General features: G+C 44.0%; 6 protein-coding genes and 1 long non-coding RNA gene across 7 annotated transcripts; 2 read left to right on the forward strand and 5 right to left on the reverse strand.

Annotated features, from left to right (window-relative positions):
* Window positions 1-19214: 19214 nt before the first annotated feature.
* On the forward strand, window positions 19215-57035 carry Gnb4 (G protein subunit beta 4). Its single transcript, XM_032898541.1, has 10 exons — window positions 19215-19340; window positions 32695-32790; window positions 37158-37196; window positions 38827-38933; window positions 42575-42638; window positions 44515-44677; window positions 45607-45673; window positions 45760-45961; window positions 51615-51831; window positions 55302-57035. Exons 2-10 carry the CDS (start codon window positions 32734-32736, stop codon window positions 55406-55408), a joined length of 1023 nt encoding a protein of 340 aa, XP_032754432.1. The 5' UTR covers window positions 19215-19340; window positions 32695-32733; the 3' UTR covers window positions 55409-57035.
* A 4157-nt stretch (window positions 57036-61192) lies between these two features.
* Window positions 61193-106241, reverse strand: Mfn1 (mitofusin 1). The gene is made up of 18 exons (XM_032898540.1): window positions 106220-106241; window positions 104534-104652; window positions 101841-101976; window positions 97150-97312; window positions 93039-93163; window positions 91760-91868; window positions 89552-89659; window positions 86105-86258; window positions 84858-84925; window positions 75941-76062; window positions 74439-74565; window positions 74100-74204; window positions 73666-73768; window positions 73032-73261; window positions 70264-70416; window positions 69046-69242; window positions 65334-65468; window positions 61193-63270 (listed from the first exon to the last, which is right to left on the reverse strand). Exons 2-18 carry the CDS (start codon window positions 104643-104645, stop codon window positions 63192-63194), a joined length of 2226 nt encoding a protein of 741 aa, XP_032754431.1. The 5' UTR covers window positions 104646-104652; window positions 106220-106241; the 3' UTR covers window positions 61193-63191.
* Window positions 106242-106979: 738 nt separating this feature from the next.
* On the reverse strand, window positions 106980-115582 carry LOC116896964. Its single transcript, XR_004387388.1, has 3 exons — window positions 115356-115582; window positions 113787-113788; window positions 106980-106989 (listed from the first exon to the last, which is right to left on the reverse strand). It is a non-coding gene; the product is annotated as an uncharacterized LOC116896964 (long non-coding RNA).
* A 1515-nt stretch (window positions 115583-117097) lies between these two features.
* Window positions 117098-125246, reverse strand: Znf639 (zinc finger protein 639). Its single transcript, XM_032898543.1, has 5 exons — window positions 125156-125246; window positions 124604-124672; window positions 122608-122718; window positions 119622-119756; window positions 117098-119166 (listed from the first exon to the last, which is right to left on the reverse strand). The coding sequence occupies exons 2-5, from the start codon at window positions 124659-124661 to the stop codon at window positions 118013-118015; spliced, it is 1458 nt and encodes a 485-aa protein (XP_032754434.1). The 5' UTR covers window positions 124662-124672; window positions 125156-125246; the 3' UTR covers window positions 117098-118012.
* On the reverse strand, window positions 120188-120675 carry LOC116896965 (U6 snRNA-associated Sm-like protein LSm5). Its single transcript, XM_032898542.1, has one exon. The coding sequence runs from the start codon at window positions 120665-120667 to the stop codon at window positions 120392-120394; it is 276 nt and encodes a 91-aa protein (XP_032754433.1). The 5' UTR covers window positions 120668-120675; the 3' UTR covers window positions 120188-120391.
* Window positions 125247-153435: 28189 nt separating the features above from the next.
* Window positions 153436-168238, forward strand: Kcnmb3 (potassium calcium-activated channel subfamily M regulatory beta subunit 3). Its single transcript, XM_032896791.1, has 4 exons — window positions 153436-153747; window positions 161514-161687; window positions 166062-166260; window positions 167300-168238. Exons 1-4 carry the CDS (start codon window positions 153686-153688, stop codon window positions 167582-167584), a joined length of 720 nt encoding a protein of 239 aa, XP_032752682.1. The 5' UTR covers window positions 153436-153685; the 3' UTR covers window positions 167585-168238.
* A 6523-nt stretch (window positions 168239-174761) lies between these two features.
* Window positions 174762-253206, reverse strand: Pik3ca (phosphatidylinositol-4,5-bisphosphate 3-kinase catalytic subunit alpha). Its single transcript, XM_032898544.1, has 21 exons — window positions 253119-253206; window positions 204534-204961; window positions 203789-203998; window positions 203043-203293; window positions 201006-201251; window positions 200267-200352; window positions 198139-198244; window positions 197357-197509; window positions 197144-197278; window positions 192785-192909; window positions 191301-191382; window positions 190880-191044; window positions 190592-190695; window positions 188819-188990; window positions 186553-186659; window positions 186032-186153; window positions 184547-184625; window positions 180715-180885; window positions 179152-179269; window positions 178900-179051; window positions 174762-178219 (listed from the first exon to the last, which is right to left on the reverse strand). The coding sequence occupies exons 2-21, from the start codon at window positions 204883-204885 to the stop codon at window positions 177949-177951; spliced, it is 3207 nt and encodes a 1068-aa protein (XP_032754435.1). The 5' UTR covers window positions 204886-204961; window positions 253119-253206; the 3' UTR covers window positions 174762-177948.
* Between the last annotated feature and the right edge of the window lie 31635 nt (window positions 253207-284841).

Consider the following 284841-nt stretch of genomic DNA (forward strand, 5'->3'; position numbering starts at 1 on the left):
TGTATAAAATACGTTTGGATCTATCCACTTCTACATCCCTGCTGCTGTTGCCACAAGACACTCAGCTTCCAGATGCATTTAACACCTTAACCCAAGCCTTTCCACTAGGGGTGTGCTTCTTCACAAAATGAAGGATTGACCCACGTAATTCATAGATAACCTCGTGATTTGCAAATTCTGTGAGTCTGTAATTTGAAGGCTGCAGAGCACTTAGGAGTGTTTGAAAACTCTAACAGCCCTGATGTGTGCTCGTTTGTTTCTTGGTTATCAGGGCAGTCTTCCTGCAGACTCCTGTCTTCTGCACACATTATGTCTTTAAGATTCCTTGAACTGGTCAGTTTCAGTTGCCTGAGAGAACACCGTTATACAAATTAGGAAAATGCTATTCCCTTAGCTTGGAAAACTGATGTGTGTTTTTGTTTTTAGTTGTTTGTTTCTTTCCAGTCAAGCCTCTTCCACCAGAGAGACAGAGCTGAGTGTCTGCCTGTGATTCTTGGTAAATGAGGTCTTCCAGTTCAAAGGTTGCATTTGGTCTTCTCCCAAACAGTAGAAGTACAGTGCAGAAGAAGATTGGACTTCTTTTCAAACATCTGTGACTTAGGGTGAACCTCAGGAAGTTAGAAAAAAAGGGGATTTCCGTGTTTTCAAGGTAGAGAAACAGAAGGGGCTATGGACTCGTGTTCAGAACTGTCTGCCTCTCGCTACTATGGAACAGAGGAGTAAAACCAGCAATAGATTCACATTTAAAAGCCTGTTCCAAGGGAAATGGGTACCAGGTATGAAGGCCATTTCTATATTGTCATAGGAACTTCTTGTGTCTCTACAATTATTCCAGGATAAAAAGTGGGTTTGTTTTGTTTTGGTTTCATTTGATTTTAGTTCCTTCAGTAGGGGAAGTGGATTTCTGACTTTGGAAAGAGTTAATGCTGTAGTCTAGAATCTACAGAGCATTAGGCAAGCAAGACCTGTAATCAGACTGTTGTTTTCAGAATAGATTGTGTGTGCAGAGGTTTCCTTCTTCCAAATCAACAGCAGTGGGCATAAAAAGTGACAGAATGTTCCATTAAAAGTATGTTCCCTGTTGGAATCACCTTTATTAATTAATTAGTTAATTTACTTATTTATTTATTTTAAATTTTATTTTATGAATATGAATACACTGCCGCTGTCTTCAGACACACCAGAAGAGGACATCAGATCTCATTACAGATGGTTGTGGTTGCTGGGAATTGAACTCAGGACCTCTGGAAGAGCAGTCAGTGCTCTTAACCACTGAGCCATCTTTCCAGCCCAGTAGCTCACCTTTAATTCTAGCACTCAGGAGATAGAGAGAGATGAACTTCTGAGAGGTCCAGGCTAGCCTGATCTACATAGTGAGTTCCAGGGCAGCCAGGGCTACATAGTGAGACCCTGTCTCAAAAAGCTAAAAAGGAGGAGGAGAAGGAAGCAAAGGAGGAGAGAAAGGGGAGGGAGATGGAAAAAGAGGAAGAGGAGGGGAAGAAGAGGAGGGGAAGAAGAGAAGGAGGAGGAGGAGGAAGAGGAGGAAGAGGAGGAGGAGGACCTGGATTTGGTTCCGTACCCATGTGGTATCTCACACTTTAAACAAATGTTTAAAATAATTTTAAGTATGTTCCTAGTGATGGGATGTGGTTTAAAGCTATTAGTGATTGATCTCCAGCACTATGAAAATAGAGACAGGGCTTGGGGGGCAAGGAGAAGAAGGAAGAAGGGAGGGGAAGGGGAGGGAGGGAGGGAAGGAGGGAAGGAAGAAGGAAAGAAGGAGGGGAGAGAGGGACAAAGGGAGGAAGTTTGTTCTAGCAAGTGCAGAGCACAGTAGTAATGCCTGTCATTCTGCTACGTGGAAGGCTGAGTTGGAAACACCTTGATTTTAAGGCTAGCCTGTGCTACAGGGTGAGTTCAGGCACGCCTGCCTCACTTAAGGGGACTCTTTGTTGGTCATTGGTTTTTATAAAGTGTGTGTTCCTTTCCAAGTGCGATACTTGATCAATCAGACACAGCGGTCAGGAGTAACCATATACTTGATTTTAAAATATTTTCTCAGTAATAGAATTAACAAATATCCGTTATAAAATCTTGGGGAGTCTTGAAAGTCATGAATTAACTTCCCCACCACTTACAACTGAGCAATAGCTACTTCTGACATTTTATGAAATCTGTTCAATTGCTTCCCATGAATAAACGGCTCTGTGTATAACTGGGATCATACTCCGATTTTATTTGGTGACTTAGCCTTTATATTTAGCATATTATGTGCTCTCCCAAAATCAAAAGCCAGGTTTACGTGGCTCCATGCAGGTCAGTGACGTGGCCACATCACAGTCTAGTTAGCCATTCCATTACTGTGCTTATAATTTTTCACTGATGTAAATGAATACTGGTCACAACTGCCTGTAACTCCAGGAGCTTCCAAGGGTACCCCTACACAGGAGGAATGTATTTTTATAGACATATAGACATATACATAAATAGATTTTTTTTTATTATTATTAACTTGAGTATTTCTTATATACATTTCGAGTGTTATTCCCTTTCCCGGTTTCCGGGCAAACATCCCCCTCCCCCCTCCCCTTCCTTATGGGTGTTCCCCTCCCAACCCTCCCCCCATTGCTGCCCTCCCCCCAACAGTCTAGTTCACTGGGGGTTCAGTCTTAGCAGGACCAAGGGCTTCCCCTTCCACTGGTGCTCTTACTAGGATATTCATTGCTACCTATGAGGTCAGAGTCCAGGGTCAGTCCATGTATAGTCTTTTGGTAGTGGCTTAGTCCCCCTGGAAGCTCTGGTTGGTTGGCATTGCTGTATAAATAGATATTTTTAAAGTTCTTAGAACAGTGTTAATAAGTCATGTGTGGTGGAGTGGGTGATGCATATGAAACCACGTTTGCATATATATAAGTGTGGGTGTGCGTGCATGTGTGGGCCTGTGGGTGCAGGTGTGAATATTTACATGTGGGCATGTGTGAGTGTGCATGCCTGTGTATGTGTGTGCCTACAGTGGCCTGAATCTGACGCTGAGTATCTTATTGGTTGTCCCATTTTTATTTATTGAGACAGGGTCCTTTGCTGAAACCCAGATTTGCCAATTCCTGCTAGTCCCCTGCTGCTCGAGCGCTGGGATTACAGGGGACTGTCACACCTGCCTGGATCTTACATGCTTCTGGTCTTCATGCCCACCGAGCAAGCACTTCATCACTTTGCTATCTCTCCATTTCCAAGTTGTTCTGCCGAAAGGCTACACCCCATAAACTTGAGAGCTCGGCTATCAATGGTCTCTGTGTTTTGTCTCCTCAAAGTCTGTTTCCACTTGTCCAGCCCAGCTGCCATTTATATACCGAGCATCTCCCAAACATCCACGTTTGAAGCTTAGTCTTGGCTCAGAGCTCTTGGAACACTAACTAGTGGATGTTGGTGTTAAGTCTTTAGGTCCTTGGAAGTGTGGTCTTGTAAAGAATTGTGGGGTCGCAATCTCATCCACTTTCTGTCTGTTTGCTTCCTATACATGAAATTTTAATCCAACACGTGCTTCTGCTGCCTCACTCCTGGTCAGATAGCCACTAGGGCAGCTGCTCGTAACCCAGAACCTCAGAAACGGTGAGGGAAGACCAACCTTTCCTCTTCAGAAGTTGACAGTTTCAAGTCTTTGTAATGGAAAGCCAGCTAACACAATGCCACAGTAGCTTCTTTTAGAGACTAAGACTTAGAGCAAATGTTGGCTTGAGGGGGCTTGGCAGGAACTGCTTACTGTATGCTCCTTGCTTACAATTGTCAGGCTCAGAAGACACCATCCCTTCAGAACTGCCTTACATTTGTATTCTTTTACACTCTCTAAAGCCTTGCTAGACCATGCTATTACTAGACACTTAACAAATGAAATATCTAAGGTTAGGTGAAAAAGCAGGGGACAGGAGGTGGCAGGGGTTTCAAGATCTTGGTATCTTTGTGTAAAGAACCCTACTGTGTCTTCTCACTCAACACTATGCCTTGCGTATTTCAACATATTTCTTTCTGTGTCAGTATGAAGTAATCTTAGACATTGCTTCCATAACTGGTAGTTCAGGCCTTTCTTATTTTTGTTCAATGAAATGTTTCCTTTGAGCCTGCAGGATGGCTCGATGGGCGAGGACACTGGCTGCCAAGTCTGATGGCCTAAGTTTGATCTCCGGAGTTCACGTGGTAGAAAGGGAGAACAGACTCCCAGACGTTGTCCTCTGACCTCCATACGTGCAGTGTGGCCCATGCATAGACACACACACACACACACACACACACACACACACACACACACACACACACAAGACAGGGTCTCTTCTGAACTCAGAGCTCTTGGATTCAGCTGGTCTAAATAGACAACTTGCTCTGTGGATCTCTATCTCCATTGAGTGCTGGGGTTACAAATGGGCTGCCAGTCCCATGGGTTGGCATTTACATGGGTGTGAACTCTGGTCCACAAGCTTGCACAGCAAACACTTTACCCACTGAGCCATGTTCCCAGCCCCAGGAATCCATAAATTCCAACAGAAGAAATAAAGGAAGTCCAGAATAGCAGGTTTCTGCTGTAAATCTACATGGTCCCTAAAGATCCAGAGGTTGGGGGTTGAATTTCTGCTTTTCTAACCCTGTTGTCCACACTTTTTTTTTCAAACATATTCTTATTATTCTTATCCTCAGATCCAGGGCATAGAACAAGCACACAGATTATCATAATTCCAGCTGTAGCAGACACTAGTGGTGTCTCCAAAGTCTGGAGAAGATATATTCTAAAAAGACACTTGGGTTCCCTATTTCAGCTCCAGAATTTTGAAACTATGAACTCCAAAGAGACTTTACACGGTAGTGGAACCCTTCGCAGGAACTGAGAGGATGAGGGGTCCCCAAGGGGTAAGACCACGTCTTGACTGGTACTGCTTGGAATCTGTAGGTACCTCTTTACCTCATTTCAAATTTAAACCTCATGTCAGTGCCCCAAACATGGCGGCGGTGCGGCGGCAGCGGCGGCGGCAATGGTGGCAGCCGCAGCAGCAGCAGTGATGGCAGTGGTGTGTCACTGGGCCTCTGCATTTGCTCCCTTCCCATGTGTGGCCACACTGAGTACATTCCCTTTCCTTGGTTTTCACTACTTCTTGTGTCTTTAATCAGCGTGCTGAGAATGGGTGAGCAAGCTTTGCTTGTGAGAACTACTAGGGCCCTTCCTTTGGCCTCATGCAATAGTTATTATCAGTACTGACAAGACATGGATGAATATGCTACCATAGTCAGAAACAAGACGTGCTCAGCATGACTTTGTAGACCATGTGTGAGGCACTATGGGTTGTGAGAACAAAACGATTGGGAACCCTAGGGCAGCTTCCCAGAGAGAGCAGGCACGACTTTCAGTGGACTATACCATTGTGCTAAAGCCAGAGAGGGCAGACTGACACCAGATGGCAGAGGCTCTGTGGGCCAGGTGGTGCAGGAGAGCAGGAGGCAGGAAACAACTTCACAAAAGTGTAGGTTCTCAGCCCAGGTGTGACTTCATCAGGAGTGAACTGTAGAGGACCAGTGTTCACAGTAGTGTGTCGTGTGGACCAGAGCAGGGAAAGTCTGAGGGTTATCCAGATGTCCACGAGATAAAAAGACGAGCCAGGGAAGCCTATAGCTTTCTCTTATCACACAGTGTTTTCTTTTCATTTAATAAACACTCTTGCAAACAACTTCAATAGGAGGAATAATTGGATGCCATCAAAATGTACAAAATGGCAAAGTAATTGAATATTTGGATTTAAAGCATCTATATTTTAATCGGCATAGAATAGATTTATTAGGTGATCATCGATGTGAAAAAAAATTGAAGCTAAGTCTGATTTCATGGAAAATAAATTTTCCTTGAAATTTGTATTTCAACACATGTGTGAGCCCAAAGAATGAGTTCCCTATTCTTTACCAAAGCCATCCCTAAAGCCATTTACAAAATAAGACGTCATGTAACTGGGTGTAGTGGTACATGCCATTGATCCCAGCAGTGGGCAGGCAGAGGCAGACAGCTCTCTGTGAGCTCCAGCCTAGGGCTGTACACTTCGAACCTGTCTTAAATTATAATGGTAATAATAATGCAGAAATGCAATAAGGCAAGTTAAGGGTTGGTTTTTTAAAATGAAAGAAGAACAATCTACAGTAGGTTTTATTTTTAGAGTTACTGTCTTTTTATCCAAACAGAGACGAGGCAGTTACTCATTAAATGACAAGGGCTCTTTGTTTCCTCCTCCAATTCTCCTCTGAGTTAATACATCTCTGACTCACTGTCACTTAAACAGGAACCTGCCTGCAGGGGCTTGTGCAGCTACCCCAGGCTCAGTCTCTGTGGAAAAGATACGTATTCCTGCATGCCACAAGAGTGAAAATGTAAATACCAGTTCATTGAATTCTGGGTTTAATTACAAATAAGTCAGATTTTATTAAGATTGTTAAGAGGACGAGGATTGTCTTGGGGGAAGGGGGAATGCAATTTAAAGCAGTGTGGTGATCCGTTCATTAGTTGAAAAATTACAAATTTCAGAAACATTTTTTGATTTGAGATTAATTAATTGAAGTGTGTGTGGTTCTCAGAGAAGATGGGGCCGGGCAGGACCCTGATGAGCACCACTGTGGGGAATTCAGGATGAACCATTCATGATGCAAAGCTAGGAAATCCATCTACAGAAGGGGCAAGGGCTCAAGACTTTGTCAGGGAAAGCTAAACAAGAGAATTGAATACGAGCTCGAGAGAGCTGGAGTGAGAGGAAAGAGCGAGAGAATGAGATAGAGAGACTGAGAGACATAGTGAGAACAGTCGTGTTGCTATTGGAGCATATGAAATATAGGCTCCTAAAAGCCAAGACACATAGTCTAGAAAGTTCTGGGTCCACATATCAGCCCCACCGTCCGTAGGTTGGATGGCTAATGTGTGTAGAATAGTCTGCTGTGCTGCTCAGGTGCTTAAAAGCTTTAGTGTATCAAGTACACTCCTCTTAGATTGTGTAGTTAATTGGGAGGGTTAGGAAGGGATGAGGGGATGAGGGCGCCCACCCCAGGGGCCTGTTTCAGAGCCTCAAGCAGGATGACTTTCTTTCTCTGTATACTAGGGAAAATTAAATCCCTGATGAATCTCTTGGAGACTATTAATTGAGCAGGTCCTTGCTTCTATATGCTCTACAAACATATTTTATGTCTGAACAGATTGTAGGAAGGATTCAGAAACAAGAGCTCTGTTGAATCTTAGACCTCATCAGATTCTCTTTGTGAGTAGACAGTGGTTGACACTTCAAGTGGAGAGAAGTGACTATAGAGTGCTGTTGTGTGACCAAAAGTTTCCTGGGAAATGCTACACACAGGTATACTCACCCCAGACAGGGAGCCCAATATGGATACACACTAAATATGGATACCACCAAAATCCAACTTGGTGAACCAATGAGGTTTATTGGGGTTACTTACAGAAATATGGGTGAGAGGTTGCATGTAGAAACAAAAATGACTCAAATCTGCATCACCAACATTCACCCTAGAATGGGTGACAACTCACAAAAGCCTGGAACCTGAAGCACAGTGCACAGCCTGAAGGCAGTTCAACATGTTGGAGAATGCCCTTTCCAGGTACTTCAGTTAGTTTAACCCTCTTTTGGGCTGGCCTGTTCTTCTCCCGGCAGCTGGTCTAATCCTAGACTTTCCCCTTTGTATCTTGGCAAGTCTGAGAGTGACAACAGCTTTTATTGCTTTTTCTGAGAGGGAAAGGGCAAGTGAATCTGGTCAGTTTCGGGGACTTCCTGAAGCTATTTTGGGTTCTTTACCTTCTGTCTTAAGTTGCTTCCCTGGGAGATGGAATGTTCCCGTCTATGAGGAAACCACTACCCAAATGCTCAGCCTCAAATTGGAAGCCTATATCATATCCTCTCCCCCAAGTCTCAAGGATTATCATGAAAGAGGGGCCAGAATAAGAGCCAGAGGCTGGGGAGCACTGGATTGAAAGTGTCTTCTGGACATGACAGGTCTGCTGCCCCAAGAACTCTCAGAAGCTATATGTCTGCCTGCAGAAGATCCATAGAAGATCAAGCCACTCAAAGTCCTAGCTAGTAGGGGAACAGGCTCAATGACCTATCCCCCTCCAACTAAGGAGCTACTAACAGTTGATTATTCCTGGTGGGAGGGAGTCCATTTTCTTTAAGGTCCATCATGCTCCAGGAGATGACCCCATACCCATGTGTATAAAAGGACATGAAGTTGTGGCAGATGGAAAGATAGATCTGGGTAGAGGTAAAGGGAGGAGTAGAAGTGTAAGCATTACTAAGTTCTCAAAGAATTAATAAAATAGTATATTTAAAAATAATTTTTAAAAGAATTCTGTTTTAAAGAAGGTCGTTTATTTTTTTTTTTTCTTTTTTTTCGGAGCTGGGGACCGAACCCAGGGCCTTGCGCTTCCTAGGCAAGCGCTCTAGCCACTGAGCTAAATCCCCAACCCCAAGAAGGTCGTTTATTAATTCTTTCCTGTTCTAGGGTATTTTAGATATTTGTTTTCTGATATTTGGCTTTAATAATTGATTCCTCCCCTTTAAAGAAAAGAGAAAGCAGTTCCTATTTAATCCATTATTATCTTGCTAATACTGTGGATCAGAGTCATGGTTGGGCTTCCGGATGAGCACTTAGAAACAGGAGATACAACCACCCATTAAAGCACTCTGGATGCATGAAAACAGGGACCACTGGTCCCCGGGGAAGTGAATTCTCCAAGGCTTCTTTAGCTACTGTTATTTGGATGGACTGCCTGCTACTCCTCACATCATGGAATGGACTGAAATCTTTGAAGGTAGACTAGTTCTCTGTGTTAGCTCAGAATGATGTAATGCATAAAAACCATGCAAAGTCTTCAAACTTGTGCCCTACTTTTACCCTGCTTTGTTACCTCACAAACTGGGATAAGATCCTGTTCTTAGAGCCGTCAAACAAACCCAAATATGTTTGTTTTCATCTGAGTTTCACTGCACCTACACAGCAGTAAGGTTAGGTTACTGTCTGAGAACATATTAAATACTTATACATGCATGGATGGATGGATGGATTCTTGGAGACCCTTCACTCATTCTTCGCTCATTCACTGACTCACTTATCAAGAAACCTTGATGGCTTCAGGTGCTGAAGTAAGATTGATAAATGTCCCTTCTCCTCAGACATAATGGGGGAGGAATGTGTGAGAAGTGGGTAACGGAGGATGGGATTTGGAGGAGGAGGTAATGGGGGAGAGATACGGGGGAAGGGATAATGGGGAAGGGATTTGTAAGGGTAGGACTGGGAGGAGAAAAGGGACAGGACCGTGAAGGGTGCATGGAGAACAGAGAGAAGTGGAGCCGGGCTATAAAACCTGGTGGACTTCCTCTGCCAAGGCTCCATCTCCTAAAGGTTCCACAACAGCATCACCAGCTGGGGCCAAGCATCCAAACAATGAACTTCTAGGCACATTTTATATACAAAGCCCAATAGGTCTCCCAGTCCATCTAGAGAAGACAGATAAGGAAGCCTGAACGCAATGCCTTTTTCTTTTTAAATACATTTGGGGGCAAAATGGAACATTCAAAATCATCTTATTTTTAAAGTCTGGTGGTTTTATTCTTTGTTTTCATGTGCATGTGTGTGTGTGCCTGTGTGGTTTTATGTATACGACATGTATGCAACAGTCCTTGGAGGCCAGAAGAGAGCCTCCTTGGAACTAGAATTGCAGATGCTTGTGAAGCTTCATGTCAGTGCTGGGAATCAAACCCAGGTCCCCTCAAGCGCAGCCAGTGCTGTTAACTGCTCAAGCATCTTTCCAGTCCCCAGATCTGTTTTTAATTTTAGACTTGTTCTAAAGGGCTTGTTTGGTGACTGTTGTTGTCTGATATAGAGAATGGTGTTTCTACCAACAAACGAAACCAGCTGTTCTACCAGTCTCTTTCCACCCTCTCATGTCTCTCTCTCTTGAAGTCCAGAGCAAAGTCTCTATTAGAAAACTATTCCTGATTTTTCAATCATTGTTCCTTTCATTGCTTTCGTTGCTGGAGGGAAGTGACACGTTGATGACAGCTATCAGAGCTCTCTCTGCTTTATTGGAAAATTACCTGAAAAATTACCATATCATTAAGTTCTTTAAAAGTTTCAAAACCCTCTCCCGGAACTACTCAGACAGACATAAAAGAACTTCTCCTGCAACTTCACTTTCTGTTCACTGTGTAAAGCACTCTGTACACTGAGTAAAGCAGAGGGGCTTGGGGAAGTTGCTCCAGCAGAATGCAGTGCTGAAGAAGGGAGAGTGGAAACCCTCCCTTGGATCACCCCCATCCCAAGGAAGAGGCCCAACAGAATCACTTGGAAACATGTTGGTGTCTGCTAGCAAAGTAGACTTGTGTCCCAGCCAGCTACTACCTGGTGCAGGAGTTGCTGCCTGTCTATAAGGGAGTGTTCACAGCCTGGGGACAAACATCTAAGATGAACTGGTGATGTTTCTCAGCGGCCTACTCCGTACATGCATACTGGGGCAGGGGTAGTGTTGTGTTTGGGGGAGGGTTATCATTAGGGATAGGATGGCGATGATCTGAAGAGCAGAAGGACCAGGTTGGGCAGGAGACAGACTCAGGAAGTGCAGCAAGCCTCTGGAAACAGGGCTGGAGGGTGATTCTACAAGGCCTTGCAGAGCACATGCTGGGTTTAGAAGATGCTTGGGAAACATTTATTGTGGGTTGAGCATGAAATTAGTCCCTAAAGGTTCATGTATCTGAACACTTGGTCCCTAGCTAGTTGTGCTGTTTAGAAAGTTGTGGGACACTTAAGAGGGTCTCACTGAAGCCCAGCCTTGAGGTGTGATAGCTGCTCCCTGCCTGTAGACTGATTGTGGCCGATTGCCCCATCCTCCTTCCAACATGTCTTCTCTAGCAGTACGGCCTCTCCACCTGTGAACATAACAAACTCCCTCCTTACTTGGTTAGTGCTTTGTCACAACAACGAAAAAAGTAAGTGGTACAACATTGCAGGTTCTTTGAGACAAAGAGGGATACAATCAGTGTTGTGATTTAGGAAATTAATTAGAAATAAATCTAGGGATGGGGGTGAAAGCAGGAAAGGCAGAAGGTATAAAATGTGCCCAAAATGCTGAAGAAAGTCCAAAGACAAATCATCCACTTGCCAAATCAATACATATATGTACTGGCTAGTTATATCAACTTGACACAAGCTAGACTCAGAGAGGAGGGAGCTTCAGTTGAGAAGATGCCTCTATAAAATCTGACTGTAGGCAAGCCTGAAGGGCATTTGATTAATTAATGATTGTTGGGGGAGGGCCCAGCTCATGGTGGGTGGGGCCATCCCTGAGCTGGTGGTCCTGGGTTCTATAAGAAAGCAGCTGAACAAACCATGATGAACAAGCCAGTAAGCAGCACCCCTCCATGGCCTCTGCATCAGCTCCTGCCTCCAGGTTCCTGCTTTGTGTGAGTTCCTGCCCTCGCTGCTTTTGATGATGAACTGTTATATGCAACTGTGTATGAAGTAAACTCCATTTGTCCCCAAGGTGCTTTTGGTTATGGTGTTCTGTCATAGCAATAGTAACTCTAAGACAATATGGAACACCGTACACGATTGCTCAGCAGGGAAAATGAACCAGTAGATAAAGCCCTAAAGACACCACTCACTTTGAACACTGGACATAGAATAATCAGCCTCAGGCTGACCGGGAACTTCTTTCCCTGCCGTCTAGGTCACGTGACGGAAGGTGCCATGGAGGCTGTTGGGAGAGAAAACCACCAATGGACTTAGCACTTAGACGTGTTCTCTAGCACAGTAGTAGCGTGATAGTTTCTGACTGGATGAGGTTTGTTCTACAGGAAGGATTTCATACCTGACACTGTAAATGTGGTTAAAAGCTCATGACTAGGGAGCTCCTGTGTTATAAGTGGGTAACCTTCTGTTGCTGTTTGGATAAATGGCTACCCTATAAAAATGCATCCTAAACATACCTACAGATTTGTGTTGCTCTCAGCTTCGGTTAGAGATTGGTCTTTTTGCAGTGGGTGGTGATTAAACACAGAGACTCCTAACTGCTCAAAGTCGTATCAGCGTTCAGCTGTGGATGGGTCATCATTACCAAGCTCCCACTGGAGGCCGGTGAAAGAATTGAAGGACTGATGGATGATGGGAAGGAGAGCCTTGGGGACTTCTGGACACAACATGACTATTGTGCATATCTGCTCACACCAGCCATAGTTACCTGTGTCAGACTTGCAGATCAGTCTGGTCAGTATTTCAGCATATATGGGAAGGAGGGAGACCAGACTTTACCCCTATAGGCGGGGCTGTAGGCAATTGATGGCTGCTGAGGGAGGCTAAGTCACTCACCCCTTGGGACATGGTAGGTTGCTCCTGGCTACTGATGGCCACATCCCCATGTGTGTATGGGCAGCACTAACTGCACTCGGGGAGTTACTAGTAACAATAGAAAAAGAGGATGGGGAGTGGGGGTGGGGGAGGCTCCATGATGGAGACAGCTCAGTGGCTCAGTGATGAACAACAAGTTCAGTTCTCTGAATCACATCTTCCTGCAACTCCAGCTCCAGGGCATCTAATGACTCTGACCTCCAGGGATACTCACACTTGTGTACTTTGTGTGTGTGTGTGTGTGTGTAGGGGCACTAAGGGAAATTGGAAGGAGGTAGTGATGGAGGGAAATGATCAAAACACATTATATAGATATATGGAACTTTCAAGGAATAAAAACATATTTCAAATGAATGATCCAACATGCTGTGTTTAACGAATGGAGCTAGTCACAAAGTTTACATTCCACAGGAGTCTACTTATATGACCTCATCAGGTATATCGGTAATAAATGCCTATAATCCCAGTACTCAATAGGCTGGGATATGAGAGCCAGAACAGTTTTGGTTACATAGAGAGATGCTTATGTTTTGGGGGGGAAATAAAACAAGACAGAACTGTAAGGACGGAGGACAATCAATGCTTACTAGGGATGAGTGGGGAAGGAAAGGAATATAGGAGAATTTACTCGGGCTCCTGGACTGTACTCACCATGTTTATAATGCCAGTCCTTTGAATCTATGCTTGAACTGAAAATCAGAGTACTGTACACCAGAAGGTCACTTTTACAATATTATTTTTAAAATAAAAATTAAGAAAGCAGTTAGCCAGGTGTGATTGCACAGTGACGCTAAACCCAAAGGAAGAGACAAACAAAAAACTGTGAGTTCAAGGGCAGCGGCTCTAAGAGGTAAAACCCTAACTTAAAAAAAAAAAAAAAAAAAAAAAAACGGGCTAGAGAGATGGCTCAGCAGTTAAGAGCACTGACTGCTCTTCTGAGTTCAATTCCCAGCAACAACCAGATGGTGGCTCATAATCATCTGTAATGGAATCCAATGTTCTCTTCTGGCCTCCCCAAACATCACCACAAACTGGGGACCAAGTAGCATTCAAACGAATATGACAGACATCTCATTCAAACCACCACAATGACCAAAAACAACTTGGGGGATCAAAGGGTTTATTTTAGCTTGTAGTTGTAGTTACTTCATCGTCAAGGAAAATCAGGGCAGGAACTGAAGCAGAGGCCATGGAGGAATGCTGCTTACTGGCTTGCTCCCAGTGGTTTGCTTGACCTGCTTTCTTTGTATAACCCAGTACCAAAGTGGGACTTCCCAATCATTAATCAAGAGAATGTCCTTAAACTCGTCTATGGGCAATCTGGTGGAAGTACTATATCAATTGAGGTTCCTCTTTCCTGGTAACTCTAGCTTGTGTCAAGTTGACAATGTGTGCGCACATGGGCGCAGACACACACACATACACACACACACACACACACACACACACACACACACACACACGACAGGACCCTGACCCCAAACCAACTTAGAAAGGAAAGAATTTATTTCATCTTAAAATTCTAGGTGGTAATTGAGGAAAATCAGGACAGGAATTAGAGGCAGGAACCAAAGTAGAGGCCATGTGGAAAGCTACTTACTGCCTTTCCACCCATGGCTTGCTCTGTCTGTTTTCTTATATTGCCCCAGGACCACCTTGCTTAGGCATGGCACTGCCCACCATGGCCCTCCCACATCAATCATTCATCAAGAAAATACCTCTCAAACGTCGTCTCCATGGTCAAGCTGATGGATTCCTTAACTGAGGTTCCCTCTTGTTAGGTGTCTCCAGTCTGTGTCATGTTAGCAAAATTGAACCATCGAAGTCTCTAAAACAAACAAACAAACAAACAAAGTGCCACATAAGTAAGAAAAGTGAGACATTTTCTACTGTTTGAAATATTTGGCAGAACATATTATCATAAATAAAATGTATCCTATAAGGAAGAGAGGAAAAGAGAGATAAACTCTTAGTGTGAAATTGAGAGCTGGTTGATGGTAGTGTTTTTTATGGGCTTTTGTTGTTGCCAACGTTGTTGCGTTTTAAAGAGAGTTTTCACTGTGCAGCCTACACTGACCTCCAGCTACAGTCATTCTGCCTCAGGGTCTAGTGTGCTGGGATGTTAGGAGTGTGTGTGCATGCCCAGGCCAGAAGGATACATTTCTGAAGATGTCTGTAAGGGTAGACGTTAGCCCCCCTGTTCTCTTAGAATGGATCACTATTTCATGAAGAGATCTGCGTGTCTACCAGTCTTGCCTGTGAGACCAAGAGCACTTGGGAATCACAGCTGTGCTGTGTGGCTGTCATTGCGACTTCCTCCTTGTTCTCCAGAACACCTGCTCTTAGAATTCTGGCCTGTGCAGAACTCTCAGTTCATGGGAAGGCCTGTGAGAAAGAGAAACTGAACTATAGCCCACAAACTTGGCTTGTCTTCCAGCTAAAAGGTAGCCCTGCTCCCTGAGAGAGCCGTGGCTAACAGTGTAGCTGACAGGGCAAAAAGTGAAGGATGCTTCTACTTAACCACCAAGCCCTGTACGAAGACATTGAGGAGCAAAACAGATGACTACCGCTGTGCCTAGCCTGCTGTGTGACACCCTACCACAGGCACGAACACACACACACACACACACACACACACACACACACACACACACACACACACACACTGGAACACATTGCTTGTACAACTCCATTGTTTCAGGGTTGCTTATATGTAGCAAGAAAGAACTAATCAGATGTTTTTAATCACCAATACAAACAGGTCAGAGTGGTTCACTGAAATATGCTATTCAAAAGTTTTCTTAGGATAGGGTGAGCTAATTAGTGAATATTTAGCTGACCAACAGTGCCAGAAGTACTTGTCAACTGTGGTAGAATTCAGTATTTGATAATGTTGACCCAATGCAAACTATAGGATCCTAGGGAAATTGTGTGTGTGAGTGTGTGTGTGTGTTTGTGTATGTGTGTGTGCATGTATATATATATATATACATACATATATACATACATATACATATATACATCAAAAACGTGAGCCCTACACTGAGTCTTTGACATAAAATGAAGTTTGTGTTCTTTCCACTGTGCCAAGTCCCTTTCAACAGGATTCCCAGAACAGGAAGTACAAGGTGACGAACAGGTAACATGTGCCTGCACACTTCCATTGTCTCTCCCATGCCTGTGGTGGACATCAGTAGCCCAGCATAGCACTCTCCTAAATTCTCCGAGATGTCCGAGGAAGATGGGTTTGAGGCTGTCCTTGCCGAGCACCTGAGGGAAGGGACCCAGGAGCTCTCAGCATATACAGCAGGAGTGTGTGTGTGAGGGACAGGGTACTGAAAGGGTAAGCTCAAAGCGTACGCTGTGAAAGGGTTGGGACCAAATGAGATCTGCATGAGCCACAGAGACAACTCCAGTAAGACTGCACTGTGTTCAGAAAACCTGGCAGAAAAACCCCAGACCTCACTTCTGGCGGACACTAAGGAGTCACGCTTCTCCCTTGTATGAGGAACTCTTAAGGTCTTATATGAAAATTTCTTTCAGAGCCTATTCATTTTAGTTGTGTGTATGTGTGTGTTTATACGCATGTGTGGAGGCAGTGCCCTCAGAGGGTGGGAGAGGGCATTGGATAACCTGGACCTGGAGTTACAGGTGCTTGTGAGCCACCTGATGTCTGGACTGGAACCTGATGCCCGTACATAATTTGGCCTCATAACTGGAAACCCTTCATCTCTGAGGGGCCATGTTGAAAACTGCCCACTTTGCTGGCGCTATCATCTGTGGCGCACTTGGCAAGGTCACAAAGAAGAAAAAACATTGAGTGTCTCTAGAGTGTGATTTGAAAGCAGAGGTTACAAGCCTGCAGCGCTGTAGATGTGAGGAACGTCCACTGGGAAGGGGATTCAAATGGGCACAATCAGGATCAAGGGCAGAAAGTCTCTGAACAGGACCAAAGGGGACACAGACCTCTCTGTAAGTAACTGACGCCGAACCCCTAGGAAACCAATTCCTCTCTTCTGAGCGTGAATCTGAAAGCCTCTGAGAAGGTCAGGAGTGAAAAACAAAACAACTGTCTTTGTCCTTGAGTACCTAGTAGATGCAAGTCCTCCTGGTGAACACCATCCTGGCCATGAGGGTAAAAGATCCTGGGATTCTGTTTCTGAGGCTCCCCTTATGTTCTGTTAATAAAGTAGAATGTGACACTATGAACCCAGTGAGTTCGTGATCTAAATGCTACTGTGGATCATCAGGCTCAATCCTGAGGGCAAGCTTCCACACAGCCAGCAGCACCTGCAGCGAGTTGTCTGTGTGTATGAGTGTGTATGCATATGTGTGAGTATATATATATATATATATACATGTATATATATATACATGTATATATATATATAAAATGTGTGTGTATGCACATGTATATGTGTGTACTTGTGTGTCTGTGTGTCTGTGTGTGATCCTGTGTATCTCTTCGGATGTTTCTATTTCTTTCTTGCTTTCAGTATCTGACTCTGTCTCTGTGCCTTTGAGTTTCTCTCCACCAGATCTCCCCCGCTCCCCTCTCTCTCTTTTCTTTACCCCCCACCCTCTACAGGTCTCCTTATTCTTGGAAAAACCAGGAGCTGTGAGAATCCATCCACACTCTTGGGAAGTTGCTCTGGGAAATGAAAATCTCACTGACTCTCCTTTCCAACACACAACCCTTTCTTTTTTTTTTTTTAAAGATTTATTTATTATATATGAGCACACTGTAACTGTATTCAGACACACCAGAAGGGGGAATCAGGTCTTATTACAGATGGTTGTGAGCCACCATGTGGTTGCTGGGAATTGAACTCAGGACCTCTGGAAGAGCAGTCAGTGCTCTTCACCGCTGAGCCATCTCTCCAGCCCCCAACACACAACCCTTAAAAGTAAGGGTTCCTTTCAGAAAATAAGGGACAGGTGACAAAACGAATATAAGACGTAGTAGGCTTGTTTAGGTGACGAATACATCTTTATTTCTTTTTAGTATTCCGACTATTTGGCTGGCATTTCTGCCCACATCACATTTCACATCATCAATCTTTTCGGGCTCTGCAGTTCCTACTTTGGAGCTACTGATGTCTGTTCCCCTGATTGTCTCCAGAATAGATTCAGTACCCCAGGGCTTTCCACTGTTTCCTCAGGTGCTTGCCTTTCAATATACAGTTGAAGGTAGAGCCATATGTACACAGGATTAAGAGGGAGGCAATCACAACAAAGGAAAACAAGTATTGGAGTTGGCCTAGTTATGTGACTCCATGAAACAAACTGAATCCTAGTGGTTTGCTAATCTGTGAAATGGGGATGAAAGACTGAGGCAGGGAGCCTTAGAAATACAAGTGTTCCCTAAGTACCAGCTTCCCTTTGTTTCCAGCCTTCAAGTTTAGGACTTATTACTGAAACACGCCACCAAAAATTAGACTACTCAGGCTGTAGCCAACCACCCTGGCTCTTTGACGTGTACGTCTGGCACTTCTTCATTTTCTTCTTAACGGAGAAAGAGCAACCAGCATTCATTAGGGAAAGCAAAACTTTGGGGAGAAACCACTTCATCATCCTGGTATCTTGCTGTTTTCACATCTGTGGTGGTGTGGCTTTTAACAAACACGGAGCAGCTGCATTTTCTTCCCAGTCACATTCAGAGTGCCGTGTCTGGCCTCCTTGTCTGTAGGTATGAGTGGATTTTACTCCCGGTGATGTTGGGGAGCAGCTGATAAGGAAGCATTGGAAGGCCGCGGGGGTGTCGAGCTCTCCTGATAATCTTTAAACCCTTCTATGGCTCTGCAATCCTGTTACCCAGCTCTGTTTCTTTAAATTGTTTGACGTCAGAAAGAGAATGCTATAGCAACCGTCTGTCAAAGTGGAATTAACTCCAAAGAAAGATGGGGGTGGGGAAAGGAGAAATGCCCCTTCAGAAGAAGCAAATTGGAGGGAGACATTTATTTTATGACATGTTCAGTATAAAACGCCAGAGAAATGTGAACAAAGTCGCTTGAGGTGCATTGGCGTTTAAAGAGCAGAGACCTGGCAGGGTGCTGGGGAAGGCTTTCCAGTTGTCAGTGACAACAGAGTGTAACTTCCAAGAGCTGACAGTCAAGAGGCAGGCTCTGTGCGAGCATGGGGATGTTCAGGAATGTTTTCAGCAGCTTCGAATGTGTGTTTGTGTGTGTGTTGCGGGGTGGGGGTGGGTGTATCACTAGCTTTATGTTTCCAGTCGGGCATCCACCGACGGCTGCTTGGCTGGATTGACTTCAGATTTCAGAGCTCAATAATTGCAGACCGCACCTGTGGCTCTCCTGGCTCAACCCTAAACCCTGCTTCCCGCCAGAGCAGAGCGCCCAGGCCAGACACGGGCCAGGCCCAGCCTCAAGAAGTCAGGCACACAGCTTAGACGGCGCGTCCAGGGGCACACGGGTAAATCGAAACTGCCAAGGATGCTCTTTCCGCTTCCCAAAACCGCAGAAGCTGCACGCCTTGCCGGCGCCTACCCCTTGCACCCCGGCCCAGGCCACGCGCAACCCCGCCAGTCCCCCCTCCCCAAGCCACACGCGCCCCTGGCCCTGAGTGCGGCAATCAACCTCCACCCAGGCCAAGCGCGCTCTGGGTTCTCCGAGACCCTGGAGCGCCCCCCGCTCCGGATCGCGCTCGCTCCCGCCAGCCCCGACCCGAGCCGAGCCACGCGCGCTGCTGTCTCGGCGCGTTCCCAGACCCTCTCCCCGGCCTCGCGCGCCCCCGCCCCCGCCCCCGCCCCCGCCCCGCGCGCCGCTCCCGGGTCCCCGCCCCGTCCGGCGTGCAGGGCTCTGGGTGTGGTCGCCGTCTTGTGTTAGCGGAGCCTACTGCGGTTCGCGACCCGCAGCCGGGCGCACAGCAGCAGCGCGGTGGTGGCGGCCAGGCTCCAGGTAGGTGGCAAGAGCGGGCGGCGGGCGGCGGGCGGCGGGCGGCGGGCGGCGGGCGGCGGGCGGCGGGCGGCGGGCGGCGGGCGGCGGGCGGCGGCGCGGCGGCGGCGGCAGGCGGCGGGCGGCGGGCGGCGGGCGGCGGGTCTCCGTGTGGATGCGGATAGCTGGGCGCTGGGCTCCGTGTGCACTCGGGCTCCGTGAGGACGCGGGCTCTCCAGTGCTCGGCGAGGCCCAGGACGGCCTGAGGGGTGCGGCTGCCTGGGAGCCCAGAGGACCTTAGCTGCAGAGCACGGAGCCCCCACCCCTCCAAGTTCTCCACGGGCTGCTGGAGCCCCGGGTTGTTGTTTTTGGACGGATACTGTGTCCCCAAGGCTTGGTTATTTTTAAGGGGGGATTGATAACGGATTTTGGATATTTGCAAGTTTAGAACAGGAGAAAGCGGTTTCCACCCCCTCATCGTCCCTCATTTCTTTCTGCTTTTTCAAAGTTGAGAGATGGCTTCCAGTTGTGGGTGATTTTGTTTTCTCTACTCCTCACTCAACACCCCCCCCCCCGTTTCTTGTAAAAAGGTGAGAATATAGCCTGCTATGGATCCGTGCCCTACCGTGCCTTAAGACAGAAATGTAATTAATTATTAGTTCCTTTCAATATCGCGGACTGAGATGGTGGTGACCCTTTATATTTTTCAGTTCATCAGGATGTGATGGCTGACACATCCTCAAATGAGAGGGAGGGAGGGTGTTTTTTGTTTTTTGTTTTACAGAGGTCGGACTAAACTGTATATATATTTAGTCTCTGCCAGTGTTCATTGCCAGTTTACTGAAAGTTTACTGTATATTTTAATATTTTGATTAAGAGCATTTAAAGAGTCTTCGTTTTTGCATTTGGGGTTTGCCGCTGAATTTAAAACCGAAATAGAAACTTTAAAAATATCATTTAATAAATATTGCCAGACCTCTTATGTCTACACGGTATTAGTCCATGACGCTGATTCTGCGTGCTGTGGGTTCGCTTAACTGCGTGCCTTAAGCTCATGATCAGTAGACAGGAAGCAGTTTTGGTCTTTTGTGAATAAACATATCAGCATGTGTTTTTACTCTTTAAAAATAGATCTGGGACACTTTCAAAGCTAAGAGGGGGAGCTAAGTATTGGGCATTTGTCTGCCAATACCAACTAATGTTGGAGATTGAGTGAATTCTCTGACTTCTATCAAGTGTGTTTTTAAGTTCGGTGGCTTGGTTATTCCTTCCTTTGCCTTGCTGACTAGTTTAATCTGATTTATTAAAGGGACTGTTTACGGAAGCTCTGTCCTGCATCAGGGGCAGTGAGCTGTACTGTTGTGTCATCTCTTGGTCACTTCTTAAAGGACACATTATACCTTCCACAGGCAAGGCAATGTTAAATGGCTCCTAGTGGTCTTGTTAACTCAAGTTGGATTCAGGACAAGGTCCCTCTGTCCATAGAGTACATATTTTTTCCTCTAGAACACATTCAGTTAGTCTTAGGCTCCGGGAGTCCTAGGCTCAGCCATCACTGATGTACCCATAAAATTTCCTAGGTATGTCAGAAACCCGTGCTGGTTTCTCTGGTGTGATTGGTACCGTTTACTGGTGTTACTTTGTACAGTCACCTGTCAGAATTCTGTCCCTGGCATCCCTGGGTCAGTGCCCCTTTTTCTGGGGCACAGTTTTTCTATTGGCATCAAATAAGTAATGATGGCTTAACTGTTCCTCCAAACTCAAACCTCTGTTTGAACACGGGCTCCAGAGAAACAACTGTCACCACTCTGGAACGGTGGACGCTAGATAGTAAACAACTCCAGGGGTTGGGGGGCTCCCCTGGCATCCCAGCTCCAGCAGATGAGGCAGGAGGGTGTTGTTGAGAGAGGCTCTAACCTGGGCTACAAGGAAGGCCCTGTCTTCCAACAACAACCTGCTTTATAATGAGGGGATCCATTATGTGTTAAGCCAAATGCTCTCATAGCTCCTTCCTGTACCACCATTCCCTCTCCCTGAAGCTTCTGTGCGTCTGTTTTTGCAGACAAAACCAGTCTGTTTTTATGTTGTTGTGTAAATATGGTGTCGTATCTACCAGAAAACACATTTTTCTCAGCGTAGCATTCTACCTCAGCTACTGCCCTATGTCTTTCTGTCTGTCTTTCTTTTTTCTTTTCTCTCCCTTTCTCTTTTTGTTTTGTTTTGAGACAGGTTTCTCTGTGTAGCTTTGGCTGTCCTGGAACTCCCTCTGGTCTGGAAATCACAGAGATCTGTCTGCCATTGCCTGCTTCCAGAGTGCTGGGATTAAAGGCTTGTAACACCACTGCCTGGCTTTTATTAAAGTCACTTTAAATTACTTGTGTTCCCGGGCACCTTAATGCCAGTGCCTAAATAGGCAGCCATTTCAGCTCCCCAGAAGATAGAGTTATTAGGGGTCCTTAGGAGGCACTTGGGTGTTGGGCACTGCCTTTCTTCTTCTGCGGTCTGCTCTCGTAACAGCTGAGCATCCCTCCACGTTTAATCACCTTATTCTGATCTCCATCGAGAAAGGCTAATCCTGCTTGTCAACTGGACACACCTTGGTGGAGGAACCCAAAGAACTGTCTTCATCCGATTGGCCTTCGGGCGTGTCTCCGGGACATTTTCTCCATTGGCAATTGATATCGGAGGCCCAGCTCTCTGTGGGTGCCATCCAGAGGCCAATGGACCTGGGCTATCTATGTAAGACAGGTAGCCAAAAGTGAGCCCGGGAACCAGCCAGTGTCCCTCGGAGGGTTCCCCTGTAGCTCCAGCTTGAGCTCCTGCCCTGACCTCCCTCACTGAGGACTGTGACCTGGAAGTGTAAGCCAAATCAACCCCCCCCCCCAGATTGCACAGACAAACAAGCTGGGATAGCACCTTAAAAAAACAACCAAAAAGTCAAAGCCCTTTTATTTCATTTTTAGTGTGTGTGTGTGTGTGTGTGTGTGTGTGTGTGTGTGTGTATATGCACAGGTGGGCATTCATGGGTGAGCAGTAGCAAGCCTGTGGCTGTCACAGGACAGCTTGCAGGCGGCATTTCTCTCCTTGGTCCTGGGGGGTTGAACTTGGATCTTCCCGGCTTGTTGACAAGCGCCTTTCTCTGCTGAGTCATCCTGCTGGCCCTGGGAAAGCCTATAAATACAAGCAAGACAGGTAGTCCGTCTGTAACTCTAGCACCAGGGGCCCAACACCTGCTGACCTCGTTGGGCACTGGGCATGAGTGTTCACACACACACACACACACACACACACCAACACACGTACATAAACAAGCTGGGGTGGGAGGCTTTAGGATATGTTTCCTTTTTTCTTTTCTGAAACCCCACAATCGAGTGCAAACATCGGATAAGCCAACACCAGAAGGAAAAGAACCAGGTAGGGTTTGAACACAGGACCGACCATTTTTGACCTCATTGTAAAATGAACTGGGGAAGAAAGGTTCGATCATGGCAGGTAGCTCTTACTTGCACGGAAGTAGTACAGCAGTTGTGAAGCCATCTTGTGGTTATCGTCACCTTGTCACCTTGAGATGAGTGTGGGGGGGAGGGGTGAATAAGAATGGCTCCCATAGGCTCGGGGTTGAATGTGTTTTTACCAGCTGGTATACTGTTTAGGATGGATTAGGAGGTGTGACCTGCTTGGAGGAGGATGTGTCACTGAGGGTGGGCTTTGAGGTTACCAAAGCCCGTTTGAGCCTCTTTCTGCCTCCTGCCTGTTGATCAGGATGTAAAGTTCCCAGTCACTGTTGCAGCCCTGGGCCTGTCTGCTTCCCAGCGTGATCATGGACTAGCCCTCTGAAGCCGTAAGCAAGCTCCCAGTTGAATGCTTTCTTTTGTAAGAGTTGCTTTGGTCATGGTGTCTCTTCACAGCAGTAGAACAGTGACTGAGACAATGAGCCAATGTATTGGTATTGTAGAAGCTGGAAATTTTACTCTAAGAAATGAGAAGTAAGGGTTGGGTGTGGAGTTCATTGGTAGGGTGCTTGCCTAGCGTGCTAATGCCCTGGCTTGTACCCTCTTCACCTTATAACCGAGTGTGGTGGCGCATGCCCCTAAGTCCAGTACTTGATTGGTGGAGCAGAGGGTCAGAGGTTCAGTGTCATCCGTGGCTGCACGAGTTGACACTGGGCTAGGCTGGGCTGCGCGAGTCCCTGTCAGAAAGGAAGAGAGGAAGTAAGGGAGGGGCAGTGAAAAGTCTCTAGCATTAGATTGGGACAAATGGTGTCAATATGATTAAAAGCTGTGAGCACACTGGCACACATAAACATGTATGTGCTTGCACATGTACATAGCATATATGCATACATCTCCCAGCTCTGGCTGCTGAGGATGACGCTGAACTGGCATGAGCGTGGCCAGTGGCTTATCTACACGGCTGAGTCTAGAGCTGGCACAAAAGCTCTAGGTGAGCCTTGAACTTTGTGCGGCAAAGCAAGGTGATGCTGAAAACAGTGCTGGGGAATTTCAGAAGGACATAGCCTGAAAGTCTGGGAATGGCCTGGTCTGAAGAACCGAGGCACCAAAATAAGTAACGAAGGCCCAAAGGAAAAGAAGGGGAGGGGGAGAGGGGAATCCCCATGTGCCCGAGAGGCCTCCATGACCTGGAGCAGGCCTACTACTACCTACCTCTTGCTGTCTGCCCCTCCTCCCCCCCCCCCACGCACTCCTCTTCCTGTTGATCCAGCAAACAAGGTTGGCCACTTTAGAGCTTCCGTTCTTCCTGTTTCTTCTGCCTGAATCCAACTCAGAGCCTGATGCACGTGACCAGCATCCTAACACCCCCAGCTCCATCCCCAGTCCTGTCATTGTTTCTTTTGAGACAGAGTCTCACTGTGAGATTCCACTGTGAAGTGAGGTGCTCACCATGAGGCGCTCGCTCACGGTGAGGTGCGGGCTGGCTTCCCCCTGGTGGCAGTCATTCTGACTCAGTGCCAGAATCACACGGCATGCGCCACGCCTGGCTCCTTTCCCTTTTGAAGGCACGCCTCATTTCCTGATTCCATTCAACTCTACTTAAATTAATTTATTTTACAATAGCCTCCCTAATCACCTGGGATCTAAGTCTGGCTGCTCTCCCGCATAGTTCTTGTCTGTAGTTAAAGTTAGGTGGAGAGCTGCGCTCTTGCTTTGGGTTCATTTCCTAAGCAGATAAGAACCGAGACCCTGGCTTAGTTGCTTCTCCTTTGTTGCTGGGATAAGCTATTCTAACAGAAGCAGCTTAAGAGGTAAAGGTCTTATTTCAGCTCACCGTTCAAGGTACAGTCCGCTGTTGTTGGAGAAGCCCCAGCAGAAGGCGCCTGAGGCAGTTGCTCACCCTGTGCAGGCAGCAAAGAAGCAGAGAGGAAATGGTGATGCCACAGTGAGCAGATCTTCCCACCTCAGTGATGAAATCAGCACAGTCCGCAGAGGCGTGCTCATCCTCAGGTGGTTCTGGAGTGTCAGGCTAAGACACTAAGACACTAACCGTCACAGCTCCGGGACAGTGAGAATCTTGGCTTTTGATTATTGCACCTCCAGAACCTGGGGGATCCTGGTGCGTGGTTGGCACAGATATGGATGGCTGGATATGGTTGGCGGAATGAGTGTAAGCAGTCGTATTTTCCAGCGCTCGCACTTGAGGACTGTCTCTGAGAGGGACCGCATGCTGCACAGAGACTCCTCCAGCACGGTTGAGTGAAGCGGCACAGCTCCTGTGGGAGCCAGTGAGTTTCCAGTGTCGCTGTCACAGCCACCTTTCTCTTGGCTGCCCTCTGGTGGAATAAAACTGACAAGACGTGAGTGAGTGGATAGGTCACTAGAGATACTAAAATAGAAAACTCATCACCAACTGGGTGATTCCCTTTAAAAAAGAAAAATCACTAAACCAGAAACTCATCTGGTAGAGCCCTAGTCTAGTACGTGCAGAGTCCTGGGTTTGATCCTCTTTAAAGAAAAGGTGTGGTTGCCTATGCCGGTGATCCTAGCAGAAAGTTATTAGAGAGGCCGCTTAGTGTGCACCATTGCCCAGTGCACACCATATCCCAGTGTGCACCATTGCCCAGTGCACACCATTGCCCAGTGCACACCATATCCCAGTGTGCACTATTGCCCAGTGCACACCATTGCCCAGTACGCACCATTACCCAGTGTGCACCATTGCCCAGTGTGCACCATTACCCAGTGTGCACCATTGCCCAGTGTGCACCATTGCCCAGTGCGTACCATTGCCCAGTGTGCGTCCTGGAGAGCTTTCCTGACAGATACTCACAGAGCATTCCCTTTGTTCTGCTTTGAAGTAGTCCTCACATAAAATGAAAATTTCCCTCATCACTGGGGATTGAACCCAGATCACCCTTTCAGCTATAGAGAAATCAACACAGTTCTATTCTGTATCCATTTGGTATACAAGGAGATTGGTCCCTGTGATCAGAGAGCAAGTCGTGACTGAGTCTTAGGATGTATGTATGTATGTATGTGTATGTATGTGTGTGTATGTTTTATTACACTTATTTTTATGTGTATGTATGTTTACATGAAGGTGTGCACACACCATAGTGCAGAGATCAGGAGACAATTTTTAGGCTCCCCTGCTGTGTGGGTCCCAGAGATTAAACTCAGACTTGGCAGCAAGTGCCTGTACTCTTTAAGCCATCTTTCCAGGCCCTGAATTACATGTGTGCGCACGCACACACACACACACACACACACACACACACACACACACACACACACACACACACCAAGCCAAGCTGGCCTTGAACTCAGAGATCTGCCCGTCTCTGTCTCTTGAGTGCTGGAATTAAAAGGCCTATACCACCATGCCCTGTAATATTTTATTTTTCAAAAGATTTATTTTATGTATGTGGGTACAGTCGCTGTCTTCAGACACACCAGAAGAGGGTGTCAGATCTCATAACAAGTGGTTGTGAGCCACTGTGTGGTTGCTGGGATTTGAACTCAGGACCTCTGGAAGAGCAGTCAGTGCTCTTAACCTCTGAGCCATCTCTCCAGCCTGTGCATGTACTCTTAATTCCTGAGCCACCTCTCCAGGCCCTCCCCCTAATTTTTATGAGTTTCTCACAAAAGCACTTTGTCTAGGACGTGGTGGGAATATGGGGCTTCCACTGTTTGCTAATGTGAATTTAGGACGCAGGCCTGCATCTGAAGCTGGACGAGGCTTTGTTCTCTAAACCGGCATGTGCAGCAGAATTAATCAGAGTAGTTAAAGGTTTAGAGGAGCCCTTTTTTTTTTTTTTAATTCTTTTTTTTTTTCTTTTTTTCGGAGCTGGGGACCGAACCCAGGGCCTTGCGCTTGCTAGGCAAGTGCTCTACCACTGAGCTAAATCCCCAACCCCTGAGGAGCCCGTTTTTATTCTAGAATCCTGTAAGGTAAGTCGGGCATAGTAAAGCTAGGCATGGTAGTACTTTTGGGAACTCAGCACTCAAGAGGCTTAAGACTCTGGGCTACATAGCAAGTCCTAAGTAGTTATTTCAGGAAGCTGAGATTTGTCAGCAGAGATCGCTAGTGTGCACTGCCCAGCCTGGTGCTGCTCTGAGGGCTGCTGCCCACCATGTATTGGCTTACACTCTCCTGCAGGAATTTTCATTCCTACCTGTGTGGGTCGCTGTCCCAGGTCCACCTGGGTATTTTGAGGCCGTGTAGGCACCTGTGATCCCAGTGCTGGGGAGGAGACAGGAGGATCCCTGGGACGCAGCAGCTAGGTAGCCTATGAATAGGCAAGCCCAGATTCAGGGAGAGACCCTGGCTCAAAAGCCACGGTGGAGAGTGATTGAGGCAGACATGGATGTCAGGCTCCAGCCCACAGCACACACAGATGCACACGAAACTACTGCACACGTGCACACATGAGGTCACAGACACATCCATGCCACACACAGCTACTAACAAGCATCTTTCATGCTTCGTTTGAGCTTTGCGTCTGTGTGGATTCTCAGTAGCTAAGGACTTACAGATGGACTGACGGATCCTTCACCCACAGAACAGCATCATACAGACTACAGCATGCCCCCCTTTGGTGAAAGCTCTGTGGATGTCTTAAGACGTGTCGTGAGAAGGACATTTGAGTCGCACCCCTGCGTTGCTTTTATTTGATCAGTGAATCTGTGTGGATCCAGCGCTCACTGGCACCCTCTGATATCTGTTACGGGCACAGCCCAACTCTTAAGGTACCTGATAGGAGGCTCCGAGGCGCTCTCTGTGAGAGTTGTGTAAAGTGCGTTGTCTGAATCAGATGCTCAGCGCCGAGGCACTCAGCTTGTAGCAATCGAAAGGGCACCATGCTTATCAAATGCTTTTCTAAAAAATATTAATTTCAGTTGCGTTCTTGACTTCAGTGCCATGTCTGTACTTAACTGTGATACACAGCAATATTACCATTTGGGAAAGTCTTTGGAGACTACACTCTGCGTTTCTGATGATTTTTAAAAAGGGATGTGTGAGAGCTGGGGAGAGAGAGAGAGAGAGAGAGGGAGAGAGAGAGAGAGAGAGAGAGAGAGAGAGAGAGAGAGAGACCGACCAGAGTTTAAAATGCTCGCTGCCTAAGCATGGAGTCAAATCTCCAGAACCCACATAAATTGGATGGGCGAGGCAGCTGCAGGAGGCATAGTCAGTGGATCCTCAGAATAGCCTGGCTGCCACAACCAGCAATAGCAATAAACTCTGGGTTTGATTGAGAGACCCTGCCTCAATGAATCAGATTGAGCAACAGAGAATTATTTTTCTCACACACTTGAAAACATGCACACATATGTGCTTGCCTTAGTCAGGGTTTCTATTCCTGCACAAACATCATGACCAAGAAGCAAGTTGGGGAGGAAAGGGTTTATTCAGCTTACACTTCCACATTGCTGTTCATCACTAAAGGAAGTCAGGTCTGGAATTCACACAGGGCAGGAAGCAGGAGCTGATGCAGAGGCCGTGGAGGGATGTTACTTACTGGCTTGCTTCCCCTGGCTTGCTCAGCTTGCTTTCTTACAGAACCCAGGACCACCAGCCCAGGGACGGCACCACCCACAGTGGGCTGGGCCCGCCCCTCTTGATCATTAGTTGAGAAAATGCCTTACAGCCAGGTCTCATGGAGGCATTTCCTCAACTGAGGCTCCTTTCTCTGTGATAACTTCAGCTTGTGTCAAGTTGACACACAAAACCAGCCGGTACAATGCTCCACATGAAAAGAAGAAAAATGAAGAAAGTATGAGTATCTTTAATACATTGTGAATGTGTAGGTTTGTTTTCACATACGTGTAGCTACAAGGGGTGTGTGTGTGTGTGTGTGTGTGTGTGTGTGTGTGTGTGTGTGTGTGTGTGTGTGTGTGTTTAGAGGTCAGCTGCAGAGGGCTTTGTGCAGCCTTGCTGGTGGCCACCCACGTTGAGTATGGTTCGCCGCTGACGGTAAGGATCCATTTAGTAAATTCAGAAGATTAGTTATTGGTTGACCCTGGAGACCTATTGGATAGGCTAACATCCGGCTCTCCTCCATGAACTGTCGGAAATCATTCTGATTTAGCATCACCAGTAAGTCTTCTTGCCACATAAGGATATCGAGGCTGATGGCACGATAGCCTGCAGATGGTATTTCTAATACATAGGAAGTGCAGAGAATAAAAGAAAACAAGTTAAACGCCATAAGAATGTAGCTAGAGCGTGGTACAGTAAGGGTGCAGCTCCCCTTCCCCGACACAGTAACATGCTTGTCTCCTGCCACCGTGACTTCTTTTGCTCTGTAGAGTAAAATTTCTTCATTTCCTAAGGTAGTTCAAGTTCGCTTATTCGAGAGGGACCAAAGTGTCTTAGGCACTGATGCTGTAGTGAAGAACAAAGCAACAGCCTGCCTCAGGTCAGTACATTACGGGGTGAAACAGAGCACAAGTGCGCAAATACATACAAGTAGTGTTGGAAGTAAGGCAAGGCAAACGGCCCCAGTAGTGAGGGCGGTGGGTGCAGGTGGGGACCGGGTCTCTGACACTGAACAGGCAAGGGTGGGGGGTTGAGGGCGGAGGGGGACGGGGACCCCCTTGAGTGAAAACAGAGGCAGGAGCATTCCAGAGACAGAGAAAAGCAATGGGAAGACACCAAGACTGGAGCTCCCTGGGTGTCTTCAAGGAGCAGCAAGAGCTCTTCAAGAGCAGGGGGAAGGAGGGGTGTCGGGGTAGGCGTGACTATGAGAGAGCAAGATGGAGACAGTGCTGTTTGACCTCTGTCAGTCAAGATCAAAATCAGCTTTAGGGTCCGGGGACGTAGCTCCATTGGTAAAGTGCTTGCCTTGCAAGCAAGATGAGCTGAGTTCCCTCCAGAACCCGCACAAAGGAAGAAGCCTGACCTGAGGACTGCTCTGGGAGCAGTCAGTTCCCAGCAACCACATGGTAGCTTACAACCCTCTGTAATGGGATCCAACGCCTTTTTCTATATACATAAAATAAATGAATCTCAAAGGAAAAAAGAGAATATGCCTCCGTAAGATCTGGAAAATCTAATCAAGATTTTCTTGATTAGTGATTGATGGGGGTGGGGGCAGCCCATTGTGGGTGGTGCCAACCCTGGGCTGGTGGCTCTGTAAGAAGGCTAAGCAGGCCATGAGAAGTTACCCAGTGAGCAGCACTCCTCCCTGGTGTCTGCATCAGTTCCTGACTTCATGATCCTACCTGATGGAGTTCCTGTCCTGATGTCTTCCGACCTTCAGTGATGAACAGTGATGTGGAGTATAAGCCAAATTAACCCACCCCAGCAGCAATAGTAACCCTAATTAAGAATCCAGATTGTCCTCTGGCTTTCACACATGCACACACGCACACACCCCACACACAACACACACATACAACATACACAACACACATACAACATACACAACACACACACAACACACACACAACACACACATACAACATACACAGCACACACAACACACACTTTCACACACACACATACACATACAGCACACACATACAACATACACAACACACACACATACAACACACACAACACACAACACACACACATTCGCACACACACACAACACACACACAACACACATACAACATACACAACACACATACAACATACACACACAACACACACACACACAAGATGGGGGGAGGGGGAAAGGAGGGAGGGAGGTAACTCAACTTCATTTTGAGAGTGGAAAACATGGCAGGCCTTAATACAGAAGCGGGACTTGTATTCTGGAAGTGTGCTGTAGACATGACTGGGGAAGAGTCAACAGCAGAAGAAAAGAGGTCAGGTGAGAGAGGATGGAGACGACCAAATTTAATAACAGTATAGGCAGACAGACTCCATCAGCTCCTAGGACAGCCGATAGGATCAATAATGGAATAGATGGGAAGGTCTGAGAGAAATGGAAATGAATGATTGATTCTCAGGGTGTGTTGTTCTGCTCTGTTCTGTTCTGTTTTCTGAACTCAGTTACAGCAATAGAGTGACCATTTGCAGAAATGCAGGAGAGTCAGGGTGTGGTGGAGCGCAGCTTTGGAATATTAAATCTGAGTTTCCTGTAAAGCCATCCAGGCTGGGTCTGGCCCACACCTCTTGTCTTAGTTATCTTTGTCTTGTGAAAAGACACCATGACCAAGGCAATTTATAAAAGAAAACATTTAATCGGAGTGGCTTGCTTACAATTTCAGAAGGTAATTCTATGACCATCGTGGTGGGAAGCACAGTGCTCAGAGCTCACATCCTGATCCTCAAATTTGAGGCAGAGAACACAGACTGAGCCTGGCACCAGCTTTTGAAACCTCAAAGCCCATTCCCAGTGACACACTTCCTCCAACAAGGCCACGCCTCCTAATCCTTCCTAAACAGTTCTACCAACTGGGGACCGAGCATTCAAATACATGAGCCCATACTGACTCACAGGCTGTTCTCATCCTGTAGCCTCATCCTTGACACCTTGGGAGTTGGAAGCAGAGATTCCATTCAAACAAACTCAGACTGGGTGCGGTATATGCCTTCATCCCAGTACTTGGAGGACAAAGTCAGGTTGGTCTCTGAGGCCAGCCCGATCTACATAGTGAGATCAAGCCAGCCTCTCCCTGGACCTGTCTGTTTTCAGTTCTCTATGGTTTGGTCTTAATCTCAATCTCCGTCTCAAGATCTTGACCTCATCTTGTGACCCTTGCTGATGTGAAATGAGTGACAGAAAGACCAGCTCTCCTTATATAGTGGTTTTCAGCACCAGATGGATGAATTAAGAATGTGACCACTCCAAGGTATGGTAGAGGAGGAAGTTTTTATTATGGATATGAGGGAGACTCCAGCCAGAGCATTTGGAAGAATCCAGGACAGGTAGAGAACGTAGTAGACTAAACATGGCCAGCAGACTGAACTGGGGGTGGGAGTGGGAGATGAGAGGGAAATAGCAGAGAAAGTGAAGAGGAAAAGGCCAAGAGAGAGGGGCCCAAAGGACCAGGACAGCTCACAGCCAAAATGGTAGAGTTACATAGGAATGAGAAGCTGTGAGGGGGGGCCCATGAGCTGGAGGAGTTTGTGGGGAAGGGGATGGGGTGTGAGGAGAGCTGAGAGGAGCAGTAGGTACCTAGGAGGCTGGAGGCTGGCCAGCTTGTGCTTTGGTATGCTCATAGGTAGTGCAGTTAGCAGCTTGTCCAGAGAACCTGACACTCAAGAACCTGACACTCGGCGTCGCAGGGTTTTCCTAGAATAGCAAGGGTAGGTATCTAGGGCACTGTGTGGCATCTGAGGATGCTGGGATGAGAACCCCGGAAGGGTGTGTGGTGGTGGTGGTGCATGATTTCAATCCCAGTACTCAGGAGGTAGATCTCTGAGTTCAAGGCCAGCCTGGTCTACATGAGTTCCAGGTCCACCAGGGCTACAGAAGGAAACCTTGTCTCAAAAGGAAAGGGGAGAGAGGAAATAAAAGACGGAAAAAGAGGAAGGAAACAAAAGATACCTACGTGAGCTGTTTGGAGACAGAGACCACTGCTCACACGGCAGTGCTGGGAACTGGTGCTGGCTCTTAGGGGAGCTGGCTACATGCAAATGGCTTGTGTGGGATACCACAAAATTCCTGAGTGATCCTTCTTGGGCACATGTGTGTGCAGGCCGTCCTTCATGGAGAGTTTGTTTCTGAGTATCCCTTCGTTGGTGTGCGTGTGTGTGGAAGGTTTGAGTCCACGTTGGTATAGACAACTTTCACGTCACACTCCTGCATAAAGTCATCTATAAATGATCTAGATGTTTATCCGTTGTGTAGTCTTAAGTGCTGTGCCACGGGCTGTTTCGTTTATGTTCGGAAGGACTAGAAAGTTATGTGTCTGCGCTTTACTGTAGATTAAAGTACAATGAAAATGACCCTCCCCTCCCCCCTCAGCTCTTCACTTGAGACTCCCGAGGGAAGCAGCCACACAGGATGAGTGAGCTGGAGCAGCTGAGGCAGGAGGCCGAACAGCTCCGGAATCAGATCCAGGTAGGAAATGTCCCTCCACGCCGATGCTTCACTGCTTAGTTTAGTTTCAGCAGTGTGCGGACACCGTTCATTCGTTTATCCGTCGATACATAGCAATTTATTCATGAGGCTAGAAGTGGTCAGCTTGAGCTAGCTGTGAGACAGGAGTCCAAGGTTAGCCTTTGGTAGATAGCACGCTGAAAAGCCAGCCCAAGCTAAGTAAGACACGGTCTGAAGGAAACAGTATGGAAATGGTTGTGTTATTTTTGTCATGCTTCTGTAGAACACTCCCAAAACCATTCCAAACGGCCACCCTTGCTGGCCAGGGCACAAGTGGGTGGTACGCCTACGGCCGTTGAGATAGCTCAGAGGGTAAAGTTGCTTGCTGCCAACCCCAATGACATGGGTTCTATCCCTGGGACCCACACGGCAGAAAGAAAGAGCAAATTCCTGAAAACTGTCACCTGACCTCCACATACATGCGGTGGTGAGCATGTCTCAACACATAAAGTAAAACTGGAAAACTGACAGAAAGTAGAGTGCCTAATGTAGCTGAGAGACAGGTGTAGTGATGATTCCTCACCCGGGAAGGACCTGTGAGAGAGAAGAGAAAGGCTACTGGGGGTATAGTACCAAAACACCTGCCCAGATGAAAATGTTGTCTTGAAACCCACTGCTGTTATACACCAATGGGAAACCTTTAAAAATGCTCTTCATACACTGAGGATTGTGGATTTTTGCCGGGATCCATGAGGCAGATGTTATAACATGAGGAACTATCTCACCAGTATGGGGTTGTACAGTAGTAACAGTAAAAGACGGGTGTGGTATGTTTCAGTCTTGGAAATGAACTGAAATGCACAGCCAAGAAGGAATGGAAAACCGTGCAGAGTGTTTAGAATGCTGCCCGTGGTGGCTCAGGCCTATGCTTGCAATGTTCTGCTGAGGCTCCGGCAGGAGAATCTTGAGTTCGAGGCCAGCCTGATCTACACATTGACTTCTAGGCCAGCCTGGTCTACCTCAAAAACAAACAAAAAACGATACTTAGAATTTTGGGTCATTGTAGATAGGGAAGGGCTGCCGAGTGCTTGCAGGCAAGGGCCCATGGGAGGGGCCTGTAAATGAGTCACAGGAAGTTATGTGACTGAAGAGGCAGCAGTGGGCAGACACTAGCTTTCAGGAACCAGGAGGTATCAAGGGAATAAAACTAGAAATGAAAGCACAGTAATAAAAGCCCCTGGCAGCGGGTGGAGGAAGGAAAGACACTGGGCTGTGAGTAGTGCCTACCTCTTTTCACAGAGAAAAGTAAACGTGAAAGACCATTTACAAATATCAGCAAAGAATAAAGCAGTGTGTTAGGATTCACTGCTGTGAAGAGACACCATGACCAAGGCAACTCTTATAAAGGACAGCATTTAATTGGAGCTGGCTTATAGTTTCAGAGGTTCAGTCCATTGTCATGGCAGCAACCAGGCAGGCATGGTGCTGGAGTATGTAGACCTTGATCAGGAGGAGGCCAGGAGACAGACCACCACACCAGCCAGGCACCAGCCAGGAGGATGCTCTCTTCCACAGAGCTTCAACTCAAGCCTATTCCCCACAAGGATGCACGTCCTCCAGCAAGACCACTCCCTGTGGGCCAAGCATTCAAATCCATGAGTCTACAGGGACCAAACCTATTTAAACCATCACTCAAGGAAAACCCTGATAACCTGGAATGTAGTTGGGGCCCTTGCCAGTACTGATAATTGGTTATTTCAAGATCAACAGTTCTCAACCTGTAGGTCGCAATCCCTTTTGGGGTTGAATGACCCTTTCCGAGGGATTGCCTAAGACCATCAGAAAACAGAGATATTTACGATTCATAACAGTAGCAAAGTTAAATTATGAAGTAGCAACGAAAGTAATTTATGGCTGGCGGCCACCTCAACATGAGGAACGGTATTAAAGGTCACCTCAGTAGGAAGGTTGAAAACCACTGCTCAAGACGTTGTGAAAGCAAAGAATACTCTGTGGAGAGATGCTGTGAGAAAGGAGACAAAAATAAAAAGGGGAGAGATGAAGAGTGGCCAACAGTAAGTGTTCCCCCAGGGACTGAAATCGTGTTGCCTTTAACAGAGGAGGTTATATTCCTGTACCCAGGGGTGTAGTTTAGTAGCTGAGCCAGTGTTTAATATGTGCAAAGCTCTTAGCCCCATCCCAGCACCGATGATGATGATGATGATGATGATGATGATGATGACGATGACGATGATGATGATGATATATGTCTGCACACTGGACTTGCACACCTAAAGTGTCTATTAATGGTTACAGTCACAGCATGCTTGCAGTTTTAGCTCTCTGAGGCTGGAGACGTGGCTCAGAACTTCTGAGCACTGGTTGCTCTTCCAGAAGACCCAGGTTCAGCTCCTGGCACCCACACAGATGATAGCTCACAACCATCTTTAACTCCGTTTCCAGGGTCCCTCCGCCCTCTTTTCCCCGGAAGGCACCAGGCATGCACATGCTATTCAGTCACATTTAGACAGAACACTTATGTATCCAAGTGAAATTTGAAACAAATTTCAGATGTAAAATTCTTGGAAGTAAGCCTGGTAGATGTCCACGACCTCAGGTTAGGAAGTAGTTGCCATGCCCCACACTGCCTGGGATTGACGGAACTGGGTGACAGGCGTACTCACGGCAAGGCTGGCATACGGCGAGCCGTGTGCTCCTCTGCAGGCGCACCAGCCGCAGCCTGGGAACTGAGCCACTTATGCAGCACCAAGGAGGAGAAGGTGGGTGACTCAGCTCGGTAGGAGGTCTCTGTCAGGGAGCCATGGCAGGCTCTAGACCTCCAGGAGGAGGAAGCTATGGTTGATAGTTTTCACACACACTGGTTTTAGGTAAAGGTCAACCGTTTGTCAACACCCACACTCGGACCAGGAGAAAGGCTGTACCAGTCTCTGAACCTGAGCCAGAGAAGGCCTTGCCATTCTCATGACTCTGCGACACGGTCATGTCAATAATAAACATCCGTTCAGGACTTTATCCACTCCCCACAGTTAAATATGACATTGGAAGTACAACAAACAGGAAAAAGGGCCCAGAAAGTTGTGTCTCATCAAATAAAAATACACAAAGCTCTTGCAGAAGACCCAAATTCAGTTCCCAGCACTCACATCAGGAGACGCACAGCTCACCTACCCTCCAGCTTCCCAGATTTAACACCCTCTCCTGGCCTCTGCAGGCAATTCACACACAAATGCACACACACACACACACACACACACAAATACACACATGCACACAGACACACATACACCCACACACAAATACACACACCCCCACACACAAATACACACGCACACACACACATGTACATTCATGCACACACACAGACACATACACACACAGACACACACACAAGCATACACACACACACACACACACACACACACACACACACACAGACATGCACACACATACACACACATACACACACACACACACACACACACACACACACACACACATCACACACAGACACACACAGATACACACACACACAGAGACACACACACAGACACACACACACATACACACACACACAGACACACACACAGACACACACACACACACACACACACACACACACACACACACACACCCAGGAAGCACACAGAAAGATTCTAGGTATAAATCCAAACCACAGTGCCGTATTCCACAGTTAGGATGGCTGTAACTGAGAGCCCAGAGCATCGTAAGAGTGGGCAGTGACACCAAGATGCTGAGGTGCTGCAGCCTGGACCATTCCTGGTTGGAACGTAAAACTACGCAGGGGGCAGCACTCTGAACAGCAACAGGGCGGGTTCCCAAATGATTAGAAACCATGGAAACCCAGCATCCTGCCTGGTGATGACTGAAAAGTGGAAGCCATTTGTGTCCACAAATCTCAGCTAACAGATAAAAGGCTGAAAAGTCATCCGGGAGAGCTGCCAGCCCTGAATGGGAGTATTGCTTCACACAGTAACGTGGCTACACTGAGCGCAGGCCAAGGGGAGGAAGTCGGGCGCTACATGAGTCCATTTGCCCGAGGAGTCTGATTGGCAAGTCCACACAGAAGAGACGGAGAGGAGGGGAGGAGAGAAGCGGAGGCAGGCAGAGAAAGGGAATCAGGTAATGGCGTTTCTTTGGGGACAGACAGACAGACAGACATGGAACGCAGGTCCTAGACATATTCTGAATGTATACGAAAATCAATAAAGCGTGTACCTTAAAATGGCTCCCTTTAGGTTAGGTAAAGTTTAAAGATGATGTGGAATAGAGTTAATTTTCAGTAAGTAGAAGCCTGTCCCGTCCTGAGAGTCCCCATCCTAACATGTCCCCACCCTTCTTTGCTCTAGGATGCTCGGAAGGCCTGCAACGATGCCACGCTGGTTCAGGTAAAGTGTCCCCCAGCTCGTGTCGGCAGTTCACACCAGTGTGGTGACATCTCAGACTGTTGTTACTGCACGTGCTGTCTGCAAGCACACGGCTGAAGTGACGTCTGTGGGGCAGTGAGCACTGTGCAGGACCATCTCGTAGACGCTTATCTTTAAGCACTTTCTCAATCCTTTTGGTATACGCTGGTTACGCTTTAAAAAAAAATGGGAAATTTTAGGGAGGTTTTGTTAGGTAAATACTGTTCACTTTTTTGAACACCGTATGTTTTGTACTAGACATGTATAAAACCGGCTTTCTTTCTTTTTCATGGTTTAGGAAATCAGAATTTTATTTATGACCCCAAAAGATAGCCACTCACTGGCCCCATTGAACTCAGTGTCGAACTTTCTGATCCCTCGTCTGAATGCCCTGCACCACCCCACTGAGCAGTGTTGGAAGCCATGGTCCGGCGTCCCTTGATGAGATCCCTGTGCCCTGGTTTTCATGACTCCTGCCCTGAGTCCGCTTTTCCATTCTGACCAGTAGCAAGAACTCAGGCAGGCTCCAGAGAGATTCGATGCTCCTACGTTCAGGCCACCGAGTCCCAGCCAGCCATCCCCGGCTGCCTCACAGCCACACTTCCCTACAAGCTGAAACTGCCTCTCTTTTCCCCACTTTTAAACAGTTTTTAAATTTTTGTTAAATTTTGCATGCGTGGGTATTTTGCCTACAGGTACATACATCTGTGTACCATGTGCACGTCTGTTGCTCTCAGAGGCCAGAGTTAAAACTCAGATCCCCTGGAACCGGATGGCTATGAGCTGCCATGTGGGTGCTGGGAATTGAACCTGGGTCCTCTGGGAGAGCAGCCAGTACTCTTAACCAGGGAGCCATCTCTCCAGTTCCATGGCTTTCTTAGAGAAAATTACAAATGTTTTCTTCCGTAGCCACTTATTTCTGGGTTCCCTTTGTGGCTGTCATTTTTTTTTTCCTATCAAAACATCATAAGTCCCGGCATTTGTGGGTTCACTGAGTGCTGGCAACGTGAGCAGGGTATCAAATCAGAGTAGTGAGAGTTTCCAGTGCTTGTCAGTGCTTTGTGTTCAGAGATCCAGGCCACCTCTGTTCTAGTTCTGTATAAACTATTTGATTGGGGCTGGCAAGATGGCTTCAGGCCAGGCATTGCCACTCAAGCCTGAAGACATCAGTTCAGTCCCCAGAATCTGAGTGAAATAGGAGAGACTTAGCTCTTCTGACCTCAACAAGTCTGTCTCTCCGTCCCTCTGTCTGCTCCCTCCCGCCCTCGCACAGGTAAAACATTTGAAGCACTTGTAGGCTTGCAGGCTGGCACACATTGCACACAGCTCTCGATGCAGAGACTTGCCCACTCGCCTTCCTTCCTACCCGACCTGGCGTTTCCTGCAGCTGGAGTTTGTTAGTTTAGAAGTCTGTGTGGTGCCTTTAGCTCCTCATCTGAAAAAGCACCGCCACGCACAGCAGCACAAGGGTGACCTGTGCTCATCACACTTTACCACAGCAGTTCTGTCACACCCGCTGTACTAAGTCACACCCGGGTGCCATAACTTCGTTTCTGCTTCTTAATACCAACACGCCTAAGGCAAAGAGTAATGTCGTTGTCACTTTCTAAAGATCACGTCTAACATGGACTCCGTGGGCCGAATACAAATGCGAACAAGGCGCACGCTGCGCGGCCACCTCGCCAAGATCTACGCCATGCACTGGGGATACGATTCCAGGTCAGTGGCTGTCACTGCTGAACTCCCGCGGGGAGTTTCTTCGTTAAGAACGATTACTGGCATTTCCTTTGTTCATGAAAGCCTTATTTTGTGCAGTTTTGTAGAAACTGCATCAACCGAGAACGGTTCGTTGCACCAAGACTATCCATTGACTCTTCAGAAGCTTAGAGCTGTTTGTTCAGGTGTCGGATCAAGCCCAGAGGCTCCTCCTAGCTAAGCAGATGTTAGTCAGTGTGTCCTCAGCCTTGAAGTTTACACAGACTTTTAGGGCATGCAAGATAGCTTCTTGGATAAAGGCGTTTGCCGGGCAAGTTGTCCTCTGATCTCCACATGTGTGCCCACAGACATACAATAAATAATTCTGCTAATAAATACTCTTTGGGTTTCTAATATGAAAAGTAAATCTGTTTCCCGGGAAGATCTTTGTGGAGCTAGTGACCCCTGGAAGCTATTTTGAGGATTTCTTTCTTTGTTCTAGAATCAATGCCTTCCCAGTGAGAAACTGCTCAGCACACTTACAGGTTAATGAAGGAGGAAACTCTTTAAGACGGCGCGTGTCTTTTTGTCAAATGCTCCGAGCGGGGCTGGCCTTGGATAGAAGCTTTCACTCACTCACACATACCTTAGCTTTTGCATTTCATACGTGCTGCACCCTTAAGTCTCTTCAGTCTGGCCCCAGGTTATACTTTGAACAGTTTAAACGGAGTGCAAAGCTTGCGCATGCAGCTAGAGTTCTTTCCGTATACCAGTGTATACTTTTTCAAACAGTTATTACCGAGGTCATAGTGCCCACTTGGCAGAGTTACGCCTTTCTTCAGAGAACTGAGGGGCTTTGTGGCACGCTAGGACTTTACTTTGGTTGTGACCCTGTGCTGTCCCTTGCTGCCTGTCAAAGGAATGTTCTTTGATATGGGGCTGGCCTAATGGCTGGTTGTAAGTCAGGGTTGTCTCCTTTCTTAGGGAATGGAGCCTCACAGCTGGCCAATCCTGGAGAATAACCTGACATCTTATGTCTAACAGGACTGGTCAGCGTACCAGCTACCTGGGTATTTTTAGAGCATTATTCCTTTGGCTAATTCAGCCTTGTGTGATTTAACGTCTTCTAAGCAGATTAGTCAATTTTTTATAGCAGCAATTCTTTTAAACGTCTCCTACACCATCTTTACAAAGGAGTGTTATAACGTGCTTTTTAATATGTCAGAACTATTCTGTTTGGGGAGGGGTCGATCCTTTCGAGACAGATCATTGCTAAGTACCTCCAGCTAGCCTCGATATCAAAATCCTCCTGGCTCAGACTCCTGAGTGCGAGAATTACAGGTATGTGGAAACCAATGGCATCCCTGCTCCACGGTATGGCTAACAGGAACACCCGGATGGATCAGGAAGAGAAAGAAGTAGACTGAACATGGCCGGCAGACTAGACCTGGCTATGAGAGCAGAAGCAGAGCAGAGAGATGAGAGATGGGGATGGGGTGGAGAGACCAAAGGACAGGGGAAAGGAGAGAGACAAAAAGGAGACAGAAAGCAGGGAGTATAGGGTTATAAGGAGGATGAGCGGCTGGGGACAGGGTGCTTAGGGTAGGGGAGGAGGTTAGAGGGGCGAGCATGGGCTCTGAAATGTGTAACAGGTACCTGTGATCCTGAGGGAGCCTGGAGGCCAGCACGTGCTTTGGTGCTGATAGGAGCACAAACGGGCATCTGTCCCTTCTGCCTTTTGGAGTTTGAGACAGTGGAGTTTCCTTTGGACCTGACAAGGCCTGTTCACCATTCCTGGCCCCAAACACAGTCTTATTGTTTATTAATAGTGAAATGCCAGTTAGTAAGCAAATACTTAAGTACATCGGTGTTCAAATTGTGGATGCTACTCTAATTTATCAACTAACTCTACAAAGGATTGAGTTATACAAAAGGAGTGTTTTAATTGATTTTTTTTTTTTCTGAGACACGGTTTCTTTGAGTAGCCCAGGCTGTCCTGGGCCTCGCTTTTTAGACCAGGCTGGGCTGCTCTGGACCTCATAGAGATCTGCCCGCCTCTGCCTTCCAAGTGCTGGGGTTAAAGATACCTACCACCAGGCATGGCAGCTCAGTACATCTCTCAGTTCCACAGCCTAACACATGCACACTGTTATTTATGCTCGTGTGTGATCGTTAGTCGTTTTATTGCTGTCTCTAAGATTAATATAGGCTTGGTCTAAAAATGGGGAGGGTGTTGAATATATTAGCATGTGCATGCTCCTCTTAGAAGGGGATAGATAAAATTATTGACAACTAACATAAGGCTAAGGAAGGGTTTTTTTTTTATTTAAGATAAAAATATTTTGCCTTGGGCCAGCGAGGTGCCTCTGGGAAAGGTTCTTGCCACCTGACAGCCTGGATTTGCTCCCTAGAACCCACGTGGCAGAAGGAGAGACCTGGCTCCTCCAAACTGACCTCTGATCCCCACACACATAAATATATATGATTTTAAAAAAAATTTTTAAAAATGCCTTGTTGATACTGCATACTTTTAACCCCAAATGTAATTACTGAAGCAATGTTAATGATCCTTTCCTTAAAATTTTTCTCAAGAACAGAATGTCACCCAGGAATCTGCCTCCTGTTTCTATGCATGTTGCTGAGTTGGGGGTCTCTGTTTCCGCCAGCACACATGGGCGCATGTGGTTTCCAAGTTCCCCCTGGTCCCCGCAGCCCACCATTGGACCTCCCCCTCTGTAAATGCCGTTAGACCAAAACCTTTGCTGCAGGTTTTTGTCATTGTACCTCTTTTGTATCTTTTACATTTTATATGCAATGAAAGAGCAAATTGCAGAACAGAACAGAACTGATAAGGCAGTGAGACCCAGCCTCTGTAACGTCAGCCCATCCGTGTTCTCAGCTGCGTGACTGCAAGGCCTGGGTCCTGGGCTCCCCTCACTCTTCTCCTCCTCCTAGAATACATTTTATCTCTTCCTCTCAAAATTCCAGTTTCAGGAGCTGGAGAGGCCGCTCAGCGGTTAAGAATATGGAATGTTCTTCCAGAGGACACAGGTTTGATTCCCAGCCCTCACATCTGTAACTCTGGCTCCAGGGGATCTAACACCTGTGGCTTCTGGAACACTGGCATTCAAGCATGTGCACAAACACACACGTACATAATTCAGAGCACACACAGAAAATTAAATCCTGCCTTTGACATCCTCTACTTACTCGGTGTGTTATAAACACAGCAAGTGGCTTACCCCACAAGACGGCAGTTGCCTCCAACACCGTGTGGCCTGCACAGTACCCACAGCACTGCCTTGCACTCCCAGACTCCTGGGTGACAGCCTGGGCTGGATGAATGTGGATATTGGGTCTGAAGTCAGTCAGTACAAAGCCACTCCACTAATACCAACCAAAACCCCCATCGGCATCTAAAATGTCACCAGAGAGAAACTGAACTGTAGACAGAGACACTGTTAGTTGGTGCTAAATACTATGGTTTCTGTTTCAAGTGTTTGTCATGGGCCATAGTGTTTTCAAAGGTTGGGAGAACAGTTTGAGTAAATCTTACTAGAAAAAGTGTTTTTTCTTCTGAAGTGTCCTTTAAAGATAAAATGCATAACTAATGAACTCTTTTTTCCCCCCCTCAATGTCAAATTGTTCTTGTGTTTCTCCTCTAGGCTACTAGTCAGTGCTTCCCAAGATGGAAAATTAATTATTTGGGATAGCTATACAACAAATAAGGTAGACTCTCTTCATCTTTCTCTTAAATAATTTTGTATTTGTTTAACAGTACTTTCCTACTCAGGACCCCCTTTTTTGAGGTGAATTTATTCTAGATCCAGACCAGCTCTTACGATATATTTGCTTTTAATGTTGAGCTCCTTGGCTACAAGAACAATTTCAGTATGTGTTTGAGTCTCTCTTTTCCCTCCCTCCTCCTCCCTCCTCCTCCTCCTCCTCCTCCTCCTCCTCCTCCTCCTCCTCCCTCTCCTCTCTCTCTCTCTCTCTCTCTCTCTCTCTCTCTCTCTCTCTCTTCTCCCCCCCCCCTTTCTCTCTCCCTCAGGTTCTTATTTAGCCCAGACTAGCCTTGAACCCACAATGTAGCTGGGGCTAGGCCTCAGCTCTTGATTCTCCTGCCTCTACCTCCACACTGCTGAGTTTACAGACACGCAGCACCACACCTGGTTTTGAAGACTGCCACTTTTATATAGACCAGGACTTTTAAAATTCTCAATTTATTGAAACAGCAGTGATGTTTCTGTTTCTTACTATGGTAGATGGGTACTGGAAAGCTTTTCCTTGGCTCACTCCAGAGACTGTTTTGTTTTTTCTGGATGACTTAAAAAATAGTCACATTGAATTTGTTGAGATCTGGTAGTGAAAAATCTCAATTTTCCTACTGTACCCAGAGTCAAGAATCCTTGATTTCAAGTTTCTGCGTAACAGCGGAAATCCGGGGGACATACTTTCCGAGTCAAATGCATGCATTAGCATTGATTGACGCAGCAGTCAGCAGTGTTTGGGGAAATGGACAAGAGCTTAGCCCTTCCCCTGAAGTGCTGAGGCCTACACTAAGGACCTCGTCTGTGCCTGAGCTGCACGCTCAGCCTGATTGAGACTTAAAAGTAACGAAGTTTGCGAGCTTACAGTTTTTGTATCCTAATTGGTACTAAGCTAGTCTCATTCAAATCCATTTTCCTAAAACAAACAAACAAGCAAACAAAAAACCAAACACACGTTTACGATATCACTTTAGGTCAAGAGGAAGCCATCACAGGATGTATGGATGCTCTGGATGGGGGCATGCTTGATAAATCAAACACCCGCTGTTCCACTCCACCTGCTTCTAGAACTGCCTACACCATTGCGTTCCCTCTTTAGATCCTGGCGTGCATGCCCATTACAAGGGCACGCATGCAGGCCCCCTTCCCATTGCCTCTGATACTGGCCCATCCATTCCTTTTGATGGTTCAGTGTTCAGGTGCAGGAGACTCCTCTTTTGAACATTAATGTGCAAAAATAGCTATTCGTATTTTGCATCTAATTCAATAGGCAGAGGTGAGCAGATCTCTTTGAGTTCAGCATGGTCTGTGTAAATGAATTCCAAGCCAGTGTGGCTATAAAGATCAAGTCTCAAAAAAAAAAAAATCAGTATAACTTCACTTTTATTTAAAAAATAAAAAGATTGAGAGTGGGATGATGCTTGATTTTCAAATGGTTAAAAGCTCTTGCTGTTCTTCCATGGGACCCGTTTGGTTCCTAGAACCTGCATCAAGGGGTCCCAACTCCCTCTAACTCCAGCCCCAAGAGATGCAGTAGCTGTGGCTCAGAGGGCACTTAGGACACAGTACCACACATGACTAAAGATAAAGTTGTTCCTAAGACGAACAGCTCAGTTCCATGTGGCCTGCTGACGTAGAAGGGGACATCCTGTGTGCCTGCAGTGTTTCCGGGTCTCATGGCTTCCTCTCCCCGGTGTGTTTATTCCTAGATGTGTGTGATTTCTAGCAGAGCTTGCCTCATGAGAAACAAGCTTAGGAATGCATTGTGTATGGACGGCCCTTGAAGCCTGTCCCCGTAACAGTCCCCATGCCTCTGTGCGCTCTTTGTGTGGTAGATGCACGCCATCCCGCTGAGGTCCTCCTGGGTCATGACCTGTGCCTATGCCCCGTCTGGGAACTACGTAGCCTGTGGAGGCTTGGACAACATCTGCTCCATATACAACCTGAAGACTCGTGAGGGCAACGTGAGAGTGAGCCGGGAGCTGCCAGGGCACACAGGTGAGAGGCTGCCACCGCTCCGTCCTCCTCAGCCTCCTGCTTCCTGACTGAGGATATAGGGCAGACCGTGTCCTGTGCGGGTGGCTTGGGGAAGAGGGAAGCAGGAATTGCAGTGATTTGGAAAAGCAGTGACTCTGTCAGAGTCACGTGGTGAGGGTCACTCCTTGCTGTAGTCTGGGGATTCCACCTGGGCCCTCGAGCTCTCTGAGCTTTTTCCCACGGAGGTTTCCTCCTCCCCCTGTGACTTCTTCCTTTCAAATATAGCTATGTTGTTTGGTCAACATCATAAGTTTGCTACCCAGAAAATCCAGTCTCAAAAAAGCAAACGCTCCCTCCTGCACGCTCTGCTGCCCTGGACGAGGTTCAGGACCATGGTCTGCTGGGGTTCATTCGTGTCACCAGAGGCTATGCCCCTGCAGCAGCACCTGCTCCCCAGGCCATGTCATTTAGGAAGTTTCTGTCACTCACATCCATCCTATGTTGTTAGGGTCTTCTCCAGTGCCACCATGGGTCACAGGTACGGGTTAAGGAGCACCCTTCCTCAGGTGTATCCAACCTGCAGCCCACACGCCATCAAGCACGCTGAAAAGAGAGCCTCATTTTGCCATAAATTCTAAAAATTCGATTGTATGGGTGTGAAGCTTGAATTTGGAAGAGGACAGGGTTGTGTCACTGTGTCACAGTTAAACACACTGGGCCGCTATTAGGCTGTCATACTTAAAGGGTCACTTGGAGTGCCCAGTGTCTGATACAGTGACTACCTCAGAAGGGTGGAAGAAGATTTAGTGGCAGGCAGCAAGGCATCGGGCTCGTCAAAGCAAAGATGTACGTCCCACCGATGAGGCACTGTGGCCTGAGCTTACGGATTTTGTGCCATTTCTGTGTCACCGAATCGGAGATGACCTGACATTTGCCGCTCTCTACTGCAGGCTACTTGTCCTGCTGCCGATTCTTAGATGACGGACAAATCATTACAAGTTCTGGAGACACGACTTGGTAAGTTTATTTAAAGGAAGCCTGAGTTCATGGGCACAGCCACGGGCAGGGGTGGACATTTGTGTCTGTGCTCGCGTTCCTTACAGTGCTTTGTGGGACATTGAGACCGGACAGCAGACGACCACCTTCACAGGACACTCGGGGGACGTGATGAGCCTCTCACTGAGTCCTGACTTGAAGACCTTTGTTTCTGGTGCTTGCGATGCATCTTCAAAACTGTGGGATATCCGAGACGGGATGTGTAGACAGTCTTTCACAGGACACATCTCAGACATCAATGCTGTCAGCGTAAGTGCATGTTTTGTTTGTTTTGTTTGTTGGCTGGTTTGTTTGTTTGTTTGTTTGTTTGTTTGTTTGTTTGTGGGACAAGGCCTTATGTAGCCCAGGATGGCCTCTAACTTCCTATGTAGCTGAGGATAACCTTGAACTCCTGATTCTCCTGATCTGACTGCCTCCACCTCTCAAAAATTTACTCTAAAGCACTGAATATGACACCATTATGACAAATTGATTTTCTGGGTTCCGATAATCAGTGCATGCTCTTAGAACACCATGTGCTCCAAATAATAGGACTTGGTTTTTAAATCTGAGTGCTTAGGTTCAGACAAGATATAAACTTTATTCCCGTGATGAGTAGGGACAGGTCAGTGAACAGGCAACCTCAGAGGTGTTCACTGTGTTTAGATGAGAAGTTAACCTGCATTGAGGGCAGCCACACAGGGGTGCAGTAAGAAAGAGGGTGCTGCTTTCTGTGGAGTCTGCTACTTGGAGACAGCCAAAGCAGGGAGGCGTCAGTTCTTCCATGCTTTGAAACTGATCGAGCTGCACAATGTCGGCGAGCCTCACAGGCCCAGCCTTCCTGACAGGGCTAGAGCCGCTTCGTTGGAGGAATGCCATGGAGACTAAATGGACTGTGTATTTGAAGCAAAGAACTGTTGGAGATTATTAGATTTACGTGTGTGTGTGTGTGTGTGTGTGTGTGTGTGTGTGTGTGTGTGTGTGTGTGTGTGATGTGATGCAGTGTCTCATTAGCCCTGGCTGACCTGGGGCCTGACATCTGAGTGCATCTGAACAGGTGTGTCCTGTGCCCTGGAAGGCCACAGAGAGCATCAAATGCCCTGGAGCAGGAGTTGGAGTTGACTGTTAACTGCTCATGTGGGTGTTGGAACATTCTGTTCTCATACTTGGTTTTGTTTGTTTGTGGGGACGAGGCATTAAGCCCTGTCTTTGTTGAGCTATTAGTTAGTACACAGTGAGGCCCCCTTTTTGAAATGAAATAGTTTGAAAGAAAAATACTGTAGAAGGCGGCTAGGCTATGGTGCCCAAGCCTTACTTCCTGTACGTTGGAGACAAAGGCAGGAGAATTGCTGCAGATCTGAGGGCTGCCTGGGCTACATCGTGAAACTCGGCCTTCGAAAAGCAAATAGTGGAGCCAGGCAGTGATGGTGTACACCTTAAATCCCAGGACTCTGAAGGCTGAGGCAAGTGGATCTCTGAGTTCAAGGACAGCCCGGCCTACAAAGCAAGTTTTAGGACAGCCTGGGCTACACAAAAGAACCCTGTCTCGGAAACAAACAAACAAAAAACCCAAAACCAAACAGAAACCCAAGAGAGGGTCTGGAGAGGTGTGATAAGCAGTAGGGAGCGGCCAGCTCCACCCACAGAGGGAGGTGCACAGTAAGAGTGGTAACCACACAGGCACACAGTAGGTAGAAGGAAGAATGTATGGCTGTAGTCCTGGGTCCTGGAGCCTTCAAGGATATTTCCTGTTTGGAGTGGAGAAATCATGTTCACCGAGAGTCGCTTCAACCATTTCCTAGAACCTGTTCGTCTAGAGGAACTTCTGCCTTGCAGGACCCTGCCTGTGGGACTTTGGTGAAACAGTGGGACACTGTCTTCCTGTGCTTCTAACAGGATGGAAATAACACACTATGTAACGTCTTCTCCGTCTTCCAACTGAACAGTCAGATCTGAAACCGGAAGATGTATTAGGAAGCTGAAAAACATTGCTCCTACATGTTTGCGTTCAGTAATTGGAAATCCATGATTGGACCAGCTGTATCCATCAAACAACTTAGGTATTTTAGATCCTAAGGGTAGGTGATGACAATATTAAACTATTCATAATTAAAATGTTGTCATAGTTTAAAACCTAGCAGTGTAGGTCAGTGGTACAGCATCTGCTTAGCATGCATAGAGAGCAGGGCTAATCCCCTCCACAGAAAAGAACACAAGACTGTTGTTCAGAACAGACACCATGACCAAAGGAACTCTTACAAGGACAACATTTAGCTGGGGCTGGCTTACAGGTTCAGAGGTTCAGTCCATTGTCATCCAGGCAAGAACATGGCAGCATCCAGGCAGGCATGGTGCAGGAGGAGCTGAGAGTTCCACATCTTCATCTGAAGGCTGCTAGGAGAATCCTGACTTCCAGGCAGCCAGGATGAGGGTCTTAAGCCCATTCCTATAGTGACACACCCACTCCAACAGGGCCACACCTACTAATAGTGCCACTCCCTGGGCCAAGCATATACAGACCATCACAGTTAATAAAGGAAATTAAACAAACTGAAATAATTGCAGGCTGCTCGTTAAAAGCAGTAAAGGAGCTGAGGGGATGGCAGAGATGACATCCACCATGCAGGACTCAAAGGTAATAAAAGCTGGCGCGGGCACCGGCTTCTGTAAATCCCAGCGCTGGGGAGCAGAGACAGGAGGACTGGGCTTGCTCTGCAGATCCAGGTTCAGGGAGGGACCCTGGCTAAAAACCAACAACAAGCACAGACTAGAGAGTGAAGAGAACACCTGATGTTGGCCCCTGGCTTCACTGTGCACACGTACACACACACACGCACGCACACACACACACACACACACACACACACACACACACACACACGTAAAGTCGGTAGGAAAGAAAGCCGGGTGTGGGGCCACAAGCCTGGAGTCTCAACGCTCGCTAGGGGGGTAGAGGTAGGAGGATCCCAAGTCCTCAGCTCCTCGGCGAGTTGAAAGTCAGCATGGAATATAGGAGCTCCTGTCTCAAAATCAAACAAATAAATTGAGGGGAGACTAGAATCGAGAGCTAAGCAAACCTGACGGCATAAAGCCTTAAGACTGCTGCGTGGTTTTCTGAAATAATCAGGATTAATGATATAGTCAAGTCTCATTTGTAGCAAATAAAACCAATTCACAGCCATTCTGTTACTAAGACCAGTGGCTCAATTGCAGAAAACATAACTGTTGTGAGAAAGCTTCTCCTCTCTGGAAAGGCACGTTGACCAGGGCTGTACCAAAGATAGATGTACTGGTCACATCTGGGTCTCCACCACTCATTTCATAGCCAGTATAAGTGGAAGTTGCATATTCCCCCCCTTTTTTTTGTCTGTGTCTATGTGTGTGTTTATATCTGTGCATGTGTTCCTGTATCTGTGTGTGTGTGTGTGTGTGTGTGTGCGCGCATGTGTGTATGTCTGTGCATGTGTGCCTGTGTTTATGTGTCTGTGTGTCTATGTCTGTGCATGTGTTCCTGTGTCTATGTGTGTGTGTATGTCTGTGCATGTGTTCCTGTGTCTTGTGTGTGTCTATGTCTGTGCATGTGTTCCTGTGTCTATATGTGTGTATATGTCTGTGCATGTGTTCCTGTGTCTTGTGTGTGTGTATGTCTGTGCATGTGTTCCTGTGTCTGTGTGTCTATGTCTGTGCATGTGTTCCTGTGTCTTGTGTGTGTCTATGTCTGTGCATGTGTTCCTGTGTCTGTGTGTCTATGTCTGTGCATGTGTTCCTGTTTCTATTGTGTGTCTATGTCTGTGCATGTGTTCCTGTGTCTATTGTGTGTCTATGTCTGTGCATGTGTTCCTGTGTCTGTGTGTCTATGTCTGTGCATGTGTTCCTGTTTCTGTATGTGTGTATATGTCTGTGCATGTGTTCCTGTGTCTGTGTGTCTATGTCTGTGCATGTGTTCCTGTTTCTGTCCTGTTTCTGTGTCTTGTGTGTGTGTATGTCTGTGCATGTGTTCCTGTTTCTATTGTGTGTCTATGTCTGTGCATGTGTTCCTGTGTCTATTGTGTGTCTTTGTCTGTGCTTGTGTTCCTGTGTCTGTGTGTCTATGTCTGTGCATGTGTTCCTGTTTCTGTATGTGTGTATATGTCTGTGCATGTGTTCCTGTGTCTGTGTGTATATGTCTGTGCATGTGTTCCTGTGTCTGTGTGTCTATGTCTGTGCATGTGTTCCTGTGTCTATTGTGTGTATATGTCTGTGCATGTGTTCCTGTGTCTTGTGTGTGTCTATGTCTGTGCATGTGTCCTGTGTCTATTGTGTGTATATGTCTGTGCATGTGTTCCTGTGTCTGTGTGTCTATGTCTGTGCATGTGTTCCTGTTTCTGTATGTGTGTCTATGTCTGTGCATGTGTTCCTGTGTCTATTGTGTGTATATGTCTGTGCATGTGTTCCTGTTTCTGTATGTGTGTATATGTCTGTGCATGTGTTCCTGTGTCTATTGTGTGTATATGTCTGTGCATGTGTTCCTGTGTCTGTGTGTCTATGTCTGTGCATGTGTTCCTGTGTCTGTGTGTGTCTATATCTGTGCATGTGTTCCTGTGTCTTGTGTGTGTCTATGTCTGTGCATGTGTTCCTGTGTCTTGTGTGTGTCTATGTCTGTGTATGTGTTCCTGTGTCTAGTGTGTGTCTATGTCTGTGTATGTGTTCCTGTGTCTTGTGTGTGTCTATGTCTGTGTATGTGTTCCTGTGTCTTGTGTGTGTCTATGTCTGTGCATGTGTACCTGTGTCTATGTGTGTGTTTATATCTGTGCATGTGTTCCTGTATCTATGTGTATGTGTGCGTGTGTGTATGTCTGTGCATGTGTGCCTGTGTCTATGTGTGTGTGTATGTCTGTGCATGTGTGCCTGTGCCTATGTGTGTGTCTATGTCTGTGCATGTGTAAAGACCTGCGTGTGTAGGCCAGAGGCTGATATTGGGTGCCTTCCTTGCTCACCCTTCACCTTATGTAGTGAGGCAGGGTCTCTCAGTTGAACCCAGAGCTCACCAAGCCAGCTTTCTCCAGGGATCCCATCCCTGCCACCCAAATGCTGAAGTGCGGGCAGGCCTCCACACCTGACCTGACTGGCATCTACGAGGGGGCTGAGCACCAGACTGTAGTCCTCATAAGCACACAGTGAGTGCTTTATCTGCTGAGTCATCTCCCTAGCCCAGTGTTCTATATTTTTCTAAAAAACCTTTCCAATTTACTTTTCATACTAGCATTCTGGAATATCTACACACGATCCTACACATACATATTAATACTCGACTCATAAGCAACTGTCATAGTGCAGTGCAGCCCACTGCCCTGACTCCTCTGTGACTGGCACAGAGAACACTGGACTGACATGCTGTGATACGATACGACAGGCAGAGGACCACAGAAGGGTGACTAACACTGTGCTGAACAACGGACCATGCACTCTGCTTATGCTCTTCAGTCCCAACCCTTAAACTAAGGCCCAGAATAGTGTGTGTGTGTGTGTGTGTGTGTGTGTGTGTGTGTGTGTGTGTGTGTGTGTGTGTGTGTGTAAATGTATGGGTATATATACACACTCACACACGTATATAGACACACACAAATATATATGCCTTAGGCAAGGTATGGTGGCTCACACCTGTAATCCCAGCACTTAGGAGGCTGAGGCAGGAGCGTTGTGAGTTCTGGGCCAGTTTTAGCTACATCATGGTAAGAGACTGTCTCACCTAAAAAGAAACAAACTCAGCAGTCACTGACATGGAAAGAAGCAAGGTTCGGCTTTAAGCATGCTGTACCTCACCTCCCACCCAGCGTCCTCGGCCTTCAAGGTGACTCTGAGTCTGTTCTGGTGTAACTAAGCCTTGCCACACCCCCAATGCCGGGTGTTCTGCCTCCATAGTTTTGTCCTCCTTTCTTTCTAGTTCTTCCCCAGTGGATATGCCTTTGCCACTGGTTCTGATGACGCCACCTGCCGACTCTTTGACCTCCGTGCAGACCAGGAGCTCCTGCTGTATTCCCATGACAATATCATCTGTGGCATCACTTCTGTGGCCTTCTCAAAGAGCGGGCGCCTCCTGCTAGCCGGCTATGACGACTTCAACTGCAGTGTGTGGGACGCTCTGAAAGGAGGTCGGGCAGGTGAGCGTGGGGCCAACGCAGGCTCTTTGTCTTGTGGAACCTTGAAGAAGCTCCCTCCAGACACTGAGGCCTCCTGGGCACCTTGGAGCTTTCAAAATGGCAGCTGGGAGGTTCTCCTTCATATTCGTTACCTTTGATGGTAGTTGGGTCACATACCCCACTGAAAAATGACATTAGGGCCGACAATGGTAAATTTAGAGGTCAAGATCTATAGATCTAAATCAATGCCATCTTTCACAAATCAGCCTTCTTTTTCTCACATCCTGCTTTTGTTTGCTTAGACAGGCTCTTATGCTGTAAGTGCCTGGAACTCACTATGAAACCCGGGCTGGCCTTGAGCTCCACCTCAGCCTGGCTTAGCCTCCCAAATGCTGGGATTGCTGGCAAAGGCCACTGTCATGGCAGGCTGAGCCGTCACTCGGGGATAAGCCATGGTTCTTGACCTGACAGGGATTGTGGTTTCTGTGGTTCGTCCTCTTGAGATTGACCTTGAGGACAAGACAGCCTGTCTTCCACACGTAAACTGGAGCCCTCCCCTGCAGGCCCCAGTCAGAAGGCAGCCCAGCAACTGGGGCTGCAGTTAAGTGCAGCAATTTTTAATTCTAACTAAAATCATTTAAAATTATACTCTAGGAACCAAATGGCTGTGTGTGGTTTGTGACAGTGACCCAGCAAATGTATTTTCTGCACCCCAGGGTAAACTGGTAGGGTACAGTGGTGTATACCTGCAATCCTCACATTTGGGGGGCAGAGACAGGAGGATGACAGGTTTGAGTCAAGCCTCCTCAAGACCCCATCTCAAAACAAAACTTTGAATGCCACGCCTATATTACTGCCCTTTCTTTTTCTTTCTTTTACACATACCTCTGCCCTAAAACGTCACCCCTGTGCTCCCCAGGACTATAGGAGAGCTGGGCTCAACGCTTAGCAAGTCAACACTGTTCTTCATTTTCTCCAGTCTCAACTGTGTTTTTCTCCCAGTCAGGAGATAAATTAGCAGCCCCCGGGATTAAATCTCTAGTCTTATGCTGGCATAGGACGGTTGATCATGTGACTGGGATCATGGAAGAAGAGCAGACTGGCAGTTGTCACCTCTACAGGCTAGAGGTGACACAGTCACCTACACAGTCCTTCTTTGACATACTTGCCCCTGCTTAGTTCCAGAGATCCTTGTTTCCATCACTGTTGACTCCTGGATGTCAGTGTCACCATCTTGTAGCTTACAGCTCTGTTGCTGTCTCTTGTCTGTTTTGCTCAACTCCCACCTTTAGACCCCCTCAGATTTAAGGGTTTTTTTGTTTGTTTGTTTTGTTTTTTATGTATATGGCTGCCCTATCTGCAGGTAATGCCTATGAGCCAGAAGAGAGCATCAGATCTCATTACAAATGGTCATGAGCTACCAGGTGGATGCTGGGAATCGAACTCAGGACCTCTGGAACAGCAATCAGCGCTCTTAACCACTGAGCCATCCAGCCCTAGACCCCCTCAGAGTTGTTGGGTTCCATACACACACAGGTTTCCCAGCACACCCAGGAATCATTTTCTGCAGCCTGTCATCAAACTGTAGAGTTCAGAGTTTTACACTTTGCAAGTGGGTTTTTGAAAATAATCTGTTGCCCTACGCCAGTGACTCCGTATTTGGTTGTTAACTGAATCTCTGAGTGTCCATAACTCGTTTCTAAGGTATACTTGAGTTTCAGGCTTGCTCTGCTGATAGCTGTCTTCAAAGCCGGTTCATGTCTCACTTTAAAGCCACAGCCAGATTCGGGAGCCACTCCCTCACTGTCACCTCTGGGTGACTGGAAAGGCGACCCACTGTGCTTTCCTTTTACTTCCTGTTCCAGCTAAACCAGGCGGACTGGAATTAGTATGGGGAGTTTTTTTTTGTTTTGTTTTTTGCTGGAGCTGGGGACCGAACTCAGGGCCTTGCGCTTGCTAGGCGAGCACTCTACCACTGAGCTAAATCACCAACCCTAGTATGGGGAGTTTTAAAGAGGATAAACTTGTGAGAGTGGCAATGTGTTTAAAGAGAGATGTTGAGTTGCTACATTTTCATTTTCATTTTAACATTTGCATTCTCCTCTCCAATCTCCCCGCCCCCCATCTTGAGAATTCTTCCTTTTGTTCTGTATAGCAGACAGGGTGGGTGAGTCTCAGGTCACTGCAAAACATTCACAATTGATGAGCTCAGTGGCTTCACAGAATGATAGCCGATGACTGTGTTTGGTGAACAGAGAGAACTAAGTGATTTTGGTATTTTTTTTGGAAACAGGATCGAAGGCAACTGTCTTGTTCTTGTGGGCGAAAGCATCCTGCACTGAACTTCCATTCAAAACTCTTTTATTGAAAGTAGCGCAGCTCAGTAACAAAACTACGTTGTGGGTATTCAGTCACATGACCCTGAGGGTGTGCTTATCAGCTGGAAAACCCTGTTTCCAGTTGCAGTGTGACTCAGCCCTTAGCACACACATTTAATCCCAAACAATGAAGGTAAAGTTAGTTTGTAGAAGGAAGCACCCATGTTAGAAAATGATGTCTAATTGAGTGGCAGACAAAGTGATGAATCAGAGAAAGATTTGACAGAATAGGATTCGCTAAAGAGAGAGACTGCTTGAGAGAGAGAATAGTGCAGGAGGAAGGAAGCAGTTTTACAGAGACATGGGTTGAAGAGAAAACAAGCTAGACACCAGTAAAGACGGAAGGAGCCAGAAGATTAGAACAAATTTCCAGAGTTAGAAAGAGGTCAAGCAGAGCAATTCAGGAGAGAGAAACTGGGAAGCCAGAATGAATCCGTCAGCATGGAGAGAGGAGTTTGAGACAGAGCAGCTGAGTTGAACCAGCCAGCCAGAGTCCAGAAAGAACAAGAAAGGGTGAGTTTATTTAGCAGCAAGTCTCAGAAGCTGAAAACAATTCTAGACCTAGTTAAGACCATATGGAGGCTAGAAGCTTCCAGGACTAGGCCTAGGTTAGCAGACTAAAGCAGTAAGCATCAGAGACAACAATTTTCTCAGACAAATAAAGATACTGGTACAAAACTGGAATATCATGAACTTACTGGAGCTGTGGAATTTACCTTTACATGATTTTCTAGATAGATAAGTTACAAAACACCAGGTACATAAGTGTCACTCCTACACTTGTAGGTAGAAGCAGGAGGCTTGGGATTTGAAGATGATTTGTGCCTGGGTACTGAGGTCAAGATCAACCTGGGCTATGTGAGACCCTGTCTTAATTTCTTTTTTAAGACTATGACTTTTCAAAATTTGAAAACACAAAAACTGATGTTCAAAAATATGTGTCAAAAATGTCAAAAATTCCAATAGCTTATGTGTGCTGTATCCATAGGCTTGACTTGCCCTAGCAACACTCTCCCCAGAATATCTGTCTTTGGCCCACTGTCTGCATCATAATGCACAACTTCCACAGTTCTAAAACCCCAGTTTTAACTCTGTATTGATCTTTCTTTGTAGGTGTCCTTGCTGGTCATGACAACCGTGTTAGCTGCTTAGGTGTGACTGATGACGGCATGGCTGTGGCCACTGGCTCCTGGGACAGTTTTCTCAGAATCTGGAATTGAGTGCTGTATTTTCTGTTCTCCAATGATATTTGGAGAAATCTGTGCTACAGCCATAGCTGTGAGGAAAAAAAACCCCTCTACCTTCTATTTGCAGATGAAGTTCTTCTATTGAGGTGACTATATATATAAAAAGCCACGTTCAATAAACTGTAGTTTATTGAAACTCTTCTAACAAAAATGGTGGTCAAAGAAACAATCAAGACTAAGATCCCTTGGTGCGGTTAAGGCCGTGATATTCACTGAGCGGTTGTGTTGACTTTATCCCGACAGATTCTTGCTTGTGCTAATTGTTTTTCTGTAGATTAGAGTACACACTTTATAGCAGGACAACCATTTGTGTTTGCATTTTGTTAAGGCCTACCATTGAACTTTGTATATACAAAAAAATGTCACATTTTTTAGAGTGTTGTCGTGGAAGCACCAGGGCCTGTGACAGACAGAAGTGATACTGTAGATATATGTGCTGTCTGAAGGAAGGCCCCTTGGATTCTGACATCACATTTTAACCTGAGTGTCCCTGACTGCTTCACAATTAGGAGGGCTGATAGGTGAGGTGATTCTGAGGGACCCAGTGGCTGTTCACGCATTCTTTGCCACACTAGGAAGTTAAGTAGATGCTCGTTTTCAGTCCTTTGAGGGGACAGGTGATATGAAGGCCAGGGGGTAAAAAATTCACTTTGACATAGGGTACACACTGAAGAAATGTCATTACAGTTTATTACATTAGAAACCAGTAGACACTGGCATGTAATTTTTGGTATTTTAAGAGGTTCAGCCATTTGAACCATCGGACCTTGCTGTTAATTTTGCATTCTGAAGCGAAGTTTGTAGAAAGTACTAGTATTTGAGAAGTCTGACAAAAACCTGACTTGTCCCTGCATTTGAAGACTCTTGCCTGGTGTTCTCTGTAACAGGACGAAGCGTTTTTGAGAAATGTAAACTCATCCATTCAACTGGCACAAATATATGATTTATGTGTCACACACACATACACATATATATATATATATGTATATACACACACATATACACATGTACGATGGCTTTATGAATTCTGTGTGATGTAAAAATCTATGTAATGTAAAAGCAGGTATAAACTGTTTGTAGCCGTGAACTTTACTTTCCATTTTTTTGTGGTGCTGCAGAAATCCAGGCCTTGCGCCCACTCGCCACGTGCTCTACTTAGCACATCCGAACTCCGCAGATCAAAGCTCTCTGCGGTGTGTTCCCGTTCTCCATAGCGCCGTGGACTTTGGGTGATTACTGCAAAGCCAGTCTAGAGTTGACCCATCCTGGAGCCTAAGGCATTATTCCAAAGGTGCAGAGCTGCACCAACTGCTTGGTAAAGTGTCTGTCACTGGGATGTCCCGCCTCCAAACTGGACAGACACCTGTCCTCTCCTGTTTTCTTCTATAGATTTAAGTGAAGACAATAGCGGACTGTTAAGTCTTGCTGGTGCTGTCTCCTTGGGACATTCGGATGTATATAAACATTGTAAAACTGCTCTTTAGCAGTTTCTGTGTTAACGTTGATCACCTGTAACTGTAACCTTAATACTTCCACACTGCATCTGTGAGTTTCTCTTTGTACTGTAAATAGGCCTGTGTACGTAAAGGCTGTGATCATACCAGTATCAGTTTTGTTTATCAAGGCCAGTGGATCTTAAGAGAATACAGTGGAAAGAGCCTTAGCCCACACAGCTCCAGGGTCCGACCTGACTGAGGCAGAAAGGGAATGAAAAAAAGACACACACACACACACACACACACACACACACACACACACACACACACACGCGCGCTAAAGTATACAAATAAACAAGGAGGAAGCATTCGTGATATACAGCTGGATCAAGGAGACAGGTTTAATCTCTGTGAGAACAATCCCAGTAGGGAAGCTTCAGGCTATAAATATCAGGGGGTGGGGGTCAGGGAGCTAAGGTGAACATGTCCTACACATACCACCAACACTCATACTCAACCTAGGAGGGCTTTGCCATTCTCTCCTGGGTCCAAAACAAGGGTCCTTGACATGGCATCCACTCCAGACTTCCTCTGCTCCCTACAGGATTGAGGTGAACTGAGATGTTGTATTGAAGAGAAACAGACCATCAATGGCAGGTGTAAATGTGTACCTTAATTGTTAATTTGTGGGACCCCTTTGCTCTTGTCTATTTATGAAATAGGGAGTGCTCTCAAATAGACCATAATCTAAAAAGAAAAAACAAAAATTAACTGCTAGCCTAGCCTTCCTCGGACATCCGCCCAGAAAGTGTTCTATTGCTGTGCTACATCTGCAGCCTGCCCACCCAGGCCAGAGCTGAGGCACATCAGAGGATCACAGGCATCCCCAGAGGGTGTGTGTATGTCTGCTGGGTAGCTCAGAATTCATTTCAAAACCCCGTTCAAAACAGCACTTCTATTGTGTATAAAGGGGGTTTAGTCTGGGGTAGAGTGTTTGCAACACAAGACCCTGGGTCTAGTCCCCAGTGGTGTGCGTGCGTGCGTGTGTGTGTGTGTGTGTGTGTGTGTGTGTGTGTGTGTGTGTGTGTGTGTGTGTAGGTAGGTGTAGTCATACTCAAAGTCTGGGGTAGAGTGTTTGCAACACAAGACCCTGGGTCTAGTCCCCAGTGGAGTGCGTGCGTGCGTGCGTGCGTGCGTGTGTGTGTGTGTGTGTAGGTAGGTGTAGTCATACTCAAAGAATTCTATGGTCCTAAATATTTTTAAATGTTACTTAGGGCTGGAGAGATGGCTCAGTAGTTAAGAACACTTGTTACTCTTGCAGAGGACCTGGCTTTGATTCCCAGCACCCACATGGCAGCTCAAACTGTAGCTTCAGTCCCAGGATGTCTGACTTCTTACCCACATACATACATGCAGGCAAAACCTTCATACACTTATTTAAGAAGGAATGTGCTTTACCGATAAAAGTTTGTATGGAACAGAACTTGGTATCCCTTCATGTGTAGCTGGAGAGGAACCATGATGAGCGGAGCTAACAGCTCACAGTGCCAACTGCTGACACAGCAGCGACCTTGCTCAGGCTGCTTTCTGACAGGAGTGCCTGTTGGGTTTCTCTGCAGTTTCTGTTGTGGCTAAATACACTGGTTTGCTGGAGAGTGCCTGAAATTAGCCTAGATAATGTGCCTTAGCAGGCTGATGCATAACATCAGACAAAAGTCCTTCAGATCGGCAGGATTTTTACCATTTTGCTGTGGCTCCTGCCCTGGCCTCTAGCCGCTTTCCCAAGCATATGTAGTACTGTAAAGGCATACAGTCCGTCCTAAGACAACACGACCACCATGTGGTTGAGCAAACACTCCAAAAGGCTGTTCAATGAAGTCCTGTCTGCCTGGAGATGGACACGCTTCATTTTTGGCAGCTGTGATATTAGGCTAAAATATTCCAGGTCCCTTTCTAGCTCATTAAGTCGTGACACACATGCTCTGCAGTGAATCACAAGTTCATAAAAGTTAAGTGTTGGGGCCTGGCACTGCAAGAGCAAAAGTCTAGTAAGTAGCAGTCGTTTAACGGCATACTGTTTCTGGAAGGCTAAAGATTTGTAACCTATTGTCTTAGGGTTTCTATCCTGCACAGACATCATGACCAAGAAGTTAGTTGGGGAAGAAAGGGTTTATTCACCTTACACTTTCATGTTGCTGTTCATCAGCAAAGATAGGACAGGAGCTCACACAGGGCAGGAAGCAGGAGCTGAGCAATGCTTCACTTGGAAGGCTGAGACAGGGCACAGAGCCAGCCCTTCAGCGCTATCAGAGGGAAACCTCATCCCAGAGGCTGGAGGGATGGCGTACTAGTTACTCTTCTTAGTGTTATTGCAGAGGTCCTGAGTTTAGTTCCCAGGTCAGGTGACTGCCTTTAACTTCAAGAGATCCAAAGCCCTCCTCAGGCACCTGCACACACATAGTTTAAAATTAATCCTTTTCTTTTCAAAGGAAAAAAAAAGACCTCTTTATTTTACTAAAAAAACATTTTATTGCTGAAAAGTACTCTTCACCCTGTTGATGTTTTAGATTTTGTTAGTAAAGCAACATTTCAGAAGTGAAAGCATCCAGGGATATGAACATCTTGGATTTTAACTGCAGTGTGCTTTGTGACTAACTAGCTTAGAAGACCTGAGTAAGCACTCCCCCAGGTAGGTCTGTGATCACTTCATAGGGAACAATACTTTTAGAACCTGCAGGTCACACCAGGCTTGTACAGATACTTCCGTATTGTGCTCAGGTGCTGATTCTCTGGCCACTGAGGAAAGCCTGACTTAAAATGACTTCTTAGCCCGCTAGAAATATAAAAGCCACCCACAGAGTGTCCTTTATAGGGAGACTGTCTTAATTTGGACTGTGTGGAAAGTGAAGCACACAGTGGACTTCACTTCTGCTTTTCATTGGTCACAACAGGTACTCACAGGATGTCTAAGCCAGCATTGTTAGCCATAGACTGATGGGACATCTTATATTTAGGAAACGTTTTCCATGTTGATAAAGTTTCCTAAGTGAAGCCAACTGACTATGAATGTCAGCCATGTCTAAAGTTTACCTATAGAAGCAGGGGACTTGTGCCATGAGTCAACAGTCTTCGGAGATAGGACAGATACACTCCTTTATTTGTACAGTTGCTTGTGAAGTACTGTTGCAGAAAGCTCATACTGTAATCAATAAAGTACTTTTCACCATGGCTCATTGTACCTTGTTTTAAGTCAAATTTTAGTAGGATTTTACAAATTATGCCCGGGAACTAAATTAAACTTAAGTCCAGTACTTTAATGGTCAGCTCTGCTTCCTTTGTTTAAATATTGGTCTTCCTTTTCCTTCTCCACCTCCTCTTCCTCCTTCCTAAAAAAGGGCAGTAAGGAGAGACTGGAGTATTACTGACCCAAAACTAGCTTTTACCTTATTGTTAAAGGGCAAAGACTTCTCATTTGCAAGTAAGTCATTCCCTCCTTTAGTGGGACACAGGAGCCATGTTTCTAATTCTAGTACTTGGGAGATAGAAGTAGAAAGATCACAAGTTTGAGGTTAGCTTCAACTATGTGAGAAGACACTGCCTCAAAAGAACATTCTTTTCCTGTAGCTCCCTTAGGATAATTTAGTTCCATTTTTAAAAACTAATTGGGCTTATACCATAGATTTTTATATTTTAAAAAAACACCCAATTTTTTCTTAGATTTATTTATTGTATGTATGTGAATCCACTATCAATGTCTTCGGACACACCAGAAGAAGGTATCGGATCCCATTACAGATGGTTTGTGAGTTACCATGTGGGTGCTGGGAATTGAACTCAGGACCTCTGGGAGAGCAGTCAGTGCTATTAACCTCTGAGCCATGTCTACGTGAGCCATATCACATAGATCTTTAAATACTTGTATTATCATATTACAATTTTAAGATTAACCAGGAGAGTTTGTATTCCAGAATCTGGGAGGCAGAGACAGGTGCATCTCTAAGATCGAGCCCACCCTGGTCTACAGAGCACGTTCTAGTATGGCAAGGGATATTATATACAGAGAACCCTGTTTTGAAAACAAACCAAGGGTGAAGGATGCTTGTATTAGTTCTAGCTGTTCAGGGAATCCTCCTGACTCTGCTTGTAAGCTGCACACCTACCAGGAAAACTTCTCAAACTACTCCTGACAGTGGTGACCGGGCAAGGAACTCTACAGTGTCTATACAATAGCTCTGCAGTGACAGGACATCACCTGTGTGCTTACACAACTACCATGAAATTGACTGATGCGAGTGGAAAACAAAGTCACTGAGATAAATGCTACATTTATCAACTAATAGGCAGATACGTTTATTTTCATCTTGGAAGCTTGCATACTTAAAAAATGTTTTGTAAAAGTTTAAGATCATACAAAGTTTATAAATATTGTAAACAGACACAGTAAATCATCAAGTATGTGTGTTGCAACTAATGCGCAGTAGTCATGACTGCAGTCTGTGATGCCGAGCCCCGAGCCACAGGTCACTCTTGCCTGGTAATGGAGCTGCTCATGTCAACACTCCAGGCTCAGCACCGGGACGTGTTCCCTCCATCACCTGGAACCGCGCTCTTAACCAGGGAAGAAAAGCACTCTGAACCACAGACACTGGTCCACAGATTCAGAGTACAGGGCGGCAATGCACGGCTTCTTGAAGCTTGCTGCAGACCCCAACTTGATTCCATACCTGTGTTGAGGCTTGATAAGCCGCATTTCTTACACGGTTAAAAGTGATGTTGATAACCCAGAGTACCAAGCTGTAGCTTGCTAATTAACTTTGTAACCTAGGTTAGCAGACCTCAATTTTAGATACTAGTTTTTCATGTAATTTCCAGCCAATCCCACTTGGTTGCCTGTACTGTTGGGGAGTGTGGGGGGTGTTAAAAATCAGCAATAAAAGCAAAAGGTAGTCACTTGAATTTAAATTTGAATACTGCAACTGAACACTCAATCTGCATAGGAATTAAGTAATTCTGAAACGTCTCTATCGTCAAGTATTTTAAAACTAAGGTGCATCTAGGGCTGGGCACGCCTTTAATCCCAGCACTGAGGAGGCAGAGTCAGGAAAATCTCAATTGAGGCCAGCCTGATCTACAGAACAAATTCCATCCAGGCCAGCCAACACTACGTAGAGAAACACTGTCTCACACTAACCAACCAACCAACAAGAGGTGTACCTATTGTGAGGACAGACCTGTAGGAAAGAAATGCTGAGGACTAAAGGAGAAAAGGCTCCAGGAAGGAAGGAGGTGGATGGTTTGCTGGATCTCTTTGCCCCTCTCTTCAATGTAGCCAGACTAACCACTTCTCTGCTTTCAGCCCGAAATGCTGACCTTTGACACCATAGTGGAATGCAGTGTCCCCTGGGGTGGCGGTAGAGAATAATCCTGTCCTGCTACTCACAAGTATTTCCATACCACTGTCAATCAGACATTTACATGAACCTAAACCTAAACCACTAACCCAGAGTGGTAATTTGTAATGGAGCCCAAGGAAATTCCTGTAATTCAAAGTTTCCAATGGAGACACGCCCAATGCCTCAGTAAGAGTCCTCCTAAGGATCCATTGTCATGGTGATGTCACCACATTCCAAGCACAGCCTTGTCCCCCTCTGGCCATTTTCACCCCGTCAGACCGACCACTTCACATTAGGCAGAGAAGTTCTCCTCGCAGGACTCAAGGCTGAAATGCTTCTAAAGAGAGAGCAGGACAGCAGACCCAGACACTTCATGCGTGGCTATAATGACAGGCCTTGCTACTATTTCACACCAGCTTTAATGGGAATAAAAGAAAGTAAAAACTGTTCAGTAGTGGTTACATCCTTGCTGTGAGGACAGAGTGACTGTAGGACCCCCAGGTGCAGCCCACACCCCTGGTTTCAACAAATCAGCTTTAGACAAAGTCACTATTCCCATTAAAGAAGCATCAAGAACTAGCACTGAGGAAGAGGATGAAAAGGTCTCTAACTCCTGGATGCCAGGAAGCAGCTACTGAGAGCTGCAGACAGACAGACAGCCTGGTGAGGAGCTGCAGGACACACCCTCAGGGGCCACAAAGCAGGTTCCATTGTTTCTAAAGGAATTCATCATTTAACCCGAACAACTCAGTCTTTACTCCAAACTAAAGCTAAGTCAATCACAACACTTCCAACGGTGCAAGCCCTGAGACAGGTCATTACCACAATCTCCGCAAGGCATGGGTACAGTCATTTTTACTGAGGTCGGCTCATAAAAGTAACACTTCCCATCTTCCAAGTCCGAGTCCTCCTACAGTGCCTCTGTTGTTAGGATTCTTCACTGCTCTGGTGGAGAAACTGCTTCGAAAAATTTTCCAGCTCACGTTCAAGTTGAACAGCTTTATTTCTAATTAAAAGACAACAAATAAACACCAACCAAATTATGCTAATAGTCTTTGAGGAGGGTACATTCTACCCAAACGTAGAAGCGGCCCTTAAGCAGCTGCGGCCACCCACCCTCAATGAAACTCACACAGCTGCTGCCGTGTGTGGTCCTGCCGTGCTCACAGTGAACATGACCTCAAGGTCAAGAGCCATGGACTCCAATATTGAAACAGCCTAGCATATGGCTTAAACGGGAGTCACAGCTTGGATCCCAATCATAACTGTCTTAGAAACTACCTTTAAGTAATGTGTAAAGTATAAAGTTCATCAGACTTGATGAAGTCAAAACGCCTCTGAGAGGAAGCCCTGACTAAACAGCCAGCCACACATCCATGTAGCATATTTTCAAACAGGTGAGTGCTGTGCTGTGCTGTGCTGTGCTGTGCTGTGCTGTGCTGTGCTGTGCTGAGCTGTGCTGAGCTGTGCTGAGCTGTGCTGAGCTGTGCTGAGCTGTGCTGCTGCTGGGCTGGGCTGTGCTGGGCTGTGCTGGGCTGTGCTGGGCTGTGCTGGGCTGTGCTGTGCTGTACCGCACACTCGGGAAGGCTCTATCATTAACATGAGTAGCATGCAGGCACAAACACCTTCATTTCACTAATGACATATGCCCCAAAATTCAGGACATGAGGCCAGTCTGCAAACTGCACAGTGCCAAAGCTACTCTCTGGTGTGGAGCTACACGCAGTGTGTGCCCCAGTCAGCAGCACTGCTCAGATGGTGTTAATAATATGTCACAACATGAGGCAGGGGCTCATGGTTAAGAACGTGAGGATAAGCACCACCCCTGTATCCCAGAGGATCCATAGCCATCACAACAGACCAGGGTTCTTTTTATCAGGACACCTGCACTTTCACTGCTTCAAATGCAAATGTCTCAGGCCTGGAAAAAACAGGTTAGTTCAGGGTATTTTTTGTTTGAGAGAGGTCTTGAGGTCTAGGCTGACCTCAAACTTGCTATGTCCCTGAGGATGACTTTGAACCTGCTCCTACTAGATACCTCATTAGCATGGAGAACTCTGAGTTCTGAGCTAGAGTCTTGTTCTTTATGTGGGGAGTGGCAGTCACATGTGCCAGGCCAGGAATCTGGTTGGGAGTAGGTCAAACACCTGCCACCCCCAGGTGGGTGCTGGGGTTTCTGAAGCCACTCAACCTTACCAAGGTTCCTGGCGCCGTCCACTGACCCACAACCCTGAACTTGCTGTGTTCCTGAGGAGACTTTGAACCTACTCCTGTCTCCTAGGTGCTGGGCACCCAGGTGCAGCCACAATGCCCCACTGTCATTTTTACTGAACTTCTGTTCTAAAAGAGAACTGTCCTAGCCTAACAGATAGTAAAAGTCCTATAAAACTCTTTTTAATTCAGATGAACTCTCCTGAAGCAACTGGCTTTTACTCAAGTTCCAAGGTATAGGGAATTAAACATGGACTCTCGTTCTATAATGTCCATATTAGGAAGACTTTGCTAATAAAACAAATTTTATTTAGTTTTTTTCAAGATACATTTTATTTACCATATTTTGAAGTGTCATAAGAAATTTTATTCAAGCCTTTCTGTGCTGACTAAAGCCAGACTCTCTGGAAACTGGAGTTACAAGTGGCTGCTGGGCGCCCTTTGCTGTACAGAGGTTTTTCAGTTTTATGAGGTCCATGTGAGTGCTGGGAGCCACCAAACCCAAGGAGGTCCTCTGCAAAAGCAGCAAGTGCTCTTAAAAGCTGAGACACATCTCCAGCTGCAAACATGGAAATTCTTAATCGAAAGCAACACAGAAAGTTAATTTAAGTTATATATACAAAGCCATTAGTGACTTCATATAACTGCATTTTGAATGTTATGTTATGATGGTGAAAAAGCTGATCTTAAGCCAGGCAGTGGTGGCACACATCTTTAGTCCCAGTACTTGGGAAGCACGGGCAAGCAGATCTGAGTACGAGGCTAGCCTGGTCTACAGAGTGAGTTCCAGGATAGTCAGGACTCCACAGAGAAATCTTGTCTCTAAACAACAACAAAAACCAACAAAAGGTTTATTACCTTAAGAGCTTTGAATTGTTTTGTATTTTCTCCAGTTGGTCAATCTCTTTGGATAATCTAGCAATTTCTTCTTCTAGATGTTTCTGAGTAACATCAACTTGTTGGCACAGTCGAGCAAAAGTGGTGGCCATTTCTCTAAAAGAAAAAAAAATATGAATGTTTCCTAAAACATATTAAAGAGAAAAATTTTGTTTTGTTTTTTGAGACAGGATTTCTCTGTATGGCCCCAACTGTCCTGGAACTCAGACCAGGCTGGCCTCAGCTCAGAGATCTCCGGAGTGCTGGGACTAAAGGCATGGGCCACTATGCCCAGCTAAAGAGAAAATCTTAACAGCTAAGCCATAAAGACAGTATGGCACTTGTAAACTGATGGTAACTACAGACTCCTTTACTCTGCTTCAAGACAACATGCTCACAAGGCTGTGCTACTGCTACCAAAGGGCGTGCATACAAACAGGATGTGGCCACTCGGGAGACAAAGTGTTAAGACTGCCAGGATAAATGAGGCAGCAGCCTACAGGACAGAAGTGCAGGAGAGGACTTCTGGAACAGAGCTCCTCAGCTCAGGAATTATGACCAACAAATGACAAATGGAACCTCATAAACTGAAAAGCTTCTACAAAGCAAAGGACACCGAGAGAAAACATCTCAAGAAAGCCATAAAATGCAAACATCTCAGGAATTTTGACCGGGAGGTGACCAAATTAGTTTAAAAGATTAGAATAGAGGGGTTGGGGATTTAGCTCAGTGGCAAGCGCAAGGCCCTGGGTTCGGTCCCCAGCTCTGGAAAAAAAAAGAAAAAGAAAAGATCACATTGAGGAAGGAAACCACACCCAGAAAGACAAACACCATGCATTCTTTCTGTGTCTCTGTTTTTCAGTCAGAACCCCCACCTCAGTCAGTCCCCTCCCTCTCTACCCCCCATTTTGTTTGTTTGTTTGTTTGTTTTGAGACAGGATTTCTCTGTGTAGCCCTGGCTATCTTAGAACTCATTCTATAGACAAAACTAGCCTCAAACTCAGAAATCTGATTAATAAAGGCGTGTGCTACCACCTCCCAGCTACATGTTATCTCTTATTTATAGATCTTGGGGTGGTAATATTCCCCACAAGAGTCAGAGTGCTTAGCAAAAATCCCAGTGCCATGCATGGAAAACCTCCCCATTGTGGACTTGGTTTAAAGCTTGCATTACAACTTCACAAAGGTGCACAAGAATTCTGCGTGTGAGGTGCCAAGGGTCCCTGTCCCCAGCTGGCTCTGATTGGCAGATGAACTTGCCAGCGGCCAATGGCTGGGCAGGGAGACAGAGGCCGGACTTTAGATTTCCGGGGTAAGGGACCACAGGGAAGATGGGTTCACAGCTGCCATGCAGGTTAGTAGGAAGATTCAGGCCTGAGAAGTGCAGGACAGCGAGACAGCCAACGTGTTAGAGTCAGGGATCGAGGCGCAGAGAGCTACAGCCTGGGGTGGCCAGGGTGGAATATAGGTTTACTAAGTAATAATTCAGGAATATCAGAAGGGAGCGTGTGCTAGCCATGTGGAGGTTTGGGAGTGGCCCAGCCATTGAGCTGCTTAAGGCATATTAAAAAATAAGGCTGTGTGTACGTGTCTTTCATTCAAAACTCCACAACATTAGGGTGGTATCGAGGACTTCATGCTGCCACCAGGCAAGCAGAGTGGATTAATCTACTACAACACCTCCCCTTGAATTGCTAGGTAGGGAAGTCCAAGAGATTTCTCAAAACCACACAGGCTAGTACCACTATCCTTGGTTGCTTCCCAGAACTTGAAGGTAAAACCATATTGATGAAGATGGCACACATCAGACATAAGACTTGGTGAAACTGTCTAGAACCAACATGCAAGATGCACAGGCTCTAATGGTATCCAAAGGAGCCATGCACATGCCTAGGGAGCAAGGCAATCAACTGTCCTCTATGGCTGGAAAGCCTAAGGGCCACAATAGTGACCGACCATCAAGATGTCCTCAATGGTGCAGCTTCTCCTTGTTTTCACCTGGTGTCCCAAACAGTTTTACTAGTTAATTCCTGCCTCCTGTCTAAATAATTCTATATACTACACCACTAAAAGTGATTGGTTTCAGAGCCAAACTCCTGAAACTCCCAGTCATCCAGATTCTAAGCTGTGCATATAGATGGCCGTCTTAGGAACCAAATCCCTTGAATCCACACTGGAATTTCTTCTTCATATTCTTGAGCACACTGCTGTTCTCCCAGCTGCTTATTGTGCATGTTCAAACCTCGTGTGCTAGCTGCTCCTGTGAAGCCTTTACTGGGGACTGTTCTCTGTGGGGTCCTGCCTGCCCCCACTTTCCCTTCCCTTACGTGTAATCTGCTTTGTCCTCTTTGGGCTAAGAGCCTCTAGGGCCGTTTAACTCTGCTTCAAATACATTTAAATGCATAATACTGCACCTTGGTTTAAAGGGAATTCAATAAATTTTTTGTAAATATTTAATTGTTACAAAAGTAGAACCTGGGGGTTTGGAGATGGCTCTGTGGTTAAGACTACTTGTTTAGGACCTGGGTTTGGTTCCTGGCATCCACATGGTAGCTCACAGCCATGTACCTCCAATTCCAGGGGATCTGATGTGCTCTTTTGACCTTCAAGGACACTAGGCACACATGTGGTGCACAGAAATGTAAAAACACAGTCCTAGAATGGAGTCATATGAGGAGAATTCTGAGTTCTTGTGAGAAAACTCCAAGGAAACAAGACAAAAAACTATGACCTCGGTTTCTTGTTCTTAACAACTGGCTAGTGTTATTTGTTTATATGCCTCAGTGGAAAACACATTTTTGCCATGGGCAGCTTGTTCACCACGTGTAACTTGCCCTCATGACTGTACACTTTACTCATGAGACTCTTCTTAACCTCAGAGTACAGAGTGTCAGATGCTCTGAAGAAGGCTGGCCATTGTGTGAGATGTCAATTCACCTCGTTTACTGGCTCCACTCTGCCAGGTCCCACCACTTCTAGAACAGTAAACAGACACGTATGCACTCAAATCAATAAGATAAATCTGAAAAACAAAATATTTTTATGGCAGATATGGGAGCCTTTACCTTTAATCCCAGCACTCAAGAAGCAGAGGCAGGAAGATCTCTGAAGTCAAGATCAGCCGGAGCTACACAGTGAGATATTACTCAACAACTTAAAAAAAAAAAAAAAAAAAAAAAGAGGAGAAACTGGGTAGACCTAGATCTCTAAGAAAGGTCTCTTGAAATCTAAAAGCCAGTACAGTTAATACTCCTAAAGTTTGGGCTATGATAGTAAAAAGAACATTCTATTCATCATAAAAGCATCAGGACAAAGTGGACTCAGCGGGCTGAGGCACAAGACTACCATGAGTTAGAGGCCAGCCTGGGCTACAATGAGACACTGCCTTAATGAAACAAAACCATCAGGAATCTGTCCACAATTGAGCCCCTTAATAAATTCTAAATCTTCATGATGAAGGAACCACAAGTAACCTAAAAGGGTCAAAACTCAGGCCTGCTGAAGAAGTATTTGTTAAAAGCCCTTGTGCCTTCTAAAGGGCTCCAATACACCAAATTCCAAATGTTCAAACTTAATCTACCAGGGAACGCGAGGGGTGAGAGAAGCAGAAGCAGGGTGAGCTCTTCCTGCCGTGGTGGCTTTATATGCTGTCCATGGCCTGGAGCGAGCCTGCTGTCAGATGAATGGCACTTACTGCTGGACTTGGTGGCTGCAGTTTGCACTTGTGAACTTCACAATCATCTGCAGTTTTTCAGTTGCATAGTTTACAAACTGCTGCTTAAACGCTCTCTCTTTCGCACGGGTAGTCCAAGTCAGTCTTTCATAAAGGTACAAAGCTCCATACATACTTAAGGTGACAGAGATGAGTTTCCAGCCCACTGTTTTCCAAATCTGAAAGATAAAAGTCGTCGCCCACCATAAGGAGAAAACATACTGTGAGGGTACAACCATGAAAGGCACTGTGACCACTGGTTCATCTTCTAGAAGTGGATATACCTTCCTCACAAAGGAATCTTGTGGAAAAATGTACAAATCTCAGGATGGGCTTTCATAGCTTGCCACATCTGATAGGCTGAATCAAGCACCTTCTTGCCCTTTATAAAGATTTTAAGTGTTCTGCCTGCATCCATGCATGTGTGCCGGGTGAGTGAGTAATGACCGTGGAGGCAGGAGAGAGCTTCAGAACCTCTGGGATTAGAATTACAAATGGCTGGGCTGCCAAGTGGGTTCTGGGAACCAAGCAGGGATCCTCTGGAAGACCATCTAGTGTTCTTAGTCATCTCTCCAGCCCTAACTTGATATTCAAAAAAAAAATTAGTTTGAATGTTTCAAACATTATAAGAGCACAGACATACTCTGAGTTCAATCAATCCTGAAGATGACTTACTAAGTCTTTAATATTTAAGACACCTCCCACTGGTTATCTGAGACAGCCACATAGGACATCTTGTTTGGTGTCAAGGATCAAACTCAGCCTCACAAAAGAAAGGCAAACACCCTACCAACTTGGATTATAGCCTGTCTTCCACTGGGCCCTTCTTGTTTTGCCAGTACGTAAGTACCACTTACTTGTGTGCTATGGTGAGAAAATAGGTCTTTTTCTTAAAAGCCAGATAAGGCTAGGGATGTCATTCAGTGTTACAGTGAATTACCTGCGTACTGCCCCAAGGAAAAAACAAGCAGCAAACAAAACCCAACTGGAGAGCCGGTAGGACTTTCATCGTAAAATTACAGGTTGAGGTATGGGTAGAAGGTAGGAGGTGTGTGTGCATGTGCATGCATGTGTGAATGTGCACGTGTCAAGATAAGTTATAGCTGTAAAATTTTAGTCACTACTTTAACCCACTGATTTTCAGATGCTTGATAGCTCCTGAGAATACAATCATAACTTTATGAAAGAACTGTTTCTTACCACGCCCCCAACAACTATGATGCCCATGGAGGTTCTAGACGTGAGGGATGCCAATCCTGTGATCAGTGTGATCATGAGCTCTTCCTGGGCTGCATTATCTGGTGCTGCTGGGTTAGAAGGAGCAGTAGGAGTTGAAGCTAAAGATCTAGGGACCTGATGGATTTAGGAGAAAAAAACAGAACAGTTAAATTTACAAAGTTGTTTTTAAAACTAAAGCAGACTATTGGGCGGGGGGTTGCAACTAATGAACATAACACAAAGGAAGAAAATACAAATATGCTGGAAGTTCTTTTTGGGGAGAGTGGGGGTGGCAGGATGAGAGGGGTAACTTGTCACCTAGGCTAGCCTAGAGCTCAAACTCAGTCTTTCGCCTCAGCTGTCAGACTGCTGAGATTACAAATGTGCACCTTCACACGAATTATTTTTTATAATGTGAACTAATGATATATAAAGAACAAATTTAACATTAAATCAATATGAATTAAAACTTCTTTTAAATTAACTTTCCTTACATTTAAGTGTGTGTGTGTGTGTGTGTGTGTGTGTGTGTGTGTGTGTGTGTGTGTGTGTGTGTGTGTGTACATGTATATGCAGTATAACCCAAAATGCTATATCCCCTGAACTGGAGTTTCAACAGGAGAACCAAGTTAGAGTGTGGACTCTTATTGTCATGTCTGATACTCTCCAAGGCAGACAAGAAGTCAATATGATAAATAAAACATTTAAAAGATAAAAACTTTTTGCTGGATATGAGGACTCCTGCCTGCAATTCTAGCACTCAAGAGGTTGAGGTAGGAGGATTTGTCATAACAAGGCCACTCTGGCTCACACAGGCCACGTTCAGAAAGAACCTACCACCTCAACAAACCAACCTTTTAAATTTCAAAGCACACCAAAGAAGATTAAAAGATAAGCCCCACATCAGAAAAATATATTTGGATATCACCTACTTATAAAGTAACTTTACATGCAGAAGATAGAAAGAATCCCTAAAACATAATAGTGGCCAACTAGTACAACTAAAATATTTCTCAATAGAACACAAAGGGCTTATTTAACAAGCATAAGAAAACCTGTTCCAAGTCAGTCACGAGGACAATGTAAAGCGAACCTGCCATGAGATGCCGGTTCACACTTAGCAGGTAAGACAGACAACGAGAGGGTGTGTGCTTCTCGTGTACACCTGCCATGAGATGCCGGTTCACACTTAGCAGGTAAGACAGACAACGAGAGGGTGTGTGCTTCTCGTGTACACCTGCCATGAGATGCCGGTTCACACTTAGCAGGTAAGACAGACAACGAGAGGGTGTGTGCTTCTCGTGTACACCTGCCATGAGATGCCGGTTCACACTTAGCAGGTAAGACAGACAACGAGAGGGTGTGTGCTTCTCGTGTACACCGGGAACACAAACAGGAGCAAAACTGTCTAGGACAAAGGGGCAGACGGGAGGGCAGACTGAGAGCAGAGTGGGCATTGAGCACTGGGGAAGGGAACCTTTGAGTATAAATGAGTATTGTATATAAAAATTAACTTTAAATGTACATAGTGGATCCCACTCAGGTATGAAATACCAGTCTCACTCTCACTGTCTCCATGGACACCAATAGTCCAACTCCTCCTCAAGGGCTACATGTCTGCAGGTTCCTTTGGCAATGTCTTTCTTGCAAAGCCAGCTACCACACTATGGGCCACTTGGAGAAGGAGAAATAGAATATGTTCTAGTTGTTACAGAACTCAGTCACCCGGAGTGGAGTGCTACAACACTTGTACTTTGAGGACAAACCCTGAAAACATCCTAAGTGGCCTAGGCCCAAACACCTGAGACATCATAGAACACGTTCAGAAAGCAAATCCAAATTAACGAAATTGGTTAGTGGTGAACCCAGAGATAGGAATGGTGACCTGCTATAAATGGGCATGAGGAGTCTTTGGAGAAGAACAAAAATATTGTTATTTTTTAAATTATGTGTACGTACATGGGGAGAGCATGTGCACCTAAGTGCCAGTGCCTACAAAGGCCAGAAGAGGGTATCCGACACCCTGAAGCTAGAGTTACAGACAGCAGTGAAGTCCCCAGTGTGGGTCAGGCTCTGTACAAACAGCATGCACTCTAAATCAATCAGTGAGCCATTTCTCCAGCCTCAACAGAAATGCCTTTCAGCTCGATTGTGCTGATGACTTCTCACCGTTATTACTAATATGCAGCAGTGCGCATGCATGACATGTGAGGGCAGGTACTTTTGGAGGCCAGAAGACCTTGTCAGATCCTCTGGAGCTGGAGTACGTGTGGTTTTAAGACATCCAAGGCGGGCACTGAGAAGTTACTCAGGTCGTCTGCAAGAGCAAGAAGTGCCTTTAACTGCTGCACCATCTCTCCGGCGTCTGGGGTGGTCTTACACTCCATAAATCTCCTCAAAAATTATAAAACTAATAAAATTTAAAGCTTATTCTAATTTATTTTTTAAGAAAACACAAATTTCTTAGGTTCTAAAGATGGCACAGAGGGTAAAGGCGCTTCCTGCAAAGCCCCAGGAGCCACACGGTAGAAGCAGAAAACTGACTCCTACACGTCCTCTGACCTGCACGTGGAACCTACGTGCACAGGAGCATGCATGTATATGATAATGGGCAAACAAAACCCAATTCAGAAGAGGCTTTACAAGACAGACACACACACATAAATAGTCAGGTTCAAGTAATCCAGCTTTGTAAGAGAAATCTGCATAAACAACCCAAGAGTTCTAATTGGCAGACTCAAGGTGCATACCTGAAAGATAGGCTCTGACAGCCCAAGCAGCACCCTCTGTGCATTTGTAGAACCCAGGAATCGATGTACAAGGGAAGACCAGCCCAGGGAAAACCGAAACACAATGTCTTCTTGAAAATCCGAACACAGCTTGTGGCAATTGAGATCATAGCTGAGATCAAACTTTTTGCAAGGGATTAATGTATGAAGTTTATTCTGTATACCAGCTGGAAGTAGTGGCTTCAAATTTTCTGGAAAAAAAAGATTATATTTATTTTTTACAAACAGTAGAACATAATATATTATGTAATGTCTTGCCTTCCAAGCAATGCACTCAGATAAAGACAACCCTTGATTAAAGAAAGGGGGGAGGGGAGGAGTTGGAGAGATGACTCAGTGGCTAAGAGAACTGACTGCTCTTCCAGAGGTCCTGAGTTCAATTCCCAGCAACCACATGGTGGCTCACAACCATCTGTAATGGGGTCCGATGATCTCTTCTGGTGTCTGAAAACAGCTACAGAGTACACATATAAATAAAAAAAAAAAAGTCGCTCTGCGAAGTCATAAAAAAAAAATGAAAGAAGTGGGGAGAGAGGGAGGCAGAGAAGGGGGGAGGGAGGTAGGCTACACATGACCCTGTAGATGTGAGCATTACCAATGATTTCTTGCTGAGATTGAAGAATGGAGGCATTGACTTCACTGGTGCACCGATCAGCCAAATTTCTTCCCATGCCATCTTCTATGTGCTTATTTAATTCCTGTCAATGACGATTAGAAATGTGCATGTTGTTTTTTCCACAGAAAGTAGGTAGATTTTATAAACTGTCAATATGATTTTTTGGGTGGGTGCTGACAACTGAACCAAGAGCTTCACACTTGCTAAGCACATGCTTGACCACTGAGCTCCATCCCCAGTCCCTCTGCAATTTCACATGTGAAGAGTGTGCACTTATTACCAGAGCATGGGAGCCGTCCTCATCTGCACACTGACGGCCAAGACTGCACTGAAACGGCCAAGTTCACTAAGCACACCCATAGATAACAGCAAGCAAGCAGCTTCTAAGTGAGCGCTCGGCAACTTGAACTTACACTCTTATACACTTTCAGCACACTGGGGGTAGGATGAAACTCAGAACAAAACTCATCAACCAAAACAGACAGGCGACAAATCTCATCTGTCATTGCACAAGAAACCTGAAAACATTAAAAAAAAACTCAGAGTTAAACATTAAAGTAATTCGCAGCCAGCCAGGCTGCAAAACAAGACAGCCCCTCAAATGAACACACAAGATAAAACTTTAAAATCATTACCAAGTACTCAATACAAAGCCAGGGGACACAGACTCAGCTGAGGTGAGAGACAGACAGCACTGCAGTGCTAACACATACTGCGACTTCCAGATATGGTGACAGTGACAGTCCCCTTACCTTGTTTGCCACCTCCTCCGTGACCTCCTTGATCTTCTTCTTAACATCCATCGTTAAAAGGTTCATCTGGTTTCGAATAAAGTCCAGTCTGTCGATTTGGTCTTCCCTCTCTTCCATTGAATAAACCCTATTTTATTATGAAGAGCAATCAATATTCGGGGCATGGTAAAGTCGTAAGGCAATTAATTAAGCAAGGTCATTCATTTATATTTGGAACCATTAATTAGCATAACATACACAAAGAAATCCTGTATTAAAGTCTGAAAGGACTACAATTGCATTTAAATCCTTCAAGTAGCTGGCTCAACATAAATGACCTTGACTCTCCAGAATTATCTGCATCCTACAAAAAAAATAAATAAATAAAATAAAAACAAAACAAACTCACAAGGCTTGTAAGTCTCCACACAGAAAAACTGAAACAGGAACTCACCAATAACTCAGTTAGTCAGCAAGTGGAGTAAACAGCAGTGAGAAGCCAAAGCTCCCTCTGTTACCTATGCACTCTAGTTAGTGGGCACAAAAGAGATGGTGTGGCCCACAAAGCCTACCATACCCACTACCTGACTAGAGGTGGGAGGTCTGTGGACCCCTGCAGGATGGGAAAACTAGGACCTGAGAGCCTTTCAAGAAAACTAGCAGCATTCACCTCCAGGCGTTGTCCTTAAAGCCTATCTTTGTGTGTTATTATTGTGTGTCACGTGTTATAAAAGATGAAGTAAGTTGAGTAGACTATTCAGGGTGGGAGATGTTCTCAGCAAAAATGCACACTTTCAAAACTTCGATTTTAAGGCCAGTGGCAGAGAGCTTGCAGACAAACACCAGTTTTAGCAAGGCTTAGTGGATGAAGCCTGCAATCCGTGTTTGGGAGGCTGAGGCATGAGGAGTGCCGGGAGTTTTAAGCTAGACTCTATCTCACAAGCACTCTTCAGTCGTATCCTATGTTGACTTAATCTGTGATGTTTTCTATACTTCCTTGAATTGACTAAGCTAGCTATGGTTCCATGAGGCCTGACAGCATTGCAATTGTGATATCCAATAACATCTTCATCTTTGTTCCCAAGTATGTCAAGTTTTATACTAAAAAAAAAAAAAAGACATGTAGCCTAAAACGGCCTGCCCCACATCTGGAAGGGTGTGACGGTTCAGTACCTTCACATCCTATTTCCAAGTTTACAGAAGGGCTGTGAATTCTCAAGGTAAACAGAGCATCACCTGGTTTGGAATTCTTCACATGCTTCTGCTTGAAGACATCTTCCTCTGCCATGAAGACACTCTAAAGCTACTCACACTTTAAAGTCATAATCCATACACAGCCATCCAGGGAAGGTCATACAGTAAATAATCATCTTCCAATGTTCATTAGAAAACACACAAGCAGGCACAAGTAAAATCACAAAACTGGTCTTAGTGCCAAAGTATCCCCCATACCACTGCAAGCCTCATCCCTGAAGGCCTGACACAATGACAGTAACCTGGGGTCATAATAGAGGGGTGCCTACCTCTTCTCTGCTGCTGCCACGTTTACTGAGTCCAGTATGTTTTTCACAGTGTCTAGTATCTGTTTAGCTCTGATAGTGTGCTGTTCAAACTTTGTTTTCACTGCTGACTGCGAGATACACTCCTGCGAGGGGCCCAAGCCATAACACATTACTGCAATTCCATCCCAACACTTTCAGGAATTCAAACACAAAAACTTGCTGATTTAACTTAAACCGAAACACAAAGGAGAGACAAAACAAATCAAATAATGAAACACAACTTAAAAACTACAAAGATTAAGCAAACTCAAAAGAAGAGCTAAACAGCAAGTTTATAGTTTTGTGCATCGTCACACAGTAATGTGCAGTAGGTTGCTACACAACAAATAATAAATGAGTAATACAAACAAACAACAAACAAACAAACAAGCGGCACTCTCCTAAGGGTCATGCCTGGCCCTGTGAGAATACCCATCTGATTTCTAGTCTGTTTATCTTGTTTTGATTATTTGCTTGCAATATATAATCAAAGTCTGAGTTTTAGAATTCAGAGTATCTAAGGATTACTATATGAGCAGTTCAAATTATCATTAACCACTTAAGTATTTTAAAATATATAGAGAACCACATGCGGCTGTCTCAGAGACCATTAGACTGCAGCACAGTGCACAGGCCTGCAGCACATTGCACAGGCCTGAAGGACACTCAGCTTGACTGTCTCACCTTCAATGCAGCTATAGTTAAATTAGTCAGTGTCTCCTGACAAGAGAGCCCTCCCCACCTTTTTCTTTTAGTCTGTTTTGTTCTAGGGTGTGTGTGTGTGTGTGTGTGTGTGTTTGTGTGTGTGTGTGTGTGCACGCGTGCTGTGTTTTGAAGTATGTTTCACTCTGTAGCCCATGCTGGCCTCCAACTCACAGCAATCCTCCTGCCTCGGCTTCCCAAGTGCTGTGATTATAGACAAGAATCACTATTTCTGGTTCTTCATGCTTGCTTTTAATACAGATTTTTATATATAACGCAGGCTCCTATAACTCTGTGTAACTCAGGTTGGCCCTGAAATTAAATGTCAGGCATGTGCCACTCTAGCCAACTGTGCATTTTGTTTCTTTTAAACTAGACTATGTCAGAATGTATCACATAAATTGATAGACACATCTGATTCATAAACTTTTTGTTTTAATTTTTAATATGTGTAATATGGCATACAATTTTAAATTTTTCATCATTAAAAATTAAAATAGTTGCAACTACCCTCATTCAATTTTTATCTCCAAGAAAGTAAAATTCTGCACTGATATAACCTTTGAACACTTGAAGTACTAAGAAAAAAGACTATATGGTCTTTCAACAATGATGCTAGCCCACATGGCATACAACTTGCTTAAGGAAATGGCCTTATTTTCTATTTCTATGGTATTTTTTTTAATTTGGGTCACACAATCCTTGTGCTATGAATCCATCTTTTAAATATATATATTTATAATAAGCATATGTATCCTAATATGTATATGTACATATTTAGCTAATTCAATTTGTGGTAATTACTTTTTGGAGCTTGATACTGTTCCTCTGTCAAATAAGCAACTTCCAAGCTTCTTTAATAGCTACTTACTCAATATTCTAGTTCTGTGTTTCTTACACTGAAATCATCTGTATGCTACATGTTCATTGAATGTACTATTCACAACATGTATTAAGTCTTCTGTCTCTAAAAAATTACCTGTGTGTGTCACTCAGAAAAAACCCTATCATCTTTTGCTGTGTAGCTCTTTCTTCAATATTTGTTTGAGGTATGGAAAACAGAACAATTCCTTTCTTTAGGCCGAGAACATGAGAGCCATTCATTTAGTCAACAGCTTGTTATGACAGCCCAATCATTCCCAGAACTTCTACTGGCAAGAAAGCTGCTCTGTTCCTGTTCTATTAGTCTAAAGCAGAGAACCTCTTTGGACATTCCCTTCATTAGAACCACTGACCATTACCCAGCTGTAAGTAACTGACTTATTAGCTACTGATTTCTAAATGATTAAACTCAGCTTTGATTGTCTTTTAACTAACTGCCTGCAAATGTGCCAAACCAATTTCCACAAAATTATAACAAAAGCATAAAAGTAATTTTAGAAGAAAAAATTAACAGAAAGGTTCCTCGATGAAGCAGATCTAGATGTCAGCAATGAAGACCTAGTGCACAGAAGACAGCACAGCGTTAGAGCTGACTAGACGGAGTGAAGAGGCCTCCGACTGCCAGGCCCAGGAGGCACTGACTCAAGTCACGCACTGGTGAGCAAACAAGAAGAGACGCCCTTCTCCAGGACCTAAAGGAGCTTCCAGAGGAAGTCCTAACACTCCTGAATGAACACGTCTTCACTAGGAGTGCACGGTACACACTTTGCAGTTACTCTATCAGGAACTCTGTGAACTCTGCTTAGAAAACACTAACCAACTACTCAATTCTATTTTGTTAGAATATCCTGTAGACTTTCAAATTTAAAAACCGAGAAACAAATGATAAGCACAGGTAGTTTTCTGATTTCTTATTAACATCTAAAGAAGTCGGTTTATTAATAATATACAATTACAAACACCCAAGAATGTTATTTTAGTATGTTTTAAACTGAAAGTGCAAAACAGAGGATGAACTTAACTCTTACTGAGATGTACCACACAGGTAGATATGCACTATTTTTATACATACATACACACACAGTTTATTTGTTTAAAGAAACCGTCTCACTGTTTCTCAGTAAATATGCAGGATAGCCCTGAGACCCTGGGTTCAGGGACTCTTTTGACCTAGTCTCCCAGTGGCTCGGACGACAGCCATGAACGTGGCTTTCTCCTGTATATCAAGGTCTGGTCTCTGGACCTCACTACCAAACGCCAGGCACAGAGTCACACCTGTGTCCCCAGTACTCTGACTGGGGGTGGGGGTGGTTATTCAGACCAGGAGTTCAAGGCCAGCTTAACAGAGACCATGACCCAAAATAAAAAACATCAACACTTGTGTTTTTAAAAAGGGGGACATTCAAGGCCAGCCAGGGTTACATAGGGAAACCCTGTCTCAGAAAAGACAACATGAGAAAAGAGAAGGGAAGAGGAGGGGAGGGGAGGGGAGGGGAGGGGAGGGGACACTTTCTTCCTCACAGAGCAAACCCATGAAGACGAGGCGACGGTGACAGACAAGCCTGTGCAGAGTAGGTCCTCGTAGTAAGATCACTCCCAGGCACGTTTAAAAAGTAAAACTTCCCAGCCTTGTTTAAGTCAGGAGTCTGTATGTTAGACATACTTAGGTCCTGAATCAAATTAGTCCCATGCAGAGACCACACTGATTCCCAGGATGTAGGATGGAGAGCTAGCTTTGGCAGCTGAGTGCACGGGCTGCTCCAGCACAGGATCCAAGTCTGACTGCCAGCAAGCACTCAGATGGCTCAAAGCACTTCAGCTTCAGGGACACCTCACACCTCTGTCCTCTGGGCAACTGTAACAGCATACCCACTCGCCACCAATTAAAAATAAATCTTAAAAAAAATCATTAAAAGATAATGGAATGATTAAATTCATCAAAAGCCCACAAAGAAATAAACTTCAAATATAAAGAGAAAATGCATATAAGGCATTATTGAGTGATTATAACACACACACACAATCAAGAAATAAACAAAAATTAAGAAAAAAATCTAAACATCAGTTTAAACAATTCCTTTATCAATAAGAAAATATCAATAATAAAAACTAGTTTAATTATTAAAATAGTAATTAAAAATGAGGCCAGGCAGTGGTAAGCATTTAATCCCAGCACACCAAAGGCAAAGGCAAGTAGGTTTCCGTGAGTTCCGGGACAGTCGGATACACGGAGAAAACTGATCTCAAAAAACAAAAGGAAACGGACAAACGACTCCCAGCAAAAGGTGAGGAGAGAAAGGAATATGAGAGAAGGATTAAAAGTGATTAAAATATGTTATGTAAAAGTATGAAACCATCAAATAATTTATAATTACTTTTTAAAAACTAAAATGTAATCCCAGCCATGGGAGGCAAATGCAGGCGAGTGTCTGTGATTTTTGAGCCTAGCCTGGTCTACATAATGAGTTTTAAGCCAACTAAGGCTACATAACGAGCTCCTGTTTCAAAAGGAAAAGAATAGGGGTTGGGGATTTAGCTCAGTGGTAGAGCGCTTGCCTAGCAAGCGCAAGGCCCTGGGTTCGGTCCCCAGCTCCGAAAAAAAGAAAAAAGAAAAAAAAAAGGAAAGAATAAATAAACGTGAAGCAGATAAAGACAGTAAAAACTAAACTGGATACTGTAACCCGCAGGCACACGCCTTCTCTTAAAAGCAGAAGGAAAGGCCAACTCAACCAACAGAGAAATCTTAAGTCACCAACAGATTTTAAAAAGCCCTCTTCAGAGGGCTGTGCTTAAGGATCCTGCTCTTCACCAGTGGAAGGGGAAGCCCTGGGTCCTGCTAAGACTGAACCCCTAGTGAACTAGACTGTTGGGGAGAGGGCAGCAATGGGGGGGAGGGTTGGGAGGGAACACCCATAAGGAAGGGGAGGGGGAGGGGATGTTTGCCCGAAACCGGGAAAGGAATAACACTCAAAATGTATATAAGAAATACTCAAGTTAATAATAATAATAAAAAAAAAAAAAAAAAAGGATCCTGCTCTTGCCGAAGATCCAAGCTTGGCTCTCAGAACCCAAGTCAGGCAGCTGATGGCCACCTGCAACCTCAGCTCCAAGGCATCTGACACCACCCCTCTGGCCGTCAAGCCCACCCCACACATTCTCTCCCACCCCACACATTCTCTCCCACCCCACACATTCTCTCCCACCCCCACACATTCTCTCCCACCCCACACATTCTCTCCCACCCACACATTCTCTCCCATCCCACACATTCTCTCCCACCCCACATTCTCTCCCCATCCCACACATTCTCTCCCCACCCCCACACATTCTCTCCCACCCCACACATTCTCTCCCCATCCCACACATTCTCTCCCATCCCACACATTCTCTCCCACCCCAACACATTCTCTCCCCACCCCCACACATTCTCTCCCACCCACACATTCTCTCCCACCCCCACACATTCTCTCCCACCCCACACATTCTCTCCCACCCCACACATTCTCCCCCACCCCCACACATTCTCTCCCACCCCACATTCTCTCCCATCCCACACATTCTCTCCCACCCCCACACATTCTCTCCCACCCCACACATTCTCTCCCCACCCCACACATTCTCTCCCACCCCACACATTCTCTCCCCACCCCACACATTCTCTCCCATCCCACACATTCTCTCCCACCCCACATTCTCTCCCCACCTCACACATTCTCTCCCCACCTCACATTCTCTCCCATCCCCACACATTCTCTCCCACCCCCACACATTCTCTCCCCCCCCACACATTCTCTCCCACCCCACACATTCTCTCCCACCCCACACATTCTCCCCACCCCACACATTCTCTCCCACCCCACACATTCTCTCCCACCCCCCCACCCACACATTCTCTCCCATCCCACACATTCTCTCCCACCCCCACACATTCTCTCTCACTTAAGAAAAAAAAATTAATTTCAAGGAAATTAACTGACAATTCATTCAACTCAAGCACCAAGAAATTATTTGGTACTTCTTGATAGTGTATACAGATTAAAAAAAACTTACTGATCATTCCTTTTGAAATTTTGAAATGATTTTGAGTCCCCTTTAACTACAGGTTGTAGATGATTTTCTTTGCGGTAGGCTCGCCTCTAACTTCCAATCTTCTTGCCTTGCCTCCTATATGCTGGAGTTACAGGCACGCACTACCATGTTAGCATAACCACAGCTCTAAACAAAGCTTCAAACTATAAACCCCGACAATTCCCATGATCTTGCCTAACAGCTACTGCCCGAGAACAAATTTCCCATATATAACATTTACATTCCCAGATGAAAATCACAAATCTTAAACAGTAAAAGATTTATGTGATTTAAAGTGAAACCAGGGGGGCTGGAGAGATGGCTTAGTGGTTAAGAGCACCGACTGCTCTTCCTGAGGTCCTGAGTTCAAATCCCAGCAACCACATGGTGGCTCACAACCATCTGTAATGAGATCTGATGCCCTCTTCTGGTGTGTCTGAAGGCAGCTACAGTGTACTCATATACAATAAAATAAAATCTTAAAAAAAAAAATAAATTTAAAGTGAAACCAGAGTGCCCTATTAGAATTTTTAAAATGAACTGCCAAGTTTCTTCTAAAAATATTTTAGGTCTAAGCACGGTGGCACATACCTATAATATCAGCACTTGGGAGCCAATGAATGAGAACTGTGAGTTAGAGGGCAGTCTATCCTACTTATTAGCAAGAGTTCATGAACAGTCTGAGCTATATAGCAAGACTCAATCTTAGGAAAACAACAGCAACAACAAAAACAAGTCTAGCAAGGTGGCTTTGCAGGTAAAAGTGCTTGACATACAAGCCTAACAATCCTGTGAACCCACAGTGGAAATAGAAACCACATTCCGGAAAGTTGCCCTCTGACTGACACATACACCTGCACTCACAGATACCCAACACACACACACACACACAGACATACACACACACACACACACACACACACAGAGGAGATGGGAAATGGAGGAGGGAGGGAGGGAGGGAGGGAGGGGGAGAGAGAGGGAGAGGGAAATGGAGGGAGGGAGAGAGAGGGTAAGAGGGAGGTCAATACTAATAAAACAACTTTTTAAAAAGACACTAGGAATGGAGCTCAATGTTAGAACCACTGCCTAACACAGCACTACAAGCTATGTGTAGTGTGTGCACATATATAGACTTATGGATATTCCTAAATCAGAATGCATTACAATTTGGGAGCTTTGCACATGTGTGTGTGTGTGTGTGTGTGTGTGTGTGTGTGTGTGTATGTGTATACACACATTCTTAGGCCATCCTTAGGTCAATGGGAAGATTAGGAGACTGAGTTTTTCAAGGCACCCTGCCCCAAATTCTGTTGATCAGCTAGGTTTGGGAACCAGTGCTCTGCAATCCAAGAGCTATGCTCTCCAGTCCCAGCCCTTCTGAGACATTCTAGGAATCAAGCATGTACCGTGAGCTAGTAAGAGAGAGCACAGGTGCAGAGCAGAACGATGTTGGTTAAAAAAAAAAAAAGCGACATATACTTGGAGGGGATGGCTGGAATAACTCTATATTCCACACAGATGAAGCAATGGTTAACATCAGGTCCCTATTTTTCAGAAAAATGGGAAGAAATAATGGTCTTTGAGAGGCTAGGACTCATGTATCCAATGGCTTGGCCTGAGACACCTATGGAAGTCCAGGGGTCTCTTATAAAGGCAGCTCATAGTGATCCCTCTCACAAATAATGCACGAATTCTTGTTTAAAAGGCTCAGTGTGGTACACTCTTCATTCATATCCTCTATTACAGCAATTGGTCTTTACAGGGAATATTGTGGACATTTTCTAATTCTGAAGTCTTTATACCCTGACAAAAGGTGACAGGGAAAAACAGAACTAGAGTGAGTGGGGCTGCATAAGGACTTAAATGTCAACATCCAGAGAACATCTGACTTAACGTAGCATGAATTCTAATTTTGGGAAAAATTAAATGCCTACAACCCAAGATCAATTCGCTCTGCACACCCAGTACTTTTTGTCATCTTGACCTGATCCAGGGTCATCTATGAGGAGGGAAATTTAATTCAGAAAATGCCCACATCAGATTGGTCCATGCGCAGTGTGTGGGGCACTTTCTTTATGGATGACTGACATAGGAGGGCTCAGCTCACAGTGGGCAGTGCCATCCCTGGACTGTGTTATCCGGGATTGTATAAAAAGCAAATTGAGCTAGATGCGGTGGATCACACCTTTAATCCCAGCACCCAGCAGGCAGAGGCAGGTGGATCTCTGAGTTCAAGAGCAGCCTAGTCTACAGAGTGAGATCCAGGAGAGCCAAGGCTGAACAGAAACCATCTCGAAAGAATGAAATACAAACAAAAAAGGAAACTGAGCAAGTCACGTGGAGCCATGTGGTCCTTCTCCATGGTCTCTGCTTCAGCTCCTGCCTCCGGGTTCCTAGTCTGAGTTCCTGCCCTGACTGACTTCTGTCAGTGATGAGTCTGATCTGAGAGCCATAAATGAAGTGAGTCTTTGCAGTCTGCTTTTGCACATGGTGCTTTAGCAAAGCCATAGAAAGCCCATGACTCCCCTTCTGCTCCATGTTGCACATACATCAGCCCCTCCACACTGTGGTGCTTTCCTACTAAACTCCTACGTACCAGAGCCACATCAGAATTATTTTTATGTTCATACACTTGCTCAAAACATGTGGCACAAAATGAGAATTAGTAAGTGGCAATACAGTGTAGAAATGCAAGATAATTTTGTCAAAGGGCATTCTCAATGTTCTTTTTCATTTGGTGCAGCGCTCTTCATAGAGACAATGAACAGGCCTCACTTTGCCCCACCCTCCGACCCTGAGACAGGGATTCTCTGTGTAGCCCTAGTTGCCCTGGAACTCCACTCTGTAGACCAGGCTGGCCTTGAACTCGAGATGCCTGCCTTTGCCTCCCGAGAGCTGGGATTGAAGGTGTGCAGAGCCACTGCTGGACAACCACCATCTGCTCCAACAGCAATTACTGCTGCTCTTGCTCCACGTGTATGAATACAAGGAATGCCATCCACTGGACAACACATGCAGTACCAGATCACTTTTTCATTTATAAACATAAAAGCAGAACACATCTTTCCCAATTCTTACAGGTTGTCCTTTCTGCAGGGGCTTCTTTTCTTCAAATCTTTCTCGTCTCACTTGCTGTTGTCAGGACTACACTTAATAACAACAGAGGTTATTGACAAAGATAGACAATAAAGGTTATAGTACTCTCTGACCTGTGCCATTGATAAGCCGGTAGTAATTATATTCCTACCTCAAAAGTTTGTTCAAAATTTTGAAACTCCTGTAATCTCGCCTGGAATCCCTCTGCGAGCGCCCCTCCTGTAACAGAGGAAATCTGGTTTATTTGTTCTGCTTTGTGAGACAAGACCTCACTATGCAGCCTGCCTTTGGCAAACATTTTTTTTAATCCAGTATAATAAATAATCCCTTTACCCACGACACAGATGTTGTAAGACTCCTCATGGCTGGTGGACAGGGCAGAATATAAACCCTGTATTATGTACATGCACTAGTTTGGTTGCCTTCTATCACTGTGAGAAAACATCACAGTCAAACCCAACAGCATGGGGAGTAAGTTCGGCTTACCTGTTCCCATCTCCACCATCATGAAGTTTAGTCAGGGCAGGAACTCAAGGCAAGAGTCAAAGCAGAGGCCATGGAAGACAACCGTTGCCTGGCTTGCTCTCCATAGCTTGCTCAACTGGCTTTCTTATGCTACCCAGGTCCACCTACCTGCCCAGAGGTGCACTAATAGGAAAATGTACCAGAGACATGCTCACATGTCAGTCTATAGAGGTGGTGTTTCAACAGAAGATTTCTCTTCTCCAGTCATCCTAGCTTGTGTCAGACTGACAGAAATCTAACCAGGACACAATGTTTATCTTCTACACACACACACACACACACACACACACACACACACACACACACACACACACACACACACACACGAAGTTTATGTCCTTTCATCTCTTGTAGCATTTAGTATGCACTGAGGCCATATCTTTTGAAGTTAGAGTTATACTGACATATTAGTATAAATTTCTTTTTGCATCTCTGTAGTTTTATAGATTGTTTGTACAGAATCTAACAAACTTTACTAAGTCAAGTATCTCACCTAAAGAAAGTACTCTGCGGCCTACACTGGGTGTGACTAAACTGCCTGCACCAGTAGGCACTCTCCATGTGGGCCATTCTTCAGTACAATAAGGGTTTCTGTTCAATACAGCCATGCAGTAATGTGCTGGCTGATAAGACAGCTAGGCACTGTTTGAACAGACTGAACAGGAAACCTTCTGTTGCCTGAGACGATGGGAGAGCTCATCACACTACTCATAACCTGATGACTTAACACTTGCCATATAGTAATACTGCACGCCGCTGAGCATAGGCTACTGAAGCTGCAGGTAAGCAGGGGACAAGGTAAGATTTTCAGCATGCTATTGTTCTGTTATAATCTATGTTTACGTTTAGGAAGGAAATGCTCATTTTACATACCACCTTCTGGCATCCCCTGGGCTTTATTCATTCTGGAGTTGAGAACTTCCTTGGCTGAAACAAAAAAGATCCGATTCCGAGCTTCTAAAGGACTCACAACCTTGAGCTCTTCTACCAAGAAGTGAAGACATCTTTCCATGTGCTGTCTGCGCACCTGCAAGGAGCACGAGAATTTTAACAACTTAAAAGATAAAAAATAATAGCCATCAGCCATGGGTCTGCACTACAGTACACTAAAGAGTGACTGTGCTGCTTCAAATGAGAAAGGGCTGCTACAGACTTGGAAATGTAAATACTTGGTATCCAGTTGGTGGCACTGTTCAGGAAGGCTTAGGAGGTTTGGCTTTGCCAGACCAAGTGTCTTAGGAGGTGGCTTTGAGAACTCAAGGCCTCTCCACACTCCCAGTTTGTCTTCTCTACTTCTTCTCCATCTGCCATGCCTGCAGCCACGACACACCATTATCCCTCTGGAGCCAGAAGCCCAAATACACTTTCTTCCTTAAGCTGCTGGTAACACTCACACAGCGATATAAATTAATTATTCCCATATACTTATTGAATGCAGGAAATACCAATAAAGTCTGATCCTCGATGGCAGGAAATCTCTGCTGAATAATCTTCCTTTAGAACATCGAATACTACACCCAAGCATTACGAAACCTCACAAACAAGTATTAATGCCTACCTAATTAATGGGGAAAGTTAATTTATATTAAGGTTTATATGCATAGGATAATACGCATAGACTAATATGCATATTAATAATAGTGGCGGGCATGCAACATCCAAGAAAATGGGTAGTGCTTTTAGTTTTTAGTTGTTTTCCAAACTTTAATAACAGTAAGGCTGTTAATAACTTTAAAAATCAGGAAGTGCTACAATAAGAATGTAAAATAAAGCCATTTTCTTCATTTTAGATCAAAACTTAAGTCTATTTTTCTTAAGAACATGGAAACTGGAACTAGAGAAATGGCTTAGCTTTGCAAACCCTCACTGCTCTCACAACTATATCAAGTAGCTCGCAGCCACCAGTGTCTGTAGCTCTAGGGGATGCAGTGTCCTCTTCTGGCCTCTTTGGATTCCCACACAGACATGTTCATGAGTATATAGAAAGAAAGCCAACTATGGTGTCAAAAGCTTGTAACACAAATAATCTACTTGGAGGGGCAGAAGCAAGAGTTCAAGGTCTATCTTTGGCTATAAAGTGAGTTCAAGACCAGTCTGGGATATTAACAAACCCTGTTAGAGGGGAAAAGACCAGGTTGAAGATGTAACTTCTTAGTGCTTACCTTGAATGCACGAAAGCCCTGAGTTTAGTCCCCAGTGTCAGAAAAAAATACAAAAAACAAAAAAAAAAACAAAAAGAATCTTTAACAACAACACAAAGCAGACAGTGTATAGCACACCTTTAACCCAGCACCCTGGAGGCAGAGGCTTACAACATAAACAAAACAAAAAGAAAATTTAAGCTAAAGAGAAACGTTGAGCTAGTGAGCTATTCTGCAAGGATATACTAATTCTGCAGTTCCTAAAGAGTAATGATCAGGGGCTGGAGAGAGGGCTCGGCAGTTAAGAGCACTGGGCTGCTCTTCCAGAGGACCTGAATTCAATTTGAAGGAACCACATGTCGGTCCACACCTGTCTGTAACTCATTCCAGGGCTTCTGATACCCTCACGCAGACATACATACAGGAGAGAGAGAGAGACAGAGACAGAGAGACAGACAGAGAGAGACAGAGAGACACACACAGAGAAACAGAGACAGACAGACAGAGACAGACAGACAGAGACACAGAGAGACAGACAGACAGACACACAGAGAGAGAGACAGAGAGAGAGTATGTGTGTGTGTGTGGGGGGTTGGCGAACAATGTTTCATGTTTATAAACCACACAACTAAAATCAGAAACATACCAAATTAAATACATACTACTTCTATACTGTGAAGGCTACTACTGACTAACCAGAGAAGAACTAGGAGATTAGTAAGTGTCTGTGACGGAAGAACAGGCCTGCTCATTTCCCACCCTCCCTGTTCTAGGCCACCTTGTGGTGAGCTGCTCTTTCTGTGATTCACATTCTCACCACACACTGGAGCCTTTGAAACCAAGAGCTTCAACTATGCTGTAATAATAACCAAAAAATTGATCAACACATATATCAAATGCCTTTGGGTATACTGTTTTGTTTTGTTTTGAGACAGAATCTCACTATATAGGTTTGGCTAGCCTGAAACTTACTTTTTTTGATCATGCTGGCCTTAAACTCAGAGATCTACCTATGTCGTAGAGCAGTGTTTCTCAATCTGTGGGTCAAGACCCCTTTGGGGTCATATACCCTACATATCAGACGCTTACATAATTATAGCAAAATTATACTTAGGAAGTAGCAACAAAATAACTTTGTGATTAGGGATCGCCACACATGAGAAATTATTAAAGGGTCACAGCATTGAGAAGGTTGAGAACCAGTGGTCGAGAGTGTTGGGATCAAAAAGCATGCACCACCACACCCGGCTCTTAAATGCCAAATTCTTTCTAAAGTGAGTGGAAGATAAAAGCTCAGTATGTAAGTCCTAGGTTCAATTCCCAGCACCGTGTAAACCAGGTGGCACATTATCTGTGATCTCAGCACTAGGGAAGTAACACAGGAGGATGAAGAGTTAAAGGCAAGCCTCAGTGAGTCTGAGGCCAGGCTGCACCACAAGAGACTCCATATCAAAAGCAAATCGAGAAACCAAAATAGAAAGAGGCCAAAGGCCGTGAGGAGCTCTGTGTGTCAGGTATGCTGTTCTACCTGCATTCTAGGGCAGGTGTGTGAACCTGGTGAGAATCCAGAGTCATGCACTTATGACGCAGGTAGGCATGTTTCTGTTATGTATTCTATACTTTGATAAAAAGTTAAACATGGGGCTAGAGAGATGACTAAGTGGCTAAGAGTACAGCTGCTCTTGCAGAGGACTTGAGTCCAACTCCCAGCAGCCCACGACAGCTCACAACTGTCTTACAGCTCCAGTTCTACCAATGCCCCATTCTAGTCTCCCTGGTACCAAGCGTGTAAGTGGTGCATACATGGAGGCAAAGCGTTCACATATGAAAAAACTGAAACAAAAAAAATAAGTTTCACGTTCTGAAACAAGTAGGAGTGTATATTTCAGATGCCTACTACAAACCCCTGTAGGTTTTCTGAAACCATACTCTTTTTCTTTCAGTTTTTTCAGTCCTGTAGAGCTCACACTGGCCTCAAACTACTGCTTACTACCAAGCTTATGTTGGTCTTGAACTCCTGATCCTTTTAGCCTTGATTAGAGTGTGTATCATGAGACATAGCTATATTCATATTATTTTCACAATCAGAGACTGACTTCACAAGACACCCTCTTGTCTACTCTTTTCTCAGACAACAATGAACATGAGTGCAGTTCAAAACAAAAGGGGAAAAACTTACATCCTCCATATATTCTGGCTCTGAAGCAGAAGCATCCCAACGATTATTCAGGATAAAAATGTTTGGCTTGGAGAGCCGCTCATTCACCTTATGGAAAAAATGTTTCTCCTGAAAAATGCCAAAAACAACACTTTAAAAAATATTTTCTATTTACATGTATACTGAACCATTTGAAGCACAGTGATCCAAGACAAAGGATCCTCAGATCCCTGAGAACACTTAGCTTTCCCTCAGAAATCAAAACATAAAGGAGCAGGGTTTCCTGCTCTTGCCAGACTCTCTTGAAATCCAACTAATACTTATCAGTCTGTATGCATAGACAGAGATGACTATCTAATAACAACCCCAAGTGTTACAGGTTAGTTCAAATCACTTTCAAGAGTGAGTTAAGGGCTGGAGAGATGGCTCAGCGGTTAAGAGCACTGACTGCTCTTCCAGAGGTCCTGAGTTCAAATCCCAGCAACCACATGGTGGCTCACAACCATCTGTAATGGGATCCGATGCCCTCTTCTGGTGTGTCTGAAGACAAGAGAGACACTGTGCTCAGATAAATAAATAAATAAATAAATAAATAAATAAATAAATAAATAAATTAAAAAAAAAAAAAGTGACTTAAGTTACTGGTTGTGGTAGGGGAACACCATTAGTCCAAGGTAGAGACAGGCAGCTCTCTGTTAGTTCAAGGGTGTTCTACACAGTGCCAGATAAGCCAGAGCTACATGGTGAGACCCTGTCTCAACAATAACAAAAGTCAGGTAAGTAATTAGAATGTAAGATATTTGTGCAAACTCTAGTACCAGAGCAAGTATTCTATGGGCCACCTCTAGGCCTTTTGGCTAAGCTCAAGTGAAGAACATTATATAAACGTTGTGAGGTAAGCGTCGTGTCTGCTCAGGGCAAAGACATAGCAGAGTGAGTTGAAACAGGTAGAGCTCCGTGAAGGAAGCAACTGGTGACAGCGATGGGCTTGGGGTCTCACACAGCTCAGGCCGCCCTGAGCTCACAAGGCCTTTCTATGGTCCATGTGGGGATGCTGACACTGTGTGTAGAAATGTCCACCAGAGCTTTCTCCCTCCCTGAAGACTGCTCCTACTGAGATTGTTCCTACTAAACCTGTCTCCTGGTTGAGCTGTACCTAACTGTGCTCCCTTCCCTATCTATAACCCATCTCCTTATCTGGCTGTATGCACTAACCCTGCCTCTCTATTGCACACACATAATAAACACACTGAGAACGGGAGGCGGGGATGTAGTTTCTCCATCAGAAAACCCAGCCCTCCCAATCCTGGCCTTTCAATGTTTTCATCTGTTTGCCCTTTCTTCATTACATAGTCCTAGTCAGATTCTAGTCAAGATCCTAGTCAGATCCATCCCTAGACACTGTGCAAGGCCTTGACTTAGCCATCACCCAAATGATGGCAGTCCTCTACAAAACACTTGGGCAGATTCTCCCAGAGCAAGGTTACAAGCACTACCAGAATCACAACAGAAGCCTGGTGTCTGTAATAGTAAGTAAGACCCTAAAACCAAAACAGGCTTCATGGTGACACCTTGGTTACAATGGTGCTCAGTCACTCATACACTTTAGATAAAGAACAATCTTTAATAACACGTTACTGTTTTGCATATTAGATATCTAAACTCTGAATATTTCCTTGGAATGATCTGGTCGTTCTGGATAGAGAACCTTCCCAGTCAGGGTAAACACAGATGAGCTTAAACCTACAGTGCAGGGGTTGGGGATTTAGCTCAGTGGTAGAGGGCTTGCCTAGGAAGCGCAAGGCCCTGGGTTCGGTCCCCAGCTCCGAAAAAAAGAAAAGAAAAAAAAAAAAAAAACCTACAGTGCATCAAGCTAGGATGGGAACCTGAGGAGAAAAAGCTCTGCCTGATGCATGACAGAGAGGCAGGAGGAGGATGGTTCAGTCTACTAAAGACTGATAAGTAAATACTACAGCAACCCTAGGAACTGTGCTCTTCAGGCAAACACACTAGTATCACCTTAACCCATAAACACTAACTAGAAGCTAAATCCATTGAGCCCTAGATTGCTACTGAAAGCAGTAAATGCTATAGCAGGCTAGAAACAGTCCTCTGGCCCTGGAGAAGCGCAGGCCTCAGTTTCTTCCTAGTTCATCACCTAACTGTCACTCACTTCACAGAACTAAAGTGGACAGACGCCACCCCAAGCTTAGCAAGAGTAAATCCTACCGTGTTCATCAGCGTTGATTCCGAGTTTGCCACCAAAACAAAAACATCAGCATCAAGGCAGAACTTATCAATCCAGATGTCCAGCTCTGTGGTGACATCTGTACCTGGGCTAACAGGAAGGAAGCAAACACTGCATCATACAATGCTTGTTAAAAAACAAAATCTGGGTTACAGATTTAAAAACAAAACAAAAAACCTTTTCTATCATTTGAAGTCTAAAAGGCAGACATTTTCTTAGTCATCTATCTGATGTCTAGAAAATTTTAATGTTTTTGACAAAATGAGCAACATAAATTAATACTTCAAACCTCTTATTTTGATTCCTGAAAGTAGAAAAGAGTAACAATGATAAAAACAGATGAGGTAAATGGCAATAAGTTGTTCCAAATAAGCTATAGTTCCAATCATTACAGTTTAGAAGTGAAACTTAGAAGCATACCTTTAAAAAACAAACAAAAACAAAGCAACATCGACAACAACAACAGCAACCAAACACCTGGGGCCAGGCATGGTGATGCACACCTTTAATCCCAGCACTCAGGAAGCAAAGATCTCTGTGAGTTTGAGACCAGCCTGATCTATATAGTGAGTTTCAGGACAACAAGCAGAGCTATACAGAAACCCTGTCTCAAAAATAAATAAATAAATAAATAAACAAACAAACAAACAAAAACATCAAAACTGAATGGTTTCTACAGAATGTTATATTTCTAACTAAGGAGACAAAAAGCATACCAAAATGTTTGAATCCTTTGAATACTAACAGGAAAGAAAATATGCAACTGATGCATACTACTTTGTCAAGCACTGATAAGAGGATTTTAAAATAAATACACCATGGGAGCCGAGGCTGTAGCTCAGGGCAGAATAGCTGCATAGCAAACAAAAGGTCCTTGATTCAACCCCCAATGCCACAACTAAATAAATAAAATTTAAGCCACATAAAAATGTGTACTATTGAAAGCAATGGAAAAATTCCAAAAGCACTCCATTAACTTCAGAAACTGAAATCCTCCTGGACTCCACAGCTACATGAGAGGGAAGCAGGAGTAGAAGAGACCAGGAGTCAGCCCTCCACTTCCCACCACAGGTGTTGTGTGACGGTGTGACAGAAGGCCTCCTGCTCCTGCTCCTGCTGCCCAGGCTGCAACAGCTTCCCTGACAAATCCTTCCTCCCTCCCTCCCTGCTTTCTGTCAGGTATCTGACCACAGAAGTGTGATAAACAGCACTATTCTATCTAGTAAGTCCAGAGAAAACACAATTCAGATGCAAATTTACCTGTCTACTAAAACCAGGTCATCTCTCAAGAGGGCACATTTTGCTTTGGGCCAAAATACGTGCACAAGACAACCAGCTTTCAAGTCTTTATCCATATGGAGGGCATGGGCCAGCTGATTAACAGTCTAAAGTGAGGAAAGAAGGGTTCAATTAAAAATTAAAAATATTATGGTTTGGCACAACATCTACTTGGTTTTAACCCAAACTAGTGCTAACTGTAGCCAGACTGGCCTGCTCTCACCATCTAACTTCTGCGTCTTCAGTGCTATGATTTACAAGTGTGTACCACTAAGCCCAACTGAACAACTTTTGCAAAAATGAAAGTTGAACTTCAAATGGTTTGAAATAAAACAACCTGAACAACCTTGAGAAATATGAGGGGGATTGGTTGTGAGACATATATCACACTGAAGTGTGTGTGTGTGTGTGTGTGTATGTGTGTGCGCGCGCGCGCACATGCGCTTAATGTGCCAGGGTATTTTGCTTGCAGGTGTATCAGTGTATAATATGTGTGCCTGGTACTCTCGAGGGCCAGAAAAGGGCACCAGATACCCTGGAACTGGAGTTACAGATGGTTGTGAGCTGTGAGTTGTGAGGAGCTGGGAGGAGCTGGGAGGAGCTGGGAGGAGCTGGGAGGAGCTGGGAGGAGCTGGGAGCAGCTGGGGGGAGCTGGGAGCAGCTGGGGGGAGCGGGGAGCTGGGAGCTGGGAGCTGGGAGCTGGGAGCTGGGAATCAAATCCAGGTCCTCTGCAAGAGCAGCCAGCACTCTTTATCACTGGCTATCTCTTCAGTCCCAAGACATCTGGGTTTTAAAACAACCAAATAGAAAAAAAATTCTTGGAAATTTCTTCATACCAGCTACAAACAATTAGTGTTTGGAAACATAAACACTAATCAAATAAGACACTAGTAACAGAGCCCAGTGGAACTCCTGATGGGTCTTATTCATAGTAAAGAACGAGTGATGGAGTCGGTTGCTTTTGAAAATTTGTATTTTCTGGGTCTTCTGAAATGAGGGTGAACTGCCTAGTTATAATGGGAGAAACTCATTTAAAAGAAATGTTTCAGGTTGGAGAGACAGCTTAGTGGTTAAGATCACTGACTGCTCTTTCAGAGGTCCTGAGTTCAATTCCCAGTAACCACACGGTGACTCACAACCATCTGTAAAGGGATCTGATGCTCTCTTCTGGTGTGCCTGAGGACAGCTATAGTACACTCATATATCTAAAATAAATAATTCTTTTTTTAAAAAAAGTTCCTAAAATTGATTTAAATATCCTATTGAAATGAGAGGTCAATTCAAATGCCACTGTCCCCCCCACCCTTTTCTTTTGAGACAAGTTTTCACTGTAGCCTAGACTGGCCCAAACTCATGACTGTCCTCAGGCCTCAGCTTCTTGAGGTGCTAAGATTATAGTTGTGGGGCACCACACTCAAATCTGTGAGGCAGAGCCAAATCTGTCTTTCAAGAAAGGATTTTTTTGTCTCTCAACATACAGCTATTCACAAAAACCTTCTTGAAACCCTTATCATTTAAATCCCAAACCATTCTTATTTATTAAGCTAAGATGTCAGGCATATTAACTTATAAAACCAATGTACATATTTAATGTAACTCATGTGAGTTAAATAAACAACTTAATTTAGGCAGGGGGCTTAAAGCAAACTTAGAAAATCAGTTAAGGCAAGGACACAGCTCACACACCACCGCAGCTCTTACTGAGAGCATCTAGTAGAGTGGGAATGTGGCTCAGTTCGTACAGTGGTGCCTGGCCTCAGGCTCTATCCCTAGCACTGCATACACAAAATGTGTGACACATGTCTCTGTTGTCTCTGTTGTGGCATTTGGGAGGTAGAAAGGTCATGGCATTTGCGAGGTACAAAGGTAATATTTGGCTACATAACTAGTTCAAAGCCAGCACTCAACTACATGTGACTCTTAAAAAAAAAAAAAGGGGGGTTGGGGATTTAGCTCAGTGGTAGAGCGCTTGCCTAGGAAGCGCAAGGCCCTGGGTTCGGTCCCCAGCTCCGAAAAAAAAAAGAACCAAAAAAAAAAGAAAAAAAAAAAAGAAAAGGCAGAGGTTGGAGAGATGGCTCAGTGGTTAAAGGCACTGGCTGCTCCTCCAGAGGACTTCCTAGGATTTGCTTCCTAGGATCTACCTGCCCACTCCAATCCCAGGGGGAACCACCCTCTTCTGGCTTCAACAGGCAACACATCTATTTGATACATAGACATATAGGCAGAAATATCCAAACACCAAAAAATCAGGGCTTAGAGAAACATCTACTCATCCAATGAACTCAAGAGTCTTGAATGAAGCTGAGGCAAACGTCCATAGTAACAGTGTTAGTATCTTTGTTACCTCTCACAACTTTTTTTTTTTTTTTTAAAGATTTTTTTATTTATTATATATAAGTACACACTGTAGCTGTCTTCAGACACACCAGAAGAGGACATCGGATCTCTTTACAGATGGTTGTGAGCCACCATGTGGTTGCTGGGATTTGAACTCAGGACCTCTGAAAGAGCAGTCAGTGCTCTTAACCACTAAGCCATCTCTCCAGCCCTCACAACTGTTTTTAACTCCAGTTCTCTCTTCCCCCAATTCCACCATCACTGACACTTCTCGGTGAGTGTACATGCAGACATGTAGACACAGACACAGATGCACAGACAGACAGACACACACACACACGCTTAAAAATAAAACAAAATTGATGGCTCGGCAGTTTAAGAGTGCTTGTTGCTCTTGAGGGGATCCGGGTTTGATTCCTATCACCTACATACTGGCTAAAAACCATCTACATACAACTCCAGTTCAAGAGGATTTAAAGCCCTCTTAAGGCCTCCATGGCACCAGGCACACACATGGTGTACATGCATATGTGCAAGCAAAACACTCATATATAAAATAAAATTTAATAGGTTTGAGGCATTTGTCTTGTTTTATAACAAGGTCTTACCGCAGAGGCTGGCCTGAAACTCACAAAGTCTACCTGCCTTGCATTAATCCACCACTGCGTAAATGGCTTGGCTTTTGTTTTTTTTTTTTTTTTTGTTTTTTTTTTTCTTTCTTTTTTTTCGAGCTGGGGACCCGAACCCAGGGTCTTGCACTTGCTAGGCAAGCGCTCTACCACTGAGCTAAATCCCCAACCCCGGCTTTGTTTAAGGTGTGAGTTATTTTACGTGTTCAAAATATTAACTGTAAGAAGGCAAGTACTCAATGAGGTATGAGCTGTTACAGCTGTGTTAGTAAAATGTTACTGTATTGGACTACAGGTCTATTACCTTAAAGGGAGCCACTCCTTGGGAGTCATTTCAGTTTGGAAGCAGGGGAAGGAGACAATGTTAAAGAAAGAAAACTTGAAGCAGAGAGCGTAGATGAGGAAAACTGAGAGATCATATCCATAAACTATAAACGGCAAAGGCATAGTGGTGCATATACATCTCAGTGGTAAGGAGGCAGAGGCAGGCCAGTCTCTGTGAGTTTAAGACCAGTGTAGTCTACATGGAGCGCTCTAAGCCAGAAATAGTAACACAGTGAGACACTGTCTCAAAAAAAAAAAAAAAAAAAAAAAAAAGACAAAATTAAAAACTATTTTACTAAATCTTAGTTTCTAAAGAAAACTCTTAATTTGGGTGCTAGGGAGATGGTTAGGTGGCTAAGAGCACTGGCTGTTCTCCTAGAACAGCCCTGCAGTTCAATTCCTGGCACCTATACAGCAGCTCACAACCTTCCCTAACTCCAGTTCCAGGGGCTCCAATGCCCTCTTCTCTTCTGGCCGTCAACAGCACTGCATGCATGTGGTGGGCAGACATGCAGGCAAAACACTCATGTGCATAAGATAAAAATAAAATGGTAGAGTTCGCCTAACATATATAAAGCCCTGAGTTCTATCCCCCACACCCCTAGTAAAACAAGTTAACGATTTTATACTTCCAGTAACTTAGCTCTCAGAAAAACTTTCAGAACTCAAAATATTAGCAATGTCTTTGCAAGCTATGAAAGTAGATATCAAAGTTCTTCCATGTAGAGCAAGCCAGGTGGACATTATACAAAAATCTTCCAACTCTAGATATTTGCAGGGACATTATGGGCTGGGCGGCGTACCTTCACGCTTTTCTTCTCATCTGACCCTTCGGTCATAAGGTAGGCTTTATCCCCATCAGTTCCCTCCACACTCAGGAAGCAGTTGGTTGTGTGACCAATCCCGCTGGGGAGGACTTTATCCCACAGCATTGCATTGATGACAGAGCTCTTGCCACTACTTGTCCTAAAGAACATGCGAAACAAGAAGTAAAAACACTCTTCACTGGGCTCAAAACAACATTTTCAAAGCATTCAGTTTCATGGACGGCACTTTTTAAAACAAGACAACATCAACCAGTGCACCTCGGAGTACACCTGTAATCTAGCCCTTGGGAGGTGGAGATGGGTCCACCAAGAATTTGGCTACACAAGACAGTAAAATAAAACAACACAACCAGCCAAAGGAAACAAGCACTATTAAATATCAGCAATGTACATTTAGAGAAAAGAGAGTACCAAGAAAAACGTTCCTTTAGCCTTTGTTGCTTTGTTTTTGTGGCAATTTGAAAACAAACATCAAAATTGTGTGGTATTTTTCCTATTATGAGTCTAATGTCTCATGTTCAATCTGGGCTGGGTGGTAATTGATTCACAAGTGACACTGGGTGGCTTCCAAGGCTGGACATAAAAGGCAAGGCAGCTCTTTCCTGTTTACTGGGTCACATGCACTGGGAATCTTGCCACAGAAGAGGTCAACTTCACTGACTGCTGTGCCGCACTTAAGTCAGGCTGATGGGAGGTCTGGCAAGGTAGCCGGTTGAGTGTCCAAGTACTGCAGCCCACCCGGCAGTGCTGTACCAGGCATGTGAGTGAAGACACCAAACAACTCCACCCTCCAGTGTTGGGTGACCCTCAATCTTCAGAACAAAGACAAGTTGTCTCCACTGTGTGCTGTCTGAACTAAGAATCAGTGTGTACAATGTGAATGCTTCTAATTGTCTGAGTTCTGAGCAATTTCTTATGCATGCACAGCAATCAGTACATTTCTGAAACCCAAGGACATCGCCTGTCCCCGTCAGAGACTGACGTTCATCAGTCCACTCAATTCTCAGAAGCTAGTCGGAGCCTTCTGCTTTGCTAGAAAACAGCATCTTCTCTCAAAGGTGCGCACTTTCACTCTGTGGAGATTGTTCCCAGTCTGCCCAGGAAGTACCCAGGGACAATTATAGCTACCTTACTCTCTACGGCAGTGGCTTCTGACGATAGTGCACCATAACTTACAAGCATGCTTTGATCTTCCTTCAGAGTAACCCTCTGAAGCAAGAGATGACTCAAGGGCAATGAGCACTGGCTGCTCTCACAGAGGACCTGGGTTCAGTCCTCAGCACCTACATAGTGGCTCACAACTGTATGTAATTCCAGTTCCAAGGGACCAGACACTGTTGTCTGACTTCCAGAGGCACTGCATGTACATGATACACATACATGCAGATAAAATATGATACATATAAAAAGAAAATGAATTTTTAAAAAACCACCTTTTCTCTGAAAGATTAACCCTCTCCTCTGACTCGTTTGGGTCTCCCACCCCCACTAGAATCTGGGAAAGCACCAATGATGCCAAGCCCTCTGGCACATTTTGAACCTTAGAATCAGACCCAAGCACAAGCAGTTCTGCTCCTGTGTGGGACAATACTGAGATTATGCCTTGTCCCACCATGTGAGACTCTCTTCCATAAAGCTTTATCTCCAGCCACCAGCCACCCACGTCCTGGGGACCCAAATTTTCTAACTCTCAAATCATTTAATGACTAGCCCTAACATAAAATTATCTAAGGGCTGCCCTAACTCACTTAGGCTCATTAGCATAAATTCAGGTATGGTCAAAGGAGCTCATTATAAATAATAAAAGCTATTCCTATCACTCAGAAAATCCTAAGGGTTTTAACAAGTCTGTGATAGAAAGGGCCATGAATACCAAATATGCTTCTATTCTAGTATACCAACCACTCCTAGCTTTCCTGACCTGTTCCCAGAAACTTAGTATTCTGCCTTTTCCCAGTGAATTATCTCATCATCTCCCCAGATCTCAATCACCAATAACTTCCCAGAATTTACCTAGGTTGCAATCTAAAGTATCCAAGTTGGCATTTTGGGAGTTCATTTGGATGCCTAATAAGCATACACATCTACATCACGTGAACACAAGCATCTGTTCATAAACCTACCACAATGAATGTCATGCATCCAAAGTAATCTGGAATTCTTACCTTTCTAGTTAATCTCTAGGCTACCCCAATTATTTTTATTTATGTGTATGTGTACTAGGTGCATGTACTGGTCATGAAAGTTGGAACAGGGTATTAGATCCCCTGAAGTTGGAATTAAAAGGAACTGAATCCTAGGCCTCTTCAAGAACAGTGAGCGGCCCTAATCACTGAGCCGTCTCTCCTGCCCCCTGGTTACTATGGTTACTATTTTATGTCTTACTAATCCTTCCTGTCTAACTTCACAAGCCAAGCTCTTCAAATTTCTCTGCCTGCTACCTCCTATTCCCACCCAATCTGACTGACCTCTGTATTCTACACTCTGTTAACTGTGAATCCTCTCTTTTTACTTTTCAAAACATAAAGAATACAGAACTTTCAGTGCTCTGTGAGGGCTTTGGCAAACAGGACTACTTCTCTCTCCTTGTCTTGCTAACGTTCCCAAGTATCTCAATCTTAACATACAGTTCTCTGAGCACATTAAGGATTCCCTTTCCCTTCCCATTTACCACTCTCTGCAAGAAATGGGCTTTGAGGCAGCTCATATCCAATGCTAATATTACTTAGCTTACGGTGTTTAAAGCTAACAAACCCACAGCAAGTTGAAAATATGCTGGTGAAAATACAAATGCACCTCACCTCCCCAACATCAGCTGAGCGATCCCAGCCATGGCCTAAGCGCATCTTATATTGCATAGGGGTGTACACTACTTCTGCAACATCATACATGGGTAGGGAGCAAAGTCAGCCACTGCAAGTCAGGGACCTGCTCTTATCTCTTAGCCTCAAAGGAGACCTCGGTTACCACCATCTAGGTCTCTCTTCCTCCTCCCTCACCCTAATCTTGGTGGAGCCTATGTCATGGAGCTGCCTCTACCTAAACTATTATGTGAGACCCCAAGAATACTGTGCCAAGTAGTTCAAATAGTAAAACAAAATAAGAAAACACCGTGAAAGGCTTAGAGACTGACCAGGATATGTTAAGAGAAGAACTGGCTGGGGATGGAGCCATGTGACAGGATACCTGCCAAGCATGCCATACAGCCTGCCTCAATGGCCATCTAGCACCACAGTATCACTACTGCTCACTAGAAACAAAAAGGAAGCCGACACAGAAGAGCCAGGCCATGGCCCCTTTGGCTACTCTGTCTCAAAAAGGCAGAGTAACGAACAGCATCTAAGAAGGATCTTTAAGATGCAGTAGCCAGGAAACCTTCTGAGGTAACAAGTGAGGGGAGATCCAACAATACAACTGCAAAGGCCATAAGACAAGAAGCAGCTTGGTTCTATGGCATGAGTTTAGTAAAGAAACACCATTACTGGTTAAAAAGGAAAAATGATAGTTGAGACATAAAGCACACAGTCACTTGTCTGTGTCCCAAGGAGTGAACAGAGCACTCGTGAGCAGGGAATTGATAACCATTTCCTTTTGCAGTGATGGGATCAATCCAGGATCAGGCACACTGGGCAGACTTTTTATCACAGGTCACATCTCCAGCCCAACACCTGATGGCTACATGAATATATATGTGATGAAGATCACTCCATCACCTGGACACAACGACATGCAGTGCTCCCTGCTCTCCTCTGGGAATCATGAGTTGAGTCTTGTAGAACACACACATAATAATCCATGTGCAGTTGTATGTGTCTTTAGTTCAAACACTCACCCAGGAGGCAGAGGCAGGCAGATCTCTGTGAGTTCATGGCCAGCCTGGTCTATGTCAATGTTCTAGGACAGCCAAGGATACACACAGTAAGACCCTGTCTCAGGAAAACTAAAATAATCAATATGAACCCAGAACAATAACTCACAACCTAGATATGATGGCACCAGTTTGTACGATTAGGGTTCAAGGCTAGCCTCAGCTATATGGCAAATCGGAGCCCAGTCTGTGCTACATGAAACCCTATCTCAAGAAGAAAACAGAAAAAAAAAAATCATAAATCATGTTCTTTATTACCCGTTCCCCATCTTTCTAACTGGCCAGGTGCTATTGGCAGGGCTTTTAATCCTGGCACTCAGGAGGCAGAGGCAGGCAGATCTCTTGAGTTCAAGGTCAGCCTGGTCAACAGAGTGAGTTACAGGACAGCTAGGGCTACAGAGACACTGTTTCAAAAACAAGAAAGAAAAGAAAGAAAGAAAAGAAAGAAAGAAAGAAAGAAAGAAAGAAAGAAAGAAAGAAAGAAAGAAAGAAAAGAAAGAAAGAGGGGGGAGGGAGGGAGAGGGAGGGAGGGAGGGCAGTGACGTGAGGGAAAGGGAGATGCAGTCATCCTCAGTGACATGAGCGTCCACAGAAAGCAGAAGCATACCGTATACCAACTCTCAGAAAGCTCACGTCCAGTCGGGAGGTGGACAAGCTAACAGCTGCAATACTCAACCCCAGTAGGAACTGCTGTGGGTTTAAGCAAGAGGACCACAGCCCAAGTCATCAGACAAGCTGGGCCATGAGCAGGAAAAGGTGACCCGTGCCGAGAACCTCAGATGAGATAATGACGGCTCACCTGCCAAAAAATGCCACTTTCATATGCCTCCGAGACAGCACCTCCCCAATGACAGCGAGCTTGTTTCTGTAGCCCTGTATCTCCACCAGATCATCCTCGGTTGCTATCCGATCAAGTTCCGGGTTCCTGTATGTAGCTGCAAAGTTGGAATGGTATTAGATAAAGTGACACGAATAAATTCTGCTAACTACAAAACTGTATACATTTTGGGTTGTTCTACACTAACACATCGCTTGAAAAGTAAAAATGTTATTTGATTATCTGAGTACCTGAAGTTTTTCTTTTTTTTAAATGTGTGTGATGGGTATTTGATAGAAATGTAAATGCCCTCTGCAAGGATTCTGCCTAAAAGAATTTCAAGACTATTAAAAATTTCAGGGGTTGGGGATTTAGCTCAGTGATAGAGCGCTTGCCTAGGAAGCACAAGGCCAAAAAAAGCTAAAAACCAAAAAAATAAATAAATAAATAAATAAATAAAATTTCAAGGGCTGGGCATGGTGGCACATGCCTTTAGTCCCAGTAGTTGGGAGGCAGAGGAAGGTAGATCTCTCTAAATTCAAAGCCAGCCTGATCTACAAAGAGATTTCTAGGACAGCCAGGGCAACAGAGAAACCCTGTCTCAAAAAAACAACAAAACAAAACAAAATTCAAGGCCTCGGGGGTTGGGGACTTAGCTCAGTGGTAGAGCGCTTGCCTAGCAAGCTCAAGGCCCTAGGTTCGGTCCCCAGCTCCGAAAAAAAAAAGAGAAAAAAAAAAAAAAAGAGAGAAAATTCAAGGACTCAGTCAAAGGGATTACTTAATACTTTTCTAGGGCTCAAAGGTACAAGCCATATAGGAACAAAAAACACAGTTCTAAGGAAGAAATAAGTTAATAGCCACCTATTTGTGCTCAATCCAACCTTGAGCGAGAAAGGACTTCCCCGTGCTGAGCTGGTTCCTACTCCTCAGATAATAAGGTGGGAAAGTCTGTGAGCTGGGCAGGCCCTGGCTCCCCCCACATGTGTGGATTCATTCCCACAGGAAGAAACACAGCAGTCCGAACAGTGAGAAAAAGTAGAAAGATATTACAGACTGATATTACAGCTTCTCAGACCGGGGTAACTGTCCACATAACCATTGATGGAAAAAGAGAGTCTCGTGTTCATGTTTTTCCCGTTCCAGCAATAAGAGAAACAGCTAGAGTTTCTTTCTGCTGAACATGGAGACCCTTGGTTATTATTTTTTTTTTTTTTTTTTTTCTTTTTTTCGAGCTGGGGATCGAACCCAGGGCCTTTGCGCTCCCTGAGCAAGCGCTCTACCTCTGAGCTAAATCCCCAACCCCGAGACCCTTTGTTATTCTAAACGCGGACACTTAAAACTAATTCAGTGCTCAAGGGATTAAGCTTAAGCGTCTCACACCTCATTTTGCATTTCAAGAACATTCATAAAACACATGTAACTTTGAATAACGGAAAGACTGGCACTGAGCGTGCTCTGTGGCTCAGGAACTTGCACCTACAAGCCAAGACCACAATCTGTAACATCTTACCGTAAGTGCTACAGTCCTTGCTGCTTCTCATCTCACGCTTCCTAGCTTTTTTTCCAACATCCCTCCACTTAGGTTTTAGAACAAGTCAAAGTAAATTCAGATTCTAAATCCTGCCTTTTCACTAGCTCCCAGCATAGTGTTTGATCTACAACTGACAGGATGCAAAACAAGATAGTACTAAATTTAACTTCAGTTTTACTTCCTATCAACTATAGGAAACATTTTTCACAAGTCACTGTTAGTTTAAATTCTTCCCAAACTGGAAACAAATTTTTTAATTTTTTCACTCAATGAAACTTAAATTATGTTACATTTGGGGGTTGGGGATTTAGCTCAGTGGTAGAGAGCGCTTGCCTAGCAAGCGCAAGGCCCTGGGTTCGGTCCCCAGCTCTGAAAAAAAGAAAAAAGAAAAAAAAAATTATGTTACATTTGGAATTGGAGATACCTAAAGTTCCTAAGAAGCTCACAGTCTGGTGACAGAGATTTATAGAAACAAGGGGGGATTTTTTTTTCAAAGAAGAAATTAAATGCTTCCCCATGGTCACTGCCTCACTTTTCGTTATAAACCTAACAGAGAAATCTCCTTAAAACCTGAAAAAATCCCAACGGCTCTCTCCAAATTAATATGCTGTGGTGAGACAACTGGGGCTACCTTTGAGCGATTGCACAAACAGAAAGTAAACATTTATCCTCCCACAAAGCAATCACACCTCACGAGAACTGACAAAGCCGGGTGGAGACAAGTACTGGCTGCAACCAGACTCCTGACTGCAGGGCACTTCCAGCTCTGTAACCTTGAGCAAGTTGCTTCTCTTCACCATGCCTTTAAAATGAGGGCAGTCCTCACTTACCTACTAGTCTTAGGAAGAGTAAAGGCTTCTCCACTATTACAGAGCACACTCTTTTCTGACCTGTGAAATTGCTTTCCCTCACTCATCCTTCCCAGAATACAGCAGTGTGAATTCCACAACTAAACCTGGGCAGGGCACACACCTGTGTGTGCACACAGCACTCAGGAGGCAGAGGCAGGAGGATCAGGATTGGAAGCTACACGGCCATTTCAAGGCAAGCCTGATCTCGAAAAGGTAAAACGAAGAACTAAAGAAATAATAAAACATTTGTGTACATTTTCAACAGTAATCTTACTATGTTAAGAGGCACCAACCTTCAACAAAATGTGAGCCCTCAGTAACAAACTCCAGTAACTGGCGGAAGATCTCGGTGATGGCCTTCTTCGCCAGCACGAAGTGCTTCAGTGGAGATACGGTTTCTGCCATTATGCACCTAGGGTGAGAAAAGGGTTAGAAAAGCAGTCATTAGCCTCCGGGTGGTAAATGCCTGGGGTCTCAGCTACTGGACAGGCTGAGGGAGGAGGTGCACTCAAGCCAGGAAATCCAGGGTTACTTGGACAACATAACATAGCAGGGCTTTCCTCATCACCAAAGCTCGGCATGAAGAGGTGGTTCAGCAGTTAAAGAGAACTGGCTGCTCTTCTACAAGACCCAGCTCTATTCCAGTACCCACATGGCAGCTCACAACTGTCTAGGACTCTAGTTCCAGGAGTTCTGATGTCCTCCTCTGACCTCCACAGACACCAGGTACACACATGGTACACCAAAACTTGGTTGCACATACATGCAGCCAAAATACCCCTATACATAAAATAATAAGGAAGAAGGTGAATGGTAAAGGAGGTGTGGTGTCCCACACCTGTAATCCCAGCAGTGACAAGACTGAAGGAGGCCAGCCTTGGTAAACCTTGTTCAAAACAAAAAACCCAAACAAGGGCTGGAGAGCCGGTTCAGTAGGTAAGAACACTGGCTGCTCTTCCACAGGTCCTGAGTTCAATTCCCAGCAATCACATGGTGACTCACAACCATCTGTAATGGAATCCCATGCCCTCTTCTGGTGTGTCTGAAGACAGCTACAGTGTACTTATATTTAAGTAAATCTTTAAGAAAAAAAGAAAAAAGAAAAAAAAAAGCCCAAGCAAACAAAAAACTCTGAATCCTTCAAAATGGTTCAACTAGTAAGACTATACAGCCAAACTGTGAAAGTCTAACGCCTCCACACAAAAATCAAATGTTATTTTAAAAACCATATGATAAACAGGGTAGTGGTGGGCAATGGCGATGCACGCATAGTCCCAGCATTCTGAGACAGCGGATCTCTGTGAGTTCAAGGCCAGCCTGGTCTACAGAGAAAGTTCCAGGACAACCAGAAAGCCTGTCTCAAAAATAAACAAAAACAAAAAACAAAAAAATTTGAAATGTGCATGTTTCTGGGGCTAGGCAGATGTCTCAAGGGTTAAGAACACTTGTTGCTCTTCAGGATTTAAATCAGGTTTATGGGACCTACACCGTAGCTTGCAACCACCTGTAACTCCAGTTCCAGGGGATCTTATGCACTATTCTGACCTCCAAGGGCAGGAACTGTGGTTAAACATACATACATAAATGCAGAAAAAAACATACACATAAAAAAATCTAAAAACAAACATTTTAAAATCATACTTATTCTGATACTTGATAGTTCATGCCTGACATGTCTCAATTCCCTAATAGCAAAAAATTAACTGACCAAATAGATCAAATACATTTTAGTATTATTTACTTAGTTATAGAAACCATGTTAGTCAGAAACAAAAGACCACTCTTAGGTGATCTCCCACTAAAACGGATGAAATTTGCCCCCGCCTGTAACCAGTTGTTAGGAGCCTAACACAGAAAAATCTGAAAATTCAAGTCTACAGAGGCAACAGAGTGAGATCAAGGCTTGCCTGGGTCTCTTAGTCCATTCTGTCTCAAAACCAGAGGTTTAGAAACGAGTTTAGGGGTATAGAGGCACTTACCTAGCATGTGAGGGGCCCAATCTTCAGTTCTGGAAAAGTAAATATAATAAATGTAAAATCGGTAAAGGCTAGTGACAGAAATCTTGGTTGTATTTCCTAATTTATTTTCCAAACTAGTTTAGCTAAACTGTGTGCATGTGACTCTTAAGGACTTCAGGGACCTGGGTTAGTCAGAGGAAGCCAAGATCTCAAAACATAACTAAGTTATTAACTTTCCCAGTTAGGAGATGTAGAGAAGAAAATAAAATGTCCAGGTCACAGTGCAGTACAAGCATCAAGAAGGCAGCAGCTTTCGTCACAATTACGGGGTCAAGACCTAAAGGAGGCATGAAGGCTTCAAGCCAAAGTCCCCAAACTTAAAAGTAATGTTAAATCTAAAGTGAAAGACGTTCAACCTGGAAGCTCCCATGAAAAGCCACCAAAAACGATCACACACTAATGCCGGCAAACGTAGAGCCGTGGTCACCAGGAGGGTGGCTCCCTCCAGAATCCTGAACTGACGGCGCGGAGGAGGTGCGTGGGGAGAGGAAGCCGCGTGGGCCGTGAGCCTGCCCAGCCGGCTGGATTCCTACCTGGACAGGCCTTCCCACAGGCTGGCCGCCGGTCGTTCTTGCCCGGCCCGCCGCCCTGGCCCGTCAGGGCGCTCGCGCTGCGCCTGTCCGGAGCTCGAAGGTCACCCCGGGCGTCGCCACCCGCCAGCGGTCACTCATTCCGTCCCAGCTCCCGACTGTCACCCAGCAACCACTGCTCCGCCACAGTTCCCTGGCTGTCTCGTCCGCCGGAGAGCGGGGAGGAGCCCAGAGGAGGGGGCTGGGGGCGGATACTTCCGGTGATTCGGATCTCCTATTGGCTGTTGCTCCGCAACCGGAACTGCATATATTGCGAGTGCCATTTTCCTTCAGGGTAGAAGGCGAGGTTTGTTTTGGGCAGGCACTCTTAATCACTGGGTTTTCTGTTCCATCTTATAACTCCTCCCCTTCAGAGTATTTTCCCTTCAGAGTCTTCAAAGTTCAAAGGCGCCAAGTATGAAAAGATGCCCATGGTTATCTTGGGGTTTAGCGGGGAGAAGTGGGGAGGGGGCGTCCCAAAACCACGTAGATTCTTGTTTATCAAGCCAACAGGGAAAAGTCTGGTCTTGATTGGTTTTCTGGGGTTACTGGAGAGAGCTGTGTGTTTCTACTTACTGTAAGAGGTGTTACTTAAGAAAATTAATTTGTCCATGATTTAAACTTTGTTAGGAATCACCTGGGAATCTTGTTAAACCATTGATTCATTGATCAAGGGTAAAGCCCAAAGACTCTGTGTTCCACTTTCCAGGAGAGCTTCCACAGCAGGTGTCCTGGGAGTTTGTTAGCAAATGAGTTGCTTTTGCTAGGGAAGCCCCTTCATCTCTGTGAACGGCAGGTACCTCATCTATAAAATACTAAAAAATGCCTACCTTATGAATTGTGGGAAAGTGTGTAAAGTGCTTAAGACACTGATAGGCACCTGAAAGAGCTAGATAAATAAAAACTGTGGTTCTGTTGGATAGGTAACTATCGAGCGTGCACAGTGAATGAGGTCATTTTGGACTGGGCTTACTATTATGGACAAAAATCAGGGCAAGAGGATAGAGTATCCGAAGAAAAATAAGAAATGGGGAGCCAAATAGGTGTGTGTTTTCTGAAAGGATGATGTCATTTCTCGGGGCTTTCCAGGACCGTTACTGGGAATCTCTGGAGAAAAACTGTCCAAAGACATAGAAAGCACAGTGGTAAGATGGATAAAATAAAAGACAAGCATGGCCTGGAGAGATGGCTCAGCGGTTAAAACACAGACTACGGGTTGGGGATTTAGCTCAGTGGTAGAGCGCTTGCCTAGGAAGCGCAAGGCCCTGGGTTCGGTCCCCAGCTTCAAAAAAAAGAACCAAAAAAAAAAAAAAGAAAAAAGAGCACAGACCCGCTCTGAGGGGTTGGGGATTTAGTTCAGTGGTAGGCGCTTGCCTAAGCCTCAAGGCCCTAGGTTTGGTCCCCAGCACGGAAAAAAAAAAAAAAAGACAAGCATGGTGGAGTGTTGGAAAGATGAGGGATGAGGGTGAGCGAAATAAATGTTGGAAGGAAGGCAGGTGTAGAATAATAAAAGCTAAGATAAGAAGTCTGACTTTTAAATCAGGGTCTCAGTACTTAGCCTAAATGAGCCTTAAACTTGAAATTCTGCTGAAATCTGCTAAAGGCTAGCATCGTAAATGTTTATATGCACAAGACGTGGTTTTAGGTGTAATGGAAAACTTTTGGCAGGGAGAATAATAAAATTTGGTATGTTTGTTTGCACTGAGGCAAGGTCTGCCTTTGTAACTCTCACTAACTTGAAGCTCCCAAATCATGAGGTTACTTTGGTTGCTGTAGGTACTGTGTGGAAAGAGATTCCACTTAATGCTTGCTTGCTTGCTTGCTTTTCTTTCTTTCTTTCTTTCTTTCTTTCTTTCTTTCTTTTTCTTATCTTTAAGTAGAGCTGTAAAATGAACCCAAAGTCTTACTTCTCAAACACTCTACCTCTAAGCTACATGCCCACTCTGTATCAAAGGTTTTTTTTCCTGAATGGGGATCAGAAGCTGGGGTATAGCAGCACCTACTGGGAGTCTGAAGCTGAAAGACTGTTCAAGCCCAGGAGTTCTAACTCAGGGCTAAGTATAGTGAGACCATCACCAGGGGGATGGGGTGGGGCGGGCATGATAGCTTGCTGACCCCAGCATGTGGAAAGGGAAGACAGAATTGCCTCAAGGTGGAGGCCATCCTGTCTCAAAAAATACAGATGAAAATTATTTCTAAAAAAAATTACCTAAAACTATTAATCTTACATGCAAATGACCAAGAGCAATTTCATGATTTTGCTGTAGAAGTGTTGCTGTATTTCAGCTGTGGTGCAGAAGCTAAGATCTTTATTTTAAGGAATGTTCTATGGGAGTAACAGTGTCTAAATCGGGAGACTGGAGACTCTGGAGCGGGAGTGAACAGTGAAGTGTGCGGGCAGTTTCTTCCTGTTTTCTGCTCTTTTTACCTCCTAACTGATTGGTTAGTCAGGCCCATATGGAGGTCAGAGGCCACTGGGCCATTTGTCATCCCTTATTGCAATTCCTCCTGAAATTCTCATAAGCTAATTGAGAGTTGGGGTGAATTTCTAAATTTACATAGAAGATAAATTATCACAATCACCAAGATAACTCTCAAAAAGAGCAAGGATAAAAAAAAAAAGAGCAAGGATTAGCATTCACACTACCTGATAGAAACATGTATTGCTAGTTCTAACACTTGATACATGATAAAAATTAGTATCATGAGTCCCTGTGGGGAAATGAATTACTTATATTATTGGGGAAGTCGTTCCTGGCTATTTGCCCAGAGGTTCTGAGTTCAATTTCCAACCACCACGTGGTGGCCCACAACCATCTGTAATGGGATCCTATGCCCTCTTCTGGTGTGTCTGAAAAGAGCTACAGTGTACTCATATACATAAAATAAATAAATCTTTTAAAAAAGAAAGAGAAAAAGAAGGAAGGAAGGAAGGGAGGAAGGAAGAAAGAAAGAAAAACCACAGAATGTACTAATAGTCACCTGACCCTCTGGAAAGTCCCAGATAGAGTTCATATGCATGTCATAATCTGCTGATGCTTGCTAGCCAATAGATTTAAAGGTCAATATGCTTAGCCAATAAGTTTAAACTGTAACCTTGCTGGTGTAACCTGTAACCCTAAAAAGTATAAAACTGCTTGTAATAGCCATTCAGAGTCACCTTCGAGTCACTGGCCTCAAGACTGATTGAGGGTCGACCCTGACGCGCTGGAAAATAAACCTCTTGCTTTTACATTGACCTGCGTCTCAGTGCCTCACTCAGGGGTGTCTCGAAGTAAGTACCACTGACCAAGGGTCGGGTCTTACAGGATACAAACAAAGAATAAAATAGGGGAAATGTTAAGACAACAGATAGGGGGCTGAGGAAGTGGTTCAGTAGTTAAGAGCACTAACTGCTCTTCCAGAAGACCCAGGTTTGATTCTCAGCACTCAACCTGGAAGCTGTTATTCCCAGTTCAGAGAATAAGATGCCCGTTGGGGTCCAGGAGTCACAAACCACACCAAGACTGATATCAGTCCAAACAGGGATAGTTTATTGAACGTTCATCCCAGGACTGATCAATCAGAGCCGCAGACTAGAGAGTTGGTTGCAACCACAAGCCAGAATCCTAGAAATCTTTTAAGCCTTGAAATCCACAAGTATCTATGCCAAGTTGTTTCACCAAGCAGGATTTAGGGATAAGGGATTTCCTTAGGAACATGTCTTTGTTATACCATTTCTCTTCTCATTGGTTGGGGTATTCAACTGTGACAGGGGACTTGCCTTGCCTAACATTCATGTCTTGCCAACCAGGATGTCAGCTACCCTCGTACACATCTCTTTCTGCCAAGTAGGATGTTGTTTCCCAGGGAGGTCTTGAGAGCTTAAACTTTATTCGACACCTACTTTATTCTTCTCAAAATGGAAGTTTCTTAGATTGGTGCAGGTGTTTCTTTTTCTTTTTTAAGATTTATTTATGGGGCTGGAGAGATGGCTCAGCGGTTAAGAGCACCCGACTGCTCTTCCAGAGGTCATGAGTTCAATTCCCAGCAACCACATGGTGGCTCACAACCATCTGTAAAGAGATCCGATGCCCTCTTCTAGTGTATCTGAAGACAGCTACAGTGTACTTATATATAATAAATAAATAAATCTTTAAAAAAAGATGAGTGAGCAGATTGGTAGTGGATATTTAGAATTTAAAAAAAAAAAAAAAAGATTTATTTATTTTATATATGTGCGAACACTGTCACTATCTTCAGACACACCAAAAGAAAGTGCCCAGATCCCATTACTGATGGTTGTGAGCTACCATGTGGTTACTGGGAATTGAACTCAGAACCTCTGGAAGAGCAGTCAGTGCTCTTAACTACTGAGCCATCTCTCCAGCCCCAGTACAGGTGTTTCTTTTATGTTGGAGTTCATCCCAGTGGTAGCTTATAAAGGTAAAAGAAAAACCATAAAAGCTCAAACATAGGTTCAGTAAGTGCAGCTGGACAGTTGCTTTGGATCGGGTCCCAGCTTACGTGGCTAACTATATATAACTGACCTCTATGTTTTCCAAGAACACCAAAGCATAGAACATAACAAAATCTGCAATCTGCCAGAGCATGAGAAAGATTCCTAGTACCAGCATATGAAAAAGTTTCCTTAACATTATTAACAGCTTAAAACGGCTGGCTAGACAGTCAACAGTTACTAGGCCTTAACAATGTCCTCCACTGACCTCCACAGACACAGGACATGTAAATGGTACACATATGTACATGCAAGTAAAACACCCACACACATGAAGTAAATGTTTTACAAGAAAAAATGGGTAGGAAAGCAGTTCTGTTCGTCTGTAATCTGTTGGAGAGACTTTTGTAAGCAAGACACAGCACGATTTATACTGGGGAAATGTGATGAATGTTTCTATAGTAAATTTAAGAGTTTCCTCCCTTCCCTTCCCACCCTACCATTCTTTTTTTTTTTTTCTTTTCTTTTCTTTTTTTTTTTTTGGAGCTTGGGACCGAACCCAGGGCCTTGCGCTTGCTAGGCAAACGCTCTACCACTGAGCTAAATCCCCGACCCCCCACCCTACCATTCTTTGAGATAGGGTCTCAATACTTAGGTTCCAGGCTGGCTTAGAGCTCACAAACCTGCTGTTACAGTCTCACAAGTGCTAGAATTCAGGTCTGTGCTCTCACTTTCCCTAAATTTGAAGATTTTGTTTTGGGTTGTTTAAGGGACGGTGTCTTTCTATATAGACCTGACAGTCCTGGATTCTGGAACTTACTACGTAGAACAAGTTGGCCTTGGACTCACAGAGATTCAATACCTTTGCCCTCCATGCCAGATTTTTTAAAAAGGTTTTTTTTTTTTTTTTTTTTTTTGAGACAGGGTTTCTCTGTCATAGACTTCATTCCATAGACCAGGCTGGCCTTGAACTGCCTGTTTTCCAAGACCTTGGTCTCAAGGAGTACGCTACCACTACCCAGCTAAAATTTGTTTGATAAAAGACAACAACAGATAACATACCAGGAGTGTCATTTCCCCCCACCCCCACCCCACCAGTGGATTGCTTAGAGACAGTGGGGGGGCGGGGGAGGCTCAGGGTATAAAGTTCCTGCTATGACGGCATAAAGACCTGGATACCAATCTCCAGCCACTCATGGGGGAAACAGTAAGCTAGGGAGGCATGTGTTATGGCCTAATGCTAGAGGGAAACCTTCCTGGAGCTGGCTGGCTTGGCTATCAAATCAGTGAGCTCTGGGTTCTTTGAAAGACTGGTTCCAAAGCTAAGGTGGAGACTGATAGTGAAAGCAGCTCACTGTGGACCTCTAGCGACTAATGCACTCATCCGTGTACCTGCCTACCATGCAACATACAGCTAAATGCAACATACCTAAGGGCTGGCGAATAACTCAGTGACAATGTGTTGTTTAGTGTGCGGAATGTCCGGAGTCTAACCCCTCTGTCAACAAAAACCAGAGTCATCTGGGAAGAGCGAGCGCCCAACTGAGGAACTGCCTTCAACTAACTGACCTCTAGGCATATCTGTAGGCATTTTCTTGATTACTGTGGGAGGGCCCAGCCCACTTTGGGAGGTTTCACCCCTGGGCAGGGGATCCTTGGTTGTTTGTATAAGACAGCAAGCTGAGTGAGGCTTGGAGAATAAACTAGTAAACATTATTTCTTCATGGTTTCTGCTTCAGTCCCTTCCTTGATGTCTCTTAATGATGGACTATAAATTGATAGAGCCGTCTCCTGAGAGGCTCTGCCAGAGCCTGACAGATGCAGAGGCAGATGCTCGGAGCCAACCATTGAACTGAGAACGAGGTCCCCCAATGGAGGAGTTAGAGAAAGGACTGAAGGAGCTGAAGGGGTTTGCAACCCCATAAGAACAACAATACCAACCAACTAGAGCTCCCAGGGACTAAACCACCATCCCAAGAGTACACAGGGATGGACCCATGGCTCCAGCAGTATATGTAGCAGAGGATGGTCGGGCATCAGTGGGATAAGAGACCCTTGGTTCTACCAAGGCTCAATGCCCCAGTGTAGGGGAATGTCAGGGTGGGGACGTGGGAGGGAGTAGTGAGCAGGTGGGGGAGCAACCTCATAGAAGCAGGGGGAAATAGCAGGTTTCGGGGGGTTACCGGGAAAGGGGTAACATTTGAAATGTAAATAAAAAATATCCAATAAAGGAAAAAATTTAAACATTTTTAAAAAACACACACACAAAACAAACAGAAAACACCTCAAGTTGCTTTTTGGTCATAGTGTTTGTCATAGCAACAGAAAGTAAGACAATCTCAACACTAAAACACACAGAAATAACTTTAAAATTATAAAGAGTCTCAGGGATGGAGAGATAGGTCATCGGTTAAGACTGACTGCTCTTCTAGAGACCCTGAGTTCAATTCTCACCAATTGCATGGTGGCTTGCAACCATCTGTAATGGGATCTGGTGCCTTCTTCTGGTGTGTCCGAAGACAACTATACCATACTCATAAACAATAAACAAACGAACAAACAAATGTTTCAAAAAGTATAAAGAATCTCAAGGTTAGGTGCCTGGCACACACTTAACCCCAGGGCTCAGAAGGCAGAAGCAGGAGAGTTCAAGGTCAGTCTGGTACACAGCATGTTCAAGACCAGCCAGGGCTACATAGTGAGACCCTAAACCCAAAAAACAGTAACAAAAGATTCTCTCCCTTTACCATGTGTTCTGGGGACTGAATGGGGGTCATGAGGCTAGAACAGCAAGCACTTTTACCCACTGAGCAGCCATCTACCTGCATTCCTGAGCACTAATAGATCTTCACAGCTGTGCTCATTTGAAGATTGTATTATCTATAAGTACACTGTAGCTGTCCTCAGACAAACACCAGAAGAGAGCATCAGATCCCACTGCAGATGGTTGTGAGCCACCATGTGGTTGCTGAGAATTGAACTCAAGACCTCTGGAAGAGCAGTCAGTCTTAACTGCTGACCCATCTCTCCAGCCCCTGTTTGCTCATTTGAAAAACGGTGAAATACAAGCTTTAGGATGATTGATGTAAAATAAAATGTCTTGTGTTGTCTGAAAAAGTTGTTTAACGTTCTATCCATCGTTTGTGGTCGTGGTCTACTTAAGCAGAGAGTAGAAACCAGCTGTGCACTTTCAACCCATGCACGTTCTCTTTTAGGCATCAGTAATATTCAGTGGAATCAAAGGGTGTATTTTCACTTTCTCAAAAGAAAAAGGTTTTTAAAGATGCTAGAGATGTTCCTGATGGTGATTGTTAAGAGTATGCCGTGCATTCCTGGACATCACATCAGTGGCAGCTCTCACATGGGAGGTTTTATTGGCAGAGACTGCTTCTGATGAAAGCGTGAGGGGGAAGAAGAGAGATGGCGGGGAAGGGAGAAGGGTGAGTCTTTGATCCTGGTCATGACACATGTAATGCATGTGCAAAGGGATGTGCAGCCAGTGCCATGTCAATGGATGCAGGAGTGGTGCTGTCACCTGGAGATGACTTGTCTCATCTCTAGGTCCAGGAGCTGGCTATAAAGAGCTTGTGGCCGTCCACAGATGCACCCAATGCTAACAGTGGTGGTGCCATGCCTTTAACACTCACACTCAAGAGCCAGAGGCAGGTAGATCTGAGTTCAAAGCCAGCCTGTTCTAAAGATCTAGTTCCAAGACAGCCAAGGCTATACAGAGAAAACTTGTCTCAGGGGAAAGAGTTGCTAGATAATTATAAATTGTGTTTATTCTAATTTAAAGTACATTTGACCAAGATATTAGATCTCTTCTTAGCTAAAATTCCATATTCTTAAATTTCACTCATTTATATAGGACCTACCCAGTTTCTCCCATGTCTATATCACTGTCACATTTTCTTTGATGTCAGTTTGATTGGTGTAGGTTGTGTATATATGGTATACATGTGTTTGGAGGCCAGAGGCTGACATCAGGAACCTTCCAATATAGGTCTCTACCAATAATTTTGTTTTATTTATTTTTTGTTCTTGCTTTGAGACAGTCTTTCTATATAGCCCTGCCTGTACTAGAACTCACTATTAAACCAAGCTGGCCTTGAATTCAAGTGAGAACCACCCAAGTCTGCTTTTCCAAAAACCATTAAGCTTAAATGTTTGGATGGACTACAGCAGCAATTTAAGGCCTATTAACTCAGTGGGATCTGGTCTCATGCTAAACACATCCAAAAGAACAAAACTGAATGGCATTAACTTGTTTTCTTCAGTCTCTGATTGCTATCAGTTAAAATACATATTAAAAAATTATTTAAGTCTGCTTCCTGAAAGCCAAATTCCTTGAATTATGTGTTTTCCAACAAGTATAAATAACAGAACTACCAAGAAGCTTGGAGTGACGTTCTGAGAAGCACTTCAAGGACAAAGAGCCTCTGTGTGCAGTGGTGTAACAGCCAGAGCTTTAGGCTATAGTCCAAACCTGCGTAATGTGACCTTGGCTTATTGGTACCTTGCTGCTCTTTTACAAGAAACTATTCAACTGCTAAGACCCTAAGTTTTAGGAGATACTTAACAGGTTATAATCATATGAAGTGACTTTCTAGGAATACAGGCATGCAAAATAGAAATAGTGAATTGTGAGGCTGTTCACTGAGTTATTCATTCTCAGTGTTATGGTTTTAGTTGAGACAGGAGCTGTTCTTGTACCTTAGTCTCCTGAATGGTGAGGTTCCAGGTCAGCTCCTCTGTCCATTTGTTTTGAGGCAAGATCTCAGGTGATCTCTATTCTACTTCCTGTCTGACACTCAGCCATGTGGGTAAGAATGATCTCAACTGCTAATCTTCCTGCATCTGCTTCCCAAGTGCTGGGATTATAGGACTGCGCACCGTACTCACCCATGGTTCTTGGTGTTGAATTACTACTCCTGGACCATATTGTTATGTTAGTAAAATACAGCGATATACATTGTTCCCTTGATACTGCCATTTTAGAAGCTATTTATTGCATTATGTTCCCTCTAATTCAAATTCTGAAGTCCTTACTCCGGTGCCTCAGAATGTAACTCATTTGAAGACTTTAGCTTTTGAAAATACTCTATGTGTTTGAGTGAATGCCACATGTGCAGACACCATAAAAGGATACCGGATAACCTTAGATAAAACTAGAATTTCAGGTGGTTGTAAACCACCTAAGATAGGTGCTGGGAACCAAACTCAAGGCAACAAGTGCTCTTAACCACTGAGTCATGCCTCCAGCCCCAGAGATTCTTTTTTTTTTCTTTTCCTTTTTGGTTGTGATAGGATCCCAAACTTTCTGTATCTGAAGACTATGAGCTTCTGCTCTTCAGATCTCTATCTCCTGAGTGCTTAGATTCAAGTATGAGCCATCGCCTCTTGTCCCAGGTTTTCAGTGAGTTAAAATGAGCATGGCAGGATCGACTATGATTGGTGATTGAATAAAGACACAGAGATTTGGACAACATCAAATCAGGAGAACACTCATGTGGCACAGAGACAGTCAAGGTCAAGCTGAGAAACTAGGGCTGGATCCTTCCCTAGTGGTCCTCAAAAGGAGCAACCTCTGCTAGTTGTTTCAGAACTGAGAGTTGGTTAAATTTCTACTATTTAAGAGACCTGTTGTGGGGGCTGGAGAGATGGCTCAGTGGTTAAGAGCACTGACTGCTCTTTCAGAGGTCCTGAGTCCAAATCCTAGCAACTACATGGTGGTTCACAACCATCTGTAATGAGATCTGATGCCCTCTTCTGGTGTGTCTGAAGACAGCTACAGTGTACTTATAGATAATAATAAATATTAAAACAAAGAAATGACATTTTTAAAAAGAGACCTGTTGTGTAGCTGTTGCAGCAGCCACTGAAATGTAGACAAAGTACCATACCACAAAGCCTTCATGCCCATTCCCAACTGTATGGTAATACTTTAGTGGTTCTCAGTTCGTAGGTAGACTGTTGTCAGAAGTTGGGGCATGACTTTGTAGTTCTCTAACTGAGGAGGAAATACCAAGGGCTCTGGTAACAGGTGCATAGATGAAGACAGAACGCCAACTGGATATAAAGAGTACGAGGTGCCTGCATCTTACTGTCTCACACCTCCTGGCCTCCCCCATTACATCACATCCTTCAACTCAAGTAGAGCCTTTAAAAAAGAATTCACTGGGTGTGGTGTTTTGTGCCTGCCATCCCAGCAGCTGAGGCGCTGAGGCAGGACAGTTTGAAACCAGCTTGAGCTATAGGATGAAAGCAGGTCTCAGTGCAGTTATAGCTGTTAGTAACTCCAGTCCCAGGGGATCTGATGCCCTCTCCTCAGGCCTCCATGCACTCACACGCCTGGTGTGCTTACAAACATAAATTATGAAAAACACCTCCACCTCCACCACCACACATCCATACCCTGTGTCCTACTTCTGTAGTCAATACCTATAAGCCTACTTCATACAAGGTTGTCTTGGGTTTAAAGAAGGCAAGACAGTGAGCTCTCGTAGTGGGTTTCTTCAGTACCTTGTTTCCTTCCAGTCATGAACTTGGAGCACAGGCAGGAAACTGAGTAGCAGTCACTGAAGTGGTAACTGTGGCTGGCATGCGACTGAAAGCACCAGCACCAAGTGTTACATACTGGAAAGAGAGTGCAGTGCCGCCAGAAAACTTGTCAAAAGTAGTTCAGCCCGGCCGTTTTTAACATTAAAAAAGAATTTATTTTACATAAACATTATGTAAAGATAACAGTCAGGTAGTCTCGTGGACTGGAAGGTGACTGATTAATTCCCTCTCATTCCCAAACCTCATCAAGCAGTCACTACATTTATGAGGCAAGTCAGCTGAATGCTTGAAATCTAGATGAATTTTAAGATCTTCAATTTGTCCTGTTGAATATTCACAATACTGGCATAAATAAATCCCTTCAGACAGATGTGAATTTAGATGCTTGCAATATTCCAACATGCTGGAAAAGCCCTTCCCACAGTCATCACAAACATGAGGGAATATTTTAGTATGCTCGATAGCCACGTGTCTGTTGACATTTGTGTGAAGTCTGCTCCGAAAGCCACATACTTGACACACGAAGAAATTTTTGCATTTGTCAAAGGTGATCTTGCTTAAAAGGCTGCACTGCCCATGGCCACCACTGCCGCACTTGTCACTCAGCTCGATCAGTCTGCGAGCGTGCTCATTGACGACATGGCTGTGCAAGTCCTCAGGGTCACCTGTCTCATGCTCACAGAACTGGCACAGGTATTGCTCATCGCGGCTGTGCTCCTGGAAGTGCAGGTAGAGCTCACTGCTTGAGGAGAACTGCACATCACACTGCTCACACCAGTAGAGGTGGTCACTGAAGTGGGTGTCTGCAATGTGCTGGCTGAGGTTCTCAAAGATCACTGTCTTATAGTCACAGTACTTACAGATGTAGGGATCTTCTTCATGAAGTTTGGCGTGCTCAATAAGAAGCATATTGGTGGAGAAGCTCTCCTTACACACCCGACACACATTCGAGTCAGTGCGCTTGTGCTTCAGGATGACATGCTGTTTTAGGTCGGAAAAATACTTACTGTTGAATTCACAAAGTTCACATTTGTAGAGGCCACTGCTGTTGGCTCTCAGTAATGGCCACTTCTGTTGGGCGGTCACATTTGAAGCTTGGCTCTTGTCAAGTATTTTACAGAGTTTAGCTGGTGGTTCTTCATCAGTCTGGTCCTGGAGGCTCTCAGAGGAATTGTTCTCTGCCTCTATATCATAATCTTCAGAAATCGCATGAACTTCTACAGCAATCGGGACGTCTTCCGAGGTATGAACCTCTATAGGGCTCTCCTCTTGGGTATGCTGATGCACTGACTCAGGGGAGCCACACTCTTCATCACAGATTTCAACATCAGCAGACTTTTCTGAAACACAGAAAACCCACAGTTACAGTACTGTCCTATATAAGCCCCATTAGAAACAACCACTCCATTAGAGCCAGTTGTCCCACACACTGTACTAATAAAGCCCCATTAGAAAGTCTTCTCGGGCTGGAGAGATGGCTCAGCAGTTAAGAGCACTGGCTGTTCTTCCACAGGTCCTGAGTTCAATTCCCAGCAACCACAAGGTGGCTCACAACCATCTGTAAAAGAGAACCGATGCCCTCTTCCGGGGTATCTGAAAACAGCTAAAGATTATTTATATATAATAAATGAATAAATCTAAAAAAAAAAAAAAAAAAAGGAAACAGTCTTCTCACTGTTGTAGCACTGCACTAAGTAAGTCTCATTAGAAACAATCCTATGAAAGGAAGTTACAGTATACTGCTTTTAGCTGATCTGAACAAATTTGCAGAATGCTCTTAATGAGTTCTGCTAACCTGTGGAAAAGACAGTGTGGTCTAGAATCCTAAGCACAGGGCTGGGAACCAGGTAGCTCTGATTCCTGCTTCTGGCCTTGGTTCCATCTGTAAATTTGGGCAAGTCATTTGCTGTCTCAGGATCAGAATCATCATCTGTAAGAAGAATTTGGAAAAACATTTTATATCAAAGCATTAAGCATCATAAAATACTAATTTTAACAGCAATAGAAACTAACAACTTAGACTTAGCCTTGTAGGACTTTTATTATAGATCCCTAAAGATATTGAGAATATGCCAGAATAGCCAACCCACTGTCTTTGTTTATATGCTACTTTCACTGGAACACACTCTGAACATCCTAAGGAAGTATAAGATAATGAGTGAGGGGGTTGGGGATTTAGCTCAGTGGTAGAGCGCTTGCCTAGCGTGGGTTTGGTCCTCAGCTCTGGAAAAAAAAATAGATATCGAGTAATATTAGTCTCATTCTCTCCAAGTTAGCACAGAAACGGAAATAAGGGTCAAGGGAGAAAATGGACCGCAACATGTGTGTTTTAATAGACTTTGTTTTTTGTTTTTGTTTTTTTTTTTTTTTAACCAAAACCATCTTTATTTTTTTAGTCTTTAAAAAAACAAGACAAAACAAAACTCTTCTTTTCCCAAAATAACCATGATTAGCTTAGAAAAATGGATGTATATCTTCAAAGTGTTTCCCTTTAACGGAAACTTCATTTTATAGACTCTAAACATTAAAGGTTTGAAAAGAAAAGCATAAGTCAAGGAAATCCACTCATACTTCAGGCCCTTCTCCTCCAGGAACCAGCACTGTTATATTATTTCCATTTAGTAGAATTTGATCTAATTTTGTAATTCTTCTTCCTTCTGGTGTAATTTCAAACTCTGTGACATCTTCCAACACCATACTGACAAAGTCATCAAATCCTAGAAGTGTACCCACGATTTCTTTATTACTCTTCATCACAATGTGAATTCTTGATCCTATACACTTGTCCACAAGCTCTAGTGGCAGGAGTTGAGACGGGTTCGTGGTCGTGTTAGCCGCCATGGCCACGCCGGAAGCAGACTTTGTTTTTAGAAGAACAGTTTTAGGGGAAAAACTTGTGAAAATAGGATAAAGTGTTCGTAATACAACACAAGCATTTCCCTGCTATTAATGAAATAATATAAATATAAGGCACTTGTTGCAATTAATAACTGACTACTGGTGCCAATACATTATTAGTAATGGAAGCCTACACTTCATCCAGACTTACTTGGGTTTGTTTTTTTTTTTTCGGAGCTGGGGACCGAACCCAGGGCCTTGCGCTTGCTAGGCAAGCGCTCTACCACTGAGCTAAATCCCCAACCCCGACTTACTTGGTTTTTACTCAGTGACTTTTTGGATCCCACATTACATTTAGTCATGTCTCTCTAGGTAACTGGAAGCTAACTGTTCTAAGGACTACTTTATAAACATTTTGTAATGCCCTATTAATGAAATTTTTTTCATGATTACTCATGTAATTGTGAGTCCATGGGCAGTACTAGGGCAAAACCCTAGGGTACACACTATTGAGCTCCCCCTCCACTCGACCTGGCTAATGTAACATTTTGATTCTGTACTGTCCTTTCCTACCCTACTCCCTGGAAGCACTATGAAGCCCACACTAAGAAGTGGAGCGTGGGTTCCATCTCCTTAAGGAAGGAACACTGATATAAATAAATGGGAATTCTTTTGTGTAGACAATATTTCCCTTCTATCCCTATTTATTCACAAAATCATTTATAGCAGTTCAGATTCATGTTTTCTCAAATTACTTCAGTTCTGGCTATTGGGAGCTTTCACTTTGTTTTCAGTGCTGGGGTGGGAGCCAAGGCCTCATGTGTGGTAGACAAGCAATCTGTCAACTGAACTCCGCCGAGGCCCTCAAGAGCACCTACAGTTGGCTCTTATGCTCCTTTAGTTCATCCATACTGTGTGTCATTTTTGCTTTTCAATATTTCCCTATTTTCCAGCACCACAAGATACTCCAAACACATCTTGTCTATTTCCTCCCCAGCTCTAGAACCAGCCATGTATGTCTATAGGACCCTTAGTTCCTTGGTATTATAAACCAAGATCTGGACATAAAATGTGCTCACTACTATGGTTACTTCTTTTTTTTTTTTTTTTTTTTTTTTTTTTTCAGAGCTGGGGACCGAACCCAGGGCCTTGTGCTTGCTAGGCAAGCGCTCTACCACTGAGCTAAATCCCCAACCCCTACTATGGTTACTTCTTTTAGGTCTCAACTAAAAAAGCAAACCAGTTCTGTGAACTCTCACAGGTATAAGATGTAGGTCTGTGAGCATGCCTGTGTGTGAGCATGCCTGTGTATGAGCATGCCTGTGTATGAGCATGTCTGTGTGTGAGCATGCCTGTGTATGAGCATGCCTGTGTGTGAGCATGCAAGTTAGTACTGCGCCAGACATGGGCTCACACTTATGACTGAGTCACAGATGGGGAGTAACAGTGGGAGCACCTTCTTATCAGTGCTCTTAAAAAAGAGCAGGCCAAGACTGAGAAACACCAAGTAGCTGCTCTCTATCCTTCCCCTCCATCAGCACTCCAGGCTAAGAGAAGTGGACAAGGTACTTCCTAACACTTGACTACCAATACTCCAACTCCAGATCACTTAGGGTTTATATCAACTCTTAGCCAACTAAAAACGACTTGAGTTTGCTTAAAAAGGGAAATTACTAATTTGATTTTAAAAAGCTTAATTTTTTTACATTATAACAATTAAAATGTTTGCCTGTCTTGAAACCATAAACTCACATTCAAACTACCTTTTCAGATAGTTCCCAAGGGAAAATACACACAGACAGTTTCTGTTTCTTTTTTTATTTTTTCTGTAGTACTACGGAGGAGTCAGGTCTTGCACGATAGGCAGAAACTTACCCACAAAGAGGCATCCCTAGGTCCTATAAAAGCAAGTTACAGAGTATTCTGGGAAATAGGAAACATACCTTTGTTGTCAAAATATTTTAAGTCTGGCTGTCTCATAGAGCAGACACTGTAACAATGATCAGAAAAAATTCCACTGACTCCATCTGCAATTCTGCTTATTCCAGAAGAATCTGAATGTAAAACAAAATGAAGACAATTCTCAGCACAGGAGACTGATGCACATCTCATGATGCGATACACGAGCTTGCCAATCTTTTGTCTACTTCTTTTTTTAAAGATGGGACCCAATGCCTTGCACATGCGAGGCAAACCCTCCACTCTGACCTATATCCCCAACCCATATTTTCAAGATTTTAATGAGTTTCAGTAGGAAAAATACAGCAAATTCTTCAGTTTCATACCTCAGACCAAACACTAGCATTCGGCTTTGGAAGAGCTGATTAGACTTAACAGAGCCAAGTGGTGCTGCACGCCTCCAGGGTCAGCACTGCAGAGGCTAAGGTGGATCAGGAGTGAGACCAGTCTGGGCCATACAAGATCTTAACTCTAAAATGAATCTCAATAATATTAAGAACAAAAACTTTATTTATTTTTAGAAACAAAAACAGTGGCTAGAAAGAGCTCAGATACTCTGTTGTAGAAGTCTTGGGTTCAGTTTACAACACCACATACTAGCTGACAACTGTTAACTCCAATTCCAGAGACTCTGACATCTTTTACCTCCACAGGCAAAGGTTTGTGATACACGTACATTTATGTAGGCAGAACACTCATACACATAAAAATATACCTTTAAAAGCTTTTAAAACACAAGGAAACATTTGCCTTGTAGTTCAAATCGTATAAAGTATACATATGTAATATTGTGCTAATATTTAAAATAGTGAATTAACTACCATGGCCAACCAAGAAGGCATGCCACACAGTGCCAAGAAAGAATAATACATGAGAACTAGTCTCGAGAACAGAGAGAGGGGGCTTGTGAAGAGCAGCATCCCAAAGCCAGGACAGACAAGGTTCACTATCCTCAGAGGGTGCATGGGCATGGAGCAAGCTAATGGGTATGTGTGAAATGGTCCTGGCTGTCCTGAAACTTGCTCTGTAGACCAGGCCAGCCTCCAGAGACCAGCATGCCGCCCCCCTCCCCGCACTGCTGGGATTAAAGGCATGCACCACCTGCTGCACCTGCACCACCACCACCACCACCACCACCACCACCACCACCACCACCACCACCACCACCACCACCACCACCACCAAGCCTCTATTTGTCACCTAACCTCCCTCCCTCTTTTTTTGAGATTGAGTTTCCTGTAGCCTAAGCTGGCCTCACTCGATCTTGCCTGCCTACCCTTGTCAAGTGATGGGATTAGATGTGAACCCAGGGCTTCATGTATGCTAGGCAAGCACTCTATCCATGGAGCTACCCCCCCAGCCCAGAGCTCTTTTCTATATTAACACAGGAGAGCCAACTCAATCATAGATTATACAAAGTGAAAACTGAGGTAGAAAGATGGCTCAGTGACTAAGAGCACTTATTACTCTACAGAAAACCTGGGTTCAGTTGTAGCATCCAACTGATGGTTCACAACCATCTGTAACTATAGTTCCAGGGAATCTAACACCCACTGTTGACCTCCCTAGACACCAGGCATGCACATACACATGCAAATAAACACACACATAAAGTTCACAGTTCCAACAATGGGGTGTAAGATACAGCTTCTTTTCCTCAATGCAAAATATTTCCTGTTGAAGTTACTGCTGCACCTTAAGCACAACTTATGACTCTGACAGGCAAAATCCAATTCTATCACATGAGGGATAAGCTTGGAAATCTAGTTTTCAGTATTTCAGCCCACAGAGGTAGGGTGAGTAGAGTGTAAAGGTGTAAAGCGTCCCTGTAGCACTCCACCCGTATGATAACGTATATGCAGAGGATGTAGTCTGGGTTCTCATACCAGGAAATGGTCTAGATACTCTGTGTTACCATTTAAAAATGGATGGGAATAATAATAAGCCACTACTCTTTCAGTAATTCAATTATAGACTAACCTGAATATCGAGAAGGGTGTAAAGTCTTCCTTTTTCTCTTTTTAGGATATTCATTCATATCTTTTCAATCTAAAAACAGAAAAACATTTAATGGGCATCCACCATGCCTCTACAGAAAGCACAATGCCCCCAAACAAGCCTAGACAAAGCAAACATACACCTTTTAGTCCCAGAACTCAGGAGGCCCAGAAAGGCAGAGTTCAAGGCTTGCCTGGTCTACATAAGTAGTTTCAGGCCAGCCATGGTTACAAAATGAGACCCTGTCAGACACATACAAATAACCCATTATGCATGTAGGCATACACTTTCTACAGATTTCAACCTAAAGATGGATGTTTCTCCTTAAAAATAAACTTGTGAATCTATATCAACATAATGCCTTCCAGGAAAAAAAAAGTGTTACACAGAATCTTAGAACATAAATAATTTTCAAGAAAGAAGAATCTTATGAGGTCACATTCAACATTCTACTGAGAGTATAGCAACTCCAACAACTAAAGTCCCATGAGCCACTAGAAAATTTACTAATTAGTTTGGCTGTATTCCACTTACTTGGTATAACTCTCAATACTGCTGTGAGAAAAATGAACTACAGGCAAGTTTCCACGAATGGCAAAAAGTGCCTACAAGTAAAAGAGACAAGCAGTCGGATAAGCAACAGCATCACTGAGTGCCTTCCACGTATTAAATTAGCAACAGAAAGAACTCAGGCATATTCCTTATGCTTTCTAAACTATTTTATACATATAAAATATGTAAATATCCATTCATATATAAAAGTTCATATTTCTCTGAAACAAATTTACCTTTATAGTCACAGCTATATCTTGATACCAAAACCACAGAAGAAGTCTGTATTAGTTTATGCAAGCATTAAAAAAAAATCACGGGGTTGGGGATTTAGCTCAGTGGTAGAGCGCTTGCCTAGCAAGCTCAAGGCCCTGGGTTCGGTCCCCAGCTCCGGAAAAAAAAAAAAAATCACAAATGGCTGGTCGAGGTAGCACACACCTTTAATCCCAGCAACTGGGAGGCTGATAAAGGGAGATCTCTGTGAGGTTGAGGCCAACCTGGTCTACACAGTTAAGCTTCAGGTCAGTGCTACAAGGAGAGACTTTGTCTAAATCAGATAAATATTACATATATCAAGAAAAAAGTACAAATATAGACTCATGCACCTAAAACTGTGCAAGTTTTTACACATCAGTGCTGATTTACTGAATATCAGTTACATACAGATAGTACATCTTCATTCACTCAGAACTTGCCAGTTCTGTTGGTTATACCTTGTTATAAATTAGTAAACTGCGACATAACAGAGTCAAGTCAGCTGGATATTAGGGTTAGATTTGACCAGAAGTCTAACCAATTTTAAAGTCCATGTTTCTCAATTTATTGTAGTTTTAGAAATAAGAATAGATATAATGACCCATTGATCTCAAATTAATAAATTAAAGCTCTCCCCTTAGCTTAGCATCTGTCTGTGCTGCAGAGAGCAGGAGGGAACACCGTAATCACTGCCTTTACCTCGATTCTTGCTTTTTAGCTTCTTGAGACAGGGTCTACATACCAGTCTAGCCCTGAACCCTATTGTGACACTGTCCTAGCCTCCTGAGTTTTTAGGGTACAGGCACCCCAGGCAAATATAAGATGAATATCTCGTTCTAGTGGAACCTCTCTGAGGGGCATTTGCCACTTCTGTATGTTACATGTCCGTACACTTATTAAGCCCATTCTTATTGCTTATGTCATATTCCCAACAATCCAGGGAGGAACACAAAAGGGCCCCCTTATCAAACTCACCTCATTCTAAGCAAGGAAGAGACCAACGCCAATAAAGTCCATTGCGACATAGACTGAACCAAAGGCCCGAGAGCACTTGTCTTTGGACTTCTGGCATCAGGTAACTAAGTATGCATGTGTGAACCCTCACTGTTCCATACTGCCACCAGCAAGTCCATTTTGCTTCAGTTTCTTAAGCACGAGTAGGAGAGGAGAGGTGATCATCTGAAAATTTGACAGGCAGACTCTTATAGAAATGTTAGATACACAGACAAAATGCCTCACCCAACACCATAAATAGCATTCTTTTGGAAACAGCGTTTCTTATAGCCCATATCCTATTACATTCTAATATCAGGGAGAACACAACTGTCAGGAGAATATTTCAGGTTGTTCAGAACATAAGCAAAAAAAGTAAAAAAAGGAAACCAAGTATGGTATTACAAATACTTAAAACTGCAATTTGGATTCGGCTTGTCAAGTGAAGAAGGTGGAGGGGAGTGACTTTTCAGGGCTGAACGTCACCAATGCTTCATTAAGACCACTTACAACCAAGACCTGTCAACCAGCCTGCACATAAGCAAAGAGTGTCTGATTTGTGTATGCACAAGTGCCTTCATAAAGACATCTGGGGTGTAATCCATGCAAATGCCACAGTACAGGAGTGGTGTGAGTCCTGGGGACTGAACTTAGGTCCTCAGACTTGGCAGCAGGTACCTCACCCACTGTAAAGGGAACCGGCCATCTTGCCAGCCTGAGAAAGTGGGCTTCTTAATGAGATGATGTAAAAGCCATATAAACTTGTGCTCACTAGTTATCCTATCAAAAAGATTGTGAGCCATCTGAAGCTCATCCCCCCCAATTATACACAGGTGTCACTGTAGAAAATCAGGACACTTGAAATTATATCACTTAAAATCCATTCACTCAGAAAAAAGGTGGTGATAGAACCATAGTTTATAAAAAAAAAAAATGAATAAAAAACAGCCTGTAGTAGTGGCACACATACATCTTCAATCCCAGCACTCAAGAGGCAGAGGCAGGCAGATCTGAGTTCAAGGCCAGCCTGGTCTACCAGGACTGCCAGGGCTATTCAGAGAAAGCCTGTCTCAAACAACTGAGTATTGTGGCCCATGCCTTTATTCCCAGCCCTCAGGAGGCAGAGACAGAAGGAGGTCTCTGAGTTCTTGACCAGCCTGGTCTATACAGTATGTTCCTGGCCAGCCAGATGTATATAAAAGAATAAATGGATGGGACGTAGTCATGTGCTAATTCTGAATTTATATTTGGTGTTAGGCAGTTTTTTGTTTGTTTGTTTGTTAAAAGCACACACCACTACTGGCTTGCTCTCCATTTTTTGAGAAAACATGGAAGAAAGAAGGAAAAAAAAAATGTATCTCATTTTAAAAAGGCCCAACCCCATTCTCAGGCAAAGGGCAGTCATCTTCCATATAGCAACAGCAAGAAGAGCACAGTGGCTCACAGCTGACATCCCCAGCACTCAGAAGGCTGACTCGAGATTACACAGAAAGACTCTTGTGTCCTAAAAATCAAAACAAGCACATGACCCACACATAGGCATCTTGGTACCTGGAATCTTCCAAACACTTAATAGTGCTTCCCAGAGACAAACCTTTTCAAAGGTTTCTCATGCAACTTCAGATGGCTTTACACAATGCCAAGATACGTGTGTGTGTGTGTGTGTGTGTGTGTGTGTGTGTGGGTGGTCTGGAGGAGTTAGAGGCGATCATGAACCTACTCCAACTGGGTACTCTTTCCAGTGCCCAGCACCGAATTTCTTGAGACTGGGCCGCTGCGTTTTTAAGACATTTATAACTTTATTTTTTACATCCATAAAAATAACTATTTTCAGGGCCGGTGTGATAGCTCGGAAGGTGCTCACTGCTAAGCCTGACGACCTGAGTGCCATCACCGGAACCCACATGGTGGGAAGAACAGACTCTTTGAAAGTTGTCCTCTGACCTCTGCAGTTGCGCCATGCCACACGTGCTCATGCATACACGCAATAAGCACGTAAAATTTTCAAACATAAAGAGAATTTTCACCTTCTAATTGAAGTCCGGCGTGGTGGCACACGCCTCTTAGCCCAGTCTACGCTAACACGCCTCTTACCCAAGTCTATGCTACACAAGACCCTGTCACAAATAATAGGAATTGAAGCGGCATTCGAAGAACGCTTGTCCAGTGTGGCCTCTCCTGAGAGTCGCTGTCCGTAAGGACACAGGGCTCAGGCCCCGCTGGACTCCAGCGTCCCCCACGGGAGCGGCCTCCTGCAGGCCGGCATAGGCCTCCCCGCCACGGAGTCCACCCGAGAGGCCGATACACACCGGGCGGGCAGGCCCCGCTCGCCCCGCGGCCCTCGCTTGGCACGCAGGCCCCGGAGGCCGGCCCTCACCTCACGCAGCAGCGCAGCTCCGGAGAGGCCCGCCCGGATGATAGTACGGAGGGGGCTGCCGGGCCACCGCCCGCGCCCTCCCCAGCCGCCTGCGCCCTCCCTTGCCCTGCCCTTCCCTGCCCGCCAGGCCCGGGCCGCACTCACCCGGTCACCCCGCGCATGCGCCACTGCAGGCCGCGAGGGTAAAGACGGGGAAGGAGGGGTCCGGGAACCCTAAGGATGGGGGCGTGGCCTGATCAGAAATGGGCGTGGCTTCGTGTTAGGGGCGGGGCCTGGCAGCCGGACCTAGATTAAGAGAGGCTAGCGGTGCAGAGAGGTCTAGCGCCCCCTGCGGACACATTGCCGCCGTGCCACCCTCTCCTCTGAGCTCAGCGCTCTCCTGCACAGCGGTTGCCTGAAAGCCCACAGTGATCAATCCCCAGTGTCTTCAGGATCATTAGTGTTTCACGCATGGTGGTTGTACCGGGCTAGATAAGTCCAGGACCGAGAAAAAACGCGATGTGACTCGAGCTGGGTCCTCAGACCACACCCTGGGTTCATGAAGTCTTGGGAGATTGGAGGTGGTGGAGTTAGAGAAGGGAGGGCTAAAGAAATGGCTTCACCAGTTAAGAGAGTACTACTTCTCTTCCAGAGAAAGCATCCACATGGCGGTTCACAAACGCCTGTACCGTAACTCCAACAAAAGGGATATGATGCCTCCGCAGGCATACACCTCCCCATACCTAAGTACTAAAAAATAAAAAATAAATCCTAAAAGAAGTCCTGGTGGAAAGAACCGAGGCTAGCACAAAGGATTGGATTCCGCCATTTAAATCCTTTTCATAACTTGATCGTCAATGAGGAAAGGATTAAATTAAATGAACATAAATAATTGTGAACGTATTTTTTGAATTATCCCTCGGGCTGGCAGTAGAGTTCTGTGCTGGCCTGTGCTTGGCAGGGTGATTACTGAGATTTGAGCACTCAACAATAAAAGTAACGGTTCAGAGTACGGCTGTGTGTTTTCTCGCCCCTCCTTCCGTGTTTAGAACGGACTCCAGGGGCTAGAGAGATGGCTCAGCTGTTAAGAAAACTGGCTCCTTTACTAGGAGACCCCGGTTTAATTTCCAACACTCACAATGAGGTTCACATCTGCCTTTAAATCCAGTCCTAGGTCACCTGAAGCCTTCTGGTTTCCCTGGGTATCAGGAACACAAGTGGTGCGCAGACATACATTCTGGCAAAACACTCATACAGATAAAAATAAGAAATATTTTTTTAAAAAAAACATTTTAAAATGTAATCCTAGGTCTCTGCTACCTCTAAGGAGGCACTCCACCTTCCCAACCCCTAATCTGGGTGCGAGTTGAAGATGTTTCAGTACAATTAGAAAAATAAAAAGCTTGTGAGTGTTACTCGGTTTTGTAATTTAAGCACCTGGGGTCCAGCTAATTGTAAGTGAACAGCTAAATCGAGTCGGGGTACCTTATTTCCAAGATGACCTGCAAAGTTCCAGCTGCAGTTCGTGTCTCACTCACCCAGCTCCCTGTTCTTGCTGTCAATCACCTGTATTCAGCCAGTCGTCACTGACCCCCGTCACCCACGCCCGGGGAAGTCCAGCTGTGAGATATTGGAGAGACACAGCTTGTTTGGGAGATTCAGTTTGGTGACCTCATAATCTGTAGGCGTTCTTACACAAATAAATATTTAGGCACACCAGTGTGGCCCAAATACAGTAAGGAAGGATTTGCAGACATTCTTTACTCCTACTATACCTAGCATCTGGCACGGAATAGAGAATTGAGGCTTGATCAATACAAGACTGTTGAATTTATAAAGATGCTGTCCGCGGCCATTGGTTTTTCATCGTGAATCTAGTACAGGTCACAAGGGGGCGCCATGCGATCTCCGTCAGTTACAGGGTTTCTCACGCTTGCCCTTGGGTTTGACTTAATTCTACGGAGCAGTTTTATTCCAAAGCATTTTGTAGTAAAAAGTAAACACGCGTCCTCTCTTGCCTGAGTCGCTGGGAGCGTGGGAGGAGGGGATGAGGGGGAGGTGGAGGGAGGGGGGAAAGAGGGAGAGGGGGGAGAGAGAGAAAGGGAAGAGAGAGAGAAAGGGGAGAGAAAGAGAAAGGGGAGAGAGGGAGAGAGGAGAGACAGTACTTAGAAGCCAAGCATCATGGTCACAAATGATCAGCAGTTCACCAGAGTTCTTTCTCTCTCTTCTCTCTCTCTCTCTCTCTCTCTCTCTTCAGGACTCCCCTTTCCCTCCCCATCAAGTAGCTAGGTAAACTTTTGAAAACCCTAGGATAACATTTTACAGGAATATTTAACCACCATCCTCCTAACTTTTCCCTACAGATGTATCATAGCTTAATTTTTCCCTGATCACACAAATGGTTGTTATACAGTGGATAATAGAACAGAATAAAAAGAAAAAAGAAAACTACCAGCTCCCACATCCCTGACCTGATTCCTTTGGTCTGTCTTTCCATGACTTTTATACCTGCATGCACACATATTTTTCTCACAATCAGATTATTGTTAAGTGCCAGTTTTTTCAGTTACATACTTTTTCAGACTATAAATACTCCTGATGCAATTAAAATGTTCGTGGCACCTTACGATTACTGCAAGTGACCATATAAAAGTTAAATAGTGATGTTTAAGTTGTTTGCACCTTTCTCAAAGACCTTGCCAAGCTAGGCATGGTGGCAAATTATTGTAATCCCAGCACTTAAGAGGTGGAGGCTGTACTAGGGTTTTCTAGAATAACAGAACTTATGGAGTGTGTGTGTGTGTGTGTGTGTGTGTGTGTGTATAAAGAGAATTTATTGGAATGACTTACAGGGTGCTCATCAGCTAATCCAACAATGGCCAGCTATGAGTGAAAAGTTCTAGAATCTAGTAGTGGCTCAGCTTCATGAAACTGGGTGTTTTAGCTGGTCTTCTGCATAAACTGGGATCCTGAAGAAGTAGGCTCCAGTAGATGTTCTGGCAAAGTGAGTGCAAGCCAGCAAAGAAGAGGAAGGAGGGGGAGGAGGAGGAGGAAGAGAAGGAGGGGGGGAGGAGAAGAAAGAGGAGGAGGGGAGGGAAGGGGGAGGGAAAAGAAAGGAGAAGGAGAAGGCAGAGGTGGCTTCCTTCTTCTACCATATAGGCCTCCAGCAGAACTATGGCCCAAAATCAAAGTGTGTCTCAAGATCTACATTAAAGGTCTGTGTCTTCCAGCCTCAAGTTCTGGATCAAAAGCTTGTGTATACCAGCCTCAAGATCTGAAATCCATTTCTGGATTGTAGTTCATTCCAGATATAGTCAAGTTGACAACAGAAAATTGTAAATTCGATTTTTCAAACCCTATTTTTAATAAGGGTTCTTTAATGCTTAAATCTCCCTTTTAGCCCACTACCCACCAGAGGTAGTGGGAAAGAGAGATTATTAGGATACTGGGGAAGTAGACCTGTTTAGAAATTGATCTTTGGAGCAATCCAATCTGTGTTGTCCGGAAATCAGTAGTTCAGTTCACAGGAATGAGCATTGGGAGCTCAAATCACTCTCGAACAGTCCACAAATATGCCAGTGTCCGGAGAGCAAACATGACCTAGCAGAAACAGCCAGGCCTCCAAAGAACCCACATGAGTCAGCAGGAAGGACCAGGACCAGGAGGGACTCCAGAAGTTCTCTGCCATGTCTCTCTCCACAAAGTGAGGATCAATGAAGATGAAGACTGGAGACCAAGAAGCATTGCATCAGGCCCTGTCAATGTCTGTTGAATCCTATTTATACTCCTTCCGAATAGTACATGTCCTCCCGCAGGTCTTGCCTCACCGTGTGAGCCTGTATCAGCTGACGTCATTGTGCCTGAGTCAGTGGAAGTGGCAAGAAGGTGCCTGAACACCAGCAGCAGAGCTCAGCAACACAGTGTAAGGCACACCAATACGTGCATGTCCTTAGCAACACAGTGTAAGGCACACCGATACATGCATGTCCTTAGCAACACAGTGTAAGGCACACTGATACGTGCATGTCATCAGCAACACAGTGTAAGGCACACCGATACATGCATGTCCTTAGCAACACAGTGTAAGGCACACCGATACATGCATGTCATCAGCAACACAGTGTAAGGCACACCAATACATGCATGTCCTTAGCAACACAGTGTAAGGCACACTGATACATGCATGTCGTTAGCAACACAGTGTAAGGCACACCAATACATGCATGTCCTTAGCAACACAGTGTAAGGCACACCATACATGCATGTCGTCAGCAACACAGTGTAAGGCACACCAATACATGCATGTCGTCAGCAACACAGTGTAAGGCACACCAATACATGCATGTCGTCAGCAACACAGTGTAAGGCACACCATACATGCATGTCCTTAGCAACACAGTGTAAGGCACACCGATACATGCATGTCATCAGCAACACAGTGTAAGGCACACCAATACATGCATGTCCTTAGCAACACAGTGTAAGGCACACTGATACATGCATGTCGTTAGCAACACAGTGTAAGGCACACCAATACATGCATGTCCTTAGCAACACAGTGTAAGGCACACCATACATGCATGTCGTCAGCAACACAGTGTAAGGCACACCAATACATGCATGTCGTCAGCAACACAGTGTAAGGCACACCAATACATGCATGTCGTCAGCAACACAGTGTAAGGCACACCATACATGCATGTCCTTAGCAACACAGTGTAAGGCACACCGATACATGCATGTCCTTAGCAACACAGTGTAAGGCACACCGATACATGCATGTCGTTAGCAAAGAACATCAAGGAGCAAAGCAAACGAATGCTCCAGCTCCCACTGTCTGTGGGGTCATATTATTTATATTCCTTTACCACATGTCCTTTCACCTGTGTCTGCTTCAGTGAAATATTCCTTCATTTGTGTCCACTTGAGGAAAATATTCCTGTCTGCCCTGGAGAAACACTATCAGACACAACTGACATTCCAAAGAAACCAAAAGTTTTCACTTCAGAGTATAGCCATCACAGAGGCAGAGGGACCAAAAGTTCAAGGTCACGATCAGGAACATAGCAAGTTAGAGGTCAGCCTGGGCTATGAGGCCCTCATTTCCACCTATATTCCAGGAACATGATTTGGATTCATTAGCGAGCATTTAAGGCCTCCTGTTTAGCATTTTCAAGGAAACTTCAGTTAAAAATATCCTTGTGTTTCTTTTATGACAGGCATGAAAGGCCACAGGGGAAATCTTTTCAGTTCTCTGTGAGCCGTAACTGAAGTATTTCCACATCTGAGTTTTGAAATCTCAGCACCAAGTGTCCCACATACTGAATGGTAAGCCCAGGGACTAGAAGACCAATCTTACTATAAGAGCTAAGAGGTCTATAAAACAAAAATGTCTCTAACCCATAAGCCCCACTTGCCCAAGGACAGACAACTTCTTGGAATGCTTGGGGTTGTTTATGTGAGATACCACACTGTGTTTCCCCTTCCGTAAACAAGTGTGGTTGCTTACAGCAACATGTACCTGCATGCTAGGCTCCGGGTTAGACTGGACTGTGCTGACGCTGTCTCAAGAAACAAAAACAGGGGTTGGGGATTTAGCTCAGTGGTAGAGTGCTTGCCTAGCAAGCGAAAGGCCCTGGGTTCGGTCCCCAGCTCCGAAAAAAAGAAAAAAAAAAAAAAAAAAGAAACAAAAACAGAAGAAGTAGGGTAAAGAAAAGCAACGATTAGGGTGTTCCCTCCCTGCTTGCTGCAGAATGAATGCTTGCCTCTGATTGGATGGAAGTAGGTAGTACATAGCACTGTGGGTTTTGCCTTTATAAGCCTCTGACTACTGTAATTTAGTAGTCTGAGCATTCCATACGGACCTGACCAGTGTCCATCATCCCGGCCAACATTTAATAAAGCTTGCTTCAAACTTGACTCAAAGTCTGTGGTAGTGATCATATTTCCACCTGGTGGAGTTAACACTGACCTGCTCTTAGCGTTGACTAGCCAAACAGAGCAGCAGAACTTCCCTTACCAGAGGCTAGCCATTATGAAATGATTGCTCCTTGCAGTTTTTTTTGAACTTCTCCTTGTGGAGGCAAAGCAGGACTCCATACATCTTCCCCACAATTCCTTCCTCCTCCTTCCACACCTCCTTTTCTCACCTGTCTTGTCTTCCTCATCCCCTTTCCCCTTCCTCTTCTCTCTTCTCTTATTTTCTGCCCAAATTTCTTCACACAGTCTTCCAGGCTGTTCTGAGACTCACTATATAGCCCAGGCTAGCTTCAAACTCCTGATCCTCCAACCTCTGCTTTACAAATGCAAGGGATGTGAGCTATCACAGGCACATCTGGAAAACAGACATTTAAGATGTAAAAAGGAAAGTCAACTATGGGTAAAGAGCAAAGAAAGGGGGGGAATGGTGGATGTTTCTACTTCACAGAGTCATTCATACTGTTGTAGATAAAGGGGGCTCACCTCTCCCAGGCCACTGGGCGGGTGTTCATGTCAGACACCTAGGCTGTCAACTACAGCAGCCTGAGAGGCCCCCTCATCTTTCAGGAACCTTGACTCAGGTAAAAACAGATCCTTAGCTTAAACACAGAAAAGAATTTCTTGACTGGTCAGTGTGAATCAGAGTTGGAGATTGTTAATGTATACACACACACACATATATATATATATACATACACACACATACACACACACACATATAAATATATACACACACACATATATATACACACACACCACACACACATATATACACACACATATATATACACACACATGTATACATATACACATACATATATACACACACATATATACATACATACACACACATACACACACATACACACACATATAAATATACACACACACTCATATATATACACACACACCACACACACATACACACATATACACATATATACACACACATATATACATACATACACACACATATATACAAACACACACATATATACATACACACATACACACATATAAATATACACACACACATATACACACACCACACATACACACACACACCACACACACACATACCACACACACACACCACACACACATATACCACACACACACACACACCTCACACACACATCACACACACCACACACACATCACACACACACACATCACACACACACATCACACACATCACACACACACACACACACACACACACACACACACACACACACACGAAAGAGTTCTACATCTTCACCTGAAGGCTGCTAGCAGAATACTGGCTTCCAGGCATCTAGGATATCTAGGATAAGGGTCTTAAAGCCACAGTGACACGCCTACTCCAACAAGGCCACACCTACTCCAACAGGGCCACACCCTCTAATAGTGCCACTCCCTGGGTCAAGCAGTTACAAACACAGTGAGAAAGCACGAGTGGAAGCTCATTGTCCTCACAAAAGTCAGGTATGGGAGTCTGAAGCCATTCTCCTCAAAAGGTTGATAAGGATATTGACATGGGGGTTTCTGTGGAACACCTGACAGGGCTACATGTAACAAGTTAGCAGCCTAGGACACAGGCTGGAAGACATAGGACATCTTCAGGATAAAGAATCTTGTTTGAAAATTACAGGAAATGTCAGGGAGAACGCCCTATTCAGGGTCTCATATCTTCAGGCCTTGATCCTGCTTCACTGTCATTTTAACATGAAATTGCTCTATATGAAAAAAATGTTCTATGTCAGTCATCTTCACAGCAAAGCATTGTACTGGAATTCTTTTTCTCCCATATGATATTAATTATTTGAGACTTTCATACAATGCACCCTGCCTTAGTTAGGGTCCCCATTGCATGAAGAGACATCATGACTAAGGTACTCTTATACAGGACAACATTTAATTGGGGCTGGCTTACAGTGTCAGAGGTTCAGTCCATCATCATCAAGGTGGGGGAAGCATGGCAGCATCCAGGCCGACATGGTGCTGGAAAAGCTGCTGAGAGTTCTATATCTTGTTCAGAGGGGAACCAGGAGAAGACTGTCTCTTGGCAGCTAGGAGGAGGGTCTCAAGGCCCGCCCCCACAGTGACACATTTCCTCCAATGAGGCCACACCTACTCCAACAAGGCCATGCCTCCTAATAGTGCCACTGCCTATTGGGCACTATTATTAAATAGGGCCAAGCATATTCAAACACCTAAGTCTATGGTGGCCAAAGCTATTCAAACCACTACACACTCCAATCTTACTTTCTTCCCATTCCTCCCAGGTCCATCCTGGCACCCACAGACACACACACACACACACACACAGACACACACACAGAGAGAGAGAGAGAGAGAGAGAGAGAGAGAGAGAGAGAGAGAGAGAGAGAAAAAAAGAAAGCCAAGTTCAATTTGTATTGTCCATATTCCCAGTGACCAACCCATTAAAAAACCTGAGACCTCTCCTCAACATTACTCCCCAGAAGCCAACAACTGGGAAGGGCTACACTTCAACATCATCTAGCAGTGAGGGCAGACACAGGCTTCAGGTTGAGTTACAAAAGTAGCAAGATGGCCAGCTATTCATCAGCTGAAACAGCTGAACAGTTCAAAAGTGTCCAGGAGGGCAGGAAAAAGGATGACAGGAATAGAGAGAGGGCAGGGAACTGAAGCTGGAGAAACAGAGAAGTCTCCAAGAAGCCAGAGGCCAGATCACAGGCTCTGGTTGCCAGCAGGGTTCCAGAGAACTGTCTTCAAGATTCCAGACCCCAGGCCAAGAGCTGTAACCTTAGCTAGTGTTAAGGGACCAAGGAATCTCTACTTCCTAGCCCGGCACAACAGCTGTACTTAAGAGTCCTGCAAGAAGGCTGTAAGAAGAACATTGTTGCTGTTCCCACCTGTCTGGTGCTGTCAATCACTGCCCCAGAAGCTGAGAGAAGCAAAAGATACCAAAGGCAGGCACCGGAAGAGCTTTCTCATGTCCCACCTAGGTAGGGAGGGCAAAGGGTCTGTCACCAGCTGATTATGAACAATATTTGAAACTATCAGAATTAGCTAGGTCTGGTGACATAAGCCTGGAAGCCCTGCTCCTTGGGGGGTGGGGCGGAACATCACTCGCAGAATGCTTGTTTCATGCCTATGTTTATGTAACTGCAGTCGGTGGCGGTCTCTACCTACAAGAACATTCAGAATTAAACATGTGTTACCTTCACTGGGTGGAGGGGGGTGCGGGTAGCAATGCAGTGTCTTACTTAGGGTTTCTATTGCTGAAAGAAACACCATGACCAAGGCAACTCTTATAAGGGAAAATATTCAACTGGGGACTGGCTTACAGGTTCAGAGGTTCAGTTCATTATCATCATGGCAGGAAACATGGAGCTTCCAGGCAGACAAGGTGCTGGAGAAGGAGTGGAGAGTTCTGCATCTTGATGGGAAGGCAACCAGGAGAGACTGGCTTCCAGGCCCTAGGAGGAGGGTCTCAAAGCCCACACCCACAGTGAAACACTTCCTCCAACAAGCCATGTCCCCTAATAATGCCACTTCCTGGCATTATTCACACCACTACAGGCTTCTTGGAGAATTGTTAGGGATTAGCCAAAGGACCAAGAGGAGGAAGGCTGCTGGGCATAGGGGAGGCGTGGACAAAGGCAACTGTGCTTCACCGGGTGTCCTAGACCCACTCATTCCTGCTGCCGAGATGAACTAGAAAGGCAGCCCAGAGACAGTGCTTTTTAGCTCATAGTGAACCTCCCAGGCCTCTCACTGTATTAATCTGTATTAATCTTTTTTTCCGAAGTTTTTTTTTTTTTTTTTTTTTTTTTTTCGGAGCTGGGGACCGAACCCAGGGCCTTGTGCTTGCTAGGCAAGCGCTCTACCACTGAGCTAAATCCCAACCCCTTTTCCGAAGTTTTAAATTTTCACTACTACTACTTTTCAATTTTTCCCTTTATTTTAAAGTGTGTGCGCACGTGTGTGTGTGTGTGTGTGTGTGTGTGTGTGTGTGTGTGTGTGTGTGTGTGTCCTTCTTTAGAAGACATCCCTCCACCTCGATTTTTGAAGCAGGTTACTCATTGGCCTGGAATTCTCCAAGTGGCTGGGCTAACTGGCCAGGAAGCCCAGGGTCCTGCTGTGTGTGCATCCCCAGCCCTAGGATTACAAACATAAGCCACCTCACGCCCTAGGATTACAAACATAAGCCACCTCACCTGGCTTTTTAGATGGGTGCTGGGGATCAAACTCGGGTCTTCATGTTTCTCCAGCAATCATTTTACTGTCTGAGCCATCTCCTAAGGTCTCTTGAGACAGGGTCCTACGTAACTGAGACTGGTCTGACACTTACTGTGCAGCCAAAGAAGCTTGACCTCTGACCCTCCGGCCTCCACCTCCTAAGAGCTGGTATCACAGGCTTGTATCATCAAGCCCAACTAAGGCTCAGTCAGTTCCCAGGCTGGGGTAGGGCCCACAGAAACCCCCTTGTGTAGGTTGATGTCTTTATGCAGGTGAAGGCAGACAAGTTAGGCCAAGGCCATGATTGGACAGTAAAAATATTAAGGCGGGGACAAAGCTTTTGTAAGTCAGGAGAGAAGGAGAAGAGAGAAGAATCTAGACAGAGACAGGGAAGGATGACCCAGATCAGGGTGGTCTTGAATTGCCAAGGTAGCTGGGATGAATTTCTGTAGGCAAATTTATCTTATCTAGGTGGGCAGTTAATATCCTTACTTATAAGTTTATTGTATGGATGTACTGTGGATTGAGAATTTAATATATAAATCTGATTGTTGGGTTACAGTTTGTTGAGTCTTGATTTTACCGGGTAGTTGGGAGTTTATTAAAGTATAAACTTCCAGGGGGCAGTTGCTGGGAGTGTGGGTAGAGTCCGTGGCAAGGAGCCTCGATAGGCCAGCCCCATGCTGGACTTCTAGAATCCTGATTTTATTGGGTAGCTGAAACCAGAGAGTTCACAGCTAGCAGAGAGCCACTGGGAGAGATACTAATCTGGGATAAATTAACGCTAGTAACAATGGCCCATTAGAGCCAGAACTAGCAAGGGAGTGAGACCGCCAGGAGTACACATTCGGGAATGTTCCACCACTTTTTTAGTTTAACCATAACCCTCCTGACCCGGCCTTCCAAATGCTGACAAAGAGGGCTTATCTGAATGAAATGACTGATCCTACTACTGAGAAAGTTGTGGAGTGTTCTGAGCCTCCATCACACTAGAGAAAGAGACACCCCACCCCATCCCCAACCCCCAATGACCAGGCAGGAGACGAACCTTTCCTGGAAAGCTTTGAGAACACATCTAACATGATTTGAATTTGTCACATGAAAACCCACAGATAAGAGGAAAATGCCAGGGAAAAGAAGGGCTTAGTCCTCGGGCATAACACTCACAGTGACTTGATCCCATGCCTCTTGGCACATCTATCTCCCCCCTGCACATCTTAATTTATCAACTTTGTTAAGGCAAGGTGTCCTGTATCCTAGGCTGTCCTTGAACTCATGATCCTCCTCCCTCAGCTTCCAAAAGTACTAGAATTACGTGCCTACTCTACCGTGTTCACCTAACACTGTATGTTCTTCTAAAAATTTATAGTTTTAACTTATATTTAGATCTTTGACAATCTTAAGTTAATTTTAACATTGTGTGAAGTAGCATAAGGTTAATATAACTTTAAAAATTATATTTAGTGTGTATGTGTGTGTATACAAGAGAGGGAGGGGGAGAAGGAGAAGGAGAAGGGGAAAGAGGGAGAGAGAGAGAGAGAGAGAGAGAGAGAGAGAGAGAGAGAGAGAGAGAGAGAAGAGATAAGATCTCCTGTGTATTCCACAGTGTACACATTGTTGGATCTGGGAATCACCACACAAACCACTCAGACACCACCATTCTCAGTCAAACAAGGATGGTTTATTGAATGCCACACCCCAAGACTGATCAATGAGGACCACAGACAAGACTGAGTAGCTGATTGGGAGCTGATCGTGACATTGAGTTAAGATCCTATTGTACTTTTAAGCCTAAAATCCACAAATACCTCTTGTGCCAATCAGGATTTAGGGATAGGAGATTTCCTCAGGAACGTGTCTTTGCTGTACACTTATCCTGCTCCCACTGGTTGGAGTATTCAACTGTGGCAGGGGATTTGCCTCACCTAACATTCATGTCTTAACTTGTGAACCAGGCTATCAGTTACCCACGTATATGCTTCTTTCTGCAGAGTAGGATGTCAGTTCCCAGGGAGGTTTTGGGAACTTAAACTTTGGAAACTCGACCCTCTTCTCAAAATGGAAGACTTATTCCAAGTAGCTTCTTTTGATGGTGTAGGTGTCTTCCTTATGTCGGGGCCCGTCCCAGGGACAGCTTGTAAAGGCAAGAAATCGTGAAAGCTCACACACAGGTGCAGGCGGTGCTGCTGGAATGATCTCTGTAGAGCAGTCTGGCCTCAAACTCACAGAGATCCACCTACCAGTGCATCCTGAGTGCTGGGGTTAAAAGCGGGCGCCACCACGCCCGGCTTAAACTTTGAACCTTTAAACTCATCAGGACGGGAGTTCAACTTCATTTTAATTGGACACAAGTACATAATAAAGCCGATTGGTCCGATTAGAAGGAGGAGGACTCAGCACTGTCTGTAGAAGTGCAAACATGGCGACCGAAGCAAACATGGCGACCGAAGCAAACATGGCGACCGAAGTAGCAGAGAGAGTCAGCTTCAGAGGCAGGAGCTGAGGCCAGGAAGCGTAGGTGGCTGTGCTGACAGCTCTTACTGGAAAGGACATTAGAATGACAAGGGAAGACAAAGGCAGGAGATTTCTAGAACCCCATGGTCATGCACTGCCCTCTTCTAACTCACTATCCTCTCAGGAAAAATAACAGACAAACGGAACTGCTTACAGAGTGCGTGGAATACCGTGACCAGAGAGAGCATTGGCTCCTACATCTTTAGACGTAGCAAAGGCAGGCATGGTGGTACATGCCTGTGGGCAGAAGCAGGGGCGTCAGGAGTTCAAGATCATTCTCAGGCACAAAGTCAGTTTGGGGTCTGCCTGGTCTAGATGGGACCCCGGATAGACAGAGAAAGGGGAGTGGTCTGACTCTATGTGAGTCCCACTGTCTTTGCTGTTGGTTTTTGAACACTCGGGATTGGACCTGTAACCTTTGACATGCTGAGCATGTGGTACTGAGCTGCAGACCCACAGGCCGGCCCTGAATCTGCATTCTCCCCACAGAACACAGCTCGGATGTAGCTGGTGAAAATGTTCCTGTTGTAGGCAGTCCCTTGTCCCTGTGGCCTGCATCCTCCACCCTTTCAGGGACTCTCAATCTGGGACCTACCTGGTCATGGAAATTGATCTGACAAGACAACCAAGTTTAATTTGGAAGTTCAAGCATAGAGGAAGATTTGTCCTTGGGGACACTCCCTCTCGGTTCAGAAGCAGGAGACTAATTATAAGGGAACACCTCAGCCAACTGAGAGGAGATGGAACATATTGGGTAATTAGCATTTCCACCCTCAGGGAAGCATGAAGAAGTCTCATCTGACCTTTGTGAACTAATGTGCCCAGGTCTTAAATCCACTTTAACACTAAAAAGATGAGTCTAAAGGATGCTCAGAGCACATGAGAGACTAAATAGGGATCCCCCATTTGGCTTCCCAGAACCTGTCAAATTGTATATTCTTTCTCCTCAGAATTTCTTTATGTGTCTCTGGTAAGTCTGGAACTCACCATGGAAAGCAGGCTGGTCTTGAATTGGTAAAGACCCTTCTGCTCCTGCCTCCTTAGTGCACTACCAAATATATGTTTTTAGTGTGCATGTCCTGGCCCTGTTTCAGAGTTTTTTTTTGTTTTGTTTTGTTTTGGTTCTTTTTTTTCGGAGCTGGGGACCGAACCCAGGGCCTTGCGCTTCCTAGGCAAGCGCTCTACCACTGAGCTAAACCCCCAACCCCTCAGAGTCTTTTGATGAGAGGATTTGGGGCAGCTCTCAGCTGCCTTAATAGTAGAATAGAAACTCTGAGACAGGAAACTACTATACGACATATGTGTGGGCAACGTCTTCTTAAAAAGAACTCCAGGAGCATAGGAAACAGTACCGAGACCTGACACATGGATTTTAGGGAACATGAACAGAAGGAACAGAGCCCGCAGCATGTGGGATATGGGATGAAGTAGCCCCACTGTGAGTGATGCCATTTGTCTTGGGCCTCACTTTATTGCTGTGAAGAGACACCAGTTAATACAGTGTTTTGTCACAGCAATGAACACCCTAACTAAGACACTGAGCTCGCCTTAAACTTAGTCTCTTCCTGGCATTTCAAGTGCGCACAACCCTGTCAGTTTATGTGCAGTTGGAGATGGAAGCTAGGGCTTTATGAATGCTAGGTAAGCACTCTACCAACACAGGCCACCTCCCCGTACCAGCATTCTACTTAAAAAAAAAAAAAGATTTATTTATTTTATTTTATGTATGTATGTGTTTGCATGTGTATCCATGTTGACTGTTTGCATGTATATCCACCACATGTGTTCAATGCCCATAGCATCAGATAACATAGAACCATGTGGGTGCTAGAATCTGAACCCAGGTCCTCTGCAAGAGAAACAAGTACTCTTAGCCACTGGACAATCTCTCTAGTCCTCAAATGTTCTATCTCTTTAAAAAAAAAAAAAACCTTTCCATTTACAAATGTCAAAACAGGTCATGGACATGCAAGGTCATTAGAAGTACCCAGAGGATGAACATTGTCTTTTAGTAGCTTTCTGGATTTTGATTCCAGCATGCTGCAAATCAGCCCAGAGTCAGCAGTGGCTTTTGCCTATTGGAAATAATCCCTAAGCAGAAATATGGGGGAGGAAATAGCCTACTGTATTCAGCTTTAGTAACCCCTGTTGCTCTTAGTCACGGTTCTACCACTGTGATGAAACACCATGGTATACAATGTTACCATGTGTATAGAAGGAAACATTTCATCTCATCTCGGGCCTTGCTTATAGTTTCGGAGGGTGAGACTATGACCACCACCCTGACAGGGAGTATAAAGGCAGGTAGGCAGACAAGCAGGATTTCCTGTATGTTTTGGACCAGTAGCTTTTTCCGTTTTACATTATCTTTGACAGTTGTGTCGATGATTTCTATGGAATCTTCTGCTCCTGAGATTCTCTCTTCTATCTCTTGTATTCTGTTGGTGATGCTTGTATCTACGGCTCCTTGTCTCTTCCTTTGGTTTTCTATATCCAGGGTTGTTTCCCTGTGTCCTTTCTTTATTGCTTCTATTTCCATTTTTAATTCCTTCAACTGTTTGATCGTGTTTTCCTGGAATTCTTTCAGGGATTTTTGTGATTCCTCTCTATAGGCTTCTACTTGTTTATTTATGTTTTCCTGCATTTCTCTAAGGGAGTTCTTCATGTCTTTCTTGAAGTCCTCCAGCATCATGCTCAAATATGATTTTAAATCTAGATCTTGCTTTTCTGGTGTGTTTGGATATTCAGTGTTTGCTTTGGTGGGAGAATTGGGCTCTGATGATGCCATGTAGTCTTGATTTCTGTTGCTTGGGTTCCTGCGCTTGCCTCTCGACATCAGGTTGTCTCTGGTGTTACCTTGTTCTGTTATTTCTGACAGTGGCTTGACCGTCCTATAGGCCTGTGTGTCAGGAGTGCTGTAGACCTGTTTTCCTGTTTTCTTTCAGCCAGTTATGGGGACAGAGTGTTCTGCTTTCATGCGTGTAGTTTTTCCTCTCTACAGGTCTTCAGCTGTTTCTGTGGGCCTGTGTCCTGAGTTCACCAGGCAGGTCGCTTGGAGCAGAAAAGTTGGTCTTACCTGTGGTCCTGCGGCTGAAGTTGCTCGTGGGGTGTTGCTTTTGAGCTCTTGGTGAGGGCGTCAACCAGGAGGGCCTGCACCGCCTTTTCCGGGAGCCCCTGTACACCAGGGTCCCAGATGGCGCTTGGTGTTTTCCTCTGGAGTCAGAAATGTGGGCAGAGTGTAGTCTCTTCTGGCTTCCCAGGTGTGTCTGCCTCTCTGAAGGTTTAGCTCTCCCTCCCAAGGGATTTGGGTGCAGAGAACTGTTGACTGTGTCCCTTCAGGTCCGGGCGGTGTCTGGACTGCAGGGGACCTGCCGCTCCAGTGCCCCTATCTTCCGGTTCCCAGAGGCTGTAAACAGTTTCCTCTTGGGCCAGGGATATGGGCAGGGGTGGGCAGTGTTGGTGGTCTCTTCTGCTCTGCAGTCTCAGGAGTGCCCACCTGTCCGGGCGGCCAGCTCTCTCTCTCATGGGGTTTGGGAGCAGTGAGCTGTGGGGCTGGAATCTGCGAGCGCAATTCTCTTTTTACCCATAAAAAAAGCTGAGGCTTTTGAAGACACAAACTGGCGTCTACCTAAGCCTCCCTAGGGCTGCTTCTGGTGGGCATCAGTGCTTGGGGTGACCCACAAACCAGTGTGAAATCTTAGTGTCTAAATGCGGGAGTGTGTGAGTTGATGTTGTTAATATATGTTACTTTAGATTTTTTTTTTTTAAAGGACAGAATTTGTTTAGCTTGTAGTTGGAGAAGGATACAATCCCTCACAATAGGGAAGACAAGGAGGTGGGCAGGGAAGGTGCTTCAGCAGGAGCTGCTGGTCACAGGGCATCCAAACTCAGGGAGCAGAGAAGTAGGTAAGTACATCTATTTTAATGTAGGTGAAATTCATTTTATGTTGGTTTTGCTTGAATGACAGCAATCTCGACTGTTAAGCTGGTCCTGCACACTGCTCTTTTCTACCATAAATTCAGACTTTCTGCCACCTGGAGAATGAAATAATTAAAGCAAAGTATTCTTAGCAGAGAAAGACCTGAACAGAAAGTGTTCTCACCTTGAGCGAGGCACTGAGTCCTTTTGCAATTATAGAATAATCTAATTTCTTAGCATGTCAATGTTTGACCTAAACGATAATGTTTAAAAAAGGAAATTAGCTGTGTCCTTTCTGTTGGAGAATGGAGTTAAATCTAAAGGTATTGGTATATAAGTTTTGTATTAATGAGAATATTATATAAACCATTACCTTTGACTTATGTAGTCCCGTGTGTATGTGCACACACACACACACACACACACACACACACACACACATATGGGGAGAGAGAGAGAGAGAGAGAGAGAGAGAGAGAGAGAGAGAGAGAGAGAGAGTCTTAAGTAGCACAGACTGGTCTTAAACTGTGTAGCCAAGAATGACCTTGAACTTATGACCTTCCTTTCCTAAGCATTGGAATTACTGGCGTGTGCCACCACAACAAGCCAATTCTCCTCCTCTTCCTCCCCCTCCTCTTCCTCCCTCTCCCCCCCCCTCCTCCCCCTCCTCTTCCCCCTCCTCTTCCTCCTCCTCCTCCTCCCCCTCCCCCTCCTCCTTCCTCTTCCTCCCCCCCCTCCCCCTCCTCTTCCTCCTCCCCCCCTTCCCCCCCCTCCCTCCCTCTCTCCTCCTCCTCCCCCCTCTCCCCTTTCAATGTTTTGAAGACATGTGCACACCTGTGATCTCATCACTTCAAAGCGGGAGGCAGATCAGGCCAGGGTTTCTTGCAGACAGTTTGAGATAAGCCTGAGTGGGCTATGGGAAACCCTGACTCAGAATAGTGTAAACTAAGCTAGTGGCTACCAGTTAAATATAGAATCCACACTATCTGTTACTGAATTAAAAGGAACGACTATCTAAATCCCTTACATAGCCTCTCATTAGGCTCATGTCTGAGTGGTGAGATTGTGAACTTTTGTTGCCAGAAGTCCTTCCCAGGGGGAGACATAAGCACTGTGTACCCTTCTCCTAAGGTCCCATTGACAAACTGACGTATGATTGTGCCAAAGTTCACGCTAGAGAACCAATGAGTTTATTGGGCTCCCTTATATATATGCACAGATGAGGCATCATCTACAGAGGTTTGGATGCTACTTTCCCAACAAGCAGCACTTGAAAAACTTTACCCAGAAGGACTGCGGGTCCCCAGAGCCACATAGATGGAGTCCCCTCAACTCCCCAGCTAATATGCTTAGCCTCTCTCTGAGACCATGTATAATTAAAGCAGAGTTGTATACAATACAACTAGTGCTAGGGAGGGGCTGGAGACTCAGGTGAGGGTCTAGTCACCCGTCCCACCCCTCCATGAGAGAGTGTAAATGACACGTCAAGCTGGGATGATTGTTTTGCAAGAGGAACATGGGAAATCATGGACTTGGTAGTGCTCCAGCATTCAGGATATAGACGAATGGTAGTGTGTGAGGCTCCACATTTTGATACCCAGAACGAAGGGAGGTCTGAGGGAGGGAAAGAGCTAGACTGTGGTGTTCTACCACGAGTTAGTTACTTATGCATTTTAAAATGTATGTATTTTAGTACAGTTGCAACCTTTTGTAGCCCAGATTGGCCTCAAGCTCTTCTTCACAGATGCTGGAGTCACAGACACACACTTGATGCACACTTGACTTAGTTTTTGTTGATTGTTTTTGTGAGACAGAGTCTTTCTTTCCCTTTTTCTTTTCTTTTTTTTTTTCCGGAGCTGGGGACCGAACCCAGGGCCTTGCGCTTGCTAGGCAAGCGCTCTACCACTGAGCTAAATCCCCAACCCCGAGACTTTCTACTAGCCCCGGCTGTCCTGGGAAGTCACTATGTAGACTAGGCTGCCCCTCTGCCCCTCTGCCTCTCTGCCTCTGCCTCTGCCTCTGCCTCTGCCTCTGCCTCTGCCCCTGCCTCTGCCTCTGCCTCTGCCTCTGCTCTCTGCCTCTGCCTCTGCCTCTCTGCCTCTGCCTCTCTGCCTCTGCCTCTGCCTCTGCTTTCTGCCTCTGCCTCTGTCCTCTGTCTCTGTCTCTCTGCCTCTGCCTCTCTGCCTCTGCCTCTGCCTCTGGCTCTGTCCTGTGATAAAAGGCATGGGCCACTACATCCAGTTCACTTTGATGTTAAAGACTAACAGGACAATCTTCCGGCTCATCTTCAAGGTCATAGATGTGGCTCTGGAAAATAGACTAAGTTTATTTCATCAGTATAATCATCCTTAAGTTTTGGTCAAAGGATATCCACAGTATGTAGTGGAAAAGGAATCTGGCCTCTTGTGTGAGGGGAGGGGTGGAGCCTGAGGTGGGAGGCTGGGTGGGATGATGGTCTTGAACTCTTCCTGTTCCCAGCATTTGTGACTGACTAAAGAGACTGCTGTGTGGGGCTGGAGAGATGGTTCAGTGGTTAAGAGCACTGACTGCTCTTCCAAAGGTGGTGAGTTCAATTCCCAGCAACCACATGGTGGCTCACAGCCATCTGTAATGGGATCTGATGCCCTTTTCTGGTGTGTCTGAAGACAGCTATAGTGTATTCATATGCATAAAATAAATAAATCTTTAAAAAATTAAAAAAAGAGACTGCTGTGTGTTTGCTCTACAGAGTTCTTCCAGAAATCCCTCTAAGAACCTCACACAGGCTATGACTCTCCCTTTTCCAGGGGAGGGAGCTTAGATGCACAGAGGCTAAGGAACCTGCCACACACTCCACACAGCCCCTAAACCTGTGATCAGCCAAAGCCGACTGATGACAGTCTTGCCTCTGCCCTGGGCCTGTGGGAGAAAGGTTGGCAGATCAAAAGGGTTACAGGGATAAAGAGACATGTGACTCAAGCTCCAGCTGAATGCAGGGAAACACTGAAGCAACTCATTAAGACAGAGTGCGGCAGAACTGAGCCCAGCTAAACGTAATGACCTGCTAGTGGTGGTGTGCTCAACTGGCCTCTTCCGAGACTTGGTCTTTTGAGACAGAGTGCCGTGTTGCTCACAAGGGCCTTGGACGCCCGATCCTCCTTCCTCTGCCTCCCCAGTGCTGGGAATCCAGAAGCCATGGCATTACATCTTCTTTCTTCTGCCTGTTTGTGGTGTCTTGTTATCTGTTCCCCTGGCTGCTCCTTGCCACGAGGCTCTCAGCTCACTCTGCAGGACCCCGGGGTTTCCCACGGCTTTCCTTTCTTCACCACACTCAAGGATCTGGATTAACTGTACTCGGATCTCTATTTCTGTATGTCTCCACACCAGAATGAAAGGGCCCGGTGGGCAGGAACTTCTCTGCTTTCGCTCACAGTTAGGAGGGCCTAAAAAATTCTGGCCAAAGTGTGTATTCAATAAACCCTTTCCAGAATGTTACTGTTTGATCTGCGTTGCCAAGGCCACAGAGTGCTGTGCGGACCACAGCCCTAGGGAATGGGATGAATTAGTTATGCTGACTGAACTGGAGGCTCCTTCTCTAGCACCCTCTGTTCTGTCTGTGAGCCACACTTCTATCCAGACCTCTTCTTGCTGCCCTAACATCCTTTGGGGGAGGGGTTGGGGGTTGGGGAGAAATAGCTCTGAGTGTCCTGGAACTTATTATGTAGACTACCCTGCCCTTGAATTTAGAGATTCCCCTGTCCTGCCTCGTCCCCGCCACGGCCTAGGCCCCACCCCCACCCTCCCCCCTACCCCCTTCCACCCCCCCACCCTCCCCCGCCCCTTCCAAGTGCTGGGATGTGCTACATCATCCAGTGCTGTCCTAACACTTTTGGGCTTTTAATTTTCCTCTTGTCACAAAGCTCTGTGCACTTTCTGCTTACCTGCTCCCTCTCATCCTGCACCAGGAGCTTTAGTTAGAAGGAATTAAGTGAGTCTGTCTGTGAGTCTCTGATACAGAGCTAGTGAGTCTTTGGTTTGTGTGCATTTTGAGACTTCATGTATCCTAGACTGGCCTCCAGTTTACTAAATAGCCAAGGCTGGCCTTGAGCCCTTCCTTGTTCCCTCCTACTTCCACCTTTTAAACACTGGGATTACAGGCATACACCACACCACCATACCTGGGATTACAGGCAGACATGACCACACCTAGTATATGTGGTACTGGGGGTCGAACACAGGTTTTGTGCATGCTAGACAAATACACTACCACATGAGCCACTTCCCCAACTCCATTCCAAATTTCCCTGTGTGGAACCGTGCCAGTTGAGTTCATCAGGAATCCGAATGTGTGACCGACATAGAGGCATCAAAGCTCTGTCTTGTTGTCAGTAATAAAACTCATGGATTTCAAAGCCATTCATATGTTAAAAAAACAATAAGAAATGCAAGTGACTGAAGAACGGAACCTTTGAGATTGTGGTTCATACACTCATTAGTCCAGGTTCTCTAAAGAAACAGAACTGGTAGAACACATGGGCTTTTCTAGGTTGACTTCCAGGGTGTTTGAAGGGGTTGCAGAGAACACCTTGGCCAGCAGATGTCATGATCCAGAGAGGCAAAAAGGCAGTTTGGTTCAACACAACTCAGTAGCCAGTGATGCTTCAAACTTCGAAAGTTCGACCTGGAATAGATTATTTCAGGCACATTTAAACACATCACAATTAGGTAGAGAGCTTCCTGGTGATAATTAACTCAATCCCATGTGTACAACACAAGCTTAAGACATGACTACACCGGAACTTTCTGTAAAGTACAAGTGACATCTTCCATAAAGATGGCTCCTATAGACGAACTGGGAAAATAAGCTCCAGTTAAGGGACACGGGAAGGATCTGGTGTGCTCTCTGCTACACAGGGAATGAAAAGGTCACAAGGCTGTTAACCACCTCTGCTCCCAGTCCTGGGCAGAAAACAGGTTACATCACTCCCTTTGAAGAGACAGCCTTGAATGTTTAACATTCCCGGTTCTGCTACTGCTTATCTGTGAGCACCAGGGTTTCCATGCCATCTAAGTAGTCTAGCAAAGATTGTCTCACACAGTAGTTGCTCAATCCACAGGGCTGGAAGTCTGGCACTAGCTGGCCTTCGGTCTACATTGGAAGCTCGGAAAAGTTGGTTCTCATATCGGCAAAGGAATGCCACAGTAGCAGGATGGTGAACTTGCCATCGCGAGTGAAAGCAAGCAGGCTAAAAGCAAAGTTTCCTTCTTCTGAGTCTTTTTATTTGGGTCACCACTACAAGGTGCTACCAATATTAAGGGTGTGTCTTCCTCCTTCAAGTAACCCTTTACAGGAGAGCCCAGAACTTTGCATTCTAATCAACTTGACAACCAAGATTAGTGTCACAGTTGGTTATGTGCACAGGAGCTCCCAGCATTCTTTATGGGCCTTTTCCTTAAGTTTCTCTCTGTCATCCCACCTATCCATGAACCTGAATTTACTTGGAAAGAAATTAAAAAAGTGCGGCATCCTGTGCCATTTGGGATGAGTCCAGAGTTGTGATCTCAGCTCCTGATCATCTCTATACACACCTAGGCTCAGCTCCAGTCCTGAGCTTGGGAAAGTAGCCCCGTTGCTAGGAAGGGCATCTACCTCTTCCTGCCTCTGTGTGACTTAGGAACACAGCCTCGTTCTCATCACATCTTGTCACCTCTCCTCTGCACATCACTTTACTAGTTGTGTTGCCAGACCTTTGAGATGGGAGGACACAGTTCACTTGGTAACTTGATGTCATGCCACCCCTAGGATTCTATTTTAATTGGGAAAGTCATGGAGTCAACCATCATTTTTAACATGTCCAGAATTCCATGCATTCTGTAGGAGCTAAGAACAAGGATGAATAAGAGAAATGTCTTTCTCTTTGAAGAGACGCTACTCTGCAGGCCAACAGAAGACAAGGACAGAGTGATTTCAGACTCACCATTGGTGGCCATGGCTGGGTAAAGATGGGAAGGTTGAGTACAAACTAGTTAATAACTGAGGAGGAGCAAGACAGAGTGGAGCTGCAAGAACAGGAGACAGGAGAGAAAGGCTTCTGGAGGCAAGAAGTATGAGAGGGGCTGGAGAAATGGTTCTGTGTTTAAGAGGGCCAAGGTTCACTTCTCAGCAGTTATGTGGTAGTTCACAACCATCTGACACTCCAGTTAGCCCTGGGTCTCATGCTCTTTTCTGGCCTCTGCAGGCACTATTCATGCATGTAGTACCCAGACATACATGTAGTCAAAATAGTCATACATATTAAATGAACAAATTAATTAATTAAAAATGATGGGATATATTGTCATAGAGTTTTAAACTGCTGGGTGTGGCAGTTTAAATAAGAATGGTCCTTATGGGCTCAAATATTTGAATACTTGGTCCCTGGTTAGTGGAACTGTTTGAGGAGGATCAGGAGGTGTGGTCTGGTTGGAGGAGGTGCATCAGTGGGGACAAACTTTGAAGTTTTAAAAGACTTATGCAGTGCCCAATCATATCTCTCTCTCTCTCTCTCTCTCTCTCTCTCTCTCTCTCTCTCTCTCTCTCTCTGGAGAGTGCTGTGAGTGCTTAATTATTCCTTCACTGTGTTATCATGGACTCTAACTCTCTGAAGCTGTAAGCCCAGTTAAACACTTTCTTGTATAAGTTGCCTTGGTTATGGTGCTTTATCACAGCAGTAGAAAAGTGATGCATACAGTTAGAATTCTTCAGTTGTAAAAATAGAATTCTTGGGCTGGAGAGATGGCTCAGTGGTTAAGAGCACCGACTGCTCTTCCAGAGGTCCTGAGTTCAAATCCCAGCAACCACATGGTGGCTCACAACCATCTGTAATGAGATCTGATGCCCTCTTCTGGTGTGTCTGAAGACAGCGACAGTGTACTTATATATAATAAATAAATAAATAAATCTTAAAAAAAAAATAGAATTCTTAGGCGGTTATACAGCTGGCCCTGCTCAAGCAGCTATCACTGGGTCAGACAGTCTCCTGTAGCCCATCTGGATGCAACAGGCAAAACTAGGAAAGGGAAAACTGAAAGGTTCACACGTAGTCCCTCACATCCGTCCTATTCCCCGAAGGCCACACTCCCTATATAAAGTCTTCAGGCTCCTCCCATCCTTGCAAGCACCTCTTTCCCACAGGAGAGGGTCCACCCTTTTGAAATAAGAAGTATTTTCTCTTGAGGTCAGTCTGGACATTTGCTGCCTGCTGTTTCTTTAAGCTGCTTCAGAAAGCTAATAAATGCACTGTGATAAACCAACATGACCCAAAACAACCTGAGGTGAAAGGGTTTCTTTGTATTGGGTACACTGGGACATCACAGCCCATCAATGAGGGAAGCCAGGGCAAGAACTCAAACAGGACAGGGACCTGGGCACAGGAAGGGATCTTGGAGGAGTGTTGTTTACTGGTTTGCCTCCATGACTTAGCAAGTCTGCTTTTTTATAGCACCCAGTGCTACCTCCCTGAATTCTGATCCTCTTTTTTTTTTTTTTTTTTTTTTACCTTCTGAGTGGAAACTATTGTGTCTTCGATAAAACTAATTAAAAAATTAAACTAATTAATATTATGAATATTAATAATAATAAAACAATGTATTAGTGTGTGTGTGTGTGTGTGTGTGTGTGTGTGCACACGGGCACGTGCACACACAACCTGTTCAAGCCTGTGTGTGGAATTCAAAGGACATGGAAACCAGGCTTGGCCAGACAATCTTTGACCCACTAAGTCACCTCACAGATTTGTAAACCTATTCTTTTATTCAGAACAGACAATTAACCAGAAAGGGCTACTATATTGAGCCTGTACCTTAACATAATTTTTGAAGAAAAGAGAATGTGTCTGGGACAGAACATTTCCTCTTCTTATACGTTGTGTATTAGGTATGTCTGTCCCCAATTACACAGAGTCCCTGGGGGCTTAGAACTTTCCACAGCCCTTTTGGTCTCTATGACAATGCACCTGGTGGCTTCAGAGGAAACACGGGTGACAGGCAGAAATAGGTGCCAGGCAATGCAGAATTGTTGGCTGCAGAACCACCCAAGTCCTCCATGAGCATCTACCCTTGAGCTCTGCCTTTCGACCAGGCTTCCTGAGTTCCCACCTCTTTAGGAAACTTCTAGAGGCCCCGCAGATCTAGACATCCTGATGGCTGTGGCTAGGCAGGGAGTTGGGAACTCCCTCTGGGACTCCACTTCCGATGATGCGTAAGCTTCCTGAGCTTGCAAAGGGCACATCCCAGGCGAGGAGCATCCGATACAGCCAGCCCCTGCTTCATGCAGCCCTTCAGCATCCCGGTCCAAATCACACTACAGGGTGGTCGGAGGCGCCAAGGGAGGTAAGTCCCCTGAATCTCCCATCAGTGTGCATCCTGTTGAACAAGGCCAGCGCAGCTATAATACGGCAGGCCGAAAGCTGAGTTTGGTAGGCGCTTTGAGGAGACCAACTTGCAATGCCTGTCAGGTGCCCCCAACCTCCACCCTACCCCCATCTTTGGTTGCTAGTTTGAGACAGGCTCTCGTGTAGCCCAGGTTGGCCTCAAGTTCTCCACACAGTTATGAACAAGCCTTCTGTCTCCTCTTCTCCAGTGCAGGGACTCCAGGCATGGACCAGTGTACCTGGATGCATAGGTGACATAGGCGGGGTGGGCTGTGGATCCCAACACTCAGAGCAGTGCCCAGCAATACATCTTCTGTATGAAGGAATGAAGAAATGGCACCAGCCTTTGGTCCTATTGGTGAAGCCTTAATCGTCCAGATCAGGATTCAGGTTCTGTCTTCCCACCTAGGCAGCTGTATGACTCTGGGTCTTTGCCCCTCGTCTTTTTTTTTTTTTTTTTTCCCTTTTTTTTTTTCCGGGGCTGGGGACCGAACCCAGGACCTTGCGCTTCCTTGGCAAGCGCTCTACCACTGAGCCAAATCCCCAACCCCTTTGCCCCTCGTCTTATCCTGCACTAGAGACGCTTATCTTTGTATGCTCTAGCAAGCGGTGCCTTCCTGGAACTCTCTAAACTAGACAGGTCTGCATATTTTATGTACATTATTATTATCATTATTATTATTATTATAACTATTATTATTATTTTGGGTTTTGTTAGTTTGGAGGTTCTATTTGTTTGGTCTTCTAGTTTTGTTTTGTTTTTGAGACAGTATCTCATGTAGCCTGGGCTGACTGAAAACTCGCTATGTATTTGATGCTGACTTTGAGCTCCTGATCTTTCCGCCTCCACCTCCCAAGTAGAGATTACTGGTGTTAACCACCCAGCTATGCTGAGTAAGTGGGAAGTGAAAAAGATTATTTTAGGACCTTTCTCCTCAAAGCAGAAGAATTTTGAGGTTCAGGGATGTGGGGCCTTGAACTCCTGTGCTAGGGTTGGGGCAGCAGGGCAGTCAGAAATGGGCAGAGGAGAGGAGAGCCATGCCAGGCTTTTGAGATAAGATATTAGAGAGGTTCTGGCATGTTCTTGGGAGGGGGACATCTTGAAGCCAAGCTCTCCCACTACAGGAAACGTGAATGCCTTGTTAGTGCTATAAGCAGAACTCGGAGCTGGGTACCCACCAACCTCCAGTTTTAACTACCTTCCTGGGTATTTTGTTTAGGGCATGAAGGAGAAGAAGGAGAGGCAGTGGATGGGTTGGGAGTGGGTTCCAGGCTGGTAGAAGGGTCAGATCACAAAGTAGAGAGACTCTCCTAGCTCTGAACTAATGCTTTTATGAGCAGATCATTACAGTGAGCGGCTTCGTGGCAGGAGACCGAATAGCAACCTAGCCAGCAAGTGAAAATGAAGACGCTCCTCATAACACAAACAAGATGGAAGACAGTCCAGTCTGTCCCCAACACACCCCGGTCTCACTTTCATTCCTGAGATGCAGAGTTGAAGAGCTGTCCTTTGCGCCCACCCTGAGCTTGGTGGTAGCTTTTATCAGCCTCCTTTACTATTTCAGAAAAAGTTGCTAAGAACTTTCGTATTTACAAAACAAATGCCCAGAAAGGTTTGAGAAATGCCCCAAACCTCCTTTCAATGGAAACAAACTTCAAGGAGGTGGCAGTTGAATGCACATGCCCCTCGTCACAAATACATGGGGATCCTCATGAGGTGAACCATGATGCATGCCTGAGCTACAGGGAGTTCTCGCATAGTCCAGATGTCAAAGGGCAAGGCTGCTCGTTTCTGTCCCGACCACACCCAGGCAAGCTATAAAGCTAGGGCTAGGGGTTGGGGATTTGGCTCAGTGGTAGAGCGCTTGCCTAGGAAGCACAAGGCCCTGGGTTGATCCCCAGCTCCGAAAAAAAAAAAAAAAAAAAAAAAGAAAAAGCTAGGGCTAGCCTGTTTGTGCTGTTAGCAACTCAGTTTGCCTCAGCCTGAGAAGGTGGCATGGGAGCTTCTGCTGTGCTCTGGTCTGATTGGAAAGTCACCCTCTGCAGGGAGGACTGAGCAGAGAGGATTGGGCAGGAAGGACTGGGCAGGGAGGCCCAAGCAAGGAAGACAAGGCAGGGAGGGAGGAAAGGACACAGAGGATACTGGTTGATGGCTCTAGGATATCAATATCCCTGGTGAAAAAAAAATTAAAATGCTATTGACTTATCTCACTGACTAGAAAGCAAATGAGATCTTCTTAATCACTCTGAGATCCTGGGATAAAAAGTGCTTTTAATACCACTGAGTTCAGCCCATACAGTGCTGTTACAGTGTCAGAAACTGAAGACAAGCCAGTGATGTTCAACTCTGAGGATGCAGGCAAGAACTGCATGCCTTACCTGACCGATGGACTGTGAAATCACAGGGAGCTTACAAATCATTGCTAATGGCACGGGGATTAAGTGGAAAATACGGGGTAAAGAAAACTATCTAATACAACAACTGTATCTGATGTGGTCATATCTTCTTAAAACAATATGAAGACAGGAGGGGTTGGGGATTTAGCTCAGTGGTCGAGCGCTTGCCTAGGAAGCACAAGGCCCTGGGTTTGGTCCCCAGCTCCGAAAAAAAGAACCAAAAAAAAAAAAAAAAAGATATGAAGACAGGAATAATCCAGGAAGCGGACTGTACTTAAACTGACAAACTTGAGGAGCTGGAGAGATGGTGGAGTGGTTAAGAGCATTGGCTGATCTTTCAGAGGACCAGGTTTGGTTCCCATACCCACACAGTGGCTCACAACCCTCTGTGACTCCAGTGTGTGTGTGTGTGTGTGTGTGTGTGTGTGTGTTTCTCTGTCTTTCTGTTTCTGTCTCCATCTCTGTGTGCACACTCATGTGCCCTCGGAGCCTAGAAGAGGGCATCCTAACCCTGAGAGCTGGGATTTCAGTCAGTTGTAAATTCTTGTCTGACATTGGTCCTCAGCAAGTGAGCCATACCGACTCTTAACCATGAGCCGGCTTTCGAGCACTTCAGCTTGCTTTTGTGACATTTTGACTGACAACTTTCTTTATGTCTGTGTCTTAGATTTATAAGAAATTTAAAACAATATTATCTCCTTACACCCAACCCCTTCTCTTCCTATTTCTATGCAAAGTCTCATGTAAACGGGGTCTCCAGCTCACTGCGTAGTCAAGGGAGAGCTGCCTTCTTTCCAGCCCTAACCACAGGAATTCCAGGCCTGGGTCTCGGCCTCCCTACTTCTATTTCCTTTACCCTCTGATTTAAACATCTTTAACCTCCCTTTCAAAAGCCAAATGGCTTACAATTTTGATATTTGTAGGCCCAGATTCTTGGTTAAAGTTTATTATAGTCTTAGCACTTAGCGGGCTGAGGCAGAAGGGTCAGAAGTTCAAGGCCAGCCCTGGTACACACAACCACACAGAACCAGAACACTGAGCACGAACTCCCTGAGGATTGCCACACGTTTATAGAATTCCAGGGACAGTTGGAATTTCCTTCCTCTTCCCAACATCCTGTTATAAAAAGGATTCTTCTTGTGGTCATCTAAGGGTGTGTGCATTGTGTCTACCCTTCCCTGGCACTGAATCTCAGGTCCTTTGAGGTCCAGGCTCCCCCTGAATGGCGTATTAATCTATACTTGGCTAGACCTGGGTGTGACTTCTGTCTCTGTCATTGTATAAACCTGATACACAGAAAGTGAAGCTTTACTCTGCCTTTTGTTCTTTGTGCTCTTTTTAAAAAATAAAACACAATTTTGCCCAGCCTCAAACTCATGGTCTTCCTGTCTTTGCTTCTGCCACCATGCCCAGGCTAGGGTTTGGGTTTTCAAGTACCTTTAGCCCTCCCACCCCCATTTTTAAGCTCTAGTTGGCATTGACCATGTGAGGCAGAAACCCATCGCTTCCACAGCCATAAGGTTCTCAGGTGACTACCCTTCTTCCTCATCTGCCTGCCAGCCTCTGCCTGCACTGCAGAAACCACCCTTTCTAAAGAGACTCTGTATGCAGATTTCTAGACCTTAACGATCACTTTCTCCATGGTATCGCCTCCTCACAGTGGAGCTCTGACTGTTGGCCTCCTGCAAACACTCGGTATAAAGTGGGAAGAAATAGAAGAGACGCCTCAGGATGCTCCTGCCCCTACTCCTGACTCTTGTCAGAGTCTGACGAGTCTGCTGTTTTCCTGCAGTTGGCCACGTGAGTCAGATATAAGAAGCACACAGACAGTCTGGGGAGATGGCTCTTGTGGTAAATTGCTTATCTGAATGCAAGAGGACCCATGTTTGACCCTTCAGAACATACACCAAATGCCAGATGCTGGTGGAGGCTGAAGGAGGAGGATCTCTGGGCCTAGCTTAACCCAGGAGCTCCAGCCCAACCCATTGAGAGACCATGTGTCAAGACATAAAGTGGAGCAGGCTGGAGAGAGAGCTCAATGGGTGAAGAATTTGCAATGTAAGTGGGAGGACAGGAGGAACCCCTAGACTCCATGGTTTAAAAAAAAAAAAAAAAAAGCTGGTTCAGTGGTCAGCGCCCGTTACCCCAGTGCTCTAACAGTGAAATGGAAGGAAAGCCAGGAATGTCCCCAGAGACTCCTACTCTGGCACATGTAATGGTCAAAAAGAGAGACACTGTCTTCTGATTCCATATGGAAGTGTGCACTAAAATGGCGTGTGCACTTTCATGTGCACACGGGTACACACACATGAATGCACACACAGAGTTTTTCTTAAAGAATTTCAAGAAATTAAAAATTCCCAGGAAGGGCTGGCAAAATTGCTCAGTGGGAAAGGGTGCTTAATACCACACCCAATAACTTGAGTTCAGTTCCCAGAGCCCACATGGTGGAAGGAAAGAACTGACTCCTGCAAGTTGTCCTCTGGCTTCCATACCAGAGCCATAGTAGGTCTGCAAACCGATCCTCATTACCCAAGATAAATGAATGCCCCGCCCTGCCCCCAATCAGCCCTATCAAGCAAGGCTTGCTGGGGTCCCATTAGCCATAGAGATGTAGCTCCCCTTCTTAGTACTGTCTTCCTGGTCAGGGAAGAGTCCCCACCACCACAGCCTGAGATGCCAGCGGAGAGAAGTCAGAAGATGAGATCGAGTGTGGCGTCTGCTTTTGGAAAGGGCCTTTGCCGGGCTCAGGAGTTCATAAGCCGTCTCAGCAGACTGACCTGAGTTTCCACACTTGGCGCTGCATTTCTCTGGCTTATGGTTTTCTGAAGCCTCTTAAAATGAAAAGACGCTGGAAATAAATAGCTGCTGACTTCGGGACGTAGAGGAACTGTGGCAACTGGAGGACACAGACCCGACCACTGGGAAGTCAGTATGGTTTGGGCAGCTTGTCCGCAAGCAGGAACGTGGCTCTTGTGATGTTTTCAAAGGGCAGAAATGAGCATTTAAATGAGAACTGTCATGATTTTAAAGTGCTAGCAAACAATACCATCTTAGAAAAACCCATGGAGAGCTGTGTGGCTGGATGCTGCCCATGGCTGCCATGGTGTGTGGCCCTGATGGCCTTTACCACTGAGCAGACACCCCTGAGAAGAACTCACCACAGCTCTTGGGAGAGGAGAGGTGAAAGGAAGCAGAGATAGATGGGAGAAAGTGCTTTGTTTGCAGATGGAGGGATTGGGGGGTGGGGCTTAATCCTGTACACCAGGCCACTTAGGTGACTGGCAGGTAGGGGAGGGGATGACAACAAGAGCAACCTCCTGTCTCAGTCATCTTCATTCATCCTAAACGTGGCTTCTCCGGTCATGCTTTCCAAACAGAATTCATGAGCATATGGAGTAGCCACATTCAGAGAGGCCATAGAAATCACTGAAAGATGAACAGGCCCAGAATATGAATCACATAGGACAAAAGAAAGCCACAGCCAGGAAATTCTGTCTTGGTCATAGATAGGCATCCTGAGATGTCTCCAGGAACTGCAGTCTCTACTTGGTAGTTTCTCCATTCTGCCCTCCCTTTCTTCTTCTTCCAAAAAAGGAATTAAGAGTGTTTCTGCGTGTGAGTTCCTCTTTGTCCTTAGGTGCACCTATGTGTGCAGGTGTGTCTGTGGAGTCCAGGGCATTGGATTCGCTGACCTAGAGTTTTAGGCAGTTGTGAGCCTCCTGATATGAGTGCCAGGATCTGACACTGTCTCCAGCAAGAGATATGTGCTCTTAACAGCTGACCAGTCCCCATCTCTCCTTTTATTTTCTTTTTTTATTATAGGGTCTCATGTAGCCCAGGTTGGCCTCAAACTTACTCTGAAGCCCAGGCTGGCCTTGAACTCCTAATCCTCCTGCTTATATTTCCTGAGTGCTGGGATCACACACATACACCATCGTGTGTTCTGCAGGGAGAGTAATCTAAGCTGGCTACGCTTTCAGTTTTAAGTGAGTGCGTTTATCACTCATGTAGTAGGCAAAGGTAAAAGAATGACAGCAAGCAAGAGGTAGCCTGAAAACACCATCCCCTCGGGGGCTTGCGATACCCAGAAGAGTGGGCAGAGGACACCTGCTCAAGGCAACATGCTGGAAGTTGAGCCTGAGAGGCTCCAGGTGGGGCAGTATTCTCTCCATGGATGAGCCTTCCAGCTTCCGATTCCCATCAGACATTTTTATGTCATGGGACAAACAACAGTAACCTTTTTTGGAAAGGTTTTACCTTTCAGGGACTCTGGAAGCAATGGATTTTTTGCTTGTTTTTATTTTCCTGTTTATGTGTTGTATAAGTGTGTGTGTGTGTGTGTGTGTGTGTGTGTGTGTGTGCGCACACACACACACGGACGCACACATATATGGGTGCATATGTACGTGGAGGCACTAAAGCGATGCTCTGAATGGTTCTGCATGAGCTCTTTCATAGTATTCACTCAACCAAACCCAGAGCTTACTCATATGGCCACTCCTATGGACAGCTTGCACTGGGACCACCCCTCACCCCTCCCACCCTCACCCCCCAGCTCCCACCCCCTCCAATTCCCCCACCACCTCTGCCCCAGCCTGGAATTATAGGCAACTGCCATGATTACCTAGATCTACTCAGATTTAACTGGGATCTAGAAACAGGAATTCAAGTTCTTTAATTCTTTTTTTTTTTTTTCTGGAGCTGGGGATCGAACCCAGGGCCTTGCGTTTGCTTGGCAAGCGCTCTACCACTGAGTCCCCAACCCCGAGTTCTTTAATTCTTTATCTACTACATTTTCCCAGTCCCAAGCTGTGCACTGTTTTTTATAGTCTTAGCTATCTACCATTTGCCCTTCTCTCTAACACAGACATAAGGAACAGTCTAAGGACTCTTGGAGTGTATTTGATTAAAAAATCCAAACTTAAACCCAAACAAAACCAAAACCAAAACAACAACAATAACAACAAAACAAAACAAAAAACCTAAAAACTGGAGTCTGAGAGAAGGGAATCGTCCTTGCTCTCAGAGTCCATTTTCAAACCTTAAAAAAAAAAACAACAACAACAAAAAAAAAACGAACACACATGATGACTTGGCAATATAATATACATTATGCCACACTCAGTTTTTTATATCTTAAAAAAATATTCGACAATGTATCATTTTAGTTTATTTTGATAGCGCGCGTTCTCGGATCTGAGCATGGGATCTGGGGCAACGCAGAGAACCTGCTTCTGACTTCAGTGACCCAAACTTGGGTTTGCCCGAGCTCAAAGCTGGAGCTCTCTCAAACTTACACAGCATCCTTTCTGGCTTCCCCCAAAGGACAGCACTTCCGGCCTCAGGCAAAAGCAATGGAGATCCCCTGAAGGTGCACCCAAAACTTCCATCGAGCGCTGGTGAGGACCGGGCCACGCTGCTGGGCATCGTCATGATAGCCTCCTCCGTGCTGATGTTCTTCCTGCTGGGGACCACTGTGTTGAAGCCCTTCATGCTCCGGTGAGACACGGGCTCCCAGGCGGGTCCAGCTCCGCACTGGAGTTCATTCGCGAGCACACCCTGGAGAGCTTGCCTGTTCCTGCTAGAGACAGTGGTGGTAGGGGAGGCGTGGAACAGTCCTTTGCTCGCCGGCGTTCACAGTCCACGGGTTCTTCGTCACACGGTTGCCTTACCAGTTGAGATGGATGTGGTTGGTAGCAGAAAGGCACTTCTGCTAGGGAATGTCAGCTGGCTTGTGTAGTACAACCAATTAATGCGTATCCCGACAAGCTTACAAATAAGACTCCGACTATGGTTTTTTTTATTTGGTTTTGACAATTACCGGAGTGGGGGGTGTCACCCTTAATCTACTTTTCTAACTGCTGGCCTGGCTACCTCCCCAGTAGTGTACCGGAGATACTCGCTCATTCTCCTGGTCACGTGCTCACCACCCCTCTCTCTTCTGGGTGGCCTCCCCTCTTCACCAACCAGATCACTCAAAACCTACTTCCCTCCCATCCCTCCAGTCTATTTTATTTAACCAATAGTTTTAAATCAAGGATCAAAGTTTGCACCACAAAAGCTTATAACTGTGAGGCCTAGACACTTGGGTACAGGATGTAGCATCACAGTCCAACAGAGCAAATCTCCACAGGCCTTCTCTCAGGTACCAGGAACAACCTCTGCTCCCGCTCAGCCTGAGGACTTACGGAATCTTGCACCTACTCGCTCCCTAATTGCTGTGCCTCCTAGGATGCCCAGAGCCTAGTTCATTCCTGTAACCAAAAGGGATCGTGTGACCCTCAGTTGGACATTTGTAGCTGGCTCTTCATTAGGGCTCTGGCTTTCTTTTCTCCCCTTTTCCTGTTAATCTTCTCACCTTAAAAACAAACAAACCATGAATGCATGCATGGCCTGTGTCTGAGCGAGCTGAAGAAATTTACACACACACCTGCCCAGATTCAGAGAGAGGGAGAAGAGGTGTGAGGGGGATGGGAGGAGAGAGAAAGAGAGGCTGGGAGGGAGGGAGAGAGCTGGCTAGCTGTGTCAAGGAACAGTTTTGAGGAGTCAGTTCTCTTCCTCAGCCATGTGGGTCTTAGGGATTGGACTCAGGTTTCAGGGTTGGTGGCAGGAGCCTGGAAGTATCTCCTCAGCGGCTGGAATTACAGGAAGCTTTGGGCTGTTAAGTACTGGGATTTAAACACGGTCTTCCCCAAGAAGTAGTGTGTGATCTGAACTGCTGAGCCATGTCTCGAGTGCGCAGCCTGCTTGTTTAAACACGTGATGTAGCAGGGGCACGGTTGCAGGACCTCTGTAGTAAGCTGATGTCAATCCATCTGTGGCTCTTTTTTTTTTTCTTTTAAACTTACGTATTTCTGGAAATTGTTTAATGGGAGTGGTGCGGGCGTAGCCTGAGCATCCAATGTTCGTTTCTGCCTCAGCATTCTCCAGTCTCAGGGAGCAGTTACGGTTTCTAAGGTGACCGTCTTTCTCTTCACCCCTCATCTCATCTTTCAGACAAGGAGACAGAGAACTGGGGGAGATCGAGCCGCAAAGTCCCAGAGAAGTTTCACTTCTATCAGAGGAACTATTGGAGTCAGTTTCTTTAGGGATTCCATCCCTGAAGCTACCCACTCCCCAGTAGATGGTTTGTCTTTCTCTTTTTAAAACTTCGTAATTTTTTAAAGCTTTTGATTCTTTGTGTATCTCACATCATGCACCCCCGTCCCACTCATCTCTCCCATCCCTTCATATCCACCCTTCATCCTTGCAGCCTAAACACACACACACACACACAGACACACACACACACACACACCCACACACACACACACACACACACACCACACAGACACACACACAAACACAGACACACACACACACACACACACACACACACACACACACACCCACAACCACACAAAAACACACACACACACACACACACACACACACCCAACTCCTGGCTTTCCTGTTGTTGCCCCGTGTCACGGAGATCCTACTGCTTTGGATCAGCAGGACCTGTCATTTCACACATCTCAACCTTTTACAGATGATACATATTTTGGGGCGGGCCAGTTCAGAGTCCCAGATCTGGGCCTGGCGGTAGCTGAGCTGGTCAGCCCACTGGCTCTCCCGCTCTACTGAGGCAAGTCTTGGCAAATGGCCATTGGCAGGTGGCAGGGGTCAGCTCTCCTACTCTCTTGCCTACAGGGTTGGCTCATCCACACCCACACCACCAGAGCGCTTTTCACTGTGACACCCAGTCAAGGTTTGAGGGCCCACTCTCCCAAATGCTGCAGCCTATGAGGCGCTGGGCCAATGCTCCGACTCACACCCTCTGGACTGGCTCACCCATACCTTTGCCATCAGGGCAAGCTCCACTGTATTGCTCAGGTGAGGTGCAGGGCCCTGCCTCACAGTGAGGAGACAGGACTAGCCGTCCCGCTCTCACAAACCCAGGGTCAGCTCTCCAGGCTACTGCAGGTAGCAAGGGTAGCAGGGGAAGACATCGACCCTGTACCTCATGACAGAGAGGGCAGTTCTGCACTCTCACCCTCAGGGTTGGCTCACTTGGACTCCCTCCGCCAGGGTAAGCCAGCTCTGCTGTGCTGCTCGAAAGCTCTGGCTCAGGACCCTGTGGACAGCTTTCCTGAGTGCTGGAAGCTTCAAGAAGCAAGTGGCAGTGGTGGTGCTGTTACCTCCGCTACCCATGGCAGATGAGTGATGAGGTCAGCCTCCTGCACACCCACACCCCCAGCTGCCAGACCAGCTCCACTGTGCTGCCTAGGTGAGGCACTGGGTCTACTCTCCCTAGTGCTCCCTCTGGTAAAAGATGGGGCTAGCTCTCTAAGCATCCAGTGAGGGGCTGGGGCAGTTATACACAGCCCCTGGACATCCCCATGTTCTCTGATGGTGATATGAGCCATAGACCCCCACCACTGCACAGCCATGGACTCAGACATGACCTCAGTGGCATCTTGGGCTGGCCCTCTCCATGGTCCTAGGCGGCTGGGCTGGCCACTCACAACAGACAATTACTTTTTACCCTCGAGTCCCCAGTTTCATTTCCATGCCCCCCCTAAAGATTTATTTATTTACAGTATATGAGTACACTGTAGCTGTCTTCAGACACACCAGAAGAGGGCATCGGATCTCAATACAGATGGTTGTGAACCATCATGTGGTTGCTGGGATTTGAACTCAGGACCTCTGGAAGAGTAGTCAGTGCTCTTAACCACTGAGCTGTCTCTCCAGCCCACCCATCTCTCTCTTAATGTTCAAGCTGCTCCACTTGTCTTCTCTCCTATTTGACCACCACATATTTACGTAGTGTGGTGGCTCCTATGGCAGGCTGGCATGGCCATTGTGCTGGAGGGTGCAGGTGTGTGGGTGGCATGGTGGGCAGCAGGTCTCTGTCCTTTCCTCTGGTGCTGTGCTGCATGGCCTGGATTTGACTTGATGTCTTTCTCTTTTAATTCAGTCCAGAATCCCATCCTGTGGGATGGCACCACTCAGTGTGGGCCTTCCCTCCCAATCCAGTCTAGAAACTTCCTTACACATAGGTATGGTGCCTGTTTCCTAGGTATCCACAGTGTGTTCTAGCTTTCCTTCTGTTGCTTAGGTACAGGACTGACTTTCCTACTGCTGTGCTAAAACACCGTGACCAAGGGCAGTATGTGGAAGATTTATTTTGGCTTATGGTTCTACAAGGATAAAAGCAGGGAGGCATGGTGGTAATCGGGTGTTGCGGCAGGACCAGGAAGGAGAGATCACATCCTCAACTGCAAGCACAGAGGTCAGACTCCAAGTTTTGATTCTTAGATTCTCAAGGCTCACTCCAGTGACATATTTCTTCCGGCCCGGCCACACTACGACATCTCCCTACACACAGTACTGGCCGGGTACTCCAAAGGCCCACTCTCACCAGGAAGATGGTGGCTGCATCTAAAGTGACCGCATGAGAGACGGTGGGTTATCCAATGTGACTCTTGGTGGCTCAGCAGTTAGGGTAATGATACGCAGTTCATTTCTCCTAATACGTGCCTCTTAACTTGGGCCTCAGCTCAGACCTCCTGAACTAGAATCTCTGCAACGCTGGAGTCCACACTAGCCAGTCTTGATGCTAACACAGCTCTAGGGTTGATAGTATTGTGCCAGGGCTAACAGAGAGGAAATACACTCCTAGCATGAGAACCGAGGCAGACGCCACCCAGCTCTTTTCCCATCTGTGTCCCCGACTTTCCCTGACCAGGATGCGATGTTTGTGCTGACATATGTGACGGGCAAGTGGCTTAGCATGCCTCAGAATTCGGAAATTGATTTTCCATTAGCTGCCTTCAGAACCTAACATCCGTACTTAGGAAAAACATTTTTCTTTTTTGAATTTCAAAGCTCTCCCAGAGAAGAATCAAACTGCACCACTGTCCACACACACATTGCAGATGATTGGCTGGACTTTGCCTTCACCTGTGAGGGTAGCTGCCGGGGCCAGGGGACATACCCCTGCCTGCAGGTGTTCGTCAACCTTAGCCACTCGGGACAGAAAGTGCTTCTCCATTACGATGAGGAGGCCATCAGGACCAACCCCAAGGTAATGTGAATTTGACAATTAAAACTTCTCTGCTGCCCTTCCATAGTGCTGTCCTGAGCAGGAAAAATCTGTTCCTTTCTAGTGAACATTTACTTTTTTGGAGGGTGTCACATAACCCTGGATGTTTCCAAACTTAATGCAGCCAAGAATGGGGATGAACTTTGGAAGCAGTGGTGGGATTGCCATGATGTGTTATGAGCTGAGGACTAAACTAGGCAGGGTTTTGTGCACGCTAGTAGGCTCGACTGAGAAAAGCCTCAATTCCCTCTGAATTATGTTCACAGCATCACAGTCAGGATAGGTGAGGCTGAGAGCAGTCTTGGAGAAGACATGGGGCAGCCAGAAAGGAGAGGCACATTTCAGTTTCCTTGCTTGATGTGAAGTCCTAAACGGGAAATGTCTCCTCCATATTGTAGCTCTGGTTAAGAATGAAATCAGTATCCATTCAGCCACACAGGTAATTCTTAAGACATTTAAATAACTTATACCACTAGTCCATGTGAGTTATAGTTCACAGGTAGACTTAACTCTAACTGTTTCATTAGCTGACATGCTACAATTTAGTGTTGTCGGTCACTAAACACTTAATCTCATGGCTTCTGGTTTTTCAGTTTTGGATGTGGCCATTTCTAAAATCATACATTAGAACGCGTGTCTGTAGGCATGCATGTTATGGTACATCTTCGTGTGTATGAGAGCATGCCTGCCATGCTGTGTGGAGATGAGAGGCCGGCTCACAGGCCTCAGGTCTCTTCCATGTGAAGCTGGGCCTAGAACGGATGTGGGGAGGCTTGGCAGCAAGCACCTTTGCCTGCAGAGCCATCTCCATGGCTCCGTCTCTCACATTTCCGTAGTCCCCTCAACATGGGAGCCCAGACATGAACAGACATGGTCATTTCATTCTGTGTGCTCCTGCCAAGCACACCCCACCACGGTACAAAATGAGCATGTCTCTCTTCTGCCTCCTCACCATGGTATTAGCCGGGAGCCTTAGTGCTGGCCACTGTTAACAGAGTTTTTCCCTCCTCCAAACTCCTAGTGCTTTTACACACCCAAGTGTCACGGAGACAGGGATGATCTGCTCAACAGTGCCCTGGATATCAAGGAATTCTTCGATCACAACAATGGAACTTTCCCCTGCTTCTACAGTCCTGACGGGCCCCTGGGAGTGGTCCTGAGGAAGTCTGGCCACAAGGTTGTCTTTCACTGCTTATTTTGGCCTTTACTGACGTTGCTGGGAGGCGCTCTGATTGTTGGTTTGGTTAGGCTAACACAACATCTGTCCTTTCAGTGTGAAAAGTATAGAGCAGTGGTAAGAGCTTAAGCAGGAGTTAGAACACATCCTGCGGGCTGGCGCAGGTCTACACTGTACAGCGTGGCAAAGAGTCAGGGAAGGAACAGAGAGAACTGAAGAGGGCGGTCCCACCTCTCCAGTCCCAAGATGCTCCAGATGAAGACTTGACCACTGCCAGGCAGACTTGTGATCCCAGCCCTTGGGAGGCAGAGGCAGGAGGATCAGGTTCAAAGGCAACATACTGGGGTTGAAGAGTATTCCCAGGCCCTGGGTTTGAGCCCCAGTACTTGAAACAATCATATCTGCTTACAGACCTGCTGTGTGAGGGCAAAGGCACAGCTTTCCACACGAGAACGTCTTTAAATGTTGACCATTTTCTATTAATTCTAAACAATATGTACCGTTTCAACAGTTTTTCCAATCTCCTTCACACAAGCCATGGAAGCAGTCTTCTCATAGGCAAAGTTAATTCAAGGTAGGTCTTTATGTGACTTAAGCTCTCTGGCAGGGGAGGGTAACAAGCCACTGCTGAGTCTGTCTGTCCAACACTTAGCAGCTAGCTTATGAGGTTCACACGAAAACATTTCTCACAGGAAAAAAAAATATTAGGAGCTGGGGAGATGGCTCAGTTGGTAAAACATTTGCAGTGCAAGCAGGATCACCTGACTTGTCAGACACATTAAAAAAAAAAAAAAAAGCAAACAAACAAAACAAAGACAAGGACTGAGGGCCAGCCCTGAAGTTGCTCTGGTCTCTACACACCTACACATGGACACACACACACAGATTCACAGCTAGTAGTTCATTACTACAAGTAGATCAAAGCCACCAAAAGAAAGCCCAGGCCCACATTTACTGCAGTTGGTTCTTCACGCTTCATCCCAAGGGGAAAACCCACTCTTTACAGTTGCTCAGATATGGCCTTGTCCTGCACCAGCTCTTTTTACTTTGTGGCATCATTTTCTACTTGCTCCTTTCTGTCTCTGCTCGGTGTGAAGTTAGCTGTAGCAGAATCCAACATTTACCTCAGACAGCCCACGCTCTAGAATGGTCCCATGATGCATAGTCAGCCTCCTGTAACAGTTAGCCGGGGCCCTGGAGATGGCTCAGTGGTTAGGAATGCTCGTCTCCCTTGCCAAGGACTTGAGTTTGGTTTCTGGCACCCACATGTCAGCTCATAACCACCTGAAACTTCAGTTCCAGGACATCTAACCCTCTTTGGCCTTTGCAGTCAGTACATGCATGCAGTGCTCATACGTACATGCAGGCAAAACAGTATATACATAAAAATTTAAAAAGCCAACAAAGTAACTCCTAAGTGTCACGAGACTTCCAACAAGGCCTAGATTAAAGTGAGTGTATGAGCTGAGAAGCCTGCTGTTTTCCCAAAGTACCTCAAGGTGTCTTTACAGTTCCACACATAAAATGAAAAACCCTTCATTATAGACAACGGAATGAGACTTTTGAAACAACTTTTGACCTGCTGGTGTAATCAAGCCACGCTTGACTCTAAGCCCGTTGAAGGACTGTTAGTTATTAAGTTTAAGTCACGAATTCGTGAAGTGGGTGGCTCAGTAGTGTAGCTGCTACAGACAATGGGTCCGGTTCTCTCACCTTCTGTGGGTGGGATGAGCAGGCTTTTCCCAGGGGCCAGCCCTTGGAATGTCGCTTTTGATGATCTTTAGGCATAAAGATCCGGGGTGTGGAACAGCAAGTTTAGTTTTGATAACTTGCAGAAGTGATGCAGACACTGTGGCTGTGAAACCCTTTCACTGAGCTGAAGCAGCCCACTTGGTCATCATTGGTGGCAGTAGAGAGCAGGTAAGCTCTGACAGGTCTCTCTCTGCTACCCAACCCGCTAGTCCCTTGGCTAACTGATCTGCTCTGTAAAGGTTGTGAGTGTTGCCTTGTACAGACCTCCCTGTAATAAATAAAATCCTAAAATAAAATACATGTGTGCCGATATTTTTTTTTTAAAGCTTACCAAAATCCCGTAAGTGGAGATTCTGTCATTTTCTCAAATTAAAGATTTCCTAGTAATCTTGAGTTCCAACTTAACATAGATTTTGTGCTTCCCCTACCATCCTCATCACTGAAGCCCCAGGTGTGTTTCATCGTCACAGAGGCTTTCCCCGAAGACAGAGGCTAGCGGTTCATCCCAGGGAAGACAGACGTCAAGGTGGAGAACAAAGACAATTTGACATTCAACACGTGGCAGTCCAGCGGGCTGAGCTGTGAAGTGGGAGGCGTCGACGCTCATTCATGTATTCTTACCAAACGCATCCCAGACTCTCCCGCACCGCGGATAGAGGGAAGGCAGTTTGCTTCTAAACAGATGCTATGTATATTCTAGTTTTCAACAGATGTGAGAAAACAGCCTGTTTCCTACCCACTTTTACACATATGTGCACACCTGCATGCGTGTATGCATATGTGTGCTTAAAATACGAGAGTGTCTAATTCTGTTTTTCATGTTCAGGCCTCTGCGTTTTCTTTTGTTCTTACTACTGGGAATTGAACCTAGCGTCTTGTAGCAGGCACACTCTACCACTGATGGATACTGTGAATGCATACTAGCCAAGGTATTCGATAATAATTCCTTATGCTTTAGAGAAATTAGCATTCATCTCTCTGCTACTCATAGCCAGGGCAGAAAAGAAAAAAAAATTGGTCCAGTTTTTCTTGTCTTTCTTTTTCTGGTTTTTGGAAACAAGATTTATTTGTGTAGGCCTGGCTATGCATGAACTCACAGAGGTCCATCTGCCTCTGCCTCCTGAGCGCTCTAAAGGTGTGCCCTACCACACCTGGCTTGACTCAGATTGTCAATCAGGTGTTCTAGGTAATTACAAAACAAAGTAACAATAGTTTGCCTTTTAAGACAAACATCAAGAGGGATTCTCAGAGCTCTTGGCTTATACCACACAGTAAGGACCATTTAGATACAAGGTAAGTTTTCTTTCTTTTGGAATGAACAGACGATGGTGCAGACACTGACAGACAGTGGTAATTAGCACTGTCAGTCTGTGCAGTCTCAGGCTGAACCCCTTGCTGGGAATAGTATCTTTGTGAGCTATAGTCATCTATATTCTAAGTCAGGTTTGCAACCTTCCTAATTGTGCCTGCCACCCTTTAGTACAGTGCCTCATGTTGTGGTGACCTCCAACTATAAAATTAGTTCATTGCTACCTTTTTACATTTCAAATGTTATTCCCTTTCCTGGTTTCCTATCTATAAGTCCCCTATCTTCTCCCCCTCCACCCACCCCCCCCTTACCGCCATGCTGACATTCCCTTGCACTGGGGGTCCAACCTTGGCAGGACCAAGGGCTTCTCCTCCCATTGGTGCCCAACAAGGCCATCCTCTGCTACATATGCAGTTGGAGCCATGGGTCTGTCCATGTATACTCTTTGGGTAGTAGTTTAGTCCCTGGGAGCTCTGGTTGGTTGGCATTGTTGTTCATATGGGGTTGCAAGCCCCTTCAGCTCTTTCAGTCCTTTCTCTAATTCTTCCAACAGGGGTCCCGTTCTCAGTTCAGTGGTTTGCTGCTGGCATTGGCCTCTGTATTTGACATGTTCTGGCTGTGTCTCTCAGGGGGGATCTATATCTGGTTCCTGTCAGCATGTACTTCTTAGCTTCATCCATCTGATCTAGTTTTGGTGGCTGTATATATATGGGCCACATGTTGGGCAGGCTCTAAATGGCCGTTCCTTCAGTCTCTGCTCTAAACTTTGCCTCCATATCCCCTCCTATGGATATTTTTGTTTCCCTTTTTAAGTGAAGCATTTGCATTTTGGTCATCCTTCTTCTTGAGCTTCATGTGGTCCGTGGATTGCATCTTGGATAACTTGAGCTTTTGGACTAATATCCACCTATCAATGAGTGCATACCATGTGTGTTTTTCTGTGATTGGGTTACCTTACTCAGGATATTTTCTAGTTCATTCCATTTGCCTATGAATTTCATGAGGTCATTGTTTTTGATAGCTGAGTAGTACTCCATTGTGTAGATTCACATTTTCTTTTTTTTTTTTTTAAAGATTTATTTATTATATATAAGTACACTGTAGTTGTCTTCATACACACCAGAAGAGGTCATCCAATCTCATTACAGATGGTTGTGAGCCACCATGTGGTTGCTTGGATTTGAACTCAGGACCTGTGGAAGAGCAGTCGGTGCTCTTAACCACTGAGCCATCTCTTCAGCCCAGATACACATTTTCTGAATCCATTCCTCTATTGAAGGGCATCTGGGATCTTTCCAGCTTCTGGCTATTATAAACAAGGCTGCTATGAACATAGTGGAGCATGTGTCTCTGTTGGAGCATCTTTGGGTATATGCCCAAGAGAGGTATAGCTGGGTCCTCAGGTAGTTCAATGTCCAATTTTCTGAGGAACCTCCAGACTGATTTCCAGAATGGTTGTACCAGTTTGCAATTCTACCAACAATGGAGGAGTGTTCCTCTTTCTCTACAACCTTGCCAGCATCTGCTGTTGCCTGAGTTTTATATCTTAGCCATTCTAACTAGTGTGAGTTGGAGTCTCAGGATTGTTTTGATTTGCATTTCCTGATGACTAAGGATGTTGAACATTTCTTTACGTGCTTCCCAGCCAGTTGATATTCCTCAGCTGAGAATTCTTTGTTTAGCTCTGTACCCCATTTTTTAAATAGGGTTATTTGGCTCCCTGGAGTCTAACTTCTTGACATTGCTACTTCTTAACTGTAACGTTGCTACTATTGTGAATCATAATGTAAATATTTGTGTTTTTCAATGGTCTGAAACCCCTGTGAAAGGGTCGTTTGACCCCCCACCCCCTCCAGGTTGAGAACTGCACATGAAGAAGCCTTGTTGGGTTGAGTTTTTCTGGGGCCAGGGTTAAAGAACACTAAGAATGGTTCTATCTAAAGCCTCTTACAAAGACTCTCAACTTGCTCAATGAACAAATGGAGAGCAGCAATCTGGCTGAGAGGAGAGGCAAGCTCATTGCACAAGTGTGTGCAGTTGTCTTTTCATAGTCCTGTGCTCCCCAAGATATTAAAATGTCCTGCTCAAAACAATGTATTGTTCTTAGATTTTATTCAGCTGAGCTAAGTCCAAAGACTAAATGACAACAGACCATCAGCTGCATTTGAAGCATGAATTCTTGGGAGCCTGGTGAGGGGTACTGTATTCTCAGCACTATGAAGCTAAGACCAGAGGATCTTGAGGCCAGCCTGGGCTACACTGAGACCCTGTACCAACAATAAAATGACAAAACCCTAAGAAATTCCCCATTATCACCACAACAAATTCCTTTGGGTTCCATAATCACATGTGATTTCTAGAAACCACATTTCTCAGCTACTCTTACGAACATACATTAAATCTATTAAAGTACTTTTTTTCTTATGAACCAACAGAAATAACTACATTGGCTAATTCATACCAGAACTAAGAAGTTTAGTAGGGACTTTTTGTAGACAGTACCTGAGGCATGTTCTGAACTTAGTAATGTGGTGGGATTGTAGCCACAGGTCATCATACCCTGTTTATGGCATGCTGGGCTCAAACCCAGGTCTGCAGTCTACACATACTTATTGGGCTCTCTAACAACTGAGACAATTTCTCGGGCTTTAGTAGGAAACACTGAAGGTTCAATATATCTTGCTAACCTAGAGAAAATCAACAAAAACAGTATTTAAAAATATATAGTTCTGCCACAAAATTGTGACATGGAGATGAGGTTATAAAGTCCATGTGGCCTATAAAATTGTTTTCCTTTTGCTACTCACTGCCACACAGAATGGAGTCTACTGCTGGTAGTGAGTGAAAAATCAGCCAACAGCCTACTGTAAGAAACTCAGTCCAGTCCCGCCCACCCCACTCTTTCGGAAGCCCGAGAAGCAAGGTAACTGCCCCATTCCCACTCCCTTTGCTCCAGCTAGCACACGACATGGCTGACACCCTGCCATGCCCAAAAGCCAAGCAAAGGAAGAGGCACCTCATAATACAATGGAGGGGCACAACTGCACACAAGTGCACTCAGACTGCCAATCCAATCTGCGTGACTCCATTAAACTCAGGTCCCTTCTGCATTTTAGAACCCTGGTAAGTGTTTACTCCTTTCATTACAGATCCTTAGCCAGTGCTAGCAAAGCAACACAGGAGTGCCGGGCGCCAGATGTACAAAGGCACCTGAGTTGCTCTGCTGATACAAAAGTGGCTGCAGCTTTAACATTTTAGCCCCATTCCCTGACCCTACTGTCCCCTGTACCATGAACAGCATCACATGCGAATCTGATTTGTAAACCTAAAATGTAGGCTCTCCTGTACTGTGAGAGTTAAGGCACAGAGCGGCAACATGGCTATTTCCCTTACAAACCTTTGGAGACAGAATTACCGGGGTTATCCGGAACGCGGTTCTTTTGAGCTGGAGCCCAATATCTTTCCAGAGAAAATATATATATATGCAGGCTTCCTAGGCCATGCCATGATCTGTTTACAGTTTTAATAACTGAAATGTTTTTGTCTGTCGGTTTAAGACAGCTCAGCTGTACTCCTCTGTCATCAAGAGTTACTAATTAAAGATGAGGTCAAGACTGAGTTCAGCCTTGGAAATTCCAAACTGGAAGCGATTCCTCTCCAGCACGTGCAGCGCATCCCTGTCACTCCCAGGCTTCGTGTGGACATGCCCCTTAGTGCTTCTCCCTGCTCGGGCCCTTCCTCCATATCCTGCTTCCCCACACATCTGAAGCATACATACCACAATCTATGACGCCACAAAATGCCTTTGAATTTGGCGTTTTAGCAATGTTGTAGGCATCAAAAGCAATTCCTTAATATTCTGTAGTGTGTGGGTCCAGCCCAGGTCTGCAGTTTGCAGAGACACAGGAAAAGAGTGGAAACTGTAATATTCAGAAGAGATTAACATATTGCTGGAAGGTAAATTTCTTCAAAGAGCTGACAAGTACAGACATCAAACTTAGAAAACTATGTTAAGAAACACACGGAAGCTTAGATGCTGCGAGGTGCCACTGTACCCCTAAGACAGGTTCCTCATCTCTTCTGGGATGCCACATCAGCCAGCTCCCCTGCTGATGAGCAGAGAACTCAGACGGACTGTGCTTCTATGTGATAATTACCGATCTCTTTCAGATAAAGTTCAAGAGGGCATGCACGTCTAATCAAGTAATCATTTCCTGATTAATAAGAACTACACTTTACACAAAATACTTTATGAGCAGCTGTTTTCATCAAAAAACCAATAGTCAGTTTCACAGTTGAAAAAGTTACACATTTAAAATATTTTACAGGTCATCATATATTCACCAGGTTCCCATGTCCTGATGGGCAGTAATATAAAGCATAACAGAAGGGACAACCTCAGAGTTGATGACTCTTGACACCACGTTTTACAGAGGACATGAAGAACCACAAAAGTCTCAGGTTCTACCTTAAAATAGCAACCAGATTCCATTCTTCTTTTTTAGAAAATCTAATTAGAAACATCTTTAAAAACAAACAAAAAGCAAACAAACGAACAAATCAAACTCCACAGTAAAAACAACAGATTTCAAATGAACAGCAGTCTAAAATCTTCACACTAAAGTTGTTTTGTTTTATAGCTGAGAATATGGTAAAAAGTTAAAGCATGATTTAAGAGTTACTTCTTGCTACAGTGTATTTAGTTTCTTTCTTTAGATTTGTTTTCTTTCCTTCCAGAAAAAAATCACTGATGAAGCATCCTCACATGACTTAGTGTAACTATGGAGCCCAAGTCATTTATACAATATTCAATGACAAGGTTGGTCACCTACAGACCAGGTCTGCAGGACTTTCTGGTACTGAAGCACCTGGGAGTGAGTGGCACATTATTGCTCTCTGGAAACAGATATTGATCACCCCAGCTTCATTCAAGTTTGGCTTTTGCCTTTTTGAATACACCAGTTCTCCTTTCTTTACTAATACCCTTTATAGAATATAGACTTTCTTCAAATAAAATCAGTGTGGTAATAAGTGACAAAATAAGCTATGTGGCTGTGTTTTAATTGTGCAGAGACCCTGGGAGGTGATACTGCGGCAACTAATGAACTAATGTTAAACACACACACACACACACACACACACACACACACACACACACACACACACACACACACACCTATCAATTTTGTGCAAGGAGGCTCATGGCTTTTTTTTTTTTTTTTTTTTGGCACTCGTGAAAACAGTTCTCTGTAATTCTTCAGTTTCCACCATCAAAGTTGTAGATTTGTACCATGTCACTGAGTTTGACTGTAATAATCCCTGATATAGAGAAGAATGGGATGTTAGTACCTAGCAACTGCATATCTAAGTAACACAAAGTGTTAAATGCCAAGTTTAAATAAGTTAGGAAGTTTTCTATATCTGCAAAAGAATCTATCTGGTTTTCTGTATAAAACAGAGTTTAAATTCTGCTTAACTATTCCAAGACAGTTTACAGAACTAAGTTCCCCTAATCTTCAGGTTTTTCTTGTTGGCAATAATATATACATGCTTTAGTGAAGTACCTAAATCTTCAATAATTATGCCCTTTAAGGGTTCTAAAATAGGCAGATATTAAGAGTATTTTTATTAGAGTCCCCTGTTTACTATTCAAAACTTCTATATAGGTATCTGACCTCACGGTGAGCGCTTTATTAAAAGGATTGTGTTTTCTAGAGTGTACAGCGTGCGCTCTTCATGAAGATGCTCTCCAATAACGCCTAAGCTAGGAACTGTCAGTAAATTATTGCACTTTTTTTTTCTTTTTATTTATTTTTTTTCTTTTTTTTTCTTTTTGGTGTGGCATCTGAGTATCTGCTAAAGCTATTTTCTAGGACATGAATCATTCAAACACGGAGTAGAAGTCTAGAGTGACCACTAACAGCAGCCCTACATCTAGGATGATGCTCCTCAGAATGCTCACCAATGCACTCCGTGCCGGAACGGGAGTTCATGAAGTTGGAGTGAGACCTCACCACTTGGAAATGGGACATGATAGTAAAAATGGGTTAATGTCCTACTTTTATCATTGAATATGGATACACAGCTTATGAAGGTAAAAAATTCATGGTTTCCAGTCTCTCATATATAATGTAAAAAGTCATTCATGACTGACCTCAGCAGAGGGACTTAGGAGTCAGGATGATAGTCTGCTTTGCATTCATTTCAGTAACTGATCTCATAGGATTGTGCCATCTCAACTACAGATGGGTGTGCAATGAGGGCAGCGTGTAAAAAACGGACAGCAGAGGAAGGAGAGCATGTGCAGGTCAATCTGTTCCTTAAGGAGTCATACAGGGGTATCTGGGTAAATGGAATAGTGCCTGAGCCTCATCTATAGACCGAGAAAACCTAACCATGCTGTTACCAACAATAAAAAATTTGGGGTGCAAAACAATGCATGACTATGGGACAGATTATGTAAATAAAGAATATATATTAATGATAGTTTCTATAATATAAATAGCCTTTAATAAAAAAAATAATCTTTTTAATAACATTAATACTCACTTCTATTTTCTGGAAAACATGCATGAAAAAAAAGTATTCAGTTCAATTGCAAAAGGAGAAACAATCAGCTTAAAGTGAATACTGTACAAGTCAGGAACAGGAGCTCCCTGCTGCCTCTCCTCTGTGGTTACTGCTGTACTTGACGCGAGCCCAGAATTTCCCTAGGAAATAAGTCAGATCCTTGTAAATACTGTCCAGAGAGAAAAACAACAAAAAAACAAAACCCAACAAAAACACAGCTGTCTGCAGGTATCATTCGTGACTGCTTTCAAAACTGCAGGTGAGACCCCAAGTCCATCGAAGGGTTGTTTGTTCAAAGCAAAAAGCAAATCCCTTCACCCCAAAAGTTGTTCCTCATTAAGCAGGGAGTCAAAATACCCACTTCCAATCATAAGTCTGAACAGCATTGGGAAAATCAGAATTTTCATTCTTCTTCAATTTCATGTAACTTAATATAAGCTTCAGCTTACTCGGGCCTACAGCAGTCAGCTTGGGTGTCCACATCTTGGACAGAACACTGGCAGACAAACAACAGCATTCTCTTTTCGTCTCCATCATTTGTATGTATTTTGGGGATTTTTGTTTTGTTTTGTTTTTTTAAAAAAAGATACAAACAATCTTCAAAGTTTACCTTTTTTTGGACTTAAGGCATAACATGAAATTGCTCATTATTCTAAAGCTGAATTTTGAAATGAACTAGTTTAGTGCTATCAAACCCTGTTTGCGTGTACAGTGTTTCAATTATAGAGCACGTTGTTTATGTTCTTGCTCGAGTCCTAATGTTGTTCCTGACTGTGCCATCCCATGCCGCCGTGTGCCTGCTGCCACTCACTGCCATGCAGTGGAGAAGCCAGGCACCAGCTCGCAGTCCTCAGCTGCCATCTCAGTTCAATGCATGCTGCTTGATGGTGTGGAAGATCCAGTCCATTTTTGTTGTCCAGCCACCATGATGCGCGTCATTCATTTGCTTTGTGAAATACTCCAGAGCCTCTTGCTCAGTTTTGTCTAAGGCTAGAGTCTTTCGAATATATGCAATGTCATCGAAAGACTGCAGTTCTGGCATTCCGGAGCCAAGCATCATGGAGAAAAGGTTGATGAAGAGATTGGCATGCTGCCGAATTGCTAGGTACGCCTTGTAACACATCTCCTGAAACCTGTGTGGGGAAGAACATCTGGTCAGTGAGTGACTAGTACGCTGGCTTGACGGAATTAGCACAGCTGTCTTGGGCAAGGGTCTAACAACTACCACTCCTCCCCCTTGGCTCACACTAGTCTAAATGTGCACTCTGCGGATGAGCACTTTGTTGCCTATCAAAGCATCTGAAACAGTGCTTGGAACATTGGAGTTCAATATTTATTACATGTCTGAATTGGTCTGTACCAAAGTAAGGCTTCGAGGGTTTAGGCAACTAAAACCAGGGGACTGACTTATACACACAACAGAATTTCATAGAAGACTTTTGAAATCTAAGACAAACTACCAATATATCAAGGTGGTCGGAAAACAAACAAATACACATAAGAATTATTGTTTGCTGGCTTTATTCAGATTGGAACCAAAAAATCGTGTTGTAAGCACTACACATTACTTGACAAAATAAAGTAGGGTCTAATTATCTAAGACAGCCAATAATTAGAGTGTGTTATAAGGTTTAAGGGTCACTTCCTTTGTAGGCCTCACTTAGCTCAATGAATGATGTCATCTCCACCCACCCCGTCCACATCAGACAAAAGAGAAAAACCAAAGACTGCTCATGCCTCCTCTCCAGCCAGCACCCCTGCCCCAGTGTTCAGGCAGTTCCCTGCAGTGCCGTGGGCGCAGTCTTTGACTCACCTCTCAAACTCTCTGGTCTTTGTGTACTCTTGTGCTCCTTTACTAATCACTATTAAGAAATCCTGCGTCAAAACAAACGGCACGCGTTCCCGTTTATAGCCAAATTTTTTCTTCTTGTGATCCAAAAAGTGCCCAAAATCTATATGAAACAGCTTTCAAAAATAAGAAATTACATTTTAGTTTAACATGAAGACATACAAGATCTTGACTTAATATATCTGAAGATGCACAAAGCACTTTAAAGGCCACTACCTGTCCGTCATCTTTCACCATGATGTTGCTGTTGTGCCGATCTCCAATTCCCAAGATAAAGGTTGCCACGCAGTACCCAGCGCAGGACCGAGTGAACAGGTCAATGGCTGCGTCATATCTACAGCAAGGAGATATGGGCAGTGTGGAAATGGAATGGCTGGGGCTAAACTGGGGAAATATGGCTGAAATTTCTCATTAACATCAGGGGGAAAGTAGGTCTGAAGACCTGAGAAGTTCTGAGGCTCTTTCTCAAGGGACTTTTTTAAGCTGTTCCTTAGAATCCTAAGCATAATTCTTATCAGAATAAAAGAAATATCTATCGTAAGTCTCTTTCTCCGTGCTATATGCAGGTGCAGTGTGTTAAGGCCAGGGGTTAACGCTGGATGCTTCTATTATCTTATTCATTAAGGGTGTTTTTATTTATGTGATTTTTCTGTGTGAATGTAAACCACCTGTGGAGGTCAAGAGAGGGCGTGTGATCCCATGGAGCTAGAGAAGACAGGCAGTTGAAACTACCAGGTATGGTGCCAGGCAGCACACCTGAGTCCTCTGGAAGACCATCAGGTGTTTTTAACAACTAAGCTACCTCTTCAATATCTCCCCACCTTATTTTTTGAGACAAGGTCTCTCACTGAACCTGGGGCTCACCACTGACTAGACTTTGGACAAGCCAGACCCTAGATAGAGCCGTTCAGGCTCCTTGCTTCGAGCACACACCAAGAATGAGGCTTTAAAGGGTGCCAGAGACTGAGCTTGGGTCCTCACATTTGTGCAGTAGTGCTTCCGCCAGCCAAGTATCTGCATAGCTCTACAGTCCCCAGTAGTTCTTACACTATATCCCAGGCAACCGTTGAACTCACAGAAAGCCCCTGGGTTAGCTTCTTGAGTGCTGGGATAAGCCACAAAACCCAGGAGAAAATTAATTAAAAAAAAATAAAGATAAGGTCTTACTATATATATTCCTGGCCAGCCTGGAACTCCCTATGTATATATTAGGCTGCCCTCAAATTCAACAAACATCTGCCTGCCTCTCTCTCTGTCTCTTCTTGTAGTTTAGGCTGGTCTGGAACTGAAAATCCACCTGCTTCTGCCTCCTAAGTAATGGGATTAAAGGCATATACCACAACTGCTAGCTTTGGAAATTAATTTCTAAAATATCATCTTTTAAAAATCAAATTAGAAGTAACAACTTGAATGTATGTTACTTTAGAAAAAAAATTATTTTTACTTCTAATTATTTATCTATGTATGGGCATGTGCAACTAAGTACAGGTGCCATGGGGCCAGAACCATGGGTTACTGGGAACTGAAGGCAGGTCTTCCTAACTGGAGTATGTGTCTCCAGCACTAAATGTCCATGCTGCTTATAAGGAATAAAAGTAAGAACGAGAGACACAAAGTGAATGATAAGGGTCCACCAAGGCATAAGCAATTCTTGTTCACTCCCAACAGCCTCCAATGTTTCAAAAGTTCATTCTCTTTCTCCTGAGCTCAGGGCTTTTGTCCTTATTCAAGAAGCCCACTGAACTACTAGTATCCCCAGAAGCACAGGCGCAAACTCACATCTCGCCCTTGTTCTTGTCCTTGAGCCACTGATGCAGTGTGTGGCTGTTGAACTGCAGTGCCCCCTTCAGGCCGCCTTTGCACTGAATCTGCATGATGGTGTGAGAGTTTCTCACCACCTCGATGAGACCCACACAGTCCCCAATGGATAGACAGCCATAAGGTAGCATGCTGGAAATCGACAAAGGCAGAATTTTAAAACAGCAAATTTTTTAATTAAAGTAAAAATATAATCAAACCATTTCCATACTTCCCCCTTTAATCATTCTCATGCACATTCTGTTGCTCTATCTCAAATTCACAGCCTCTTAATGTCCTTGTTGTAGATCCTTACACATCTTCCTAACATGTTAAGTATAACTTACTCAGTCTATATACTGTCACTTGTGTGTATGTTTTCAGGGCAGACCCTGGGATTGGACACCTGGGGGCACTGTCCCCACTTCCAGCATGTCTTAGCTGCCTGCAGTCTCTGTCTAGGTGAGGGCTCAGATGATTTCCCTCCTCCTCCTCCTCAGCATGGCTACTGGCGCCATCTTTGTCCATGTCTTGTAAAACTGAAAATATTTTAATAGGCTCAAAATATCTACATTCAATTAATAAATTAATCACACAAATAATCTTTGTCTTAACATACTCTTTACTTTTTTAAAGTGACAAACCTATCCCTAAAAAGCAGCCCATTTAAAATAAAATTATTGTGTGTTAATGTGCCATTTTGTATGGGACAAAACACCTGCATTACATACAGCCGTGAAGGGACTGGACAGACAGACGGTTAAAAGTGCTGGCTGCTCTTCCAGACGACCTGGGTTTGATTCCCAGCACCCACATGGCAGCTCACAGCCATCTGTAACTCCAGTTCTTGGGCATCCTTCTACCTTGTGGTGGTTTTAATATGCCTGGCCCATGGAGTGACACTATGAGGATTATGGCCTTGTTAGAGAAAGTTTGTCACTTCGGGAGTTGGCTTGAGACCCTTCTCCTAGCTGCCTGGAAGTCAGCTTCCTCTGTCTGCCTTTGGAACAAGATGTAGAATTCTCAGCTCCTTCAGTACCTCTGAACCTCTAAGTCAGCCCTAATTAAATGTTGTCCTTTATTAAGAGTTGCCTCGATCATGGTGTCTTCACAGCAGTGGAAACTCTAACTAAGACAGACCTCCATGAATACCAGGAATGCTTGTGGTATACATATATACATACATGCAGCAAACGCTCATTAAAAAAACAAACAAAAAATATCGAGAAGACTTTCACATTTTTTCAAAACTTTTTTTGGTCTGGGTTTGATGGCCAACTGTAATTTTAAAAAGAGATTAATTCATTCACGGGTCATTTTTTGTCTATGCGTGCACCTGTGTGAGTTTACGTGCTGCCACTTGGGTACTGGAAACCAACGCTGGTCCTCCACATGAACACCAACTGTCATTAAGCACGACTGCGTCTCTTCAGCCCCAGCTGTTCCTTCCCTATGCATTTCTGTACGTGACACACATGGGCAGGCATATGTGGGTATTTGTTTTGCTTTTCTTTTTGAAATAGAGTCTTGGCTTGGGATTTGACCTCAAATTCAAGATGTTCCTGTCTCAGCTTCCCTCGTGCATGGCTTACAGGTATATGCCATCTTACTTAGTTTTGTATGTGATGTTTTAACCAAGTACATGAAGAAGCATGCATATACAGGTAGCCAGGAAAAGGAAGGATAACGTGGTTTTCCTTGATACTATTCTGTAGTTTAGTAAGATATTTGTGTTGCAATGTGGACTATAAAACTGTATCAATAAACTTGATGGTGACATCTAAATTGACTTGTGTTCATATGCTTTAACACAAATCATACATATTTGTGTATAATATAATAAACAAAATAATATATATATATATTTTTGATTTAGTCTTGATATGGAGCCCCAGTTAGCCTGATATCCACCTTCACCTCTTGCCAATCCTCCTGCCTCAGTCTCAAGTATAGGATTACAGGTGTGCACATCATGTCCAGCCACAAGTATCAATGCTACTTCTAAACTCAATTAGAAAGTCTAAACTGAGAAATACGCTTTTCACAATTCTAAAAATCCCTCTGAAATTCGAATTTCATTACCGGCAACAAAACTGCCATAGTTGTTTTTTCCTTAAAAGGACACAAGGAAGGGTGTTTATTGTCAAAGAAAACACCTGTCAAATAGCCTAGCTGAATTCTGGCTTGTCCGTTAGATGTTTAAGTTTTGGTATTTTGGAACAGGGATTTGCTATGTCCAGGATGGCCCTGGACTTTTTAGGTAGTCCAGATTGGCCTTAACTCTGGATTTGTCTGCTTCAGTATTCTGACTACAGGGCTTATAAGGCAAAGTATCTATACTTGATCTGTCAGTTTGTTTTTAAAGTAAAAATGGTATTCCATGAAAAAGCACCTAGTGCTACAACTTACAACCATAAATGCTCTTCTGTGGTCTAACCATATTTGTGTATATGGACGATGTGGTTTTAGGTTCTTTTATCTTGTACTGAATATTAAAGAGACATGCAGTGCATGCAATCAAGTGTAGCCATGGCCCTGATAGGTGTGCAGCTCTGGAGCGCTCTTCTTCTGTGGAGTTGGAGATCTGGAGCAAGCCTGACATCAGACATGGAGATGCAGAGAGTGGAGTCTGCTCTGCTGGCTTTCAGTCTTGCTTTGGTCCAGTTTTTCCTCACTGTGTTCTTTCCTTCCTTTTAAAATGATAAATGTAAGCTCTGCACTATGGGGCATGTTGGAACTATGTAACTGTGCTCGGACGTAAGAGGGGATTTCAGTTAAGACAGCACCTTGGGTCTCAGAAGAGCTTCTGAACTTAAGCAGTTGAGATGGTGAAAGACTAGGGACACTTCTGAAGTGGGACTTCCTGTATTTTGCACTCTGATATAGCAATCAGCTGTGGAGGCTAGTGCGTGGAATGTGCTGTTCTGAAGGAGAATGGCCCTCAGAGGCTCACGTATTTGCATACTTAACCCAGCTGATGAACTATTTGGGAAGGAACAGGAGGTGTGGAGGTGTCTCCAGGTGTGGGCTTTGAGGTTCAAAACCACTGGAAGCAACGACTATGAGAGCACAGAATATTCTGCAAAGTTAGGGCAGAGAGAACACAGATAACCACAAAAAACTGGGGGGAACAAAGAAACTGATAAAAGCTTCACGTTCCTAAGCTTTGTTAAAAATTGATAAAAGGTAGCATTAGAATTATTGAATTTCTATGATGAAACTGACTTCTGAAAAATATTTTTAAGTTTGTGTGTGTATGAATAAGTGTATGTATGTATGCATGCATGCACATATATGTGTGGGTACCTGTGGGGTCCAAAGAGGGTGGTGGATCCTCAAGAGTTGGAGTCATAGGAAGTTGTAAACCACCTAACTCCCAAACTCTACTCCTCTGCAAGAACAGCAAGTGCTTCCTAACCGAGGTCTGTTCTGATCCTAATGGTGATACTCCAGGGGGGAGCAGCTTCCTAACCAAGGTCTGCTCTGATCCTAATGGTGATACTCCAGGGGGGAGCAGCTTCCTAACCAAGGTCTGCTCTGATCCTAATGGTGATACTCCAGGGGGGGACAGCCTTAAAGGCACTCACAAGGCAGCTCTTTTCACTTGGTCTCCTCGGCTATTGGGACAAACAAGAGAACAAAGGACAAGGCAGGCAAGAGTGCCTCTTCCTACTCACTACTGGGCTTTTTTTTTTTTTTGGTTGTTTTTTTTGGTTTTGCCAACATTTTTAATATAGGTCTCTAGAGGCTTCTACCATTAACACTTTAGTTAATTCTCTTAAGATAATTTTCATCTCATGCTTGGATTACCTACCGAAGGTCAAGGCCTTGGTTTTGCCAGATGTTCTCCATGATTCGGATGATCTGAAGGGTTAACATGTCTTGCCGTAAGTCTGAAATTCAAATACATGTCACCACTTAACACTAATGGTATCACTGTTGGTATCAGATGGAGATAAAGAACTGTATTCAATTTTCAAGGTAATTCATAAAATAGCAGTTCTTTAATTTTTAATCCACTTCTAAAATATTTACACAATCATCTGGGTAACAAAGATATTTAAAAATGTTCCAAGTCTACATAAAATATTTATCTTTATGAAGAATGGAGTCTAAGTTTGGGGCCAACAGCACTCACTGTTGAGTTTGTTCTCACAAGCCACTGGTGAGCCCCATTTCTTCCTGCAGTCCATTCTCCTCGTAAGGCTCTCAGAAGATTGCATGGTTCTCACTTTTGGAATTAGTTGTTGAAATGTCTTTGTCCAAACTTTAAGCTATAAGAGGGCAGGCACTGCCATAGTCCTAGGGCCTAGCACACATGCTTAAGGAATGGATGCTATGCAGACCACCCTTGCACACAGAAAGTAAGCCAAGGCAGACAATGATTCCAACGCTCCTGATTCTGAAGGACATCAAATTTCAGCTCAATTGGGGAAGGTTGATACTAAGCTGACATTCATCTGGAGGGTGAGATCAGGTCCTGACTGCCACCTATTTGAAGACTTCTCTGAGATGATAGTTTTTGAAACAAAGTCTCATGTAGCCCAGGCTGGCATTCAATTTGCTATGTAGCTGTAGAAGACCTTGAACATCTGATCTTCCTGCCTTCATTTCCCAAGTGCTAATTACAGTTGTGTGCCAATGTCCAGCTCCAAAAACTCTCACGAGGAGACTGTTTCAGTGCAGTATCGTGACCACTTATACTCATCTTACCCTGCTCATTCCCCTCCTGCAATGTCAGCCTTCCTCAGCCCCAATGTAGCTGAGGAGGGTAGATCAGCTTGGAGTCTCATATTCTGGGTGATTTCTTAAGCACACACACTTTTTTTCTCCTGCTAGTCTGGCTTCTGCCCATTTAATTCACAGTCTGACCCAGGAAATGAATAAGGGCAGAGACTTGCTACTTTTGCTTTCCTACTCCCTGGGGAATGGGTAGGAGTACTAGACTCAGAATTATAGGAGTCAACCTTCAGTTATCTCACCTGGCTGCTAAGATTTGGAACAAGTGAGTTCCTTATGGCAGGGGAGAGGGGGGCGTCTACCTTCAAGGCAGATGAGGGAAGCTGAGAAGTGTCTGCATCTGTCTACACTCTCCCGACCCTGGGTTCAAAAATCATTAAGCATAACATCCCAATTCCCCAAACTCCTTCACACACACACTGTAAAATATAGGACATTCCAATATTCTAGATATTATACACCACTCCTTAAATGGTTAAAAGGTCACCATGGTTCATAAATATCCTGTGTATAAAGACAGCGACATGCACACAGCATGAGCTCACTGTGTTCTCCTCACCATCGCCATTTTTAAAGATGATCTCATTGTTCTGAAACAGTAGCTCTGACATGATGTCTGGGTTCTCCCAATTCAACCACAGTGGCCTTTTCGCAGAGGACATAATTCGACACTCTTCAAGCCTGTAAAATAGTTGAAGGTTTTACCAGGCACTGTAACTTTTTATACTTTCAGTCTTTGGGTTTACTTAAAATGCACACACAATATAACTTTTTGAGGTGTTAGAAGAATTAAAACTTTAAAAAAATTAATCTTAAAAATGTTTATATATTCAGCCAATCTAAGAATACATAATTTGTTTTATAAAGACCATTCTCAACTTCTTGTCTATAATATCAGAACTTCTAACCATAGAAAGATTTAAACTATTATCAAAGAAGCAGAAACTAAATAAATGTAGCTCTAGTTTAAGGCTATTTTACTATTGTTGTTTTGTAAGAATGGGAGAAGGTTGGATTCTTGTTAAGACTTATATGGAAAAATACTTAATAAAACATATCAAGAGAGGGCATTAAGCTTACCTGAGGTTTCCTAGTTGATGAGCAGGATTTAGAGGGGACAGAAAACCCTGCAAAGCATCCATGAAATCTGGCTGTCTCATCTGTTCAACCAAGAACTTCATCTGTACCTGATAACAAAGCACAGCCCGAATGAGAAGTGACGTTCATAAGGGAAAGTAGCAGCTGCTTCCTTCGACACTGGGGATGTAGCAGTGACATGTGCTTCTGTTCCCTGGGCCAGGTGAACTCTGTTGATCGGGAAGTCCATGACTGGAGCAGTATTACTGGGGAGCAGTCAGGGTGGGAGCATGATTCTGGAAGCCAAGCTCTGCTGGCTGACATGACTCTAAGCAAAGTTTCTCAAGTACTATTTGCTGACCAGCTATGGCTTTCATAAATGAGCATGCATGAAAACCCTGCCCTGCTGCCACGCGTCTACTCGTTACTTTCACAGCTGAGTTCAATAAGTAAGGGCAGACTACATGGCCTGAAAAAGTCAAGTACTGACTCCTGGCACTGATCGAGTCTGCTGGTCTTTATTTGAGGACAAGGAAAAGACCAGGCTACTTTAGATCTGAGCTTAATAATTCTTTTAGGCTTGTTAGAAAACTTCAAACATTCACACAGTTAGGTAAAAAAGAGGGAGGATGGAAAAATCTGGAAAAGCACTTGCTATGGAGACTCTCACACTCCATGCAGTTTATATTGTGCAGATCTATCCATCTATTCCGAACTATCAAGCAGTATCTGACATGTTTAAAGAAACTGTTCCTTTATTGAAAATAAAAATATGATGACCCAAAAGAGGTTGGGGTAGGAATGCACAGGCCTCCCACTGAAATCTGAGGAGTGAGGTTCCCCACTTCTCTAATATTAAGTCAATAGCTAAAAATTCTCATCACCAGACTAGGCAGCTCTTCTGAGTAAAGGTAAAAAGACTGAGATCTCTTTCTACTCCAATATTGGCACAAATACTGTACTCTAGCAAAACATAAATCTATCCACAGGAACCATTTGTAATTAAGAGTCCTCACCATAATCTCATTCAGGCTGCCAGTAAGTTGAGTCATGAAACCCTCTTTCTTAACTAAGCCACAGTACAAGAGTCATCAGTAATGCAGACTCGAGCATACTTAAGAAATTATTTTTTCAAAGCTCCTGCAATATAAATAATTTTTTTCCCTAAATTTCAAAGCAGTGCCCTGTTGCTCAGAATCACCATATCAGAAATAGTACAATTCTTTCTAAGTTTTACTTCTTTTTACATTTATTTACTTACTCATTTGTATGGATCACACAAGACACTACACCAAATCCTGGCTTATGTGCTGCTGGGATTAAACTTGTGTGTGCCATTCATATACCATCCACAACTATACCTTGGCCTGTTTCATATATTTTCTAATAATGTCTATTTGAAGTTATATGCTGCACTTTTTAAAAATTAAGATAGATAGATAGATTGATTGATTATAAGTACACGTAGCTGTCTTCAGACAGACACACCAGAAGAGGGCATCAGATCTCATTACAGATGGCTGTGAGCCACCATGTGGTTGCTGGGATTTGGACTCAGGACCTCTGGAAGAGCAGTCAGTGCTCTTAACCACTGAGCCATCTCTCCAGCACCTGTGCTGCACTTTCAAAGAGTCAATTCAATCATATATTTTAAGGCCTCTAAATTAATACAGTAACTTTCATTCAGATTGTCTGCGCCAACTTTAAAAAAGTTGTTTTTCTTTCCAGTATTACTAACATAGATGTTGGAAAAACCTGACTCTGTACTGGTCATTTATGTTCCTCAGGACTTGTCGGTAAATGGAATCTGCTCTATTACCAGAGGGGAGGCAAGGCTTGTGTTTTAGCTGGCAGTAATGAGGAGGGTGGAAAGGTCCTGAGAACCCTGAATATGACATGTGCTTGCTGAGTCCAGTTAAACTCACTTCTACTGATTTCAGAATCATTACCGAGATTATAAATAAGAGAGGAATCATTTTAATTACTTACAGCTATATAAAATGGGCACATAGTGGGCATCACTTATGCTCAAAGGAGGTGACATGCCTGTCATGTGATTAGCTTCTTTCTCCCGAGCTCTCTGTGTTTAAAGTATTGTTTCTATTTTACAGTTGAAGACAGTGAGTCCTAGAAACCTACATAAGAAATTTACCACACAACTGGCAGGCAGTAGAACTCAAATCCACATCTTAAGAACTACACTGTACGTGTGCACCAGGTTTCAACTTCAAGGGAAGTTTTCAAACCAATGGGAGAGCCATTCACACACCTTCTGTGTCTCATCCTTCTTCTCCTGCTTGAGGATGTCAGTTAGATTGATGAGCTTCTCCATGGCCTCCACCTGTCTGTTCAGGTGCTTCAGATACATCCCACAGGCACGGCAGTAGGATTCCAACAGCAGGCCGAACCTCTGACTGACGGTCTTATTGTGCATCTCAGATCTAAAAGAACAGGCAACATTTTTCGATGTGTATATATGGTCTTTTTATTTTTTGCTTATTTAATGCATATGGGTGCATTGATGCCTGGATACCATGTACATTCAGTAAATGTCGAGGCCAGAAGACTGCTAGATTATTCTGAGCTGTCATATGAGCTCTGGGAATTCAACTCAGGTCCATCCTCTGAGAGACAGCCAGTACTTTAATCCCTGTGCTACCTCTCCAACCCCACAAGCAGTTTTGTTTGCTTGTTTTAAGTGTCTGGATAAGGCAAAACTGTAATCTTGATCAAGAGGGTGTGCAGAATAGCAAATACATGGACAAAGGCAGTGGGCTTGGTTTTTATTCTAATTCAGGTATTGACCTATATCTAGTCTTAAATTAGCACCTATGCTTTCTCAAAAGATAGAAAAACCCTTTTACTAGTCCAATACATGTTTTAATCAATAACACAATGTTCAAAAACCTTCCAATTTAGAAGAAAATGGCCAAGTGTCTCAGGCAGGTCTTGGCTGTGTAAATGTAATAAAAAACCAGGGATTTTACTGATTTAGGCTGACTTGAGTTATTTTTCATGAGAAATACAAAAGAAGCAAGAAGAAAACAAGAATAATAAAGTAAACTGAGGCGAGTAAAAAGTTTACCAAGTTTCTCAAGTCCTGCAAGCACGTTTATATTTTCCCAACTGCCTTTACATTTATTTTAAACATAGCTTCTCTAAATATCAACTTTAATTAAAAAAAAAAACAAACAAAAATTTACAAAGCTACACTAGACACAAACCTGTTTCTAAATGTCTTGTACTCTAGGTGGTTTGTGACAACCTTGAGGACTATAGTACACTTCCAAAGTTGTTTTCCTTTCCTCATTCATCCCCCAGCACGCACACACATACACACACACACAGACACACACACACACACACACACACACACACACACACACACACACACAGACACACACACACACACACACACACACACACACACACACACACACACACACACACACACACACACACACACACACACACACACACAGACACTCACACACACATACACACACACTCACACACACACACACACACACACACACACACACACACACACACACACACACACACACACACACACACACACACACACACACACACACACACACACACACACACACACACACACACACACACACACACACACCCACAAACACACACAAACACACACACACACACCCACACACGTGATCCTCTTGCCTTAGTCTATTTTCTCACCAGAAACCTGGTAATTTGCCATTATTATTCTGAATTCCTAGGTAAGATCTGTATTTTGGGACAACGTCATCTATGTATACAGTGAAACCTATTACAACATTAATTTGCATCTGGCAAATTTTACTTGGCTCAAAATAGAAGCAAATCCTTAAAAAGGTATTTGTACTAACAGCACAGAATTCAATTCTGACTTATGTTGGTCATTTAACTCCATATAAAGAGCTGTGCACAGCGCAGCTTTCCCGACAGACTGAGCAGCACGATTCACAAACTCACTAGGGCAGTGAGCTATACATATCTGAGAACTTGGTAGGGAAATCATCTGACTTACTTTAAATGCCAAAAGAAAAAATGGCCAATCCTTTGATTTGTCAGTGCTTTCTTGAGTAAAAATCTCACAAGCAGGTTATCCAAATACTGTTCATATTTTAAGACCTGAGGAATCAGAAGAAAAGCAACAAAAACTCAGATGAATAGGGCCCATTTCTCTATGGCTGGACTTAGAGAAAAAACTCTAAACCAAGCAATAAATGGATTTTTAAGAAGCATAAAAGCAGTGCTGCTACTTTGGTAAGCTGTACGGAGTGGAAGAAAGCATTTTCAGCTTCTGGTGTCTTACCTGTACAAGCTGGATGAGGTACTGAGAAAGTTTGTCATCTGTTAAGTATTTTTCCAAGCACCGGACAGCAAAGCTCCGAACCATGGGGTCTGGATAGTTACAGTCCAGGAGCTCCATGGCTTGCTCTGGTTTGATTGGAGGCCAATCTTTTACTAAGCAGTACATCTGTGAGCAGAGAGTAAGAGTACATCACATATGAAAATCTAAATAGTTTAAACATCTTATTTAAACTTAGCTTAAATGAAATAACTTAAAATTTGCTTTATATTTTTCAATACAATTAGTTTTATATAAGAAAATGATTATGACTGGTGTTTTCTTAATTATATCATCATAATAATTTATACTTTTCCTCTAAATTTTCTGAGAGTCGATTTAAGTAACACATGAATTCTGTGCAAGAGCCCCTAAATAATCTTACCTGGGCCACTTCATCTCTGGAATTCCACTTGACAGACAGAAGCAATTTGGGTAGGATTTCAGGAATAGTTACACAGTAGTGTCTGTTGGGGAGGTAATAAACACATACTGTCATGTGAAGGACTAACATCTTATTCCCCATCATGCGTCTGTATTAAGTTCTAAGTTTATTATTACTACTAGCCTCCATGAAAACCCAAACTTGTGTTGAAGACTAGGGTTGTACATCTATTTGCACATCTATGCAGACAAGTTAAAATGGTAAAGACAAAGGATTCAAATGGAGGATAAAGGCGAGTTGACAGTTAAGAACAATTACATATACATTACTCTGCTTTTCACACACTCAAAACAGTTCACCTCTGTGAACTTCATGAGCTTACTAGACAAGACCTAAGCTTCACAGATTCTCTATAGAGTATGAACGGCAACTCCTCCAGTTAGAGGCAAGAGTGTAGGGTGAGAGAGCCGATGGGTAAAGGTGCTTTGCACCAACCAAGCCTGATGTGTGCATACAGTGGAAGGGGAGCTGACTCCTGCAGATTGTCCTCCAGTCTCCACATGCAGACTGTGTCACATCAGACCCCACCCCCAACAAATGCAATGCAATAAAGGGAAAAATGCACCAGTGTCTCACGTAGCAGCAGGACTGATTCTTCCACAAGGAAAAAATGTAAGCCAATAAAGCCATCAAGAACTGGTCTAACACAGACTAGTGTATGTGCGTGTGTGCATGTGTTCCTGCTTGAACTTCATGTTCTAAAAACTTCTAGAAAAACAAACGGTCAGTCTGAGTACGTGCTTAGCTTGTAAAAGGCTGTAGATTGAACTGCTACCATCAATTAAAACATTCTCTAAAAAGCTTGGGGATGTGGATGTACCAGGTTGGTGACGTGTGCCTAGCATGCTGAGGCCCTGGGTTTCATTCCAATTTCTGGTACCTTGTAAACCACCTGTGGGGACACATGCCTGCAATCCTAGTACTTAGGAGGTGGAGGCAGGAAAATCAGAAGTTCAAAGTCATCCTCAACTACAGTTCAAGGCCAGTTTGGCCCGAAATCCTGCTCCAACAAAAAAGGAAAAATCAAACAAAAAAAACAACTTTTAAATGTTTAAGTATCAACATAGAATGTTTTTCTAGAAATATCTGTATCCATACTTTTGAAAAGGTTACCATCAATAAAAAAAATAACATTTAAATTACATCCTATTTACTCTACTAGCTATGGTAAAAATATGGGTCAAAACAAGCCAGGAGTGATGGGCACAGCTGTAATCCCAGCATTAGTTAGGAAGCTGAGCTGGAAGATTTCCAGGGAGAGCCAGCCTGGGTATACACTGAGTTCAAGACTAACCTAGACTACAGTGAAAGATTCAGCCTCTAAAACAACAACCAAATGGTGTTCTGGGTCCCTCTCACGGGTTCCCTGGCAGGAATAAAGTCCCTTGGCCTTCTGCCTTGAGAGCCTCACTCCCCACACTTGCCTGTGGCTCCATAGGAAGTCTTTCTCTTGTTCAGTGATTTCAGACAGTGGGTCCCGGGTACAAAGTGCTCGGAGCTGTTCCTTGTCATTTTCTCTTAACTCATTGTCTCTGGCTAGTCTGTTACTCTGTAAAAAAACGGTATGATTTTATATGGACTTTTCTGCCATGGATTTCCCCCGAGATTCATGAATACATGTTAAAATAGCAAACTGATGCTTACTAAACGTCACACAGCTTGTTAACTACTGTAAGAACACCTGAGCTACTTAAACCAGCATCTGCAGAGCAGGTGCAGGTACGTGGCTGTCATCGCCACCAAGCAGCAGCACAGCAACTCAGCCTAGACTGGGGCGAGGGGGAAGAGCCAGCCGGGTTCTCTCCCTGATGAGGCCCTCCCTACCCTCCACTAACTATAGTCTGATAGTGCTCGGGACTGAAAAGAGTAAAAAGTAGTTGTACACTAAAATAAAGATGCAAACCCTTTTCATGTTCCTTGCTAAATCATCCTCATAACTAGTGGCAAGCTTTTAAATTTAAATGTAAATTAAGAAAGATGAAAAGATGAGCTCACTCATTAAAGCACTGTGCATTTCAACATTAAGGAGCTAAACAGAAAGTAACAAACTTATTATATAATCTCAGGAAATAGATTTATTCTCTTTAAATACAGACTACTGCCTTCAAGTCTTTAATAACAAACATCTCAAATAATCCCCGAGTATACCATGTAACAAAACAAAACAACCAAACCAAAGCAAGAGGGCCCAGGAGACAGCACACTGATTAGAGAAAGATGCTTGCTGCCAAGCCTGACAACCTGGGATGGATCCCTGGGACTCACATGGTGGAAGGAGAGACCCACTTCTAAGTTGAGTATGTACACCTACCTCCCACCACTACAAAAAACAAAAGACATACGCGTACAATGGGTCATCTGAACAGTGACTACAGATACTTATTAGTATAGTATTCAAAATGGGTATCATTTTCTAGCCTTTTGGAACAGTACATAAAGAGGATTGCTCCTTGTCAGCTGGTCTTTATATACTGATGCATCCTGCAGTTACACAATAGGGTGAGGAGGTTCTAAGTGGACGTAATCGTTGAACAAGCACTTTTTAAGTATGTACTGTACCCTGTCTCATTCTTGCTGTTCATGTTACAAAGTAGATCCTACTCAAAGAGCACCCATTCTAGTAGCAGAGTTTTCTAAACAGTCAGTCTCGTCTAATGGAGAAACTGGATGAAAGCGAAGGACAGCCAGTGATGAAGAGGACAGAGACAAAAGAGGTGGGGGTCCAGCATGTGAGCTGGCAGCTTAGGCTGACAAGTGTTTCACTGAGAGCTACCTAGGGGATGAACGCCATGGTTTGATCTATGTTTCACGATGCCTTTTGCAGCTGTTCAAAAAAAGAAGGGAAATCAGTTAGGAGGCTACTACATGGGTCTAGACCAGAAACCTGGTATCTTAAATCATTACTAATTATCATTAGCATGCAACAGACTTCATCTGCTTCTAAATTTTTACTTTAAGTTTTTTAAGTATTATTTATTTTATGTATATGAGTACACTGTCACTGTCTTCATGCACACCAGAAGAGGGCATCAGATCCCATTACAGATGGTTGTGAGCCACCATGTGGTTGCTGGGAATCAAACTCAGAACCTCTGGAAGAGCAGTCAGTGCTCTTAACCACTGAGCCATCTCTCCAGCCTTGCTTCTGTATTTTTAAAATGTTTATATGTTAATGTGAAATAATTTACAGAAAATCAGGAAAAACAATTGTACTACATATTTTATTGAGAACCTAAGCATAATAAAAAGTTTCCCCACATGTAGCTCAGCTTAAAATATCATGGTCAAACTGTAAGTAATACTGTTATAACACAATATTTCACACTGATGGCTCAGACTTTTGCTGAAAACATCAAGATGGCCATTTTTCATGCTGAACAATTATGAATTATTTGCATTTTTATTATTTCATCATTTCATTATAAATCACTTCATTTATGTCACATGATCAAGGAAAGAATTCTTCATCACTATTTTACTCTGCATATACATCTGCCTTCTGCATTTCATCATTTAGAAACGTATGAAATAACTTTTGATGACGAACAGTGCAGTGCTCAGTTTGTATGCCCAACACGACTGGACTGAGCAAAGCTGTTAGTGAAGCACACTGTGGCCATGAGAAGCTCTAGAGGGATGAGGAGGAGGAGGAGAAAGTCTACTCTAAGGTAGGAGCATCGGCTAACAGAGGGAGGGAGACCCGGACAGAACAAGGGGAAGAAGGAAGCCTGTGTTTAGGCCTCCTCTGTCCCCTTCCCAGCAGCCACCTGGAGCGCCACCATGAAGCTGCTTTGTCCTATGTATGTTTATTCCTCCCTACCTCGAGGAATAAACATGAGCCAAAAACATGTTTTCCCTTCCTCGACTTTCTGTTTTAGATTTTTTTTTAAAAAATTATTTTACATCAACAAATGTATATCTGTGGTCCGTGTATATGTCTTATGCCTGCAGAGGTCAGACAAGGGCAATGATCACCTGGAACTGGATAGTCATGAGCCGTGTGTGTGTGTGTGTGTTTTCATATATGTAATATATATATTACACACACATATATCAAATATGAATATAATATGGGTCCTCTGCAAGAATAAGTGCTCTAATCTGCCAAGCCATCTTTGTAGCCTAACTTCTTTGATTTTCTCAGTGTATGCTACAGTAATAAAAGGTGATACACATCACGGGACATGAAAGAAATACCACATATGGGATAGAGTTTTAACACAAAATGTAGATTGCATCACCCCTATTTAATTACTGACTTATATAAATACAGACTTACTGTCTGCCACTGGACATATACTTTCACTCATTCTACCCTCCTGAGGATATATGGTGTGACACTGCACTTACAAGACACATCCACCATCAGGGTCTGAAGCTGTGGTCCTGAGGTAAGGTGGGCTTTCCCTGTCTCTCATGGACTTTTGGTTATCCCTGGAGACATTTTTGACTGTTTGGTGCTAGTGGTTCAGAGGCCACAGACATGGCTCAGCACCCTGGCACATACCATATATTCTACAAACAGGATTCACTTGGCATTCAATGTAGGCTGAGCCTGAGAAACAGTGATGCCCACATTCCTCTGATTTTCCCAAAGAGGGAAAGTGAGAAATTCTGTCAAATTAAAGTCTAAAAACCCTACAAAGGAAAAGCAGGCTTTATAAACCTGGTATTTGCAGACTCATTTAAATCTTGATATTCTTCTTGATGTTACTACTGACTACATTGTACTATACTGTACTATTGCACACTATACTGTACTGCCTGCCGACTGTAATGTACTATACTGTATACCAACCACAGTGCACTCACTATACTGTACTGCCGACCACAGTGTGCTATACTGTACCGTCGACCATACGTAGTGTGCTATACTGCACTGTCGACCACAGTGTGTTACTGTACTACTGACTATATATAGTACTGCTCTACTTTCCAGGTTATTATACCCTCCTCTTCTACATCTTTGTATCTTGTTAGTCTTCCTTGAACATAGAAGGAATGAATAGAAAAGTACCTTAACATCTAGAAAGACTCCAGAATTTTCTTACACTTAAGAAACATTTCTTATATATCTAAGTGGCAAACCAAAGTGTTCTATAAAAATAAACACACTGTAATTCACAAATATCAACCCTTATAAAGTGTTACCATTGCTTTCGGTTTATTGTGTTCTGTTTTACACTGTGTGCATAGGAAGACAATGGTTTAACAGCCGTCTGTCTGGCAAGGTGTCCTTGGAGGGAGCGCTTGTGCACTGCTATCACTATGGCTGGCCAGGAACAGTATTAATCAGCAGCTTAGTTAGCAGTTCATAATCTAACTCTGGTGCTCAAGCATAGAGTAGTTACACTGTTTCTAGAGGTGGTGTGATGAAGAGCTGCTTCTGCTGACTCAAAGTTCACCCATGTTTATACTTTAGCCTCAACTCAGAGGTTTTTCCTGGGCTTGATTTCCACCAGCTCAGCTCTACCCACTCATTTGTTATTCTCATCATAGTATTGTTCTTCCCACCTCTGTGCCCTTACCGTACCGTGCTGTATGGCCCACTACTTCATTATAGCATCTACACCAATGTTTTATATACAGTGGCATCTAACAGGGCTTCAAATAAAGCAAGAAGAAACAGGTACAGGTGGAATAAGAGGATACAGAAAATGTTCTTTACTGCTACAGAGCTCAACAGTATTCACCCCAGGACCAAACAACCCTTGTACACACAGAAGAACACGCTCATCTCTAGACACTACTGCTGAGGCATAAGAAGCTCAGAGTGTCCTCACCAGTCCTGTATGAGAGTAACTGAATCCGGCTTCTCGGGACACAGACCAATTGGCATGCTCTTCGATCACAGACATATCTGGAAACTTCACCACACTGCTGAACCAATCAAACTCCAACTCTAAGCATGGAGTTTCCTATAATAGAGAAAGGTTATTATATATAGTGTGCTTAGCTGTCATAAACAAACTAATTTCTGATAATAAAAAGCTTACTTTATTTGGATTTGACCCAGTAACACCAATAGGGTTCAGCAGATCTTCCAACCCATGTGGTACAGGCCAGAGATTCAAAGCCATTTTCCCGGACACTAGGGTGTCTGTATAATCAAACAAGTTTATATTTCCCCAGGCCAACGGACAGTGCTCCTTAACAAAACAAAGAAAATACTCATGATTCTGTGAACAAATCACACATTTCCAAATACGCTTCTTTTGTGGGAGGAGAATTCAACAGTCATCTCTACATAAAGTCTACTAAAGCTGCACTGGCTTTTCAAAATTAAAAGGTTTTCTATTGTGTGTTTTCTCTATTTTCAAAAGGACATGTGAAGCAGCCCAAGAGTGAGTTGTGTGGTCACTCAGGCAGTCACTCAGTGTGGCTAACAAGTTATACTGACATGAACTCATGATGTACTTATTCATCAGAAATGGACTCCTCAGGCTCTCCCAATGTGCTTTTAAATGAGAAAGTCACTAATATCTCCCAAGGCTTTAGTCAGTTAATACTTTACTAAAACAAACAAACAAACACCATGGTGGCACATGGATACTTGGGAGGCTATGAAGAACAATTCTGTGTTCAAGGGAACCCTGAGTTACATACATAGCAGGCCTAGGCTAAGACACAACCAACCAACCAACCAACCAACCAACCAACCAACCAACCAACCAACCAAAGAGCGAGAACTCCTGCCCACTTTGTGAGTGAGTTTGAATCAGAGGCACTGGGATTCTGGACAGAGCTATAGTTGGTTATTTAACGTGAGACACTTTACCTCCTTAGCGCCCTTTCGGCCTTTAACAGAGCAGATTGAGAGGCAAAGGCGGGCAGCACGAGGAAGATCAGGAATGTATATATCATAATTCAGCCATTCATTCCACCTATAGAAAATTGACAAGACAAAGCTTTACCCTGAGTGTACACACAGCTCCATAATGTATCAACACTAAAGACAAGGCAAATGGCAATCAAAGAAAGATACCAGTCAGAGCTGTACTAAAATGACCAAAAGTTGGGGGTGGGGCTTACACCTTTAGCCCAGCGTTCATGAGGTGAAGGTACACTATGAGTCTGAGGCCGGCCTGGCCTATATAGCAAGTTCCAGGTCTGCCAGAACTACACAGTGAGACACTGTCTCAGAAAGCCGGGGTAAGTATGGGAGTGGTGTGTGCGTCAGTGTTATTGGTCGTACCTCCAGGATGACACTCTACAATACAAAGGACAGGTGGCAGTAAATGCATTAAGAGGAAGCCTCATGCATAGGACTAAGTATATCATTTGTGACAACCAAATGGAAACTGGAAAGCCCCGGAAAATGAACAGATGTATACCTTAGGACCAAGCTCCACCGTGAACAAAACACAGTCATGTGTTATCCACAGACTGCTAATTAAACTATTCACAATATCTTCCGACTGCAAATCCAATCCAACACTGAAATTAAGTTGCAGAAGCCAGGGTACTGGACATACATACATTCAGGCAAACACACAAAATAAATAAAATCTTAACATTTTTCCAAGTCTACTGTCGTATCTTTTGAATAATTTCAAAATAATTTCTGATTTTTATTTTTATAAATGCAGAAAGTTAAAAAATTTACTAACATTTTTCATATTACTACCCCAGGGATTTAACCTCTACTTTAAAAAAGATAATTTTTTAAAGATACATTTTTATTTTTTATGTGTGCTGTGTTTATATGACATGAGTGCAGGTGCCTGCAGAGGCCAGAAGAGGGTGACGGATCCCTGAAACTGGAGTTATAGGTGGTTATGAGCCGCACAATAGGAATGCTGGAAACTGAATGTGGGTCCTGAGAAAGAGCAGTACTGCTGAGCCATTTATCCGGTCCTAACTAGAAACTTTGTGAAGTAAAGACTAAACATAAGAATTTTGTAACTTGTTTGTTTGGTCAGGGTGAGTGTCAGTGAGGCCCAGGCTGGCTCTGAGCACCTATGTGGCTGGAGATGCAGCTCAACTCCTGATCTTCCTCCCACAGCTAGTAAAAGCTGGCAGGCTTGCTAGTTACTTTATTTTTCTAAGTGTCAGCATAGTAGCAACTACTATGAAATCTTACTTCTTCCTTTTCTAAGTGTTACTCTTGGTTCTGAAACAACCAGGACAGATTATTCTGCGGCCCCTGCTTGGGTTCCTGGAATTCTTTGGATTGGCTCCTAAAAAATACTGTTTGCAATCTCCTACAATCGGCTCACCCCAACTCTAGCCAACAAGGAGTATGAATAGGGTATGAAACTGTTGTCATGTGTACCATCTACCCTCAATGACTGACCTACAGGCTCAGGTAAGGTGAAAACTGCCTCTCTTCACCCTGACAGACAAGGGACTGTTACCCTGAACTTGTCCTAGGCTCTAGGACATTCAACTCTGGAAACGTAATAAAGATAGCCTTTTTCTTCTTTTAACTGTCAGAACTCAATCGAACTTGGTTGTGGAATTTCTCTGAGGTCTCACTCCTCAGCTCTACTGCATTCTATTAAGTCCATCTTCAGTCAAGGGGTTGAATCTTATCCTCACGTCTCTCACAAGAAAGACAAAGAAACAGGAGGTCTGCAAGCTCTGGACCCACTTCTACTCCCTCATCAAGCCTAAGCAAGAGTAAAATCCCAGCGTACCCAGCAACCTTCTCTCCCACAGTAGACTGGCTTTCCTCAAAGACCCTCTAACTGAATTCCTAAGTGTCTGTTCTTGGGAGCTGTTTGAAGGAGAGTGCCTTAAAGTTCAGGTCTTGAATCATTCATCAAGAACAAGACTTTGACCTTGAAACAATGGGAAGATCGAAGCCAGTCACAAAAAGTCCTTATGTTCTATATGTAGATAGTGGACATGCAAATGAAATGCATAAAGCTAATGACATGAAACATTTCTAAACACCCTCTTACCTAGGATTGGAACAAGGGACTCTTTGAGTATTCACATTGTCACATAAGGGTTCTCCTCCATGGTAGATACCTGTTCGAACATAGATCTAAAAGAAAGAAAGAAAAATGTATACTATATACATGTATATACATACAGACAGACATGTACAACTACACACACACACACACACACACACACACACACACACACACTTATATATAGGCATATGAACACTCAACAGAACAATGTAAATGAGGAAATCACGAGGTTTCTTTGTATAGCTTTACAACTAACTGATGGAGTCTCTGACCACTCTTAGGTTAACATTTAACAACAAGCCTGACGCACTATGCACGAACTACAGAGACCTTCACTTTTTCAAGATATAAGCTGGTATCGGGTGTTACTTCAAACTCCTGAAGCTAGGGGAACAGTTCACAAAGACATTAAAAGCTCTGTCAGTATTTTCACATAATGGGATTAAATGAAGACTGTAAAAGAGATCCTCTTTAATTCCAGTCACTGCTTTACCAAACAGACTCTGAAACCCTGACTCTGAGAAGCCCACAACTATGGGGATTTAATCACAGACAGAATCACAGTGGTGGGAAAGCTAAAGTGGGCATAACTCAGGCAGGATTCATGGACCTTTTACATTCTCTGAGAGTCACCTGAAAAACTAGAGGGCAACAGCTTGTATTGTGCTCAAAAGAGGCTAATTTTAAAAAATCTTACATCAACATCAGCATTTGACTTTACCTTATCAATGTCTCGAATATTTACATTTACATAGGTTGCACACAGAATTTTTATTCTGAGTGCGCTATTTATAACCCAGAGGGATTTCGTAGCAGTCTCCCCGTTCATATAGGGTGTCGCTGTGGAAATGCGCCTGGAGTAGGATGGCATTGTGAAGCTATCGATCGGCAGCTGAGAGTACAGGCTCTCCTTGGCCATCAGCATCAAGTTGGGCATCCTCCCCAGCATTATACAGCTTCTTATGTACTGTAAGAGATCACAGAGTGAGGGGAGAAGCTACTTCGCACAAGGATCTTTTCTCCTGTAATAACATGTAGGAATATTGTGAGCATTTACACATTGAGTTACAAAGTGATTTTAATAATTAAGCATAGACCACACTTGGTAGTAGCTGTTTATTTATAGTGTAGTTAGAACCTCTGAATATATTTATATAAAATAAAAAGTTAGAGTCAACTTTTGAAACTATTATTTTTGGCTTATTATACTACAACAATATCAGAAGTGATCACTGTAATAGAATAGCAGTCACCTTTGGTAAGCCCGACAGTGCATGTCAAACCTCACAATTAAGCCTTTCTCAGGGTCAAATTCCACCCTACTCCCTCCAAGCAGTTCCTGAGAAACATTTACTTTATTGAAACAGTAAGGCCTTATAAATGAGCTGGTATTGTTACCTACACTGGTAATCCTAACACTTGGGGAATGAATGGAGGAAGATGAGGGTTTAAGGTCATTTTTAGCTACACGACCAGTTTGAAGCCAGTTTGGGCTATATGAAACCCTGTCTTGAATGAACAAAATCCCAAACAATAAAAATAATAAGTAAACAAAACTCAAAATAACAGATATTTTTAAAAATGTTAAAATGGGTAGGTCTGAATTTTGAGATAGCACGATGTATGTCTGCAGAGTTCAAGCTCCTCCATGACTGTCTACTTCACTGGGAGAGGGTAATTTCCTGACTGGGGAGCTCACCAAGGACCAGGCTGGCTGGTCAGAGAACGTCAGAGATCTTTTTTTTTTTTTTTTTTTTTGGTTCTTTTTTTTTCGGGCTGGGGACCGAACCCAGGGCCTTGCGCTTCCCTAGGCAAGCGCTCTACCATTGAGCTAAATCCCCAACCCCCAAGATCTTCTTGTCTCTGCCTTCAAAGTCAGACACAGGTTGCAAAGCCTGGGCTTTTATGAGGTGCTAGGGGTCCGAACCCAGGTCCTCCTCACATTTATACACACAACAAACAATTTACAACTGCCCCATCTTCCCAAGCCTAAGAGAGCCCAAGAACATATGTGTACATGTGTACTTCTATGCATCAAGTTCACAGGTCACCCAGAGTTGGCTCTCTCCTTCTACCATATGAGTCCGAGGGATCTGACTCAGGCTACTAGGCTTGGTGGCAAGTGCCCTTCTCCACTAAGCCATCCTGCTGGCCCCTGACCAGCCTGTTTTTACTCCGTATACATCATAACTCCCTACTTTACCACTTAGCACCAACTAAGGCCAGTGTCTATTTTATTAAACAGTCACTGGTGTGGCTACGCTGCCATTGCTTCTTGTCGGGATTTATTCAGTGAACAGAGAAAGAGAGGAAGAAAGTTAGTAGTAAATTTAATAAACCAAGATTCTATTTTAATATTGTCCCCACATCCTTGCTAGGAGCAGGTAGGTTATGAAATGAATATTTTGTGGTTAGTATAACTACTACATCTTCCAACTCTAAAATAATTGCATTATTTAAACATAAACAGAAGGGGGACTGGCTGAGAACAAGGAGATCAGTGGGTGTAGGTAAAATCATTCATCCCAACGGGGGTGAATATGAGCAAAACACATAAAATACACAAATGTGATAAATGATCACTAGAGGCTATAGCTCATTGGTATAAGACTTGGCTGGCATTCACTATTAGTACTAAGCAAAATTCAAATATGCTAATAAAAATAAGCTTACAAACGATGTTTCCTAGTATTCACTATTATCCATCAAAACTCTGTGCTAAGCACACGTGCAGCTGTGGTGCGGCATCATCACTCACCTTGTACTGACTCAGAGGGTACTTCTCTAGGAAGTACTCGTCACAGCCACACACTTTGAGAATGTACTTGCCCTGGTACTCTAAGACGCAGAGTTTCAGCTGCTCCGAGGACAGCAGCATGCTCCGGGTCTTCTTCCGGATGGCCTCCGCAATGACTTGCTCTGGCACACAGTCATGGTTGATCTTCAGAGTGTACTTCTGCTTGTCGTTGTTTGGAGAGACTATCACCCAAATCACCACTATGATTTGTCCTGTAGCAGAAAGACACTGTTAGGCGCATTACTGTGTCTATTTCATTTCTCTGAAGACAAATTTGAAGAAGTGTTCACTGTTCCTCTAAGTACAACCAGCAACTATGTGTAGTTAGCCTAACTGGAGGCAAAGATCGACCTAAAGGCACAACATCCAAGGCTCCTTTTGAGTGGGCTAGCGGATAAGAAGGACCCATGGCTGCGCTGAACTCCACTTTAAACTTTAAACAGAGAGTCAGCTCTAATTCTGTTAGCATTCTGTGCAACAGTGACTTCTAAACTCAGTTCTTCGGTTTTAGTGAGATAAGCATTTACCAAGGGGTGAGTGAGTCAGTCAGTAAGGAGGAGTAACTGCTCTCCAGAGATTATTACTCTGCACTCAGCTCATGGTGTAGCAGTCCTTTCTTAGATTCATGATCCAGCTAGCAAAGGGCAACTGTGCAGAAGCAATCAGCATGGCTATGGAAGATCCCGCTGCAGGGACTGCCTCCTTACCTTTATCTAACTTGTTGTAGATGTGCTTTGGCAGTTCTGGGGAAGACTCGACATTTGGAGGGTAGACATACATTGCTCTGCTGTGAGGCGAGTTGAGATCCCGCAGGTCCACGGCTTCTTTGCAAACATTCAGAATGTTCCTTCGGAAGTCTTGGACTTCTGGATCTTTAACCATATCAAATTCACACACTGGCATGCCAATAACAAAACCTAAAAAATACGATGTTTATAAAGAATGTAGGGCAGATGTGTTTTTTATGAACTGAGAACTGCACACATTTAGAAAAGCACAAAAGAAAAGTTTCTATGAGTTAAAAAGAAATCTTTGATAAATCCATTTTTAAGAGGACAGCCAATGCTACACAGAGAAATCCTATCTTGAGAAACCAAAAAGAAAAATAAGTTGATGAGGCTTCAAGTATTTTAAATATATTATATACATTTTCCACGTATTTATTAATATTATGATAGAACCTTTATCAACTTTTCACAGTAATAAAACTTGGCTATAAGAGATCTAAGTCCTCCTACTAATTGTATCCCTTAAGTAAAACCCTACAGAATATCAAAGTGTTAAGAAGTTCTATAGCTCAGTAGAAAAAAACTACTTTAGATTTTTAAATAGAAATCAAAAGATTACAAAGGTAATAATTCAATGTATCTGAATAATGAGATAAAGAGGAGATGTCATAGTTATTTGCAGTTTGGCAATGACAATGTTGATTAGTTGAAAATTGTATCATACCAATTTCTCGGTTGAGGATCTTTTCTTCACGGTTGCCTACTGGCTCAATTACTTTTAAAAAGGGTTGAAAAAGCCGAAGGTCACAAAGCCGTCTTGTTTCATCGAAAAATTCTTCCCTTTCTGCTTCTTGGGTAACACTTACGAAAATGTAAGACGATTCATCTTGCAGAAGCTGATGGAGAGGGTATTTCCTGGCCTCTTTGAACAGTTCATGCTTGATGGTGACTAGTGTGGCCTCACGGAGGCATTCTAAAGTCACTATCATTCCATTTGGGAGTAAACACTCCACTAGGATTCGTGGGGGCATCAAGTGGATGCCCCACAGTTCACCCGAAGATGGTCGTGGAGGCATTGTTCTGACCCTCTGCAAACTTTACATAGAAAACTGCTTTATGGAGTCAGAAATATGGCTGTCCCCAAAGAGTGCCCTGAACAAGAGAAGAAAACCACCTGTTAGAGAGAAGCAAGTCCTAATCGCACACTGACGAAGGCACTGAGAAGTGTAAACACTCACTTCCTGTTGTCTGACTACTCAGAGCAGTAGTAACTTATGTGTTTCAATCTAGACAGTTACTTTAAACCAGGCTACAAAGATTTTATTACAGAAGACACTAGAAAAACACATTTAATTATATTTAATGAAAAATTTAAAAACATTGAATAGATTTTCTAAGCTGGGTCTCATAAAAACAAGCAACAGAAGAATGAAAAAGCAAGCTGTAACTCAACCAGAAATTACCATCTCACCAGGTATGGTAGTGCAGGCCTGCAACCTCAGCTCCTTTGGCTGAGGCAGGAGGAGTCGCAGGTTCAAAGCTAGCCTGGAATGCTTAGCAAGCCTGTCTCAAGAACAAGCAGCCAATAGGTTGGGGATGTGATGGAGTTAGTAGAGCACTTGCCTGGCATACATGAAGACTGGTTTCTGCCACTTTTATCATTGCCACGCCATCATTTTATGATGTAACAAACATGGTAAATTTTTTAGGTAACGGGTCCTCACTTATTTAAGTATAAATATAGCCCAGGAAAATCCAAACACTCCTTCTTTACTCTCTCACCCAGCATATACAGTAATGTGAAATTAAATGGCTCAGTCTTTCCATCTTAAATCTTTGTAATTTCTCTTAAATATTTTTTATTATTTTAAATCGTTTATATATAGATGTGTGCACATGTGCATGCAGGTGCTTGTCGAGGACACAGGTAACAGCTCCCACTAGAGCTGGAGTTACAGGCAGTAGTGAGTACCTGATGTGGGTAATAGAAATAAATTCTGGTCCTCTGGAAGAGGAGTATACCTTCTTAACTGGAAGCCATTTCTCTAGCCCCCTGTTACTTCCTTTCTATTGGTAGGGCTGGTTTTTTTGTGCAGGTGATACTGTCAGATCACGCTGGGGTTTTGTTTGTCTGAGAAATGGTCTAAGACAGTCCAGTCTGGCCTTGAATTTTCGATATATAACAAAGACTAGCCTTGCTTGATGTTCTGATGCTTCTAATTCCACCTACTGACTGTTGGGGTCATGAGTGTGATACAATGCCTGACTTCCATTCTGTTTTTAAAGGTATTCTATTTTTGCATGTGTATGTAACTGCAGAGGCCAGAAGAGCATCAGATTCACACAGGCACAGCTGAAGTTACTGCCTGATGTGGGCACTCAGAAGTGAACTCTGTTCTCTACAAGAGTATCAAGTATTTTTAACTGAAAATCCATCTCTCTGGCCCCTCATTTGTTTTGGTTTTGGTTTTTCAGGACAGGGTTTCTGTGTAGCCCTGGAACTTACTCTGTACACCAGGTGCCTCCCTAGTGCTGGGATTAAGGGCTGGTGCCACTCCCAACCCCCCAATTTCGTTTTTAAAGTATACTGTTATATAACAAAATAACATCAGTTATTTTCCTTGGAGCATGGTGAGTAAGCTGCACCAAGTTTTAATATTCTTGAGATGGATTGGTTTAGATGCTGAAGGACCTATGACCGACTCTCTGTTTCAGTACAAGGTTCACCTCGCTTCTGGTTAAGTACTTACAATATTTTAAAAATTATTAAGCAGTACTAGGAGTGGAAAGACTCAGTTTTAGATGACAGCAGTCTTGGGAATTCATTTGGAAGATGCCATTAAACCTTTAAAACACACAAGCTTACAGCTGTTGAGACAGCTCAGTGGGTAAAAGCGCTCGCCGTCAGATTCCGGTGACCTGAGCGCAATCTCTGGATCCCACAGGGAATGAGCTCCCAGAGCTGTCCTCTGACCACACCTGGGCCATGTACTCAAGGGCTCAAGCCTCTCCTCCCCACACCTTCCAAGTCTTCTCTTAAAGAGAAAAAGAGAAGGCAACTTCCTGCTATTTACAGGGTTTCTTTCACTCAGTGAGACAGAAGTCAAGCAGCACAGAAGCAGGAGATGTGAAGTGAGAAGATATACGGGGGGTGGGGGGGCAACAGCAAGTTAAGAGCCAACTCCCTCTTCCTCTGGCCTCCAATGGTACCAGTCATGTACACGGTGCACAGACACACATTCAGGTGAAGTACTCATGACCAGACACTCTTTAATGTGATCATTCTAGCATGCGGCACGTGACAGCAGCACACAGGAGCTAAAGAGAATACTGGTTCCTCACCAAGGGGGTGGTCCTGCCCCAGGACCATGTTGGGTGCTGGGAAGGTAGTGTCTTAGGTAGGGTTTTATTGTTGTAAAAAGACATGATGACCATGGCAGTTCTTATTAAGGAAAACATTTAAATGAAGCTGGCTTATAGTTCAGAGGATTAGTCCATTATTGTCATGGCAGGAAGCATGGTGGCACACAAGTAGACTTGGTGCTGGAGAGGTTGCTGAGTGCTCTACATCTGGATTGGTAGGCAGCAGGAAGAGAGTAACACTGGGTCTGGCTTGAGCATTTGAAACTTCAGTCCATCCCCACTGACACACTTCCACCAACAAGACCACACCTCCCAACTGTGCCACTCAGTATGAGTCAATGAGGGTCATTTTCATTCAAACCACCAAAATAGGTAAGGAAGAATGAGACGGCTGTCCTCTGGCCCGCATTATATGAAGTCCAGGGTGTGACCATCATGTGGTATGTGCAATGCTAACTAAACTCTGAATTCTAGAGCAGAAGAAAAGCTATGGTGGACAGACTCTAGAAACACAGTGTGCCCAACTGACTCAATGAAAATGGAGAGAGAAGACAGCCTACAGAACATAGCATAGAAACAGAGGAATTACACAGGGAAGGAAGTATGGGGCATGACACAATCTACAAACCTGCCACCCTCAGTTTCAGGTCCACCAACATCTAACCCATCCATCATAAGTCCCTTTACGTAGTTTCCCCCTCTTCCTCCACCTTCATTCCCACCCATGGGTACAGACTAGTACAGCAACCTAAATAGTCTCCCTTCAATTCTGTTTGCATCTTCTAATTTATCTTCCATCACAAGGCAGTATGACCTAGACTAAGATCCCAGCCTACTTAGAGATCTGTATGATAGCAGTTCTCAAAGATGCACAAACGATCATGAGGTGCTCCAGGGTGACAGCACACCAAAGGTGGCAAGGCAGAGGAATCCTGCCATCATTAGCTTTCTGTGAGGCCTGGGACATAACGACTGGAAGATCATGACTAAATATAAGAAACTTTATTTTGATAGTTAAAAATATTCTTCAAATGTACAGAAGACATCCACTAGAGCAAGCAGACTTAAAATGTAATGAGCCTGTCTCTCGTGTGTTTACTTACATGTGTGCAGGCGCACCTGTGGGCACAAGGCTGTCTTCCTTAATTACTCTCCACTCATTTACAAAGGCTCCACAATGGCCTACAGCTCACCAAGTAGGTGAGGCTGGCTGGCCTGCAAACCCAGGGGTCAGGAAATCATCTCTTCCTCGTCAAACTGTACCAGAATGCACAGTTTATTGTGGGTATAGTGCTCAAACTCAGGTCCTCATGTCTGTGGGACAAGCACACTTACCACTCAACTATTTATCCAGTCCCATGTAGTTTTTGTATTTTAAAAGAAAATTCACCACGTAGTAAAAAGACCAGATGAATCAAATCCATGTGCACAATTACTAACTGTGCACTTGAACTGTGACTTAAATGAAGGCTTTAAATGGACATTTAACTCCTCCCCCCAAAACAAATGCCAGCCGAGTACTGATTTTCTGCAAGAATAAAAAAGTTTAAATACAAACAAAAGCAAACCACAAGCCACACTAAAACAGCAGCTGTTTATGGTTTTCTTTACTGAATAGTGCCACAAAGTCCCCATCACAGAATCACTGAACACCTACTAAATGCAATAACCCAGAATTTCATTTGTTTTCTAGGAAAAAAAGAGAAGGCTAACAGGATAGACAGGTTATTGATTTTATGGCTTTCTATACAATGGTATGGTTATAGGTTGTAACAGACTTTTCAGAATTTAATTCTCTTTCCATTGATAAGCAATGTGATCATAGCCATAATCCCTTGAAGATATTGGAAAATAGGGACTGACTAGCATCACAGATATAACTACACAGCAGCCAGGACATATACCTTCCTATTTGTTTGATGGTTTCTGCCTTCTCTGGGCAACCTCAACAAAACTGCTATCCCAGAGCACACACATGGAAGTATGGAAAAAGTAAAGGGACCTTACAACTAACATTTTGCTGCTATGTTGGCAATAATCCTCTGGGGTGTGTGGGCTCTAACATTCTCCATGTAAGTAAACCAAAGATCAGAGATGTAGCCATTAGAAAATGGACTTTCATTTAAGGAGGCTGTTGGAGTTTAAACCCACGGCCCCACACATGCAAGCATTCTACTTTTTGCTTTTTATACAAAGTTTCATTATATAGTCCCGGGCTGACCATTATCTAGCTATACAAACTAAGCAAACCCCAAACTCACAGTACTCTTGCCTCAGGCTCCTAAGTATTTGAATTATGGGTACATGCTACTACAGAAAGAGATAAGTTGCTGAAAAATCCATTGGTTCACAATTTTGGGACTATATATTCATTCTTATACAACAAAGAGTTTTTGAAGACAAGATCTTATTAGCCTAGGCTGGCCTTGAACTAACTACTCTATTACCTCTATGTTCCATGTGCTGTATTAGGCTCATGCTATTATGTCCATCTGAAAAGGACAGAAAGGAAAAAGAAAACTGGCTTTGCTTACCCTCGTATTCTACTTACATAAATAAACTGTTCCATTAAGGTGGTCTCAGTTTCTTAGACGCACGTATATGTAATTTATTCCCTCTGTACGTCAGTGTCACATTCCTCAAGTGACATTTATCAAGTTCAACCACGTGCTGCCCTGTAGCCCGTGGCAAGCTCGTGAGAAGTGGAGGAATACCCCATGTCTTCTTCTCAGCCCGGGCCACCTGCCAGATCACTGCAGCACACCCTTCTACTCCTCATGGCTAGCTAGATGCCATTTTACCAGACTATGAAGCAAAACTATTACCCAACTGTAGATTGGGAGTTTATATAACAGGTGAACAAAGCAGAGACTATCTCTGACTTTAGAAATAAATATTTAAAACATATTTTTTAAAATGTATATTCTATCTGTATCAGAAAGCCATGAGCAATAGGTAGGCCATCTGGAAACTGTAAGCCTAGGTGCATCTATGCTGTCTGAATTGGCAGCCTAAGCATCCAACAGCCATGACTGCTTAGGTGAGCACCGTGTATTTTTTAGATCTACATGTTCTACATACACAGACTGTACAAAGTTTTTTGAATAACCAGTTTTTTATATTTCTGATTCTTACGTATTGACATATGTAAGGTACTTTCTACCTTTATTCTTAAACCAATGGGAAAACAGTGTTTAGTTATATATCTCTATTACATCTCTTTATTTGGTTACTAGCCAGAAAACAGAAATACTATTTTCCAAATCTTACCAAATGAGTCTTTAGTCTGACTTAGAGCAGAAGAATTAAAGATGTCCTTGAAGGCTTGCTATAGAAGCAATGTGATTCAAACGTGCTTAATAATTCAAAAGTTTGGTTACCCTATTTCAAGATTATTTTAAATACTTTGAGTTAATTAATCCTTTCCTTAATATTACCACAATCTCTTGTAGGTGTTTATAATGTAGCTTATGCCTAACTTCTTACTAGATTATGACTTTTTCTAGGATTTTAGGGAAAGGGACTCAGAAAATGGGGGGGGGGATAGAAAATTAAGTAGAAAACTAAACTGTAAAAATTATTCCAGGAGGCCTCCCTGCACATTTGTAGCAGATGTGCAGCTTGGTCTTCACGTGGGTCCTAAACAACTGGAGCAGGGGCTTTCTCTGATTCTGCTGCTGCCTATGGATCCTGTTTCCCTAATGCTTTGCCTGGCCTCAGCGGGAGAGGATGTACCCAGTCCTGCAGTGACTTGAGTTGCCAGGGTGAGTTGGTATCCAGAGTTGGTATCCCAGTTCTCAGAGATGAAGGGGAAGGGAAGGTGCGGGGAGGAACCATGAGGGGGGACTGGAAGCAGGAGAGGGCTGTAAAGTAAATAAATAAATTAGTGGGGAAAAAAAGAAATTATTCCAGGAAAAACATCAAGGGCTAGAAGATAGATACAGCAGTTGGGATGGTAAGCAAGAGGCACCTAAAGAAAAGAGAGTGCTTTGAGGCCAGCTGCATGGGGATGAGGCGTCTAATTATAAATACATCCCATGGAGTAGCGGTTTTTGGGAAGCAAGTGTCCTCCAGCACCATGTTCTAAGCCCCAGTGCTGGCCTCTAAGGTTTCCTTTCTGTAAGAGCCACTGAGCGGTAGCTGGAACAAATCCAAAGAGACAGCTGTGACATGCACCAGCTCTGGAAAGATGCTCTCCATCTACTTCCTTCAGAATGCTGTCCTTCACTGACCTTTACAAGCGAATCCTGAGAAAACAGGCTTTCAGTGAGACACAAAGGCCAGTAGAGTAGAAATGAAATTCTCATGACAATATGTAGGAACTCTAGACCCTTAAGTAAGGGATGCAATTTGTTTTCATATTAAATTCACATTCACAGAACTACAAAAGGTGTTATGAAAATATATTTCTGTAATTATTACAGCAATAAATCAAAAGTTTCCTGATGTGAGGGCAATGGGTGGCTTAGGGAGTATTTGTGTGTGTTGATAACATTTTTAAAATAATGACAATTAGGGTCTAGGTAAACAGTGTGCATAATTGTAGATTGTATACAACTGTAATTGTATAATATATAGATTTTACGGGGTCTCATGTTGTCCAGGCTGGCTTTGAACTCACTATGTAGATAATAATGACCTTTAACTGCTATCCTCCTGCCAGCAGGACACTAACCAGCTCATCCAGCTAAACTGTACTTTAAGGACCATGACCTGAACAGGCAGGTTAAAAGGTTCTAGTGTGGTAACAAAAACAATTTCACTTCAGAGTCACTAAAGAATACAAATTAGTAATACCAGTTTTAAGTTGCTAGGTAAACCATGAACTTAAAAACACAACTATATGAACCATATCTTCAAATGTGGGGTAGAAATTTTTAATTTTATAGGCCAAACATGTGGCTCAATGGTAAGAGTACTTGCCTAGTATACTTAAGGTTCTGGTTAGATTCCCTACAAAACCAAAAATGCAAGGACAATAACAACAGCAAAATCAAATTTCAGTGTACCTTAAGATAAGCTAGCATTTAGACTCGAAAGGAGACTAAGCATTAAGGCAGTGGAGACAAAGCTGAAGTGCAGTACTTGCCTAGCAGGTGCCTAGATTCGATCTCAATACCCACAGTAAAAGCAGGGGAGGAAGAACAGTCCAGGTGAAGGCTTAAGAAATGCAATTATGGGGGTTGGGGATTTAGCTCAGTGGTAGAGAGCTTGCCTAGCAAGCGCAAGGCCCTGAGTTCGGTCCCCAGCTCCGAAAAAAAAAAAAAAGACCGGAAAAAAAAAAAAAAAAAAAAAAAAGAAAAGAAATGCAATTATGAGGAGAGTGCAGAAAAGACAGAAGGACTTTATACTAGCACATGATTTTAGTTACAAAATGCTCTCATGGGGATGTGATGGAGTTTTCTAGTGACTTCTTGTCCTTGTGACTTGAGCATGGAATGGCTCCTACAGGCTCATGCATTTGTCCACTTGGACAAATGAAAGCTGAAAGAAGTGGGTCACTGGTGCAGGCCCAACTTGTTTGTTCTCTGCTTCCTGCATGGTGATGCTATGTGACCTGTTTGCCTGTGGCTCCTGTCACCTGGCCTTCCCTCCATACTGCTATGTCTTTCCCCACAATGACAGAACTAGAAGCCAGACAAATAAACCTTTTTCACTTAAGCTGCTACTGTCAGGGTATTTAACAAAGCAATGGGAAAGAAACCAAGACTCACACAAGGGAGAACATCCTAATTTCACTGGAACAAAGGCAAAAGTGAATGGTAAGTCAGGCAACTCCAGAAAGCCCACTCACAGTATCAAATCAGAATGGCAGGACTTGGTAAATTATGATTTTAAAACATAGAACCCAAAAGAGCAACTAATACTTCCCAATGGAAATGACATTACTATTTTTGCTCTTAGTTACTGTTCCAACTAGAGTCTTTTTTCACTAACAGCTTAGTCTGTGAACAGCAGCATGTGCTGGTGTGACAGGAAGGATTTAGAGGTACATGGCAAAAGCTAAGCAGTCCAGACAAAGTCAAGAGTGATCACAGCTCTGAAATCCTCAATACCTAGGGACTGAAGAACCTGTAAGTGCTTTGGAAGCCTCTGACTTTTCAAATACCATTGTTACAATGTGTATTACCTAGTCTTGTCCAAAGCAGAGGCTCCCAGTCAGCCACTGTTTCTGCTTTAGTAGGAACTGCTGTCTTGAAGACTTCCCCAGACAGGGTAGTTCCTTTTTCCTTTGCTTCACACTCTCTGGGAAGTACACTCTTCGCAGCTATATACATTTAAATACTGCTCCTTTGGGTAGGAGCTCTCACATCTATAGACATTAAAAAGGATGTATGTGTCTCTGACTACATACCAACCTTATAACATGCCTAAGAGAGAAGTTTAGGTCAGCTATAGACTTCTCAGTTGAGCCTATCTATGGCTGTCTGCTTTGCATGTGTGCTTACATCCATAGATGTTCCCACAGCATGGTTCCAGACAGAACTAGCAACTTTCATCAAAGATTCTAGCAGACACAGTATAGATACCCATTTGTATCTAAGCATGCTCCATTAGAAGGTCTTGTTTTGGAACATACTTTTAGTAGCATTCCAAACAGTAACAGATTTATCCGTACTATCTGCCAAGCTGCCAAAATGGCTTGGGGAGAAAAATCAAGGATTAGAAAGATCCACCATGGCTCCCTCTTTCTAACAGTTCCCTATTTGGTGAGCTGGGAAGTGATGGTTTCAGTGCCTGGAACCCCAGACTCCCAGACAAACAAACATACACACAGACACAAATGATGAAAAAAGTAAACATTCACATCATTGCCCTAAGTGTTTCTCAAAACCGAGTAACAGATGTCTTCTCTTCTACTGTTGGGAATCACAATGTTGATCTGCCAATACTTCCAGGCCAAGGAAAAGGTGCAAATGAATGCTATTAATTTGGTTTGCAACAAGAAAACAACCTAATGGTTTTTCAAATAGAGACTTGTTGGGCTAGAGAGAAGGCTCAGAGGTTAAGAATGTTGCCTGCTCTTCTGGAGGCCTTGAGTTCAATTCCCAGCCACATGGTGGCTCATAACCATCTAAAATGGGATATGGTGCCCTCTTCTGGCACGCAGGCATACATGCAGGCAGAACATTGAAATAAATAGGTAGATAAAAAGAGAGACCATGGAAATTAAAAGAGGAGGAGGAATGGCAGGGAGAGGGGCAGAGAAAGGGGATGAGGAAGGGAAGGAAGAGGAGGAAGAGAAGAAAGAAGAGGAGGAAGAGGAGGGACAAGAGGAAGAGGAGGAAGAGGGAGAAGAGGAAGAGGAGGAAGGGGAAGAGGAGGAGGAAGCAAGCAAGCACAGAGTTACTCACAGAGGAGCTGAGTTTGGTTCCCAGCATTCACATAGGCAGTTCACAATTACCTAAAATACAATGGCCTCTTCTGGCATTTATGATCACTGTACTGAAGTACACACACACACACACACACACACACACACACACACACACACACACCCCCACATACATGCCAGATAAATCTTACATGCAGAGTGAGACCTTGGAACACACAGCCCAAATGGGATGTCTCCATCAAGTTCCATTCCCCTAGGAGAGATAATGGAACCCTTTAGAAGAAGAAGCAAAAGAAGGGTAAGAACCAGAAAAGATGAAGGACAGACAACAGGAGAACAAGGCCTTGTAAATCAGCTGAGCAAAGGCCATATGAATGCACACAGACTGATGCGACAAACACAGGATCTGCACTAGGCCCTCCGCAGATATGCTACAGCTTTCACTGTAGCGTTTCTATGGGGCTCCTTACTGTGTGAAAGAATGGATCTCTAATTCTTGTACCTTCTCTTTTCTTACCTTTTGTTGGTTTCTCTTGTCCAATTTGATATGGTGTGTGTGTGTGTTCTTTGTTACCCTGTCACCTTTTTGAAGCTTGTTCTTTTCTAATGTGAAATAGAACAAGAGTGTATTCATATGAGGAGGGGAGTTGTAGAGGAACTGGAAACACATTTGTATTTATATCTACATAGAAGGCTCTCTCAATTGGAGAATGTAATTCATTTATATTCAATGTAATTCTCAATATGTAAGGTTTTACTACAGGCATTGTCACAGCTTCTCTCTCTCTCTCTCTCTCTCTCTCTCTCTCTCTCTCCCTCCCATCTCTCTCTCTCTCTCCCCTCCCTCCTCCATCCTCCTCCTTCCTTTTCTTTTAATCCTCCTCTGTGGTGATTTCTCTAACACTGTTTTGAACCCTTGTTTATCATTTTGGGTTTTTTAATAATAGATTTCTTTTTTCATTATTACAAGGTTTATAAGAATATCTTCAGATTATACAATAAGATACACAAGGGTAGAAACAAAAATATAATGAAATAAAGTAATGTAAAAGTTTTAAAAAGATAAATCTTTTTATTACATTCATATGTGCATGTGTCTAGTGTAAGCATCTCAGAGCATGTGTGTAGTGGTCTGGGCACCCTTGTACTATGTGGGTCCCAAGGACTAAACTGAGGTTGCTAGGCTTGGCAGCAAGTGCCTTTACCTGTTGAGCCATCTAATTTGGCATAAAAATAAGAACAAAACCAAACAAAACAAATTTACTTAAAAATATGGAGTGCTTCTCAAATACATCTATCAATCTGACACAGGAGAGACCAGGCTAGTTTTCTACCCAAACAGAAACCATCTAATGTACCTATGTACAAAAGAAACCCAAACGCACACAGGAGGAAGTCCTTGCTTTCTGTTCATTCATCCCAGGTGGGCAGCCCTTAGTTGCTGGAATTCTGTAAATAACTCAACAGTGTAACTCTCCATCCAGAAGTAGATTACAAAGGGGGAACCTAGCCCTACAAGGACAGAGCATGCCTGTTCTTCACATCGGGGTTTAGCTCCTGGACATTCTGTCTAGCTCTTATCTACCCTTGCTGCTTCTTTGTCCCAATCACAGTCTCAGCCTTTGTGCTCAACCCATGTCCTCAGAGGCTGCTGGAGCTGTAGTCTTTAAGTACTCTCTCTTCTTATGCCTGTCTACTGACATATACTGACATTCTCACAAAAACACACGGCAAATACGCAATACACTAAAATTTTATTTTACTAAAGCAGACCACTAAATGTTTAGTGTTAACCTGCTCATCTCATATGTCATATTGATCCAAACCAATGTTCCCAGCCCGAATTCATGGCATAATTGTCTAAATGCCTATTTACATGAATGCTTCACTTTTTTCAGACTACACTCTGATAAAGATGAAATTTTATTATTTGCTTAGTTACTCTTCACAGTAACAGCACAGAACACATAAAATGTAATAAACACTTGTGTTTTAAAGCTGCTGTTTCCCCCCAGGAAGCTAGAGAGATTGCTCAGTGGTTAAGACCACTTGGCTGTTCCTGCAGAGGCTGGTTTGGTTCACAAGTTACCTGTTAACTCCAGTTCTGACTCCTTCTACCTCCCCACGCACCAAGCATGGTACACACACATACATGCAGGCAAAGCATTCATTCATATAAGTCTTTAAACTTTTTTTAAAAAATTGATTTCAGCCATAGGAAAACTACTAACTTACAAACTTCCTAAATTTTATACATATTGGTGGCTTACCAGATCGTGATGGTAAGCCTCTATTGCTGAGGACACCACACACTTCTCCAGGACAAGGGGAAATCAAGTTAGTCCTGACAAGGAAGATCCTCCTTGTCAAAGTACTAGAGGGTGCTGTGCAGGCTCCTGAGAGACAGGGGTCACCAATAGTCCCATGACCTGTGAATCCAGTGAACTGCAGTAGTGACCAGTCAGTGTAACAATATGCCCGTGGGTGCAACGGTGGCACAAATGTTATAGGCAAAACCAAGTGCTTCCTGATAGGACTTAAGGCACGTTCTGACAAGGAAATGCATGTCTGGTCCTATAAATAATCCAGCTAAGAATTCATGGTGGGGAGCTCATATGCAACAGGAGTGAAGGTACTATTATCATTTGTTAATTGTACCTATTATCAGACTGCCCTCTAAACTGCTATCTCTTTTACCCATAGATTAGTGCAATTCACAGACCTCTTCAGTGAAGTTTGTGCAATGGGCAGTGGTTTATGCAGAAATTCACAAATGATCAATATGTAGAGAATAAGCGTGTATAGAGTGCTCAGTTACAAATGAGACATCTGAATCACGGAGGGTACAGAAAGACTGTTAGAACCAGAGGTCAAAGAAGACCAAAGTGAAGCAGTATTGCTTTGACAGTAAACTTGTCAGGCCAACTGATCTCATGAACTCATCACAGCTGTGGTGGTCTCCACAAGATCAGGCCAATAAACATTCTAGCAGAGGAGAAAAGGGAGTCATAGCCTTTTCCCTAGTTGAGAAACTATTGACACTTGATGGCTTCTGGGGGAGGGAAGAGTCAGCTATCATTAAAGGTGTAGCCCTCTGGTAAGTAGACCATGTTTGGTGGTCAGCCGAGAAGAAGGAAGACCGAAGTGTGGTTGCTTCAGATTTTCTTAGATGGGGAACAAAAATACTCACAGGAGGAAATATGGAGACAAAGTGTGGAGCAGAGACTGAAAGGCCATCCAGAGACTGCCACACATGGGAATGCATCCCATATACAGACAACAAACCCAGACAATATTGCAGATGCCAAGAAGTGCATGTTGACAGGAGCCTGATATAGCTGTCTGCTGAGAGGCTCTGCCAGAGCCTTACAAATACAGAGGCAGATGCTCTCAGCCAACCACTGAACTGAGAAAGGGTTCCCAGTGGAAAATTAGAGAAAGGACTGAAGTAGCTGAAGGGATTTGCAACCTCATAAGAATACAATACCAACCAACCAGACCCCCCCACCCCCGAGCTCCCAGGGACTAAACCACCATCCCAAGAGAACACGGAGGTGGACCTATGGTTCCATTCATATATGCAGCAGAGGATGGCCTTGTCAGGCATCAAGGGGAGGAAAGGCCCTTGGTCCTATCAAGGCTCAATGCCCCAGTATAAGGGAATGTCAGGGTGGGGAGGTGGGAGGGAGGGAATGGATGGAAGGGTGGGGAAGCACCCTCATAGAAGCAGGGGAGGGGGTGGGATAGTGGGTTTCTGGAGGGGAAACCAGGAAATGGGATAACATGTAAAATGTAAATAAAAATGCAATTAAAACAAGAAAAAAAAAGTGTATGAGCAACAAAAAGTAGACTTGGTAAGTTACCTAAAATAAGAGGACTTGAAGGTGAAAGGGATTGGGAGTATGAGATCTGGAAGGAGAAGGGGATGAATATAATCAAAATACATTGTGTGTATAAATGAAAATTTCCAAAAACAATATTACATATTTCTTAAAATTGCTCTCTTTTAGTCAAGGTGTACTGGTAAATGCCTGCAATCCTAACACCGTGGAGCCTAAGAGAGGAGGATCATGAGTTTGAGGTGAGACTGCACTAGAACAAAACAAAAATGACAACATTTCTCTGAAACGTATTCTAATTGCCTGCCATCTGCCTCATTTCCTCTCAGTGACATATTATCACATTAGTCATGACTGAAAACTCAACTAAGAACTATTGACCAACTAGTGAGTCACCTTCTACCCTCAGGCATTTCATTAGAGCAAATGTGAGGTGAGGGAGGGAACTGTTGGGCAAGCAAAGCAACAGATAGCTGTGCAACCAGAGGATGGGGACTTACTGTTGGTACAAGCACCACACAGCCAGGTCTGAGTAGTTCTGTGAGAAACCGCAGCATCAATGTGGAGACTGAGTGTTTTTCATCTCCCTTTCAAATGCTGACTGTTATCTGGCCTTGTTGATGGACAATGCACTGTTATTTGAAATGATAGTTCCTGTGCCTGGGTGAGCAGGTAGAGCCATTGATAAGCATCCCCACTATGTTCCTGTCAGTGGGATACTTTCATCTTTAATTGCTGATGTAAAGCTGACTAACTGAAGCAGATCCGTAATCCAACTAGAAGTTGAAGTGCTTGCTCATAAAGTCTGTCCTATGAGAAAACCCTCTCACTGGGCCATTTAACATATCACTACGCTGTTATCTAACTGCTTCACCTGTTACAGATCATCAGCAGACTTCTGCTGAAATTCAAATAAGGCACAGAGGACTCCAAGAGGTAATGCTGCACCTTCACTAAGGAGCAGCTAAAGAGTAACTCAAAAAAGAATAATGCAAAGATTGCAGGGAAGAAATCCAAGTCCCCAACTTAAAAACACAGGCTGAAGGGACAGCAGCATTGCCTAACGTGCACACACCCAATTTGGTGATTATAGGGATGAGTGGGCAATGGAGTATCTTGATGGGGCAGTATAAAACATGGAACCTGCATCAAGAGCACATTCAAAACCCCACTCTTTAATTACAGTATTAAAGCTACTTCACCCAGCTAATACTAATGATCTGACAGACCATATGGTATCATTACCATTTGATAATCACATGCCAACTTTAAAGCATATAAAAGAACGAACACACACACACACACACACACTCACACACACTCTCTCTCTCTCTCTCTCTCTCTCTCTCTCTCTCTCTCTCTCTCTCTCTCTCTCTCTCTCTCCTTAAAATATTTCCAATGTTAATTTCCAGAACACACCTCAATGGTAGAGCACTTGCAGAGCACTGCTCTAGGCCAGTGGTTTAAAAAGAAATACCTTTTGATATAGATCTCTAAAATGATGAAAAAAATTGATTTTCTATTTTCTTTGTGTAATCCTCCAAATTACAATAACTACTTTGTTTTTGTTTAAATGTCTTTTAGAATCAGAGAACTCAAATAGTCTTAGTTTCTTTATTACAACTGGATCTATGGCACCCATCACTAATCTACCCACAATAATGCTATCATAAGGGTCTAAATGGCAGGGCTGTATTTACAACTGTTCTTTAGTTTCTACAAAAGCACAATTCTGAGATGAGCATGGGCCATTAGCTCAGAGTTAAAAAAAAAAAAGAGAGAAAAAAAATTTTCTTTGATCAGAATATGAATCTTATTTAAATCTCATCAATTTAGCCTAGAAAAAGGAACCGAATGGTTCTATTCTCTGTCACACACTCCAAAACTACCAGAGCTGTCCTCTGCCTGTTGTTGCTGTCACTGTCCTCTGTATTGGTATGTGATGGCAGGAAGATGACCTCAGCCTGGCTATTTTCAGTGCGGTTCTTTTCTCTTGTCAGGATGTCATCTTTCCAGGACAAAATTCTGGCTCTTCTCCCTATCTGAGCACATATTACAAAGTCCCGACAACACATATGCAGAACAGTGTACTGTTAAACACTTATTTCCCTGATGTTAGATGCTCCCCTATGTAGGGATCAGCTCAGGAAGGTACTCTGATTAAGCTTCTGGCACAGTGCATTCAGCATGTGGGTAGTCCTGGGTTCAGTCCACTGAACCAAGATAACAGCAGCAAAATGTCTAGGCTTACATGCTACACTTCCTCTTAAAGACACCTCCATAAACTAAAATGGCTAAAGGCAGTGGGGGAGTAAATGAAAAGCAAAGCTGTTCAAGCCCCACCCTCACTTTCCAGCAGAAACTCAAAGCACTAACTTCTCTGAAGTGCCTATGGTCTCCAGCAGAGCTGACAGCACTTCCATGACTCTCTTGGTTTTTTGTTGTGCTAGAGGCTGAGCCCAAGGCTTCTCAAACGCTCAGTGAGTTCTCTGCTACTGAGCTACTGTCAATGTTTTTATCCCTACTAGGCCAGAAGTGACCTGTCCCTCATTCAACAAGCATTCCTTAAACAATTAAACAGGTGCTGCCAGAAGATGGGTGTGGCGGCACATACCTTTAATCCCAAAATTTGGGAGACAGAGGCAAGTGGACCTCTGAGTTTGGTCAGCATGGTCTACAGAGGGAATTCCAGGCTAGTCAAGGCGACATGTCTCAAAACCCCAAAATATTGCCAGGCAGTGTGTGTGTGTGTGTGTGTGTGTGTGTGTGTGTGTGTGTGTGTGTGTGTGTGTGTGTGTGTGTGTTCGTTTGGGTTCTTATGTAGAGTTCCAGCTTTTTTTTTATCTCACAGTCTACAAAGCAAAATATAGTAATTATAGAATGAAATTTATTTGATTGCTAACCTTGAATTCAACTTGATGGAATTTAATCACTATGGAAACGAAACTCTGGTGAGGGATTTTCTAAACTAAATGAATTGACAGGAAAACCATCCTAGAAGTACATTCCATGGGCTGGGGTCCCAGCCTAAATAAAGAAGAGATGATGAGCTGCACACTAGCAATAAAATAATCTGTTTCCCAGCTCTACGGCTGCCTCAAGCTCTTCCCACCGTCATCTCTCCATGCCCCACCCCCACGGAGGACAGACAACCTCAAACTGTGAGCCCAAACAAACCCTTGCTCCAGCGCTCGGCAGGTATTTCTCTGCGTGTACGCATGCATGTGTTTGACAGAAGGACAAGGACTTCTGACAGGCAGAGAAGAAGTAGGGCTCCTCATTTTAGGTAAGCAGGAGGAACTGGGGCAAAAATCCCTGACTGCACAGCACTCCGCCTCTCCCTCCACAGTTCAATCCCTGTGATAACACCACAACTGGCTGGCTGAAAGTGGTATGGAATTACGCAGCTGCAGCACACAGAGGGCGCAGACTCAAAGCATGACATCATGGCCCCTTTTATGCTGCCCTTCCTCATCTTACCACCCTGAGCTCTAGTCTTATGGGATCAAGCTTCTCCCTCAGAGTTTTTTCTGTCTGTGTAAAGAGGGACCATTCTTCTTCCCTAGCTATTCCCATTGGTTACCATGCCAATTGTACTTACCTTCCAAATGAGCCCCATGTCTCATACGCGTAAAATGCAGAAACGCTTTGTTACACACAGAAACAAAGGCCAAGCAGAACCAGTTGATACTCTGAGAATATTTTAATTCGCAGCCATTTAAGGAAACAGACTTAAGATCAGAAAAACTGATCGATAGTTGTGACGTGCATACTCAGAAGCAAGCCTGGGTACCAGAAGAGGGTATCAGATGCCCCTGGAGCTGGAGAGACAGTTAGTGGTGACCTACCATGTGGGTGCTGGGAGTTAAACCCTAGCCCTATGGAAGACTAGCCAATGCTCATAACAACTGAGACATCTCTTCAGCTCCCTCGTGATTTAAAAAACCATTATAGTTAGCATCCATAAACTACATGTAGTCAGGCCCTGAACTCCCTTTTTTTTTTTTTTTTTTTTTGCCTCTACCTCCCAAGAGCTGGGATTACAGGTATGTGCTACCATGCATAATAAAAAAGATCTGTTCATGGATGTCCTGCTGTGGCCTAAGTTTACGTCTAGGTACAAGACATTGATTTTGTAACTTCCATTATTATATGATTGGCTATTGTTTACATAAAGGAAAGCTACAGTTTTATATTACAGCCAAAAGATAGTTTTACTAATTAAGAGCCAAAGACAGTGCTCTGATGTAAGTGCCACAGATCCAAGTGCAAAAGCCACTGGGAACCTGAGAAAACAATTCTGTAACATGCACTAAAGGGTTGGCTTCTCTAATTCACCAATAATTCCAAATACACACACACACACACACACACACACACACACACACAAATATATAAATATAAATATATATACACACACACACATATATAATTATATAATTACAGCAAAAGAAACTTCATCAGAAACCAGAGAAAATAATGAGTTCTCAGTGTCCTGGTTCCATTTTTATTTGATCGAGGAGCAAATTAAGCTCGTGGAAGTCTAGTTGTTAGAAAGATAGCATTCAGATTGTTATTGGAAGTTGAAACTCTCAAGAGACATGGCAACAAAACTCAGATTCAATTTTTATGTATTTACTTGTTTTTTTGAAGACAAGTTCTCGCTATGTAGCCAGAATGGCCTTAAAATTACTATGTTGCTCACCCTGGTCTTGAGCTTGTGGTGGCCTTCTTGCCTCAACATCCTGTGCACTTCTGTAAGTAACTCCAGTAAAGTCACTGCTCACTACTAGCAGCACGAGGATGGAACTGTCTCTCTGGTCTGTAGCTGCCCTTCCTATCTGAGGTGAATGGAAAGCCTCCTCAGAAAAATTTAAATATCAGAACTAAACACAGAAACTCTGGCATGTGACTAGTTACAGAAATAAGGATGTCCTTGTTGTGTAAGTATGATTCGTTACTGCCTTTATTTGGAAAATAAGGATGGTGCACAGAGACACACTTAGATGCCATGTTGACAAGAGCTGGACCTCTGATAATGTCATAAAGTGAGATTTATTGCTGGGCCACATGATATCCAATACTATGTGGCAAAACTTTTCCTAGGGACATACAACACATGTCCACTCACCCCAGATAGGGAACCCATGACCCACCACAGTAGAGAGAGCTCCAAAGTCCACCTTGATGGACCACTGGGTTTTAGTGTAAGGGGCTACTTGTAGGAATGTGAGTAAGGGGTCACTTACAGGAGCAGAATGACTCAAAGACTGCATCACTAAAGCCCAGCCCAGCATGGGTGACAACTCATGAATGCTGGGGACCTACAGCACACTGCACAGCCTGCAGGCAGCTCAACAGGTGGAAGAATATCCTTTCCAGGTGCCTTAGCCGCTCTAGTGGCATCTTTGGTTTGGTATCAAAGACTTTTGTAGTTTGTCTTGTCTGTTGTCTAAGAACATCTCTGTAGCTCTGCTCTGTCAGTCTGACAGAGGGGCTCCCAGCTCTTAGTGCTTACTCTGGTAGGGAGAGGCTTAGAGGAGCTGGTCAGTTCAGGGACTTTCCCTTTGAAATGTTTACCTGCAATTCCAGTTTAAGGCCTCCCCTGCAGGATGAAATGTTTCAATCATTCATTTCATTCAAAGGAAACTGCTACACAACACAAACGTGGCCTAGAGGCTTTGGAAATGGTTTGTTATGGGGGATTCAGAAAAGTCTGGAAAAAATGGCTGGAAGAGCCCTACGAGTGCTGCTAAGTGGAGTTTCGTGGATGGCTCTGATGGAAGCTGAGAAGGCCAGACACAAAGACAGAGAGGACTGCCCATGAGGTTTCTCACTGCTGGCTAGTTTTATGTTAACCTGACACAAGTTAAGATTTATTTGAGAAAATGTCCCTACCAGGCTGGTTTGGGGGCAAGCCTGAAGTGGATAAACATTGATGTGAGAAGGCCCAGTTCACTGTGAGTGGTACTATAACCTTGAGCTGGTGGTCCTGGGTGCCATAAGAAAGCAGGCTGGGCAAGCCACAAGGAGCAAACCAATAAGCAGCACTCCAGTTTCTCCCTTGGACTCCTTCGATGATGGACTGAGATGTGGTGAATGTGAAACAAACCCATTCCTTCCACCACGCTATTTTAGATCATTATATTTTATCACAGCAATAGAAACACTAAGACAGATAGGAACAAGGATTCCACTGAAAAACTGGACCATAGGTAACTGATGTAACATACTCGCAAATAACTTGCACGCTTTGTCTATGCACCAAGACTTCGATGTTGAACTTAAAAGTATCAGACCGGAAGCTAGAAAGCTGGCTGAGTAGTTAAGAACACTGGCTGCGCGTCTAGGGGACCAGATTTCCAACAACAGAATGACAGTTGACAACTGTCCATGCCTGCAGGTCCAGGAGATCAGATGCCCCTTCTGGTGCATCGGGGAAGACAGAGAAGAGCAGTCAAGAGAGAGATGCCCATGGGAAGGAGCATCTGTAAATAGCAGCATTGAGACCAACACAAACACTGCTGCTGGCTGCTCTTTAATTGCACTCTTGACAGGGATTTGTGTCTGCTGTTATGGAACACCTATTACTTACTAAGTCCAGGAACAGTTTTCTATTTAGTGTTTACTACGTTGTTGTGTGTGTGTGTGTGTGTGTGTGTGTGTGTGTGTGTGTGTGTGTGTGTGTGTGCGCGCGCGCGCGTGCGCGCGCCCGCACTCTCATGCTATCAAGCCAGTTCTTTAGCATAACTAATGCTCTAAGTGAAGCTGATATGTAGTTCTGAATGCATATTGTTTATGTCAATTTCTATGCAAGGAGTTCCCCAATAATGTTTAGAATACCAAATGTTTGAATAGTCAGCTTTAACATATCTTAGAGACTCACAAAAAAATCATATAGAGCCATATACATTCATACATACATACATGTATATATATAATTATTTGTACAGGAAGAACCACTCATCTCTAACTGAAGTAACACAATTACTTATTGATCAGTGGTTCTGACAGAACTGACCAGCACCACAGTGACACAGCTGACTTTTTCCTACTTTAAGATGAGTAACTGTATGCCTCTAATGCCAGTCTAAGACAGAAAGACCACCAACAATTAGAGGCTAGCCTGGATTATATAGTATAAGGCCAGCCTGACTATCATGGAACCAACAAATGAATAAATAAATAAGACGCTATAAAGTAGCACAGAAGACTACATAAAAACACATTTTCTGAACTAGAAGACATAAATTTACAAAAACATCAACTCTCCCCAAGAAGATTTATACACTGATATAATGCATATACAATAACCAATATATTTGTAGAATTAAGTATGCTGTCACCAGTGTTTAAAAAAATTCAAAGAAAACAAGGAAAAATAGAGGCAGTGTGCAGAAGGATCTAGCTGGAGACTAAAGAATATAACAAACGTACAGTCTACACAGTGATGAGATACAATTCCACCCAAGCTGGGCTTGCGGTCGTCTGTAGTTCCAGACACTTTGGCAGCTTAGGCTGGAAGATCATTTATGCAAACCTGGGCAACATAGCATGACACTGTCACCACTGTCACCACTGTCACCACTGTCACCACCACCACCACCACCACCACCACCACCACCACCACCACCACCACGACCACCACCAAGATACAATGATTGGGGCTGGAGAGAGAGAGTGCAGTGGTTAAGAGTGAGTACTGTTAAGAGAACCAGAGTCCAGTTCTCAGCACCTATGTCGGGTGGCTCAGAATTGCCTGTAACTTCAGCTCCAGGGGGATCTAATAACTCTCTCTCCAGTTTCCATGAGCACTGGCACCCATGTACACACAGACATATATATTGAAGATAAAAGAAATATTAAAACAATGCTTTAAAACAAATAAAAAAGATACAATGTGATACTTCAAGTCAAAAGGAAAAGACACCTAGAACTAGCCAGACACTGGAGGGGATGACGGTAGTGCAGTGGTGGTATGGTGTATGCTTATAATCCTAAGCTGGGTGGGCCAGCCTGGACTACAGTGTGAGACTGTTTCAAAACATGAAAAAAAAAGATATGTTTTTTAAATTTAACTTTACATTAAATTAAAGCCTCCTCTGAATAAATTGTGTAAAAATAAAACCATGTAAACACTGCAAGAAAACATGAGATAATGCTTTTCAATATGCATAAAAAAATCTTCCTAAATAAAACTAAGCTAAAAGGGAACAAATGTAACAACATATGGAAATAAAAACTGTTCCATGAGGACCACACACTAAAGGAGAAACAAAGTACAAACAAGACAAAGCTACTTGCTACTCATAGCTGACAAAAGTAGAAATTATAAGTAAGAAGAGAGACATGCAGAGTATGGACTGAGAGTTCATACAAATAATGCCAATGGCTAATAAAAACCTCATCTTCACTCTCATTTACAAATGCAAATTAAATGATACAACATTTCACCTATCACACTTGCCAAATTAAAAACCCTTAAGGATCCACAGCCTCTTAGAAACAAATAAGGAAAGGCTCTGGACAGACAATTGCTATTCCCCAGATGCAAGGCATTAATGGGAAAGCCCTGTACAACAAACGGAGACTAGATCAGACAACAGACCATCCAGCTTCTAGAGGAGGTGCGACAAGAAATGAGCACCTGGCTGGCGACGATGAGGCAGAAGACTGCTGCATTTAAAAACTTCGGGAAATAACCAGACCAGGGACTTTGTGCCCCCCAAACTATCACAATAAAAGGAAAAACAAACGGTATTTCTAGACAATGAGGATCTCAAAGCTTTACTTCCCCTGTACTAATCCTCAAGCTTAATCAGAAAATGGCCTCAAGTTAATTAAAGGTGGAGGCTAAGGAAGAGGGAGACATTGAGACTACACATTGAGACTAGTGGAAACTAACACAGTGGTCATTAGCCTAAGTAAAGAAAGGCTATTCTTCACACTAAGTATAAAAGTTAAGTCCAAACTAGAATAGAGAAGACAGAATCTGTTATAACCAAAGTAGAAAATGTTCAGAAAAAACCAGAAGTTTTGATTAGAGTCAGGCAGCATTAAGGATATGTTGAAGAATATGTTTCATAATAGAAAAAAGGCAAGTGGAATTTTTAGAAGGAAAGAGTCCAAGAATTAAATAAAATCATGCTTCAAATGAAAAAAACCAGCAATTTTGAACTCTATGTGGTGTCTATGAAAAGATAAATCCTGAGACCTGACTGCTAAGAATACCACTGTGATGTTAAATGTGGTCCAGAGGAGAAACCCATCAACAGTATTCCATTTGGTTGTAAATGGAAACATTTTACACACCTAAATGTAAATACTATTCACTTCAGCTATTAAAATCTTCTTACAATCAAAGTGAAGACTTCAGAATGGGTATAGAACAAATTGTCACCAATCCTTGTCCGTGTATAAAATGTAAGAGGACTAAGAAGGGAAACCTGGACATAATTAATATAACACAGGAAGCAATTAGAAATATTACTAAGTTGGTATTTGGGAAACAAAGAGTTCAGCATCTTAAACAAGGAAAGAGGGCCTGGGAAATGGCTCGGTGTTAAACTGCTAAGCATGAAGACCAAATTTTGGATCCAGAGAACCCATGTAAACAAATACAAGGTGGGTGAGGTGCCTGGGGAAGCAGATAGGATATCCAGCACAAGCTGGGCAGCCGTACTGTCAAGATGTAGATGTGACTGATGGTTCCTCTCATCAGCTACATGAGCATGCACATACAAATGCACACACAAAGGAGAAGGAAAAAAAAACACTGGGGGTGGGGGTAAGACAGAGAGAGAGAGAGAGAGAGAGAGAGAGAGAGAGAGAGAGAGAGAGAGAGAGAGAATATGAATATGAATATGGAGAAGAAGTGAGATGCTGATTAGGCAGGTTAATAAAATCAAGGGAACAGGTCTGTTACGATGACTCACAGGTAAACTTGATGACCTGTTCAATCCAGGATCCCAGATAAAGGTATAAGAACTGACTCCACAAGCTGACCCCTGACCACTCTACACAAGCATCCTGGTGCACCCCCACACACAGACCATACATATGACAATAAAATTTCAAAGATTAAGAAAGAGTAGGGTTAGGTGTAGTGGCCCACACTTATCTATCTCAGCACTCAGGAATGAGAGGCAGACCTGTGAAATCTACAAGCTGGAGGCCAGCCTGGTCTACATTATAAATTCTAGGCTAGTCAAGACTGAACAGGAAAAAAAAACCTACCCCAAACCAAACCATTAAAAAAACACTAGAAAATTTTAAAACTAGGATTAGTATGCTCGCATTAATATCCTTTAAGTCCACTGGCTTCTAAAAGTAGCCATCCTGTCTCTCCAACACCTTTATTATTTTATTTTGTTGTGATCATGTCAGTGTGATGTACAGGTGTCCATGTGTGTATATATACTTGTAGGTATGTGTAAGCAGGCACACATGGAGGCCAGAGGTCGATGTTGTGTGTCTTCTTCATTCTCTCTTCACCTTATTTTAAGACAGGTCTCTGGCTTCGTCAGGAGTTCACTTAGGTGAGTCTCAGGAGTGCAGGTGCACAACCTGCGTGGCTTTCTATATGGGTTCAAGGACACCATCCATCCTCATGCTACCACTGCATGTGAGTTGTGGACTGGGAATGTACTTCTGCTTAATATTGGGGAGAGTGACAGATACCTGCTTTTTATGCATCTTTCTAGCTACTGAAGAACTCTTTTGGAAATCTTTTAAGATAAAACAATTTTCTAGTGTTTGGCTTATTTCAAAACATGGGTCCCTAACTTCTCTTTTCTTGGTTTTGGTTCCAGAAATATTGGCAGAAAAAGTTGACAGCTGGATAGAAGGATATTTGAAGATGATTCCACTGGTCCAAAATGTTTCTTTTAAAAGAACAGATGCTACTAAATGTTGTGTTGCTAGCATTTGGTTTAAACCACAGCTACATGTCCTCTAGGCTCCTAGGATCTCATTCCACAGCTGGCCTCTGATTTCTGTCAACACCTTGGAACAGTCTTCAGCCAGGCTACAGAACTAAGCTTCAGATGCCCACTTGAAAACGCACACATACGAAGGCCTTTGCCCTAAGTGCTTCAGAATAAGAGGTTTTCGTACATAAATAAGTCAGTTCAGATTAATCAAGTATCTTTAGACACTGACATATAGCCTGCTCTGTCAAAGAAACAAACACACGTTATAGGCAGAGTAGAGAAGACCCAGTGTGAAAGAAGACGGCAAACAGCTCAGTATCTATCCATTCAACAATCAGTTCTATCCTACAACAATAAGCGTTAGTTTGTAAAGTGTGACTATGATAAACAATATTTTTACTAAATATCTCCTACTCAAACAAAATAGTACACTATCTGAAAGCCACAAGAAAAATGCTCAAAAAGAAAGGTTAGTTTTATAATAACAGAGTTTGCTATGAAGACTGAAATCAGAAATGTCTTGTGTTGAAGTTCCTGTACTTACAAATCTGGGGAACAAGAAGCAGATAATTTCTCCAGACTTTATTTTCCTCCCTTAAAAAAAAAAAAAAAAGGGATTATGCACTCTTTACCTGACTTGCTTACCAAACAGTTCATCTGAAAAGAAAAAAACACAAAAAACAAAAAACAAACAAACAAACAAAAAACCAAAAATCCCAGACATTTGCTGTGCAATGATTTTGCAGCAGCTTTGTGACAACATTCAAGATTTTAAATCAAATGCAATGTCAACCTCCAGAGGCTCTCAAATCTTGTGAAGAGATGCAAATAAATGAGTGTAATTTAGCATGTATGACTCCAAATCCATGGAAACACTAAGGGAGAGTTGCTTGCCTATGAGTGCATTCAGGAATCTCTCACACAGATTATACATAAACAAGACTCAGACTGCCAGGTCAACAGCTATCAAGAAGGTAGAGTCAAGACAGCTGGAAGGAAAGCCTCAGAAGGCCTGAGTGCACCGGAAGCAGCTCAGAGTGCCAGACAGAAAAGAGGCTGTTCTGTGAGACCAAGGCAAAGCATGAGCACACAGAAGTGGGTGAAGGCCAGGCTGTGAGGAAAGGGGGCAATAACAGACAGAGCACCTTTCCCTAGGGCTGGCTTCCTTCACATCCTGGCCTGAAGTCCTATGCAAGGACTCACTACTATAGACCTGTTAGATCATAATTTCAAGCATCTGGGGAATTTAGATGTAACAAAATTCCCTACATGCTAAAGCAAGGAATAAGACTTTAAAAGCAAAAACTTCCAAGTAAAAAGAGTTCCTGTGGTTATTCTCATAAAGTCCATCTGAGGAGGAGCCATGCAGGTCCTCTTGGTCACTGAGCTTCAGGTAGGCACACCTGAGAGTTGAGGGTGAGCAGTATTTGCCTCTCTCCCTGACTTTCTTCTGTAAAACCTATTCCTGATAGCCTGTTCATGAAATTCTGCCAGTCACCACACTGACAACTCTAACAATACTATGGAAACTTAAACAGGACAGTAAGCAAAACCTGGGTGAGATAATCCAAGCACACAGTATGGGGCAAAGGGAGCATTGATTATGAGATGAGAAACAAGAGAGATTTCTAAGCAATACGCAAATCTGGCAATCAGTTCAATCAACTGGGTACTGCTACTGAGAAACAATTATTTAGGCAAGTTAGCACATTAGAACAGAAAAAGATCACATGAGAGATGTGGAGACATTATGAGAACAAAATGAAGTGTTAGTCCAGCTCCTTTCTGGAGTATACCCCACTCTAACATGCACATGAAAGTGACTTGTGTTTGTTTGTGTGTAAAACCCACCCATGCACATAACAGAATTTCATCCATGTCAAGTGCTGACTGAGTGCACAGGCATACAATCCTGTGTGCAACAGAAACACAGCACAGAAGAGAATAAAATGTACTAACTTCTTAAGACACATTACCTGAATCTTCATACTCTCTTCTAACATCTTTGTTTTCTAGTTGTACACACATAGTACATAAAACTATGTACTTTGCTTTATTTACTTAAAAATTTTTCCTTAAATTACTGGAATTTCTTTATAAATATATAAATATATAGATTGCATGTGTTCATGTGCGCATGTGCGTGCGTGCATGTGCACAGTGATAGAATTCAAACCTAAACTTTGCAGTCTACCAGATAAAAAGTTTATATAACTACCTCTTTCCATAGGATATGGAACATAGTTTACTTGTTAACTACTTAAGGTGTTACAAATGACAATATACAGGTGCTACAAAGGAAAATTACTGAGTTAAAACTGTTAATTAAAATAAAAAACAAAACAAAAACTATTGATTTTAAAAGTCTAAAAATTACCCACACTTGTATTCTAACAGCAGTCAGCAGAATTAGAGGGACAGAAAGCTTCTCCCCAGCAAAAGCCTTAGAAATATCCTGTTGTTGACTTCAAAGTAAAGACACTGCCCACTGCCCTGATGCTCTGGGGTTTAAACAAGGCTCCCCCCCCCCGTCCGTCCGTGTGTGTGTGTGTGTGTGTGTGTGTGTGTGTGTGTGTGTGTGTGTGTGTGTGTGTGTGTGTAATGCGTGTCAGTAGTGAGCTTTGTCTTCTGGGTTTGTTGTTCATCCACTTCCAGGACAGGGACTTTGTGCTTTTGAAATGTTTGTATTTTAAACCATTTGTCTCTTGAATTTCTCCAAAGTTCTTTGTTACAGCTTTAATTTTTTTTATTTGGAAGAGAAAGGAATGAGAAAAGAGAAAGTGTCAATGTCTAAAAGTCAAATATGAAATTTCTACTTGCTAAACATTACCAATACTTACTAAGTTAGTTCTCCTAGATGTATACTATTTTCCAAAACATAGGTCTTTCCCCCAGCATCTGGTGAGTCCTTTCCAGAATAACTGTTTCTGGGTTCTCAATTCCTCTGGATTATCTTGATGGTCACACTCAGGTCTTTGTCCAACCCTCACTTTAACTATAATGCATTTCAATATCTAGAGAGCTGGAAAATTAGCTGATCTTGACTTCTGCCTAAAGCTGTCTTTCTCTTACCTACTTACATAGTCTCTCAGACAAAAGTAGGAATTATCTTAATTCCTCAAATGTATTTTTAAGATGAAAATTATGCTATACCTATAAATTAATAATAGGAAAAACTGATTCTTGTAATAACTAAATTTCCCATCTAGGAACACTTGTGCCTCTACCATACATACAGTGTTTGCTTAACCACAACACATACATTTTTTTCATTAAAATAATCTTTTCTCTTACTTCTTTAATTTTTCATTATATTTCTAAACAACTATTATAATCATAAAGAATTACTGATTTTTAAATTGTTTTATATGGAGTTACTCTATACTCTTAATCTGGTAATTTCTCAGTTGACTCCCAGTGTTCCTAAAAATACAGTTATACCTCAATGGAGATTATCTAGTTTCTTTCCCAGTACTCATCTCTCTTCTAAGTCATGTTTTACTGTACTGAAGCAAGACTATGACCTCAATGTAAAAGCCAAATACAAAGACAACTATAAAATAAGAGCAAAGACAATCCAACAGTCTGTGGTACATATATTTTATGATTAGCAACTAAGAATTGCCCTAAGAATGAAAAAACTGGCCTTAGATGGCTACAGCAGTTATCTGTGCTTGTGTATTCTGACAGCTAAACACAATCACACATACCCACACTTTTAAATGCCACATGTATTTCATATTACCCTTTTAAGTTGTTACTTCAACTGTACATATCTATATGAAATGTGCAGTGATCACCTACCATGTGCTGAAAACAAGTAAACACACACTACACCTTGAGAGCCATGAAGCTTCTCGAGAACAGTGATCACCTTTATACCAAGGATGCCAAGCCAAGGGTGAGCTTTATACACAGTGATCTTTTCTCAGGCTAAATTGTGAAATCACTTTTGAAAAATTGTTACTCCCTGACTATCAAGAACTACAGTTATCTTACAACATCTTGTCTTGTGACCCCTGAACTATTACTCTCCTCCTCTGTCTATTCATTTCTAAGACTGTGAATTTACTAAATGAAACAGTTTTAACTATATGGGCAGAACTTACTTTACAAAACACCAACCTTTGTCTATAGAAACAGACTAGAAGAGAGACAAAATAAGCAATCTAACATGTCTATGTCACACTATCCCTTCCCAAGTGATCCTCATGCCCTTCATGCAAGCACACAATTGATACCCATCCCAACCGGGAAAGGAAGCAGCCCCTCCATGGTCTTGAAGAGAGAAAAGTATACCCAACCGGGAAAGGAAGCAGCCCCTCCATGGTCTTGAAGAGAGAAAAGTATACCCTTGTCTTCATGAGCCAGTTTTATAGCTGGCTCTGCTACCTAGCGAAGGAAGACTCTTACTGGGACTGGGGTAAGATGAGATGTGTTACATTCTAGACCATAACCAGAATACTATGCTGTTTTATTAACTATGTGACACTAGATAAGCCTAAATTTCTACTATGCTACTTGTTAACTAATGTTAACTTGATAACTATGAGACACAGACAAGCGTAAGAACACTTTATTGAATGGTGTTGTGTAACAGTTTCGTCTGAGATTGAAACATTCCATCCTTCAGGGAAGCTCCTTAAACAAAAAGGCAAACAACTCAAAATAGCTCCAGGAAGTCCTTAAAACTGACCAAATTCACTAGGCCTCTCCCTCCCAGAGCAAACAATAAAAGCTGGGCTGTGCAGCTGATTCTCAGACAAGCCAAGCTGCAAAGATTGAAGTCAGACCAGCTGCCTGAAGAGACTCACTTGGAAAAATGACTCTCCAATTCCTTGTGCTGCCTGCAAGTTACACAGTGTGCTCCAGGTTCTCAGCTTTTGAGAGTGGTCACTTGTGCTGGGTGGGCCATGGTAATGAAGCTGTCTTTTGAGTCATTTCTGGTTCTGTAAGTAACCCCAATAAAACTCAATGGTCCACCAAGTTGAACTTTGGTGGTATCCATACTTGGTCTGTCATGTTTTCCCTATCTGGGGTGAGTGGACATGTGTGTCGTGTCTCCCCAGGAAAAGTTTTGTCATACAACAAATGGCTACTAGCTGAGAGGCATTTCCAGACAGTCTTGAGCAGTCTGTAGATGGACTCAACAGTTTCCTCCCCACAATATTTGGTAAACTTTGATTTATGACTGTCTTTTGTTCTGTGACTATACAAGTTTATACTGCTACCTCCAAGGCAGAATATATCATTCTAGACAACCAAACTCTGTGTTCCCAAGACATGCTCACTCATCGTTGTCTCAAAATAAACTCTTACTCAAAACCACATTTGCTTGTTTATTATCCTTGAACAATCTCTTAAATCAGCCACAAAATGTACGTTCTAATGGCTTTTGTCTATCACCTTATAGACATGTTTTGTACTTATATGTATTTAAAGGATGTATGTGTATGTTTGGGTGACACAAAGAATACATATCCACAAATTGCTACAGTCAAATCTGCAAGCTACCTGGGGACCAACAAAGTATTCAGCCAATCTAAGCAATAGTTTCTCTTCCAGGATCACGTAACTAATCCAGACTATACTAGAGGCAAGTTATGAGTAACAAAGTCACACTCAACACCATGAGATTTTCATGCTTAGGCATTGACACCAATCACATGGGCAACTAATTCACACTGTAATCTTACGTCTACTTTAAAGCAGAAACTCAATAGTACATGTGGTTGCAGTATTAAAATTATCATTTCACCACTACTTTACACATGTGACTAAGATAATTTCATGCAAAGAATGTGATGAGATTCCTGTGTACTGATTAGGTGTGGAAATCCAGTTTCCTAATATCCCAAATGGAAAGACTACACATGTACTGAGGTGCTAATGTGAAGACTAAGGGAAGTAACGTATAGAGACTCTATACTATATTCATTCCCGGCATTCATGACATTCAAGTTTAGATTTGAAGGACTTCAAAATTACTGAGAGGGCCTGGGGAAATGGTTTAGGTAGTGTTCCCTGTGGATCGCAATCATGTAAGGCCGGGAAGGGGGATAGCATCGGGCAGGGGGGTGGGGGGTGGGGGGTGGGGTGAGCTAGGGCCTGTGGCCTCTGCTACAGGAGGGTGGCCAAGGATGTTTGGCAGCAGTTAGGTGAAACAAGTCACTAAGTTTGGGGTAGAGAGAGATAATAAATTAGTAAGGGCATTGTTGTACCCAACAACTGTGCCTAGTAGGCAAATTTAAAGTAATAGGCTGTATGGGAGTGTCTTTTATCCTCAGATTTAAGGGTCTCTGGTTAGGGCTAGTGGCAGCTGAGCAAAGGTAGAAAGAAAGAAAAGTCAGGTTAGGGTTGGTGGCAGCTAATCCTGAACTAAAGCCTGGTAAAACAAAGAAAAGCCAGGAGCAGCCAGAGTGCACAGTCTGGTCTGGGCAAAGGCAGTAGCAATATTAAGATTACATGCAGCAACTATGTGTACACGTACACACACACACAGAGAGAGAGAGAGAGAGAGAGAGAGAGAGAGAGAGAGAGAGAGAGAGAGAGAGAGAGAGAGAGCACGCGCGCACTTTGAACTGGTCTTTCTACCTCAGCCTCCCCGATGCTGGAACTATAAAGGTGTATCTTCATGCCAGCCTAAGTAACTTCAGTTTCTACATTAATCACCGTGGCACAGAACGAGGCACGCTCTGTCATTAGTACTGGGGCAATCCCAAGTCACACTATCTGCACATTCACATCCGTCTCTGAATTCTACAGCTTTATAAACAGTAAAAACATCACTAAGTATCAATAAAGTCAGTATTTAAATCACATGACAATGAAAAATATTCAGCAATTACGCCAAATTACTGATGGAAAACAGTAACACCTATTTAATTTTTAAAAGCATGTAGATTTGGGTTGGTAGAGGGCTCAGTGGATGAAAGAAGGCTCTGCCATGAAGCCAGACATTGAGTGTGATCCCTGGTACCCATGCGGTGAAGAGAAAGAACTCCCACAAGTTGTCCTCTGACCTCTATTTTATGACATGTCATGAGCTCCCTAGCACCCCCCCGTAAGTATGTAATGTTAAAGCACATATTTTCCTGGCTTATGAGAGATATGCCACCATATCTCATAATCCTGAAAAGTGACTGTGTATCATCAGAGCGGTATGGCCCAAACCACTCAGGATGAGATAAGAAAACAGAAACACCTGCTTTGCAGAATTTAAATCTGAGCACCCACAACACTACTAATCCCAGGGAGATGACGTGACAGGAATTTGTGCCGTAGCTGTTTTAGGGATTAAAGGGAGACAGATCAAACACATGGAAATAAAACCACATGGCTGCCTTCCTTATTTTCACATAAAGTTTACATGATGTCTAGTCAATGTATATGAAATAAATGAAGAAACCCTACATATACATGCAAGACCCAGTATCTAATACAGATTCTAATCCACTGAGAACTGCATGTAAGCCCTGTCACATGTGCCCCCAGGACACGACTATGAACTTTAGTACATGAACACGGGAAAGGGACAGCCAGATGCACAAACAAGTACTGCTTCCAAGTTTTAGCTGGGGTTGCTGCCCTGGCCTCAGGAAGCCGAGTCTAAGATGAGAGAAATCTAAATCTATTTCCTTAATACTTGCTGTCCACTCATTCTCCACTCCTATTGAGTATTAAACTGTCAACGTTTTAATGGAACAGAATTAAGAAGTAAGAACTAACTAGTATTCTAAGCTTTTCAGAAGGCAGTACACACGAGCTACCAAGAGCCAGGACCCAGCATTCTCAGAACAGAACTCAACTCACTGCACAATGTCACAACCCCAAGACAAAAGAGGAAGATGTTGTCCCTACTCTCAAAGTGCCAGGGGTTCTTACTGAATGCCCAATGTGTGCTGGGCACTCCTAAATGCTTTCCTGCTTTAGTATGATGCTGGCAGTCATGGTGTGGAACAAAGTTGTTGTTTTCAAATGAGAAAACATGTATCACTCAGAGAATACGTAGCAGAGGCAGACTGAATTATGTCCCCAGTAGCACTACTCTGGTTTAGAGTATGTGCTCTTAACCCAGCTGGCTGTTCTCTCACTTTCCAAGCTGTCCTGACTTCCATGCACCTCAGCTTTGCCAGATTATTCACCCTAATCTTTGCTGGGGAAAACTTATCTGCAGGAGCACACTAACCTGTGCATTTGGTATGCTATCCTCAATAAAGACCACCAGCTAAAGATCAAAAACTCAGGTGACAGCAAATGCTGGCGAGGATGTGGAGAAAGGGGAACACTCCTCCATTGTTGGTGGGGTTGCAGACTGCTACAACCATTCTGGAAATCAGTCTGGAGGTTCCTCAGAAAATTGGACATTGAACTGCCTGAGGATCCAGCTATACCTCGCCTGGGCATATACCCAAAAGATGCCCCAACATATAAAAAAAAAAGACACGTGCTCCACTATATTTCATCGAGCCTTATTTATAATAGCCAGAAGCTGGAAAGAACCCAGATGCCCTTCAACAGAGGAATGGATACAGAAAATGGTACATCTACACAATGGAATATTACTCAGCTATCAAAACAATGACTTTATGAAATTCGTAGGCAAATGGTTGGAACTGGAAAATATCATCCTGAGTGAGCTAACCCAATCACAGAAAGACATACATGGTATGTACTCATTGATAAGTGGCTATTAGCCCAAATGCTCGAATTACCCTAGATGCCTAGAACAAATGAAACTCAAGACGGATGATCAAAAAGTGAATGCATATCGCTCCTGAGAGACACAGCCAGAATACAGCAAATACAGAGGCGTATGCCAGCAGGAAACCACTGAACTGAGAACAGGACCCCCGTTGAAGGAATCAGAGAAAGAACTGGAAGAGCTTGAAGGAGCTCGAGACCCCATATGTACAGCAATGCCAACCAAACAGAGCTTCCAGGGACTAAGCCACTACCCAAAGACTATACATGGACTGACCCTGGACTCTGACCTCATAGGTAGCAATGAATATCCTAGTAAGAGCACCAGTGGAAGGGGAAGCCCTGGGTCCTGCTAAGACTGAACCCCCGGTGAACTAGACTGTTGGGGAGAGGGAAGCAAGGGGGGAGGGTTGGGAGGGGAACACCCATAAGGAAGGGGAGGGGGAAGGGGGATGTTAGACAGGAAAACGGGAAAGGGAATAACACTCGAAATGTATATAAGAAATACTCAAGTTAATAATAATAAAAAAAAAATAAAAAAAAAAGACCACCAGCTAGATATATCCAACTGTGCTTTATTAGTAGTACATAAGCATTACTTAAATAAACATGATTTGTGGTCAGTGGTAAGATGCTAAGTGAATAAAGGCACTTGCCATGAAAATCTGCAACCTGATTTTTTTTTTTTTTTTTTTGTTCTTTTTTTTTTGAGCTGGGGACCCGAACCCAGGGCCTTGCGCTTCCTAGGTAAGCGCCTACCACTGAGCTAAACCCCAGCCCCCCTGATTTTAATCTCTAGGACCCCTTAAAATGTAAAGGGAATATAACTGGGGGCCACAGGCTTTTTATTGACAAGTCAATGTTTTTTAATTTTTATTTACATAAGCATCCTGCTACCATGTATATCTGTGTGAAGTGTGAGATCCCCTGGAACTGGAATTACAGACAGCTGTGAACTGCCAAGTGGGTGCTGAGATTTGAATCTTGGTCCTTTAGAGGAGCAACCAATGTTTTTAACTGCTCTCTCTCCAGCCCCAGGTGAATGTTCCACAGTGCACAAGAGAGTCTCTCTACAAGAGAAGGAACTGACTCCATCAAGTTGTCCTCTGACCCCCACATGTCTAACAGCATGTATATATACACACACTAATAAATTTTCAGGCTTTTAGTTAAAAACAATTTGGCAGACCTGGGAGTCTTATACTACTACTAAGGAAACTGAAAGCTAGTCACTCCAGGAAAGAACTACTGCTTGGTTTCTTCATACCATTCCTACTACAAAGGCAAGTTACGAACTGCTTTGAAAAAGTCACATTCAACTTTTATGGTTAGCACATAGTTAGAAAAATCAATACAAAATACCGTGTCACTAATGCTTTAATACACCGCCTCTGGAGCATCAGCTGCAAATAACAAGAGCTGTGAAACTTTCAGGAACCTTCTCAAGGACTCGCTTGATACGACCCTTCCTGCCCCTGCTGTATAACACATGCTTTCATTTCAGATAAAGCCATCTAAGTTTTCAGTGCTTCCCCCGTAATTTTTCCCGTTAACATGCCTCACACTTGATGCTGTGTGTATCTTATAACCCTGGATTCACAGAACAGTAGCTAATTTGGCAAAAAGAAACAAAACATCTCCAATGGTTTCGGAGCTGCCCACAGCTTTCCTAAGGAAAAAGGACATTTCATTCAGTCTCAAGCGAAAGGCAATGAGTAAACTGTGAAATCCAATAGTACTTCAGGTCTAGAGCTGCAGCAAGTCCACCATGAAAAGCACCAGGAAAAGCAAGAGCTCTCAAAGAAAAATAAGCCACAGAAATCAGCTTAGCATGCAGAAAAACAAGTACACACTCAAAACAAGCCTAAATATCACACTGCTTGAGAGGGTCACTGACTGGCGATACCACAAGTAGAAGGTGATCTTGGCATTCACAGAAATGAGTCCTCAGCAGAAGCAGCTCACCTGACAGAGGGCAATGGCCCTTGCTATCTTTCCATGTGCTTGTCAGCACAACTGAGGATACACCTAGAAAAGCCTGCTGTGCCTCCGAATTTGTTTCCAAGATTCAGAACTGCCTGCTGCCATTGGATTACCAAGAGAAGCTAGGGAACATATTTTCCTAGAAGTCTTTAACAGTAAGATGATGTTCAGTGGCTATTAAGAGTGCTGTGACTACTGGCCTGGCTTCCTGCTTTGGCCACTGGCATACACTGGTGACCTACTCTCAGTGCCTGTCACCCATCTGAGGGCTCCCTGTGCCAGTGAGTGACATGGCCACACCTGCCTACCATAAGCTTGGTTTTCCAGAGTTACTGATAGAGGGAGGGAGGTTTTTCCAGTGACAGCCACAGAATTTCACACAAAAGCTTTCGAATATGTGTGAACTTACAATCATACATGCTTTTTTTAAGTTTTTGAAAAATAGAGGAACTAAGAACTAAACTCCCTCTGGGGAGTGGTTTGCTCACTCTGAAATCTGAAATAGGCCTTGAGTACTGAGGCTCATAGTTTGTGAACTGTAAAGCTCTTCAGACATTTCCCAAGTAAAGAATAAGCATTCTGAAAAGCCAAGATCTAAGACCACACGGCCAAATTAAAAGCTGAATGCAGGATTCCAGCACTTGGAAATCTGACACAATATTGTCTTCCCCCCAAGCCCAGCCTTCCTTAAACTATTAATCTTTTATTTTTAATCCTCTAGACAAAGAGAAATATGCAATTCATCAACAACTTATACAAGTGTTTCTCTTTCTTTCTACGTTGTATATTCATGTCTGGCTGTGGGTATGTGTACATGAGCAAATGCTCAGAGGCCAGAGGCCCTGGAGCTCCTGGCACTGTGAGCCTTGTACCATGGGTAACCAAAGTAAGGGCCTCCAGAAGGCAGCAGTAAGCATTCTTAACCACTGCCATTTTTCCACCCCAAAAAGTGTTTCTTAGATAATTCACATATACACTAAATAGATGACCTACAACTGGCATAATTTTCTCTTAAACTACCTTTTCAAGTGTATGGCTACTAATTGATAGAAATGTAAAGAAAGGTATTTTGATTTTCAAATGTTTCTAAATTTTAAAATCACCCCCCATCTCCCGATGGAGTCTCACTACACAGCTTTGGCTGGCCTGGAACTCAATGTATAAACCAGGCTGGCTGTGAAGGAAAAAATTCACCTGCTTCTGTCTCCAGGACCTAGAATGAATGCACGCACAGAGTTTTCTTCTCCCACTTCTTCGGCTGATGGTCATTACTACCTGCTATTTCCAAGGTAGTTGATGGAACAGTTCTGTCAGTCTTACTATCGCCAGTGACTAAAGCCAGCATCATAACACAGTGGCTCTGCTCACTCTACAGACTCTCACAGTACACACTAACTTCTCTACATTCTATTAAACAACCAACACCTGAACTGTGCCTCCTATGTTTGGTCCCTTAGGAGTTAAGAGGTTTGGCTTTTTTAAAGATTTTATTTATTTATTGTATGTGAGTACACTGTCACTGTCTTCAGACACACCAGAACAGGGCATCAGATCCCATTACAGATGGTTATGAGCTACCATGTGGTTGCTGGGAATTGAACTCAGGACCTTGGCAAAAACAATCAGTGCTCTTAACTGCTGAGCCATCTCTCCAGCCCTCTTATGAGTTCTTAAAAATAACCTATTTAAGCCTAGTGTGGCAGCTTATGCCTATAATTCCAGCATTATAGAAGCTGAAACAAAAGAATTAAAGGCCATGTGGTCTATATACCAAGTTCTAGGTTACTGTGAGCTGCATAGAAAGCTCTTTTTAAAAAAAAATCAGTCTCTGCTCCCAAAACCCGTGGGAGAGAGACCTCACCGCCTGGTCAGGTGGGCACTCCTGAGGCTGCAGAGCGGAAGAGACCACCAACACTGCCCACCCCTGCCCACATCCCTGGCCCAAGAGGAAACTGTATAAGGCCTCTGGGCTCCCGTGGGAGAGGGCCCAGGAGAGGCAGGAGCCCTGCCTGAGACACCGCCGGAACCTGAAGGAAACAGACCGGATAAACAGTTCTCTGCACCCAAATCCCGTGGGAGGGAGAGCTAAACCTTCAGAGAGGCAGACACGCCTGAGAAACCAGAAGAGACTGCTCTCTGCACACATTACTGATTCCAGAGGAAAACACCGGAGGCCATCTGGAACCCTGGTGCACGGAGGCTCCCGGAAGAGGCGGCGCAGATCTTCCCGGTTGCTGCCACCGCAGAGAACCCGTGCGCAGCACCCCGCGAGCGAACTTGAGCCTCGGGACCACAGGTAAGACCAACTTTTCTGCTGCGAGTGACCTGCCTGGTGAACTCAAGACACAGGCCCACAGGAACAGCTGAAGACCTGCAGAGGGGCAAAACTACACACACAAAAGCAGAACACTCTGTCCCCATAACTGGCTGAAAGAAAACAGGAAAACAGGTCTACAGCACTCCTGACACACAGGCTTATAGGACAGTCTAGCCACTGTCAGAAATAGCAGAACAAAGTAACACTAGAGATAATCTGATGGCGAGAGGCAAGCGAGGAACACAAGCAACAGAAACCAAGACTACATGGCATCATCGGAGCCCAATTCTCCCACCAAAACAAGCATGGAATATCCAAACACACCAGAAAAGCAAGATCTAGATTCAAAATCATATTTGATCATGATGCTGGAGGACTTCAAGAAAGACATGAAGAACTCCCTTAGAGAACAAGTAGAAGCCTACAGAGAGGAATCGCAAAAATCCTGAAAGAATTCCAGGAAAACACAATCAAACAGTTGAAGGAATTAAAAAATGGAAATAGAAGCAATCAAGAAAGAACACATGGAAATAACCCTGGATATAGAAAACCAAAAGAAGAGACAAGGAGCTGTAGATACAAGCTTCACCAACAGAATACAAGAGATGGAAGAGAGAATCTCAGGAGCAGAAGATTCCATAGAAATCATTGACTCAACTGTCAACGATAATGTAAAGCAGAAAAAGCTACTGGTCCAAAACATACAGGAAATCCAGGACTCAATGAGAAGATCAAACCTAAGGATAATAGGTATAGAAGAGAGTGAAGACTCCCCAGCTCAAAGGACCAGTAAATATCTTCAACAAAATCATAGAAGAAAACTTCCCTAACCTAAAAAAGAGATACCCATAGGCATACAAGAAGCCTACAGAACTCCAAATAGATTGGACCAGAAAAGAAACACCTCCCGTCACATAATAGTCAAAACACTAAACGCACAAAATAAAGAAAGAATATTAAAAGCAGTAAGGGAAAAAGGTCAAGTAACATATAAAGGCAGACCTATCAGAATCACACCAGACTTCTCGCCAGAAACTATGAAGGCCAGAAGATCCTGGACTGATGTCATACAGACCCTAAGAGAACACAAATGCCAGCCCAGGCTACTGTATCCTGCAAAACTCTCAATTAACATAGATGGAGAAACCAAGATATTCCATGACAAAACCAAATTTACACAATATCTTTCTACAAATCCAGCACTACAAAGGATAATAAATGGTAAAGCCCAACATAAGGAGGCAAGCTATACCCTAGAAGAGGCAAGAAACTAATCGTCTTGGCAACAAAACAAAGAGAAGAAAAGCACACAAACACAACCTCACATCCAAATATGAATATAACAGGAAGCAATAATCACTATTCCTTAATATCTCTCAACATCAATAGCCTCAACTCCCCAATAAAAAGACATAGATTAGCAAACTGGATACAACGAGGACCCTGCATTCTGCTGCCTACAGGAAACACACCTCAGAGACAAAGACAGACACTACCTCAGAGTGAAAGGCTGGGAAACAACTTTCCAAGCAAATGGTCAGAAGAAGCAAGCTGGAGTAGCCATTCTAATATCAAATAAAATCAATTTTCAACTAAAAGTCATCAAAAAAGATAAGGAAGGACACTTTATATTCATCAAAGGAAAAATCCACCAAGATGAACTCTCAATCCTAAATATCTATGCCCCAAATACAAGGGCACCTACATACGTAAAAAGAAACCTTACTAAAGCTCAAAACACATTGCACCTCACGATAATAGTAGGAGATTTCAACACCCCACTCTCATCAATGGACAGATCATGGAAACAGAAATTAAACAGAGACGTAGACAGACTAAGAGAAGTCATGAGCCAAATGGACTTAACGGATATTTATAGAACGTTCTACCCTAAAAGCAAAAGGATATACCTTCTTCTCAGCTCCTCATGGTACTTTCTCCAAAATTGACCATATAATTGGTCAAAAACGGGCCTCAACAGGTACAGAAAGATAGAAATAATCCCATGCGTGCTATCGGACCACCACGCCTAAAGCTGGTCTTCAATAACAATAAGGAAGAATGCCCACATATCGTGGAAATTGAACAATGCTCTACTCAATGATAACCTGGTCAAGGAAGAAATAAAAAAAAGAAATTAAAAACTTTTTAGAATTTAATGAAAATGAAGGTACAACATACCCAAACTTATGGGACACAATGAAAGCTGTGCTAAGAGGAAAACTCATAGCGCTGAGTGCCTGCAGAAAGAAACAGGAAAGAGCATATGTCAGCAGCTTGGCAGCACACCTAAAAGCTCTAGAACAAAAAGAAGCAAATACACCCAGGAGGAGTAGAAGGCAGGAAATAATCAAACTCAGAGCTGAAATCAACCAAGTAGAAACAAAAAGGACCATAGAAAGAATCAACAGAACCAAAAGTTGGTTCTTTGAGAAAATCAACAAGATAGATAAACCCCTAGCCAGACTAACGAGAGGACACAGAGAGTGTGTCCAAATTAACAAAATCAGAAATGAAAAGGGAGACATAACTACAGATTCAGAGGAAATTCAAAAAATCATCAGATCTTACTATAAAAGACTATATTCAACAAAACTTGAAAATCTGCAGGAAATGGATAATTTCCTAGACAGATACCAGGTACCGAAGTTAAATCAGGAACAGATAAACCAGTTAAACAACCCCATAACTCCTAAGGAAATAGAAGCAGTCATTAAAGGTCTCCCAACCAAAAAGAGCCCAGGTCCAGACGGGTTTAGTGCAGAATTCTATCAGACTTTCATAGAAGACCTCATACCAATATTATCCAAACTATTCCACAAAATTGAAACAGATGGAGCACTACAGAATTCCTTCTATGAAGCCACAATTACTCTTATACCTAAACCACACAAAGACCCAACAAAGAAAGAGAACTTCAGACCAATTTCCCTTATGAACATCGACGCAAAAAATACTCAACAAAATTCTGGCAAACCGAATCCAAGAGCACATCAAAACAATCATCCACCATGATCAAGTAGGTTCATCCCAGGCATGCAGGGATGGTTTAATATCTGAAAACCATCAACGTGATCCATTATATAAACAAACTGAAAGAACAAAACCACATGATCATTTCATTAGATGCTGAGAAAGCATTTGACAAAATTCAACACCCCTTCATGATAAAAGTCCTGGAAAGAATAGGAATTCAAGGCCCATACCTAAACATAGTAAAAGCCATATACAGCAAACCAGTGGCTAACATTAAACTAAATGGAGAGAAACTTGAAGCAATCCCACTAAAATCAGGGACTAGACAAGGCTGCCCACTCTCTCCCTACTTATTCAATATAGTTCTTGAAGTTCTAGCCAGAGCAATCAGACAACAAAAGGAGGTCAAGGGGATACAGATCGGAAAAGAAGAAGTCAAAATATCACTATTTGCAGATGATATGATAGTATATTTAAGTGATCCCAAAAAGTTCCACCAGAGAACTACTAAAGCTGATAAACAACTTCAGCAAAGTGGCTGGGTATAAAATTAACTCAAATAAATCAGTAGCCTTCCTCTACACAAAAAAGAGAAACAAGCCGAGAAAGAAATTAGGGAAACGACACCCTTCATAATAGACCCAAATAATATAAAAGTACCTCGGTGTGACTTTAACCAAGCAAGTAAAAGATCTGTACAATAAGAACTTCAAGACACTGAAGAAAGAAATTGAAGAAGACCTCAGAAGGTGGAAAGATCTCCCATGCTCATGGATTGGCAGGATTAATATAGTAAAAATGGCCATTTTACCAAAAAGCGATCTACAGATTCAATGCAATCCCCATCAAAATACCAATCCAATTCTTCAAAGAGTTAGACAGAACAATTTGCAAATTCATCTGGAATAACAAAAGACCCAGGATAGCTAAAACTATCCTCATCAATAAAAGGACTTCAGGGGGAATCACTATCCCTGAACTCAAGCAGTATTACAGAGCAATAGTGATAAAAACTGCATGGTATTGGTACAGAGACAGACAGATAGACCAATGGAACAGAATTGAAGACCCAGAAATGAACCCACACACCTATGGTCACTTGATTTTTGACAAAGGAGCCAAATCCATCCAATGGAAAAAGATAGCATTTTCAGCAAATGGTGCTGGTTCAACTGGAGGTCAACATGTAGAAGAATGCAGATCGATCCATGCTTATCACCCTGTACAAAGCTTAAGTCCAAGTGGATCAAGGACCTCCACATCAAACCAGACACACTCAAACTAATAGAAGAAAAACTAGGGAAGCATCTGGAACACATGGGCACTGGAAAAATTTCCTGAACAAAACACCAATGGCTTATGCTCTAAGATCAAGAATCGACAAATGGGATCTCATAAAACTGCAAAGCTTCTGTAAGGCAAAGGACACTGTGGTTAGGACAAAACGGCAACCAACAGATTGGGAAAAGATCTTTACCAATCCTACAACAGATAGAGGCCTTATATCCAAAATATACAAAGAACTCAAAAAGTTAGACCGCAGGGAGACAAATAACCCTATTAAAAAATGGGGTTCAGAGCTAAACAAAGAATTCACAGCTGAGGAATGCCAATGGCTGAGAAACACCTAAAGAAATGTTCAACATCTTTAGTCATCAGGAAATGCAAATCAAAACAACCCTGAGATTTCACCTCACACCAGTGAGAATGGCTAAGATCAAAACTCAGGTGACAGCAAATGCTGGCGAGGATGTGGAGAAAGAGGAACACTCCTCCATTGTTGGTGGGATTGCAGACTGCTACAACCATTCTGGAAATCAGTCTGGAGGTTCCTCAGAAAATTGGACATTGAACTGCCTGAGGATCCAGCTATACCTCTCTTGGGCATATACCCAAAAGATGCCCCAACATATAAAAAAGACACGTGCTCCACTATGTTCATCGCAGCCTTATTTATAATAGCCAGAAACTGGAAAGAACCCAGATGCCCTTCAACAGAGGAATGGATACAGAAAATGTGGTACATCTACACAATGGAATATTACTCAGCTATAAAAACAACGACTTTATGAAATTAAAGGCAAATGGTTGGAACTGGAAAATATCATCCTGAGTGAGCTAACCCAATCACAGAAAGACATACATGGTATGCACTCATTGATAAGTGGCTATTAGCCCAAATGCCTGAATTACCCTAGATGCCTAGAACAAATGAAACTCAAGACGGATGATCAAAATGTGAATGCTTCACTCCTTCTTTAAAAGGGGAACAAGAATACCCTTGGCAGGGAAGAGAGAGGCAAAGATTAAAACAGAGACTGAAGGGATACCCATTCAGAGCCTGCCCCACATGTGGCCCATATATATACAGCCACCCAATTAGATAAGATGGATGAAGCAAAGAAGTGCAGAAGTGTAGATCGCTCCTGAGAGACACAGCCAGAATACAGCAAATACAGAGGCGAATGTCAGCAGCAAACCACTGAACTGAGAATAGGACCCCCGTTGAAGGAATCAGAGAAAGAACTGGAAGAGCTTGAAGGGGCTCGAGACCCCATATGTACAACAATGCCAAGCAACCAGAGCTTCCAGGGACTAAGCCACTACCTAAAGACTATACATGGACTGACCCTGGACTCTGACCTCATAGGTAGCAATGAATATCCTAGTAAGAGCACCAGTGGAAGAGGAAGCCCTGGGTCCTGATAAGACGGACCCCCGAGGAAACTAGACAGTGGGGGGGGGGGGGGAAATGGGGGGGGGGGGGGGGGGGGAACACCCATAAGGAAGGGGGGGGATGTTTGCCCTGAAACCGGGAAAGGGAATAATACTCGAAATGTATATAAGAAATATTCAAGTTAATAATAAAAAAAAAAAAAAAAAAAAATCAAACATAGCGTCACAGCTATGTCAGAAAAAAAAAAAAAATCAGTAACACGAATATGAATAAATAGACCAAAAATTGTATTCCAGATAGCAACATGGACCTTGACAGAAAGACTCCTCTGTTATAAATCCAATTATATGCTACAAATTACTGGAAGGTAACTGTTTGTCAACAAGTATAATTTAGACAAATTGTTATGCTAACTACCAAAACCAAATACTTGAATTTCTAGGCCAAATAGAAAGCACATCTTTCTAGCATTAGATATAAATTTAAAATAATCATTTGTATATTATTTCCTAAATGGTTTTATGTCAGAGCTTGGGAAATCACTTCAATTTTCTCCTCAATACATTAATGACTCAGCATGCAACACACTATAGTGAACACACGATCCTACTGTACTGAAGCACAGGAGTCCACAGGTACTGTCTGCTGTCTGTCCCCTCAGACACAGAGCAGCTGTGAGTGTGTCAGGCGTTGAGACCAGACTTCTTTATTTTTAAGACTTATTTATATTATCATTTTTAATTTCATGCGCGTATGTGCACACAAGGGCTAATGCTCACAAAGGATCTGGCCTGAGCTGCAGTTGCAGGGGTTGCTGGGAACTGACCTCGGGAAGAGAGTACAGGCTCCTAACTGCTGAGCCATCTTTGCAGCCCTTGCAATCAAAGCTCTTCATACCCAGCCGAAAGAGCTTGACTGACTTTGAGGGAAAGATACCTTTGCTGTAAGCCACCTCTTTCACCACTAACTTTAAAACTCTTCATCACAGCATTCTAAGTTTTAACTCCCTAAACTGAAGAGGCGCAAGGAGGAGGAACGAATATCTACAAGTTCCTTAACCAGGGTCTCTCATTCAGACACTCAAGGGTGAACCTTGAGGTACATTACAGTGTATCTAACATGGAGCCATGAATGACATTAATCCTAGGCTTCGTGGTAGATCCTCAGACTTCGCTGTCATGCTGTTTTGTATTTATCTGTTTTATGCAAACACCTCGGTTCCTCCTAACAATCACTCTTAATTTTTATTTCACAAGATTCTCCCCACTACTTTCTGTCTGCACAGTGGGAACATGCTTAGTGCCCAGCTTCTGGAATTAGCCCTGAGATCAGTTTTTCCTGTATTTTCTTTATTACTTAGAAATTACTCAGTAATGGTCTCTGAACTTCAAGGATTATAAGGAGATGTCCATGAAGTCTTTGAGACTTCTACTGTAAGTCACTGTTAGTTTTCACTTGTTCCCTTTTTGTGAATGTCAACTCTGACTTTGCTTACGCTAGGAGACCTGTGAGTTCATCACTTCACATGCATATTAGCAGTCTGGCACTTGCTATCTAGGCACAGTGGTTTTCCATTCAGATTGACCAAAAACCTAAGAGTCTAAATGAATGAGGAAACAAAACCAAAAGCCACAACAGTTTGGGACCCTAGTCACACTTGAAGTGGCATCAGTTAGAAACAACTTACTATACAGACACTTTCAATCTGATTAGAGAAGACACCTTCTTCCCTGATGGAAATGAACTGTTGGACTAACAGTCAAAAGCTCTCCTGGATCTGAACTGAACTCGCCCCCTCTACTGAGCAGTAACACCCCCATTACACAGCTCAGGACTTCTGTCCAAAGTAGTTCTGCCAGGGAGCACTGACAGGAGCAAGGTTTGGAACACATCAGATTTCAAGGCTATCTTTGCTGCCCTGCATCTTAAGGCTAGACGACTGAGTGCTACAAAGAACATCCAGCAGTCTTTCTGAACCAGAGGATGACAAAGGCTGAGGAGTTCATGACGTCCCCTGAAACGCAACATTTAGGGGAAAGGAAGATCCGACCAAATGCATGCAAGTCTCCAGGCTTCCAGTCCAGTGGACCTAGTACTGGTCCACATGCTGCCAGTATGCATGTGTTTGCTTGGAATGAAGGGCTACTTAATGTAATTTATAACATCTTGAAGGTCCCCAAATGAAATCCATGTGAGCAGCAGTGTCAAGGATATATGCTTCTAGAGAAAAAAGTGCATTTGGCAGCAATAAAAACTTAATTGATACTTATGAATTATGACATATTATAAAGAGACATGACCAAAGTGCTGTACATCCAATGCCTACAATGTGCTACTGTCACTGGCTTTAGCAGTGACAGTATCTGACAGACCCAGTTCCCATCCTCCTGGAATTCACATCCTGGTGGAGGACACAGACAAACAGATGACAATGCAGTGAGGAAATTTGTTTACCGTGGGGCACCAGATGCCATGGGAACAGGAAGCAGGAACACCTAACCCAAACTGCACTCTTCAAAGGAGGCAGTGCGAAAGATGAGAGGAGTCAGTGAGCCAGGGAAGCCAGACAGAGAGGACCAGTGTTGCAGGAAGTGCAAGAGGCATCTGCACAGGAGAGTAAGGAAAGGTCAGGGAGCTACAGTATGGGAGGGAAGGGAGAAGCGAGGACCAAGTCAAGTCAGACAGGCCCTTGAGAGATAGAGCTTCCCAATCCTGTCCATTAGATTTTCACGAACTTTAAAACAACAACAAAACTAGATCTGGCTCCATGTCAGACAATGCACATCAGAATCTTTCACACTTTTAAAAATGTTCCCTTACGATGGCTGTGTATTCAGGACTGAAAAGTGCTGTTGAAGCTTTACGAGTCCAGGCCAGGTAGATCCTGGTGATCCTAGCAAAGTGAAGGCAGAAGTACCCCAGTTCCAGGCCATAAACTACACAGCAAGAACCCAGCTCAATACCAGCAGCACTAACCATACAATCCTTCCCCAAATAAACCAAAACCAAGCAGACAAAAACCTGAAGTACACATAATTATATGTTTACTACTCCAAATCTGAACAATAAAAGGTGATCGTAATAAAACCTCTTTGGGCCCTGTTCCCAGCTCTATTAACTGAGCGATGACTTGGACAAGATTGGGGGAAGAAGTGGAAGGAGTCAGAAAGTGCTGGTTTATCTTCCCACCTGTCTGGGTTCACATCAGAATACTGCTTCCTAGGGAAACTGAAGTTGCTCTGTCTACACAGGACAGGTTAAAAAAAATATACTTAAGAGAAACCAGACTTTCCAAAAGACCCTACTTGACAATACCTTACACAACCAACTATGGCATTCTATGAGTTCTGAGGTTGGATAATTTTAAAGATCCTAAGTATTTTTGTGGAGGGAAACTCTCTTACGATGCTTCATAAACACTTCATTTAAGGACCCCCCCACTCTGGAATTCGAGATATAGAACAGTAAAATAGAAAGAACTGATCCTTTTAATGCCACTCGAGCTACTAAAGAGATCAAATAGGATTAAGTTCGCTCTCTTCAAATAAACAGACCAACAGAGCAAAGGCTCTGTCCATGACTGCGACTGTTTAAACTCTCTATTCGTAGAGCAAACTAAGACAGTAAGCTGTCTTTAAGAAGTTATCACCGCCTACTTTAGATGAGTATTCTCTTTCTAAATTTAGATGGTTTTTGAAGGGAGTAGTCATTGGGGATAGAGGACCTACGGCAGGAAGGAAGCAGAGCCTCTAGGACCCGCAGGTGCTGTTACCAGGCTTCTACAAATCAAGCTCTCAAGGGAATACACTCTGACAAACTCACTGTTCTCCTTAGCTACCTTTGCTCAATGACAGGTCTTTCATCTGACAAACTCACTGTTCTCCTTAGCTACCTTTGCTCAATGACAGGTCTTTCATCTACACCCAACTTGCTTGAGATTTAAACCTTAGATAAACTCAATGGTTTTGTATCTGTGTGTTCATCTTTTAATTCCTTCCACTTGGGCAGGCATGCTTTCAAGCATTACGCTGTCGCCAGTAAAACAGCAGCGTTTGTTACCTTATTTCCCTTCTGATGATATTACTACTTTGATGGGGTACCATTTGTTTCAATCACTCGTTGTGATTTTTTTTTAAAATGGGCAAGTACTATTTTGAAAAAATGAACAATTTTTTAGAAGAGGTATGGATGATCACATATTTCCTATTGTCTCCCTTTAATACGTCCCACAACACAAGGTATAACAAAACCTAAAGTTAACAAAACCCAAACCCAAAAATCAAAACCAAACATCAATACCAACCGTACCCTTTCAGATAATTTTGACTGAGAATACTGCAGAACAGTTAATCTGGTAATTAAAAATTTCCAGAACACGTGATGTTTATTTAGACCGTGATCTACGCTGTCAACCAGAACCCAACGCTTTAGTTGAAACAAAAATACCCTACAACTTGAATACACAGACATGGTGGTAAATTCTTGGACTGCAGTTGCAGTGAGAGCCCACTAATCAAAACACCCTGTTTTGATTTGTCCAAATTAATTTTGCAACACAGTATCCTTTATTTTTTTATTTATTTTTATTTTTTTGGCCCAGGACTTTCCTTACAACGCATCATTAAACACAGATTCGACATCATACGATGTCAACAACAAGAGACGCTAGCCTCCAATATGGTCCAAAGTGGTTCAAAAGTTGCAGTGGCAACGGCCAGACCTACGCTACCTGGGCTCTACACAAGCCAGTTTCCCAGGGTCCCGCGAGCCCACGCCCCGCGTGTGCACAAAGGCGCAGTGGAGGCACCAGCTTAAGGCTGCAGTCTACTCTGTTCCCCCAGACGCAGGCTGCACAAGCCTTCCGCTCGTCCTCCATCTACCCACGTACAGCGGAGGCTGACACAGTCCGCGAGTGGCGGCAGAGGCCGCACGGTCCCTGAAGCGCAGGGGAGGCACGGAGAAGACGCGCGCCCGAGAGCCGACACCCGGCTCCGGGAAGGAAGGCCCGACAAGAGTGAGGGCGGCGGGGCTAGCCGACACCCGACCCCGGGGCGTGCGGCCCTGCGTGCCCTTCCCGGCCTCCCCGCGACAGCGTGATGGAGGAGGACCGGGCGGAGGCCGGGTACAACCAGAGGGGCCGCGAGCCCGCCCGCCTGGAGCCCGCCCTCCCCGCCATCTACTCACGCTCCGGCTTCTCTAGGCTGCGCGGCTCCCGCCGCATCGGGTCCCGGCCCCGCGGGCGGCGGCGGCGGCGGCGCCGAGGGAGAGGACAGCGGCGGCGCGGCGCCCGCCTCCCGGGCCCTCTCCCCCTGCCGCTGCGGAGCGGCCCGGCCGGGCCTGAGCGCTGCCTCGCCGGCCGCCCCAGCCCCAGCCTCGGCCGCCGCGGCACCGGAACTGCCGCTCGCTCGACTGCTCGCTCCGCTCGGCGCCGGGCCCGCCGCACGCCCCCACCCCCGGCTCCGCTCGCCGGCGCCCGGGCTCTTTTTCCTTTTGTTTCCAGAATAAACTTTATTGGTCTCTCTTTCCGCTCACATCGTGTAAACAAACAACGAACTCTTCCCCACCCCCTCGGCTCCCCCCTCCTGGGGCAGAGGAGGGTGAGAGCTGAGGAGGGGCCGAACTTGCAACGCCCCGGAAACAGATCTCCGAGGACCGGAAATGAGGCGGAGAAGAGGCCGGGCAATGTGCAAGTTCGGCAACAGTGATTCACTGCGTCTGCGCCCTGCTCTTCCGCCCCAAGTGGCAGTGCGACTCAACGCTGCAGTAGCTCAAGCTGTGGTGTCATCCTGGGACGGCGGACGTGTCAAGCCTATTAGTTTTTTCCAGAGACAGTCTGTCTTGGGAGAAGCAGACAGGAAAGTTGGAGCGAGGGACGCCCAAAGAGAAAACGAAAGGAGGGCAGGATGAAGGGCGGCTATCTCAAATTGGATGCCGATTTTAGGAAGAAGTCTTTTGCAAACACTGGTTTAAATTGTAACGCACTCTGATAGCCCTCTGCAGTCTTTAGACTCACTTCGCAGAGACCTTTGGCTATGTCCAATCCTTTTTCCTTGTATCCCAACTATAAAAGCTGTGTTGCAGTTTTTCATTTTTGAGGCTTCAAAATAGTTATGCTGGCTTCAAATTAGATTCAACGTGGAGATTTGGTACTGCGTGACGTATTAATCTCTTTGGTTGAGAGGAATGAGATATGTTGACTTTTAAACGATATAATCCCAGTAATCCCAGCACTCAGGAGGCTGGCGGGTCCCTAATTCCTGAGTTCAAGGCCAGCCGGGTCGAGAGATGGGGTGGGGGTTGGGGAGAGGAGCAGACAGACACCGTATTCTGTGTTTCTCTCTTAGCATACTGAAAGAATCGAAGGTCCAGAATCGAAGTCAAAGCGGAGTCCGGCAGCCTAGTGCCCCCTGGGATTTTTAAAGAGTAGAGGACGGGAACTAACACACTCAAAACCGCCACGTGTCCTCAACCCTGTCTTAATGATTCATTCCTCTTGTGTTTCACTGAACTGTTTCTGTATTTCCGTTTTCTTTCTCACCTTAAGGCCTTATTTTCATCTCACATTCCAGGAAATCTGAGTTTTTAAGTATTTAACTAGTTGTTTCCAGCAGTTTCAAAACACCCTAACCCTGAGTCAAGGAGTTAAATATAACCTGAATGAATTTCATAGTCAATCCTAGGACCTAAAAGCATCATTACCTAAACCGTGCATTCTGTACGATATTAATAGATGTACTTCGGGAAGAAATTTTATGCTGGGAATAGTTTGCCTTCTAAAGTTTATTTTTAAAAATACGTTAATTACATTATGTGATATCATGTGTCATAGAAAAATCATTTTGGGGGTACTTAAGTGCATAATACTTTACCTTGAAGCAAATATTATTTGTTATATACTTCATAGTTGCTACTTTTGACCTTTTCTGGTGACCACTGATGTTACATGAATTATCTTACTTTCAAAGATATTTCTAAGTTTTGCTTTTGTAAAGCTAGGGGCCAAACTGGGGACTTTGTGTATGCTAGCAAGTCCCCTACTACAGAATTACAGCCTCGAATTCTGTCTGCAGTATTACTAAATGTCTAAAGTATATTACAAATCTGTGGGATAAAGTCATCATTCAAACACTGAAAGAAAAATGCTTTAGAGGAAAAGAAAAGTTAGATAGTATTAGACTGTGAAGCAAACAAAACCAAAATGCATCAGAATTAAGTAATTTCACCATAATTCTTCCTTTATTAGAATTAGCTTATTTTGTTTGTTTATATATCAAGTCAGTATGAACACATGGGTTAGCCCCTGTCTTAGCACAATCTTCCTGCTTCCTAGTGCTGAGATTACAGGCATGAAACACCACACCTGGTTAATACCATGCTAAGCATTCTGAGGATGTCCACAATAAAGGTATTGTTTCATGCCAAACACTGAAATTATATGATCATATTATTTGTTTCTGGATATTTTTTTTTTGACGCAATATCTTAGTAGCTCCTGCTGGCCTTGATCATTCTGTACTTCTGTGGATAACTTTGAAATGATGATTCTTTTGCTTCTGCCTTCCAAGTATGGGGTTATAGGCATGGACAATTATATTCTGCTGCCTTTAGATTTACTACCATTGCCGAGGTGATGATTCACATTGATTATGAATTTCACTGGATCAAGCAACACTGATGGAACTATTGAGACTCTGGGTGTGCCTGGTGGCATTTCCCAAGACAAGTAGACCAGGAAAGTTCTGAACAAATCAATGGATTAATCCTTTGATGGATTCACAGTATAATGGCAGTGTTGGGAGGTGGTGATAGGAAAATGATGGGGCTCAGGGCTCAGTGGGTAGATCAGGGAGTTTAGGGGAAGGCTCTATCTTGTCCTGGTCTCTTCCTGTATTTCTCTCTCTGCTTTGTGCTTCAAGAAGTGAGAAACACTCCCACATCCATGATGTTGGGCCCAGGCCCGCCCAGTGGAGAGCTATAATAAGCTTATTCCTTTGAAACCGTAAGTTAAAATTTGGTGCTATGGGGATGTAATGGACCTACTTGGAGGTGAAGCCTAGAAACAGGAAGTTACATCACCGAGGGGTTGTTCTTGAAGATGATGTTGTGCCGTGCCTCCTGAGGCTGGATCTTGGAAACCCAACTGGGAGCAACAGGAGATGAAGGAAGGCAGACACGTGTATAACATAAAGCTGGGACCACTGCTCGTATGCGTGAATAGAGACACACCAGCAGCCCATACATACAGTCAGCGAGATATTATATTACAACATAAATGAGGAGACAGATCTTCGTAGAGGAGCAGTCATGGGGATGAAGAAGCTGCAGTTAATACTGTGTACTCTTGTAAGACCTTGCTATCCTACTGAGCCTGACTGTGACTGGAGGAAGGCTTTGCTATTCCCAGGAGTCTCAGCCATCGGCATCCTCATATGGCCTTGCTCATGTCATACGCTCATTCACACAGGGATACACTGGCTCCCCACAATACTATGGCTTTGGTTGCCTTCATCTCTGCTTCCTGGATGCTGGGAAATAAGCCTCCTCCGCCATCTGCTTCTTACATAAGAAACTGTTTTGCCAGAGGCTCCAATGAACAGGATCAAACAGCCACGAACTGAAACTCCAGAAGCCAGTAATCAAAGTAGACCCTTTTCAGTTGTTTATCTTGGTTTAAATTTTTTAACATATATTTATTGATACAGGAGGAGGGTGCTCATGTGCCATTGATGAGTGTGGAGGTCAGAGGACAACCTGGGGTAGTCTGTCCTTCTGCTCTGTGATTCTCAGGGTTAGAACCTTGTTGTGAGGCCGGGCAGTGTGCTTTTAGCTGCTGAGTCACCTTGCTGGTCCCTGCTGACACTATTCCTGGGAAATGTGTACAAATGTCTACTCCTCTCAGATAGGGAACTGATGACATACCAACTGACGACAGATACCCCTAAGGTCAACTTGCTAGATCTAGGAGTTTTGTTGGGGTTACTTATGAGAATTTCAGTGAGGTGTTACTTACAGGAGCAGAAATGACTCAAAGACTACTGTATCACCAAAGCCCACCCCAGCATGGGTGACAGTTCCCACAAGCTGGGGACCCGGAGTTCACTGCATAGCCTACGAGCAACTCAACAGCTTGGAGAGTGTCCTTTCCAGGCAGCTCTGTTGGTCTTCCTTCCTTCTAAGCAGCCAGGCTGGTATTTCAGGCAATGCCTCAGAGTCATCCTTGCAGGTTGGTTTATCTGTGAATGATGCTCATCAGTCTTTACTGTTAATATACTCCTGCTAGAGGAGGGGCCTAGAGAATCTGGTCAGTTTCAGGGACTTCCTGAGGGGTTTTTGTTCCAATGTCAAATCGTTTCATTCAAATCCCACTGAGTTGATTCTTGAGAATTTGTAATAAAAACCAACCAACCCAGTTGGAAAATTATTTTCCAACTGAACGTTAATGTTTACTGTGTTGACATTTTCTATTATCAGAACTTTTAAAACTATTTTGGTGTTGATTACTTTGAACCAAAGCACACACTAGTTAGTCATCACAAAGTTGATGAGATCTAGAATAACTACACTGAGAAAGGTGTCTGAGGGTAAGCCCAGCCTAGGGAAGACTCTATCTTGTGAGAACAAACTTGCATTTAAAAGGAGAGAACTTGAGTTGAGAAGGCTGGTTAAGGGACTTGCTGTGCCTGAAACATGAGACGCTACAGGGAGCCAGGGTTAAGAAATTGCTGTAAACCTCAGGAGAGACTTGATATTTAAACTTAAAACAGTGTTGGAAGGACCACAGATGATGCAGAGAATAGAAGGTGCTTCTCACCAAACCTGAAAACTTGAGTTTGATCCAAAGGACCCTTGCGGTAAGGAGAGAACCAACTCTAAATTGTCCTCTGGCCTCCACATATGTATGGCACACATGCGCGTGCGTGCATACACACACACACACACACACACACACACACACACACACACACACACACACGCATGCACACACACACATACACATGGATGCACATGCACGCACACGCGCGCGCGTAAGGTAGACCATGCTGTCAGCTGAGGTCCAGGACCAAATGAAAAGGAGAAAATGAGCTGAGCATCAATATTCATCTCTCTCTGCTTCCTGACTGCGGGTGCAAGGTAACCAGTGCCTCAAATTCCTGCCAATCGTGAACTCCCCACCATGATGGACTGTACTCATGAAACTGAGCAAGAGAAGCCTTTCTTGAAGTGGCTTTGACAGATACTTTGTCACAGCAAGCAGTACCATAACCAAACCTAGTCTATCACCATTATTTGCTTTCTCACAGTCACCTTCTATATTTCTACTAAGATCATCCCTCCAATTCATTTGTTGCGATATGGGTCTATTACAGATCTTTCCACACTCAGTCACCACATACAAGGCAAACCTGTTAGGTAATTCATCTCTTCCGCTGTTTTTTTTTTCCCCTTTCATTTTTTTCTAATTGTGAATTTTTTTCGTCTAAAACAACATTCACATCTGTTATTTAGAAACTTGACTTCATGGATTTCCTGTGTCAAATCCCCTGAACCTCCTCCTGTATTTTTCTTTCTCTTATTTTAGTGAAGTCTATAGCTAGACAGTCTAAGAAAGGGAGAAAAAGGCATAATTTTATTATTCATTTAGCTCTTTAGTTTTATGACTGTATGTAGTACTTTATGATGCCTATATGAATATATATGTTCCATGTATTATAACAGATTGATAATATGGAAAACTTTCTCAAACTAAGGCATCCCAGCTATACCATCTTTAATGAGCTTGTCCATCACCAAGTAATACAAAATAGAATGAAAGATTCTTTGACACAAACACCCATCTTTACTTCCTGACATTTGACAATTGGCCTATGATGCCTTTCCATCTTAAGATTAATTTTTTTCATGAGTTTATCTACTGCAACATCTTACTATTCTGTTACCTTCGTTCATGGTATTACTACTGTCCTGTAAAATGAGCACCTGTGACAATGTATGCTGGTCCTTCCTATCTGTGCTTTTAGCTCTCATAACCTCCTGGTTTAATCCATCCCTCACTGACAATGTACTTTTATCTTGATTCCATTTTGGTTGCATCTGATCCATTCCCAGTAGACAGAGCACTGGGGATTCTTTTCTTCTATTTAATGATATAACCATTGATACATGTGATAGTTCATCTTCGCTGACAACTTACTAGGTTTACAACCACCTAAGAGATGGCCTACAGGCATGTATATGAGGGTGTTTCCAGAAAGGTTTAACTAGGGAGAGAAGGCTCACTATGAATGTGCACAGAACCATCCATGGCTGGGATTTCAGAATAAATAAAAAGGGATAAAGGAGGGCCTGTAGAGATGGCTCTGAGAGTAGGAGCACATACTATTATTCTTGCAGAAGACCCAAGTTCAGTTCTCAAGACAAACACCAAAACACCAGGTGTTTCACAGGTGTACAGCAATCCCCCACTCCTACACAGATAGGGGGGAGGGGGAGGGGGAGGGGGAGAGGGAGGAGGGGAAGGGAAGAGGGGAAAAAGGGAGAGGGAGAGGATTTTTAGAAGGGAGAAAAAAGCCAGCTGAGCACCAGTAGTCATCTCCTTTTGCTTTCTGATTACGAGCACAATGTGACCAGTTACCCCTTGCTTCTGCTGTCATTCATTCCCCATCATGATACACTGTGTCCTTTCCAACTATGAGCCAAGTTAAACCTTCCATAAGTTGCTTTCGCCAGCTATTTTGTAACAACAGCAAGAAATCATTCTGCCTGTGTTGAGACTCATTAAGTGTATCACACCGTGAATGAATCCTAAGTTAGGTGTTTTTGTTTTTTGTTTTCAGACAGGATTTCTCTGTATAACCCTGGCTGTTCTGGAACTTGCTTTGTAGACCAGACTGGCCTGGAACTCAGAAATCTGCTTGCCTTTGCCTCCCAAGTACTAAGATCAAGGCATGTACCACCATGGCTAACATTTTTTAAAATAATTTATTTTTTGTTGGTTATTTTTGAGATTGTATCTTAGTTTCATTTTTCTCTTCTCTTCCATCCCTCAAAACCACCCCTTAACCCTTAGATTCCCTATTCATCAACTATTATTGTATGCATATATGTAATATATTTTCACAAATATAACCTGTTGTGTCCATAAAATGTCACTTGTATGTATATTTTCAAAGGCTGACTGATACTAGACAAACAGCATGTGTTCTTGCCTGGGGAGGACCATCTCTCCTGCTTTCAGCTTTATTTAGTTGCCTGTATTTCTTTGTGTAGGACATGTCGCTGTCTGGTTTGGCATGTTTACTGTTACTCCTTGTTCAGGCCACATTTGGACAGTCATGTTAATGAGACTTTATGGGTGTAGCTTCTGATGGTACCAGGAGACACAATCTCCAGCAAACTCTCTGGTCCTTTGCCCCTTACAATCTCCCTCCCCGCTGTTCCCGAACCTTAGGTGAGGAAGCGTTGGGTAGATGTATTTGTTAGGACTGGGCTCCACAACTCTGCATGTCCGTTGGTATGCTTTCTGTAATGATCTCTGTCTATTGCATAGAGAAGTTTCCTTGATGAGAGGTGAGGACTACACTTATCTGTAGGTATAAGCACAGAGAATTATAGTTTGTTGTTAGGGATTATGCTGGTTTGTAGATTTTCCTCCAATAACCATGATTTCACTAGCACTGATTAGTTTGCTTGGTCTCCAGTACTAGGCATAGTATCCCTCATGTTGAGTAGGTCTTAAGTCCAATGAGAGACATTGGTTACTACCAAGGTATGTGTGGCACTTCTTATGGTACTGTGCCATGCTGGTCATTGAAGTGGTTCATAGGTGTCAGAGGTGGAACCATTGGTTCTCTCTCTCTCTCTCTCTCTCTCTCTCTCTCTCTCTCTCTCTCTCTGTCTGTCTCCGTCTCCGTCTCTGTCTCTGTGTCCGTCTCCGTCTCCGTCTCCGTCTCCCTCTCCCTCTCCCTCTCCCTCTCCCTCTCTCATAACATGAAAGCTAGTCCTCAGGAAGGGAGCATTTAGTCAGTTCTAGCTCAAGGGCCTCTGAGCCCTATTTCTAAGGTACAAGATGTCTTCAGCAATAGGGACTTACCTTCCCTTTCTGGCAGGTACCCAAGGGCAAGAACAATAGGCTAAATGTTTTGGGAACTACATAGCCCTTGCTAACAACTAAAAAAGAGGGCTTCTCATTTACAGTACCAGGTTTTTGTTAGGTGGGCTTTGATTCTTGGAGGGAATGAGAATGCTATCATCCTAGATGACAAAAGTTCACACATACATGCAATATACGTATGCATGTGCATGTGTATATGTATGTATGTATGTATGTATGTATATGTGCATGCATATATACATACATAAATATGTACATTATAGGTTTGTTTGTTTGGTTTTAGATAACTAGTAGTATGATTCTTTATGGCTTTTTAGCCACCCACATTGTTATTTTACCTCTGATGGTCTTCCTCTAATTTGCTTAGCTCTCTCCCTCTTCCCTAAGGAGCCTGCCCCTTCTCAGATCAGCTCAGTTCTAATCTACTATTCCTCTTTACCCTCCTCCTCCCTCTCCCTTCCAAAGGGGCCCACTTTTCCAGTTTCCTTGATCATATTACTTGTATTCTGTTCCTCCCCTGTCTATTGCTCCCCATGTCCCCCACCCTGGCAATGGTTCTATTTTATTTTACTGGTTTCTGTAGTTACTACAAGCTATGTACTTACATCTGAAGATCTGGAGTTAGGAGCCCTTAGTAAGAGAGAACAGGTGACATTTATCTTTCTGGGTCTGGGTTACCTGACTCAATATGATCCACAATGAGCTGGGCCCTCCCCCATCACTCACTAAGAAAATGCCTCATAGCTGGATCTTATGTAGGTATTTTCTCAACTGAGGCCCCTCCTTCCAGATGACTCTAGCTTGGGTCAAGCTTATATACCCGATTTGAACCTTTGTCAGCTTGACACACAAATGTATCTCTGTTAGGTCACAGTCTTTCCTTTCTTCTTCTTTCTATATGTCCTTTCTTCCTTTTTACCTCCCCTCCTTTCCATTTCCTCCTTCATCCCCCGCCCCAGTTTGAATTATATATAGTTATGAGCCAAATGTGTGTGGTGGGAATTGAACCTGGGCTCTCTGGAAGAGGAACCACTTCTCTTAACTACAAAGCCAGCTCTCCAGCCATCATGCTTTTTATTTTTTTTAAAGAGCATCCAAGAGTCAGAATACTAACGTCTAAATGTGACTCTCTCTTTCGCTGTTCGTTGTTTCATTGCTTGTTTTGTTTTGTTTTTGAGTTAGGGTCTCATCTATAGCCCTGCATAGCCTAGAACTGTCTGTGCAGTCCATGCTGACCTTGAACTCATAGCATTGCTTCTGCCTTCAAGGTGCCAGAGGTTTAGGCATAAGCGACCACACCCAGTTCATATTTTAGAAGTGACATGTAATAATTGTACAGGTTTATGAGGTACAATGTCATAGAGCCACAGCTTTGGAGTTTGAGTTTATGGAGATGACACAAGAGATCATCAGACCCTTCCCCCTGCTACTTGGTATTATGAGGAATACCATCGGCCAGGGAAACATTCGCCCATTTTTATAGGTGGTTTCTACTTCCTACCTTTCTTAGTTAAGGTTTCTATTGCTATGATGAAAAACTATGACCAAAGCAAGTTGGGTAGGAAAGGGTTTATTTATTTGCCTTACACTTCTACAACACTGTTCATCTTGAAGGAGGTAGGGACAGGAACTCACACAGGGCAGGAACCTGGAGGCAGGAGCTGATGCAGAGGTCACGAATGCACACTGCTTACTGGCTTGCTCCTCATGGCTTGCTCAGCCTGCTGTTTTATAGAACCCAGGACCACCAGCCCAGGGATGGCACACACAATAGGCTGGGCCCTTCCCTATCAATCACTAAGAAAATGCACTTGCCATCCAAGCCAGAAAACCTGGGTTCAATCCCTAGAGCCCATGTAAAAAGACAGATGCAGTGGTATGCTCTGTAATCTTGATTCCCCCTAATGAATGAGGCCCCGAAGTGGTTACTGAATACCAAGTAGTCACCCTGTAATTATGTACACACAAGTAACATTAAACAGGGTCATCATGTTGTATTTGTACATTTAGGTGTTTATTTTAAACTTTTAGGTTTATTTAGATTTTATTTATGTGTATGAGTGGTTTTGCCTGCCCACATGTATATATACCACATGTGTGCCTGGTGCTCAAGGACATAAGAAGAAGGTATTAGATCCCCCGGAACTGAAGGTACACATTTGTACTCTACCATACGGGTGCAGGGAATCAAACCTGTGTCTTCTGCAAGAGTAACAAATGCTTTTAGCTGCTGTGCCACGTTACGGTAAAAATAAAAAAGGTGCGAACAGTTCCTGCGTGTACCCTCGTGGTCGCTCTTTCACTCGTTCCGGCTCCAGTGGGCCATTGGAACTAGCGCTAATTCATCTCGGCGGCTCCACACCGCCCCCAAGTGCTCTCTGACCCAGGTGGTCCGCAGACCTTTCAAGGGCGGCACCCTGCCAAGCTGCCCTGTCCTCACTCACAGCTCCCTTTTCAGGTCGCTGCCAAGCCAGTTTCATACAGAGACGCCTATCTCCCAGCTCTCTTACTGTGGACTCAATTAAATCACCACGTAAAAGAACACACCACACAATAACCTCTGATCCAATTGATAAGATATAATTTGCTCATCTAGACAGCACAAAACTCTGTACACATCCATCCGTTAAAAACAGTCATAACAACCTGTATCTATGAGCAGAGGAGAACCTTAACATCTGCTTCCGTGTTCTCCCAGCCCCTTCTCCTCAGCCCCTTCTCTCTGCCTCTCCCTCCCTTCTAAAACCTCTGTTCCCACCTCCCTTCCTTCTCGTCCAATGACAGGCCTTGTTTTATCTTGTCTGTCTTCACCTGCATAATGACATCAACCTACACTTCACCCTTTCTGTCTAATTTAAAAAAAAAACTTTTCTCTCAAATGTACGCTGAGCACAACTATTATCATTTTGTAATTTAAAAGTATAAAATATACTTAATATATATAGTCCAACATTTTATCAATTAGACAGAACATTTAGTTACCTATTACAGCTTAAGAAAGGCTTAAGGTCCATGTTATGTTCTGGATAGCTTGTATACTATCTGATAACTATCTAGTAAAATATGTCTTCTCAAAGTTGAATATCTGGGTAGGTTATGAGACTGTAATCAGTCTTCAACCCCGTCAGAAACCTGAGACTGACCAATATCTCTGTAAATACAGGAAGCCTAACATGGCTTCCAGAACTGAGACAGGTTGTAGAGACCATTTTCTACTTGCACGGTCCCCTGTTAGCAACACACGAGAGCAAGTCACAAGCCTTCTGGCCTGGAATCATCTGACAGACTTTTGAAACACAGAATTTCTAAGGACTGATCATTCTGGCTCGGCAGAAATTATCATTCAACTATTTCGCAATGTGTCCTTTTTCTGGACAGTATTTAGTCTGTAGATGAATTGAGGTAATTCTTGCCTAGTGGCTGTCTCGCCACAATACATCATCTCACCTGGAGGTGGAAATGTTCAGTTTCTTCTTTGAATCCACCAAAGGGAAGCTGTTAGGAGCAGACATTTCTCAACAGAAGATAAATAACAATAAATGACATGTTTTGCGGATTTCTGACATTTAAAAAAAAACATCTAACTATGTAAGATATCTGGATTGTTGTCTGTTAATTATCTTAATAAATTATCTTGAAAGCACTATAACAATAAACTTAGAGCCACGAATGTGCTGTTTGGCCCTTAATTCACATGTTTAATCATATCAGATTAGTTTTTTAATAGCAGTAAAAGACTGGGTATAAGTCTTGTATACTTAAATGTGTTGCATAGGCACAATGTCTATATATGAGAGTAACAATATCAATTTAAAGTTGATAAGAAATTTATATCAAAGAAAATCTAAATTTGTATCAAATAAATTCTTTACCAATGTAAAAGGTTATAACTTTAGCTTAGTAACAAATATAAAGTTTTTTATCAAATGAGATTATGGCAGTACAATCAATTCTAGCTAATTCCTCCCTGTTAAATTATGACCATTTCTAAATTCTCTAGAAAGACAACCTTAGAACAACCACTTTTAGCCTCCCAACGTTTAGGGAATTGATGACTCTTCAATAATTTCTTCAAGCTGTACGTGGGCATTGAGATATCCTTGGTTGACAGGGGGTAGGGAAAATGGGGGAACGATTGCTGTAGCCTGATGTCTGTCTTGACTGGACCGGCTGAAAGTCCTTGAGATCAGGAATCCAAGCAGACCAGTTGAGCATTCTGACGATGAGCTTCACCAAGCTGTACGTTCTGCAGTTTATAAATCTCAAAACAAGAGTTTAGTATTAAGATACCTTTTTGTTCGATTCTCTTGAATTTAGTTTTTCAGAAGGTCTACCTTTACCCAATCTAATGAGTATAACTTTGGAAGGTGTCCAAAGCCTAATCGCCCTTTTTAAAAACACAAAGGCAAAACCTTTCTCCCAAAATACTGTGTTCTTTAGTCTGTAACCAGAAGAGCTTGTATCTTGCTCTCTCTCCCAGAGAAATAATATAACCACAGGACTCAAAATCATACACATTACAAAAATTAAGACAATTAAAGAAAAAAGAAGTAAACTAAACAGTACTGTCTGAGCCTGTTTAGACTTTTCTAATCTGTCATGTCAGAAAATTAACCCAAAATTCCCATGGAGCCCACGTTAAGAGAATATGAGCCTCTTGCTGTGGTCAATATCAAAAATAACCACAAACCCTCGCTTGCCAGCATGGATGAGCCATATGGCATTAGTGGGTTAATTCATAAAACAATTTAATCACATTTCTATTAATACCAATACCAATGAGAAGTAAGCAACTTGTCAAACTAAGAGTTTAACCCAAACTACATCCATCTGTTAAGCTCTTTACCTGGAGCATCAGACTTTTATTTATTAATAACTTCTAGAATATATGTCTGTATTCACTCTGCCTAGTGTACAGACTTCTATTGTATAATAACTTTTATAACTGGCAAATATCACCACTCTCTATCTGGAGTCAGAGACTAATTTTCCCTATCTAGGTTCTGAACAGTGGGTGAAAATCCCCACGTGATTTAGAGGAACTCTGTACTCTCTCCTCCTAACTGTAAAAACAAATGTAACCACATTTCCAGTAATACCTGTCAGTAAGAAGCAGCCAATTTGTCAAACCAGGATTTTAACCCAAAATTCCCATGGAGCCCATGTTAGAGAGAATCTGAGTATCCTTCAGGCCAAAAATATTACTGTCTATCTGCTAAGCTCTCTATCTGGAGCATCAGAGTTGTATTTATTAATAACTCCTACAATATATGTCTGTATTCACTCTGCCTGGAGTTACAGACTTTTTTTATTTCTACCTAGTTCCGAATGGTGGGCGAAATTCCCCACGTGATTCGGACAAACTCTGTATATAAGTATTCTAAAAGCAAATAAAGCAGCCTTTTAAATAAATCATACCCTAATCAACATCTGTAAGGGAAACAGGTGGCTTCCATTTTTTTAACTCTCTGTGGCTTTCGAGCAGCCTGCACTTTCCACAGCAGAGGACCTAGAGTCTGTGAGCAGACTCCTCCTCTGTTTCATTGTTTAAGGTTCCCGTGCTTGGGTCATCACATGACTCGACATGGCGCTGGGCCCCTCTTACTTAGAAAATAAAACTTTCTCAGGCTGAAAAACTTCAATTTTAGTGGATTCTTGCCTAACTTAACATGTTGGTTGGCCACTTGTGGTAAAAAAGAAAAAAGGGCTGGACAGTTACTGTACCCTGACGTAGTTCCAGCTCCAGAGGGCATTGGAACTAATGCTAATTTATCTCTCGGCTCCACGCTGCCTCCAAGTACTCTCTGACCCAGGTGGTTCGTGGGTGTCCTGGCGTGGTACCCTGTCACGCTGCCCTCACTCATAGCTCCCTTGGCGGGTTGCCACCACGCCAGGCATACACATCCCAATTCCGTGTTGGCCGGTGTGGCCCTCCACCATACATCCTCTTGAACTCAATTAAGTCGCCACATGAAAGAACAAGTCACACAATAACCTCTGATCCAATTTATAAGTTATAATTTGCCCGTCCAGACAACACAAAATCCTGTACACATCCATCCCTTAAAAATAGTCATAACAACCTGTATCTATGTGGAGAGAAGATCTTAACATCTGCCGCCATGTTCTCCCAGCTCTTTCTCTTCTGGCCCCTTCTCATATAATGACAGGCTTCATTTTATCTTGTCTGCCTTCACTGTATAATGACATCAACCTACAGTGCCATCTCTCCAGCACGTGTGTGTGTGTGTGTGTGTGTGTGTGTGTGTATTTGAAGTAATAATTAAGAAAAAAGGATCCATAGATTTGAGAGAGATCAAGGGAAGGATATGGGAGGGAGAAAAAGGAGGGAGCAAAATGCTTTCATTTTTAATTTTTAATGATATTTTTAAAAATAATAAAATGTTTTCAGATTACACACATACATTTTAAGTGTGGACGACTGCCAGGTGTAACTGGTCAAATCCCACTAAACACATATGTAAACGTATGGTGGTTTTATCCTTTTCCAATTGCTAGCTTCAAAAATAATCCCCCTGGAATGGGCAGTTTTTTTTTTAAAAAAAAAAAAAAAGCTTTTTAAAAAGCCCTTTGAAGCTGGGCATGGTGCTGCACACCTTTAATTCTGGCACTTGAGAGTCAGAGGCAAGAGGATCTTTGTGAGTTTGAGGCCAGCCTGGTCTACAAAGCCAGTTCCAGGACAGCCAGGGCTACACAAAAGGAACCCTGCCTCAGTTCCCTGCTGGACTGAGCCCTGCTGGTCTGTGTTGTGGCCTGAAGCCACATCAATGACTATAGGCCATCCTGCCTCAGGGGATCACATTGAGGGAGGTGGCCTGTGCTGCCACTTGAGGCCATCGTGATACTCAGGTCCTTGCTGCTGCTAAAGACTGTCCCTGAGTCTATGATCCTACTACAGCAGGAGACTGTGTTTATGTGCTGTTCTCCAAAACTGTGTGGAAACCCATGATCGGTGCTCCGGCTGACTGTCAAGAACAAGGAAGCCACTTTTGCTGAGATGTCAGTGACTGCAGACACACAGTTGAGAGGGAGTGACTTGCAAGGCTTCTGTGACAACCCCTACCCTGTAACTTCTCTCTCCTGAAGTAACAGCCTAGCCAAGACGCCACCCAAGAGAGCTCTTAAAAGGTATGATGGAGATGCTGAAGTGTAGCTCTCCACAACTGACGGTTTTTGACAGAGGTATGGGAGGGGAAGGACCCAGTTCTATTTAAATAGGGGCAGGGCACTGCTGAGTTTGACCGTATTGATGGAGTATATAGATATACTCCAGTGAGTATATAGATAACACAAAGTGATTTTTTTTCTTGTTTGGGAGACGGTCACAGGGAGGACAGTCACGGAATGACTAGGAAGGAGTGTGATAGAGGTGCATGATGTGAAACTCCCAGAGAATCCATGAAAGTGTGATGTGGGGAGGAAAAAACAAAGAGCCCTTTAAAATGTGCGGTATGTGGGAGAGTATGCACGTAGGCCAGTATGTGAGAGGTAGACGCAGGGGGATCTTGAATTCATCCTTAGCCAGCCTGTGCTACCTGAGACTCTGATTCAAACGGAAAAGACGGGGGAATAAAATGGTTTGGAACCACCGGTTCTAAATGTTTTTGAGGTGATTACAGGGGCCTGAAAGTAGAAAAGAAAAATAAAAAAGAAAGAAAGCTTCAGGAAGAACTTCAGTCTTCCTTTTCATACTACAAACCCCTGGAAATACACCTTCAGTCAGACACATAACATTTTAAAATCTTACTTTCTCTCTTCATGAGAGCATTCTATTGTATTGGATCCATCTTTCCCCACCCTCTTCAGCTCCTTCTGGCTTCCTTCCTGCACATCCCTCTTTTTTATTTTTTTTCTTTTCTTTTCTTTTTTTCAGAGCTGGGAACTGAACCCAGGGCCTTGCGCTTGCTAGGCAAGCGCTCTACCACTGAGCCAAATCCCAACCCCACATCCCTCTTCTAACTTCATGTCTTCTTAAAGCATACATGTACTCATCTTACTGAGTACTTGGTGCTTCCTGAGTACACAGGCATGCAGAGCTGTCCACTGGACCAACCTCCTGGGGCCCCACCCCTTAAAACAGAAGAAAACACCAGCTTTCTCTCCCACAGCAGCCAGCACCGATGTGTACAACTTCTCAGGCAGGAGTGGGATTTGTGAGTTCGCCTCTTTCTACCGTACTAGAACATTGGCTGGATGGAGCTTGTGCTGGTCTGGCACCGGCAACCACACTCCCGAGAATCCCCGAGTGCAAATGCATATCATGAGAGCCTGTTTCACAGAAGTCCACCTTGAGCTTTGGTTCTTACCATCTCTCCACCTCCTCTTCCTCGACGTTCACTGGGCCTTGTGAGGAGAGATAGAGTATAGATTTTTCTACTTAAGGATGAGATTTCCACTGCTACTTACTCCCTGCACTTGGGTCCTTTGAGGTTCTGAGTCAACCTCTGTCCACCTCAGAATGAAGTTTCTCTGCTTGTTGAGAAGTGAGGGCTGGACTAACCTATGGTATAAGGGTATGAAGTTGGAAAAGGGACGTGTGACGAGGCAGACGGGGGAGTCGAAGCGGGTGCAGAGGGATGGATTTGAGAAAATCTGTGGTCGTTAAGCCTTGAAGTACATGCACCTAGGCTCTTGTGGATTATAAGTTTCTATTGGGAAGGCAGCGCTAGTTCTAATTGGCTTGCCTCTGTATGTGACTTGTGGCCTCCCTTGGATCCTGCAGTGTGGTTTCTTTGTTCTATAGGTCAAAGATGTATCTACAATGATGTGCGAGTTCCTTTGCTGGTCCTGTCCAGTTGGTATTCTGTATGCCTCTTGTATCCGGGTGAGCATCAACAGCCTTAGGTTTGAGAACATTTCTCCCATGAGTCTATTAGAAGGTCTGCTCCATGTCTTCAAACTGGACTTCTTCTTCTATGCCCCGATTTGAGTATCTCCACATTGAATCTCACTGAGTGACCAGTTGCTCTCTTGTCCCCTACCCTGATATTCTGTCTCCTATTGGTAAGTCTCCCCTCTGAGTTTTTCTTTAACTTTCATTTTTATTTTAATTTTTAAAACTGGGTTGTTTTAGTTTTTCATTTCTATCATCATGTCTTTGTTGAATTCACTTTTCCTATCCTGAGTTGTCTTCATTGTTTTACGTGTGTTTCCTTGAACATAGTTAGCTTATACCTGTCCTCTTTAGGATCATTTGGGTGTTTGTTTCTTCCTTCAATTCCCTGAATTTATTGAACACGTTCATAAGTATCTTGAGAGTCATCGGGGTTATCCCTATGGGTGAACATGGCTCTGGGGTGATGACATTTGTGGGGGCGTAGTGTCTTGCTTTCTTATTCATTGCAGTTTTGTGTTGGGACCTGGGCACCTAGTGTATGTTTGTTTTGATTTTCTAGAGCCCCTATATTATATAGACAATTTGGTTCTATTTTCACTATTATAGTGTCTTGGCTGCTTTGAGATCAAGTAGGAAAGTATCTGAACTCTGCTGTTCAGGTCCTCGGTGTTGATTGGTGAGTGGGGAGGCCGGGGCAATTCCATTGGTCATTGCTAGGGTGGAGGCAGTTTGCGAGTGCTCAGATGAGGTCTTGAAACACCCTGATGGGTGGGGGCTGTCTGAACACTGAGAGCCATGTGAGTAGCTGCTTGGGCAAAGTACTGGGGCAGGTGGCATCAGGCGAAGGGGACTTACCACCAGGGCCAAGGGGACTAACCACTAGTGACTTAGGGTGCAGCTTGCTGCCGGAGCTGGCTCCAGGAAAAATGGGGGTTGGATGGGGAATACAGGGACTTACCAGCAAAACCCACAAATGCAAATATTAGTCAGGCTGGAACTGGTTGGGCAGAGTCTATATTTTCTTTATAGAATTGAGTGGTGTCTCGCTGCCGTTGCCAAATGAAGTGAAATTGCCTCACCCCTAAAGCTAAGATTCTTCTTTTCTCAGTTTAGCCTAACAATTTATTCGCGGGATTTAATGTGGTATTTATGAGCTAACAAACCTGATGCTCACAAGACAACCTAACAATCAGAAAGACTTCACTAAAGAGGCCCGCCTTTGATAGCAGGCAGAGATTTCAGCTCCGGCCTCCCGATGGGTCAGTGCTCTTTCTTTCCCCGTGCACGCTGGGCATTTCATTGTGCACAGGTGTTTTCCTGTTCTTTCCACCCCGTTTATCTCACTTGAGCATCTCTTTGCCCTGGGAAGATGAGTCACTGTGAACACAAGCCTCCTCTAATCCTACGTGTCATCGCCCTTCGGGGATGATGAAGATCATGGCTCTGAGCAGATGGACCTTTAAGAAGAATGGCCACAAGCTACGGAGACCAACTCACCAGCAACAGTGTTACTCTTCCTGCTGCCTCAAGGGTTACTTTGTAATCACAGGTTGCTTTCCCCTCAGTCCAGAGGTTAGCTAAAGCTAAGCAGGAGGAAAGCAATAAGTTGTGGGAGCTGGCGGGTGGTTCAATAATGGAAAGTGCTTGCCAGTCAAATGTGAGGGCCTGAGATCAAACCCCCACATCCATGTTAAAAACATATGGGTGTGGAAGATGGGGTCAAGAAGATTCCTCAGGCTCACTGACCAGCTATCCCAATTTAGTGTATTTGGTGAATTCTAGGTCTGTCTTAAAAACTAAAGTGCGTAGCACCTGAGGTTGTCCTGTAGCCTCCATATGCAGGCAGACGTATGTGTATTGTATACATATATGGACCTACTTCCACATGAACACATGTGCATATGTGCGTGTATACACACACACACACACACACACACACACACACACACACACACACACACACACAGAGCATACTGACAGGAGTGTGGCAAATGCCTATAATTCCAGCACTTGGGAGCTAGAAGCAAAAGAAGTATGATTTCAAGGATAGTCTTGACTACATGAAACCCTGCCTAGGAGGGTGGGTGGTGGAGTGGGGGAGCACAAAAGAAATGAAGGGAGGGGGAGAAGAAACGAAGGAAGGAAAGATGGAGCTCTTAGATGTAAAGGGGAAAGCAAGACCCAGCATACTTAAGCCTGACTCTGGAAATGTGTTGTTCAGAGTAGCCTGTGTGTGTTGGCTTACAACAGGCATCCACATTGGAACCCAAGTCTCCCACTGTCTGCCTGTAGGGTTTCTGATATACATGATTTAGGGATTTTAAGGACACAAATTGTGGGAGATTGGGTGAAAAGGAGAAAGAGAAAGAAGACTCCCTGGGCTCCACACAAAATAGTTTCACTATGCTCTTAAAAGTCTAGTAATGGGGGCTGGTTAAGAGAACCACTGAGAACATGGGTTTAATTCTAGCATCCGTGCAGGAGCCCACCACAGCCTGACATCCCATAGAAGTGATCCAGTGCCCTCTTCTGGCTTCCAGAAGCACTGCACTCAAGTGGTGCACAGGAACAGTTACAGGTAAAACACACACGCAGGCGCGCACACACTCACATAGTGTTGATTTTAGAATTTCCCTGCAGGCGCGCACACACTCACATAGTGTTGAATTTCCCTCAAAACTGTATGTAACTCCAGCTCCTCTCCAGCCTCCTTGGACTCCAGGTACATACACGGTGCACAGATATACACCCACCCATACACATAAGATTAAATTTAAAAATAGCGTGGGTTGTTCTCTCAGTTCAGTGTAGACTTTACGTGGGTCTATCTAGCCTGATTCATGTATGGAAATGTCGGAGAGCACATGACATTTGAAGAGTGGTTTGTGCCTTGGCCACTGGTGTCTCTGTCAGCATCAGCCTCACTGTGGATGAGCATGGCTTTAAACTGTGATTTAAGGCTGCAAGCACAGGGCCACCTTAACTATGAGAAAAAATGTCCCCACAGATTTCCAAGAAGAGAGAAAGGGGATGGGATGAAGGAAAATGAGGGAGGAAAAAGAAAGGAAGGAATAAAGGAAGAAAGGAAGGACATACACAGAAAACTAGATTTAAAAAAAGAAAACTAAAGCAACTTGTAAAATCAGTTTCATAGCCAAGCAGACAGTGAACCTTTTTAAACTACACACTGAAGGACATTTTCACATACTGAAAACATGCACTCAAATATAACGTTGAAGCTGTTTTGGTGACATACACTTGTAAACCCAGTACTTGGGAGGTAGAAGAAGAATTAGAAGTTCAGAGCCAGCCTGGGCTACAGAGGAAACTTGAGGATAGCCCAGATCAACAGAGATCTGGTGGTTCTGCCTCCAAACACACAACCCCCCCCATAGTATATCATCTTTTCACCTGTCTGTCTCTATATCTATATCTCTACTTATCTGCCTAATTAAAATATGTTGGAGACAAATATTATTGATGCAGCTTTTCATGTTTAATATTTTTGAGTACAGAAATATTTATGCAGTCATGTTTACTTTCAAATATCTTCAAGATATGTGAGCTTGTAGTGAACAGAGTTGTAACTGGGGGAAAAAAACCCACACAAATCCAGAGTGTGCAAAACTGTATGATGATTATCTCCTGAGTTTATTACGTTTGACTGCATCATTTACGGAGAACCCCTTATTTAATCTCTTATAATTCTACTTAGATTGTTTAGCAGTTGCTCTTTAACTGAAAGTATTAATATTACTTCAGTAAGAAATGAAGGAAATTAGAGGGTTGGGTAAAGAAAACTGATCCCAGCCTGGAGATGCAGCTCAGCTGCTGGCTTACCTGGCATGCAAGACGCCCTGGGCTCCATCCCTAGCACTGAAGAAACTGGGTGTGGTAAGGCATCCCTGGAAAGTGCTTAGTAGGTAGAGACAGCAGGATCAGAAGTTTGAGGTCATCTTCTGCTACTCAAACAGTTCAAGTCTAGCCTGAGATATGTAAGCCCCTGTCTCAAACAAAAGAGAAAATTTAAAAAAAAAATCCCAAGAATAATGGATGAATTCAGACTTTTCAACTTAACATATGATTTTTAAAAAGGTAAAATGCCACTCATTTTATTAAAACATTTTTGATAGGTAAGCATTAGAATATAAAATATACTGATCTAGGCCTGCAAAGATGGTTCTGTGGGGCAAAAGTGAACTCAAGTGCTTCCACATAAGCCTGATGACCTCTACATGGGCACCGTGGGATACCTGTGCTGTATGTGCACATTGATAATACCACACAAAATAAGATAATACATACTGATTTAGGGAGCCAGCAGTCTCCTACATCTTGGTGACTTGATTGCAAAGTATATAGTGGGTGTCTGAAATCTGTGCTTGCCATCTGTCCTGGTTGGAGTTTTACTGCTATGAACAGACACCTTGACCAAGGCAACTCTTATAAGGACAACATTTAATTGGGGCTGGCTTACAGGTTCGGAGGTTTAGTCCATTATCATCAAGACGGGAGCATGGCAGCATCCAGGTAGGCATGGTGCAGGGGGAGCTAAGTTACATCTTCATTTGGAGCTTGCTAGGAGAAGACTGGCTTCCAGGCAGCTAGGATTAGGGTCTTAAAGCCCACACCCACACTGACACACCTACTCCAACAAGGTCACACCCCCAAATAGCGCCACTCCCTGGGCCAAGCATTTTCAAACTACCACCCCATCTTATCCTGTAGCTTATCTATCTGAAGGCTCTCTCCTTGATGATTTAACTCTATAACTTACAGTGTGTAGTAAAAACTAAGCACATTGAATACATTTGTGTAATGGTGACACATACTTTAGTGGGCTAGAATTGAGTGAAGGGAGGAGAGATTTGTTTTGGAGCCCATCTTTAGTGTTCAGTTATTTACCATGCAAGGATCATGGAAACATGGAGTCACAGTACTGCTCCCACTGTGTGCCACAGAATTCATATCACTGCAGACCAGGAAACAGAGAGCAAGGTAGGAACCAGGGTCTTTCAAAGACCCAACCCTCATGCCCTACTTCTGCAAGCTCTACAGCCTGAAGTTTGTGGAACTCAAAAGATATTGTAACCAAGGCATGAAACATTCAAAACATGAATTTGGTGAACATTTCAGATACAATGTTTTTTTTTCCTTCATCAGCTCAATCTACATGTATAGGAGATTCTGAGATTTCTGAAGGACTGTTAGTCAAGAAGAGGAAATTAATACAATAGAAATGGATTTGGGGCATAGCTGATTGGACTCTTTGCAAAATTGATATTTTGTTGCAATGGCACGGTGTTCATCTACCTCCAGACTCACCTTTTCCCTAGTAGTAAAGGATTTAAAACACTGTTTCCATGTTGGAGCCACCATATGTAATAGAATAGTATTCCTGATCTGGAGCTCTCAGTGGGGATGGCTAGACTGTAGCATTTCTTCTGATATCTGGAGTCTTTTTCTGTCCACGCCTGCTTAGTTCTTCATTTTCACACACAGATCCTTAGGGGCTAATGTCACCTTCAGAATCTGCTTGCTGCAGGATCTGAAGCCAAAATAACAATAAAGATTGAACAGCAGGCCAGCAATGGTGGTTCGGCAGGTAAAAGCCCTGGCCATCAATCCTGACAACCTGAGTTTGAGTTTGATCCCCAAGACCTATATGCTAGAGGGAGAGAACCAACTCCTGGAAAGTTTTCTCTGACCTCTACACATGAATGCATGTATACACACACACACACACACACACACACACACACACACACACACACACACACAGGGAATAAATGTAATTTAAACAGAAAGTTTCCATGGTGTAACATGTGTAGGGTTGTGGGTTTGATCTCCAGCAATACATAAACACAGAAAGACACACACACAGACAACCCCAGGTGGGATGTGATACACAGAGAGTTTCTGAAACAAGTTTGATGATCAAACTGCTGAAATGTGTAACAGTGGTGTGAGGATCTATTGTCTATTGTCAACTTGACAGAATCTAGAATTTGTGGGAGATGAACCTCTGGGTGAACCTGTGGGTGTTATCTAGGTTGAACTAATTAAAATTGGTGTGGGAACATTTATCTTTTTTTTTAAAAGATGGGGTGTGGTGGTCTGAATAGGTATGGCCCCAGAGACTCATGTGTTTGAAGTCTTGGCCCATAGGGAGCACTATTAGGAGGTGTGGCCTTATTGGAGTAGCTGTGACCTTGTCATCGGAGGAAATGTGTCACTGTGGCAGTGGGGTTTGAGGTCATATATACTCAAGCTATGCCCACTGTGACACAGTCTCCTTCTGCTGTCTGCAGAGCAAGATGTAGAATTCTCAGCTTCTTCTCCAGCACTATGCCAGCCTGCATACCGCCATGTTTCCCTCCATGATAAAGGTAGTACTAAATGGTAAGCCAGCCCCAATGAAATGCTTTCCTTTATAAGTGTTGCCATGGTCATGGTGTCTTTCCACAGCAATGAAACATAAAGTAAGACTTGGGGGTCTCACTATTTATTCCCAGCTGGCCTGGAACTTGTTGTATTGACCAGGCTGGCCCCAAACTCATAGATATATACCTGCCTTTGCCTTTCAAGTGTCCAGCTTGAAAAGTGTCCTAATCAGGATTGCTATTGCTGTGAGAAAACACTATGACCGAAAGCAAATGGGGAGAAAAGGGTTTATTTGGTTTCTCCATTGTAGTCCATCACTGAAGGAAGTCAGGGCAACAACTGAAACAGGGCTGGAACCTGGAGGCAGGAGCTGATGCAGAGGCCATGGAGGGGTGCTGCTTACTGGCTTGCTCCTCATGGCTTGCTCAGCCTGCTTTCTTTTTTTTTTTTTTTTTGGAGCTGGGGACCGAACCCAGGGCCTTCCGCTTGCTCGGCAAGCGCTCTGCCACTGAGCTACATCCCCAACCCCTCAGCCTGCTTTCTTATAGAACCCAGGAGCACCAGCCCAGGTGTGGTACCGCTGACAGTGTGCTGAGCCCATCTCTATTAATCACTGATTAAGAAAATATTTCACAGGCCTAACACTACCTGATCTTCTGGCGGCATTTCCTCAGTAGAGGCTCCTCCTCTCAGGTGATTCAGCTTGATGACTTGATGACTTCGGGTTGACATAAAACCAGCCAGCACAGCAAGATGCATCTTAACTGAGTGGAATCATCCCTTGACTGAAGTGGGGAAAGGACCTAAGTGGCAACAGGTATCCATTTGTGTCCATCCTGTGATCATGGAAACTATGTGACAAGCTTCTTCAGACTCTGCTGCCTTGACTTTTTGAGTTTCTTGGACTGTGAACCAAAGCAAACCGTTCTCCTTTAAATGGCTGTTGTCACATCAACTGGAAAAGGTGTGTGTAGGGGGCAATGGTGATTTAGGAGAACACTCTGGTGGAGGAGATCCTCTGGATGGCACAACAACTCAGGCTTCCAAAGTGCTTATGTGGTAACAGGAAGACAGTCCACCGGGCATGTGACACTGACTTTCGTTGCTCAGTGCCTTGGCACCCTATAGAAGGCTAACAGGCAAGCGCTGTAGGCTGGTGCACAAAGAGCGAGTGTGGTGCCCATAAGCCTTTTGGTGGTTACGAAAGCCTTTATTGCCACAGTGGGAGAGCAGAAATAATTGAAAGTCACACTCAGAACTCGGAGTCATCAAATTTCAAAGGCGATTGCGCACTCATCTCAGGCAGGCAGGCCCTGCCAGCATTGGGCTCTGGGTGGGAAAGCGGAGCCCTGACACACGGATGAAGAGATTTGTAGCTAAGATCCAGACTCCTGTCCTCAATACCTGTTTCTATGAGGAAAGACCCTGAAGAGGTCACCTCCAGGTGGACACCAGAAGACCCCTCAGCATCTGTCTTTTGTTCCTTTCCTCGCCAGGTCAGGAACTAAGGTCTAATGATATACTAACTCATCTGGGACACACTTGGAAAGGAAGATTTCACACTGAAAGGAGCTAGGTTCTGGATCAAGGTCATTGGCATTAAGGGTGGGATGTCCTTCTTGTCATGTTTTAAGTTCAGACTGAGTCTAGTCTGGCGTCACTACATACTGACTGGATAAACAGTAGCCTTCTGCTGGATATGATAGTGCACTCTAACCCCAGTACTCTGGATGCAGGGGTGGGCAGATCTCTGTGCATCTGAGGACAGCCTGGTTTATATTGTGAATTCCAGACCAGTTAAGACTACAGTGAGACCCTGTCTCAAAACACAAACAACAACAAACCAGAAGCTTTGGGGCTGTACCTGGCCCTGAGAGATCCTGTTTTACAAGCATCTTCTGTCTCTGTTTTCAGAGCAGAATGACTCTGCACCTCCTTGTGCACGTAAATGCCACCATCTGTCTGTCTGCAACCATCCGTGCGAATGTATATATATGTGTATACATACATACACACATACATACACACATACATACATACATATACATACATATATATGTATATATATATATATTTACTGTGGCATGTAATAAATGGCCTGAGAGTTAATGTTAGTAATTAAGATTGACATTACACCCATGTCAGCCTCAGCCATCCCTTTGGACTACACTTAGAACTTTCTTTTTGTTTTTGAGAGTCTCATGAAGTTCAGGCTGGGCTGCAGCTCACTGTGCAGGCGAGGATGACCTAGACTCCTGATCCTTCTGCCCCCAACTGCAGAGGGTTTGGTTCCTAAGCTGTTTCAGTAAGGTGAGGCTTTGGGGTGAAGCTAAAGAATGAGGCTTTCAGGCCTTAGGCATATTTGGAAAGATTTATGGTTGGTAGAGTCTTCCCCACTTCCTCTCTCTCTCTCTCTCTCTCTCTCTCTCTCTCTCTCTCTCTCTCTCTCTCTGTGTGTGTGTGTGTGCATTATAAAAATGAAACCTGTGCTTTTTGGCTATTAAACTGTTTTATATGCTTTTGTATTTTCTGCATTAAAATTAGACTGTTCTTATCAGACTTTTTATGTGCATTATATGACATAGTATCTTAATCTGTTGTCTGTCCCTAGAGCAGAGTATCTGATAATTTATAAGGAGAACAAATTTCTTTAACTCATGGTTCTGAGGGTTGGCCGTCCCAGATCAGGGGGCTCTTTCTGAGAGCTGTGTGCTGCATCACCATTTGGGGTAGTGAAAGGGAGTGTGGATCAGACTGATGAAAACATCTCAGGGTGGGGCTTGTTCTGTGACAACCTGCTCCACTGGTAACCGACCCAGCCCTGTGAGAACTGCATTAGTCCTTCTTCATGAACTAGTCAGCTTTTTAGAGTCCCGCCTCCCAACACTGTCACAAACAGACACACAGTTTCAATGTCAGTTTGGGAGACAAACTATGATACAGAAAAGAGGATAAAAGTGTCTTGATTACAACCTATGCCAGGAACCAAAATTCCATTGATGAGCCCAGAAGCTTCCCTTGTTCCCTGTCCCAATCACACCCACCCTTTATGTATACCTAGAAACATCTGCTGCCCTGATCTCTGTAGTAATTCATCTTTGCTTTTTATTATGACATGTCAAATATGTATGTGTTTAAACTTTATAATTCAGTTATGCCAGTCTTTAAAAATCAGTTTCAGACCTAAAAAATAAATCATTTTCCTCAGTCTTTGTTCCTCCTTTACTGGGTTACTTAGTAAGAAAACTAGGTCATTGTCCTGCAATCTGGAATTTGCTGAGGATAGCCTGTATATAGCCTTTCTTTAAAAACAATTAAAAGTTATTATTTTGTGAGTTTCCGTGTTTTGCTCACATATATGTCCGTGTACCACATGTGTACCTGGTGCCCACAGAGGTAAGAAGAAAGTATTAAATCCCATGGAAATGGAGTTCTAGATAGTTCTGACATGCCACGTGGGTGTTGGGACTTGAACCTGGGTTCTCCAAAGAGCAACCGCCTCTCTAGCCACCATAACAGCATTTCTTGTTTTTTTTTTTTTTTTTTTTTTTTTTTTTTTTTTTTTTGGTTCTTTTTTTTTTTGGAGCTGGGGACGGAACCCAGGGCCTTGCGCTTCCTCAGCAAGCGCTCTACCACTGAGCTAAATCCCCAACCCCTGTAACAGCATTTCTATGCCGTCTGCCTGTGTGCATGCCGAAGAAAGTGGAGACCAGAAGTTGACCTTGGTTGTTGTTCCTCAGTCATTGTTCGCCTTGTGTTTTGAGACAGAGTCTTTCACTGGGACCTGGGCTTCACTGATTCAGGTACACCAATGGCTACCAAGCTCCAGGGATTTGCCTGCCTTTACCTCTCTAGTGCAGGGATACCAAGCATGTTCCACTAGGCTTGATTTTTTTTTTCTCTCTAGGTGGTGAGGTTTGAACTCACTACCCCAGGCCTGTACAGTAGGCACTTTACTACCTGAGACATCTTCCCAGCCCCCCTGACTTCTATGTTTATTTTCCTTCCTCCTTCCTCCCTCCCCCCTCTTTCTCTCTCTCTCTCTCTCTCTCTCCTCTCTCTCTTCTTTTTCTTTTCCTTTCTTTCTTTCTTTCTTTCTTTCTTTTTTTTCTTTCTTTCTTTCTTTTTTCTTTCTTTCTTTTTCTTTCTTTTCTTTCTGAGACAGGAGCTCTCTACATACCCCTGGCTGTTTTGGAACTCACAATGTTGACCAGGCCAGCCTTAAACTAGCAGAGTTCTGCCTGCCTCTGCCTCCCGAGTGCTGGGACTAAGGGTGTGTGCCATCATGCCTGGCTGCATTTCTCATACTCATGAGTTGAATCTTCAGGGTTGACACAGCAGGGTGGGTTGGTAAGAGTCTCTCTGCTCTCCTTTCTTTGGCTCTTCTGTGGTGTCGACAGCCAGATCTCCTGGCTTCACTTCTTCAGTTTCTCTTCCTCTCCCTCCTCCTTCTCCTTCTCCTCCCCATTTCCTCCTCTTCTCTATTTGGATTTTAGTGCCAGCATTTTCTCTACCGATTGGAGGGCAAGTCTGGGCTTGTTAGTTTATGAACAGGACACACTCATCAACTTCGTGTGTCCCCCTTGTATCAATCTGTATACGTCTGCTCTGTGAGTCCCGTCAGCTGCTGCAGTCTCAGCCTGACCAGGCCACTAATTCTTTTAATTAGAGGAATGAAAAGCAGTTGAATTGTATCTCTGCTGCTGACATCTTGCTACTGTCCCTTCCTCCCCACACTTTTTTTTTTTTTTTTTTAATGTTCCGAAGACACTTGAACTGTTTTGCTTGAGTTGAGACTTTTGGTATATCGTGTGGCTATTATTGTAAAGGAAGAGGTGTGTCTAAAAGCAGCAAAAATAATTCTGAAATCTTTCTCTGATGCTGTCAATGATCTTGAAAGTGAAGGTGCATAGCGTCTCAAGACTCCATGCAAATGTCACAGGAGGGGAAATTGACCTGATATATGCATCAGCCCTTGGAGGTCATACACGCCTCTTCTCTTCTGGTCATGTGTCCCCATGAAGATTCCTGGCATAGACACCCCAAAGGCTCAAGCCAATCGAAGCCACCCAAAGTTTGTTACAATTACATTCTTGGTAAACGAACAAACGCAGTAGATTTTTGTTGTGTGCAATTTAATACAATAAAAATAGTTCTCTCACCTTTGTTATATTCTGAGACCGATTCTCACATAGCCAAGGCTGGCTTTAAACTGGCCAGGTAGATGACAATGACCTTGATTGCCCGTGTCACCTCAAATGAGTATGCATGCTTTACCTGCACAAAAGTTGGTGTACCACATCATGCTTGGTTCCTGAGGAGCCAGAATAGGGCACTGGATTCTCTAGAACTGGAGTTACAGATGGTTGGACTACTATCTGGCTTCTGGGAAGTGCACCCTGGTCCTCTGTAAAAGCACCAGGTGCTGTTACCTGCTGAGCCTTCTCTTCACATTCTCTCGCTTTGTTTTAATATTGGAACTTCCTCCCGATAGGTTGGGTGTTTCTTATGTAATAGTTACATTAAGAGAGAACTTTTTGTCAAGCACAACTGCCAGGCACTGGCAATCCTGTTAAAGAATAGAGGGGCAGGAATTCCTTGCTGAATGATACTCATTATTCAATTAACGGTGGCCACGCAAATACGCTGCTTGTGCTGAATCAGCTAACAAATCCGAGGACCTGTGAAATGATTTTTCCTCCTCCTCTTCCTCCTTCATAATTGCATTGGACATGGTGGTGCATGTCTGTGATCTCAGCACCCAGAAGGCTCGGGCCAGCCCGGAATAATAGTACAGCCATGGCGCAAAGAAAACAAAAATGTAATGGGTCTTACGCTGAGAGCCTCTCTTCTTCCCCTGGAGAAAACCTTACTGTAGCCAACTCCCCATGTGCTTCTCTTCCCCACAGATCTCTTTTGCCCTCAAGACAGCTGCGGTCAATAGTAACCCCTTCCAAATGATCCACTTCCCTTTGCTCCCTAAGGAGGGCTTGGGAATCATTTGAGAGGGGCAGGAGCAGGGTGGAAAACAGACAGCAAGGAGAGGTATTTTATTGCGTTAGGTACAATCCTGCATCCCATTGACTTCAGCCCCAGACGTTTACATCTTGCCCACTGCTTGGTGTGCCTGGTCTGAACCTCCAGCTTTGTGCTTTCCTTACTCTGAGCTGTGAGGTCATCGGCGATCTACTGCCTCATGCGGTTACTATGAATGGGTTTTAAGGCTGCAGGTGCTAAAGAAATAACGTTTGGGGACATTCTTCTGCTTCTCCATGACCAAGCACTAAGCTTGAGCCTCGTCGCTTTCTCTGTGGGCTAACCTCAGCTGCCATTTGCTTCTTCTTGATGTGTAGACTCATGTGTCTGGGATGTAAATCTCAAGGTCTGTGCAGGAGTTCCACTGCTTCTGTGTCCAGGGTTCCTTCCCAGGCAACCCCGGAAACATCTTGTTTGGGGGAAGGGGAGCAGGCACGAGATCTTCCTTGAGGTTTATAACAACATCTCAAGTGACAAGATTGTCCATATTTGTGTCAGGTTATACTTTTTAAAAATTATTATGGTTACTATTCCTCCATGCAGGATGTAGGCCTGCTGTCGGAGGTCAGAGGACAGTTTTGGGGAATCGCTTCTCACCTTCCACCTTGCGGCAGGGTCTCCCTTGTTTGTTTTTTTCTTTTCTTTTTTTTTCGGAGCTGGGGACCGAACCCAGGACCTTGCGCTTGCTAGGCAAGTGCTCTACCACTGAGCTAAACCCCCGAACCCCCCTCCCTTATTTCTACTACTGTGATGCATACTCGGGCCCAGTTGGTCTGAGAACTTAAGGGAGGTTCTGTTTCTGCTTGCATCTCACCTCAGGGATGCTGGGATATGGGATGCAAATCACTGCACCTGGCTTTTATTATGCAGGCACCAAGCACTTTACCTACAGCCACCTCACTGGCCCCAGGTTGTATTCTTATTTGGAATGACCCATCTCCACTGCTGCCACCACAGATGCCGATGAAGGCAGAGAAGACTGCACTGGCTTAAGGCTTAGTGACAAAAGTGGCTTTGGCCATTGGAATCTGCGTGGGTGGGCCATAACGCTGCAGTGTCACAACGAGACATTGGAGACATAGCTTTAAATGGCTCCACTAGTTTCCACTATGGATCCTGATTCCCTCATTTGCTTCAAGTCCCATAGAGGTGGGCCTCCGTCAGCTGACCAGTGACACACAATTGCACAAGCAGGTTTCAGCCACAGGTCACTGAGATTTGTTTTTGTCCTATAGTAAAGGTGATGAATATAAGCTGTCTCTTTTTCTTTCATTTATTTTATTTTTAAAATTTATTTATTTATTTATTTATGGGGGGGGCTGAATCTCATAAGACGCAGTGATACACAACAAAAGCTTTAATTTGTGGGGCCATTTTTTTCTGTCATGAGATTTTCATTTCTATGAAGCAAGTATCTTGGGATTACCTGCGTTTTCCAGGGAAGGAAATGCCTTAGCTGTTTGAAGTTAGTGTAGGGCCAGGGATAGCAAATATGGAATACTGAGTGTATGTGTATGAGCAAGAGGGTGAGGTCCCTACTTTCAGCTTTTAGATTTTATTCTGACATGCAAATACACACAAAACCATAAAATACAAACCGAAGACTCCAAGACCCGTTTCTTCCAGTACTCAGGGAGTTTAAGGTAGATGGTATATGTAATAAAGTCAAGCCTGAGGAACGGAGACTTGTGTTGTCATGCAGGGCCCTGAAAGGACACGGAAGTTGCTTGTGGGTGAAGCTGAAGAGGACGACGGTGGACAGGGCAGTGTGGACGGGGAGAAAGGCATTTAATATCAAGGACAGACTGCATAAGATCACAGAGGTAACCGGAGATAATGGGCCTGTGATGGATAGTACACAGACTGTCAATAGGAGTGTTTCTAGATTAGAAACAGAAGAGGGAAGACACACCCTGAATGTGAGTAGCATCCCGTGTTTGGAAAGTAGCCAAGCAGCTTCTCCCGGCTTCCTGACTACAGGTATTTGTGACCAGCTGCCCCACTTTTGCCCTCATGCCCTCCCTGCTGTGATGGACTGTACCCTCAAACTGTGGGCCGGAATGAACTTCTTTTCTTCCGTTACCTTCGCCAGCTATTTTCTAAGACAGGACCTGTGGGTGAAAACGAGGATGAGGGCTGTCAAATGGGAAAGGTGAGCCAGGGGCCCGCAGGGTCCCAGATAACAAGCGGAAACTGCAAAGTTCTGAGACTGGCTGAGGCTTATAACAAAGAGCAGGGAAATGCGTTTCTATCCCGCCATTTTAAAAACAATGAAACCATTTGGTATTTTCACATTTCGTCGCACGTGCACAGAACCCATCTGTATGGTGGTTTATTTTTCCCGATGGCTGGTGCACACTGGCCTTGTCTGCTGAACAGTCTTCGAAGTTTCGAAGCCAGTACCAGGTTGTTGTTGGCGCGTGTAAGTTGGCTGGCTACTAGGCTGAGCTGTGGCGCACCATGTTTAGATCTTGGCATTTTAGTTTATGGTTACACAAGAACCACACACAATGTGAAAG

The sequence above is a fragment of the Rattus rattus genome, chromosome 3 (assembly GCF_011064425.1).
Source record: "Rattus rattus isolate New Zealand chromosome 3, Rrattus_CSIRO_v1, whole genome shotgun sequence".
NCBI classification, from domain to species: domain Eukaryota; kingdom Metazoa; phylum Chordata; class Mammalia; order Rodentia; family Muridae; genus Rattus; species Rattus rattus.

What these genes read in the sequence shown, in the direction of transcription:
- LOC116896965 (XM_032898542.1), bottom strand. Translation starts at nt 120,667, where the DNA reads ATGGCGGCTAACACGACCACGAACCCGTCTCAACTCCTGCCACTAGAG.
- Pik3ca (XM_032898544.1), bottom strand. Translation starts at nt 204,885, where the DNA reads ATGCCTCCACGACCATCTTCGGGTGAACTGTGGGGCATCCACTTGATG. An exon ending in ACCCTCTGAGTCAGTACAAG is followed by an intron (nt 201,252 to 203,042) that starts GTGAGTGATGAT and finishes GATCTCTTACAG; the next exon opens with TACATAAGAAGCTGTATAAT. An exon ending in GACAAGAACAAGGGCGAGAT is followed by an intron (nt 179,270 to 180,714) that starts GTGAGTTTGCGC and finishes TCCTTGCTGTAG; the next exon opens with ATATGACGCAGCCATTGACC.
- Kcnmb3 (XM_032896791.1), top strand. Translation starts at nt 153,686, where the DNA reads ATGCAGCCCTTCAGCATCCCGGTCCAAATCACACTACAGGGTGGTCGG. An exon ending in TTGAAGCCCTTCATGCTCCG is followed by an intron (nt 161,688 to 166,061) that starts GTGAGACACGGG and finishes TGAATTTCAAAG; the next exon opens with CTCTCCCAGAGAAGAATCAA. An exon ending in CCATCAGGACCAACCCCAAG is followed by an intron (nt 166,261 to 167,299) that starts GTAATGTGAATT and finishes CCAAACTCCTAG; the next exon opens with TGCTTTTACACACCCAAGTG.
- Znf639 (XM_032898543.1), bottom strand. Translation starts at nt 124,661, where the DNA reads ATGAATGAATATCCTAAAAAGAGAAAAAGGAAGACTTTACACCCTTCT. An exon ending in AAAATATTTTGACAACAAAG is followed by an intron (nt 119,757 to 122,607) that starts GTATGTTTCCTA and finishes TTCTTCTTACAG; the next exon opens with ATGATGATTCTGATCCTGAG. An exon ending in CCACACTGTCTTTTCCACAG is followed by an intron (nt 119,167 to 119,621) that starts GTTAGCAGAACT and finishes TCTGTGTTTCAG; the next exon opens with AAAAGTCTGCTGATGTTGAA.
- Mfn1 (XM_032898540.1), bottom strand. Translation starts at nt 104,645, where the DNA reads ATGGCAGAAACCGTATCTCCACTGAAGCACTTCGTGCTGGCGAAGAAG. An exon ending in GTGGCAGCAGCAGAGAAGAG is followed by an intron (nt 74,566 to 75,940) that starts GTAGGCACCCCT and finishes ATAATAAAATAG; the next exon opens with GGTTTATTCAATGGAAGAGA. An exon ending in ATCTCAGCAAGAAATCATTG is followed by an intron (nt 73,262 to 73,665) that starts GTAATGCTCACA and finishes TTTTTTTTCCAG; the next exon opens with AAAATTTGAAGCCACTACTT.
- Gnb4 (XM_032898541.1), top strand. Translation starts at nt 32,734, where the DNA reads ATGAGTGAGCTGGAGCAGCTGAGGCAGGAGGCCGAACAGCTCCGGAAT. An exon ending in AGCTCCGGAATCAGATCCAG is followed by an intron (nt 32,791 to 37,157) that starts GTAGGAAATGTC and finishes TCTTTGCTCTAG; the next exon opens with GATGCTCGGAAGGCCTGCAA. An exon ending in CAGACATCAATGCTGTCAGC is followed by an intron (nt 45,962 to 51,614) that starts GTAAGTGCATGT and finishes CTTTCTTTCTAG; the next exon opens with TTCTTCCCCAGTGGATATGC.